This window comes from Opisthocomus hoazin, chromosome 10 (genome assembly GCF_030867145.1).
Source record: "Opisthocomus hoazin isolate bOpiHoa1 chromosome 10, bOpiHoa1.hap1, whole genome shotgun sequence".
Taxonomy (NCBI): Eukaryota; Metazoa; Chordata; class Aves; order Opisthocomiformes; family Opisthocomidae; genus Opisthocomus; species Opisthocomus hoazin.
In genome coordinates, this window is record NC_134423.1 from 20,575,110 (window position 1) to 20,842,141 (window position 267,032).

At 42.2% G+C, this 267,032-nt stretch overlaps 3 protein-coding genes across 10 annotated transcripts; all 3 read right to left on the reverse strand.

The window, feature by feature from the left end:
- Positions 1 to 17,610: 17,610 nt before the first annotated feature.
- On the reverse strand, positions 17,611 to 176,570 carry FBN1 (fibrillin 1). Of its 4 annotated transcripts, XM_075431333.1 has the most exons (65): positions 176,401 to 176,570; positions 161,632 to 161,714; positions 160,632 to 160,730; positions 153,601 to 153,696; positions 151,938 to 152,033; positions 122,787 to 122,984; positions 119,373 to 119,498; positions 114,737 to 114,862; positions 110,814 to 110,972; positions 105,171 to 105,329; positions 103,703 to 103,843; positions 102,786 to 102,905; positions 99,172 to 99,297; positions 96,908 to 97,030; positions 91,929 to 92,051; positions 90,478 to 90,630; positions 88,258 to 88,311; positions 87,244 to 87,369; positions 83,924 to 84,049; positions 83,146 to 83,265; positions 82,048 to 82,185; positions 81,039 to 81,089; positions 78,316 to 78,441; positions 77,291 to 77,515; positions 75,885 to 76,010; positions 75,664 to 75,792; positions 75,061 to 75,186; positions 74,799 to 74,924; positions 73,814 to 73,936; positions 70,025 to 70,150; positions 69,060 to 69,185; positions 60,620 to 60,742; positions 59,939 to 60,061; positions 58,000 to 58,125; positions 56,304 to 56,426; positions 55,577 to 55,699; positions 54,543 to 54,707; positions 54,080 to 54,148; positions 53,843 to 53,968; positions 52,373 to 52,495; positions 51,549 to 51,707; positions 50,536 to 50,607; positions 47,246 to 47,371; positions 46,018 to 46,140; positions 42,878 to 43,003; positions 41,966 to 42,082; positions 41,402 to 41,530; positions 41,012 to 41,131; positions 40,445 to 40,570; positions 38,314 to 38,463; positions 35,845 to 35,910; positions 35,023 to 35,139; positions 34,525 to 34,644; positions 32,747 to 32,869; positions 32,190 to 32,321; positions 31,461 to 31,586; positions 30,703 to 30,909; positions 29,981 to 30,106; positions 29,642 to 29,764; positions 28,583 to 28,699; positions 27,686 to 27,814; positions 26,723 to 26,842; positions 23,155 to 23,386; positions 21,889 to 22,063; positions 17,611 to 20,413 (listed from the first exon to the last, which is right to left on the reverse strand). In XM_075431333.1, the coding sequence occupies exons 1-65, from the start codon at positions 176,568 to 176,570 to the stop codon at positions 20,024 to 20,026; spliced, it is 8,598 nt and encodes a 2,865-aa protein (XP_075287448.1). In that variant the 3' UTR covers positions 17,611 to 20,023. The 4 variants fall into 4 exon arrangements, with proteins under 4 accessions (XP_075287448.1, XP_075287449.1, XP_075287450.1 ...); XM_075431334.1 differs by lacking the exons at positions 17,611 to 20,413; positions 21,889 to 22,063; positions 23,155 to 23,386; ... (1 more) ...; positions 27,686 to 27,814; positions 28,583 to 28,699 and adding an exon at positions 31,018 to 31,076 and having other exon boundaries at positions 29,678 to 29,764; XM_075431335.1 differs by lacking the exons at positions 17,611 to 20,413; positions 21,889 to 22,063; positions 23,155 to 23,386; ... (3 more) ...; positions 29,642 to 29,764; positions 29,981 to 30,106 and adding an exon at positions 31,013 to 31,076 and having other exon boundaries at positions 30,785 to 30,909.
- A 16,305-nt stretch (positions 176,571 to 192,875) lies between these two features.
- Positions 192,876 to 220,610, reverse strand: CEP152 (centrosomal protein 152). The gene is made up of 27 exons (XM_075431599.1): positions 220,537 to 220,610; positions 219,055 to 219,180; positions 216,263 to 216,363; positions 215,953 to 216,019; positions 215,407 to 215,751; positions 214,745 to 214,913; positions 213,860 to 214,000; positions 212,798 to 212,937; positions 212,301 to 212,501; positions 210,715 to 210,862; positions 209,402 to 209,493; positions 208,386 to 208,549; positions 207,598 to 207,805; positions 206,631 to 206,744; positions 206,380 to 206,510; positions 206,055 to 206,183; positions 205,776 to 205,911; positions 204,847 to 205,026; positions 204,070 to 204,342; positions 203,451 to 203,582; positions 202,520 to 203,170; positions 200,763 to 200,934; positions 195,809 to 195,890; positions 195,617 to 195,723; positions 194,690 to 194,846; positions 194,330 to 194,433; positions 192,876 to 194,081 (listed from the first exon to the last, which is right to left on the reverse strand). The coding sequence occupies exons 2-27, from the start codon at positions 219,139 to 219,141 to the stop codon at positions 193,333 to 193,335; spliced, it is 4,980 nt and encodes a 1,659-aa protein (XP_075287714.1). The 5' UTR covers positions 219,142 to 219,180; positions 220,537 to 220,610; the 3' UTR covers positions 192,876 to 193,332.
- A 2,669-nt stretch (positions 220,611 to 223,279) lies between these two features.
- SHC4 (SHC adaptor protein 4) lies at positions 223,280 to 257,756 on the reverse strand. 5 transcript variants are annotated; one of them, XM_075432063.1, is made up of 13 exons: positions 257,514 to 257,756; positions 256,409 to 257,180; positions 246,668 to 246,738; positions 239,584 to 239,647; positions 238,575 to 238,694; positions 236,852 to 236,905; positions 233,571 to 233,622; positions 232,133 to 232,259; positions 230,061 to 230,238; positions 228,640 to 228,700; positions 227,099 to 227,278; positions 225,376 to 225,629; positions 223,280 to 224,634 (listed from the first exon to the last, which is right to left on the reverse strand). In XM_075432063.1, exons 2-13 carry the CDS (start codon positions 256,985 to 256,987, stop codon positions 224,479 to 224,481), a joined length of 1,896 nt encoding a protein of 631 aa, XP_075288178.1. In that variant the 5' UTR covers positions 256,988 to 257,180; positions 257,514 to 257,756; the 3' UTR covers positions 223,280 to 224,478. The 5 variants fall into 5 exon arrangements, 4 of the variants coding, with proteins under 4 accessions (XP_075288178.1, XP_009938552.2, XP_075288175.1 ...); XM_009940250.2 differs by having other exon boundaries at positions 256,409 to 257,756; XR_012765186.1 differs by lacking the exon at positions 223,280 to 224,634 and adding an exon at positions 225,841 to 225,956 and having other exon boundaries at positions 225,554 to 225,629; positions 256,409 to 257,756.
- Positions 257,757 to 267,032: the final 9,276 nt, after the last annotated feature.

Here is a 267,032-nt window from a genome sequence, read left to right on the forward strand (position 1 = left end):
GCTGGTACTAACCCAGGTTAGGAATGAAACTGGGGTTTCTTACAAATACTGTGACTGTGTGAATAGAGTAGGTGTGGAGAAAGCCAAAGCTTAACTTGTATCTTACGATCCCTTAAAGTCTCCCTGGATAGCACCTTTCCCCCTCATGCCTTTGTTCATTGATCTCTACCTTCTGGTTTGCCAAACATTCATTTTCCAAGTGTGCCATCAGCTGGCAGGCAATGGTAGGTGTGTTTCAATAGATAGCTGAAAGATCCATATGAAACTTGCTCACTTCGAATCATCAGTCAAGAAATAATTTAAGCTCTATTTAACTGGTGCAAAGGAAAAGTGCTTACAAATTATGCATTAGAACCAAAATTAGACCCAAGAGCAAAACTCTTGGTTTAGTACTCTAAAGCAGATACCAAAAGCCCGAGGAAAACCGTTTTGTTACAACTCCATCATAAGTCTATTAAGTTGCCTTTTCTTCTGCTGCCTTACGATAAAGTACAGTACATAGTCTCACTGGCCTGTGCATGTTCATGAAGTCTGGTGCTGTTGCTGGCAAAGCTTTATTATGTTCCTACATTACACAGGGCACTGTGCAAGTGCTAGACAAAAGAAAATGACATCCAACTGCTAGCAAAGACATGTTGGGTATTCAGATTTCCCCCCTTTCCCCATAGACAAAGTGGCAGTCAGACAAAGGCCTCTTCTGAATCCTTGCTCATTGTGTGAAGCACTACTCAAACAATTACAAAATGGTACTAATCATGGCCTTCCATAGCTCTACAACTAATATTTTAAAGGTTATCCTGCATGCTAAATATAATTTGAAGTGGCTGAGAACTGCGAAAGCGAGACAGCCCTCATGAGAACGCTGAGAATGCTTTAAAACTATCTTCGTCAACTTCCAACAGTTTACATGCACGTAGACCTTCAACAAGAGTCAAAGGATTACATGTTTGAATAGCTGTGGAAGCGTTTTACTCCCTCTGAAAAAAATAATTGGATTCCCGTTTGTTAATGCCCAATACCCAAGGTCAAAAAGCACATTCATATATTTGGCCAGAAGCATCTCCCTGCAAGAGATCAAGATGTCAGAAAGTTATGACTGACAACAGTAGGTGCCCAAGGGATTTGAAAACATTTCAAAGTCTTAAATCAATAGCTGTCAAGAGTCCTCCATCTATAAATGCAGTTGTTTTTAGAAAACATCTGTTGACTGTTTTTAATTCACCTAAAGAAAATATGTTGGAATTAATCTTTACGGGCTTCTGGGACATCAGATCACTAAATGCCAAAGAACTTTGGCACAATTAAAAGGAATGAGAGTCAGATAGAACACTTCAAATACTAGTTAGGGCGAATTCTGAATGTTTGCCGAGTGAAATGCAATTGTTTAGCGTTTGTGCACTACTTACTACTGAAAGATGACAAAATCTTTCTAAGTAATAGTTACCGACAGACAGCTGTGGGGTGGGACACACTGTTAGCCTCATATGATCTGTATACAAGAAGTGATTAATATAGAATTACATCTGAGATACAGTATATTCATAAGACTCAGGGTCCTTCTCTCAGAGTTCCTTTTCTCCATCAAAATGAAACTTAGAATACTTCTGTCATTTCACAGACTCTGTTATTCCTAAGGGCAAGAACTAATCAGCTATGTCATAGTCTCCCCAGGGAAGCTGTGGAAACCCCTTTGGCTTGGTGCAGACAAAGAAGGGAAAAAGCACACCACAGAGAACAATCCTTCATTGGTTGACGGGTTGAGTAGATGACCTAATGGGTCTTTTCAATCTATAATTTTATTCTGTGGCTTTGATGCTGAAGGCCCTGTTGACATCACAGTGCTGTTACTTTCCTGGAAGCTTTAATAAAGTTCTGGTTTGGAACTCAGAATAACTAACACCACTGAGCAAACAACTCTAGTATGGGGTGACAGGCACCAAGAATGCCAATGGAAACATGCCCCATCATGCTAGTTTGGTTTATTCCGGCCCTTAACACAGGATTCACTGAAACACTTGCATCAATCCATAGTAACTGCAATGGATGCCAGCGTGCTGCTTACTTCAATGCAGAAGAAATACAGTGCATAACTGTACTGTTTACCCAAGATATTGTTTGGATTTATAAGCTCCCATGTCTGGCCTGAAGACTTTAGTTCGTTAGGAGATGCAGGAATTACAGCATCCATCTGTGGATGGTAGGGGTTGGAAGGGACCTCTGGGGATCACCTGGTCCAAACCCCCTGTCAAAGCAGGGTCACCTATAGCAGGCTGCACAGGACCTTGTCCGGGTGGGTCTTGAATATCTCCAGAGAAGGAGGTTCCACAACCTCCCTGGGCAGCCTGTGCCAGTGCTCCGTCACCCTCAGAGTGAAGAAGTTCTTCCTCATGTTCAGATGGAACTTCCTGTGCTTCAGTTTGTGCCCGTTGCCCCTTGTCCTGCCGCTGGGCACCACTGAAAAAGTCTGGCCCCATCCTCCTGACACCCACCTTTGAGATATTTATAAACATTTACAAGATCCCCTCTCAGCCCTCTCTTCTTCAGGCTGAACAAGCTCAGCTCCCTCAGCCTTTCCTCATAGGAGAGATGTTCCAGTCCCCTCATCATCTTTGTCGCCCTCTGCTGGACTCAGTAGTTCCTCATCTTTCTTGAACGGGGGAACTACTGGATCTAATTAATCCAGGAATCCCTGTTCAGCAACGAACACATCAGTATTTCTTCTCTGTTCTTCACCTAGTCTGTTACTGTCAGAACGCTACTTCCTCTTCACTACAGCACATCCTGCTGTTAAGACTGGTACAAGCTCACAAGAGCCACTTTGTCACAATTATTCTTCAGCTGAAAGATCGGACTTTCTACCTTACCCTGTTGCCACTGGAGTGGCTTCTGGGCCAAACACAATTACAGTTATACCTCAAAGCACAGCAGGAAGATTCGCAGCTTCTTGTCATCCAAAACTTGGGCAAAGTGACAAGGCTTGGTTCTCCGTGTAAGATACATGACTAGATTCTAGGGCAGAACCAGGTTGTGAACAGTTTCTGATGGTCCATAGAGCAGAGCTCCTCAGCTAGCAGTCAGGTTTCCAACAGTTTGCGAAGTCCAAAGATATTTTGCCAATACAGTAATTAAATGAAACATGGTGGAATGTAGCCTATGGCCACCCAGATCTGAATCTGGCAATCTGGCCTGCGGAGACGTGGTGGCACCAGAGGAATATTCTGACTCAGCTGGAGCAACTTCTCGGATCCAAAAGAAACTTTGCCCTCTGGGAACTCACAGCAGGTCACTGCTCTGTTTCTCATGAGGCTGGCTACATCTGTTCCCTTTTATGCGAGTGAAACACTTCATCAGGGCCCTATGTAGCCTTCTGTTGGGCAATACTGGGCACTCCTGGTTTCATCAAGTGATGAATCAGTGGGTCCCATTATTGCTTCATACCTCATACAGTAAAGTTTTGGGTGGGTTCTTGGACAAGAATCTTGGCTCTGAAAGACATGTTTGATATGATATCCTTGGACACAGCCATACAATAATTCAAACACTTCTTACAAAGTGTGTGTGTTTGCTTACATCAATAAGCATAAAATTAAAGCCATGGTTTTTGCTGTACAAAATAAAAGAACCCCAACACCATTACTTGTCTTGTAATTCAGGGGGACCCACTCACACAAATGTACCCTGCTACGTGGCTTAGGAAGGTACATTAGATTCCAGACCTTTCCATCTGCTGCAGAACAGCCCTGTGGAGAAACCTTCTCTGGAGCTGAAAGCTGACTGTAAGGGGTCCACAGAGGCCAGCATCCCGGATACTTAGTGAATCAAACTGCACGGGTATGCAAGGCAGAGTAGAATCTGGCACTTCAGAACAAATAAGTTGCTACTTTTAAAAGCCACTTTGGTATCTTCTTTAATGTTTCTTATGACTTCAGCAGATTATTACTTGGATTGTCACAATCCAGTTTTCTCCCTAATTTCCAGAGTAAATTTGAAGTCTGAGTGCATTAGAAAGCATGAAGAAGTACTAGACTTGTGTAAGTACTGAAGGTAGCTGCAACTTCCAAAAATACAGTGAGAGACTGACTCTTGATATCAGTGGCATACAGACTAGAATTTAAGAGCAAAACTATTTCTAGGGGAAATGGAGAGAAATATTTTGAGTCTTAGGTCATCAGATGTCAGAGAAATATTTTGAGTCTAAGCTGTCAGATGTCATGCCTCTCCTTCCTTCAGTCTGGACTGACATGGGGGTGTTGGACTAAGATTCTGGTAGTTACTCTTAATCCAGTGGTCGACTAAATCCAGTACAAGTGTAAGTGGACACTAGGACTAAGACTTGCTTCTGCCACAAGTCAGGACTAGTTTCTTTCACTCATTATCCCACAACAATGAGATAATCTTTTCCAATGACCTATATTGGGTTCTGTAAAACTTTTAAGCATGGAGTTGAAGGTACAGACAGGACATTTGGTCAGCACAAATCTACTCTCAGACTTACCATCTCTAAACCTGAAATAGTCATTAGTAAAACAGGTAATTGAGCACAGCATCAACTGAAAGCCTGTTTACCCCATCAGTCTCTCACAACAGAGAAGACTTCTTGGTGGCAAAACAGTTCTGTTTGTTCCCAGTCTTACCTTAATGTAATATTGCTGCTGTATTTTGTCCTCCAGAAAGCACTAGAGACTGTGGCATTGCAGCTTTTTCTTTCCACTAAATGCATCACACAGATGACACACCCTAGCAGTTCTGGGCCTGAGCTTGGGAACATCAGCCTGTTCCAAAAAACCAGAATTCCCACATAACGACATAATTCACCACTATCGAGTTACTGGGCTAGCCACAAATTGACTAATGTAATACTCACAGAGGCTCAGGAGGTTGTAGCATGAGTGTTTAATTTCCAGGGAAGGGTGATTTGTCCTTTAGTATCACAAACACTTTAATTATCAACACACAAGTAAAGTACTAAATCCCCATCTGGCAGCCATGCGCAGTACAAAGAGAGCAGGGAATCCGAGCCTTTAACTTGCAGCGATGTACCTAGATAGACATCAGGGCGCTGTGAAATCAGTCAGTAGAGCTCATACCGCTGGTGCTTCCCTAGCTGTGGGGAACGGGCCAGGGACGGGAGAGCAGCAGGGACTCAGCGCTGCAGAGCCTTGCTCGCCTTAGTGCGGCTGAGAAATATTCTCAGGTTGAATATCACTCCCTCTCACTTGGTGTTTTCAGCCCATAAACCAAACAGCAGCAATGCTCAAGACCCATTGCTTCGCCCCCTGCATGCCTCACTAATAAAATGAAGCTTTTCCTGATAAATAATTGCAGTCTTAGAAAATCAGATTAGTCTTCTTCTAAGCTAGAATGGCCTTTTGAATTGCTCCTTAAACCTAGGCTTCACATCACTCATTGCTTATTTCTCATAGTCTTTTAGCAACCAAACTGGTTCATAACCTGCAAAGAGAGACTTTGCTCCAGCTATAACAACAGCTTAGACTAGAAGAAAACAAGACCTACTTACATGTTCTTCCGTAGCTCAAAATCCTAAACACACCGATCGTGTTTTGCTCACCAGACCAGCTTAACAATACTACACATCCTCAGAAAGTAGGAGAACGGGATCAGGCTGTAATTATTAGCTGCAGATGCTTACACCAGCCAGTTTCCTGCTAACTATCTTTAATTGCCAGCGTCCTCCAGCACAGGAGAGCCACATAAACATTTGCAGCTGTTAACAGCCATTTCTTGCTTATGCAATTTCCCAAGGTTATATAAAGATTTTTTGTACCAAGCAGAAAAGATTTGCACTACAAAATTTTAAAAACAACCCTTAGGTATCATGCTGGATATACCAGACGAATGACTGCAAAATAAAAGACAGTCTGAATTTTTTGACTGGAAACTTGCAGGGAGAGTTCGTTGAAAGTCTGCCAACCCTCTGCTAGGGCCGCTGATCCTCTTTGTAACAATCTGCTTTCTGAAAGATGTTCCTAAATGCTAAACCATAAAAATCAAAGCTAGGAAGTTATTTTACAGTAGATCATCCTTCTCTGGGTATTGCAATACCAGCCATCTTTCTATTTGATTTGCATAGAAATCAGTGAAGAATTTAGTCCTAGCATTGTTATATCTCCAGCTCACTGTTGTATTCACTACGTTATTTTATCTTATCAATCTGAAAACGGTATTCATACTTCCATCTAGAGTGACTTTGTTCAGTCTACAACTACAACTCATCTTAGCGGCATCTGTAAAAAAAGGAATTAATTTTGGAAGAGGTAATTTTTTAACACCACTGGACTGCCACTCTATGGGACAAAGATATTTTTATTGCTTGAGATGAGCAAATAAACACATTCAGCTTCCCAAATCAGGCAGAGATGACAGGACCACAAGGGTTGCATGTACTTACTATGGACTTCGTAGAATATGTTTCTTTCTGTTTAACCCCCTACTCCCACCCACTTTGTGATTGCCTCTAGACTTCAGAGCTGCCAGCAAGACCTATTTCATACAGCTGATCAAAATAAACCATTTAGTTATTTGAGTTCCTCAAGCTCCAAGTGCCATAAGCACATCTCACACTTTCCCACCCATGTAGGTGGCATCCATAGATATTATTTTCTGTCTTAATACCCTGAAGATCAGGTGAGGCTAAAAAGTCAAATCAGGTCCCAGAGCAGATTGTGGACACAGGGTCTCTTCCTGCCAGCTCTGCAGAGAAGCAGCAAATGCCTTTTGGTTGGTGCTTATACATGTGGTACCGAGAGTTAATAGATCAGCTTATATTTTTATCCTTCCTGAAAAGAAACTTGGCTTTATGCCACCTGCTTCTTCTGACCTGAAGAGATCAGGTACTATGGAAATGATGAAGGAGTTCATGTGCTAGGCTAGGTGGCATACTTTGGGGCACCATTTCATTCCCCAGAGCAACGATTCTGATGCCATGTAATGTCAGGAAGCAATCTGTGAAATGACTGTAAAAAGCAGAAAGAAGCTCCACATTCAAAGCAGCAAAAGGGGAAATAAAAATAATGGATTGATTTTCAGAGTCCAACTTGATATGTATTTGTCTCTAAGTAAAAACCTCTCTGGAATCACTCACAAGGTGGTTGAAGGATTTTTTTTTTTTTAAGGGACATTTACAGCACATTAGGTTGAAAAAAAGAAAAGTAAGAAACACTTTCCTAATTAGCCTCTATAATGAGAGGGAGGAGTGGAAAGGAGCCCCTCATACAGCATTGATTGAAATTGTGCCAAGTGCTGTATGGTTGAACTTTTTCACGGTGACTGTAGCCATGAGCTAACTTCAATACTCCCAGTCACTTTCTCTGTATGTGCACCCAAATGTCTTCTAGCAGAAGTGCAAAGCCACCGGTCAGCTTCAGCCAGACTGAACCAAGCGCAGATGTCCGCCAGCTGCTGAGCTCATATATGCCCTTCAGGGAAGCAGGCAGTGGAGGAGAGGCTGGGTGAGTTGTCACACAAATAAAAGGATGCGGTATGAGCTTCACCTGCATCAGACTGCAGCAAATGGGAAGGAGCTGATACCGATGCTCCGTCTGTGTGGGGACTACACCTGACCGAACCTTGGTTCTTCCTAGGCATCAAAAAAACCCAAAAAATCCATGTACAAGCCATGCCTTTAGAGTGATAGACTGCTCTTATTTCAGATTTGAACTCCCACACCAGTATCAGTGTTGAAAGAACTCCAAGTATCAGAAATCCCACAGTGTAATTTAGAGATGATCTCACCTGTGATCAGTGGGAGGGTGACTCTAAAGTAGCTGGTAAAGAAAAAAATTGCCTGAACGGTAAAAATGGAGAAAAACTTTTGGTCAGCTTAGCAAATGGTAAAGTATGGGAGAGCTGGCAAAACAAGCAGAAACCAGTGAAACTGCTGTTAAGTAGCAGCAATTAACTTCCTTAGCTCTGTTTTCTGGAATAAGATGCTGATCTTACTTGTTCATTTCTCCAGTAGATGCGAAAATATCGTCATCAGCGATCATATATACTGGGGTGAAGGGAAAGTGTACCAGCAGGAAGCAATTAAATCATCGTAAAAGAGTTGGACAGAATATGCCATGGTGTGTCAGGTCCAGCTAATGAACCTGCCCGAATTTATAGGTGGCTGAAACAGGTGAAGTTATGGCTCATTTGAGTTCTCAAGTGACAGCTCAGATCTGGGGAGTGGCACGCATAGCATCATTATTGAAACAAGTGTTGGCAAGTATTATGAGTCTGCTCTTAGGTTTAATAACATTTAATTTTATAAGCGGTTCTGGATGATATTAAGTAGCTGTTCAGTCAATTAAAGGCATGCAGAGAAGTGACTGTGGAGGCTGGATTGCTGGCACAGGGTCAAGGTGCTCCTGGGCGGGTGGGACATCTCTCAATCCACAGAAATTTTTATTTATTTGTTGCTCTGGCCCTCTGAGAGCTCAGGGCAAAACTCCACTGACCTATAAAGTTATGCTTCCGTGCCGAAGTATCTCCGTCAGCCACTTCAGCTGCACAACACCTAGCGTCTCACACCCAGGCCTGTCCGTATTGCCACGGGGGTATTCCCAGCCCATCTGGCTGAGCAGGACCCAGGCTCAGCTGAGGGAGCATCAGGGCCCTTCGCTGCGCTCTGCTTTCCTTTCCCTCACTGGAGCTTGGATGGCTGTGCTGAGCATGGGTGAGATCCCAGGGGCAAAAGCTTGTTCCAGTGAACTCAGTGGGAGCTTTGCCATTGACTTTGGTGGGGCCGGGCTCCATTCATAGAGCATTGACTGTTGTAATAGATGTACCAGCCCTGCAGGCAGCCCGTGCAGAAGTGTGACAGATCTAGCACTCTTGCTTCTAGAAATGAATCCCCTGGCTCAGGCCGAGGTCTGCAGAGAGCAGCTTCCCTGGGCCAAGCCCTTTATCTGGGAAGCCTCCCACCAGGTGCTCCACTGGGAGCCTGGGCTCGAGCGGGGCTGGCTTGTGCCTCCACCACGGCAGGACGGGCTGATGCCGGCATGCCGGCCAGCTCTGGGAGAAGCCAAGAGCCCCGTGGAGGTGTGGCCTGGGTGGTTCTGCATCGCAGTGAGCTGGTCCCTGGAGCCACAGCAGCAAGGGCGGACTCTCCAGCTTGCACCACGGCCAAGCTGGCCCTCAGCAGCCTCGGCACAGAGGCGGCACAAGCCACCGCCTGAGCCAGCATCCGTGCAAGCGAAGGGACGATGCCTGGCCTGCACAGGGCAGGGAAACTGCTGCAGCGGCCAGCATCGGTCCTGTGCCACAGCTGCAGAGCGCGCCGTGGCTGGAGTGCCGCCTGCCATGTGTACTGCCCTGGCGGGACCTTCACTTTATTTAAAAAGAAAGAAAGAAGGAGAGAGAGGGAATCCTGCTCCATTGTCCTGCTGCAAGCGGAAAAGGGCTGAACTAATTCAAACCAAATTCAGAACAGAAACTCCTCCCAGGCGGAGACATTTTTCTGTCAAGTTTCAGCCCTGGTAGAATTTTTAACAGCTGAGCAATAAACTCTTGAAACTCCAGGCTGCTCGTACAAGGAGCAGCACAGAGCAATGGGCAGTCTTCAGTCTGTAGGAATGTGTCAGGCTGATGGGAACCTGGAGGCACTGGGGGAAGGAGGGGGTTAATCACCACAGCTGCCCAAGAAACATTTCCTAATATTGTCACTTCTTACCCACAAGTTACAATTTCTCTGTTACTATAGAGGCAAGATGTTGATACTGGATTCATTTTCTGGGTTTTATTCCTTTTTGTCATTTTTCCCATGAACTAATAAGCCACAGTGGATTTGAAAGTATGAGCAAATGTGAACACTATACAAAGCACTTTTATATTCTATTGACATTTTCTTCCCACCCTAATAATTTAGAGCTGTTAACATAAAAAAAAAAATTAAGCTGATCATACTTCCCATCACTTTCATTTCCCAAGTTTATGAAGGAAGAATCATGAGTAATTTCCCATAGTTATTGTTTGCAGCACAACACATGGTCTCAATTACCGGGATAAGAAACACAGAGAGAGTATTGGTGAGGATAAATGATTTATCTGTGCATTTCATTCAAAATTCATTTTCCATGCCATAGTTTATATTACTCTGATCAACCATCATCTTTCTTACTTCACTTTGTAAACATAATCCAACTATTCTGAGGAGGACCCTGGGTCACGAGAGATCAGTTTGCTAACATATTTTTGGAGCAGCGAAGCATACACAGGGTGACCCTTCACCAAACCTACTTGCTGCTAAAGGTGTCTGCCGAGGAAGGGCAGATCTGGACAAATCTAGACTGATAGGACACAGAACTGTTGTCTTTCACTTTTGTTCTCATTGCCAAAGAAAGAAAAAGAGGCAACTGATAGTATCAGGATCCACACCCACATAGAACATAATTCTGTGTATTGATGTGTATTTTCTTTCTGGCAGGTGGAGGTACTTCCCTTGCCTTTACACTACTGTGGCCTTGAAAATGCCATTTCTGCACTAGCGTAGTGACTGGCTGCAGGCCCGTAGCTACTCTCTCTGCATGGGAGCTCTGTATGGAAGCCTCGTGGTACGTTGCTCCTTCTGCACGAGCAGCAGACGAGTATCATCGCCATGGGACTGTGCTGAACCAGGGCGTGCCGTAAAGCAGCAACGTCAGCACAGACCACAGCAGTCTGGACATGGCAGAGTAACTAGTTGCTATTTCAGTACTTTGTTGTTGCCATAGATTTGCAGAGCGTGCTACTGCCTGGCTGGGATGGGCTGGTGACCCTGCTGAGAATGGCAGTGAATGGAACGTGGTTACCTGCAGATTTTGCAGGGATGGGGGTTCAGCTGCCACTAAAGCCAGTATTTATCTCTCTTTCACCTTGCCTTCCTGACTGGTGCTCACAGCATGATGTTAGAGACTCTTTTCAGCGGTGCCCAGTGACAGGACAAGGGGCAATGGGCACAAACTGAAGCATAGGAAGTTCCGTCTGAACATGAGGAAGAACTTCTTCCCTCTGAGGGTGATGGAGCCCTGGAACAGGCTGCCCAGGGAGGTTGTGGAGTCTCCTTCTCTGGAGATACTCAAGACCCGCCTGGATGTGGTCCTGTGCAGCCTGCTGTAGGTGACCCTGCTTCGGCAGGGAGGTTGGACTGGATGACCCACAGAGGTCCCTTCCAACCCCTGCCACTCTGTGATTCAGTAATTCAGCTGCTTCTCTCATAGCATTGCTCCTGGTTGGAGATGATGCAGGACATGAGGTATTTAATACTCAGGAGGCTGGTGCGGGGGGTGCCTCTGCATAAACCCGTTACCAGTTCTGTGTTTTTTAAATGCATTCCTGTCTGGTCTGTGGGGAACTCAAGACTGTGCTCTTTGTGAGCACCAACGAGCCCAACACAAATAATCATCAGTCTTTCTCACCAGGGGGTTGTGCAACTCCTGCCAGACTTGGCCTTCCACCTGGGCCTGGGGGTCATGTTGGGACCCACAGTTTCCTCCCATGGTTTTGTCTGTGCTGTCGCTGTGGAGCAGAAAACACTCTTGTTCCCAGCATGGTTTGGGATATTGGAGTGCATAGTAGGCATAATGTATGGGTGCCAATACGATCTTTAATAAAACCAGTCTCCTAACTGGCAAAATCAAACTGCGGGGCAAATGCCTTGTGGGCAAGTCCACACGGAGCTGGCTTAGTTAAAGAGTGAACTTTTGAAATGCCGTTCTGCTTCCTGGTACGCAGTGTCTTGTCTTTGCTCTGAGAAAATGTGTAGTGGATACTCTTCAGTGTTTTTTTTTTTTCTCCTTTTCCTGTCATTGCTGGGTGCTGCTTTCAGTCTTAATCCACGCAACGCAGACATGATGCATGATTTAAAAACAAAGACCAGGTTTCCTCAGGACCTCTGCCTGTCCCTCACCCAAGCTGTGCTGTGCTGTACAGCAGCTCCCATGGCCCAGGTCCCAACATGGGGTTCTCCAGCTCTGGCCTCGTGGTGTATCACACCACAGTTGTACCTCAGGAGTAGAACTCGTTGCTGGGCTAACACGTGGCAGCACCTCACCTCTGCCGTGCTTTTGTAGAAGAGCTCTGCTAACAGACAGAGGAACTCAGAGCTTTACGTCCTTTGTCGTGGCTACTTCTCCCCAGTGACGCAAGGATGTGGAGACCTTGAAAAAGTACTGGGATGTCTTTTACAGGAGACTATTTGAAAATTGGAGGCAAAAGCCTGATAGCAAAAAGCTTTAAGTGAAGGGGATTTGTGCCTTTGGTAAGTACCATTTAAACACATGGAGTAGGAAATCTGTTAAATTCTTTCTTGGTCAGTTACCTTTGTTTTTAATTCAGTAAATGAGGAATTGTCTTTAAAGGCTTATTAATCTGCACTCAGTACTTGCTAAGGTCTCATAAAGACCTGGTCCTGACGGGCCCTGGGGGTTTTCCCCATTTGATTTGTTTGGTAACTTCTTACCAGCCAAGGTCCTGTGGACGCTTTACAGTGCTGGTCGGCTCAGGAGGGTCAGCTGATGGGGAAGGCTTTGCCTCCAGGCTGGTAGCCTTGCAGAGCTGGCTACTACGAGGGCAGACAGTTGCCGATTCACGTCACCAAGCCTGCTCAGCAGCCACCCTGCAGAGCCCACGCTGCCGAGTCGCTCGTTCCCGCTCTGCTCTCCCCCAGCTGCCTGTTGTTTCAGCTTTGCAGCGATGGGAACGCAGACTGACAGCGCGGTGCCCTCGTACGCCGCATCTGCTCTGCGCGGGCACCTTCCTCCTCCCTGCCCACCTGTCCCTCCTAGCACGTGTTGCTCAAAGCAGCAGCAACTTCTGCTCTCACCTTCTTCTCTGGACTCAGCACTTGCATTCCCCGTTCAGCTGTTCGTATTTTGCCTGATCGTCGAAGCCAGCTCCTGCTCAAATATTTTCCATCTACAGTTCATGTTTGGCGCAAAAAGAATCTCATGATCAAGGGGTTTAATGATGATACATATTTTTTTATTTAAAAAGACAAGTTTATGTCTGGAGATCCCTTTAAAGTGCCGGAATGAATCTAAAGAAATCTGCATGAGAAGTGTTTTCAGCTCCTTTCCATCCTTAAGGTGTCTGTGCCGTGGCAGAGCTGGCAGCGCTGGCAAGCTGAGACCTGTAACCCTGCTGGGCACCTCTAGGCTGGAGAACTGGCACCACACTGCTCGGAATCTCAGAGATTCAGGTAGAAAGTCCACTCCCCACTGCATGCTTGGATGTGAGCCACGTTTAAACCCAACGTGGGATGAGGACCACAGACCTTGTTCCCCTGTGTAGGTTCTGTAGCTGAATTTACTCCTCAAAATGCAAACACACAGTATGGACTGGATCTTCGCTGCTTAAGCCAAACCTAAAGTCAGTGTGTTCCAGGCTTGGAAACTGCATATGCAGTGAAAGTTTGGGGAAGGCTTAATCGTCTGGAGGATTTACTCAGGCAGCACAAGCCACCTCAGGCTGCCGGCTGGCCATGCACAGCGTCACCCGCCATGGGGGACACACACCCTGCTGCTGGTGCAGCATCACCAGCGTCGGCACTGGGCAGGGCTTTGGGGTCCCGCCTGGTGAACCAGTTTCTTCATGGTTTGTTCTTGGGACTCGCCTCTTTGCTTGGGTGGTTTTGGTTTTATGGTCAAAACTCAAAACCAAAGTGAAACCCAGCCAAAGTGCCAAGATTTCCTGGTTACAGGCTGAAACCAAGCAAAGAGCCCATGGTCTGTATGGTTTCATCCTAAAATCATAAATAATCTCTTATTCACCTAAAATTTGTTCCAAATTTTCTTAAAACTTGGCCCAGATTTGCCTGAAACTTGGCCCAGGATTGCTTGAAACTAAGCCCAGCTTCAGAGAGAGGTTCATGAACCTCGACAAACCTGGCCTGAGCCTTCAGTTTGTAATGAAACCCAAAACCAGGGGAGTTTCACCTGGTTTGGGTTTGCTTATAGACATTTCTCACGGCTCTAGTATTTATTATGATTACAATAACAACACATTTATACAGAGCTGGAAGTACACACACAACATTGCAAAGTGAAAAAGTCCAGACAGCTTTGCTACCTGTCCGAGCCGACTGGCTGAACGACGTACTGCGCCACGGCTGCACTCTGACCTGGTCCCGCACGGGCTGCTTGAAAAAAAACACGCTGTCTTCTGGGTTGTCACAGGCAAAAAAAAACCAATTCACCCTGAAGCACCTCACATCGGAATGATAGGAATAAAGACTCAACCTCCAAAGAAAACGAAGTGGTAGCCCTGTTTTCCTGGCTGGTTCATCCAGCAGCCCCAGCGACGAGCCGGGGAAGCTGGCAGAGCCCAGGTCCGGCTCACCAGCAGCGTCTCTTTTGATTATCTCCACACAGCCTGCTGACCTGCATACTTACCCCAAATCTTTTTTCCAGCAGAAAACTACCGGGTAGTCACCTGATTCTTTTTAATTTTCCAAGTGGTGCTGCTGCATCTGCAGCGGCGGCACCCTGTGCGGGGTGCCCACGGGGACGGACGGCCCCGGGGACGCGTGCTGGAGAACGGGGCCATGCCCCTGGCTCTCCGAAAGGCGTGGGGAGCGGCCGAGGCTTGGCCAGGCTCCGTCCGGGGCGTGTTTTGGTGCAGAGGGGCAGTTCCCATGGCTTTGTGCCTGCTGGGGCTGTCACGACTGATAAGCCCATGTTGCTCCTTGTCCTTGTCTCCAGGGACACCTCAGCACTTCGGGGCTGCTCCTGGCAGAACGGCCGTTGCCTGTGGGCACTCTCCCAAACCAAAACATCTGGTTCTTGGTTCCTGCCCTGTAGAATGAGGCTGACAAACACATCCCGACCTCCTGAGGGTGTAGCAAGGCTCAGCACGCATGTCTGCGAGACGCTCGCGTCCTACGCCCCTGGAAGCCACAGAGAAGCTCATGAACAAGCCGACCTGCAGATGCGAGAGCTGAGCTGGGGCGAGGGCTGGGCCTGTGGTGCCGCCACATGCAAAGGAAGGCTCCAGCCCAAGAAGTGGAAGAAGGCCCTTCCTGGGTACTTAGCAGAGGTTTAGCACAGCGTGCCTTCAGCCTGGGAGCACCAAGATATAGTTACCTGTCCAGACTCTTCAGAAAAATACCACATACAGTTCGACATACACATATGAGCGTGTGTCCAAGCAGGCTGAGGACTTGGCTGTACGCTAACAAGCAGCAAGGGCACACGCTGGACTGGCTGGCCCCACCGCGGGGCTGCAGCCCAGCTTCCCCAGCACGCTCCGCCGGCCGGGCAGCCCCGGGCTCCACAGGCTTCCTGCCATTGCTGCGCTGTGCAGAGGAGGGGCAGAAATAGAAAGGAGAGCCTGAAGTACAAAACCAGACACTTCGGTGACCTCTCTGGCTTCAAGGTTCTGCCGCTAAACTCAACCGAATGCTCATAACTGTGGAGCTGGCTTGGGCGTGATATTCCTCAAAAGCATTTATTACGAGGGTGTGAAATATTTGGCAAGCTTTAGTGACAGCAGAAGTAGATTGCTGCAATTTGTCAGAGCTGACATCAGCGGCGTCTTCAAGGTATTCGCTGCACAGGAAGATGGTCTCACCTTCAGGCGAACCAAAGAAGATGGCCCACTCCAGAGGGACCAGGCCTTGTCCTCGAAGTCTCTCCAGGGCATCAAGGACCTTGGCGAAGCGTGCAGTGAGTGCGGCAGCACCACAGAACCCTGCTGCTGACCACCTCCACCGCTGCGGCACCGGCGGTGCCTCTGCCAGCTCAGAACGCAGTGGTGGTGCGCCTGTCCCCCTCGGCGGGGTCTTGTGCCCCTCAGCAGGGATGGCTGCTATCCGCTGCAGTGTCTGCGTGGGGACCCGCGGGTGACAGCCCCGCAGAAGCACAGGCACCTGGGCTGCTGCAGGACCAGCACCAGCAAGTGAAGCAGAGGCCCCGTGCGCTGGCACACTTCGGGCCACCGAACGACTGCAGCATTCATTCTCCCCCTCCCCTTTTGTTTCCCTCTTGCTACTCCTGCAACCTCTGCCATCAGTGGCATTTCCATCAGTGTAAACCACTGCATAATTTGCGCCTAATTACAGCTGTCTGCTTGCCCTGTCCTAAGTTTTCGCAGCATCCGGAACCAGCGCGACGCTGCAGGTTGACGTGACGCCCCGGACCCACGCTGCAGACGCGGTTTGCAGGCAGAGCCCCTCTGTGCGGACGCGTAAGCGCAGGAGCTGGCGCGGGGGCTGCGCGGGTTTCTGCAGCCGTCCAACACGCTCAGGCCACAGGCAACAACTAGAAGCACTGGGATTTTCTGCACACAAGAGTTTTAGCTGAGCGTTCTTCTGCCAAGACTGTGATAATATGAGGGCTTTCTCTGGGCGAATACTCTGGTAGGACACTGCCAACCTGGATTTACCGGATTAACCTGCCGTACATCGGATCTTGGCCTTAGCTGCTGGCCCCTCCTGCAAGCATGAAGCCAACCAAAGCAGAAAAGCTTAAAGACTTGCTCCAGAGAGAGGGTGAAGTTGGCAAGATCCTAGGCCCAGACGTCCCAGCTTTGGGAGGCTGGTGTGTCCCGTTAGCTCCTGTCCTACCTGGTGTGGGGAGCTGGGGGCACCGAGAGGGATACACAGCTCCTGCAGCTCCGCCGGCAGCCCTGGCCTCCTCAGCTGCTGAGCCCTGGCTTCCCCCAGTAACTGAAAACACACGGTTTTCTTGTCACAGCAGTGAAGCTGAAAGAAGAGCTGTCTTCTCGTCTGGCGCCTACTCGGAAGGCAGCAGCACTGCAGGGCACATAAGCTGTTGTTAACTTCGCTCCTCTTGGCAGAAGCCATCAGATCCGCACGAGTACTGTGAGGCTTTAATGGTTCAAGCACAGAAGAAGGAATCCTAAAAATTCTTTCACAGCAAATGTCAATTTTTAAAAGTGGCGAGGCGGCTTTCGCAATGCCAGCGCCGCCCCCTGCGTGCCCTCGAGCAGGGTCTGACGCAGGCTGCGTCGTGCCGCGCTTACCCGTCGAGGTGCTGCCGCAGAGCCCAGCGGTGCCCGAGCTCCGTCCCAGGAAGATGCCAGCAGCTCTCGGGCAGCAGCCACGGCGTCCTGCTCCCCAAACAGCTCAGGCCTGCCTGTGCCGCGAAGTCGCGACCAGATCAGCTCTTCCACAGCACACAGTTGAATCACAGCGCAGAATATTTATCTTCGAGAAAACCTGAGCGTGACCCTTTGGGACCTGCCGTAAGAAAGCAAACACTTCGGGCTCTTTGAAAGTCAGCTCAAAAGGGAGACTGTGGAAACAGTCCTGTTCTGCCAAAATCCACGTCAGCTGTCAAGTTTACAAGATAACGTTACAACACACAACAACAGAATGATTCGATACGCACAGTAACGAGCCATCTTTGTAAAACCCTGTTAACCAAAAATTGTATTTATTATCCATGCATGCATCTGCGCAGAGTCATGCACAATCGCAATGGAGGGAAGCCACACTGTTATTTCAAATAATTGAAAGATTTCACCATTTCCTTGAATTTGAAAAATATCCTTTAATTGCAAAAGGATACACATTCTGAAAGACCTCTACTTCAGTCTGTCTAGTGCTTACAGTCATTCCGGGATCCCAGCACCAAATGGAACACAGGAAATTATTTGCAATCACACCGTAGGTTACAAACCACCGTTTAATTGCAGGTCTCACACAACGTTATTATGCAACCTTTGTGCTTCACTGAGACTCAAAGGAAACTGCAGAAATTCAAACTAATGTAAATAATTGTACACATACAGCAACTAAAACTGACAGGCAAAAATGAGATACCAGTTAAAGGGTACTGCTGCAAAGAGACAGATGAATAATTGTAGAAGAAAATGGATTTTTATGTGCCAATCATTACAGCAAGCCTGGGCTTTCCATTTTTAAATCACTAAAAGAGTTGCTGTCAAGATTTCTTGTTTCTGCAGCATAACAAAGGTGATTTGCAAACTGTGCAGGCAACACTGGGGCTGCTGGAAAGTAATCAGGAACCTTTGCCATGGTAAGGTGTTATACAGCAGCTTAAATGCTAAACCAACTCCACTGGACAGAGTCCTGACAGCTCTTTCTGAAATCATTCTTCCCCGTTCCTCTCGGTGTTTAAGGGCTGGAGAGAAAATACTCACACCATACACTTAACTATAAACCATATGATCTTGCACACTGCCACTGGCATTAAAAATCACTCCCAACCTGCTGAAATAAGAGTGCCATTCACAGCTGTAAAGCTCTGATTATATTTCACCATAGTTACGCAACATGTGGAAAAAATACACTGTTCAACATTTTGGCACACTAATAAATAAAATCCAGACAAGGTCTATTAAAAATATCAAAGTAACCCTGTGCACAAGCTCCTTTTTATATAGTTGTATTTGTTATGCAGAAGAAATCAAAGAGACCTGAAATCTAATCACAGAAAATAATACAATTTGGGGTGAATTATGACAGTACATTTCCCTTTCAAAGCTATTACAGCTCCATATATGTTCCCTCTACCAACTACAGTGCTGTCCCGTCCGCAGTTTCAGCAACACCGCCTGCTTCATTTTTTCTTCCAGATTTTATAGCATCACACCTCTGTACAATGTTCGCTGCTGCTAACAGACACGCCACGGCACTCGCGTATACAAGAACACCCGCATCATCGAATCATTCATTTGATATTAAAACCCAGCTACAACTCGCGATGGCTTTTGGTAGTGGATTATCCCTTTGTTATCTGTCTTAGACTATCTGACAATAGCTGTTGAAGTGGGGGTAAAATAATGGAGTATCTTAAGTCAAGGCAGTTTTAGCAAACAAGACTTTTCAAATTAATTAAATGTGTTTTCTGTATAATGATTTAACATCCACATCCGCATGTTTTGGCTATCCAGGTTACTTATTGACAGGATTATTCAGGTCAAGTCATTGGAAACGTTCTAACTCGCTTTCTGGAGCCACACAATAATCTGAGAGAGGTCCAGTGCTGTTCAGATTTGTGAAGGTCTCTGTTTCTTCTGTTCTTCCTTTGCATGAAGACTGAACACATGGCAGCAGCACACCTCCAGGCAGAAATCACCTGTGCACACAGATACACAACCAACCCTACTGACAATGCCTGAAACACAAGTAGGCAGCTGATCACACTTTTAGCAAGAACACAAGGCCACAGAATAAACTAAAAAAAGAACTGTTTTATTGTGACACTTATGACATTGAACCCTTGTTGATATGAATGACTCTGGGTACTCTTGACACGTTACATAATGTCATGGTGTAGGATGGCACTGATTGTCATCTGACTTTTGAGAATGTTTAATGGTCCCTACTGACCTCAGTGCATTTTGGCAAGTCACAGAAACTTTATCATCAGGTTTGTGTATACAGTTAACAAGTAGTTGGTCTTATAAGCACCATTACAAACCCTCACATTAAGGGTATTATTAATCTAGTTTACAAATGCTTCATTGATAAAAATAGCATGATTACAGTATACACACACTTAATTTACATGTAATGTATTATAGGCATAACTGAGATAAACTACTGCGCTAACTTTGGTTGATTGAAGTATTTAGACTGAATAATGGCAATTTTGGCTTCTAAGTTGTGTAAATATTACAGTGCATTTATAAATCTAGGTTGAAAATTTACTAGCACCAAATGGATATCATAAATGGCTGACCTAGTAAGTTGTAGTTGGAGAAGCGAAGTTTAAGAATTACAAAAATAGAGCTGTCCATCAGTTGAAAGCACATTCTTGTACCTCTGCTGAAATGATGACGTGTCTCAGCATCAGTGGCCAACTTCCAATGAGAAAAGTCCCTGTTTTCAAGATTCAACATATCAAGGTAGCTCAGCGACACTTAAAAGCCTGAGGAAGTGGTTGTTTTGAGCTAGGGTATTCATCCTGTACCTTGTTTATGTAATAATATAATAGTGCTCGTTCATACAAATGTACTCATGTGAGATTGTACCTATGATATGGAGAATCTGATTGGGAGGAATATTCAGTCCTACCTATCTATCTTTGGTTTAATTATTTGGTCTTTGGTTGATGAATTAATGAAGCAATATCTGAATTTTCATTTTCAGGTTGTCTCCCAGCTCACCACTGAGGTAGTCTTTGTCATGTTTCGCTTCAAGCTGGTTAAGTTCCTTCTTTTTATAGAGTGGAATACTACTGATTTGTAATGAATAGTTTCCAGGCACTGGCTTCTTCTTTGTGAAATGAAGGTAACTTATCCCGTCCTTCTTATTGATTCTAAAGAAACCGTCTTCATTTCCGGAGTCAATTAAATATCGGTTATGGTTTGTCAGTGTTGTGAGGGCAGGAAGCAGTTCCAGGATGCGATCTTTGTTACTGAGATCCGAGATGTTGATGGAGAAGACTGCTGCTTTCTCGACATCCCAGCTGGCGAGACTGATTGGCAACTCCAGCTCTTGTTGATCCTGCACAAGAACAAACAGTGTGAGTTGGCTTTGTCAGTGTGTTCTACACGTGCCTAAACGTATGTATTTCCTACCCAGTTCATTCATTATTAATTGAAAAATTTTTAAAAGGAGGTTCTGTAATATCATCTGTCAAATCCACTATGACGGGCCTAGGACTTGCCAGGATAAAGTACGGTCTTTGTCACCGTCCTTGCGTGGGTGCCTGGGACACACACTAAAAGCGTGTGCGTCCTGCTGCCGGACAAACAAAGCCTCTCCGTGCTTGGAGTCCACAACCAGTCTCCTCCAAAGAGAGCAGCAAAGGCATCCTCTTCCTCTCTGTCAGGGGAACCACAAGCTAACGTGAACAGCGATGTGCAGAGGGAGCAGGGTCTGTGGGGAGGCACGTCGCTCATGTGGGCGTTTTCTGCTTTGCAGGATTTGCTTTGTTCAGGCATGGAGCTGCGGAGGCCTGTGGGTGCAGCGAGGTGCTGGAAAAGCAGCATCACCCCTCAGCTCCGAGCGATGGTAACTGGGCTCCCCTGAGCCCCCTGTGCGTGAGTCACGCTGCAGTGGCAGAACCGTAGCATTTCAGACAGCACATCAGCTGCCACGTTTCTGTTTGGAAAGCAAGGGAAGTTCAAGGCCAGGCTGGATGGAGTTCTGAGCAGCCTGGTCTAGTGGAAGATGTCCCTGCTCATGGCAGGGGGGTTGGAACCAGATGGTCTTTAAGGTCCCTTCCAACCCTTACTCCTCTATGATTCTATGTCACCTCTGAGACAAATTCAGTACTAATCACAAAGAGTACTGAAACACACAAATGGAAACCTGCCTCTGTCCCCAGCGACCTCCTAGCAACGACAGACGAAGCTCTGCCTCCTGTTCTGCTGCCTAGGCCCACAGTGAGCACCGTGCCTGGCCGTGCTGGCAGCCTCAGCTCCAGGATGGCAACCTGGGTGAGTGACTGCCAGGCTCTGGACAAGCCCCAGGCACGGCTGCAGCCCTGGGCTCCCTCCAGGCAAGGTGTTTGTGTCCAGAGCTCTGCGTTTGCTTTGGAGAGGGCTCCAGCCCCAGAGACACAACACAGGGCTGCTTGGCAGAGCCCACATCCACCCTGACCAAGGTGTCCTGCCTTTCTGGCCACGAGGTCACACAAACGTCTTACATACCCGCCGTCCTCGGAGAGCAAGAGCCTGCTTTGCGGGCGAGAGCACTGCTCTCTAGCCAGCTGGACCGGCAGTTATTGTAGTGCTTGATGTGATGTAGATATTAGGCATGCAGGGGCTTCAGAGGATGACCTCCGCCTAATGAGTGAACCCTTTCAGAAAGCCCCCCACCCCTCCCCAGGCTACCTGACATCCAAAACCAGCTCTTTGGTCTACTTTGTTTGGGGTGTACATTCTTCCTGTGGGATTGTCTCTTGGCACACCTCCGTCCGAGATGGGCTTTCGCAAGAGAACCACAAACCCCGTCCCCCAAAACCAGTCACTTACCTCTGCTTCATTTGCAGTTTCATTAGTGCTTCTGCGCTTCCTTCCTCTCTTGGGATAGCCGTTGATTTTACATTCGTAACAAGCTTCTGGAGAGAGAGAGTTGTCATCTACTTCTCCACTGAGTGAAAGCTCTTGTCCTTGACCTTTGCCTAGCCCCACTCCAGAAACACAGTGTCTGAGGAAGGAAGAAACTCAAAATTAATTCCAGTGGGACACAGATCTTCTCCAAAGCTGAATTTGGAGGACTGTGAATACAAGTAATAAAGCAATTACGTTGCACTCATTTCCTAGGAAAAATTTCTGCTGAAGTCAACAGGCAAAATGCTCACTGAATCACAATGCAGCTACCTCTGATGGCAAGAACCTGGCTCCATCAGGCTTTGCGTAAGAGACCTGCCAATATTTAACGGTTTTACAAACACAGGCTTAAGCTCTGAGAGGTTGTTAGTAATTTCTGTCATCTAACCTAGAACATATTAAAAGAGACCAATTTTCACAAACTGGTGAAAAATCTGAAGAGTGAGGTCTTTCATAATGTATCCCAAAGCTTTGAGTCACTTCTAAAATGTAAGCCACAAACTTTCTGCTTTCCATTTGAGTTGCTCAGTCCTACATGATGCACAGCCCTAACCTTCCCACTGGAGCAAGTGAAAAAATGTTTTCTTGATAAAGCAGACATTCATTCAAAAAATGATTCATTCGCAAGACAGAATAATATGGAACAAACAAGAATGCAAGAGCATACAGAATTGTTATTCCAACCTGTGGGTGAAGCCACTTGTATAATATCATTTGTCTTTGGAGCTGGTGGGGGGTGGGGTGGGTTTTGGTTTTTTGTTTGTTTTGTTGTTTTGGTTTTTTTTTGGGGGGGGGCGGTGTTCTTTGTTTGTTTGTTTTTTAAAGGAGACAAGTGATATACCACAAATCACAGTGAGGGGTGTGAGCTCCCAAGTGGCAAGCTCAGAGAACCTGGCAAGCTTCTGGGTGCAGGAAGGAGGTGAAGGCAGTAGCTTCAGAGAGCTGACTGACCCTGGTAGCCCTGATAAAATTTCATTAAGCATTAAAACCACGTTGCTCCCTTCCCTTGGTTACCTCTCCCCTCCCTCATCTCCAGAATCAGCAGGTGCATCCAACTCTTGAGCACCTCCACAATCCTATCCCTCTTTCATTGGTGACAATCCCCCCGGTTCTGCTGCTCCACACCACAGAGAAAGGAGCAGACTATGTCCCCTTTATGTCTGTAAGTTTAAAATGAGAATCCCTTACCCTTGTCCTATTCTGAAGTAACCAGGTGGACATCCACAGACATAGCCACCTTCAGTATTTGAACAACCATAACTGCATGGGGCTTGTGCAGAACCGCATTCATTGATATCTTGGCAACCTCCACTAAACTGTTCATACTGAAATCCGGTAGGGCACATACATTTATAGCTTCCCAAAGTATTGTGGCAAGACGCTCCTCCACAAATGTGTGCACTGAGACATTCGTTTTCATCTGGAAAAGAAGCAGAACATAACCACGTTAACTTCTGCTCTCAGGTGTAGTCCAGCGTACCCTGTCAGAAAGGTCACGCTTGACAGTTGCTCAACATGCTGCCACACCAGATGGACAGAAACAGGACAGGGCTTCGCCTCAGCCCTGGCTAGGACAGCGGTTGCTAGGAGATGACTACAACCATACAACAGAGCAACACTTGGGCTACTCTACAGAAGATGTTTCATGCCACGTCAGTTCATACTCTGGAGACCAGAGAAGCAGAGGAGGCAACTTTTTTTTTGTTCCAGAAACAAGTGAGAAGAATAAAACTTTGTACAGCCAACAATCTGGTCCAGTAATCCCAAGTTCATAATGCTATTCAACATTAAAGGAAAAAGAGTAAGGAATCAAGCTCTGACACCTCTTCCAGGCACTGAAAAGCCCTCCCTACACACTCATATTTAAATACAAGGTACAGGCAAGGTACAGGAACAAGTAGCAAAGTAAAAATAACAGCAGGTGTAGATGCAAAAGACTGCTGTATTCTGAACCAGCCCTTTTCCAGACTTCCCAAGTGCGCCGCTGTAGGAGTTCGAGCTCAGTTCAGGCTTGTTTACTCTAAACGGCTAGTTTTTAAAATGTAGCTGCTCTGAATTTTTTTGTCTGCTGTGGCAAGTTGCTTTGAAATGTTCTGAATGTTATTGGTGCCTATTTTCTGCAATAAAGTGACTGCACATGTGCGTTGTGTGGGTGTGCACATGCGTAAGAAACACCATCCGGATACTGTGTACATGAAATGTAAAGTACAGAGCAGCATCTCTGACCTAAGCATCCAGGTTACAGGAGTATTAGTACTAATTCAGATCATTATTGTCTTTTTCCAAAAAATGTGCGTGTTTATTCATTGCTTAAAAGCACTGCCTTTGCTTCTTGCAGCTTGATTTATGGCATGGTGCACTACGGAATTGCCTTGGTAGGGGATGCAGTCACACAGAGCACAAGACATGGGAGGAACCAAAGCATTCTTCAGTGATTATCTAAATATGTGTTGCAGCAACATCCAAAGTCGCTGAACACTTCATTAAATAAACTAAAAAAAGACACAAACTGTTTGCAGAGTTGGAATTGCCAAAGAATATGAAGGAATTCTCACGGAAAAACCTATTACATGGCTTCTTCCCCTGCGGTATACTCAGGAGATCTAGATAAGTATCTTAAGCATATAGAGTTACAGACATTACAACGTGAACATGTGGAGACCAGAAGGTATGAAAACCTGGGGCTGATTCTGTGTTACTGAAGCCCGTAGGATTTTTGCCATTAACTCAGAGCTATGTTTCAACATCTGTCATACCTAACACAGCAATTATGTCAACATCATAAATGCATGTTTGGGGCACACGAAGTTACTGCACCAAAAGGAGAAACGCTCACAGTGGCAAGAGTGTGTACACTAGCAAGGTTAGTTTCCGTATTTTGGGAGAGTGTTGGAAGAAAAAAATACGAAGAAAAGTGGAAAAAACAGTTAAGATAGCTTCAGACTCTGCGCAAACTGTGCTGCCAGGCACCAGCCTTGCTCTCTTGTGCTCTGTAACATGCAGTTCTGTCCTGCTCCACTTCAGCAGGAAGGAGGGATGCCATGAGGACAGAGGAAACCAAGCCTCCTGCCCTGCAGTTTTGGGTTCTGCCTGGACTGCCGCGTGTCCAAGAAAGTGGAAGTGCTAGCTGAGTCCTTCCCCAGTTGTGGCTCTCAGGGGAATTTTCCCTGGTGAAGTTTCTGGTGCCAAGATTGAAGCCTTTCTTTCACTGGGGGAAATACCAGTGCTCGTGCATTTTTAAACTGATATTCCCTGTATAAAATCTAAGCAGCAGTCAATGGGCTCAAAATCCGGAATAACAGTGTACACCTGGTTTGGAAATACACTTAGTTGAATGCTATCACCCAGGAAGACTTAGAAACAGTCAAGGTGTTTTGCAAACTAAGACCTGCACTTTTTCAGATTCCACAGTGTCCTCCAGCAGCCAGATGTGGCAGTGCTTCTTTTTTTCTTTTTTTTTTGACCCTCCCGCAGAATAAATTCTAATTTAACCCTAAGCTCTGCTAGTTTAATTAATATTCAAAACCACCATATGTTTGTGCTCCCTCCTTGCTCTCTCATATGTTACAGGAATAGAGCACTGGAGCAGAAGCAAGCAAACATCACGGCAAGGACTGCATAAATAGTCAGGAGGTTTGGTAAGCGTAACTAAAAGCAGAGACCTCCCTAGAGCACCACAGTGATAACAAGCAAAGGCATTTTTATGTTTCTGGCAGCAAAGCAAGCCAAACAAAGAGTTATGAAGCCCTTTGTTCTCAAAGAGGTCATCAAACACCTCTCTGGGTATCCACACCAGACTAGCTTGTATGAAGCCCATTAAATGTGCTTAAAAACGCATGTAATTGTTACTAGAGGAAAAATTATTCATGCTTCTCTTGTTTGAATATGCGACATGCTACGCTGCTGAAACGTACAGAGACTTTTCCTGTGATTTCTGCAGAGGACCCAGTTCTGTCTGCTCAAGTCATACCCAGTATCAATGCTCTGCACATGCAGCCCCATCTACGAGGGCTCAGAGACTTGGGATAGAACCAAAGTTTAGATAGGGAAGAAATAAGAATTTTAATTCCCAAGTGTATTTACTTCTTAACATAAAGAGCACTAGCATTTGTCATTTATAGCAGAACTGTCCGGTAAGCACTTGTTATAAACTGTATCCCAAAGGCGCAAGGGAGCATCTTTAGACAGAGAGCGGCAGCTTTGCTCAAATACGACAAATGGTTAATTCTGTACAGAGAAGAGGCTTAAATGCAGCCCTCCTGTAGGTGTTGTAAGCAGGATAAAAGCACAGATCAAGTGGGATTTTAATAGAACTTTAGATGCTGTGGGCCAGGAGTTTAATTTTACAGTTTATCAGTCCAAACTTGTGGTTCTGAGTCTGCAAGGTTCAACCCACCATCAGCTTTCAGCCAGGACCTGTATCTCAGCAGAGACTGCTGCATGGCTGAGTAAGACTTCCTTTGCTCAGACCACAAAATACACGAGTAACACAAGTTCCCTCAAAGTTGATACAACTTCTAGCACTCTCCAGGATAATTTTGTGCTTAAACATTTGTCAAGCCAGGACATAGGCTACGGGGTCCTTCACACCCATGCTGCCTTTCTCAGAAGCACACAACTGTAATGAAATTCTGCTGAATTTATTAAATTATAATCAGAAAAAGAAAATACAGCAAACTGCACCACTGTTCTTCACTTCTTGCTGCTAACAAAGGTAACGTGCATTTTGATGTTTGGATTTTAAAAAGTGACTTGCCAACACATTGGTTCCATTGGTAATGCTGGAGATATCCTTGTGGGCAGCTACACCTGTATCCTCCAATTATATTTTGGCAGCCATGCTGACACCGGTGGTTTCCATCACATTCATCAACATCTAAAAGGGTGAGATACACTCTGAGTTTTGGGAGAGAAGCTCAGATTATGTTATATTTGAAAAGTATGTTACAAATGATTATATACATTCATATATCACATATACAGAGGTATACTTCAGGATCTTCCAGTGCTGGGAGACAACTTTGGGCCTTTCAGGTTTGGATTTCTGGCTCCACAGCAAGTAACTTAGGACTTTAACCCACTGAAAGCTCAAATTCAGCCACAATTTTTAGAGTTTTTACATTCTGCTATGGAGCAGGCAGCAGAAAGCCATCTGTATATGGGACCCCCAAGACTTTCCTAAGGCTGTCAGCTCCACAGCAGACAGCCTCTTGCTTTTACCCAACCATCCAACCCAGGAATCCCAGGATATCTCTTTCCAAAGCAAACCAAATTATCTCCCAGAGGAAGGCTCCAGAGGCTCTAGGGACCCCGAGGAGTAATATCTGAAGCCCTTCAACTCTCTCTTTAGAAGGTCGCCGTGGAGATGCAAGGCTTCCTGTCCTGGGTGAGTCCCTCAGAAACCCATGCAGGATTCAACAGAAGTTTGCTGAACTTACGATGCTTAAACTGAAACATTCTAGGATAAATTGAAGTCTCCTCAGAAAATATCTGTCCAGCTTTTTAGCCTCCTGCAATATAGCTATTTACTCAGGTCCATAGAAAGAAACACCACCTTGCTGCTAAATCTCCACACCCCACTCCCCTTCAGCCTACACATGCTTACTGCACAGGTTTTGGTGCTTACTCCACAGGCCCCTCCTCGGATGACAGTATGGCTGAGAGAAGTTGAAGGAAAGCAAGAGAAGGCCAAGTTAAAGGTGCTGTGTGTTGTACCTACCTTCACAGCTAAGCCCAGTTTGATCGAGTGAGAAGCCACGTTGACACTCACAAACAAAACTTCCTGGTGTATTCTGGCAAATGCCCTTCGCCCCACATAAATTTATTTCAGTCGCACACTCATTATTATCTGCAGGAAATGAAAGCCTAAGTGTTACTTTTTATTCCTTGCTGTGAAGATGATCATTTAGCAATGCTAACAATGAACAGTTTGTGACAAGGGGTAAAGAAACATCAGCAACGTAGCTGTCTTACGGCCCTCTCCATTTTTTATTTTGCCCTACAGAAGGAGGGCTTACATTACCTTCTGCTCATTTGAAAACACAAACAATAGCCATGGGAAGCGAAACACTCCTTCACCAAGAATATGGAGTTTGATGTTCTAGTGTTCAAACACCCCTAAATTCACAGCAGTACCACAGGATCCAACTTGCAGAGCAGAAAGAGTGTTTTGCAGCAAGTAGTTTTGTTTAACATTTCCACAGACATAATGGGTATGTGTTTCAAGGACAACTGCAGAAATGTGTGTTTCACTCTTATTGTTTCCAGAAGCCTTGACATGATCTCTAACGTGGGTCCTGCAATGAACTACAAGAATGGAAATGTAACTATCTTTTTGCCCAATGAGTAAGAAGGGTTAAGGCAAGAGGCACAGATCACTGTTTATACTGTCTGATTCTTGCAAGTGCAAAATTCAAAGACATAGGTTATCAAAACAAAGGAAGGTAGGAGGGAGGGCTTCTCTGCATCTTCTGCTCTGGTGGGACTGGGATCAGAACCTGGCCTATGTTTCCATTTGGTTTCTCAGCAGGCTGATTTCACCTCCTTGCTACTTTGCTTCTGCAGTAAGTGTCAGTAATAAATCCCAAAGCTGTGTGTACATTCGTATGTCACTTACCAATGCAGGCTGTATGGTGCTGAGTGAATCCAGGAGGACATTTACAAGTGAAACCCCCAATAGTGTTGACGCAAAGGAACTGGCAGTTGTGCTGTTTTGTTGCACATTCATCAAGATCTGAAAAAAACAAGAAAACATTTTTCACTTATTTCCCCTCGGGATATCTGAGAGTTCAGCTGGACTTAGAGAGAAGTGATTGCAAATAAATAACGTATCAAATAAAGCCTTTTCAATCTGCGTCTCACTTTCCACGCTGGCTTCCAGTTCCTCTCACATGAAGGCTCACATATAAAGAATAGGATTTTGGAGAGACACTGGTGTCCATGCGAACGCTGGATTACAGACACCGCTGTCACCTGCTGGAAAGATGCTGTTGTATAATAAATGCCTGCTCTCACTGCAGTCAGTAAATGGGAAGTCACCAACTTCACGAGAAGCAGTGTCAGACTGCAGAACAGTATTGCACTGAAACATGCTATTACTCCAAAAGAAATATTTAAATGCTAATGACAAAGTACACTGTCACTTCCCATGCCAAGTTTAGAACTGCTGCTGTAACTTGTGTGGTTTCAGTTATATCTTTGCTACCAAGATACATAAATAAATGAAATTATAATGAACATTTTAAAATCTCTCCTGCACTGCTGTTCCCTATTCAGCACGCTGCAGAGGCAGTAGGTTAAAACTCTGTTGATGTGGGACAACGCACTGCAAACCATGCTCATCTTTGCATCCATTAAGATACATTTATCACTGAAAAACACAGCTTAAACCAACATGCTTACCAAAATAAACCATTCATATGTATTCTTGATTACAAAGTCTTTTAAGGTCAGCTGCTATCAGCCTGCAAAAATTCCTGTGGATCTACTGTTCATCCAGATTACCAAAGAAAGCAACTGAAACACCAGCTCCATCCTGTGCAGGCCACTTCCACTGTCTTCAGTGGAAATACTCACAGGAATCAAGGAGACAGATTTAGATCATTTAAATGTCTTTGGATTGGTATTTGCTGCGAAATACAATGTTTCTGCAGTAAATTTGTTTCTTGATTTTTACCTTTGCAGCTTCTCCCATCTTCTTGCAGGATGTACCCTTTTGGACATGAACACTGAAAGCTCCCTTCTGTGTTTTTGCAGATGAAATTGCAAGGTTTCGGGGACTCATTGCATTCATTCAGATCTAGAAGAAGCAAAACCAGATACCTCAGTGCTGATAACCAAGATCTGTAATATGTTTTTCAAAATGCTCAGGAGATATCAGAAGGAAATCGAAAACCCCAAAGCCTTCTAATGAATGGCATTTGCTTTTCTCATTTTTCAAAATCTTTGTGTTTCCTTCTTCAAGTCATCTCTTGGTCATAAACTTTATATACACACACTATAATGAAAAACCTACCTATGCAAAGTGTGCCGGTTATATCTGTAGTATAGCCAAGGTTGCAATGACAGCGGTAAGAACCCCTCTCATTGATGCATTCCCCATTACGGCAGACATCATGAATAACCTTGCACTCATCAATATCTGCAATTAAACAAGCATTAGTTCACAAGGGAAAAACAAGAACTGATTTTATACAGCTTCAACAGATTCTCGTGACCTGACATGAAAAAAAAACACCCTACATAAAACTTTGAAATTACTAAAATAAAAAGAAATATTGCATAGATTAAGGAGAAATATTAAGTGGAAAAATAGAGAATGGAGCATTAATCTAACTTTCAAATGCAATGAGCAAGCCTTAAGCAGAAGCAAACAACCAGAAGTGATCATATATTAGCCTCCACAAATCAAGTATCACTTTGCTTTCATGTATGCAAATAGCTCTTAATCTGTACCTACAATACACTCCAATGTGAGAGTGCAAATTCGCATTCGAGCGCATGTCAGTCAACCAGCATGCGCAGTAAATATCCACCAAGCTGGGACGGATGCCTTTGGCCACGCACCCTCCTCCCAACGGGCTGTACTCTCTCAACATGAAAACTCTTAGAATAATTTCGACTGACATCCAAAATATTTAGGACCTCACAGTGTTGCAACATGCAAAAAGTAAGAGTTTATAATTTATCACCGAGTTTGACATTGTGTAAGAGGGCCTTTAGTAGAAAAGTCAGTACCTGCTCCGTTAGACATGTATCCTCGGCCATGAGGGCAAAGCTTCTTGAAGGCCACAGTGCCTGGGAAGGGGCAAACCTCACAGTTTTGCCCCCAGCCTCGGCCACCATCACAGCAGCATTCAGACTTGGTGACAGAGTTCCTGTTGCTTGATCCGATTTGACACATACTTTGTAAGACTTCAGTGAAGCAGTAGCCCTCCCTGTTGTCTGGAAGACAAATTATGCATCACACAGAATCCTAATGGTGAAGACCTCCAGCGGGTCATGAGATACCAGGAATTTAGTCAGAAATATAAAAGAAAGGGCATACTTCACCCTGGGACTGTGGAACTGAGAGTGAAAGACTAGCAGCAGTAAGAAAGAGAGCACAACATCTAAGGGAAACAAAGACAGGAAATTTAGAAAAAGCTGGAAGACAAGTTACATTATGCTTATAAAAATATATGTTTCTGTTTGACCCCAGAGAAGAATGACTGGCTGAAAATCAGGACCAAAGAGGCAGAGCAATTCCTGGCTGACTGAAACCACCGAACAGTCAGCTTTCATAGCAAATCAACCCAACGGGACTGACTGAAGTAGGCGTACGGTTAGCATGGGAAGAACAAACTTGCAGGAGGGCACCTACTTATAAGGGCCCCTTCCCGAAGGCACCTAAATTCAAGGGTGTGTTTACTCACTATTACATTCATAAGTTTAAGTTCAGCCACAATTTCTGCTACCAGAGTGATGGTTCATTAGGGTGCTAATGTGCGACTTACCAAGACATTCGTTCTGGGTGTCGCTGACGGTGAATCCCTCATTGCATTCGCATCTGTAACTTCCCACTGTGTTCACACAACGGCCATTCTCACAGATCCCAGGTTTGGTCTGACATTCATTCTCATCTGTGTTTTTGAAATGATATGACAAAAATCGTCCATTACTGGATTAAAGCAGGTTAGAGAAGTTTGTATGAAGTTCTGAAGCTGTGCATTCTGCCCGGTTGAACTTACATAAATTTTTTTTTGTTTTTAATAAGAAGTCTCTTTTATTCAATTTTCAGAAGAGAGATGGCCATCTAGCTCACAATATTGTGTACTTTGTTACTATGTTTTCTCTGCATTATCAAAATTTTTTATAGTTACAGCTGCATTTCTGAATCCCATCCAAAGTTTAAAAACAATTCAGATGTACTCTCATTCGTGTTAACAGAGATAAACAAGCTTACAGCAATGGGCTCAATTCTCCGCTTTCTTCACTCAGCGCAATTCAGCAGCAGCAGCACAAACCGACTGTGAAGACAGCCACACCCAGATTTTCTACTTCCTGCCTAGATGTGTGCACACCTGAACAGCAACACAAAGCGTCTACAGCACCAACAGATCCATTAGCCCGCTAGTTGTGTAGTTCTTCCCCCAAGTTCCTTAACACTTTAGTTAAATCCAAAATTTTCAGCTCTGCTCAGCAACTGTGCGTTTCAAGAGCTTCAAGACTTCAGTGTCACTTACCTATACAGCCTTCTCCATCTGGTCTGCGCTGATATCCTGGTCCACAGATACACATATAGGTGCCAATCAGGTTTTTGCACTCCATCTGTTTTGAGTCACAGTCGTGAATTCCTTCTTCGCACTCATTCTGATCTAAAACACAAGGTTTAGTCTTCATTATATAAAGACAATCCTGGAAATTCACTAGAGTGAATTCTGACCTTGGAATTTCCATCATAGTTAAACTCTACACATACTTTCATTGTGCTAAACTGACCATAATATACACTAGCCTAGAGCAAATTTATTTCTCCCAAATGCCCATTTTCAGGGCAAGACAAAACCATAACATCTAATATGACCTCACTTTATACAGATGTGCAGGTTTATGGACAGGACAGGGCTTAACACAATCAACTGCATAATGCAAACCATGGAATTTCATCCCAAATTTTTTCTGACTCAGTTACTTCCTGTGATTAAATCTCTGGCCCAGTAGTGCAATGAGTCAGAGCCCTACCCCTGCAGGAACCTGAAATCATTATCGCGTAACTGTGAGAGTCGGGTAGGAGCTTTACCTCGGCACATTCTCCGGTCCTCTCGTAGAACGTACCCCGCGGGGCACTTGCATTCATAGGATCCAAAAGTGTTCACACAGCGGAAAGCACAGAGCAGAGGGTTCTGAATGCACTCGTTGACATCTGGATTTGGAACGACAGATTTTGGAGGGAAGTGAAACATGCTTTTGTAAAACTCAGCAGACTTCAGCGTAGAGATTTTAGATACAGGTAATACCACAGGTCCCAGTTTACTGAGTGCTAAATTTTAATAGCTGGGGACCCATGGCTCTACTTATTATGGGTTTCTGTATAGGAGCGGGCACCAGACATGCCAGGATGTTTGCACAGCTACCTGGAGTTTCAATATCTTCAATGGCAAGCAGCCAATGGAAATAATTCCCAGATACACGCTGCCAAAACACTGTCCGAGTTAAAACTGTATCTTTTCCACATCTAGGTTCAGTTTTTATGACTGGTTATTTTTAAATTCTAGATGCACTAATTCAGCTGCTTCGTACACTGGATTCCACGAAACAATATCCTTGTTAGAAACATTATTTTGAAGTGCATTTACATACGCTCTGGGCTACTTGAGTAATTTCTGCTACATAATGATGTTTATGCACTCCACTAACTCCTCCTCTGCAATTTGAGCTTTCACTCAAATCCCACAGGGAAGTGAATTAAGCTCTAACTGTACATAAAACTAATGCAAGCTGATGCAAAAATAGAAGCATTCTTTTGTACAGGCTTGCAAACAAATAGGTTGTGGCAGATAATTTAAGAACAGCTGTGTCAGGTCAGAAGGGAGTGTCAGAATGTCCTAGGACATTTTCCTCTCTCTGCCTGTAACAGGAAGAGATGAGTATTAAAAGAAACCCATGCCATGTACGCAGAGATCTTTCTCCTGATACAGCCTCTCAGTTTAAGGACTTCCACCGCCAATAACCACAACCAAACTATCAAGCTTAATTTTCCCTGATGGATTCCCACACAGATTTGTACAATCTCTTTCTGGGTCAGTTTATACTTGTGGCCTCACTAATATTCTGGAGCAAAGAGTTCCACAACTTAAGTAAGTACTATGCATATATAAATGTTTGTTTTGGTTTGTCTAATAACATGTTCCCTCTACTTTTGGTACCTTTACCACTTGTGGCTTTATAAATTTAAATCATATATCTCTTCAAGCACATTTTCCACACTGAAAACTCTAGTTAATTAATTTTCTGTGTGTCCATTCTATAACTCTGATCTTTCTTACTCCTCCCTTATTTTCAAATTTTTATTTTTGAAATGAGAGACCAAACATGTAAAATACTCAGCCTAGGGGTACCGTGGTAATTGTCTAGCACTGTATTTATCTTTTTTGTTTTGCTCCCTGTCTCTTCCCTAACAAAAACAAGCAGCCCATTTTCTATTTTCATCCTCCACGGTGACTCCTTGACGCAAGGATCATCTAGGAGGGTAAGCAAAAACCATACACACAATAAGCAGTATTTCTGGGGACAGTTCTGGAGGGACCATACCCCAACATGCTCCTCTCCAGGCAGTCCCTTAGCAGATACTATCTGAAAGCCTGTTCACCCAACCTCTGGTCAGGAAAAGGTACCACGGCTCAAGGTGGGTACAGGAAGCAGAAACCTATTTTTCTGTTTCACATAAAGACACATTGTTCCAAATGTCCGTATTTTTTTTTTTTTTAAGCTGCTTTACTCTCCTCAATTGTTTCGGATATCAGGAAACTGTTTCAGCACACAACTACCACAACAGTCCTTAACACATGGGAGTCTCACCTTCACAGGTCATCATCGGTCCAGGCTCAAATCCCTCAACGCAGGTGCATTCAAAACCTCCCACCACATTCCTGCAAGTTCCATTTCCACATGGGTTTCCAACAGCACATTCATCAGTATCTGCAAGCAGTTAAATCACGGCAAGAATACACGGTTATAATTAACGCCCCCAAAAAAACAACCAAAAACCATCTACATTGCTGATGTACAGCCGAAATAATACAAAAATACAAAATCCAAGAACTCACTTAAGCTACTGAATTAGGGTCACGGACTCCTAGCATAATTTGGGATCGCTAGAGGTTATCTGAGTCAAACACGCAACCAGAGCTGGACCAACTTGGAGCAGATTGCTCAGGCCCTGCCTTGGCAGGTTTTAAGCACCAGCAGGGATGGAGACTCCACAACATTAGAATAATATAACCCCACTACTCCTTAATGCCATACTTCACAGTTCCGGAGTTTCTTTAAAACCAAAGATGAAACAGGTAGACTTACCCACACATTGAGCTCCTTGTAGGATGTAACCATACGGACATTCACAGCGAAAAGACCCATCTGTGTTGATACACTGCCCAAATTTACAGTTATCTGGATCAAGGCACTCATCCACATCTTAACCAGAAATACAAATGACACAGTAAGTGCAATTGACTTCATGTGTTTTTAGACTTTCCTCAAAGAACAAGTGTTGTTCTGGTGAGAAAGATTCCTGATCACAAAAAAATACTAATATTCGAATTTTGATATATTAGCATGAGTGCACAGAATTTGTCTTGCAGGCCAGTGTTCAGAATGCAGAAAAGAAACTGATTCTAAATGTCAGATAAAAAATCTCTCTGACTGGGGCTATAGAGAGAGGAGTAGATATGAAAAGCAGTAGTCATCCAGCACTCTTTAAATGAAAACTTTTGCCAATAAGGCTGAAGTGCTGTTTGTCTTGGGAAAGAACAGAATGTACTGAAGGGATCTGGGAAACTGTGGTTTGCACTTCTGGAGGATTAAAACCATTTACTGTAAACAGGCTAAGTATATTGTACAAGAAAGGACAGGTATGCTATGCTATCCATTTTCTAGATCCTACATAAGTTTCCTAGCAAGTCTGCTTAGCACAAATTAAAAAGCCAAATACACTACTCCAAAAGAAGTTTAATTTCTGATATATGAGGTATTCAAGCTTGAATTTAAAAATGGTATGAATAATTGAAAAAAAGTATAGAAGATAGCTTTTGGAAATAATTGCAGAGGCGTTATTCTCAGTTGAAAGGGAGAATGGCTTACGGGTAGAAAATGGCACAGTCATGCAACAATGGCACTTACCCAGTCTTGCGTCACCAGGTCCAACAAGGATGCCAATTCCAAATGGACAAATCTGTCTGAATGCCTCTGTTAAAAAAAAAAAGAAAAAAAAAAAAAAGAGAGAGAGAGAAAATCAAACCATATGTTAAATTCTATCTTGGCAATCAGAATTACTCATGAGCTACACAAGTAACCACCAATACCCATTCATCCTCCTCATGTTCAAGTCCAGAAATATAGTATGTAAATGTGTAAACTTATAATTTAATCTTATATTCATGTGAAAACTTTATTCTTGCTTTACATTTCATGTAATCTCCTATATGTATATATGTAAAATCCTGTGAATATTTAGTATTATTTAACTTCCTTTAAGGAGCAAGCTAATGCAGTGTTTCCATTTTCAAAGTAGCAATACTAGTGACTGCATTCTTTTCTGTTATAAATGAAAGTTTCCCTACATTTTTCCAAGAAGATACAATTTAATCTGTAGTCACCAGTTAGCAGCTCCTTAAAGCATGCCAATCTCTAGTTATGAAGTAATAATTATATTATAGGTAGGCTGAGAGTAAAATTTCTGGGTTCAGCTTAGAGTGAAGTCACCACTCAGTTTCCAAATCCACAAGGTATTCTGTGGGGTTTCTGAAGATTTCAAGATGATTTAAGTCTTTTGAGAACGAGTAATTCTTTACTTTTTGTTGCAGAAAGCAGGTACTTCCTTACCTGTGCAAACTACCTGGTATATTCTTGGCATTAGAATAAATAAGAAATCCTAAGTTTCCACTCTGATGGATCAAAATGCAACCAGGATGCATGTAATCACCCAGGCCCTTCAGATTCAGAAACTCCTGTAGCTAAGGGTCTAACACACACACGCACACAAAATACAAGTCTTGCATCTGAAACTAACCTTCCACCTTTCGCCTCTAAACTGTATCTTGAACAGATGGATGGAAACAGGACTGTAATTCAATCCATCTCAGGATGCTGCTGAGCATATTCTTTACTAACCATGCTCGAAACATGACAGAATCCTTGACAATATTTCACTTTTTCTTTTGCAAATGCAGCAGGCTGCAAAGAGGTTTACAGTGCAGCAGTGCAATACATATACATAACAAATGTTACGCTTTCTTTAGTTGAAATACATTACCTGATCTTTGCTGAGGTTGAACAAAATAGAACTTAATGTGGATGCACACCTGCACTGGAGGCAACGAAGTGTCTGGCACACTGCTAGGCTCTGAGCGGGACACTCAGCCCTGTGCAGCACAAAACCTACCCGTTGCTCACGCCTTCAGGAGGAGACCCAGGTGGCACATGTGTGTGAGCTTACCAGCCCGCATTCAGATAGCATACGATGGAGAATATGCATGAGATAACAACTGAACGTGTTATTTTAAAAAAAAGAAACAATTCCACTGTCTATGACATGCCAAGACATATATTTCCCAGACTCTGATATCTTAAAGCTATTTCTTTTTTTAAAAGATGAGAAAAATAGCCTTGATATTATCCTTTGAGAACAGTTTGGACTGTGAAAAATACATGTGCTGACACTTCAAGGAAATGCTGCGATGTATACCATGCTTTTCCAGCTGACTTTGGTTCAAATGCTCCAGGGCAACGGAATGAAACATGCGCAGGCAATGAGCCTAGGAGGAATATTGCAACTGGCACATCTGATTTGCTTTTCTTCCCTTGGCTTTTGTGAGGATTGTCTACAAAACATCTACACGACTTATTAATGAAATGAACTGTATTAATGTATTGCTGAGACCAGTAATGCTGCTAACCACATTTGTCAGCATGAATTAAAGTCCGTTCAGCAAATTGCACCATGATGGTACAAAGGCCCCTTGACTTGCTTGATGCTTAGTTACTCAGTCTTACAAAGGATAATAACAAAGGAAAGTGTTTCTTTAGCAACAGTCCAGGAAGGCTCTCCGTCATCAATGCCTGTGTTTTGTCATTCCCTGCTATTTTTGCAAGTCATTCATATTGACAAGAATGCAAATTTAATTTTTTTAATAATAAAATGTAGTCACAAAATGTAACAGGGTGATTCAGATACGGATCTAGATCGACTTTTTTTTTTTTAATTAGATTTCATGTTTATGTCGCCTCTTCCTACGCTTATTTACAATTAGATTAACTCCATTTGTGTCTTGCAGGTATTTCTACTCAGAGCCTATCAAGGACCTACTTACTACTTCCCACTATCTGTATGTGACACCTCCAGAGCAAAATACTCAGCACCTAACCATACTAGTAAACATACAAGCAAACAAGGAACATGCTGGAAATTGGACTATGCAAGGAATATGCTTTTTGAGACTGAACTGGCATCTACTCTACAGCGAGCAATCACAATTGTTAGGGTTAAACACCTCTGAAAAATTATTTTTCCCCAATTCCTTCTTGTAAGAATCTCAACCTTCTTTCAGTTCTGAGAGTCATGACAGGAAGGTAACCTAGTCAATAACTCACCATCTGCTTCCTCTGGGCAGAGTTCACAGGGATCTCCCCACCCCTGTCCCTTCAAGGCGCAGCAACACTCTTGTTTGGAGTGGTTTCGGGACTTCGGCACAGAACATTTTCCATCTTCAAATTTTGTAAAGCAGTAACTTACTCTCAGATCTGCATAGAGAAAAACATGTTATGAGCAGTTAGGGTCACTTTGGCATGGTTTTCACTCAGAGGTATTAACTGCAAAATTACAGGAGGTGCGCCCAACAAAACACCCAACTTCCATCTGAGTCTATCAAGAAGGACCATTGCTGTCTCTGACTGGGGAAGATCTCCCTACCCCAGTAAAGGAAAGCTATGGAATAGTGTCCTACTTCAGTTGTGGAAAAGGAGGGGGTTTTCTCTTTTGTCCTACAAACATGGAAGGGCTGTACTCCCCTCTTATCCTCATCCCTCTTTGTAAAAATTGAATATTGGCTTAATTTATTTGTATTCCATTATTAGTAAGAATCACTTCAGTCAAGAGATTTCAACCAACTTGCAATGATAATACTGCGTAGTGTTAAAATGAGAGGCAATATTCACTTGTGCTTTCCTTCCTCATTCTTCCCTGAGGTACGCACAAAGAAAACTGGCGCAGCGGCACTACATTTTACTCCCTTAAGCTGGGTAACCAGGATGTTGGAGCAGAGCTGAGATCACAGATCACAAGCATCGAGGAGGCAGAGAGCTGGCAGCTCCCTGCGTTGGCAGGGGGACAGCAACAGGGCAGTTTTGGAAGCGGCTGCTCACCCATTTTTCTGGCTGCAGCATCAACGCTGGGCAATGTCCAGATTTTACAGAAGTCCGAGGTAATGGCAAGTTTTAAACAAAACTTTGTTCGGCCTGAGATACTTCAAAAAAAAAAAAAACACAACCACCCCAAAACAGCCTTCTCCAGGGGATGGGGAGAAGCACACTTAAAATTCATACGCAGAAGTGTGCATTCTCCTCTGACATCATGTGTGAAATGCTGGTCTGTTTTCATAAAGGAGGAGATTAGGCTGTGTTATTTTAAACAGTTTTGTTTCTTCCCTTTTTTGTGATTTTTTTTTTCCTTACCTTAAGAGACTGAAGAAACCTCATTTATACAAGCTACAAAAGCACAGCTAAAACAGCCATGCTGCTTTCTTGAAGTTGAGTGAAGTAACTGTGCCAAACTGCATGGTGGTTTTGGAGACTTGGATGAACATTTACTGCAGGTTGGATTCATCTTTACCAAAACCACAGTTTCATTTAGCCCACTGTGAAGTGAAGAACTCGCTATGGTGTCAACAAGCATCACCGTTCTGTGCCAAGCATAACTACAGAGGTCCTTATAAAGGTCTTACTCATCAGTGGTTCCCACTGCGCATATTGTGCAGAGGACATTTAATGATGTATCTATTTAATAATTTCCAAAGTCTTTAAAATAATTCACTCCCTAATTTGCTGCACTTTTTCTTTATCCACAAAACAAACTAACCTGTGGCTTTTCATTACCAGATGTTCAGCTTTTAGCATCTGAACTCTGTCTGAGTTCATGTTTCGGCTCTGAGCAGCGTATGCAGTAATCCAGAAGCCAAAAGATGCTTCAGACTTTTCTAAGCAGTGCTTACTGTCCACACAACATTGTTTGCAATTTTTTTTCCATCGATCTTTTTTCCACCCACAGATTTTTGGAGAGGAATAGCATATAACAAGTGTTATGGAGAATTTGATAAGTGCTAAGAACAGCCGCATTCCTGGAAATGTTGCCTTTAGCAGTACATTGCAGTAGTCTGTGTTCATGCTCCATCTCCATCTCAGACATGTCACAGTCTATACAGAGTCCAGGTAGCCTCAGCATTTCTTCCGGAGCTGCAAGACAGGGCTGCAGTGCAACATAATTTCCTCACTTAACCTGGTGCATTTAACATTATCTTCGCCCCTTTTATTGCAGTGTTCTCTTTAATGACAAACAGATGTTAGGGCAAGACAGAACCTGGCCCCAAGTACAGAATTACCATGTTTTCCTTGTGAAAAAACAGTTTGAGTCCAGAGTCTCCTCGTTATACTAGAAACATGCAGCTAATACGGCTTTTATAAAACAGCAAACAAATTTTGAAATGACAGAAAATAGGAATGAACTTACCTTGGCATCGCCTTCCTGTGGAAGACAACACAAAGCCTTCTGGACACAGACATTTGAAACTGCCTGGAGTGTTGCTGCATGTGCCCAGGGCACAGATTTCTGGCTGTTCCACACACTCATCAATGTCTGTAAGAAAAGTAATTAAAGACATGAGAAATAAAAATGTCTACCCTGGCAGCTGTACTACATAAAATGTAACCTTACATCACTACTGACATCTAACAGATTTGAAAAACAAAAAGGAAGAGACAGAAAGAGGAACAAGAAATCCAGGTGGAAAATCTAGGGTTAGTTTTCAAATCCTCATGCGGTGGGCAAACCTCAGCAATGTACCATCAACCAAACAGCCTGGGATTAGATATTTCTTGGGATCAGAACAGGTAGTTCTGGTTCAAACAAAAGCTGGTGACACTTTTTCTGGGAAGCAAGTGATTACTAGTGGCTACAGTTCAGAACTGTAAACTGCCACAAAACACTAAACATTACTCCTATTTAGATGCAGAGGGAAGTGGCAACAACTGTGAGTAGCTAGGAAATGAGACAGAAGAAGCATTGTTCTATACACACCTTCACATTTGTCATTCTGCAGGACATATCCAGGAGGACAGATACATCTGAATGACCCATCCAAGTTCTGACATGTGCCTGGTGAGCATTTTCCAGGCTCCAATGCACACTCATTGACATCTAAAATAAAGGAAAGACAATTTATTTGATATAATTGCTGTTATCTCAGTAAATCTGTGGCTGAGGCTGCTTTAATTGTGATTCCATCAAACTGATGGTGGAACTTCCCAGGAGCATGAAAAGAGTCCTCTTCGTGTCTTGGCATTGTTTTCTTCCACTAGGTCAAACAATGACAATGGGACAGTTCTCTCTGACCTCTTCTACTGTTTTACTAGAATACCTCCTCAATGTTTGCTGCATTTTTTTCTGCCAAAAAAAGAAAGTACTCACCAACACAAGTCCTTCCATCCAGAGCTACCTCATAGCCATCATTGCAAAGACACTGGAAGGACCCAACTGTGTTCACACACTGACCGTTCCTGCAGAGCATTCCATTTCCACTTGCACACTCATCCACATCTAAGAGAAATAACATTGAAAGATATATAAGAAATATCTGCAACAAGCGAAATTAGATAGGTGAGATTTCTGTTTCCACTATACCAGTAATACATAAATAATACATAAATGATACATAAATAATACATAAATAATCCCGTTTCAAAAGCAAGTGAGGGGAAAATACCACTAGTGCTCTACGTTGTAAAATTGTCAAAGCAAGAGTAAAAAAAGGAATTGAATGGCATATATCACATGGAAACATTTAAGAGGCTACAGAAAGTGAGGTGTGCATAATCATGGAGGCCTTTTCAGACTGAAGAAATTTGGTTTTGTCTTTAATCGCACAGACCATGCAAGGTGCGATCCTAACTCAATAGAGAAGATTGTACTAATGGTACTTTCACTAGAAGTAGAAAGTTTAAGAAACACGTAACTGGTCTCAGCGCTCCTCACCTATGCAGTCATTGTTGTGTGAAAGGATGAACCCTAAATTGCAGCGGCAGTTGAAAGAGCCAATGGTGTTTCTGCAGGTTCCGTTGCCACAGGCATCTCTCTCACACTCGTTAATATCTACAAAGGAGACAAAACAAGCAGTAAGAATTTTAATTGCTGATGGGGAAAGGAAAGCCTGTAGCTATCCCACAGGCAAGAGAAATAATCCACTGCCAAAGAGTGAATAGAAGGGAAAAAGATTGTTGTATCTCCCAAAAAGAAGATTTTTACATAGGTTTATACACTTGATACTAACATTTACAAAAATAATGAAGGGTCCAACAATCGTTTATCGTTCTGTGGCTCCTATGTCATACTTCCTAAAGGAAATCTAAGCTATCTTTAATCATAAGCTTTCTGAAATCTCCTCCTCTTGTTCAGACAACAAACACTACACTAACAGCTGTGAACGGGTTAAATACAGAATTTCCTTCTTTATGAAGATGACTCTGTTTCTGAAAGGGCACTTTTCTGGCATGAAATCTACCCTTCACTTACTCTGTTAACAAGTAGGCTGCATACAATTGCTGCATTGCAATATTCATCTATTAAATTTCTTGCCTAAAGGAATAAATGAAACAAGATGCTTCAGAAAATTCTAAGAAGAATGGAACATTTCCCTGAAAAATGAAAGCATTAGTAGTTCATTAGACAGGATATGTATTTTTAAAAGGTTCACTCTACTGTAATGAAATGTTCTTCATTCATTATCAGCTTCCCATCATCTCTAATTGCCAGCTATGGTGTGTTTGCACCTTCCCCTGGTGGTAAATAGCTCACTCTCAGTTTTTGTAATACAGCTCCTTATGACACAGAGGATAGACTTACCTATTTTAACGGAAGTCTAAGTACAACTTAATTTGATATACTTGCCTATACACATTGTTCTGTCATCATTGGTCTTGAATCCATTGTGACAAATGCAGTAGAAACTTCCAACAGTGTCAATACACTGCCCATGGCTGCAGATATTGGGAATTTCTTGACATTCATTCCGATCTGAAAACAAAGAGGCACAGTGAAAGTTAAGGCTCTAAACTAGGGGGCTGGAAAGATGTATTAGCAGCAACCGTAACAGTTAGAATCCAGTGCACAGCCCTAATTTAAAAGAGTATTTGTAATTTATTAATGATAAAAGCATTACTAAGTAAATCTCAGAAAAGGGGCTATTTGCTTGTAAATTACCTTTCCAACATTTGTGGAATTGAAACAAGTTCAGCCTAAAAATGTTATTTACCGAACACAAATTGTTGCTGGAGCAAAAGCATATCGCCATGGCTTTGAAAATAGACTTCATTACATGAAATTGCATAGGGAGACTTCCAAGTGCTCTACATCGACTGCAGCAGATATGAAAGCCACATACAAATCACAATTTGTATCCTCCTCATTAAAGCAACTACTTGCTTTAGCTACGTTTGATTATAGCACAAATTGCTTGCTCAACTCACCAAAATCATACAAAACAGAAAGGGAGATGAATCCCACACTTCTCTCACTAAGCTTACAGAGATAAAATGCATTGTAGATTTATCTACTCCTTGTGCAGAGATAAAATGGGCACATGCACACATGTGCTACAGCATCCATGCCTCTGGCAATGGGATGATCCTGTAAATCGGATAAAGCTCAAACAGCAACAAGAGTTACTGCTACATGGAATCAGAAAACATTTTGCCAGCAGCAGCAAATGCTCAGCTGCATAGCTCTGCAGAGAGAGACGGGGAAAGCTATCCTGCCAGCATGTGATCTGCTGCCTTACAACGGCAGGGCATCTATTACACCAGCTTAACAGCTGCTTGCTTCCTGCTACTCTTGTTACTAATGCTTTCTGGCAGAATCCAGGATTCTATCAACAGTAAATGAAACAAAATGTTAAAGAACAAAATGTTTGCTGTCCAGCACATTTTCTTCTGTGACAAATCAGAAACACGAATCAAATGAGGTCTTTCTGTTGACCTCATCACCAGCAAGAGGTAATTTGATTCAATATGCTTCCAGGCATTTTGTCTGCTGCAGTTCCAAAACACGAGAACTGAGGTGCGGCCATAAGCTTGTATTAGAACCAATTGGATTTTAGTGTTCAGTAATTTTCTTTCACATGCAATCTAAGGTTGCACAGTTTCTTACCAAACCATCCTCAGTTCATTGCAAAACTACAAATCAAGCTGTTCCTAATTGCAAAGAACTCCATGTACTAAATCTTGTTCTCCTGCCTCTACTGCCTTTTCTCTGCACTCTGCTTGGCACACAGACAATCCTGACAGCCCCCAGCCCCAGGATTACCGTAGATCAGCTGGGGCCACAACTAACTGTATTCGTGTTCACTGAGGACCAAGCTCTCCCAAAGCTATTAATGATACTGCTGCTAATTAGAGTCTAACGGAGGGAGAAAGGAAACCAATTCTGGGTAACATGTTGTCTTAAGAACTCCTAATCTTTGGAGCTCAGGAGAGTAGAGATAAAGGAAAAATGGTGACTCTGGTGCTCTGTGAGCAAATGATTAGTGAATTAAAGTCCCAGGGAAAAGTCACTTCTTTCAGGGTAAACAGAGAACACCGTAACTTTTTAAAAAACTGAGAGGCAGAATTGTGTTAAGTGCCAGAAATGAGTTTGTATGAAAAATTATTTATCATACCACAATAGATAGCACCAGAAGAACGCTATTTTGATAGTAAGATAAATGCAGTACTCATAGTACTAGCGGCTGTGATACACTAGTTTTGATTCAATAGCACATAATCTCCTGAGGTGTGATCATTTTCCATGCAGTAGCACGACTGATCCAATACTGCAAGGTGCTTAGTGCTCTTTGCTCTCAGCAGAGCGGTTGGGAATTTCCTTCCTTTGCTGGACCAAGTACTTTATCAGCCACTTTTATTTTGACTCTAATTGTGCAACTTTATTTTCACAAAATATAAAATCAGAGCAAAATACAGGGAAGTATTATTGTTCGTGCCAATTCATGCTGGGTATTGTAACCCATATCAGAACCTCCCCTGGCTCTTCCTGTACTGCTGTCACGAACCTGTAACAACAATTACATTAGGAACATATTGAATATTTACAGGTGCCACAGCATAGCTTAACCAAACAAAGTTTTAGTTCTCATAGTAGTGTTCTGGTTGCCCCTACACCCTTTTCCCTCAACGGTCACATGAACAATGAAAAACTGCACTGCAGGGAAAAGTACACTTCCTAAAACTCAAGTACTCAGAAGCAAAAACTCAAGGAAAATGTTACCAGCTTCCGTGGTAATTATTATTTTGTTCAGAAATGTATATAATATTTACAGCTGCTTGGCTCACAGCAGTCTTTAAAATCTCTGCAATTCTTCAAGTAATCAAGATCACATCAATGCCTCTCTGGACTATGATATTATAAGAAAAAGCAAATGGATTAAAGAACTGCAGTCCCACTCAGTGAGTATTTAAAAATAATGTTCAGGGGCCTGTTTAAATCCACGTAAAAGTTAGGAAGTTTAACAATAAGCTTTTTAAGTTAGTTATCACATATGGCCTAGCAGATAAGTCCACCTTATCAGCAAAGACCCCAGCAGCAGTGAGTTATTTGTTAAAATACAAGTGGCAATAAATTGCTAAAACACATCTAGCAAATTCTAATGAAAATCCAAGAATTTATGCAGAGGAAGGTCCCTGTCAGGACCACAACTAAATCCTTACTGTCAGAAAATCATTAGTCAAAATGTAGTGAATCAAGAATCAATTGTCTTCCCTCCCAAGACACAACATGGGATAAAGAAAAAAGTTTGCAGTTGGTGTGATAAAGTGGAAGACAAACATCTACTCAGGCGATTAACTCTCGTTTATGCCTATGTGAGATGGGCCACTAGTCTTCTGGGAATTGCCAGAATGTTTATGGGATGCCCTAAAAGGCTTTAAAAGGAGGGTTCTTGAAGTACCATCTTTCTGAAGAGGAGATATGCTTTTTTAAACTTCCTTTAAAATCTAAGACTTTTTGCAGACTCACACAAACAAGCTAGAAGTACTCACCAGTGCAGCGGCCAGTTGACGTGAACCTGTAGCCAGGTTTACAGTCACAACGGTAGCTACCAGCTGTGTTGACACATTCTGCATTTTGCTGGCACACTGGTCCATTTTGGCATTCATCGATATCTGTCAATACAAAAATGGAATTTGATGGTTATGGTAAGCTGACACTAGGAAGACGCCAAAATCACTTTTAGTGTAAAGAGAGTTACCTTACTCAAATATAGAAATTTATTTCTAATTCTGAAAAATAAATGTATTGATGAAAGTAGATAATATATGGATGAAAGCAGATATTTGGTCACATTTAGTTATCTGAAATGATCCCAAACCCACACGTTCCATTTGTGAAATTCATTCCTACTTAGAGAATTTATATAGTTGTTTTCTGAAGGTGTTGAAGGGCCTGTGAAAGGCCTGTTGCAACACTTCACTTGGGTGGATTTCAGTCTTAAGACTGCAGTCAGAATAAGTAAGCTGCTATATCTGCATAGATCTCCACTGAAGACTATGAGGATCTCCCTTGATCATTACACTGCATCAAGATCCCTGTTGGATATTAGGAGCTTTCAATGAAAACAACAACAACAAATTTTAGGCAAAAAGTTTTGACCAATTCTCCTTACTTAAGCTGCTGCAAAACCAGAACTTATTTCCCTAGAAACATAAATGGGGTTCTGTTAGAAGCAGCATACAGAAGATGCTTTGACTCAAAGCTCTCAAAGCCTTGCTTGCAGCACCCATGTTGTCAGGAGTCGTAACCCACATCAGAGAATGAAAGCAAGTCATACTGCCATAACTCAGTTTCTCCATTAAACTGACTAATACAACGTTAGGAAATGTTTAAATTGGAAAAAAAAAATCACACATTTATATTATTTACAGAAATCTTTGTTCCATTAGAAAAAAAACCCTTGGAATTAAAAAAAAATGTGCTTATGATCTGATTCAAGACTACTACTCTTTTCCCGACTTTACTGTCAAATGTGAAAAAAAATGTTTCTTCCCATGACTGCTGACTCATGCTCCTTCAAGGCCTTAGATGTCTGATGGAAAATCTGGTATTTTCTATGTAAAAGAATTCAAAATATCTGAACTAACATAGACTTACTACACTGATACCGGTATTCTCCCCTCATTAAGGATGACTTGCAAGTATACCAGATTTGCCAGCGTCTGAATTGCCAGCTGGTGAAATCTCATGTCTCTGTGTATGAGATCAGCACCCTACCTTCGCAGATCAATAGCTTGTCGTTGTAGAAGAAACCCACAGGACACTCGCATCGGAAGCTGCCAACCATGTTTATACAGATCCCATTTTCACACACTCCAGGAATCTCTCTGCATTCATCAATATCTGCAAGAAGAAAATTTTTTAAATACTTGTATACAGCACTTCATGAAATCTTCCACTATGGAATATGTCTTTACGCATTTATCCTTAAGAGAATTATCAAACTGATAATGTGAGCATCAGAATGCTCCCAACTGCAATAGACAGTGCATCGTTCCAAACTGTGGAAGTGTAGATATTTCCTGTTTCCTCAGGTTCTGACTCTTCACTGTAGTGAAGATTTAGTCTGAAGATATATCCTGCCACAGAGGAATGCAGAGGATGGCACACGTCCTTCCTCATGTCGCCCACCCACAGCCCTGATGAACCTCCTCATCTTCCCGAGTGTTACAGTAGAGTTACGGGGAAGAGCCAAACGGAGAGGACGTAACTTCTTTGGTTTAATACAGAAGAGCATGACTGAATGCAAACACTTGTCAGAATTAGTTTTGCACTGGTTTACCCTTGTTCATCTGAAAAGACTTTCATGGTTTTATGTAGCAGTTTGAAAGTGCCAGTGCCAGCTAACATCTGAAGTGCTGCCAACATGCCATTAATTTGAATGATTCAGCCAGGCAGCCAGAGTTTGCCAATGCTCTATATACACCTGGGTTAAGTAACTGATTTTGACAGAAAAAAACCCAGCTGTTATTATCATTACATGTCTTGCCTATTGGGTCCTTAAGTTACATATCTTTAATATCCTGACAGCATGAAAGAGTTCAGAGACTCCTCCAAAGCGTCTTCCTTTAGAGAAAATTGATACATGCACTGATGTACACAAGACAGAGAATATGGTGGGAAACTGTCAGCTAACGTGTTTTTCCATCAGATAATGTATTTTTTTTTTTACTCTTGCTGCTGGATCAAACCCTTCATTTCCTACATTAGATTCTGTAATTCTGAGTCTTCTGATTATATGAGGGATGAGCAAAAAAAGAACTACTTCTGTCTCTGATACAACCACCTGGAGTAAATATATAGAACTTTAATCCCAACAGCCGAGTAACATCATGAAAGGACTGTAACCAAGTACTACAAGGTACACAGGGCAGTGTCCCTGCAGAGTGGGCACTACCCAAGCCCTGTGCCTACAGACATAAGGAACACAAGTAACTCCTGTGCAAAAGCAGCAAGTTGAGTACTACAACCTAGCAAGATCCGTGAAGATTCCAAAGCACCAGGAAGAGTCTGTAAAGCTGTGCGTGCACCAGTCTCACCAGTGCCGCCTGCACTTGTTTAACATCTTCATCAATGACCTGGATGAAGAGTTAGAGTGTACCCTCAGCAAGTTTGCTGATGACGCCAAACTGGGAGGTGTGGTAGACATACCGGAAGGCTGTGCTGCCATTCAGCGTGACCTGGACAGGCTGGAAAGTTGGGCAGAGAGGAACCTGATGAGGTTCAACAAAGGCAAATGCAGGGTCCTGCACCTGGGGAGGAACAACCCCATGCACCAGTACAGGCTTGGGGTGGACCTGCTGGAGAGCAGCTCTGCGGAGAGGGACCTGGGTGTCCTGGTGGACAACAGGTTAACCATGAGCCAGCAGTGTGCCCTGACTGCCAAGAAGGCCAATGGCATCCTGAGGTGCATTAGGAAGAGTGTGGCCAGTAGGTGGAGGGAGGTTCTCCTCCCCCTCTACACTGCCCTAGTGAGGCCCCATCTGGAGTACTGTGTCCAGTTCTGGGCTCCCCAGTTCACGAAAGATGAAGAGCTACTGGAGAGAGTCCAGCGGAGGGCTACGAGGATGATGAGGGGACTGGAGCATCTCTCCTATGAAGAAAGGCTGAGGGACCTGGGCTTGTTCAGCCTGAAGAAGAGAAGGCTCAGAGGGGACCTTATAAATGCTTATAAATATCTGAAGGGTGGGTGTCAGGAGGATTGGGCCAAGCTCTTTTCAGTAGTGCCCAGCGGCAGGACAAAGGGCAATGGGCACAAACTGAGGCACAGGAAGTTCCGTCTGAACATGAGGAAGAACTTCTTCCCTCTGCGGGTGATGGAGCACTGGAACAGGCTGCCCAGGGAGGCTGTGGAGTCTCCTCCTCTGGAGATATTCAAGACCCGCCTGGACAAGGTCCTGTGCAGCCTGCTGTAGGTGACCCTGCTTCGGCAGGAGGGTTGGACTAAATGACCCACAGAGGTCCCTTCCAACCCCTGCCATTCTGTGATTCTGTACTAGTGGCCTCTGTGGGACTGCCCTTCTGTTTCAGATGGCTCTCGAATGTACATTGCTCTATGACATGGCAGAGCAGACTGCAATACTCGTAGCACGCACGTCAGCTGCTACAGATGCAGCTTTTACCTACGCACGTTAGCATGATCCAAGGTCTCCCTGCTTCTGCTGATAAAGGGCCCAGTTACCTTGAGTAGACTTGGCAACAATTTGGGCTCATACTAATAGCTAGAAGGAGGAACTCTGCTTCCAGGAAATGACCTGGTAAATAATAAATAATGTACACTTCTGTAACTTCTTTAAAAATTACATTCCCCACTTTACTAGAAATACTTCCATCTAACTGGCTGAACACTGTACCACAGCAACAGCTAAATGGTAAGGCACCTGATCACTGCCTGAATGCTGCCTCTGTTTGTTACAGAGTATATTATCTGCTTCTTATTTGCATTTTTGAGTGAATAAAAACACAAGTGAGTCCCCTTCGGGACTTCCTCAGCTCTTTGTCTTAGAATTCCTCCTTCTCTCCCTCTTTTTGTTTTGCAATTTGTTACTCTCAATTCAAATGTTACACACAATAACATATGTGAGAAATATTCCAGCTGAACAGAAAAAAGGGTTTTTGTGTCAAAACAATACACAGGGGGACTGATGTGAAATGTCACATTAAATCTCTGCTTCAGTTTGAAGGAAAGACTCTTAATTCCTCTCAGACCAAATGCTGGTTGGCCTTACTCCCAGAGCTCTTATTCTTGGTATCTGTGCCCTGCTCATGTAGGACTGATTACAGTTTCTTTGGAGCTTTATGTTGCCTTGATTACAAGCAGCAATTATCATTGCTGCCAGCTAGGAGGAGCTAGGCAGAAAGTTTGCAGGCTCACACTTAAACAGAGGTTTAACTCCATTACGCTGGTCAGTTGTTACTGCTCCCATGAAAAAAATAACTGGAAAAACAAACCTCCCCTCTTCCTTGGGCAGAGGTAGCATGGAATTGAGTTAAAAATTATAACTCACCAACTGGTAATCCTGTATAAATGTCAATGAAGAAGCCAGGCCTTTGACTTCCACAGAGTGTGGAGAATTCATCTGCAACAGCAAAACAAAGCAGCAATCATAGTATTTGGAATTAATCAACAGTCAAAAATTCATCACATCCTTTGCCCCAAAAAATACTACTTCTACTCTTTCAGCACCTGCAGGGCACACAGAGCTTTGCAGACCCTTACCCGAGGCTCACTATATGATGTGGTTAGTATGCACATGGGTTCTCATTCAACGGCCATTGAAATTTGCAAATAAAAAGATGCAGAGAGCTTGGTATCACATGTTGATTTTGCTTTGCATACTCTTATCACTGTGCATCACGGTTTTTGCATACAAGTCCAGATCTGACTCAAAAATCTGAACTGTAAGTTGGAAGTTACTCAAATAAACGTCTAGTAAGTTTGTTCTTGAAGCAAATGACCTCGAACCGGAGCGGGATGTCCTGGGCTCAACTCTGCAGTTTTACCCAGTGTGGAGGAGTCCTGTATGCCCTTACAATTAGCCCAGAAACTTCTACACCTTACCTTTAGCTGCTTGACACAGATCATTCTCAGAGGAGACCAAGGTACCTCTGTAAACCCATGGCTACCACAAAGATCCTTTGTGGCAAGCAGCAGTCAAGGCACAACACAGCAGACACCGTATTTGTTGGAGCAATGCTAATAAAACCCTGTTCAGTGCCTCAACACTGGATCAACAAGCATTTGCAGAGAGACAGATTAACCAATATAGAGCATGAAGTCTCCCTGACAGGGAAACTGTCACAAAACAGGCATTGCTCAGCAGCATGAACACAAACTACTGCACGTACGCCTTCATTGTGACCAGGGCTGATCACCGCCAGGCAAAAGAAGTAACTAATCCCTTCATTTTAGACACATAAGAGCAGACAAAGACATAGCATCTCTAACAATGTTACACGCACTAATAGTAATTATGAAGTTACCAAGGCATTCAAATAGATTTGCAATACAAAAACATACCAGTGCTTGGGATAGGACACTGTTCACAAGGCTTATTCCATGCACGTCCAATGTTGTAGGAACAGCAGCACATTTTCTTGGTCATGTTAAAAAGTAGCTCACCATCACAGGTTTGATTGTCAGCATAGTAATTTCTATAACACAGACTTCTTCTCATATCTGTGAAAATGAAGAAAAACCCAGGCCAATGCATTAGCAACTTTTATGGAAGATGATCTACCTGAAGGGTTTAGGAGATACCTCCTTCAAATTTGTACTTTTTAGACCACTGTCAAGTAGGTGCTGCAGCACTGTAGAATACTACAGAACAGCCTGCCCCTAGAAGTTTAGTTTAAAAGTATGAAAAAGGGGTTGCAATACAACTATTCAACAGCAACCAACATGGCTGTACGGCTGATCAGACTCACTGAAGGATTCAGTATTGGCCTTTTGCCCAACGCTGAAAAACACGAGCTTGTTTATGGTTGCCCCTGAGAACTGTACACAGCTCGTGACTTCATTCTATGAAGTTTGAGTAATTTTAGTAGTGTTTCACATGTAGGAGCTTCTAAAGCTGAAGTGAAACTTGAAAGGAATGAACATAGAAAATATCAAATTAAAGGAGAAATTCTGATATGATACTGAAAGATCTGTATTAAAAGCAATCTGCCTTGCTTTATTTAATAAAATCAATGAAATAACCTTGATTTTTCATTTAGTTAATTCTTGTACAACTAGATTCAGAGAAACAGTTCTGATTTTTGCCTGGTAAAGCCCTAGCCCGAAGCAGTAGGCCTAAGCTTTTTAAAAAAAAAACAACAAAAAACAAAAAGCACAACCCGCACCCATGCAGTTGTTTCCTCCATTGACTTGCATGTAATCAGGAGGACAGATACAGGTGTAGTTCCCAACAGTATTGTAACATGTGCCAGGTCCACAAATGCCAGGTGTATCACACTCATTCACATCTAGAAGAGAACAAAATGGCAGTGAGTGGCCACCGAAGCTATCTTGTGCTTCCAAGAATGAAAATGTCTCAGTAATGCCTGAGGTAGGAAGATATTGGTGTAGGAGAGCTGAAGGGGCTCTGAGTGAGGTCATGGTGGAGTGAAGCCCCTCCAGAGAAGGAAGTGGTGTCATAGGCAGCCACAGAAAGGCTGGCCGTGATGTAAAGATGGGAACTCTGACATATCTAGGCAGCTCAGAGACAGTAATTTGGGGTTTGCACCTCTTGCACAAAAAAAAGTATTTGAGGATCTCATCTGTTCTGGATTCTTAGAACTGGACAAGAACCAAAGCTGTTCCCTGCGCAGTGCCCATCTCAATAAGTAATGATGCTAAATCAGACTGATTGGATGGTTCATGTCTGTTTGACTGGGGAAAGCGAAAAACTTTCCCAACACAAGATGCCATGTCTACTTCATCAAGAGACTTCATCCGCTGCTTAAAAAACCCCAACCAAACCCAAACACAATACTGTCCCCAAAACAGAAGTTCAAAAGTATTTCATTAGCTTTACCATTTTACAGTATCTTTGACACACCACTAAGGACAAATACACAGCTAGATTTCCTCTTTAACATTTGTTGAGCTATGTAAGCACAATATGGATGAAGCACTTTGGTTCAGCCTTAATTCAGGATCTGAATCTTCTGTCTTTCTGTGGTGTTTGGCACATCATAGGCACTATATTAACACTAACAGCCTAGAAGGCTGAAGACAGCCTGGGCAATGGGAAATTCAAGGACTTGATGGGTTGCTTTGCTTAAAGCTTTGTATCCAGTACAACCTGACAATTGCATGTAATGTGACGAACATGTACTACTGACTGTGCTAGGGGAAGGAAAATGTCTTGCAGTACAACCAGTATTTTCAATTGGACACTGAGATCAGCAGGAGAGAAAATAAGCAGTGGAAAAGAGGCATGGACACACTGTAACCAGCCCAAAAGACTCGTGGCGCAAGTTTGCTCTTTATCTGACTGCTTATTCATTATCCATTACCAAACAGCTACTTTCTACAGCTGCATAGTAAATGATGTTTTACTTACAGCAAAAATTGTTGTGTTTTCTGATTTTGATGAAAATCTGATAATTTTAAACAAAAATTTGCATATATTTCAACATGGTCAAGAAGCAATTTTCTCTCTCTCTGAATGCAAGACTTCAACTTGTCCCAGTTTGCCCACCCTTAAGCTTTACACTGCTTGGTCTGATTATGTTCCTTTTCAAGTACAGGTTAACTCTTCTGCATATTGATGTGTCACCATTTTCTAAGAATAAAAGCAGAAGACTAGTTTAGTGAAGGCTACGTACCATCGCACACTCGAGTGTCTTCATTCAAATAGTACCCTGATGGACACTGACACTGGAAGCTACCAAATGTATTAATACATTTTCCTCCTTGGCAAAGTCCAGGCAATTCTTGACATTCATCAATATCTGTTCAAACAAAACCACAAACATTGCATTCATGCTTTTCCATGAAAAACAACACTCATTGAAGCGTTTCATAATTTTAGATGTGTAAATGTAGGAAAATGTAAACGTTACCCTCTAATATAACTGTAATAGGGTTTGGTCGGAATCCTTCCCCTCCAGGGCAAAGAACCTTATATTCAGCTGAAAATAAAACAGATTTATGAACTTAAAACAGTAGGAACATTTTCAGCACATTATTTTTGAAAATTAATCAAGATTATTACAAGTAATTTAAATGTAACATAACCAAGTAACCACATATAAACATTAGGTTTTACTCTGTAACGTCAACTTATTACATTTCATAATGTATTTTCTGGTGTAACAGCAAACTTGCTCGGAAGTGATAATAATATTCTGACTAAATAATCTTTTTGAAAGACTGGTAAGGTTTTTGGTTGAGACAGGTGGAAACCTGTTCTCTGTATGTACACAATAAATGATTACACCAGTATTTGAGTTACCTAGCTAAATTAGAAAAAAAGTCCAACAAAAACATTGTGTTGTTGTGTTTAACCCAGGCAAGCTGACTTACTTGTGTTCACAAGTGGGCAGTGTTCACAGGGAACTCCCCAAGCTTTGCCCAGGGAACAGCAACAGGATGCCTTGGAAACACCCACTCCAATCTCATTGCTGCAGAAAGTGCCACCATTATCTCCACGCGTTTTAATGTCCAGGTAACAGTTGCCAGATCGTGTATCTATATAGAATGCACACAATGACAAATACATTTTATGACAGAGGAAACTCAACACGTCATTGCAGGATGAGGAACACCTTCAGATGGCTCTCATTTCTCATAGGACAAAGAAATTGACTTGTGTTGTCCAGAAGGGCCCAGCTTTTCCCACTGAGATAGGATGGTAGTTCCTCATCCGCTAGCTTTGCTGGACTTCTCACAAAGTAGGGAAATTATTCAGCATGACCAAGGGCAGTTCAATCAGGCCTTTTCGTGTTTTGATTCACATTTTCACCCACATTTATGCATCCTTCCAGTTCCAGAAACCCATTGCTTTTTCCTCTCTTTGAGGTTAAGAAGCATGAAGGCATCTACTCCATGTCAGGAATTTCAAATACCTCTGAATTTGAGAAGCATGCCTACACCCTCTTAAACAAACAAAAGCCAAAAAATATCACAGGATTACTAAGCAGTTGGAGCCTAATACAAGAGCATTTCCATCAGTCATGAAGCTGTACCTAGCCAAGCTGTGTTCCAAGAGCATGGGTGGCTTTATGCCACAAATCCATTCGCCTGCCATCTTGGGGCCAGCTGGATGTTGGGTTAAGCTTGTTGAAATTTAAAATTATTTCATGCCTGCCTTAAATCGTGGACAGCTGTAACAAGCCCCAAGGGGTTGGTGCTGCCATCTGGGCACTACTGGCATGCTACATCACTCTGTACATGCTCCTGCTGCATTATTACAACTTCCAAGCTGGGGGCAGCGGGGTCGCAGTTGGAGAGCTTGTTGCAGCCCTTTTCCATGGCCTGGGATCTTATTCCTAAGCAGTTAGCCTTGCAGCCCCTCTGTGCAACTTCACTCGTAAATAACATAAGGAGTGGTCCCTTACCAACGCATCCAACCCGGGTGGGATTCAGCTCAAAATCAGGAGGGCACTCACAGGTGTAACTACCTGCAGTATTGACACACGTGCCACTAATGCAGGTTGTGGGATCTGCACATTCATTAACATCTGCAAGAACAAACAGCATGTGGTAAACAAATACTCAAGGACAGTGCAATCCATCAATATACCAGCTATCATATGCTGACCACCACAAATCCATTAGTTATGAGACACTGATCTCCAGAAAGCTCCAAAATACACACACACGTTTTTAGAACAACAGTAGTCTGAGATGAATTCATCATTTCACAGGGGAGAGAAGAAAGCGTTTCTCCTGGAAAACAAATCTATGAACTAAAATTCACATAAAGTACTAAAAAAATACTTAAGGGAAAAGTACATGACAAGGTCATAGCTTATCATCCAGTACTGCAAATGGAAACTATAAGGCATAACACACCTCCGCCTGGGAGATGCGGAGAGGCGGAGGGGTTCTCTCTGCTCTGTTTTTCTCCTTCTTCTCTTAAGCCAATGGGGTATCAGTGGTTGACAAAGAAGATGAAAGAGGAGTGTAGAAAAGGCAAGAAGGAGAACTTTGTGTTATACACAGGAGGAAAGTCTGTATTTTCCTATATCCAGTCTGATTTGTATAGTTTTTTAGAATTTCCTAAGGAGCTGAGCACGACCCTAACAGAAAATTAAATAGTATTTTGTTCAAAATTGTCCTTACCTGTGCAGTTACCACCACTTCTGTCCAACTCGTAGCCCACTTCACACTCGCATCGGAAAAGTCCAGGGAGGTTATGACAAGTACCGTAGACACAGATGTTAGGAAGCGAGCACTCATCAATATCTGACAGGGGAACAGGAGGGGAAGAAGATGAGGTTTCCTTATCTTTTTAAGATGGAGACAGAGAACTGCAAAAAGACGCAGAAAACATGGACCTGGAAGCCATCTGCTCCCACATACCATGCAAGACCAGAAAAAACAACAAGCAAGATTTATGCTTGGAGCCTAAGAAACCTAATCCATAACTTTTTTGGAGGCAAAATGGTCTTCCCAGTATCTCCGGAAGCCACGCCAGAAACAATGTGAGCTTATTAGTGGGCTAATCTGACAAGTAGCCAAATTAAACATGGCAGGAGATATGCTTTGAAAAATGAAGTTTATTCTAAATCAGCAGTCATCTGCAGAAAGCTAGACATCAGTAAATGAAAAGCTTGTGCCCAAAGATGAACTCGATGCTCATCTTTGGGTTTCTGCATTTGACAGATCTCAAGTTTGGCAAGTGGAGTTCACTTTCATGACTTTTGTTCAAATCATTGCATCTGATTCAGTATTTACTGAAGGCTGAATGCAAGAACGACCAACCTGATACAATAAAAATGTGCGAGTTTACAAAGGACCTTAAAATACTGCATTTAGTGTACACATCTGAGACATCAGAAAAACATCAGAACATCAGCAAAGTCTGTTTTAGCAACAGGAGTGAGGCTCCATATAAGCTATTTAAAGTCAACTAAAAGGTTTGAAAGTAAATTGTTTCACAAAACATTATGAAACCTAGTATTGTTTTAGTTTACATAAAAATTCACTCTCATAAACTATTTCTCCTGGTAGATTACTAAAAAAAATACACAGAACACTTTTCAGAGGAAAAAAATCCTATTTATAGTGATGTACTTATGAACTCCATTAAATACCAGTTACTACGGGTTATTTCTATGTCAGATGATATGGCTGCTTCTTCTTGACTGACTTAACTGATTAGTGCTACATCAGTTGAGGATTTCAAATATTACAATCAAACATATGGGCATATTCATATTGGTAACGTTTATTATTTGATTTTTGAGAATCTTTGCATATGCAAAGCTCTTATGAATGAATTGTAAGCAGTTAACTGACAACTCACTTTCATAACTGAACAAATACTCATGGGATTGGGGGGGGGGTTTGGTGGTCGTATAAACTTTCTGCAAGGCTTCAAACTCTGATTCTGCACCTCACAGAAGCCCTAAGAGCACGTTCACTGTATTTGCCACCAAATCAGTGTTCTTCAGCTTCATATACACCAAGGCAAAGTAACCAGTTTTTCTCTTTAACTGTTTTGAATAAAATGAGGAACTGGGTACAAATGACCAAGATGAAATGGCAGCTGACAGTGTCATTTGGATCACCAATCAGACCCACAAATAATATGTCATAAGATAGTCTCCAAAAAGCTGTTCTCTATATACAATAGGTAGATGAACACCTAGAGGCCCATTACAGATGGATAAACTGGAAAAAAGCAACTACTACTGACAATTTTCATGCAGTTCTCAACACAACCTCAACTGCAACCAACTGTAAAATTTTTCAAACATAAAATACTATTAAGGCAGAATTGGTTAAGTGTTGTTTAAAGCTTACAGATAATTACCTTCACATGCTTTCCCATCTGGACTTGGCAAAAATCCCATATCACATTCACAGCGATATCCTCCAGGGGCATTGAGGCACTGCCCATTTTCACAGAGATTCAGATTTTCTGAGCATTCATCGAGGTCTGTGAAAACAAAGAGAAATTGGAGGTTTACAGTAAACATGGTTTTCTCACTAACATTTTTCAGCTGAAGCATGCAGTGTTCCAAGGATTTTAATTATTCTATTAGCTCTGAACACTTTCAGAAGAACTTGCAATCTAGTTATGCGCAGAGGCTGTTACATGTAACAGCTTGGTGTACTTCCGACATATTGAAAATACAGCTTCTAATCAAAAGGAAAATCAGAGAGAGGCACAGACTCCTAAAGTAGCTGCAGTTAATAACAATTATAGGCAGTACACAGGGTCAAATTTGGACTCAGAATGAGCATGTGAATTTTATTATAGTTATTGTTTCTGTTACAGCAAAGCCTAGAGGTGGCAACTGAAAAAAGAGGTTTACTGTGAAATGAGCAAACATACTGTAATAGGCGGCCACCAAGCCAAACATCCAAAACACTGACAAAAAGTGGCACTGAGGTGAAAACAACTTGATAAAAATTAAACTGCAGGTTAACAGCTGATGAGAAAAACAGCCTTGCTACCGGACCACACTGCCCTTCAGACAGATTGTGACCCTTACTCTCCAGCTGAGATTTTATACATCACAAAACCACTCTACTTGTTGCAACAGATCCTGGCTGGCAGCATGAACTTGTAAAAGTCCATGGCTGGCAAACCAAAGGTAGTACCTACCAGGGTGAACGTTGCATGCTTTGGCAGAGGGCTTACAGAACACTTGTGTGCCCTAGTTTGAGTCCCAGCCACCTCTTGAACCCATGAACAATGAAGTATCCAAATTTTAAAAAAAGGAAAAAAGTTCTACTGAATGCAAAAACTCCATAAGCATTCCATTTGAAACAAGTCGTTTATAGACTCCTGAAAATCATCATATGGGAAATTAATAAAGAGCACTGGATTATGAAGGCCACTAAGGAAGCTGAATCAGATTCAAGAGTAAATTATACAGAGAGAATTAAACAAAATCCCAGAGTCCATTTATAATTCGGAATGATTCAAATTCAGCCTTAAACCTGCTGAGCCAGATTCTCAGACGCCATAAAACTCTGCTGTAGCTGACAGTGCTGCTGATTTGCACTAGCTGAAAACCTGGCCCACCAGCTGTCTATCGCATGGCTTTATTCCAAACAGGGTGACCCTTCACGCAGCATCACTAGCAACCTGGTAACAGAGCCCTTAGCGTAAACAGCAGGGCTCCTGACGACTAAGCTTACATGAGCTAATCTGTTCTTCAAAGCAGAAGACTGAACTGTGGGTGGGAAACACTTCTCTAGCAATGTTTTATAATCACATTTACAGTTTATAAAATGAGGTTTCAGAAGCAGCTACTTTCATCACTCTACATTTCAACACCGCGTCCTGACACCATCCCTCAGGATGATGCAGTAAAGAGGGCAGACAGCACACACTCACTTGTGGAAAGAACAAACATTTCCAGGCAATTTTATTAAGTAATTTTAATGCATGTGCTATTATTTAAATATTAAGGTGGGTAGCCAATAGACTGGGTTACTAACTAGCCAAATTATATGATCAAGCATTGTATTAATAATTTTGTCACCGCTCCAACTAACAAGAAAAGCTCAATGAAAACTTGCATTTTATCAAACGAAAAAGTGACTGCTTTAGACCAGGTATAACACACAGCATTTCTTTCAAGTTATGGCAACTTAGCTGAAGTAGAAGACAATGGAAGATGACATATTAGAGAACAATTTCAAATGTTTAACAGCTATTTTTGTGTACTGAACCGTCGACTAACTTAGGTTGCAAGGGACCACTGGAGGTCATCCAATGCTTCCCTAAGAAAGCTCACCTGTACAAGTGAAGCCATCCCCGGTGTAACCTTCTTTACACAGGCAGCGGTAAGAGCCCATTGTATTCTTGCAGTCAGCATGTGGGCTGCACATGTGGGTTCCATTGGAGCACTCATCCAGATCTTTAAAATCACAAAAAAGAAAAAAAAAAAAGAAAAAAGCAATATTAGTTAAAAAAACACACCACAAATTTTAAATAGTGTATGGCACACAGAAGCTCTACTTTAAATAATCTTCCATAATAAAATCCACACGTATGTGGGGTCATCTGATGAGAAACGTGGGCACAGTTTATTTGCAGCCCAACAAAGAAGTCTGACAAGTAACTGTGAATGAGGAAGCTGCAGGGCACTCTCAAAACTAAGACCCATACCTTGTTTTCATGGGGAACACCCAGAGACCTCTCACTGCCTCCCATCAGCTGCCCTCAAGCAGACAGCGTCTCTCTCCATGGTCCAGTCTGTTTTCACCATCTCACAAGCCAAACATGAGACAATGTTGATTTCAGAGTTACCATGGAGGAGAATTTGTGCTCCCACAGAACATGTCAAATCAACCTAACAAACATGATAAACATTTGTCTTCTCTGTTTGTAGGTGTGGTGGTTTTTTTTTTCAGAATTGCTAGGACCCAGTTTTGGTCTAACTCTACAAATAAATACAAATGCATATGACCCTCACCTGTGCACTTGATACCATTTCCAATCCAGCCAGGGCTGCAGCTACATTTGAAACTTCCCGCTGTGTTTGTGCATATGGCGTGTCTATCGCAGTTATGGGCTCCAATTTCACACTCATTGATATCTGTAAAAACAGAGATGTTTGAAGAGCTCATGGACCAGACTTTCTCATAGCGAGATAACTGGTACTGGAAATTCTCAAGAAAGACAACGTGAACATGAGAGCAAGCCTGCATTTCTTTATAACATTTAAAAATGAAGCAGAAGAGTAAAAAAATCACAACAAAGAAAAGCAAAGCAGCATGTAGCATATTTCAAACATGTGCCGTCCTACCACCTATTTTTCTGATAGGCACATAAGCCAGTACTTCTGCAGTTCACTCCAAAGCCTGGTAACTTTTATATTCAAGAAGGAAAACAGTAACTCAGGTTTCTCTTCTTTTTCTAACTGGTGCTCTCAGAAAGAATGTGAAGTCACAGCTTTTGGGAAGAGGACTAGCATACACACAGATTACCACTGCAGGTGCTCAGCATCCTAGGATATGTATTTGCTCAGCAGCTTTACAATAGGTTGTGGGTCAAATTTGATGACTAAGAGCTGGTGTGAAGACCTGTCCTCCCCTGACAATAGAGAGATACCACCACAACGTACTGGTTTGCATCTTGACCATACCTTAACATGACTCAAGGAAAGCAGACAACTTTCCCATCTGCCCATCATGGAGTCTGCAGAGAGGGACTCATGTGGCTCTGCACTGCATGGTGTGCCAGTAGGTCTTAAAGGCAACTCGGCTGCCCAGGGACTCCTGGAATAAAGCACTCCCACAGCCCCCACCTTATCTGCAAGGATGCTGACGAACACCAGCTGGGCACCACCTGCAAACTCCTCCTAGGATTATTCTTAGGCAGTTAACAAAGCCAGGTTTTGCTTTGCCAGAGGCTGTGTGGAAGGTGGGGGACAGGTTGTACCACTGTATTTAACGTGACAGCTGATGGACACAATGGTCATCAGGCATGCAGTTTATTAAGAACTCAGGAAATTTAACAGTGGAAAAAAGTCAGCATCCTTGGAGACACCAGGCAGCAAGTCATCCAGTCTTCAACATCTGCATTTGTTCCAGTGTATTCTATTTCAATACTTGCTATTTTCACCTTATTTTTATTCTTGGGCATTCTCTGGCAATGTCAAAATGTATAGACAGAAAAAAAAAAAACTAAACTCTATTCTTCCTTGTCACAAAACAATATTAATGCCCCATATAAGTACTTGGAGAACGTATAAACTCAAAGGCAAAGTTTTCAGAAATTACTACTGGTAACTAAAACAGAACTGGCAGGAATTCTGTTACACATCTGAGTTATGGATTTTACAGTGTTTCTGTAACGGAGCTCTCTCAAAACTGTGCTTTAATTCCACGCAGGATATAAATTTTCTAGAATTCACATCAAACTACTTAATATTTATGTCAATTTTTTCAGCCCTCCCAGGTGCCCTTCCTGTTGCAGTAAGCCAAATCATCTCATTGTGTACAATAGCTGACAGAAAGGGAAAACAAGCTCACGAACTCTGCATGATTCCACACCTAAAAACCCATCTCAGACCACTCTTAAGAAGATGATTAAGGAAAGGCATCAACCATATAACAATCTTTGCCATCTCAGCCCTAAAACCACAGTTTCCCTACCATTGTACCTAAAAATGATCAGCTCTTTAAAGAGGGCAAGAGAATGGAACCACTGGGGAAAGTGTCCAGGTACCATCTTCACCATTTCTTTCACAACCCTTTTTTAGGTTTTTCTGCCACCCTTCTTCAGACAAAAGGCTTTGTGTCCTTTCTCTGTGCCCTGTGCATATATTTTGTCTTTTCACATAGGCTACACGTTACTCTGAGAAGCAGACAACATACGTCTGTCCTCCTACAATTAAATACTCAAGTCCAGAAATTACTCAAACCCGTTGTTGGTTCGGGGTTTCTTTGGTTGGTTTGTTTTGTATTTGTTTCTTTTTTTAAGTCTGTATTGTGGAATTGCATCCAATCTCACATTACTGGGTTTCTTTCTAAATGAGGCATTGCTCTGAATCAAAACCCCAGACATGAGTATTCCCATAATCTGAATGCTGAAGTCTAGATATAGATCTAAATCTGGCAGCTGGAATCTACTATTAATGAATGTTGACTGCACCAACAAGCCTGAATACATGCAAATGGACACTTACTTTTTAAAACTTTAAAAAAGGATCAGGAGCAGATAATCTCAGAGCATATTTGCCTTTAGCATGTGCAGAAACTCCTATTAAGATAACATCACCCTAAACAGGAAACTAGTGTCTGTCAAAAATCTTAAGAGTGGTCAGAAAAAACCCCAACATTTTGGCTTGGATGGAAAGGATAGACCAGAAGGCATTTTGAGAGGTCAGCTACAGTATACACTGACATTAAAAAGCTGAGGCAAATGCTCCATATTTTAACCTTTACATGAGTTTAAAATCCAAACTGTTAAACCACTGCTAACATTCAGATTGCACTGTACTTGATTATTTGGTGCTTTGAAACATACAAGCAATCACATGCTTCCGTATACCCTGAGAAGCACAACAAAACAACACAAAAAAATCATCAGTGGAGAGATTTCTGCCAAGAATTTTTTTAAACCATCAGCAAACAAACAGAAACTTGCATGCAACAGCTACACCGCAATGAAGTAACATTCAGACTCAAATTTAAGGCAATCTAGAACAAATTTTCAACTCTACATAAAGTGACCATGGAGCCCATCCCACCCCACCTCGCATTGACCCGCTAACACTTTGCACCTGAGAGCCCTCATTAACACCTCTCAGTGGAACAGCAGCACCACGACACTGGTGCCCTTGCATTGGACACTTGTTCCCCCGTCAGTTGTTTGACACATACACTAAAAAGCTTGAAATCTTCTGCAGGATGAAAGTTGCGAGCACAAATCTATATCCAAACATAGGTATTTATAATGGGATCAACTTTCTCAGAGATCATCTGCTGAAATGCCATTCCACTTGCTTTGAACTAAATCCTGAAATCCTTTTCAGCTTTTTTTTCCAGGAAAAATTTTCAATACATTTCAATGCTGTTTGCCTGGATAAAGACCAAATAGGGAATGCAAAATCTATTTTCAAATACTGTCTACCTTTACAGTGACATTGCAGGGCTGACTTCATTGATGCATGGAAAGGTTTTCAGATACTTAAATGAAAGCTGATTGAGGCATATAAAATACCATCACTGGCTTCATCCCAGATTTTACTTATTTTCAAAGCTATCTGCACTTAACTCAGATGTTGTTTTGCTATAATCCCTATTCTCTCCTTTCATTGCACAGCTGAGATATAAGCCTAAATTTATTGCATTGCAATTATTTCCAAGGCAAAAGAGATCTCAGACCAAACATGGTCCTGTGTACACAGGGCAGTGAAATCAATGGAATTTATGCCTGCTTATACTGGAGCTTAATATGGATTTATGTTGCCATAAGTATTGAATTATGGCTTCACAGAACGAAACAAAAAGGAGAAGTTGATCTCTGAAGGGGAAAAATGAACTCAACATAAATATCTTTAAAAAGAGCAAGAGTCCAGATTGTGCTGTCTGCATGGCAGTACAAACAGTACCACACTTTTCAAATACTCCAACTATTTCCATATAATTGTTTGAAGAGAAAGGCATTACTCAGTCTGAGTAAAGGTATCATGACCCAAAGAGCACACAGGAGGACACTACTCAAGTCAGAGTTTCACACAATGATGGCCTATTCCCATTGACTTCAGGGGGATTTTCACTGAAGAGTAAAGGAGTGAGTCACTGATTTATATGAACCTTCTCCTTCTGCCTCCAGTACGAGGCCGTGACAAGCCAAAGAAAATAAAGACATTCCAATCCAAGACTGACACTGCACCCTCAGCCGGTCCCACTGTGCCCCAGTCCTGCTGCACACATGTTCTCAGCTTTGGAATTGCACAACTCACATTAATACTAAGGGAGTTGTCTGCCTACAACAGATGAGAATACGCATGATAAATAATATGCAGATCTGACATCATAACAATCCCAAGCACTCTGGGGAAAAAAAAACTGTCAGTCACCCTATTTTGTTGGCTCCTTCAGTTCTCTTCTCCGGACAAATATTTTTTCTCTCAAACCCTTGGCAAATAATAAAGTGTCCCTCCCATTAATCACAGAAGCACAAATTTTTAGGGCTCTGGATGTGCAGCAAAAATACATGTCACATATACCTGTCATGTTGGCACTATGCTTGCAAACGTGGCAACCAAAGGAAAGAAGCGGCTAGACAGTATCTGCACAGCGCATCCCTACGCCGTCTGGAAGTGGATCATTAAACTTGGTCAGAGAGGAACATGGGGATAAGTCACTGTATTCTCACCTGCGCTCTGGAAACACCCAGTCATTCCTCCGCGTTTGAACAGAATCGAAGTGAACATTAATCCACAAAAACTCACATGTTCATCACAGGGCATGAAATCCTCAGGGTACTCTGTGTATCATTTACATGTTCTGTTAGGTTTCATCGGGGCTTCAAAGTCTATAAGGTTTCTTAGCAAAGTGTGAATTTAATTTAGTTTCCACCTATAAACCAGTACTGTTTATCAGGAATTATGCAAATCCCTTAAGCATTTTCTGACTTTTTCATTTTTTTGGCGCGTTCTGCATATCTGTGCATTTTATCGCACTGACGTTTCACTGCTGTTTGAAGCCTGAGCCCGATTCCCACAGAGCCAGTCGTCTGGTGGAAGTCACAAGGCATTTCCTCCTCCTGGGCTGTTGCCCGTGTAATCCAGTAGGTAGAAGGGAAGGCTTTTCAGAGCGAGAGGACTGTGAATTTCAACTTAGCACTCACACAAGGAGAAAAATACATGGAAAAATCCCTCGATTCTGATCTCTACACCTGTAAAATTGTTTTCTCTTTCGGAATCACTCTCGGATTTTATTGAGCATACTGCACTGTAAGCACCTCTTGGAGTTTCACATGGAGCAGTTCAGTTCCTGCCTGCTATCCATCCCTACGTCATCAGCCTGGGGCACAGCATGTTATTGCTGGACAGATGCCTACTCACAATACACTCCTTCTGTAATACCCCCATTTGGCGGGCAGCATCTTAATATTATTATCTTCTGGTATTTGGCCTGACACAGCCAGCTCCCAGATTCATAAGGGGAAACGTATTTGTTTCACTGATACCAGAACTCTCTTGTGCCATCAAGACTGAAACACAATGTATTATTAATGGCCAGAAGCCAAAGACAGGGGAGAGAGGCAAGTACATTATACAAATCACAAAAAGCATTATGGACCTGTTTCTGAGGGCAAATGACAGGGCTCAGTTCTTCCTTTGACCGTATCAGGTGTCTTCTCTTTATAACTGTATTATTATCAGCCACGGAAGCACACAGTGTACGCTCACTCCTCCTTTATCCACTATCATCATCATCACCAGGTGACAGCAAGCAATGTTCAAGATCAAACTCTAACCTCACATCCCACACCAAGGCCACAGATTAATGCCTTCCACCAGTCTTTCTCCAGCATGGCCCTTTCAGAGTCAGAGCCTGGACTTAGCCCTCCAACTCTCTTGGCCTGCTGTGGAGAAACCCAGCTGGCTTTTAAAGCACATCTATTTTTGATCAGATTACTATCTCAGGTGACTTCTGCCTCCGAGTTCACCTCATTCAGTTTGACCTTGTGAAGAGCGCTCAAAGCCTATGCAAGCACACCTCCACCACGAGCAAACAGGAGTCTGCGCACGCAGCCATAACTGGCAAGGAAGGATGGGAGAGAGGCAGAGAAGAATTTGTTCCTCTCTGAAAACACCAGAGCGAGTTAATCTTAGGCTCTACATCAACAGTGAAATACTGCAAATTTACAGGCAATACTCCAGAGCAGTGATGAATCACAAAATGCAAATGCAAGTGCCAATACAGGATTTCATCTCTGCATAAGTACATGTATACTTTATCGACAGAAAAAGCAGAGACAAAGTATTTCTCACAAAGCTGGGCAATCTTGAACCGGGATAGGGGAAAACTTTGCAATCTTTTCTCTAGTGGCTACGTACCATTGCCTGCCTAGAAAAACCTCAAATGAACTGCTGTAAGTCAGTTTTGCCACAGTTTGCCTTGTGAATGGATATTAAGCCATCTGTAGCACTTTGTGTAGGAAACCTGCATCTACAACATATATTTTTGCATAATTTTTTTTAAATTGTATTTTTGTTACTAAACTGTCTCCACTTTCTTACTGAGAACCAAGGAGGGGGCAAACTAACATCTGTGTGCGATGGGAATGTAAGTCAGTGGGTGGATTCTGAATACTGTTAAATGATTGGGGAAAAAAACATGTTTATTTGTTAAAATGGAAACAACCAGTAATGACAAGGGAGCTGAAATATTTAGACAAAACTGTAATGGAACCCAGAGGGCGTTATTTAGTTGTTCTCATGAAACATAGAACATCCCATTCAAAGCGTTGTACACAATTTTGTAATTTTTTTCCACAGGAGTTCCTAAAAAACTGTGGATGCTTTTGATCTGTGTGTAAGACACTAATTGAATCCTGGCGTCAAGGTGCTGTTGCCAAGGTCCCTCCAGAAGTCTTGAAGGATGCCCTCACGGTCTCCAGTACCTGAGCCTGGGAACTTCATCTCTGCTCTAACGCTGTGCAGACATGAGGAGGGGAATCCAAAGGTCTCCACCAGTAAATCAGACTTTTTAAAAACCACAATGTAAGAATCTGCACACTGTAGTCACAATGGGACCTGTGTCCACAGTTTCTTCAGCTTGAAACCAACCTAGAAAGTTCCTGGTCTGCTTCATCCCTTTTCTTACTTAAATCTAAAAGATTCTGGTGATTTATTCTGAGTATAGTCCCATCTCAGCTGTATCAGCATAACTGATACTCCACCTTTTTGTCTTAGACCACTGGCCTCTTTCAAATTATTGAGCCACTCTACAACATGTGTTGTAATTAAGGTGTCCTGGTGGTTTTCCTGGTAAGTGCCATCCTCCCTGGGACACCAGCAAATAGCCAAAAGCAGCTGAGGATGGGCTGAGGGAAAGATAAAAACATACGATGTGGTGGGAAGAGCCCACACAGCAGACAGCGTCCATCCAGAGGGCTGGGCTTGGCTGGGACCACGAAGGAGGTATTTCCCTGCCTCTCCATCAACAAAAAAGTATTCCTTGGGACATTTGCCACTACCCTGCGTCACATGCTGCCAAAATGGTGGCTATTTCCAGGCACTTGACCAGAGGCCATACCTCAGATTCCTCCCCTGCCTCTATGACCTTTCTCTGTCTTTTTCCTTCTACTAGTTGCTTCATCTTTCCTGACTGCTTCTGGCCATCACTTCTTATGCTGGGACCGATAGCTGCACCATGTGTAACTGATCAGCACGAGGGTTTTCAGGTCTAGAATACTGAAGATCTCCATATAATTTAGCACAGAAACAAAGAACACTGAAATGTTGGTCTATGGGGTACAATTAGGAATTTCTTGGATTTAGATCAGTTCATATGTAAGTCAAAGGCAGCTGTTACTAATGCGCAACTATTCATCCATGGTCCAATACGCAAAGCACAACTCCAGCTCTCAGACTGTTCTATAACAGCTGTAAAAAACCAGCTTCATATATTTGGGGGACTTACAGAAGTATATTATTAACTCTGTACAATAAGGGCAGACTAAGAATAAAAGTTTGTCTCAAAGACATTGCCAGAAATGTGTTTACCCTAAGTCTACATTAAAAATTATATTAAACATATGTTTGCATTCATATTTGGGCAAAGCCTAAGACTCTCAACACCTTGGCTTGAGACACTAGCACTAGGATTATTAATATCATGCCCTTGGAGCCTGTATATTTGTATCTCATTTCTGTTTGCTGGCAATACATGAAATAATGCAAATTCTGACATTGCTGATATAATGTAGCTGAGTAGCTGTATTGTTGCCACTTTGTAAAAACTGAAAATATATTTTAGCACATATTTCAAGCCATCTGCATTTGCCAAAATAACGCTTGGAACAGATACTTGTTATTTGCACGTATGCTATACAATTAACTAACCCAAACGCACAGAAGTCCTCAGGAATCTGTCAAGTTACAGGCAATGGCATTTTCTGTTCTCTTAGACCAACAACAACGCAGCAATAGGCCCAATTTTGTTCCCAGTGGACATTTTGCCACTTGTTTCAGCAGAAGCAGCATCAGGCTGAATGCTGTGCCACTGAAGTTCACCAGAATACAAGCTCAGCAAATGTGGATAAGAGATATAATATTTAGTGCAAATAAGTGAAAAGAAGCACAGTGAGAGGAGGTTTTAAACACTAAAAAAAGGGCATGGAGACTCACAAGTTTAACCAAAAGTTCATAGTTAAACTTTAAAACATACCTGTGCAACCAGTCGTGCCTTTCTTGCCTGAATATCCCATATCACAATGACAGATAAATGAGCCTTTTGTATTCTCACAGGTTCCACTCAGACAGATGTTTGGATGCAGATCACACTCATTAACATCTAAAATGCCCACAAATTAAAATTTATTAAATAAAATTATTAGAAAACTGGTAAAATCTCTTGAGATACAATTGTTTGGTGCAAAAACGGGTCTATGCATGCAAAGAGAAAACTGCTTAGGTGAATTTTTCCTTACCTAGAGGACATTTTGAAATCTCATTTAACACTGCTGTATTACCATATCTGTATTAACATATCTTTAATTCCAACTTTCCTTAAAAATAGAGACTAAGATTCAGCATATTATGCAAAGAATGACTATGATTATGTATTGATGCTTTCTACGTATACGTTATGTGTGTGTATGTACAGCTATATATGCATGCATGCATTATCTAGTTTTGTACAAACATTTCTCCTGAAGTACGCTCCAGATTTCGAATTTAAATGTGAAAATTTGGTTATGGAGATACACTGTTTAATTTCTTTGTTCTACCAAGGTATAGGACTTGTACATAGTTTCGTATTAGAGACAAATTTAAATCAGCACTGGTGATTAATCTTTCCAGAAATTTTCCACAGCTTCATCCACCAGCATTTCCTTTCTGCAAGCACTCTCTCACCTGAGCTGCACGAAAACCTCACTGGAAGAGAAACTCAAAAGATATGATGCTGTACATCATCATGTTTGCATCCCAGTCTATAGGGATACACAGAGATTACATCTGCATTTGATAAACATAGTGTGTGCAATGGGGCTGATGCGATGGTCAGGTGGCCAAAATTAAGGCATAAGAGCAATATGCTTTAAATATAACTCTCTGCCTACTTGGAAAAGGTGCCCTGATAAATAATTTTCCCTAGTTAATGCAGATGGGAAAATATGTACTTTCACTTACCTATGCAAGTCTTCATGTCTTCAGATGCCATGAATCCATCATAGCAAAGGCACCTGTATTCTCCTGGGATGTTTGTACACTGGCCTCCATCACAGATGTTAGGATTGTCTTCACACTCATCAATATCTACAGGGAAAAATCAGATTAAAATATGCTACCTTTATGCAATGCAAGTAATCATAATCATGGCAAGCAAACATTTTAATGCTCTGATAAACACAGTGAGGACTGAATCCTTGCAAATAACTGAATGGTACACTGCAAAATTGTCCTCAGTAAGCTCCTCATCTTCAGCTAAGGTCAGTGGCAAACATTCCCCTCTGACTCCAATGGGAACAGGAACCAACTTTGTAGGTAGAATACTCATTGACAGAAAAAAAAAAACCAAAACCCCACACAGAACCTTTGTCATACCACATGACCACCCACAACTGGAGATTCTTGGATACAATCCATCATTGTTGAAGTCAATGGAAGCTCTGAAGTCAAATTCAGTGACAAAAATATGGGATTTTACAGACCTTAAGAAAGCCACTGTACATGCAGAATATCTCTACAGGTCTCAAGGGTGATGACAAACTGGAAACACAGAGTCAAACTCATGATGGGAATAATTACAGTACATACATTTATTTCTCTAAGAGATTTTATGGGGTTTTTTAGCATTTCCTCTGACTAGCTAGGCCAGCCATATAGTTACATCCTCTAGCATGTAAGCTGTTTTCTCAGTTCATGAAACCGGCCATCACTGACTGGGGCAAAGCTAGAGAAGCAGAACATTATTATATTAACACAGCCATGCTAAGGTCTGTAATTTTTCAGAGTCCCTGGGGTTACATTAGTGTTCCTTGTAAAAATCTCTAGAATCTCCCTGTGTCAGCACCAACATAGACCAGCAAGAGCAAAAATCAGAAACTGCCTAGTGATACCATGGGAAAAAAATCAGCACAAAAAGGACAAGATTCAGGAACCCCCTCCAAGAGAAAGGGTGTAACTCATTATCAGGCCAGTCTATTGTGGATTGCAGTAATTACGCAGCTGCAGAAAATGAACTCACTTTAACTTAAAGTATTATGTTCATTATTCTGCTGTATTTCTAGCAGCTAGTGCTTGTGTGGATACACAACGTCTGCAAGGAACAAGGCTGACCAGTCCCTGTTCATCTGAACAACCAAATAATGTTGGCACAGACATTAGCCTGGAAATGTTAATTTGGAATGGAATTTGAATTAGCATGCAAAATTAAGCCCTAGAAATGGGGATAATAATAACAGAAATAAAGAACTTTATTTACTAACCTGTCACTGTACTGATTTCACAGTTGGGGAAAAATCAGCTGACAAAGAATCTGTTGTTTCTCCTAATTGAGCTGATTATTTATGCATAACCTCACCAATTTAAATCTGACCTACTACTGAACTGAACAGCATTCTTACCAGCTCAATTATCAAGAAATATATTCCGTAATGGCTTCCAGCTTTCTGTGATGTTAAAGATAAAAGACGTGTTCACACAGAGAGCAAACTGAAAATGTAAAATAGGCACTTCACATACTCAGGTCACAGTGCTACTATGTCTGGTACCAGGCACAAATATCTAACACCGTAAAATCAGATACTCAGTGCATTGAGTAGAAAATGTCACAAAATACATTTTTTTCTTATTTTTCACTCAGTTTGAGCTGTGACAAAATTTGAGCATGTGATTTTTGAATATTCACCAGATGTTTATCTATGCAACTAACATCTCTTCAAGAGAAGGCGGCAGAATTTTTAGATACTAAAAGGGTGGCAAAGGTGACCCCTCACATCTCTGGATATTTGCTTAGGTAGAGTTTGACTTGACATCCAAAGGTGTCTGGTGTTTCTGCTATTTAAGCCTTTATCTGTGTTGGCTACTGCATTCAAGTCCAGGAGAGTATGAAAATGAATAGCTAATAGCTATTATTGGTTGGCCTATGAATGAAATTCTAGTTTTCAGAGTCAAGGCTAGATATAAATGTGTAAAAAATTCACAACCAAGATCAGATGCTTTTTTATTCCTCACTCAGGTAAGATGTGACTACATACTTCTATGGACATGTTTATGGTCAAGCTAATGTTTGGACAAAACCCCTGTGAATCCACCCTCTCCCCAAAGGCATTTGCTTCCTCCCTTTCTAATTTTGAGAACAGAAAGATGACAGTTTTCTGTTCCAAAGTTTTTAGTTTAATATGCAAGAAGGTGCTCTAAATCATCCGCTCTGGTTTTGGGTTTAGAGATGTCTTTGGGTGGCTAAGCGCAAGAAGGAGTAAAGCACAAAACTGTTTCTAGCTAGCAGACTTGAGGTCCCTAAGCTTCTTCAAGTATACACTGGGGTCACTTGGTCCTCAGTCAAGCCAAGAAGATGAAAACAGCAAAGTGGCTCAGAGAACCCTGCTCCCCTCCACCTCCCTTCCCTCTCATGTCCCTCTGATCCTGTCACTTGCATTTAGATTTTGGCTGAGGCACAATTTTGATCAACTGGTTTTATTTTTTCATTGAAAAAGCGGCCATACTTCAACATTTGGACATGTTTTTGTACGAACTTACCTCTTCTAGAAACTTGACCTAAAGCGAACTATTTCCAATCTAAATAGTTTAGGTTTTGAAATACTTAATTTCACAGTCAAATTTGCACTTTTTCTAATTTATTTCTTTCTTTGAACAAGGGTCCAATGCTTGCTGAAGATTGGCTACTTTACATCTTTCTGACAGTGTAAGCTACAACAGGGGGGCAAACTACATTTGACTATGCTTTGAGGCCCTTTGGAATGGTAGCGAGCTGCCTCAGGGTAATTGAGACCCTAGTCAGAGGTCTATAAATATTTACAAATTCTAAATGTGAGCTCTTTCTATTAATTCAGTATAGAAAACTCCCCATTTGTTCAACTATCAAGGCAATTCCAGTCCAAGGGATTAACTCTGTTATATTTCTCATGCTCTTCAAGGAGTTCTTGGATGGAATTGGCAATCAGTTGGCAAATATTCACATGCCTCAGCAAGAAGTAAGAGAAGAGTAGGGTAGAATTATCTTTGCAGTAACCTATGTGGAAATCACCGAGTACGATTCATTTACTGGGATTATGACTCCCCAAGGAGAACACTCAGCTGTTGCAGAGCTCTGAAAAATCTTTCTCACAAACCCTGTTTAGAGTGCAAGAGAACTGTTTCCTAAGAAAGGTTCATACTATTCAGATTTCAGTTTGTCTGAAAGTCATTCAGTTTTGAAGTAATGCAGCATACTTGCATTTGACTAAACAAAGAATTAAAAATAGGAATTTTTTTGCTTGCTTAAGAGCAGATACCACACAACCACAGAACAGAGCAATCAGCTCCTTTTCTAGCATTTGTCTATTCTTTCCCCAACATAACCATACAGTACACATGCAGAGCATTATAGTTTATGTTTATGATAATTCTTTCCATTGACTTCAACACATTTTGGATTTGGATCTAATATAATATCTTAAGGGAGAAAATGTATCTCCTACTGAAAAAATTACAGCTTTTTGTTACCAAACTCAGAATCAACTTGTACACTTCCTGATATTATGAAGAATCAATTCGCTTCAAAGCAAATCAGTCTGCAGTTGTCCAATTCTGACACTCTGAAGATGTTTACTTTAGAAAGAGAACTTCACTTTACATGCATTAATTTTTTTTTTAACAGTGTATTTGTGACAATAGCTTGAATCTTAAAAAAGAGGTCCATTTTTAAACTACTGAAATAATCCCTTCCAGAAGAAAAGTTTTCAAAATCCCTCTTACCAGTGCATGTCCTGTGGTCTGGCATGAGTGCAAAGCCTTGTTTACAGCTACATTCATAGCTTCCCTCTGAGTTTGTACAGAAGTTCTCACAGCCGCCATTCATTATACTGCACTCATCAATATCTAAAAAGGAGAGAATTACAGTTAAAACCCACAATACCTTTTACTTTAAGGCACATTTCCAGGACACACTTTGAGTCAGCTTTCCAGTACAGCATCAATCCAGAATCTACACTTGGTATTTGCACACTCCTTAAACATTCAAGTGTTTGCAAATATAGGTATTGGGATGGATGTCGGGAAAACCAGGGAGGGAAAGAGATGATATTATCTCACTGCATATACAAACAGCTCTGTAGTTCTCTTCCTACGTATAAAACTACAACTGTTGGATTACCACAGTATCATGAAGACAACAAAGTTTCAAGAGAAAAAAATTATCTACCAGGCAGAATTAAAGCCAGTGGTTTTTTAATACATTTCTGTGGCACAATAAAATGTATGCATATAAAAGAATGCACAATACATGACCTAAGCTAAATGTCATTTACAAAATGTGGAAAAAAACTGGAAAGGCCCTATATTTGAGACAATTGCAGATCAAATTAGGAAAAATTCAATTGAACCACGATTACACTCCATGGTCTGTCAGAAATGCTGATTTTTAATTAAAATATGGAACTCAGGATTTAACAAGATATTCCCTCTTAATGATCAAAGTCTGCAGTCTTAGGCTATTAAAAATAGTATGCTATTTTATGCATCTTCATTGAATTACCAGAGAAAGTGAGCTGTCATAAATTCATTCATTCCTCACAAGTAATGCATGTGCACATTTTGGGGTTTTTGCATACTATTTTGACAGACTGCACTAGGTTTTTGAATCACGTTTTAAAATGTCTTTATACAACTACTAAAAATAAAAGAGTTACTTCTGTTTTATCTTCCCTATTCACTAGAGATCCCTCGAAGACTTTGTCCTTACCAACACAGTATAACTTGTCAGGTGTGGACTGATACCCAGGGTCACAAGCACACTGATATTTTCCAATCAGGTTGACACAACGTCCGTTTCGGCACAGGCTGGTGCTTAGGTCACATTCATTAATGTCTGTTGCAAAAGAAAAAGAGGAACGTATTTTAGGTCTGAATTAAAATGATACTAAAGCAAATATTGTATACGCACGTGCAGCACAACAGCAGTATAAAAAGCTGTGCAAAATATTGATTTTGCCTGCATGTCTCACCTACACATGCAGAGATATTTGGTGATATCTGATGGCCTGGAGGACAGTCGCACCGAAAACTTCCCTCTGTGTTGATGCAGGTGCCACCTCGGCAGAGAAGGGGATTGCGCTGACACTCGTCGATGTCTGTGTGGAGAAAGGAAGGCACATCACTTTAGGGGCCAGCACTGCCAGAGCAACTGGCCATTCCTCCCCATAGTCTGCTACCCATTCACAGCACCATCTGCCTAGATCCCCTCTGGAGCCATTCCTACAGCTAGTCATGCCTTAAACCACAGTGCAGTTAAAAAAATGAAATAAATTCAAAAAAGGCTTCTTTCCAAAGTTCAGGATGGTGCCCCACTTAGCAAAATGGGGGTTGTGGGGATAAATTTAACATCCTAAAATCCTGATCCTTGTTCATGTATGCTTTGGCATCCTGCAGAAGCAGCAAATTCAAATTCAGGGTGGAAATCAAGTTAAAGTGAGCTTTAAGAAGAGTCACAAAATAAAAGGGACCTAACCCCAGGTGCACTCCAACCTTCAAAAAATAAAAAATCAACCAGGTACAGCATACTAGTACATAGCATACTATTGCACATCTATGGTCTATAAAAAGCATACCCATGCAGTTTTTCATCATCATAAATCCACTTTCATAGCCTTCAAAACATTCACATTCAAAGTCTCCAGGAGTGTTGACACAGATGCCTTGGCCACAAAGATCAGGAGAGATGCGGCATTCATCAATATCTGTAACATAAAACACATTCACAGTATTTTCAAAGGAGTTCAGTTTTCCCTTTTCAAATCAAAGTTATGAGAGATACATCCACGCAGTTTACCTGTGCAATTCCTCTCCTCAGAATCAAGGGCAAATCCACTGTCACATCTACACTTAAAACTGCCAATGGTGTTTCTGCATTTTCCATGGGTACAAAGACTGGGGACCATTTTACATTCATTGATATCTAAAAATGAAGCAGTAAGGACATATGATGTTATCGCTTCATATGAGAACAGCGCACAAAAGAACAATGCCGACTTCAGAGCTCATCCTTTCTCACGATAATGACCCCTCCTTTTGGGAAAATTGTAGACCAAACTACATAAACTGATACTGACTTCCACCTAACCAACAACATAGACACTCTACACTGGAACTGCCAAGAGCACTTTCTGCCATAAAATCGTATTAGTCTTCCCCTTTGTTCTGCAGGATCTGATCTACAGCTTCCTGAAGTCAACAGTAAGATTTCAGTGGACAAAGGATCAAATCTACAAGGACAAAGGGGGCTTCCAAAAGAACCACTCTGTCTTCTGGTTTCCAAGAAAAAAAAGTGACTTCCATGAGTCACAGAAAACATAATGAGCATAAATAAAAGCACATGTCACTTTATGGGTAATTAATGGCTTAGTAACTGTTTATAAAACTAAGACGGAAACCAATAACAGCAATTGTCATTCATATATATTTTCCTCTCCTTCCAGACTTCAGAATGGTTAGGTTTTAGGTAACTGGCTTTCTTTATAAACATATTCACATCCATTTGTGCTTCTGACATTGTCCAGCTTAACCCCACTTGTAACCCTGGGGAGACAGCTTTCAGCATGTGACGCTAGGGTGTCACTGTGTGACTCCCATGTAATGCTGGAAGTTTACCAGCAACAGTCATAACAAGACTTGGTTTACAGTAAATTAAATTCTGCTGGTTTCAGCTATCATCCTGGAAACATTTTTCTCTAATTCCCCAAGTAGCTCCACAAGAAATTCACAGAATTATTCATCCTCCCTTGCTTGCTCCACAGTAGAATTAAAGTTATTGCACCCTGCACAGGTAAGAAGGATTGCTCTTCTAATACATCCAAAGCTGACTGCTCAGTTTGTTCTAGTTCTTGTACTATGAGGTGCCAGGATTTCAAAGCTATTCCATCAGCCACAGGAGCCATCAGATGCTACACACAACATTGTGGAAAGTCAGGCACAATTTAACCTCTCTAGTAGAGACACAAATTCAGTGTTTTGAGGCTGCAGTATTATATGGTATTCTGTGACACAGACTAAATTATTTTGTGTTTTATCCTGGCCTTAATTTCCATGAAACCTAAATGGATCTTCAAACGTGCCTTAAGGTGAGTGAAGTGCCTGACCATCACTGAAATCTTCAAACACACAGGAATTGTCCAAGGGAAGAGTAAAAGCAAAAGCCAGCAGGATTTGCTGGCAACAAACTACAAATTGATCGCATACCTTTAGAGAAAGGTTTCCCAGTTATTTCTATCTTTGTAGAGAACCCAGATCCTCTTGGACAAAGAGCTTCAAATTCAGGTGATCCCTTCAGAGGACATTCCTCACACTCAAAGCCCCATGCTGCTCCCACTGAACAGCAGCAAGCATCCATTCGGTGCCGGCCCGGTATTTGTGAGGTGCACTGCTCATCTTCATGCTGCAGATAGCAACTCTCCAAGCGAATGTCTGTTGGGCAATTGAACAATATGTTGAGAGAGAAAGAGAAAATTTAGTTCACCGCAGAGGAATCCTTTTCCTTCACAGAGCAGTTTGCTCCATGTTTTTGTGGACTCAGAGGAGCGTACCGAGCATGCTGCCTAATTTCTAACAGCAATATTTTAACGCTGAACTCAGCAATTAAGAGTTGAAGTAAGTTTACAGCACCATTCTGAAAAATGGTTTTCAACACTTGAAGTAAATTTTGCATCAGGATTTTATTCATTCCAGCTTACCATACCTATATGAGGCCTTTTAATTACTACAAGCTATGCCTTGTTCTTAGGCATTTATTGTCATAAAGGGACAAAGGTTTTTGGACGGACAGCATACAAAACTTTAACATTCTGTTGCACCCTCCAATAAGGTGTACGGTGTGGCTAGGCACACCACATCCCTCCTCAGATGCCTGAGCTCTGGCCCACAATGGTCCCCACCGCCACAGTTCCAACCTTGCTGATTTCAGTGAGGCTGTGAATGAAGAGTGCTAAGAGCACAGATCATCTATAGGGACTTGTCAGATGAACAATCTGGAACTAAATCAATGGTATGCACCAGCTAGCACATGGTGATGGGCTTTAGCTACTACCGTTGGGATCTGTTCATATTCTAGTTCAACTAAGCTCATGCCCTTGACTGATCCCATTTGAAAATTACTTATATGGACACAAATCATTCTCCTTACTCTTAAGAAAACATGCAGCACAAACATTGCTCACCACGCAGATTTGCTCTTCCCTAGTAGACCTGTAAATGGATTTAATACCTACCAAGACATGTCCGTCCAGAAGCATCTAAAGTCATTCCACTGGGGCACTGGCAAACAAAGGATCCCAAGGTATTGACACACTGCCCATTTGTACAGACTCCAGGAAACACCTCACATTCATTTACATCTATTTCAAAACAAAATGTGAATAAAAGTAATCACTAGCAAGCTAAATACGAACAAATCAGAAAAAAAGATGAACATTGTAATGTTTGGTTTTTAGGATGAAATACAAAACCACAGCAGTTTACAGGGCCTGAAAAAATCCCACATGTTTGGGATTTCTTACGCAAGTCAGCCAGAAATAATTACAGAAAATTGCTGATTATTAGAAATAATACATGTTGCTATTCGCCATTCCTACACATACTGAAAACAAACTCAAAAGTAACAAAAAAAAAAAAGAGAGGGACAATTCAAAATTATATCAATTTTCACACTCACTGTGGGCCAGATTTTTGAAGCAAATGGGCAAAGAAAGAAAAAGGTAAGTGCATAATGAGATTATGCATTATTCAAATGAGATTAAGTTATGCTGTATTTTTTTAATGTTTTTTAAAATTTTCATATTTTCCATGTTTGTGTCTTATCAGATACACCTCTGCATGTCTGGAAATTACAAACACTGTTTGAAATCTGGCTCTATGACCTTGTCAGCAATCAGTAACTTTAAATAGATTAAAATAAACTCCTTATAACTGCAAACAGAGTTTAACTTCATTAAGTAAAGATTATAATTCTACATTTAAGTGGCAAACTTAGCACTTTTGGTAAGGATAATTTGATTAACTGTGTTAGCTTGGCCTGAGCATAAATCAATGTTTAGTAATCTAAGTGTGGGGTCCTCCCACCAGTGTCCTTTGTGAAAAGCATACGCTTCACAACTGCCTTTAGGAAAAAGCCTCCAGCATTAAATATGGCCCAAGATGAAGCATTACAATTTTTAATACAGGAGAGGATAAGAACAAGAAATGAGAAAAGAATGACTCTGATAACCTATATGTGAAGACTCACGTATAGACTAATCAAGCAGTGGGTAGGTTGCTAGGCCTCCACACAAAACTCCTGGTGTGAACAAACTCTGCAGCTCTCAAATCGTATGGAGCAGGGTGCAGGATAAACAGGGGGTGGATATCAGTGGCCTCTGCCCCTGAACAGGTATTATAAATAAAAGGCCCGTATTGACTGGAAGGCAGGAAGTAAAGCCAGTGGACTATTAGAAACCACTGAAACACAGTTCACTGCCTGTGAGCAAGATTCCAGCCGACAACTCCAGGGCTCACCCGTAAACTAGAGGAACACCGCCAATTTAGTTTGCTTATTTCTTTACACAAGGTCCATTACTCATTTCATATAGGCTGTGTACGGGAGAACTGAGTATCACCTTTTGGGAACTAAACTTACTCCCTCGTCCTGTCTCTCACTTGCCAGTAAATTTCCTAGACATCTTCCTGTCTTGAAAAATGCTTACATTGGTTGAAACCCAAATATGGCTTCAGTATGTTAAAAGCAGGGGAAACTACTCTCAAAGATCTGGGGCTATCCAGGTCCCATGGAAATGAGAAAGATTAAAGCATGTAATAGATGTAATTCGAAGTGCTGGTAAAGGAAATGCTGAAAACAGTTATGTCTACATCTTGGAAGGATAAACTTTCCATCCCAGCAGTGTTGAAAATGTTCTAAGACTTTCCTTGTGAAAAGAGATAGGTGGGGTCACTCTTTTTTTTTTTTTCCATTTTCTTTCACTTACACACTCCAGAAAGTGTTGCTGAGGTCAGATAAGTTATGTACAGTGGGTCTGCAGCACAGACGTGCCAAGGTATTCAGTCATCATTTGGAAAGCAAAGAAGATGTGTGAGGGTGTTCCTCTTTTTTGTTTTTTCATTTTATTTCATTTTTTTGTTAAGGAAAAAAACAATGTTTCTTTATGGAAGCTACATATGGGAGTAATTTTTAAAAAATACTTTAACTGCAGTGTCATGTCAGATGTTGTCAGTTAGGATGACCCACAGCAGTTTGAGACTCTCTGAGCTTCTGCATATTATGGAAATATGCAGTACTTTGCCAGGGGTTCAAATCAATTCAAATGAAGATAGGGTGGGACCTTCACTTCTCACAGAATAGTATAGAATCATGCCATATCAAGCAAAAAGCTACACATTTAAAAAATCTCCAACCTTTTCTTCAACCAAAGTTTAACTGTGTCATGACTCCTTTTTGTATTTTTTAAATATGACAATGAAACGATGCCTTGGAACATGTCTGATATCATATAATGTTGCGTGAAAGAAAGCCAAGGTTAAGAAAAAAAAAACTAAAACACTTTCACGTGAAATATAGTCTTTAAACATTGTTTTTCTAAAGCATAGTAATGGCTTGTCATATCATTGTATCAATAACGCCTTGTTTTATAACATGTATAAGATGCATACTTTGCCCAAATAGGTTACTCAGTTAACAGTATGCAAAGAGAGAGAACCACCTCCTTGCACTGGCAGACACTATATTTGCAAGTGTGTACTTCGAGATAAACTGTGAGTATGTAGGAATGTTAAACAAACTGAAACCAAATTCATCCCTGACATAACTCTAATGAAGTCAATGGAACTACACGAGGTAAGAATTTGGCATAGTGTCCCCCTCTATGCTAAATTAACCACTTAAATCAAAACACTGGCATTTTTTCATTCAAGCTCTGATTTATGTTAAGGCAACAATAAATACCTTCACACAATGTTCCTCTTATTCTTGAATATCCCTTTTGACATATAGGGTCTGTAAAACAAACAAAAGTGAACTTTTAGAATGCTACAGTCCAAAACTCACTATTAACTTAGTGTGCAAAACTGATCATGTGAAATATTATCTAGAGTTCACTGCCATGAGAAGTCTGAGTGCTTAAACAGTATCTCAGTATTTTCTGAAATAGTAAAGAGATAAGCTGGGGCAACTACATAAAGTACATAGAATGTCAGCCATTACCCTCTTTTGCTTCCCATGTGTCTTAGCTAGCTCACCCAAAAAAGTGGTTATATGATCCCTGCTTCATTCAAATCAATTCATTCATTTAATTTGAGCACAGCAATTACAGCCCTATTTACCATGGATGGATGAGGATGAATTCTGCTAAGATATACAGGATGAATTTAACTAAAGATTTGAACAAAATAGCAGCTTTCAGCATATAGAAGTAACAGTCCACACACATTTCTGCATTCATCAGCTCATACTTGGGTTCCCAGCTCATCGCACAGTTCAGTCTAATTATCAAGTGAATATGCAGAGACCTCAGCTCATTTCTCATCATCTCATCAACTGTATGATTCTCTAGGTCATCAGTTAATCTACAGAGTATAATAACAAGGGCTACTCCCTCTCCCCCCCCTATTACTACACCAAAGATACATTTGTTGCAAACATTTTCTTGGGAGCTCTGGGGAACATGTATCTATTGCTACATCATTAGAAATTCTAGATCATTAATTATGACAAACCATGATAAAGTAATGCTGCAAGTTACAGACTATAGGTGTGGTTCCTTCCCTTCAGAATTTAAACTTGTAAAATGTTTACCACAAAATCCAGAGTAAGAACCTTCTATAGCTACACGCTACGTCTCAAATATTAAAGACTTCTCTTTTTCAGACAATAAGGAATGAGTGCTTAATAATAGAACAAGTTCTGTGACAATAACCTGAATCAGCCTCAGAATAGGAAAAATGAACAGCATTACCTCGTTCACATGGTGTACACGGGCTGCCCCAAGCAGCACCTAGTGAGGAACAGCACTGGGACTTCAGAGTTGCTCCGTTGATATTTATTTCACATCTTCCATCCACTATGTTCTGCCAACAGGTACCCTTAACAGTTTCTGTTTGGAAAAAAAACCCAATGTATTGTCATGCAGCTTGTTTAGCATTATACATTAATTTATTTACAAACACACTTGAATTTAAAGATGAAAAAGACTTATCCTTTCATTGCAACTTACCGCATCACATCTGAATTTATTTTAAAAGCTCTTAATTTATTCTTCTCTAATTTATAGCCTGAAATCATCCCAGCACAGAGCCCTTGAAAATCCTAGTTTATGCTTATTGACCTTAACAGGGAACATCTCAACACCATTCAAGACCCGAGTCATTACATTTATTATGACTGGGATTGGAGGCACATGCGGAAGAACAGGGTAGATGGGAACCCTCTCTAGATCTTCCATTACTCTATTAGATCCCCAGTTTGGATATCTGATCTTCCCACACAGGGAGTGCCAAGAGATAGCTAAAAATCAGACAGAGCTATAGTTCCACAGTTTTCCTCACTGACTAGGCAACAGCTATGAATTACTGTCCCTCCAGAACAGGTAAAGGAAGAAAGTATGAGTCCACAGAGTATCTGAGTCACAGCATTGTTCATGGCTGCTCTTGAGCTGGTCTGGACTGTACGCAACTTACTCATGCTCCATCTCAGATAGAACACTGGCCTTTCCAGACATCATATCTTAACATGTCCACACTTCTTGCACGAGGAATTAAGTGGGTGAGCATAGTCCTGAAGAATTAGTCTTAGCATTTCTGCTTTGTTACCAAAAAAATTTCACCTCTTTCAGATTTGACGTGGAAGCACACCACGCTCCCAAGTGCTAGTCACGCTTCATGTACCCACAGGAATGGTGAAAGCAAACACTTTCTTAACACTGTTTCTGTAATGTTTTCCACTAAATTTATCTATACAAGTTATTTTTAAATGTCTTCGAAACTTGGTGTACAATGTTTGTATGTCATTGGGCGTTTTCAACCAGCAAACACAAAATCTTCTGAAGAATAAATACCTATGCAGATGGTTCTGGTCGTATCCAAAGTACTTTCAGGAGAACATTCACAAGCAAAAGAGCCTGGTGTGTTTTTGCACACCCCATTAACACAGGGGTTAGATTCACACTCATCAATATCTAGAAGAGAAACACACTACCGTTAGTGCCAGCATTAACAAAAACATGTATGGCCTTTTTCAGCTTAGGGAAGAATGGAAGAAGCTTTCTTCATGACCATTTTTTTCTGCTATTCTGTTTTTGTATTATGAAACTCTTCACAATAGACTAATGATGCATGTGTCCTAAAGACATATTAACATATTAGAACATTAAAACATTGAACTTGGAAGCAGCATCTCATTTATTCAGTGATATACAGCTATTGCCCTGCTTTGTGGTGATGGGCTGTGTTGTTTAAATGACCTGATACAGATCCTGTCTGCGGCTCAAAAAGGGTTCAAACTAGGAGCCACCTGGCTCTGTTCTCCATACCAGATAACAGATTTTTAAAACTTGGTTCTCAAGTTTTTCTCACCCTTGGCACAGTGTGGGCCCACTGGCAGTAGTCAATTAGGAGAGTGCTAGTACAGACCTAATACAGGCTATTCCATAAGGTTATCTAATGCTTTCATTTTAGCCTTGCCTCTCCTCATTCCCCTACTTCCCCATATAGTTTCTTTATGGTTTTTTTCAGTTCTACACATGATATCCTCATGAAGGTTTGAAGTACTTCTGGCACAATCTGAGAACAATCCAAATGAATAAAAGTAGGATGAAATGGAGTGTTATCTATTACCTTCACATGTCTTTAGGTCAGGAGTGTATACAAATCCTTTTGGACAGGTGCATGCAAAACTTCCAGGGGTATTTCTGCATTGCCCGTTGTCACAAAGCAGCATGTTCAATGCACACTCATCAATGTCTATAATGAAAATCAAGAACTTTTTAAGAAAGAAAACATCGCTGGAATAGCAGCCAAGACAGAACTTCCCTCCTAACAGCCACATTTTATTAGATTTTGTGTACATGGAGAGAAGAAGGGGACAAAGGGGGTAGAGAGAGAGAATACTCACACAAATGATTTGCACTGTTTTTCAAAGACACTAAAAAGATTTCTAGATTATTTTAGTAGACAACAGGCTTGGAATTATTTCAAATGGAAATGACCATTCCAAATAAATTAACACTAAAGATCCCACTTACTGCACCTTACTTTTTCATGAAAACTGCCACTAAAATACTGAACACAATAATAGTTCTATGAATTCAAACCACACAAATCTTACTTAGAGAAAAACAGACATTTTAATCTTGTTTTGTAAGTAAGGAAAAACAAAAAAACAACCCACCCTTCTCTGTATATCTTTGCTGACTTTTTCCTAAGCTTTACTCTTTAGCAGGCTGCTTTGCTTTTATAAGAGCTCATTCTTCCTTTCTACCCATATTCATAATCTGTGACAGCCACACCATGGTTCACAATAAAGCTGTGAATCACACTTCTATCCAGCCTATATTGTGGAATACGTCTACACAGTCTCCAATTCCCTGCACAGCAGCCCCCACAGTCATGAAAGAAATGAGGACAGTATTGGTTTGGAAAGGTTTGCTGGTCATCCTGGTCTTTAAATCACTGTTTTTTCGAAGCTGGCTCTGAACTGTCTTAGACATTATGGTTAACAACGCCAATGTAAGTCTACACTTGCTTCAGAGACGAAAAATTTAAATAGAAATGCTAGTGCTAAATTTTCAGAGCCCTTGGGAAATCCTTGGAAGAGCTGTGGTCATTAGAGGGAAGTTGCAAGAAGGTGGCAATGGGCCATGAATGGCAGGTGAAGACCAGGAGAGACCCCGAGAGCAGACAGTAACAATTGGCTAAGTCAGAGAGGCCTCAGAAAGTGTTGAGAGAAGCTGGGAAGACTCAGAGGGTCAGCAGAGCAGCTGGGAACAGCAAAAGTGCTAGGAAAAGCAGGGAGATTTGCAGAATAAAGCAGACTGTGTGGGAAGCTTCACAGGAGTTCAGAAAAATTGAGAGAGGGCCAGGTGGAACATTATGGAAGAATGGGAAACAGCTGTGATGGAGCACGGATGTGGGCTGCAACACGGTGGGCTGAGGAGCAGCTGGAAAGCTCAGATGGATTGGGAGAAGAGAAGGGATGCCATAAGCTACAGGCAGACACTGAAATGGGACATGGATAATTAAAGCCAAAGAAGAAAATGGGAAAATGGGATGAATTACAGCGTGACTTTTATCAAAGATAGATCAACTATTATTTTTTTTTTAAATAAGATAGTGGCTAGTTTAGACTGGGGTAACACAGATGACTTAAGCTATTTAGGTTTAAGTAGAGAATACAGAACCCAAATAAAATTATTATGTAAGCTGGAGATAACAGGAAGGAATTTAAGAACTTCAAGGTTGTTCCAGAGCTGACTGAAGGAGAGATTACAGTAGGGTATATTAAAAAGGGGAGTAATCACAATGGAGAGAGGATATTAGCAATGCCTTTCAGGGATCAGTCTTGGGATTGGTCCTATAAAATACTCATTGCAATGCAGAAATAAAAAATGAATGGGATGAAAAACTGTGGACAACACTAAGCTTACCAATACAGAGAATCATGCAAGACTAAATTAATCCTGACAATGTGAATGAGAGATACGAGATGAAACATAATCACTAACATTCAAAAGCTCGCAATTAGGGACCAATAACAACATGCTATAAATCAGAACTCACCAACTGAAGGCTAATGAGAACAGAAAACTCTGGGTGTAACTCCCAGTTAGAGGTTGACTTTAATTCCGAAGTATAATATGTATTTCAGAAAAGACTAATGCACTCTAGAATCAGTTTATGCAGGATATTCCTAGGGGCAATGGAAAACTGCTGGCACTTCTATATAAGGCACTGCTCAGACCTCATCAGAACACTGTGCACTGGTCAGATCAGTTGTGCTAAAGAGAAGGCTACAGCCTCTGGTTTTATGAAAAGACTGAACATGTGGATTTGGATAGTTTAGCCAAGCGAGTTTGAGAAAGGATATGATGATTCCTTATAAATACTTTGGGGATAAGTGCTGACATGGTGCTAAGTCAAAGGATAATATTAGTACAACATCAACTGGTAATAAAATGGTCACAAATAAATTTTAACCGGAAACCAGAAGAAATTTCTAATCAGTTGTGCAAAGGAGGTCTTGAACAACGCACCAATGCAGGAGTGGAAGAAAGGAATCTAAAGAGTCTTTAGCTAGGGGCTTTTGATGGGACCGTGTAATGGAACAAAAGAACTGCCAGAATTAAAATTTGTAACAGGAGTCTGCAGGCATCTGATGGGTTTTTTTACATCCCAGATAGCATGAGAATAGACTGGACTGCTACTTATTTGAATTGTTTTTATCCCATGCTACAGTGCTTCCACTGGTCACCTCTAAGGAGCGAGAACAACTTGCTTCACCTTTTCTGTGATGAAAAATTGGCTTTAGCTTTTTTCACTTGTACAACACAGGAAATCAGCCCTAGCTAGAGACACCATGCCATCAGACTCTGCTGGTGCTTCCAATAACAATAAATTTTCCTGTGTCTGGCCAGTCCACTTAACACAGTTAAACCAATAGCTCTGCCTGAAAGTTGAAAGGGAATTTCCCCCAGAGTTGGGAGAAACCGTGTAAGCCTTCCATAGCGTATGGGATGCTCACCTTCTTATAATCAGTCGGGAGTTTTACTTAAATCCTCTGCTCTTGGAGGCACCTACCACACTAGTGATCTTAGATCCCTCCCGCGGTGCAGTAATTGCAGGGTTTGGCTTCTTTTGATTTTGAGCAACAAAATAGTACTGCAGAGTGCATGTTCAGTGGACTTAACTGAACTGGATGTCTACTGCCTCATTGTGTCAGTGATTTGAGTCACTGATGGCAATGGTCCCTTGCAGCCCCACAGTGGAGGATTTTATGAGCATTGCAAAGCAGTGAAATTAAAACAAGAATTCAGCAGAACATCCAGAAATATCAGAGCAGCAGCTACTAAATCTGATGAAGCACTGAAAAAAAAAAAAAAAGGTGAAAGCCGATAAAAACAAGCATCAAACTTCAAAATGAAAAATGGGATATTTCATACCAATACAGTTTTTCCCAGTTGAATCCACTTCATATCCAGGGTTACAAATGCATTTGTATGTTCCATGCAGATTCTCACACCTTCCATTTGGACAGAGATCGGTATCCAGTAAACACTCATTAATATCTACGTAAAGGTAAAAAAAAAACCCAAACCAAAACAAAAAAAACCGTCAGTTGTTGATCGGTTGTGGGAGTTCATTCTCCAAACTAGAAAAAGACATATTTCCAATATCACTAACATTGGCTGCTCCGTATTTATAATCATGTAGTTCTGATTAAGGAATACACATGTAAATATTCACACTCTAGAGAAAAAAGCATCCCTTTCACACTGATGTAAGACGATCTCTAGCCCACAGACATTTGAGAGACTTGCAACTGTAGATAAGAACTAGGATATTAAACTGGAGCCTTACATTTAGAGATGCACATGTACTAATACCCCCCTGTATCTCCTGATTCATAGCATGTCCAGAAGGCATCACTCTCCAAAGCATAAGCATCCCTCCTCTCTGAATGCTTTTCCCTCTAGTAGTGAGCATCGGCTGAGTTTCACAGTTCTACAACTACAAAGTTGTCACTGTAACCATTTGCTCCTTCTCTGTAATTACCCTAACTCTTGTCAGGCTGGCCTATGTGACACATGAAGACACACAAGGGAACTCCATGTTCAACATGGTTTTATTCTTCAGGATGATTTCAGTTGAAATGTGCAAATATGACTTGCATATACCATTTCTAAGTCCTATAGGCAATAACATTTCTCACAATTTGCCATTATTTTATAACAGCACTCCTACATTTTATGGCAGAGAGGGTGCATTGGTGAAATGGCATGCTCCATTCATTTTATCCTAAATTATTCTAACATGTTGCAAACAGCCATTTGAACAAGCCTTCCTCCCATTCTTTCCTGCCTTTATCCCCACCAGCATGTCTAACAAATCAAAGATACCAAAGTAACACATTTAGACAGAACTGCTATAGTCTGAATTACATCAGGTGATCTTACCATTGCCTCCTGCAGTCATGCCCGTTCCACTGCTGCATAGAGCCTGATATTCAGCTGGAAAAATATTAAAATACTTACTGGAACATTCTTTCCTAGCTCATTGCTTTCAGCATCATCATTTATAATATGCCAGTTAATTATCTGAATGAAATAACATGCCTTTCCATTATTCTAACAACATTAATAGCCTCACAGTGTTCCGAACCTGTGAAGCATTTTAACAGATTCAGGGTCTGCATCTGCTCATAAAGATGGATGACTAAAAACTTCACATGGTGAACTTAGGCATTTAGGAATAGACATGAACTTCATGCTGGCCCTCCTATACAAATGAACCACAACATATTCACAGCAAGATTATCCAGGACTCTTATGTCCGAGCCCACGTTCAAGGTACACATTCACAGTGACCAGGAAACAGAAAAAGTTTTCCTATAAATCTAGACTATATTTAACTCCATTCAGCAGGAGCTCATAGCAGATAAAGGATCTCTTATTCTTAAAAAAAAAAAAAATCATTAAAATAGGTATCAAAGTATCTCAAATGTCTCAATTACTGCTGGGTTCAAGTTCTTCTTTCAAGTTCAGAACAATTATCAGAATAAACTGACAGCCAGATCATCATTAATTGTTGCCATATAGGTCAGCATTTTCCAATATATTTGCACTTTAATAACAGCCCAAATAATTACACTGCTAAAATTAATAAATATTAAAAGTATTTATGGAATTAGCCATCTTGTCTGTAAGGAAAATCACTTGAAACACATCTCCCAATATTATCGTAACCAGCAGATTAATACATACCCCTGTTTGAACCAAATAATTACTGCCACTGTATGTGAAAGCAGACCTGCTCTGTACATCAGCAAAACTTTTAGTCTAGAATGGCAGGAACTTCTGCAAAGAGTTTCTGAGGAGCACAGAGACACAAACGTCTTCCTTTCGGGAATTTTTTTCCGTGTCTCTGATACAATGCTTCATCTAAGAAATCTTCTTCTTCCCTCCCCTACTCAAAGCCCAAAGAAATGCTACACCCTACATGAGATGGCATTTTTCAACAGTTGAAGAGGTGGGCAAAATAACACAGGAAAAACAGATTCCACGTAAGTAAATGTTCTGCTCAAGTAATTAAAACATAAAACAGAATTCAATGATACAGAGTCCAACATTTACAACAGATTTCCACTTTACTGTACAATAAAGAGGGCCCACTGGCACCAGCAGAGGCTGCTGGAAAGGCTCCTTCCTATTCCGGTAACATTTCCTTGGTGTTTTGCTATTCTAAACAACCTAACTTGTTATGAAACGGTAGTCGGCAAGTTCCTGCTGAAGAGCTCACATCAGCTCAACCACTCTAATTTGTTCCAACTGGTTTTGTCTCCTTAACGCTTTTCATAAAGCTATCAGTTAAAACTGAGATTTAAAAAATAAACCTAAAATTATTTTTGCTTACAAAGCAGATAGCATATTAGTATGAGATGCTTTTGAACTACATATCGAATGATGTATTTTATTTATATGCAACAACAAATTTGCTGAATGAAAAGAATCACTCAACAAAGTTGGACCTCAAACTAACTCCCTGCAGTCAGTCACCTCCACGAAACCACGGTCTCTTTGTTTACTCGCTTCACAACAAGGACTGTGACAGCACAGTCTTCTTGGAAGAAGTGCTTTCCTAAAAGCAGATTCTGCCCATGAGAATGATTAGGAGACAAGTTATGTTCCAGACAGCTTTGCTTGATGAGGATTTCAGTGACAAACTCAAGTATTTGGTTTTGCATTGACTGTCCAAAGGCTAGTTACTGTATAAACAATTTCAGATCAATTGAAGGATATAGAATTCAGGCAGCAAACATCTGACTGACAGGTGTATGTAAGGAGTTGAATAATGTTTCCATTAATAACTTGAGGTCAAAATTATATTTTTTGCTATCCACATCTATCAAAATAGAGTTTGTTGTTTGAAATTCTGTTGTAATGCATGTAACATCTCTAGACTCATACATGGCATTTACTGTTGCTTCAGTATGTTTTCTCCTGTACGCTTCCAACATACAAAATAGCAGATTGCTCAAAATATACAACATTCTCTACAACAATTTAACCCTCCTGACGTAGGGTGCAATACTAATACAAAACTGCATTTCACCTTTCTAAAAACAGTTTATCAATATAAAGCTTAGATTAGAGTATGTACCAGTAAATACGCCGTACCTGAATTTTGTGCTGGGCAAGGCTGACAAGGCTCCCCAAAGGCATAGTCAGTGCTGGCACAACAGCACTCTGATTTTGTAACTGCACCAGTTAACGGTCTCACGCATTGTCCTCTCTTGTAGCCACCATAGCATGTGCTTCGCATATGTGTATCTGAGGAAAGACATCTGTCTTAATCCTGCCATAGCCAACTATACTGACATAAATTACAACAAGTATTAAATGTAGCTCAGGTGTCATAAACACCATAAAATAGCTGTCAAAACAAAACATCTTTCACCATTTCCCTATGCTTTTCACCCACCCATATCCTCACCCCACTTGGGACAGGGAATTCTTTTTCCTCATGCTCCCAAGAGTTCAGACGTACAAACTAGTCACTGCATTTAACGACTCAATATGCATTAGTGAACGACTAGGGGAACAATCAATACTTAAACTTGAACTAGCAAGAAACCACGGGGAAAAGGGACAAAGTCTCTGCCTTGTGATAGGAACATTACTCACTTGTAACTTGACAGGCCCCGTGGCAGGATCTCAGAGCTAGAACCCAGTATATCTCAAAACTTCCAAAAAAACTCAGTATTGTTTACTTCACTTTATTCTTGGAGTTAGAGGACTTATTTAATTTTAACAGGAAGTATTTTCTCTCCCCCTCCCAACCTTGTTAGTTGTCTCTGATTCATCAAGGCTAAAATCACCACTGGTGCAACACCCTGGATTAAGCCCACTAAGGCCACATGAAAGCTTTTGTTTTCATTTTATACCTGAGAAAAGGCAGAATGAGAGAAAAAGGAAAACTTGCATAAGGAAAATGTCACCAAACATGCTGTCATTAAAAAACTCTTTTCTTTGTCTTTTTACAAGCAAAGAAAAGTCAGTAATGCAATTCCAGTGCATAAGATCTAAAATGTTTATCTTTTCAGGTCCACAGGTGACATTTCTCACTTTTCAAAAACTGGCCAATAATGGCTGCCAGACAGATTAGAATTTTAAAATCAAACACCTCAAACATGTTTCACTTGTAGAGAAACGGGCAGAAGTAAAAAAAAATCGGTATGTCCCACTTTAAAAAGAGGTGAAAGAGTAATTCAATCTTTAAGCTTAGTGACAAATGAAGAATTTAACATTGACAGAAATGAGGCAAAATCTCACCTACTCAAAACTGATACAGCACTACTCACCTCCAACAGCACTATGCTGTATAATCTACCTGCCCTTGTGATTTGGCCCACACATTTTTTCTCTTTAAATGCAAAGGAAAAGAAAAAAAGAGCAAAATAGGCTATGACAGTAAATATCCCAGAGCTACTAGTATCCACTGTACCTACCACCCACCAATCCATGAAAAAATGATAAATTCTACATTCAAACCTGATCTGTCCATCAGTCTAACACTAATGCCTTAACATTGGTTAATTGTGACTCGCCACAGATTAAGCTTGTCTTACCAACACACACACGTCCGTCCAGTCCTACTGCAAGGCCAGGGAAGCATTCACATCTGAAAGAGCCATCAGTGTTCACACAGCGCCCGTTCATGCATATTCCAGCTGTCTCACACTCATCGATGTCTGTTAGAAAACAGAATGAGCTTTATTAGAAATTAAATTACATAGTGTTCAATGCCTGGCTGAAACTTGCATTTGTGCAGTTTATTTTCAATGTATCCTGTAGAAAAATAACAAGTGTAAATGTAAACTGGTTTAAGTAAAGGTTTTATCAAGAGTAACAATTAATTCATTCTGTGAAACGGAAGAAGAAAATGCAAAATTCAGGAGAAATAAACAGAACAAAATAATTTCACTCTCCTTGGAGACCAAAAAGGGACTATACTTCCCTAACTTGTTCTCAAGAGGTACATATTCAGATTTAAGGGTCATTCAGGCAAAAACATCATCGGAGGAAGGAGGAAACTGTGACTGCTAAGACAAAGGACTTCTGTAGTGTGTAACAGGGCATTCCCTTTCTCTGTTAACAGTTAATTTATGCTGTAAGGAATAAGTCCAGATAGCAAATCGAATCTTTCACCGCCCCACGAGATGCCTTCTCAGGGCCACCAAAGAATTTCCCTTCCTCCTGCTGTGGGTTCAGTTTTTGGAAGTACATCTGAACGTCCACAGCCAGACCCTGCCCACATGTACTGTCCCTGGTGATATGCATGACAGTTCCCTATCAGATGCTCATTACAGCCCATTTTATAAACTTTCAATGGACAGACTGCACTTCAGTCTCGAAAGGAATTTGTTAATGATTTGAGCCCTGAGCAATTGCTGAGCACAAGCTACCGTCTTTGCCCAACAATAGCACATTGAACAATAAGGCCCTTAGCAACAAAATACAAGAATGAAGCCTTATAATATTAGAATATCACAAAGGGATGTCAAATTAGTAAAAAATTATATAGGCTGTGTACCCTGTTAATAGCAAGACCATTCTCTAGACACAGAGAGCAGGCCATTATTTTATAACTGATTAAGAAAAGGAGTGTTTAAAATATTGTTTGGAAGTATGTATAACCTTTATAAAATAATCACTTCATAACAACTCTCCATAATATATACAAGAGACAGCGTGTGCGACAATTTCCTTTTTTCTGACCTTAAAAGGGCAAATAGAGAGTGAAACACCTCTGTGTTTTACTTAGTTTGTGTTGTTTGGCATAAAACATGGCTTGTATGATCCAAGATCCCTTTTTCAAACTGCATTTTAAAATAGAAGTTATATTTAAGTACATGGGCTCAATTCATTTCTACTTCATCCTGCAATCTTTTGTTCTTTTTCAGACAAATCTTAAATACTTTTCCCACTTTAAATTTAGTCCTTACTCAGTGTAAGTAAAAACAGAGTTGGGACTTCAAAATGTGCCCATACTACTGAACAGTGTAGACAGCTATTTTGTTAGACAACACTGAATTTCTTGGACAGATACAAGTTCTCCTGGGGGGGGGGGGAGGAAGTATTAACTTTCCTTTTTTAAGGTTACTTATAGAAACAGGCAAAGTTACGTTTTTTCCTTTTCCTGTAGTTATTTTTTAAAAAAGATTTTGTAAACTACTAAGAGGTGAAATGTGCAATCCGTTTTCTTTTGCACCAATTTACAACTGTGTTGAAAATACTGTTATAGATGTTTTACAGAAAGGTACAGCAGGTCACTTAGAATTGCACCGATCAGCTGCACAACTGGCTCCAGTAAAGATGGGGCAAAAAGCCTCTCTTTTATCAGGGCTGAGATTCCACTCAACTGCACATACAGACATTAACTCCAAATTTCTAACCTCGACTAAGCTTCGCTGTCTTCTGTGGCAAAAGTCACCATTTGGACGACTTCAAAAAATACTCGTTTTTCTGACTTTTGCCAGAATACCTCAACCTGGTTCTGGAAAACCACCTAACGGACTCACTGTCCACGTCCAACGAGTTTTCGCTTTTTCTGCTTCACTTCGCTTGCTCAGTAGTGCCAGCTGGGTACATGAAGTCCTCTAATTTTAACCAGGAAAAATTTACTCAGAATACTAAACTGCCACTTTTAGTTGCCTTGCAATAGCTTTCTAATTGGGAAATTCTTGTTTGGTCTAAAGACAAAACAACGTATGGAACAGAAGTTATGCTTTAAACCTCTGCCTGCCTGATGTACGTATTTCTGAAAAATCATCAGCAAATCATCAGTAAAAGAAGCTAATGGTGAATAGGTTTCATATGTCTTGTATTACAGGGAATATACAAGACTATGGTGTAACATTCTTTTTTGGCATGTTACTTTGTAAAGCCTGAGTGGAATTTTTTACCAGACAGCCAAGCATATGCCCTGTACTCATACTTAAACTCCAGTTTTATGGAACTAAGCGTCATTTACAGTATCCCCAACTTTGGGTTAGAAATTCTTCTTCATAGTTCAAAATTCAGCTTAGAGTACATCAAATGGATATTTATAGGAGCAATGTGTTGCACACTGCAATTCTTATATTCCTTTGTTGATCCCTAAAGAGTTTGGCAAAAACACACGTTCAATTCCATATCAAAATTGCTCAGGCAGGTAGCCAATTTGCTGCAAAAATGTAACTTTGTGCATACACACATTCCCAATATGCAATAACTGCATGTGCAAGCATGAGCTTAAAGTTTAAGCTTGTGTAAGATCCCAATGCATTCGCTTCACAAACAAATTCAGGATAAGCAGTGTGAACAATGAGTGTTCCAAAGGCTAACCGTTCTGTAGGACAGAAGTTCTTTACTCTGTACATGTGGTGTGTACAGAAAGGAGTCAATAAGGATAAACATTCAAATGTACAGGAAAAGACATTACTAAAGATCAGTCTTTTAAACTGTTACAAACGTGACTAGGGACATTTACCAGAGAGTTGTGTCCTCTCTAGCCATAACACCCCTAGGAATTATTTCACAATACTTTGGGCAAGTGGAAGAAAGGACACAAACATGAAGTTGGGAAAACGTGTAATTTGGGTGTCAAGGTCTCAAAATCTGGTTTGATTTTGACCCAATAGCAATTTTAACACATAATGAAAGTTTGCATGCTCATTCATAGAGAACAAGGCTTATTGTAAGTGTTGAAAAGCAGTGGGAGAAATCTTTCATTTTACTACAAGATTTGTTCCAAGTTTCAGTAGGAATCAGTTGAGTTGCCTGCAATTTTGGACAATTTTCAAACATTCTCCCTTTGATGCACAGAAGTAACATTTCTCTAGGGCCAGAAACCCCTTTTTGGCTGTATCCATGCTCCTGTTTAGCCAGGAGGCATGCAACAGAGGCTGTGAAGTTGAGTATCATTGTTTTTTAAGTAGTCTGAAGCAATTTACATACCATCTTCTTGGATGCCATTTCAGTGCACAGATTGATGTAAAAAAAAAAAAAAAAAAAAAAAAAAAAAAGAAAAAATACCAAAAGATGCTCAAGTCAAAAATCAAGACAAGCATTTGGTCTGAGCTTGCATCAGTGACTCACATCCCTGCTAACAACACAGAGGGCAGCCAGTGGTCCTTGGGATCACGACTGGCTGATATGCCAAGGCCTGACAGGCATCGAGTTCTCCCCTGCCAAGTCTGAGAACAAGTTTTGCTGCCATCCCACACACATCCCAGCTGGAAAATATGCTTTGGCAAAGCACAGATATATACCTTCCATTGGGAAAATAGGTAAGAACGGAAATAAAGCTGATTGCTCCAAGTGTTTAACGGCTACAGCCAAAACAGCCAGTAGCTGTTAAGCTAAGGAGACACTTGTATGGTTCTACACATTTGTTCATTTGAGAAACTAAAGAACATTCTCGCAATCAAAACAACCCTATTACAAAGCAAGAATATGGTCATCTCTCATTAGAACTACATGATTACCTCACCTTAAGGCTGGGTAGCACTATCCTGCACAGCTAGTGCAAAAGTTATCAAATGTAAGCGAAGTTCTGGATGTTCTGCCGGACTTATTGGCCTGGTTTGGATCTAAAGTCTAAGTCTAGACACCATGCTATTCAGATCTAAGATTGGAACAGCGTTCAGGAAGCAACAGATCCAAATTAATTCACCTTTCATGTCCGTAACCCTCAAAACCAAATTATTTATTCAGTCTTTTGTTATTGGTCCACAACAAGACGCTGCTGTGTAATCCAGTGTGACATTTCTTTGATTTTGCCAAAGTGTAAGCAAGCACGTTTTCTGCCTTGATTCCAAGACTTAAAAGATTTTGAATTTTTTCAAAAGAAAAACCATAAGTAACCTTGGCCCAGCAGTTGTTTATTCCTTACTTCGACGACTTCTTTGTGCCTAAAAAACTTATTGAAACATGAAGATTTATACACACAAAACTTCCAGTTCCTGACGGGACTGGACGGAAACTCTGATGACATAACTAGCAACCAGAACACTGCAGTGTCTCCCACAGGGGGTACTGGTGAGCTAGTGCAGCAAATGGAAAAGACAATCTTGCTGTGGTGCTCCTGTCTGCATCCTGGTCACACGGTGCCGGGCACTCCTCGCAGATGCTATACTGACTGGGAACATGTAGGCAGGAATGGAAGAAAAACTCAAACAAGGCGATGAGCCAGGATGTTTGAGTGGCCAAAGGCAGAAAACTTTAAAAGTCCAAACACAAAAATATGAAATGTACTGGATCTAAATCGCAGAAGACTTCATAGGCAAAAAAAACCTGGAGTTTAACTAGGTCAGATCACACAGTCCTTGATCAAAGACTATTTCCCACCGGCTGGTTAGGGCAGTTGCTCAACACTGTGGAGAAGACAAAGTACTGTCTCACACAACAACAAATCATTCTAGCTGATTAAAAAAGCATATCTGACAAGAACTCTGCCCAGTATTTTTTGTCTCCAAGGATTTCTGTAAGGAAATTACGTGATTCTTGAAGTTATCAGAGGGATATGACTCACAAGCTTTGGGAACCCATAATTTATTGTGCTTACCTCTGCAATAGCGTCCATCAGATGCTAACTGGAAGCCTGGTTTACAAATGCATTTAAAACTGCCGTCTTCATTGATGCACATTCCATTAAGGCACATGTTCCTTATGCTGCATTCATCCATATCTGAAAAGGTACATAACAGACATAATGCTTATAATGTTTAAGTAAAAGAACTGTTACTAGTTATATCCATAGATCTTAATGTCTTTATTAGTTGTCAGAGCTGTAAGATAATCAGAAACATACAATGGGATATACTGCTCTGTCCTAGAGGATGTGTCAAAGCAATGACTCTGTCTTTTTTTCATAATGAATCATTAACACATAAAGGTATGCATCCAAAAGAGCAAACAGAATGAAAAACAGATAACAAATAGGACAGCTTAAGAACTGCCAGGTGGTAAAAAACCTAAAAAGGTGAGAAAGGTATGTAACTGAAGAGGGTTTGCAACCTTGATGTAAATAAAAGCAACATTAGAAGCAGCCTCCCATTTGGAATGGTAAACACAATTTTATGTTACTAAGAACACCTGAAGGGGGAGGAGTGGGCATTTGTGTTTGGAGTGAAAACTTTTGCAACCTACACTGGATGACTCTTAAGATTTATGATGTGGGAGACTTCCCAGCACTGTGCTCAAGCTTGGATTCTGTGGGCACTTTCATCATCAACTTCCATTTAAAATAAAACCTACCCCTTCTCTGGATTCAGCACGGCAGGTCACATAGGAGGGTACTCGCTAATCATAGCTTCATACTAGCATTATTCACCCTCTGACCTAATGGCCTAGCATGAAGGATTCAAACAGGAAAAGGTGGAGGTCCCAGAGATTGCTATTCTGAACCCTGCACAGTTATTCACACCAAGGAAAAGAAGAAAAAAAAAAAAAAAAGGCAAGTACAGAGAATTCTGTGCTTGATTTGAGTAAACTTTTATATCGTCTTAGTCTTCCTTTCACCCTGACGCAAATGAAATCAGTTTCGGATGTTACATCCAAAAAAATCAGCACTATTTACCAGTTTCATTTAAAGGATGACACAGAGTTACATTAAGGTATGGCACAATGCCATGGTCTTTACTGATTAGTGTGTATGCACATGTATCCTAAGCACAAAACTCAATGCATTACAATGCCAGAGATGAAACTGTTTCATAAGTGGATGCAACAGACATTCTGGCAACACATGCAGTGGAATTAAAAATGTTTTACCAGACTGCCGAGGTCCTGGTTCTTATTACTATTAGCACACAGTATTTGTTGGGAAAGGAAGAAATCAGAATTGAGTTTTTTTCCAAAATATATTCATTTTCAAATATATTTAGTCAATATAGCTTCACAACAAGATATTTAAAAAGCAGCTTATAGTGCTAAACTGTATCTAAAAAGGGTCAGGAAAAACAAGTCTTAAAATGTCTGTCTCTACCAAGGATTAACAGAATCACTACTAGCACATAAAATCACTGGATCATAATGACATTACAATATATTCGGAATCATGCTATTTTCCTTAATATTGCAGCTGTCTTGGACAGAAATTACACTTCTAGACATTGTATGTTTTCTTTTTACTTACAGGCTAAGTCAGACAAAAATAATTTATGATTTAAAAAAAAAAATCATGTATCTATCCCAACCAGGAATTTTGGCATTAAGTCTTTGAGCTGAATCACTGAGATAATATTCTGCCAAAAATGTTTCTAAGAACAGTGCTTGAAATTCCTTTAACGTATGAACAGATCATTGGGAACCCTCCCAAGGACCTTGGGAAGCATGATAAAGAACATTTCCCCCCCCCCCCCCCCCCCCCCCCAAAGGTCTGGGAGGTAGGAACACATCAATTATGTTTACAAATTTTTCTTAAAACAGTTTTTATGGGTCAGACCAGACTGCATCTACATAAAACACATTGCTAGTCACCCAGTAAGATCCCATAAAGCATGCTGTTAAACACACAGTAAAATCAGGCAGCATGTGACTTGTGCTCTGTTTTAAAATGTACCACTCCCATCAAAGAAACTGCATTTTGCGATAGTGGTATGTGCTATTTCTCCTGCTGGACAGACATCTCGCTGAGGATTGCCAAGCCAGGGCTCCAGAACTGGCTGCAAAAGACAGTTTACTTGCCCTCCCAGATACAGCAAAAGGTATTTAGAAATTCGATTCCTTGTTCCTTTCCCCCATAAGAGGTCCTTTTCTTTTTCATTGACGTGAACAACCTCTTGCAACTGTAATTACCGATACAGAGTAACTTCAGAAAAGTCTTACCTTCGCAGTTTTTCCCATCAGCTGCCACTTGAAAGCCAGCATTACACACACAGTGAAAACTGCCATCTGTATTTATGCATCGTCCATTATTGCAGATACGACCATTCTGTAAACACTCGTCAATGTCTGAAAGCCAACCAAAAAGAAAAACAGCATTTTGAGGTTTTTCTCTTATTAAACTCAGGAGGAAATTTTCCCATTTCTCCTTCCCCTAGGTTTTTAACCCTACATGGAAACTACATTCACCTGAAAAATTATTTGTTTTGATTTCCATGGCCGAACATCATGAGGGTGGAAAATGTTCATCAGTTTGAAATTTCAACTTGCTGTGAAAGAATTTCAATGAACATTACACTGCAGCTTGCTCAAACAACAATCAGATCTTTCAATTTTTTTTTTTTTTTGCGTTTTTGTTCATCGTGAAAATATTTTTACTAAAGTTTAACTTAACAATAGCTAACTACTGAAGGAAAGACAAGGGAAGCTTGTCTTCTGCAGCTGCTTTGTAAGATAACAAGAAAGTTTGAGACTTTCCCACCTCAGGAGAAATTTCTCCTGCTTATTTTATATTTGAAACATCAGCTCCTCATTTCCCTCTCTCTGCAGGAGGTGCTTGGCAAGAGCTTTGGAGGACCTGAATAGTGATATCACACAAGGCTGGCAGCTCTCCCTCTCCTCCAAACGAGGGGAGAGGAGATGCTGAGACAGACTGTCTAGACATTTTTCAGATTGCTCAGTGTTCTCCATCAAGGCCTGGACCATCTCCCAGAGATTCCTGCACACAGGGGACTCTGCTCACAGCGATCTCAACCAGCCCGTGCAGACCTATCTATCGTGCAACCACGCTGCCTTCCCAGCAGCCCGGGGATGCCCTGCCCCAGGCGCCCTCCGCAGAAGTGCACTGCAGGAGGAAGCAGAGCACAGGGCATCCTCCCAAACACCCTTGCCCTCTACACACCTATCTGAGGGGGAACTGATGCCTCTCGAAATCATGAGCCTGTATTTGCTTTCTTAGCAGAACAGTAGTTCTGGGAAGCTGCCAAGAGATCCCTGAAAACAACTGTTTTGCAAGCAAGCAACCAGGCCAGCAGACGCAAGAGCTGCTCAAGCCACAGCTCACTGCAGTGGCAGCTTGCGGCCCTCCTGACTTGCAGCAAAAGCCTACGGGGGCTTGATAAACCTCCCCTCATCTGATAAACAAGCATCATCAATCAGCAACATATAAGAGTTTTCTCTCTGTTCAGGCCCTTTCCCCCCACTTTTGTGGCACTCAGTTGTACCTGAGCCTAGCTTCAGTTACTTCCCTCAGCTTTATTCCTTAGGACAGGAAGAAATGCTACAGCATCTCAAGATATTTCTGGCTATTTAGTTTTTTGGGTTCATTAGGATTTGTACTTTTATGCATCTGATGCCATCTAAATCATGGTGCAGAAAATAACACAGAATCTTGTTGTTCTCTACATACACACAGCTGACTGGAGGAATGTTATGTTTCTAATTTTCAAATTATGAAATAACATTGTGGATTATTTCTCACCCCCTCAGAGCAACCTGCAAAAATCAAAGCTCTCCTTCTCAGTGTAATGTCTCTAATTGCTGCCATCTCCATGTAAGGTTTGACCTCCTTTCAGAAATGTCAGGTAGATTATAGTAAGCATTTATCTATTAACGCTTTGACTCCCCTACATTCGTAGCTAATAATTGTAAAAAATAAAATTTCACCTCTTTATTGAGGTCCACTTTACATTCCCTCCTCTGCAGCTGAAAAGCATTTTTTGTTTTTATCGCTAATCACGTGACAGACTTCTTCATCTGTGTCTCCAACATACTCATTCAGCCAAACTCCTACTAGAATCATAAGGGATCCTAATAAGATTTGAATCAGTAGCTTGCAATATAGACTGCAATGTTTAATCAGTCACCTATCACACACATCATGTAGAAAAAAGCCCTCCCCTGGAACCTCAGAGCAAGGAATAGATACACATCTGGTCATTATGTAGACTTCACTTTTCAAGAATGGATGTAAGGAATACATTTGCAAAAGCGTATCAGCACAGACACATTTGTGTACGCAAAAAATAAAACCTCAACATACAAAGTAGTCATGAGAAGTAATTTTACAGCAAATGCTGATTTTGGCAGGCGTCAGTCCTATGTGCATATTTTGCCAAGTGCACACCCCAATAGCCTTTTTCTTTTTCCTAAACTGGTCCTAAAAAATCCTTCAGAAAACAAAGATTCTGCACATCGTAGCATTTTCTGAACTGCCTGTCAAGCAAGCACAGTTCCCATAGACTGCAAAGGAACTGCTAAGTGACCACACTTTAATGCCATTAAGCTACTGGGCTTCTGACAACCATGTGTTTGTGTAATGAATCAGTCAAATTAAAAGCGTGTGACAAAAATGACTCATGAGTAAATTCATCACCACTGAGACTCCACTTCAGCACTCCTTCACCACTAGTCAGCTGAACTATGAAGATGCTTCTGCAACATGGCTGTTTGGCAGCAATTAGGTCAAATACTCCCAGCAACATGCCACAGTGGTGCTGGCTCTGTATGTCCTCCTGGACTGGAGTAAGCTTCTGTACCACAGATACCTTTCTGATTCACAAAGGGAACTAAAAAAAAAGTTGCACACTAATACAGACAGCTTTCTTCTGGCTTTTTAAAAACTCTCTGCTTCAGAATGAGGGCACGCTTAAGGAACCCTTGTTCCTTAAGCAGAAAGATTGTGCAGAAAGCAAAATATGAAGGCGGGCTGGGACTCTGAGCATTCAAACATCCTGTTTCATTTAGATCCTTCATTTCTTATGGAATATCAAAGTAGTCATTCATTCTCCTGCCAGAATTCTCTCCTTATGACTTAACTATAAAGGACTGCATCCACCTTTACAGTCAAATTCCCACCCCGGGACAGTCTGGGAACCACAGAACCCAAACAGCAGGCTGACCACTGAGAAGCTACGCGTTCCCCACTCCCATAGGAAGACAGGAGGAAGAGCATCAGGACTACTGTTGAGCCTGGCCTTCAAAACACCAATAATGGTGTTTATATTAATGGCTTCCCCAATGATGGGGATTCTACAGCTTCCTCACCTAGTCCTTCCCAGTGTCTCACTACTTTTCCATACCTTATTTAAATTTTCACTGCTGGAATTTATGTTTATTTCTTCCTCTGACAGTGAACAGGGACAACACAAGGGCACTGTACTGTTATATTTACCCACTGGAAGACTTATCTTTTCCTCCACCTCTCAGTCTTCTAACAGTCTTTTATAGGTAAAGAGTTGCTCCAAAGAAGGGATGTTGAATTGTCCTTGAGATCCTCAAGAAGTAAAAGAAAAAATGGAAGAAAATATCTCTTCCACCTCAAAGCCACAAAAGGTGCCAAGATACTTTCAGCACAAGACAAAATGTCTTTCTTTGTAACTCAGTCTATGAACAGCCAGCTCAGGCAGGTGAATCATTTTTACAGCCATATCCAATCTTTTTTTTTTTTAAAAATCCCACTCTTAAATTTAACACATCGGTTAAATTTTGCTTAAAAACTATTTTCCCTCCCGGTATGTATACAATACTACAGATACATCTGTAAAACCGTCATTTACCTCGGCACTCTGTTCTAGTTGGCGTGCTCTGATATCCTATACGACACTGGCATATGTAGGATCCCTGGGTGTTCACGCAGTCTCCACTGATGCACGGATTCTTCTCACATTCATCAACATCTGCGAAACACAGACAATATATTTTTATGAAGACGTTGGTTGAAAGGTATTCGGGTCTGTGGGGGTATTTTATTGTTTTGTAGCTGGAGAAATAGTGTGCTTCCCTCTGAAAGGAAAGGGGATGCCACTGAGTTCCCAGTAAAAGGATCCCATGTTCTACACTAAGCAGGAGCTGGGAAAAAGGAGTACTCAACAAGACAAGATATTGCATGCACAAAAGGTAGGGGCCTTAACCCCACACCTCCACATTCCCAGCCCCTCTGGAGACACAGATTATGACAGAAGCAAAATCTTGCATGTAAGAGACAGCTAACCCTTGCTCCTATCATCAAGTTCTGTCTAAGTTATAAAATTAAAGGGCTCAAGAGCCCAGCAATGATATTCCTGATGAGCTGAAAGAAGACTTGTAAATCTTACTAAGCCCAAGATGACTGCTTTCATTTTTTTTAACAATAGGTCATTTACATACTGAAAGGGCTGGTAGCATTTTAAAGAGGTAATTTTCAATCACAAATAAACACATTATAGTTACAGGTTAGTAAAATAAGAAATCTTTACTTCTGTATAATTTTGTGGCAAGTTACAAGATCTGTTAAAAACTGTCTTCAAGGCAAAACTGCTGTAAAAATAAGTTTGCAGTTGAAGGCAATTAGTTCTTGGAAATTTATTTACTGGGTTTTTTTCTGGATGGGGGTTGTTTAATTTAAGAACTCAGAGTTATTACATTGCCTGGAAAATCATCTTTTTTTCTTTGAAACAAAATTCCCCTCTGTGATTTACATCAGAAAACCACACACCAATGCATTCCCCTCTAACATCCAGTTGGAATCCTTTATTGCACTCGCAGCGGTAGCTCCCAGGAGTGGGAATACAGCGCCCATTAAGGCAAAGATGTCGGAACAGTTGGCAATAGTCAGTGAAGTTCACCGGCAAGATCACTGAAACAACAGAGTTGGAAAAATATTTTAATAGTTCATCATAATCATTTTTGGTAATCTGCAACTTGCACAGCATTTTCCATTAAAGTCAACATTTACCTTCCATCATAATTTAAATTCTATAGTAAAATCAGCATTGGGACAGAGAAAATGGCACTTTGACTCTTAGAGATTTGTCTGAAAACAGCTAGCAACCACTGACTTTTTCACTGCAGCAAGCCTGATCCTGTTTTCCTCTCCTGTAGGACAAAAGAGGACCAAGTCTGCTCATACCTAGTATGAGTAAAGTGGGTACATGGCACTGCAAGGACTCTACTAAAAGCCTACAGTAGCAAGAAGCAGGCAGACTGGTTCAGTTATCTCCATTTTCGTAGACGGTAGGGTGAGAGGAGGGCAGGGATAACCCTGGAAGGTATGCCTATACGGTCTTTGGCAGGCAGACGTGAGCTGGCTCTGTCCATGCTCCCAGCTGACCAGAAGTTGTGCAGCTACGTCAGTGCAGTGTCAGGCCCCAGTTAACATACTTTGCCTCTTAGGCTTATTAGCTCAGCTTGGTGCTGAACCAAGACTAAATAGCTTCAGCTGGTGCCAGTGCAAGCAGAGCCTGCCTGCATCTGCACAGAGTATGGGCAAAATGAGCTTGTGTTCACTTGCAAAAGAGCATGTGGCTATGCCAAACAATTGCAGGTGGCACATGCCTACTGCAGACTATACGAGCATGTAGCAAATTCCCTGAGCAAAGGACAGAATAAGGAATATATTGTTATTCTGCTCTGGCTTCCTCCTTGCTCCAGAGAAACCTAACCTATCCATGCACATCACTGAAAAAGTTCTTCCTTCGCATTGGGTCAGACTCAGTGTCCAGCAGACTAGTATTTTTATCAGTACATTTCCTACCTTACAAAGCAAGAGTGAGGAAAGCAACCTGAAAGAAGCTGCTTTCTCCCAGCCAAGCTCTTTAATGTAAGTAACTATCACAACTTAGTCAAAGAGCTATTCACGTTTCTCAGTGTTGACATGCAGCAAAGCTCACATAGCCTTAAAATAAGAGTAATGTAACTACTACATACATGGGCCTCGGTGCAGACAGTGAGGATGTAATGTTTGAATCCTGTCTTAACAGGGAAAATACTACCAATAAGGTACACTGTCTGCAAGATAGATGATAACCAGGCTATGATTACATAGATATCCAGAGACTACACGACCACATAAAGGAAGCAAAAGATGTCAACAGCTGAAGGGAGCACATTGCTCCTGAGAAACAAGCATTTTTAAAGAAGCTAAACACAAATGGAGCGGGCAAAGGCTATTATTTCTTTCTTACCATGAGGTGGTGGAGCCCGAGATGGATAGACGATTTCTGGCTGTTGAGGAGGGTAAACGCCAGGAATGAGTGGTGGAGGGATGATATCAGGACGGGCCGGAGGAAGGTCAGGTCTTGCTGGCAGCAGAGCAGCTACTGTGCACAGTTTGCGATACTCATCTGAAACATGAAAACATGAATGTTGTTTTAGACTCTTGCAGCCTTTCCATTTAATCCAACTCTCCCCTTTTCACAGTGTTTCAGATTAGCAATAACAAACCTTAAATGATCTTGAAAATCTGAGCCTGTATGTTTTCCTCATAGCAACAAGCTTTGTTCTGTGAATCGAGTCATTAATTCATACAACGATATCAATACTACTTCTCAGAAGACTACTAGTTAAAAGGTAACATAACTGATGTTCTGGATATGAGATGGAACAGTGAGGCAGGGACGTGATCTTAATCTACTTAGTCTTCTTCCAGGCAAATCTGATTAACTCAGTGGGAAGTTTACCTAAAGAAGGACTTTTGGACTGGCTCCCAAGTTAATTTAATACAAAGCACGCCACAGTTATAAAAATACTGAACAGGTAAAAAACCCCAGTTTCAACTGGATTTCTTAGAAGTTAGTCTCCTGAAACAAAGAAACATAAAAATAAGCAATGAGGTAAAACCAATTACAGAATGAATACACTAACATTATTTCCCCGTGAAAATGAAGTTTGCCAATAAAAGCAGAAACCAAATGAGGTGCAGTCGAAGGAGTGTAGACAAAAAGAAACCGAGTCAGATCCACACCGAGTTCATCCTTCCCCAGACGATGGGAAAATGATCTATTTTGCTGTAAGCACAGTCTATGCTGAGTGTTATGCATTCTCCCATTGTTTTTCTCTATTAGGGGCACCTGCCCTACTGCCCCACTTTTCCTCCCGCCTCTGACTCTTTTGTCTTTGGGAACTGGGGGTTTGGAACATGCAATGCATGCGGAGTATCACGATTAAAGACCACATTTCCAGCTGACCTAATTCATATCCACAATTTGTGTGTACACAAATAACGACTTGTGCAGCCAGTATCTTTGAACTTACATTAAAGTTTATGGCACAACAGAGGAGAGTTATTCTATAATGAAAACAAAAAGCTAGAGATGCATGAATTCCTGAAAGAATACAAAAAATGAGAACTGAAAAATAAATTCAGTCTTGGGTGAACCAAGCTGGATATTTCAGCCTTCAACACTTCCATCTCACTTCTATTTCCACCTGTAAAACACATTAGAAGCTCTGCCTGAATCACAGACAATCTGTTAAATAAACATGGTAGCCTAAAGTTCTGCTTTTCCTGATTATGATCTTTGCATTTATTTTAATACTCTTAGGTGATCGGTTTGTTTCATGTGTCACTGCATTTCTATTGTTCCTTAGAGTGATTTTAATCTTTAAATCATTCCGAATAAAATTTTCTTGTATTATGTATTGTCTTTTGTTTATTTGTTTTTTTTCCTAGCTTTCTATTTTGCCTATTCATGTAAACTGAATGTGCTCTCAAACAGAGGTCTACCTGTGACAGAACAGAGACATTTAGAAGAAACAGTGTCTGTGTATGTACATACACAAATTCCAATACGCAAATGTTCGCTAATGATGGTGGGTTTAATAGTTAATTCTCTAATCACACATTCTCCATAACCCCCTGATCAGTTTTTGTGAAAGAAACAATACTGTTTTTCTTTTTTACTCTAGATTGGTAACACCCAATTATCCAAAGCCAATCCACGAGGAGCCCAGGCCTTGAGTGCAAAAAGAAGTCCTGGCCTTGGGGCTGCCCACTGCTGGAATGGAATCAGCACCCATGAAGGGACTGCCGAGGTGAGAATCCACACACACAGCTGCACGCCTGAGATACCACTTTTAAAGTATTTATAGTGTCAGTGGTGAACCCTGTCATTCCACATAAACAATTATTGCCGTGTTATGCAAAGAAATACAGTGCAAGCCTTTTTTATTGCAACTTTAATCTCCGTGTATAATTTCTAGCAATAAACAGCCTATTTTACAGTAACATCTGGGTCTGCTGCCCACATTGAAAATGCAACCACTTGGTTACATTATGCAGCTAGTGCTCCACTTCACACTGCAGTAAATTTCCATTTCAGAGTTAGAGAGACTTTGGGCCACTGACAGCTCTAAATTCCTCATCTTGCCTTCTCAGGATATGCTAAGGAATAACTGAACTTGATTAAATAATGACAGAAATACCTTTCATACATGTAAGGTCTTTCAAAGAATTTCAAAACACTTTTGAAAAGAGTAATTTATAGTCTCAATTTCTATCCCAAGTCAGGGGAAAAAAAAAGAAAAAAAAAAAATCACAGAATCATAGAATGGTAAGGGTTGGAAGGGACCTGAAAGATCATCTGGTTCCAACTCCCCTGCCATGAGCAGGGACATCTTCCACTAGACCAGGCTGCTCAGAGCTCCATCCAACCTGGCCTTGAACACTTCCAGGGAGGGGGCAGCCACAGCTTCTCTGAGCAACCTGTTCCAGTGTTTCACCACCCTCATGGTGAAGAATTTCTTCCTAATATCTAATCTAAATCTGCCCTCTTGTAGTTTAGAGCCATTCCCCCTTGTCCTATCACTACACACCCTTGTGAAAAGTCCCTCTCCATCCTTCCTGTAGGCCCCCTCCAGGTACTGGAAGGCTGCTATAATGTCACCCTGGAGCCTTCTCTTCTCCACGCTGAACAGCCCAACTCTCTTAGCCTGTCCTCACAGGAGAGGTACTCCGGCCTTCTGATGATCTTCGTGGCCCTCCTCTGGAGCCGCTCCAACAGTTCCATGTCCTTCTTATGTTGAGGGCTCCAGAGCTGGACGCAGTACTCCAGGTGCATCTCACGAGAGTGGAGTAAAATGGCAGAATCACCTCCCTTGACCTGGTGGCTACCCTTCTCTTGATGCAGCCCAGGATACAGTTGGCCTTCTGGGCTGCCAGCGCACATCGCCGGCTCATGTTGAGCTTCTCATCCACCAGTACCCCCAAGTCCTTCTCCTCAGGGCTGCTCTCAAGCCACTCTCCGCCCAGCCTGTCCTTGTGTTTGGGATTGCCCCGACCCACATGCAGGACCTTGCACTTGGCCTTGTTGAACTTCATGCGGTTCACGCAGGCCCACCTCTCAAGCCAAGATCCCTCTGAATGGCATCCCTTCCCTCCAGCATGACAACCACACCACACAGCTTGGTGTCGTCGGCAAACTTGCTGAGGATGCACTCAGTCCCACTGTCTGTGTCGCCGACAAAGATAATTGAACAGCAGCGGCCCCAGTACTGACTCCTGAGGCACACCGCTCGTCAGTGGTCTCCACCTGGACATCAAGTCATTGACTGCAACTCTTTGAGTGCATCCATCGAGCCAGTTCCTTATCCAATGAGTGGTCCATCTGTCAAATCCATGTCCTTCCAATTTAGAGACAAAGACATCATGCAGGACAGTGTTGAATGCCTTGCACAAGTCTAGGTAGGTGATGTCAGTTGCCCGCCCTTTGTCCACCAACGCTGTAACCCCACCATAGAAGGATACCAAGTTGGTCAGGCACGATTTGCCCTTGGTGAAGCCATGTTGGCTGTTCCAAATCACCTCCTTGTTATCCATGTGCCTTAGCATGGTTTCAAGGAGGATCTGCTCCATCACCTTGCCAGGCACAGAGGTGAGACTGACTGGCCTATAGTTCACCGGGTCTCCCGTTTTTCCCTTTTTGAAAATGGGGGTGATGTTGCCCCTTCTCCAGTTGGTGGGGACCTCCCCAGACTGCCACGACCTCTCAAATATGATGGAGAGTGGTTTGGCAACTTCGTCAGCACCCGCAGATGCATCTCATCAGGTCCCATGGACTTGTGCACCTTCAGGTTCCTTAGTCTCAAACCTGGTCTTCTCCTACAGTGGGTGGTTCTTCATTCTCCCAGTCCCTGCCTTTGCCTTCTGCAACTTGGGCGGTGTGGCTAGAGCACTTGCTGTTTAAGACTGAGGCAAAAAAGTCATTAAGCACGTCAGCTTTCTCCACATCCCAGGTAGCCAGGTCTCCACCTTCCTTCCAGAGAGGGCCAACAGTTTCCCTAGTCTTCCTTCTATCACTGACATAACTATAGAAGGCTTCTTGTTCCCTTTGACATCCCTGGCCAGATTTAATTCTGTCAGGGCTTTAGCTTTCCTAACTTGCTCCCTGGCTACTCGGACGATTTCTCTGTATTCCTCCCAAGCTACCTGTCCTTGCTTTTTCTCCTTTTTCTGCCTGAGTTTGGCCAGGAGCTCCTTGTTCATCCATGTAGGCCTTCTGGTGTTTCTGCCTGACTGTCTCTTGGTCAGGATGCATCGCTCCTGAGCTTGGAGGAGGTGATCCTTGAATATTAATCAGCTTTCTTGGGCCCCTCTTCCCTCTAGGGCTTTATCCCGTGGTATTCTACCAAGCAGATCCCTGAGGAGGCCAAAGTCTGCTCTCCTGAAGTCCAGGGTAGCGGACTTGCTGCGCACCTGCCTCACTGCCCTAAGGATCTTAAAGTCCATTATTTCGTGGTCACTGCAGCCAAGGCTGCCCTTGACTTTCACATTCCCCACCAGTCCCTCCTTGTTGGTAAGAACAAGGTCCAGTATCGCACCTCTCCTCGTGGGCTCCTCTATCACTTGGAGGAGGAAGTTGTCATCAACACATTCCAGGAACCTCCTGGCTTGCCTGTGCCCTGCATTCTTTTTTTAGCATTATTTTAGTCAGTCTTGGACATTTAACATGTTTCAAAATTATTAATGAGATAGTGACAGAAGCAGGAAGAGTCTTCCAAGAGTTCTGATAATAGATCTCTGCTCCAGTATTACGCAGTTTCACTCAAAGGATTAAAAACAAGAATAATAAACACTCCCATACATGACCTCTGACAATTTCTTCAGAGTTACACTGCTATAGTGTTACGACCCCCATTCCTCCCTAAACTCTGCACCTCCCTTGAGCTCCTCCCATCGATCCTTAAGCTTATTGTATTCTTTTTTTTCTAAAGCATTTCATCAGGTCTCCAGTCCTAGACAATCTCAATAACACCTTTCCTCCACTCCCTCACACTTCGTTTCATAATCTGCTCACCATCTTCTCTAAACTTAAATTTCACATTATCCAAGGATCTTAATACACAGGGAGGCGATAAAGAACAGCACATTTTGGTAGCAGACAGAAATCATGCTCTATGTCAAACTTCAGGAAATAAATGGCACCTCAGAAAGATGGGAGGAAGCAAACCCCAGTTTTCCAATGAGAATGAAATTGGACAGGGAACAGGGATCTATTAGAAGGCTCTGGAGGAAGTAACCTGAGCCTGAAGAGGTTGTTGAAAACAAGATCGGAATCAGGTAAGTTCAGAATAACCAGGCCACAAACATTAATCACCAATGGATAAAATGCTTTGTCTATGTCTGTTTGCCCTGGCCTCCCGGGTGTCCTGAGAAACCTGCTATTGGAAGCTCTGCTTTGAGCAGGGGGCTTGGACGAAACAATCTCCCAAGGTGCCCTCCAGCCTCAACCATTCTGTGTAGTTCTTTAATGAAAACATTACTGATAAAAGAAAATCATTGCCTAATTCATTGTTCAAACACGCTCATAAGAACACAGGTGGATTCATACCGGTGGATCTGATCGGGCACATTTCAGGAGCAGTGGCCGCTCCAGAAGACCAGCATCGGCCGCTGTCACAGCAGCACTGCATTTTGGACAAAGGCTGGGGGAGCTGGTTGCCGCAGCGCCCGTTGGTGAGAGAAGAGAAGCAGTATCCAGGACGCACATCTACCAAGAGAAAGAAATGGGTATGTAATCATCAGTCCAAGGAGGAATGTGACTTTCACAAAAGGGAAAGGTTCCATTATCAATGGCATAGCACTTGCAATATTACAACAATCAGAAAACAAAAGGCAGAAAACCAGAAATACCTAGACAATATTTGGGCTGTTTTGGATTCAGGTAACACCTCCTGTGAGAAAGCTGAAGTGAAATATAGAATGGCAATGACTTAAAGGAGGCAAAAAAATATAATAGAAACATGTATTCTGTACATGGAAAATACGCTTCTGTGCCCCCAAAGAAAAATTGCAGTGTCATCTCTATTAAAGATAGTACCAGATCAATTCTGTTCAAGCTTTGATTTGAAAGCCACTGATGTACAGCAATAAACTCACAGCATTGCAGCTCTCAAAGCATTAATTCATTTTTCATTAGTCATGACTTCCCCAGCTGAAGTATGTAGTGATTTGACAAGATATAGGCTTGCAGGCAAGAAAGAGCAACACAGCTTTAACTGGTGCCATCACATTGTTTATGGAGATGTGCTGGCTTCCTGTCTGAAAATGGTAAGCACGTGCTGTACAAAGAACGTCCCGTACCCAGATTTCATACACTCAGCTCTAACAACATTGCACGGAGATTCCTCAGCTTACAGAAGGGAGAGAAAATGTGGATGGGACCCAAATAAAAAAATAAAAACAATAACAATTAAAAAAATCTTGTGATACAATCTGAAGCTCTGAGCAATTGTTTCACAATATGTCACGTGAAGTCCAACTCCATATAAGCTGTGGGGTGATCTGATGCTGCGTAATAAACCAGACCAAGTTTTTTTCTAAAATATACGAACATTTGCTGTCAAAATGTAGAGAAAAAAGTTTCAGATATAACCTTACAACAGCAGACACCATTCCCTAAAGAAACAGTATCTCATTTATCCAGGGCATGGTGGATTCATCTGTCTAGTAACAGTGCTTTCCAGAGTTTACTAGCTGTTCTAGTGCATATAAAAAAAGCAGGGAAGTTTCTTATTATTTTGAGGAAATTGATATATAGTGATATGCTGAGAGAGTCTGAGATGGTTCTGCCTTTTATTAGCTGGAACCCTGAACACGGATATTACTGGCAGTACAGCTAAGAGAGTCAGTTGGCCTTTTCTTCCAAGCTTTAGTTAGTTCACTTGTATTATCATACAATGGAAATCTGAAATGGAGAAAAAAAAAATCTATTCAATTCCATTACTGCTCCTCCATTTCCTCTGGGTACCCAACTAAACTGCCAAATACATGCACTCCTTAATCTACTGTTTTAAAAATCAAATAAAGCTCTGATTTAAACTGTTCCCCGCTGCATCTGTTATAATTTTGGTCTTCATATAGAGCAGAGACATATTCAGATTCTTGGTGTGATGGTGGGGTGGAAGTCCTCTAATAAAGCCTTTCATCATCCTCTGTAATTCATCCTTCTCAGGTTTGGTCAGTACCAAGTTTTGAAACATTTAAAAGCAGTAACCGGCAGAAGTGGAAAAAGGATCTACACAGGATCTGTGCAAGGACGCAACGTGCCTTAAAAAGGTAAACACAAAGCAAACTACTTTGCCTACCTACAGGTGTAAGAGCTTATCCAAAAGCCACATCATTTTCAGAAAAAGACAGTAAGTTCGTGAGAAAAATGCCAAATCTTTCCACATGCCTAATCAGAAATTATTCTATTTTTCTTTCTTTGCCACTTTAATTTTCTGTTCCAAATGGTATAACATACAAGGTGTAAGAACAGCAGGAGACAACTTTTTTACTGTTTCAGCTTTCCATATTTTAGTATTTTTCACTAAAAAAAGATAGTATTTTGAAAAGGCAAAAATCACCATGCAAATAACTTTCATGAAAAATGTGCCCTTAAAAAAAAAAAGGAAGAAAAAAAAGAAAAAGTCATCGAAATGTAACACTGACCAAACAAATTTATGCCAGCTGCAAATATGGGCTATCAGCTTTCTTCATAGCACTCTCCGTGTACTTGGGCTGAGATGTCCTGCTCTTGTTTCTGCTTTCCAGCTCTAGAAGATATTATCTTTGCTTTGTCTATTCTCATTTTTAAGGTCTGTAATAACGGAACTCACGGTTCTTCCTTTGGATGTTTGGCTCCAATGCTGCCCAGTTTGAGTCCCATAAGGGATCCATTTCTCAGAAGCACTTCCTCATCTCTAACAGAATAGACATGTTCAGCTAACACTTTTCACTTCAGACAGGCATGTTGTAATTAAATCAAGATCACGTTTCGCCCAGCTCGAATACAGATTTGGGCTCTGTCCTGGTTAATATGGCAAGCATGCAGTCTGCATACTAGACACAAATCCAAAATATCTGCAGATAATTAATACTGCTTCCCATTTAGCATGTTTTGCCTTGGACACAAAGCCAAAACTTTAATGATGGCTCATAGTCTGGCATATTACTTAACACAGCCTGTCATCATTTACATATCGAATTCTTTAGCTGAACTATTTCAGCTTACAAATACAGTGGGTAAAAAAGGCTGGAAAACTGCATGAATACAACCTGGGTGTAAATGTTGGGCAGTCCTGACCAAGCAATTACTATAATAAGTAACAAGCAAATGGAAGTTGTGCATCTTTAGAAACTTTTTGTTACAGAAAGGTGAATCTCCTTCATAAATTTCAAGTAAAAGCAGCAATCAATGATTTAACAATCCACAGTCATTTAGGAGCTATTAATCTGAAGCAATAAAAGCAATTCCCACTAGCATTTTAACTGTACAGTATGGATCCAATCTACCAAAATGCTGTTCTTCGTAATGGAAACAATATAGTTCATTTCTCACAATCTGTGGAAACGGAATGGCACCATTCAAAATGAATCATAACCCAAGCTACTTCAGAACTCTTGGGGAAGTTAATATCATTATGTACTTTCATCTGTGAAGTTTCTTTTTTTTTTTTTTTTTTTTTTCATTTTTTTCCAAATAATTTTCTGCCAAAGGTACTAAACACAGGGCGCTCTCTTGAACCCCTGTGCTGGCACTGTGAACGAGCCTCTAAATAAACAAGCCAAAACTGATGAAATAAACCTTTCGTTTAATTCTCAAATGACAGCAATTGCTCAGAATTCAGCACTGTCAGTGAAAAAAGAACTTACTGTGTAAAAACAAGGAAAAAAAAAATAAATTAATTGAATACTTGACCTGCCTTGGAGCAGGCTGTATGCTTTCCAGAAGCAATAAGTGCTAACACTACTCTCTGCAGGCTTTGGCACTGCAGTGCCAGTCATTTAATTCACCCAGCCCCCTGGTTCCTGGTCTGACCTTTGAAAGACAGGTTCTGCTCTGCCACAGTGAAAGCCTGAAAGAAGAGCACTGCCAAATCATCAACGTCAAGGTGATTACCTTCTTTCTCAGGTATATTTGCTTTTCTAAATGACTGCTGAATACAACACGGACAAGACAAACACGAGAGCAAGAATATCAAGGAGATGTGTTAAACAAGTTCTGCCTATTTTAGGAAAACAAATACGGGATAACAGCAAAACTGTAATAAGAACATGAAAGGGAAGGTCACAACGAAGAGGGAAAGAAAACACATCCTGCAAATGGAAAACTCATTTCAGAACATATATACAGGCACATGACGTACTTCTACATAAAAGCAGGATTTCAAGGCCATGAGTTGAAGTATTTTTCTGGTACATTGTATGCACCGTAGATATTCATGAATGTTCATGACACTGCTGTCTTCTTATTTACAGGATTCTACTCACCTATGCACTTTAAGCCATCAGGAGCTGTATAAAACCCTGGGGGACACTTGCAAAAGTAACTGCTGACTGTGTTTGAACACTCTCCTCCATCACAGATTCCAGGAACGGTGCTGCATTCATCAATATCTTCAAGGCAAAAATAGTAGCAGAGGCAGGTTAGATAAATTAGTTCTGGCATGAGAACGGGTATTTTATAACTAGTATTAATGCTCAAATTCAGTGTGGTCCAAGACCCCTCCTAACTTATGTACTAGGGGCATAATCAGCAGTTTTGAATCAGGATCTTTTGTTCGACATCTTCTAAACAGAAGTGAAACAGAACCTAAGAAAATACTGTATCTGTAAATTGCAATAAGCCAGAGAGTTTGTTATACTGCTTAATAATGGTGGATGAAAATACTGAACTGCAGAGGGGATTTACTAACTGAAGTAAACCATAACCTCCCAGGTTGAACTGTGCACACTAGAATGAAGAAAACTGTCATGGGGCCTGAAATGACCATGGCGATCAGGAGCTTAACCATTATGCCTCATGGTATCTCCAGCAGCACAGCGTCTCCTGGCACCACACTGAGGCAACTGTTCAATATTGACTCAAAGGGAAGCGTAGCACCTACTGAATTGCCTATCCTTCTTACTGCATTTGGGGTTTTCTTGGAAATTCCCCATACAAAAGCACTGAGTGGTAGGCACTGTTTAACTAATGCAGTCTGACAGGATTACAGCTCAAAGCAGGATGATTGCAGGCAACAAAAATTGCCTTTCCTGGCTTTCTCCACTAAGTGAACGTTCTGAAGTTTCAACAGATTTCTAGACAGAAACTGAAATATCTACTGCAGAAGTCAGACAATGTCCATAATTTCCCTCACATTTTGACATCGATTTTAAAATAAAAGTCTATATTGTGATTTTCTTCACCAACAAATCTGACTCCATATACTAAATCATCATGATAGATTCAGTGCGGAAAAATTTTCAAAGTCTGCAGAAAAAAACCTAACAAATAACTCCTTCTACCTGATCCTAGCTGCATACATGAACAGAGGGAACTTGCAGGGTTTCTTCCACAGCTAGGAGTTTATGTTATCTACAGTCATGTGAATAACAAGGTACGCCAGCCCCAATTACTCCTTAATTACCGTCAGCAGCCTGCCTGTGATGTGTAGTTACTTCCCCCCTGGTTTCCAGCGACTCCCTAACAATACAGCTGAATCTACTTAGCACTGCTCTCATCTTCTAGGAACCTGGAGTCCAGCTGAGCTTAAAAACAGCTCAATTTTTTCCATGGTACCTACAAGAAGAATCAGCAGAGCAGAGCAGAGCAGAGCGGGAGGTTATTCTCTAGAGTGGTGAATGACAACTGCCTGTCACAGCCATCTACAATCACCCAGTTGTTCTCTCAACAGGCAGAATCCAGCCAGAAGTAATGGCATCACAGGCCTCTATCCAACCTCTCCTCCAGAGATCTACAAACAGATAGACACATGGCTGCAATAATGATTTCACCAACCACAAAAATCTCTCAGATGAAATACTGCAACACCACCCAACACGCCAAGGCAAGGAGTGAATAATATCGTAGTCATTCAAAATGATTGGAAGAATTTAAATGTAACGCCTAAATCGGAATTTGGCCTCAACAGATGGGGGAACACCCAAAGTCCCACACGACCGTTAATGAGCATTTGAGCAAGTAGAAAGGATCTCTGTTCTCCTGTGAACGGTAATACAGAAATTCAGTAATACAAAAATTATCAATTCCTCTTCCCCTAGGTAAAGCACTGGATGCTCTAACACCTTCGTGGCTCCTTGCTTCTGCAGGAACAGAGTGGGACTGGAGTGGCACACAGATAACCAGACCTTGCAGAGCAACCCATCCTAAGCTGTGCAGTGCCTTGGGCCCCCTGAGCACACATTCCTCCCCAGCATCTTGCTAGCTGTTGTGACGATGTGGGTCGCATTCCTCGCTTGGGTGTGTGAGAGGGGTGTGACTTTTTGTTCAGTGCTACTTCGAGGGTGTTGCCAAAGCCTCAAGTCCGAGTGCCCTGGGAGTACTGCTACGAGACTTTTGGCTTCTGCTCCAGGATTATACTCCACAGGAGTCCCAAAAGTCTCAGTGACAAAATATGTGGAAATTGAATTTTGGTCTGAATAGAGCCTTTAATTAACATAGAAAAATGCAGTCGTAAATGGATCAGATTCAAGCATTTTCTGACTCAAATTCACCAAAGTTTATCTTCAAGTCAGTGTTGCCACTGTTTATATAGAGTCTGAACTTTTTAAAAGCAAAATCATCACTCTTTATTTTAGGGTTGAGCCTAACCCAAACATTATTTCACTATTTATATTAGGGTTGACATTCATATAAGCAACATTGTCATTGTTAAGTACGCGAGTTTTACAAAGGTAAGTCTACTCAATCTACTCACGAACATCAATGTCACTCCAGCAAAAATTACTTCCCCCAATCACCACAAAAAATATTTACCTCAGCATTAATGCAGCTGGAAGAGGAATGGTGATATGAAGCAGAGAAATAATGTATACTTAAAATAAGTTTTCCACCAGCCATGCTAACAAAGAGAACTTGGGCCAACACACCTCATTTCCCATCTTGTTGCACTGTCTCACTGTACCTGATGATTTCTATCATGATCTTACTTTAATGAAGACACACTGAAAAAACAGTACTTCAGCAGGTAGCTCCCAGTTCTACTAAATCAGTGACCAAGGATATATTACAGCTGCCAGAAGTCCTACTTGCTAGATAGGCAGTTAAACCAAGCACATGATGAGATGTTAATTATTATGTACTAGAATTAACTACAGTAAACTACTATAAGGCAAATACCTTTTCTGATATAGGAGATTTCAACTTAAAACTCAAAGGGATAATTTAAAAAAAGCAGAATGGATATTCTGTTGTTACATGACTATGCTATTAACTGTTGAATCACTACCCTATTTCATGGCGCTGGTATAAGGGTGCTGCTTATAATTCTTTGAAATGTATTAATACCCACACAGCTTTAACTAAAATTGTTTGCTACGTGCAATATGAAGATGTACTGAAGGTAAGCCTCTGTCTGCTGAGGTTCAAAAATTTACAGGTACAGAACTGAAGAAAGGAAACTTCATCCTATCTTTGCAGCCAAGGGATCACTCCAAAGGGATCTCACAAGATGGAGCAGGAAATTTGTGGCAGGATTTGGGAACAAACCAAGCTATCCCAGGTTCTTGGGTCCAGTTCCTCAACTATTACCACATGCAGGCTCTGAAGGGTGGTGGTTTGGGTTTTTTGTTCTTTGTTTGGTTTTTGTTTGTTTTCTTTTTTCACATGATTCAGCAATTGAAAAATACCATAGCAATGTTGATACAGTGCAGCCTATGCAAGCCTACAGTTCTCAGTTTTTCAAGTACTAATGCTCAATAATGCACATGTTCAGTCTTTCCTATTCACCACGTTCTTGGTACTTCATCTACAGAAGGAAACACTTGCAATGTTGTTCTACCCTAAAGCTGGGTTACTTTCTGCCAAAACCACTGGTGGTCAATATGAAAACCATACTGTGTACAAACTCTTCTGAAATTGCTTTCCCTAACCTGCAATTAAATTATAAAGTTTTGCTTGAAATAGCGATTTTTCTTTTGAAAAAATAAGTCATAATTCTTCAAAAATGCCTAAAAAATTTTGATTGCTTCCTTAAAGGCACCTGATGCAAGAAAGGATGGTGCATGTACACCTTACACTCAGTCACAAACCTTTACGATATTGAAAGTTGGCACTCCAAAATCACTAACCACTCATGAAACTTCTCTGCTCAAATTAACTTAATTTTTCCTCTAACAACTGAAAGGAGAATCAGTTGTAAGAATTTAAAAATTATCTGGACTTCACAATAAAGAGAATTAATCAAAATTGTGCAGTTGACACATATTAGTATTAGGTTCCTACATATCCAAAATTCTCTTAAAAAAAAGGAGACATCTAAGCCTGACTACTGTATTACAGAGAGAAAAAATACTATCAAATCACAGTTAAAAAGCAGCAAGATTCCATAATCATGCACTGCAAATTTCCACACTAATATCTAGCACCCGTTGTACTTCCGAAATAGGATGACCAATAAGGAAAGGTATAATGTTTGTCCTTCCTTCAAATCTGCAAGTGTAAGGATGAGTTTAGAGCGTAGCCCTGCAGTCTTCACTCAGCAGTGTCGAACTGCCATTAAGGTTAAACACAGTTTACCCGAGTAGGTGGAAATGTGTTGAACCTTCCAGTCTATACACTTTTTGGTTAAAAGATCCACAGAGACATGTCCCTCAGGCATTTCTAAAGCAATGTATCAGTTTAAAAATATTTTTAGTTTTAATGTATAATCTGTTTCAGATGGACCTTTAAGTCTGTAAAATGTTACGTGAATAAAAGGCTGAAAAAAGCTGCAGGGCCAATACTTAAGATTCTCCAGTTTTGAAGGAGAAAGCACCGTTATTCATATTTGTTGTGAAGAATGCTACATGCATATTCAAGGCAAAAAAGACTGGAAAGTTTGTTACAAACTTCTAAACAAAGTTGGCCCCAGAAATAAGAGTTTCCCCCCATTTACTTTCAGCAGAAAGTTCTAAAAGTTCTTACCGTCGCACTTTTGTGTCACTTCATTAAACTTGTGTCCAGCTGGGCATTTGCACTCAAAAGATCCAACAGTATTAATGCAATTTCCCCCCTGACAGATCCCAGGGATGGCTTGGCATTCATCCACATCTATCATATAAAAAAGGAAAAAACACCCACTTTTAATTCATTTCTCAAGAACAGCCATAATAATTTGTCTACACAAAAATTTAAAGTAAATATGCCTAAATCCATTCTTCACCCATCATAATATTATGATACTTGCTTGCAAAGACAGACAATAATTTTGTAATTACTCTATGCAAAGTATGATTAAGTACAGTACTCTAAATATTTTCTGCAAGAAATCACATGGTTATTATTGTTACAGACATTAAACATCTAACTGCTATCACTTTGTTCTTCCAAAACATCTGGGGAACGGTGTGCAGAGAACACAGCCTGCCAAAACCCAGGTTCTTCTAAAGTATCTGAAAGCTGGGCACCCAAATTCACTTGCCCCTCTGAAAATCTTGGCAACTCTGTACAGCGCGTAGCCCCCCAATGCAGAGATGCAGGAGCCACAGCGGAGCAGTGTGCATGGAGCAGGCCTCATGGAGAGGCTGGGGAACTGCATAGTCATTATTGATGGAAATTATTAACTCGTCACTCCAGTAAGATCAGCACTGATGACCTTAAGTTGTGGTTAGGATTTGACTCCAGGAGTTTCATAGCCATAATTAATGTCTCAGAAGGAATTATTAATGACCTGCTTAGACGTTCATCAATTTGGAAGTTTTTTTCCTGTTTATTTCTCTCTCTTTGCTTCTAATTTTTTCACTCAAGAATATGAAACAACAAAGATGACATCACAGGCTAGGTAGGAAGCTCAATACAAACATTTCCAAGAGGCCCCAGTTTTTGGCCTTACAGCTATTTCAGCACAACAACATGTGTGTCATCACTTAGATGCAAAAGTGTTGCTACGGCTTAGCAGCAGCTAGAGAAGAGAGACTGAGGAGGAGGAGTGGCATCGCAACAGCAGACAGCAGAGGTCTGGCTCACAGTCCCCAGGGGCTGCCCTGCATCTGCTGCTCCCTGTCCTTTGAGAACAGACCACTTGCCACTCTCCAACCCAAATGCCTGTGCTTCCCCCACCTCCCCAAGGAGTACCAGCTGCTGCTGGTAAAACCTGATTTCTGGAATTCTCGGGCTTCACACTAGGGTCAGTTTCAACACAGGGACACAAGCTGAAGGAGATGACGCCTTCAAATCTCCCTTTATAAATCCCAGAGCGCCAGCTGTAATGTGTCTTGTAGTTTGAAAAAGTATTATGTCTGTACAAAGGGCCAAGAGGCAATTTCCCTGGGAGCCACAAGTAGGAAGTTTCAGGAATGCCAAGGGGCACATCTGCACCACATCGCAGAGCATTATGTAAAGATCTCCAGGCTGACTGAGCCAGGTCAGGGGTGCAGCAGTGGAGCCAGAGCAGCGCTGTGCCTGAGCTAACCGCTGTGCTGGGAGGCACAGAGAACTAGCACAGCCTCAGCACCCTCAACACAGCCACACTGCTGCTGGGACTCCAGCTACAGCAATACGCCGTGCTTTAATAACAGCAATCATGCCATGGCACTGTACTGACTTTAAAAAAAAAAAATAGAAGTCATGCTCCTGAGTCACGACGTCTGTTTCAAAATCCCACCTTTTGGCATTTGTTTTCCTCCTCTGTATCTCTAAAAACCTCAGCTGTGATATTAATTTAACTTTCGGCCAGACAGACAAAGTCAAACTGTGGGCAGCAATATTCTATTTACTTTTCAAAATAAACCCACCCTCCCCTCTGATTTATTTTTTCTGACTTTTCCACAGAATAATAGTGGTTCTTTTTTCTCTTCAGAGAACCTGGATTTTATTTAATCTGCTTTCCTTTATTTAGATTGAATATGGATGTGAAATCCCTGAAATGTCCTCAGTCTGAATGGATGTTATCTGATTTCAAAAGGACTGGATTTAGTACAATTGCATGAAAAATAAAGCTAATATGTGGTTCCATAGCAGATCTGTTGAAATTATGAACACATTACAAGAGAAGGGAAAACTGGAAAGTACAAGTCAAACACACAGGGCCAAAACTGTGTTGGCACCACATACGGATTAGCATAAATGTAGCTGCATGCTAAGAAATGCACAGCAAGCAGAAGTAGCCTTATTCCAAAGTGCACAAACCCATTCAAGGGGTCACTGCAGCTTTTCAGTGACACAAACAAGAGGGATATAACTAGGTGTGGCACAACTTCAGGGGTGTGGGCCACATATTTATGCACATAAGATTTCAGAAGTGTCCAGAACATCAATTCGCAGATTTCTGCACAGTTTAGTTCTGACCTTTACAGTGAGAGGGGGCAACAGAAAGGCTGAGGTCAAAATACATGCACATTATGCAGCACACACAAACATGCCCATCTTGAAGTTCAACATGTCTGTTCGCAGGCATCAATCAGGACTTGGCCTGTGACAGAAGATACTACATTTTTCAATGCAATGGAATGCCTTGAAGTGCTTCATAGGAATTTCATGCTTAAATAAAATTAATTTATATAAATAAAGATTTATAATCTTTACCTCCCTGTTTTCAAAAATATTGTAACTTATTAGAAAATGTTAGACAGATTGAAATAAACTAGCCCCAAAGATACAGTCCTGGGAATTTATAATCCACATCGGTTTAATACATAGCTGCCCCTGTTAACTTTCTCCTGTTTCCTGCCAGACATCCAGACAATAAAAGAATTTATACAGCTGGAAGTATTAGAATAAAAGCCAAAAGCAGTGTAAGGACTTTCTATGGTAAGGCATGCTCAGAAAGAAGTAAGCAACATCTGGGTGGATTTTACGATTTGAAACAAATGCAAATGCATCTCCAAAATTGTATAAAATATATAATAGGGCATTTCAAATGGCACGACATGCGCTTTTCTCCAGGTCGAAGCAGTGTAGCTCTAGAGATAAGACACCCAAGATGAATCCAAAGTCAACAAATTTTAGCTAAAAAATCCCACACTGGATAAATGGAATAGTATTGCCACAGATTGATTTTTGCATGTTCTGAGTGCTTTTTGAAACAGAATAAACTCCTCCACAGAATCATCAAGTGGTACACTCAGAAAAACACCATTATAGAACCAAGGGAAAGGGCTGCTGGCAGTGAGAAATTCATTAAGACGCTGGCTGCTCTCACATGACCTAAGTTACTAATGTACTCACTTGAACATCAGGCACTCACTGAATCATGAAGTAATGCATCTGACAACGTTTTTCCATCCTTCACACATATAGCTGAGAATGGCTTAGGACAGGTTACGCACAACAATGTAACTCAATTAACATTAATCCAGTAACAATTTCAGCAGCTTTTGGGAAGCTTTGCTGCTAACTTACCTTGACAGGCCCCAGTTCGCATGTTTTGAATGAAGCCTCGGCGGCAGGGATGTGGCTGGGCAGGACACATTTCACAGGGGTGGCCCCATGCTCTCCCGACTGTCGCACAGCAAAGAGTTTTTGTGCAGACTATTCCACTGAGCTGTCCCTGGCACATCTGGTTGGTTATCAAAGCGAAGCAAGGGCCGGTCCTGTAATCTGCACCAAAGACAGGAAACCTCATCACCATCACAATAAACACACACAATAAAACTCATAATAGAGCAAAACAACAGCACATTTAGGCAAGTCTTCTGCAGATAAATTGCCCACCAGCCCAACAATTTTACTTAGCAAGTGTCCTGCAGAGGATTTTTCTCAAGTTTTCTTCTCATTCAAATCCACTGAAAATAAACAGCTCTATAAATACATTGTGACTATTTTACCAGGGGTATTATATTATTAAGATTCTACAGGTCCCCTTTGCTGCTTGGTTTAATCACTAGTCATACTCTTTGGGAGGTCTTTTCCTCAGTTTGTTTTAAATATTCAGTGCATTAATTAAAATAATACTGATAAAAGACTTGGAATATGTTTATTTCCACAAGTGTTGTTCTCAAATGAGTCTCAAGGGAAGAGAATACAGACTGCAGAAGTTTTTTGAGGACAGTTTTCACTGCTATTTGGGCATACGTTGCACCACATATGTGGGTAAGCTTTGCCTACAGCTGAATGGAGAGCATGTGCAACACATCTGCTTTGATTTGTTTATGGTAGGACAGGCCACTTAGCCAACAACAGACAGAATTAAACTAAGATGTTAATAAAATACTAGTAGGCTTTATTTTGTTCCATTCTCCAAGGGCAACAACCAAACAGTGGCACTGCCAATGCCTGCCGTCTCCTGGACATCCGGGGTGCGCACTCCACTTCTTCACAAGTGACTCTAAAACGTTTTTCTGCTGTGGCACACCAGGACAGAGCCAGCCATCCTGTAAGCACAGCCAGCAAATGATGACCCTGATGTTTGTCTGTACTGAAATAGTTACCAGGTGCCTCAGCCAAGGTCACTAAGTAATCCACACTGCCTAATAGTTATGACATTATAAATTCCTCCAATTTTCGTGCCACTTCCAAACTTTGTTAACAATAATGTGCCCACTAAACCGTTGATAAATAGTGTTAAATAGGGCAGATGTAAGAACGGATGCCTTTCCCATCTGCCCCATCTCCCCTCACCATGTGCACCTTGACATGTCTCATTTAACTAATCTTCATTCCAGTCCAGGGATGGTATGTCCATATGCTAGAATCCAGCTGATTAATCTAGACACTCTTTGATATAATAAATAAAATGGCTTACAGAAGTCCTGTAAGCTATACAATAGTGCTATATTGCTACTATTATCTTCATCAGTTAAACATGATCTTCTCAGAAAGATATCAAGTTGGTTTGAAAGACCTATTTCTGACAAACTTGTACTAAACAACACTAAATAGCATTTACTCTTCATTAACTATGTATTACATCCTATAATTGCTATTCTATCATTTGTCTGTTTAACAGACCTAAAATCACCCAGATCATCTCCTTTCCTTTTAAAATACTGGAACAATAACAACTTTCTTCCAGCCTCTGCAAATCTACCCTGTATTTCCAGATTTATGGGGAATCAACCTGCATGACATGACAACCCTTCAGCGAGCTCTTTTCAGTCTCCCTGGTGCTGGTTAGCTGGACCAGCTGTACAAAAACAAGTAAATGCAAGTATTGCTATTTAATGTCATCCTTAAACGCTATCAGACTGCAAATATAAAATTTCTGTCCTACCCACTTGAAACAGTACAGCTGCATTTACTGAACACTTCTCCCTCCTCTTCCCTAGCAATTCTGTGAGCCTCATCATGAAATGGGTCAGAATCTCTGATAACATCTCTCTTACTCTTGGTTTCATCGTATTTACTGTTTTTTTGCTTGGAATTTCTCATTGTGTCCCTTCACTTCCAGTATTAATTTTCTACACTACAGCTTCTGTCAAAAGTTCTTTTCCCATTATTAAGCATTTTTGTAACTGCTTTCATTTTCCTAGTTAGACAGGCTTGTTCCACTTCTGTCAAAACTTACATTGCCTTCTTTCTCATTTCTCATTGCAGAAATGCAGCCTTGGAAGCATGTCGTACAAAACCAAATTTTACCAGCTTTATCTTATTCCTTCAGCACACAAATGAATGCATAATATTCATGATTGATTATACCTATCAATTAAAAAAATTTAGTTCCAAGATCAATTCTTCACCCTTGAACAAAATTAAGCCCAAGAGAGCTATCTACTTTACTATATGCAAAACTTCCAATATTAAAACTCCTAATATTAGAACAATAGATGACAATTTCTTTAGAAACACCATAGTTTTGCATCGGCAACAGAAATCTCCAGTGTACCTCCTGAGAATGAAATCCCTCATTGTAGATTGTCCCTATGCCATTTATATATAGACCATTTAGAAAGGAGTCATTTTGTTCTCTGTCGCAGCGGGAAGCACGCATCAGACAGTAGTGAATAACCCATCTTGTATTTTATGGTAGAATATGAATGGATTAGCGTTTACAATTGTTTGGTTTCAAGCCATAAATGACTTAGCAGTGGCCAAGAAGACTTAGAAATATGGTGAACCCAAAGAATTTAACTTTATCTTTCCACAAGGTTTCAGTAACAAGAAGTAGGTCAAATACGCATTCAAAATCACGCAAATCTAGCTCCTATTTGCTATTATCCAAGTTCACAGCACTTTAGTATGGAGAATTATAGACTCTATTGTCCTCTAATCCTTTGCCTTGATAAAATTTATTCTTAACGCTCAGTTTTCTGCTGAGTACAGCTTTCTTTCTATTCTCTCAAATACTTTCTTTCACCTTTTCACAAGTAAGATTTTCTTTCGCATTCTTCGTGGAAAATTCTAAAGGTCAGAAAACGCATATTTGAATGTACACACTGACCTACAGCCACAGAGAAATCCACACTTCAGGTTATTTTTTTTTAATACAGAGGCTTAATAAAAAGAGCACAAATATTAAAGCATTAATAGTGAGTTTAAGATTTTTTGACACATTACAAGATAAAGGCCTACAAGAATGAAAAGGAAATGGGATTCCACTAACACGATGGCAAAACAAAAAGAGAATGGTATTGGATGTAGAGATTTCCTTGAGTTATACCATTTTCCTTGAAAGTGTTTGGTTTTATGAATGATGCTGATTTCAGAAGATGCAGTAAACCCCAGGGTTTATGCTACAAGGCACTGTCTTGGGAAATGAGCTTAAAACCCCAATGTCTACTTTGTAACAACAAAGTTTCCTTATACATTTTTGTCATTTGCGATTACTCAAACTACTCCAATGAGTAAAACTCAAACACAAGTTTCCAAGTGATCAGTCAGGAGTTGAAAAGAGAGGAAGGTGAAAAATATAGCCAGAAAAGCTATTGCGCAGTTTGGTTGGTTTTTCACCAGAGGTAATCTCATTTTAACTGAAGAATGTTGAGACTTTAAATTATTTTAGTAAAGGGATTTTTTAAAGATGTGCAACTGATAATTCACATGTTTTAAGTCAGTTCTAATGCTACTTGCAGCATGTGCAAGCAGCCTTCAGTAAGGCATTAGTCACAGTTATCTAACAACTTTATCTGCTTCTTCACATACTTCTTAGCTATTTTGATAAGGAGTAATTCCATACGGAACCTCAGACACCTGAGAAGATGGCAGAAACCGTAAAACCACATTAAGTTCATATACCGCCAAAAAGAGCAAGAGGGCAATAGAATGAAGCTGGATTACACCACGCAAAAATCCAGTTTACTAAGTCTGCAGGAAAGAATCAAGCTGCATTTTGATGTAGAGCCACAATCATCAAATAATTTTAGATATTTTCTCAAAGGATCCTTTATGTTCCTAAAAGCACCAGAGGCTGCTGAAATATGTAGTACTGGCAGGCTTTGATCAAACCCAAGCTCAGCAATAAATAATGCTAATTCTTCCAAGTAATGCTGGACAGCACCAAAGAGACTTCGAGCTCCAGGCTAATGCAAGACTTTCGACACCAGGCACACGTCTTCAGCCCCCAGCTCATGTTAACCTCTGTTTGTTTTCAAGCACAATATAGTTTTGAATGCAAAAACACAGTTTCAAAACATTCGGAACTAATGAAACTCAGATTAAACAATTCTGCTAGTGCAAGGATACTGGATGAAATTCTGGTCACTCTTTCCTCCAAGATTCATTCCTTATATATCTCCTACAAAGAGTTCTTGATGTTTCAAATTAACATTCTGATTCCGAAAACTGATAATCACCTGTTAAGGAGGCTGACAGACTGCTCCACCCCTGTTAAAACAAATGGAAACTGAATGGATGCAAAGGTTGAAGGATGGGACCCTGGCAACCCAGTATTCATCTTACCATGATCAAGATCTCATTACTTAAAACAGGAAAGTGCCATCTCTTGCCATCATAAAGAGATGGATAACAATAAAATGAGTGCTGTTTTTCCAGTTCTCAGCACACAGCAGGCACAACTCGCCCAGTACATTGCGCTGCACACTGGCTGAGCAGCAAACCCAGAACATTGCTTGGAGGGAGGAAGCGATCCTCCTAGCTGTCAGCACTTCACTTGGGTAAATTCCACATGAACCCCCAAATCTGCTGCATAACTGAAACCATCCTCAGCAATGCACACTGGCCACTTTCCCTTTCTTTAATACAGGGGGAAAGGGAACAAATGGAATATTCCATTATCATACTAATAATGAAAGAAAGGTCAGAAAGGGCTCTAAGGCAAGTGAAGTACCTTAAAGCTGACCATTTTTACAACTTACTTTCCTGCCTAGCAGTATTATTGTTTCTGCTGTTTGGTGGGTTGGTTCGGTTTTTTTTTTTACCAGCTGGGGATAAAAGAGGAACACTTGAAATGAGACTGCACAAGGCAGAAACAGTCTTGTCTCTGCAAACCCTGTGCAGCACTGCTCATGTGTGACCCGCTGCACTTGACAGCCCATGCCACTGCTTGGCCAGCCATCAGGAAAGAGCATCACAACTGACTGTACCTAAGAATGCTCTTTTGACTGTACCTAAGAATGCTCTTTTGGAAACTGATCTCACGCAGCCAAAGAACACCACTAGCTAAAAGGCTGGTGGTCTGCATTTCAACTAGTAGAATCCTTTTAACATGGTACATGACTTCAGGCAAATTTCAGCTACTTTTTCTCAAGCATCCAAAATCTGTACTTCTAATGGATAAAAAAAAAATTTATAGCAATTCTGTTCTGCAATGGTATTCTTAAAGTACAAACAGGAATTTTAAATTATGAGAGAACTAGTAACCATGCAGTTACAAGCAGAAAAAAATACCGGGTAACTAAAATGCAGCACTCTGCAGTCAGGTGCAGAAACAGCATGAGAAATCGAGGTTCCATCTTTCCTTGGTTGGGAATGGCAGGTGCTGAGAATGCTATATATAAAGAAAGATATCACCTCTCTGTTATAGAGGGGGAAAATTTGCCTTAAACACAGCTTTTGAACTAGAAAAATTAGGATTAGGATTAGAAAAACAGATGACAGGATTTCCAAAGGAGTTTCCAAAAACATCCAGCAGCTGGTCACTTATATATGGGAAAAATTAATGGGGGAGAAGGGAACTCCATATGTACCAACTCAAATGTCACCAATAAGAATGATATGAGAATAACGTCAAGCAAATTATGTTTTTGGAACAGGGACAAAGACAGTGTTTAAAAAATTCACTTTCACTGAGCCATAAATGGAGAATCTTACATGAATCTTAAAAAAACATACATATAATCCTATTTACCCAAGCTGATTCAGGTGTGCTTGCAAAAACAAAAAACAATTTTCGGAGTTTAAAACCCAGGAATAGAAGACATGTGTATCAGATATTCTGATCTAAATTCTGAAATAAATGGTGACACAATGGCCTCATGGATAAGATAAGAAACATCAACTCTTAAAATTCTAGTTCTTTGTGAAAGCCATGTTTCTTGATGAGACTGGAAACCATATGATACCTCTCACTATACAATCAACTATACTGTTAATGGAAAAACACAGCTTCCATCACTGTATGTGACTGCTCATCTAGATCATCAGTCATTTCACTCTCTTCAGAGAAGGAAGCAATACATTTAAACACAATGGAGAAAAACACTACATGCCTCATTTCAGGCGGCAGGACATGCTGTGCCTGAAACGAGAATTTTTGCAGCAAAATTCCAAGAATTACAGAGAGTCTCAGAACTGACACAAGAGCATGGCATGACCAAGCTGACTGCAGCAGTAAGCACCACCACAACACAGAGAGTTACAGAACACAAAGGTTTTGTATGTCAGGCTCAATTTCCAAATGTCCTTCCAAGTGATTCTGGGTATTCTCAGACATACTAGAATCTCCTGATAAGGACCAAGAGAACAAGCAGAATGCTTTACACACATACCCCTCTCAAAAGATTAATGCAAACTTGGGTGTGTCGCCGTACCAGAGAAATAGGGAAGAGCAATGCGTTCGTAACTCCATTTTCATTTGCAAAATGTCCCTTTCAGCTCCTTGTAGGCTACCATGAAATCATGTTTTGCACCCCAGACTCTGTGGCTTTTAAGTGCTGGTCAGAAAAGTGAGTGACCATGCTCAGTAACCTGTGGGATAACTATTATTTACCTCTGCCTTCCCTAACAGGGGACATGTTGCACATCTCACTTCACAGACTGAATCATGATCAGACACTGAACACAACATTCCCATGTTAGCTCAATGCACTGACTTCCAATCATTTAAAAACTCAGACGCAATCCACTGTCCACAGGTGACACTGAAATGCCAGCTGATAAACACATCCAATCACAACACTCTTTATTCCACACAGGCCATTTCCTTCAATAATTACTCACCGTTGAGCATTCCCTGTCCTCTCCTCCCCCCAGCCAGACACCATTACTCACCCCAGTCACAACCCAGTGCGTCATCATTGGAAAGTACATGGCAAAGATATCAGAGGGTGTTCAGAAGGAAAGAAAACAAAACTTTGTAAATATTTTAAAACTTATTTCCTATGACGTCTAACACTTCTTACCAATGAGGTTTGGTAGGTTTAGCTGTGGTATGTGAAGAAATTATCACCGTGGCACCTCTGTCTGCTCCCTTCCAGTGCCAGAGATGGTTTCACACATAACAAGACTCTCTCCCAGCTGCTTCAGCACACAGAGCAGCACAGAGCTCAAATCGCTGAGATTTAACACTGGCTAGTGCTACGATGTCACTGGAACTAGGGACTGGGAGTGCAACCACTCAGGCACTGCTTCTGGCACGGGTATAAATCTGGCAGCAGAAATGTCTCAAAATACCACAGCTGTGCTGTGGACAGATCACAGCTCCAAGCTGCCTCTTGTTATTTTAACAAGAGTGAAAAACATCCATGGAAGCATATCTAACACTTGCAATAAATAACTTCCACTGGTATCAGAACTCGTTATTCTGTATTAGTCAGCCACAAAAGTTAGTTACTGCCTCATACATTCCAGCCCTGGGAATACTATCTTCTAATTCATGATTCTGATGACCCCATTTCTGCATGTCTTCCTCACCTTTGCTTGTTGCAAATTGTTCTCGTATATTGACTTGCTGGCACACTTCAGCCTAAATTTATTTTCCATTCCGTAAGCTGCTTCACAAATCCATTTCTGCACAGATGATCTGTTTAACATGTCCATCTCGCAAATATTATCTAGTCTTCTTAGGATACTGGTTAAAGAACAGGACTTTTAAATAACAGCTTACCAACCATGTGAGACTAACATTATCAGTTGCGTTTGATGTACAGAACGATATAGGCTGACCATTTTAAAAAGTATTCTGGCAATTCATTTTCCAGAACAAATATACAACTATTTTCATGCCAATTTTGTTCTTGCAACTGACCCAGTTCTCGAAGTCTGTAACTGTAAAGTAATAACATCACAGTAATAAAATAAAAAAATAATGTTCAAAAAATTATTACAGAATTGATTTGTTGCACACATTTTAATCCAACACAAAGACTAAGCATTTCACCAAAATCAAGGCTTTAGCTCTGTTGTTCCCAATTATGTGCGGCAGCAGTCCAAATACAGAAAATTGTTACCACATTTTATTCTTTTCCATGATGAAGAAAACAGTAAGCAATACAGCTAAATACAGGATAACTTCTCATTTCTGAATAATCAGTTACCTGACAAACTCTAACCCACCCTACTTTGCTGTGTAAGCTACAAAGGAACATTTCTTTGCAGATCTTAATGTTTCCAATTTCTTTCACAGGCTAGAAACAATGAAATAAAATTCTGAGTTGATTTCCATCTCTTTTTGCAAAAAAGTAACTAACTTTGGTGACATATTTATTGTCAAGACTAGATGATTATTAAGGAGAATGGATTCAATTGAAGAACTCTGGAAGTTTCACTTAAAAAGAACAAGTTGGCTGCAGTTTATTACTACTTTTTAAAAAGAGTTCTTAAGAAGTGCCACGTTATAGAAACTCTCTTAACATACCACAAAGTATTAACTATTACATAGCAAGGTAAAGACAAAGCTAGTAGACGAGCTCTGTGTACTTTTTTCTTTTTGGCTCCAGGAGACACTAACTATAAAATAACTGAGACTATCCAAAAGTAGTGCAAACTGTGTAAGAAAAATAGATCCTAATGACTTACAGTATATTAAATAGACCAACATCCAAAGAAAGGGAAAAAGCTTTCAGACAATGCAACACACAGGATTTAAAGAGATAGTGTTCACATTTAAAATGGAGAGGGAATGGTACGATACAACAGAAATAACCTTTTTTTCTTTTTCCCTAAAATATAAATGTTCCTCTGCAGTGTCATGAAACACAATCCAATTGCAGAGCACTGGAATGAAACTCAGTCCAGAACTGAAAAAGGGTTATAAATAAAAAGGGGAGGTGAGAAGGAAGAAGGGAGCCAATTTCACTGCTCAAGCTAAGTGAAATACAATGAGTAAACATGGAGCAGGAATGGTGAAAAGTCAACTCACTTTCAGTGTTGACCACTGAAAGGGAAGGCAGTAAACGTAATAATGATGTTTTGGGTGTTGGTAAGTACGTATTATTATAATGACACATGGACAAATAACTTTTGTGGTCCTAACAGAATGCAGAACTTCTAAACTCCTGGCAGTTCTTTAACAAGGTAATTAGAGCAAGCAAGAAATTCTTCTTACTCCTTTATAAAAGCTGCCAGGAATCATCTGGCTTGTCCTAGGCAAGCCCTCTCTTTGCCATAACCCAAAAGGACCAGCACTCCTGAGAAATTACAGCCATGGAAAACTTCCACCAAATGAAAGCCAGAGGCACGCAGATTGTACTCCTGTGAAGTCTCTTCTCAACATGGCAGACAGTTCCCTGACCAAATTTCTTCAGCCAGGCACTTACCCGGGTTTTTCTATTCTCAATGATTCTCACATACACATATTTTTAGTGATATGGTTTTAGTGATGACAGATTTGATATGATGTAAATACCAAATATTTTACTAGTCTGAAGACTTTGGAATAACTAATACTGTTCTTTTTGAATAAGGTTGTAACACAGAGTTTTATGCTGTAAATAGCCAGCTAAAAAGACACACAAAATATCTGAAAAACAATAATAACATACGGGATTTTGATTGGTCACAAAAATATTTTAACAATTATTTCATTTCATGATTGCACAATAACCTCCTGAAATATCTCAGAAAGTGTTACAAATTTAAGTCAATAATGTACAGAAATTGCTTCAGACACTAATATCTCACCTCCAACTCTACGGTGAAAAACATCTACTTAAGTGAAATACCATGCAATGCTCTGTGTTACAGGATCAGATTCCGTCCTCAGCGAAACTGCGGCATCACTCTGTGTGGACACCAGTGTAATCATGACCAGAATCTGGCTCACTTTGCATAACCACATATGTGGGATTTGCATTAAGACTCTGGTCCAAAAATAAACACAGTAATAACATGCACTTCTTAACTCTGAATAAATCTGATGGTATCTCTGTTGAAATGTTATAGAATACATGCCATAATACTGGAACTATCTCATGCATTCAATACCTATTGCTAGAAGTAGGAAACACCTCTTTCCAAGAAGGCAAGTGATGTAACCTTGAGTCACAAGCATTTTCAACTGAGCAACTATAATTTTATTAAATATATATATATTATACCCACCAATATAAAGTACATGAGATGCTAATACTCCTGTGTTTCATAACTCTTATTTTTTTTGTACAATTCTGGAGATATTACTAGGGACCCTACCTCTCAGTTATTATTCTTCTGGTCTTCGTTGGATTTTACAGGTTTTCAGCAAGTCTAGAGTTCTCTCTTCTTTAGCACTTTCTTCTCTTACTAAAGCATTAAACTGCTCTGTTGCTAACTGTGAATGATCTTCACAAAATCTAAGATACTTACAGAGCTTCTAGACTTCTGTATTTATCAGAAAGAGTGAATGGACATCAGACATGTTAGTATTTAATTTTAAAAAGTAAACTCGTATTATTTCTTTAAGGTCTACTGTCATTTATATCTTCACTGACCACTTGGTTGAAGGTCTTCTCTTTGCTTAGCACTAACCAGTGGATGTCCCTCAAAGTCCATGAATGACTGGCCTCAAGTGACTGAGGACTTTCTGCACCCACCACATCTTCAATCTAAGGATTATAGAAACTACTTATGACAATTGTCTATTAAATACTCAATTAAACCACATCAAAAGCCTGATTTTCCCAAGCAGTGGAAAGTGCAGAACTAATTCTAATTAGGTATCTTAAAATGAGGGGGGGGGGGGGGGGGGGCAGGGAATGAATCCACAGACAACTACTAAACTTAGCATCAAGTTTTCTTCTTACTTGCATGCTGCAGGCAAGCAGAGTGAAAGGTCTTTACTGACTCTCCTGTTAGCGACATAATGAAGGGCACATTTTATTTTATTTTCTAACTTAAGATATTGGTTGAGAACAATTGCAAGTCTTCCTAAAAGACTTTGAATTACCATGATTACTCTAGGCAAATATGGAAAACATTTTACGCTTTTACTCAAAATGCAAGCAACTCCACATTCTTAGCATATTGTTTAATGTTTCGTAACTTCTTAATCATATCTGTGCTGATTCCTTTGGCCTTTTTTCATTCATCACTCTTCCTGTATATACATTATTTTAGTGTAACAGGTATTGCAGATCTATCATACTAACAATTAAATAATAATTAAAACTTGGGAAACAGTCACTGGCCTGAGTGCCTTGAACATGAACATTCAAGCTCTGGGACTGAAATCCTATCAGATTTCTGTTTCCTCCGTATTAGATAGGACTTGTTGGTTTTGTAGGTGCCCAGATATGGACAGCCAGCTTGAAGTCCAGGTCCCAGTTATAAGTAAAGGGTTAACTCACTGACATTGATGAGAGAATGACAATTCAGTGGGAGAATTCAGTTGCCTGTGACTGTGCGTGCACACACCCATGCTTAGAAAACAGCCAGCACTGGGGGGGTGAGGGGAAGAGAGATCCACCCAGCTTCAGAGGCCTCTTTCCAAAAGCTGGGCCATACTGGCTCAACCAAAAGTGACACACTCCAATTGTATTTTGCTAATTATGTGCTCACAGGGAATAGCATCAGAATCTTGGAAACCATAGTTTGCACTGAATGGTCCATTACACTGATCGTCATATAGTTTTGGATGATTTCTCGCTACTTATTTCAGAGATCTGGGTTGAAAACCAAGGTTTCTCTTACCTCCATGCCACATAAATTCCAGTGGTCCTTCAAAGCTGATTTTTGAACTTTTTACCATGGCAATCACTGAAATTTATCCGTGTAAATACACAGAACATCTGGAATTAATGGTTTCAATTAATGGAGTTCATAAAAGTGGTGCTTCAGAACATACATCAGTAGAGCACCAGGTAAGTAATTTTTGTTGGGGAAATGTGGGAGAAAGGAATCAGGGGTTCAGCAAATGAGCCAGGTGTCTGCTAACTGGGGCACTGAAGTGAAGAAACAGCTCTGGCCTGTTCTTTGTATACTTCAACACAGTAATGCTGTTTTCATACCAAAATAGGAGATCCCAGCTGAAGGAGGATGATGAACATACATGCACATATATCTGCAGATACTTCCTTTTTTTTTCTCCCCTCTTCCATTTCGGATACTAACGATTAAAGCAGAAGTTGTCTTATGCTCTTGCTATACAGAGATTCTCCAAAAGATAAGTAAATACTCAACATAATCAGAATCACTCAGATTTGGGTCAGCAAACTGGAAGCCTCAATAACTCCCAACACAGGAGTACTTAACCTTTGAGTAACACGGGTGCGCTAGCCTGTCATGTGACCCAAACCTCCTCATCTCAGTTTACACCGCATGGTGTAACATGCCACATAGCCTGGTGTAGCTACACATCACTGCTAATGCATCATGATACATGAGTAGTACCAGAAGCTAAAACAGAGCGCCACAGAACACAGGAGTCCTTTAAATACATTTTCCATCCTTAAAAATCATTAAAATGTCTCAAAATTAAGTATCGTACTTATAGATTCAACCATGCTATTTATAGATAAAGTAATAATTTATGTAAAATTTACAAAGCTCTTACAGGCTTTGCTTCTGTTTACAGATAAAAGTATCCACAGAAACTGCTGTTGATCCAGATGCCTGTCTAATACATAATACTTCACAGCTTTACAAAATGCTGCGTATAAAAGGATGGAAACTGCTTTTTGGCCTACTTTCTATACTGACATACTGAAGAGGAGGGATAGTCTTGTGGTTGAGACACTTGGCTGGGACTGAGATGACCTGGGTTCAGTTTCAGACTCTGCTACAGACTCCCTGAACGTCCTTACACAAGTGACTTAATCTCCCTGTATGTAACATGGGGCTGCCAACACTTCTGGATGCTGTTGGGGATTTTTCCTCTTCAGACTACACAGCCTTTGGGACACAGATTTGTGTGTTTCGTGAATGATAAAGGGAGACTCAAGCTGAGTTCAGGCCTCTTGGCATTACTGTAATAAAAAGAGAAAAGATCTTTCATTTAACCTTTTTTTTATTAAGACCCTTCAAGGGTTTTTTGGTGGTTTTTTTTTTTTATGCTCAATTAATCGTCAATTTCCAGTAAAAAAAACAGAGGAATTAGCTCCTGAGATTTTCTATGCTGGGCGAGTGCAACAGCAGCAGAACACATTTCACAGAGGAACTCAGGCACAATCAATTAGGTTGTCTAATTAATTTTCCAACTCAATAGATGCTATGAACTTTTTTTTGCTGTTGTTGAAATATATCTATAGTGGATACACATGTAAAAGCAATCCAAAAACTTTTAAAATCTTAGAAGAGAAGAACAGATGATATTCACTTGAAGGGAATGGGCTGCTCCATGGCAACAATGCCCTCTCATGTGGGATTCATATTTCTGTCATGAAAGGAGAAAACACATACAGGGGGTTGAGAGTATTTTCTAGTTGACAAGGCTGTGTAGTTACCATTAGGGACTGACTTGTTAATCAGTATTTAGAGTGATTTATGATAACAAGTACCTCATAATTATGGAGAATGAAAACACTGGCCACATAGAAAGAAAGAGCAAAGGCAGCACTTAAAAAATTTGTTTGAACCAAACAGAGACAAAAAGTATGGATATTTATCGGGTTTTCAACCACAGATGATATGAAGTACGCTGTAGCACCCAAGAACAGAGATCTGTTTCTCTAGTCTTAACTTAGACAAAACTTGCATCAGCGGGAACTGTGTCTGAATAAGGACTCTGGAACAAAGACTGAAACAAGCAGGAGAAGAATGGCCACAGAATTTTCTGTCTTCTCTCACAGTCTTCAGTAGCAAATTTTCAACAGCCATGAATTTTCCCTGCACTTCCTTTCCCACCATTGTGATCACCCAAAAGTACTTTTTGCATACTAACATAATGAAGTGTTTGTGAGACTACAGTTATAATTGCGATGTCTGGATTAAAACAGTGAGTTGTGACATTTCTAAGAGTCCTAAGGGAGATGACAGTGAATTATAGAGAATACACAGATACTTGATAATCCACAATTATGGGAAAGATGACACAGAAGTGCAACAAAGTGCTTCAGTTCGTATTTTATCACAGGCATTTCTATGTAAGCACAGACTAGAGTTATAGAGGAACTTAACAAAAATTCCTACAGGAAATAAATGTGATTGATAAACATAACTGTTTCTTCAACCTGTAACACTAATCAGTGTTCTATTAGTAACTGTTTCAAATAATGTTGTTGCTAGATCAGATGAACGGACAAAAGTGAGACAGCAAGCTCTGGAAAAGACGCATGCTGCCTGGAGGTAGGGGAAAGCCAGAGCAGAGAGCCTTCAGGGAACAAGTGTGAAGGAAACAAGGATACAAAGAAGCAAAACAGCAAAAGAGCAGAAGGAACTAAAACAGGAAGGCAGCAAAGATGGGATGGATCAAAGCAAATCTAACAAATGAGTGGGAGGCACAGAGACATGTAGAGATAAACAGTGGGAGCCAGCAAACACCATGTGTGAGAAGGGGAGAAAAAGAAGGGGAAGGAAAGGAAAAGGCCAGCCAGCCCGAGAGCTTTGCCAGCCAGCCCGGAGAGGGAGGTTTGCCAGGACAGGCCAGCCAACTAACTAGTTAAAAATGAGGTCCAGAGAGCCAACTACTAGAGAGCAGCCAGCCAGGCAAAGCCATTGAGGACAGGAATCCGCATCTCAAGCAGAGTGGGAGCAGTCCCGGCTCCAGCCGGAGGCGCATGACCTGCAGCAAGCAGCACACTTTGCAGGGGAAGAAAGAGCATGATAAGCGCTCACCTTCATGCTCCAAGAAGCAAAACGATGCCCGAGAATGTCACAGCAATGTGACGAGCATTTCATGGACTCAGTAGATCACAGTATCCCACCTGGCTATGCACTCTGAAATATTATCTACTAGCTAGCACCGGGTGAACAAATATGAATAAACAATGATTACGCAAATTGTGGATATTAACCATCGATTTTCCCAAAAGGTGTCTTCTTCCCATCTGTAGAGTTAGTTTCCATAGTCTTTTTCTACTTTGATATTCGCAGGTTGATAAGTTACAAAGTGTGTACCCTGACACTACTTGTATAGTTCAATGTCATAATCTTAAATCAAGAAAAACAAGCACCAGGCCAGTGATAAAAGAGGATACGAGATAAAAAACAGGGTTGCAAACCACATGAAGAATGGCCTAATCCAGCACTGACAATATACTGCTAATCTGTTAAATTAGACACTGAAGTGGAAAACCTCCTCCTGTTTATCAGAGGTATTTTGCACTATATCCAAAAGGTAAGTAAGATTTCTCCCAGAATTAGCGTCTTTTATCCACATCACTCTTGTCAAGAAAGTGCCTGAACAACTATTTTAATAATTAAGATTCAGGTTTCAACTACACTTGTGATAAATAACATTCACATTAGAAAAATGTTTTTCAAACATCAAATAGTCTTATAAAATAAAATAAGCTTGCAGTGGTTAAATTGCCCTTACATACAAACTTTATATTCGTGCGTGAATATACAATAACCCTAATTTATAAAGCTAATGTAACTTAGCCCACACATTTGACATGAGATAGCCACTGGACTGGAACTCTTGCCTGGCAGCATGCTGATTTCTTTCTTTCCCCCACTTCATTTAATTAGGAACTTGAAATTGGATCAGCAACTTCTAAACAGCTGCTTAAAAGCCCTGTTCACACATGTGATCTTGCCTAGTTTTCTTGTGAGCATCAGGCTGCCCCTCTGCAGGGCATCAAGTCCGCTGCCTGCGATCTCATTCTGCTTCGAAAGAGGCATAGAGAGTCACTGGCATCCCAGGTACTCCATCTGCACAGGGTACCTCCACATCAATATCACACCGCTGCAAACCACACACAACACTGTCTACAAAAAAAAAAACCAAAAAAAAAACGAAAAGCAGACCACAACAACAATAACAAAACCCCAACCAAAAAAACAGCACAAAGACATCATCTCTTAGAAAAAGGGAGGCCCAAAACTCTTCCATATCTGCTCAAATTTGAGCATAACCTAAATCCAACTAAAATGAATGCAAAGATCTCCTTTGGATTTAAAAGGATTACTTACACTTCATCAGAGACTACTGGAGGACACCTATACAAACGTCTCTATGTGTTAACCGATGTACATTAACACATCTGCATTCAAGAAACACTTTAGAAATTAGAATATCCCATGAAAGATTGTGCATGCAGCACATAAGCCCAAAAGAAAAAGCACACTACGCTATAACACCGAAATTTTGTTTCCCACTTACTCTACTAGAATCCTTCTTATCCATTGCCTTGAAAACCCAAATTGCTGCCAAATAAGTACCGTTCCATATAATGCTATTTTCCGTACCCTACAGCCACAGATAACAGTCTTCTTTGATGAAATATGTTCATATTTGTGGCTTATGCCTTCTAGCACTTCTTACTTTTACTTTCTTACTGTCAATTACTGATAGATAGTATTGTGTGGTAACACAGCACAGAGCTAATTGCTTTCTCAATAACCCTGCACAGCTTCTTGAGACCTGTCTGACAAGATCTGATTATGTAAACTCTGACTCCAAACTCAAACTCAACCAAGTCTTTGAGCATTCCCTTCTTTGATGTGAGTAGGTTTTTGATCGCTTCCATGATTACTGAGAAGTTTCATCTAGGCTTCACTTCTCTGAACAATGTAAGACTTCTACCTCTGAGTTTAAAGTACTGCCCAAACATTTGAATATACAACCAATACATGCGCGCACATGTGTGTGTGAAATGCATGTATAATCTACCTTCTGGACATAGCAAAATGAAGAGTTGTAGAATAAATGTAAGCCATTCCCTGCAGGGTTTTGGCAACAGCTTACAGTAAGTGGCAAATCACTACTGCTTTTGATGTTCATTGTAATGTTAGCCATCTTGAACTCTTTTGGTATTTCCTTGGATGCAATGGGCAGTTGCCTAGAAAATTTCTTTTGCTGTGTTTAATGCAGAGTCACTACATAACATTTTATAAGATGACCCAAGTATTTATGAACAAGGAATAGAAGTTGTATATGTATATGCATAAAACCCATCTCATTTGTTTAAATGATTCCAGGCGCTAAGAAACACAATTCTCGTATCAAGAATTCCTTCAGCAGACAAACATGAAGAACAGCGGCAGTCTCTTAGCAGTGGGAGATGTCAATAAGAGCTCCTTTAGCTGCACTCCAGACAACTACAATTAAAGTGTCAAAACTATCTCCAGTCTTCTGAGTAAGTCTCTCCTCCATTATACTGAATTCAAAGGATGTGTTACCATTTATTTCAAACAGGACTAAGATACCACTCCTGGTATGTTTGGGGGATAGTTGAATCATCACAACAGCAGCAAGACTTTGCATCAGAGTAACAAAGAGAAATTCCTCCCAGCTTGAGACTGAAGCAGACATCAGCGACATAGGCTGAAGGAAGTTGTTCTTTCTATTCAAAATTCTAAACAGCTGTTTTCAAGGCAGATTAAAAGATTTTTCAATGTTTGGATTCAACTCAAGAGCTTTATCTAATGCATACTTTGTATTTGAGTATTTGTTGAATTAGAAATTTAATAGAGCAGCTGAGTATTTTAAAATCTTTTGGAAGATGTGAAAAAGGGATGTGAACTCTAGCACACCCTGTAAAACATAAATTTCTTACCAAAAGAATATGTTATTCATGTGCTCTGTACATTAGGTCAATTATTACTCACTTTCTTTGGAGAACAACCAAGTGCCTCCACCCTTTATAACAGAGCACTGTAATCAACTGTAGTAAGAATAGCAGAATTATTCTCATTCACATTGGTGGCTCAGGCCTTAGCTCAAGAAGGCTTGAACAGTAAGAAACTAAGATGGATTTGCCGTCATCTTTACTTTTTTTTTTTAAAGAGGGGAAGAAATTACTATTTCCTTGTACACCTTTGTAAATAATTTCAATTTCACATAAATGGGGAAAAAATATAAAAAGGAATGCTTTAAACTGGTCCTCCAATTTAAATATTTCTGTTATTTAATGACAAATTCCATAAGCATTCTGATACCAATACTTCTTCCACTGCATGTCTTTCATTTCCGCTAACCCAATTTAACCTCTCATCTTCCTTGCAGTCAGCAGCTGTACAAAGCATTTTTTTTGTACTGACATCAGCAAGCAACTGAAGTGCCAGTGCTAGAATTAAAATGCCTTCTAAAAACATGACTTTTTGTATTGAATTTGGAACTGACTTTGATACAACTTGTACTGTTAGTTTAATATAGTATCACCTTTCATGGAGCCATATCTTGTTGGGTTCCTGCTGGGACCTGAGAGCTAAAATAGCACAAGGTTTAATGCATGGCACTTCATTTTGCCCAGCCTGGCTCAGGCCAAGAGAAGCATTTCAAATTATTTAGATAACCACACAGATCAAATACCCAGCAAGATAGCTTGCTAAGTCATTCATCATTTGCCATTCCTGGACTGTGCTTGTGTCTAGCAATGTTTTTACTAGAAGAGCCATTCAGATGAATGGAATGCACATCTCCGCTGGGTTTCCCCTGCCCAAGCAGCAGTCTAAACTTCTCAGCCTGCCTTCAGTGCTGTCTTCCCGAGATGTGTGAAAACTAATCGGCTAGATACCCTCTGCCATCATCTTCTCACCTATCTTCCCCCCTCACCTGCTGCTCTTGCTTTTTCCCTATGAGCCGCTATACATCTACCCAATTCCAGTGTATTAAAACATTACTCTCTCCTTACTTCAATACCTCAAATTGTCCTCTTATTACTCCTTTACTCTTCACCTCAAGAACTGAGTAACTGGAATAATTCACATCACATGGTGCAACTCAGTAGCAGACATAGTACCTGCATCATTAAATTATACCTTATCTTCATATTGGAGCACGGGTAATCTAACATTGACTCTCACAGCTATGTATCACTTACCTCTTTTTTAACTGCCCATTTCAATGGTAGATCTTTTTTGCCCTTAAAGCCTGCAGTCTGCAAGTCATTTTTGACCCTGCGGTTTCTTTTGAAGCCTGACCATAAAGCTGTCATACTACCATTATACAAATCTCTCCAAGTTACCACCCATACTGTCCCACCGGGACATGGAGATTCTCATAAAGGCTTTCATCATATCCCAGCAGGACAATTATAATTCATTCCTTGCTGGTTTTACTATTACCTCCTATAAACCTTTCAAACTCAAGTAGTATTCTGTCACTGTACTGCTCAACTGAACTAAGCTGTCTGGACGTCTTATTCCAGCAGAGAGACTAGTCCAATGGCCCTCGAAGCAGCAGTTCAAGGTGTCTGACTAAGATCCATCTTAACTGCCCTTTGAAGAAAGTGCACAGCATGCTCTTTTGACTGTATGTTTACTGCTTCATGTCTTATTGCAGCTCTCGGAAACCTTAGCAGACAAAAGAGTTTTTCAGATCCTAAAATATCCCATCACTGAGGGACATAGTTTCCTTCTAAACCAGGTGAAATTATCAATCAAGCATCTAATGCACCTCCCCAACTTTTTGTTTTAAGTGACAAGCAGGTAAGGACAGCCAGTGTCAGGTGCAAATAGGAAAAAATCCCCTGACAGTGCATCAGTTGTTACTAGTACTACGAGGAGTTAAAACCATTCCCTATCCCACACCCCATGAACCACTGTAATTTTGTCAGCTTATTTTATATCTTTAAATGAACTGTTCCGTTTTTAGAATTTTATTAGGCAAGTACACTAGAAATTATCAGTATAACATGTGCTTTCATTTCACAGCACTCAATCAATCACTGCCACGGGACAAACACCCTCTGGATAGTAGAACACGCAAATAAGAAAAAACGCAGAACAACTAGGATTATGAATGCTTTGACAATGGCAGCACTGGATCTTCCTTTAAATGGCTAGCAAGTCTGGATGATACAGTTGGAGGTGTAATGAATCACAGACTAACATATATTTTAACACATTTTCCAGACGGTTGCTGGACACAGTCCTGGGCAACCTGCTCTAGCTGATCCTGCTTGAGAAGGGGGGTTGTACTAGATGATCTCAAGAGATCATTTCCACGCTAAGCAATTCTGGAAGCTGAAATACTGTTAGAAACTACCCCCTCTCCCCTGTAATTCTTATGGCCCTATTTTTAAAAAAATGTAAATACATTCCTTGATAGATAGAAGTCACTTCACTAAATAGGAGATGTGCATTTTAGTGTGCTGTTTTTGCTGGAGATAAATTGATTTCCCCAGCTTTGCTGAAAACTCATCTATCAGCAGATTCAGGGGAGCCACTGTAAGCAGTGGGACCAATGTAAAAGGGGCACAGCAGAGCAGGGGCTTTGTCCTGTGCTGCGTGTAGTGGTGCAGGATGAAAGCATGAGCCACCAGCCACCACTTTCCCAAGCAGGCAAGACCAGAGAGGACACAGGTTTCTGCTAAGCTCCTGTTTTCCTAGAACGGTCAGCACCTCCATGTTGGAAGAAAAAGCACTAGAGGGTCACAGCAGACCATTCATCCCAAGGACTAAGGAGGAAATGGGGACAGTACTGAAACTCCTGCCGATCACCGGGTAGACTTTGCAAGAAAAAAAATATGACAGGGCCATTATAAAACATGACCAAGATCATTTGGTAAGCCAGGCTTACTTGAGTTAAATTCTTTTTAAAAACAGTCACACACTAAGTTAAACATTCAGGATCAGAAAAAACAGCGCAGAGGCCACCACTTCAGAATGGGACTTGTAATCTGAATTACACCACCACGAAAAGAAATTAAGACTACAGCACATCAAACTGCAGTTGCGTTCACCTACCTGTGCTAGTTTAGCCTGGGTAACACCCAAAATAGACACATAATAAATGTATAAGGTCACAATCAAAAATCAGGTGCATACAAGGTTTCACATTCCTTTTCTGAAAATATAAGCCCATATACGCATACATGTGTGTGTGCACACACAGGCATTTTTAATAACTTTCATGCTTTTTTTTAATTACTTATCCCTAGCCTTTACACATCTTCCTACAAAAAGAAATATTGAATCTTCTTTTCCTTACATAAGGAAATTCCATCTTTTTCCAAAAGGCGTTTTTTCTGGATAAGGAGTGCAAAGCTAGGCTCTGTTTTACAGCAGAGCAGAATTTGGAGAGTGATCTTTCTCTTAAGGCTCCTTTCTTTTCGGACCTTATTGAGGCCTCTTTTCTTTTCCTACAGTGTTTCTCTAGAGTGCCAAACCGTACAAGCTGTCACCGAAAAAAAAAAATAAAAACCTCTCAAGCATTATTCGTGAGCTTCTCAAGGCCAGTTGGAAGTGTGAATGTGACTGTCCTTACAGCTCCTCTTAGGTAGTTGTTTCCTACAACTTCTTGCAACTTATATGCTGAGATAGGATATATCTTTCTAAATGTAACAGTTTACTTTAGAGAAGCTTTCATTTTTACACAGATTTCATCAAGTCTGTTACAAATATGTTGCAAGGAAACTTACATGTGACAAAACAGTTGCACTGACCATCTTGAGCACCTGTGCTTAATATGCCTTTTTATTAGCATTTTGCAGCTGACCTACATAAAAGAACTGTTTGACTTCGAAATGCCCTTGTCAATTTATCCTTGCATTAGGTATGATCTATGACGTTTTAAAAGAGGTTCTCTTTATCAGAGTTGACCATCATGAAACTTTTAGATCGTTTTAAAAAACAAACAAGCAAAGAAAAAATGAAATCTGTAACACAAACTTCATTAAGGTATCATACATACTGATATTTGACATTTTTCTTCTGCAAATGTAACAAAAAGTTTCAGCTTACCAGCTCAATAAGAAAAAAAGATGTGAATGGAAAATATTCATATAAAATTTCAGGGTGATTCACAAGAAAAAGATTTGTTTTCACTGTAACAAATGAAAGGATTTTAGGTAGTTGTGCTTTCTTATATCAAAATATATTTCAGCCCAGAGAAGGAACATTTTTCTCCATAAATGGCTAAGTGGGCACTGTCAGATAAGTTCTCAGCTGCCTTTACTCATTCCCTGTATCACGTTCAACTCCAGGAGTCACATTTCAAAAGCACCTTTTCTGTGGAAAGCTCCATAAGAAATTAGTTGTGCTCAGCTATTTTATGTTCTATAAGTTTTGTAGTGACCCAGAAATCAGCAGATGGCTGAAATTAGAAAATTAGGCATGTTATAATGGTACTAAATGAGCAAGAAGGGCTTGAAGACACTCATTCTGAAGGCCTCAAATGCAACACTATGCTGCAGTGACAACCAAAATCAATAAAAGCTGACTCAGTCTTTCCACACACAACAAAATCTGACTTCTGTGATACAACACACCAGACAGATTCTTCCCAGTTCTCCTTGGAGATCCACAGAGCACAGATCTGGCAGTGTAGGCCATTCAGGGAACTTGTATCTTTCAACTGCCTGCACTGTATATATGAAAGTCATATCTGTATTGATATCATATCCCACAACCAAACAAGCATAGACATCTCTTTGTGTATACGACTTCAACAAAACCAGCACAAGGTTCAGAGACTGCCTGCAATAAAGCAGAACTGAATTTCTTGCATAGCAAATGTGTGCCGCAGGCTGCCTGCACACCTGGAGGCAGACGTCCGGTTCAACAACAAAGCTGTCTGCAATACCAGGAGAACGATCTCCATGACCCTCACATGAGTCCCTTCAATGTCCTACATGCAAGAATCAAATCTTACAGATTAGAACAACACAGCTATTTCATGCAAATGTTTGTATTATAATTGATATCAGGATATGGGCTCCTCAATTTGTTATTAAATTTGTATGCATCTCCACTGCTGCAACTAAAATCAAATCAAAACACAACAAAGCCCAAATAATACCTTACTGCTCATCTAAAGGTCAGTGCCCTTAGCAGCCAATCAAGCAGGCATGGAAATACAGAAAGGGCTGCCAAATAGTTGAATGAAAACTTTGGATTTGTTTGATTGAAATCAAAACTCAGTTTGGAACAAAATGTAAATGTTCAGCTTCATGTACAAAAGTTGGAGCCCTCGCATCTCACAAGAGACCTAAGCCCATATGTACCGAATCATCTATCGATCTTAAGCTCTAAGCACATATCTGAAGAAACATTCTAAAACTTGCTATGTGATATTCTGAGCAGCACAAAGCATAGAGCAAGCAACATAGGACTGGTTATAGGCTGTATTTGCAAGGAGCAGAACAATGGATAAAAGCCTTCACATATACAAGATCCTAAAAATGCTTTTTTGGCATTGAATAACAGACTGAGCTTAGTACTGAGTTCTGATCCAGAGATGTACTGATGATATTGCTAAGTGTTCTAAACCATCCTAAATAACACACAGTAATTCTGCAGAGACTGATTTCTCCACCACTAAGCTGCAGCTTCAGTTTTAAAAACTAGAAAAAACTCCTCATCCACTTATCTCAACCTTTTTTACAGAAAAGATAACCCAAGACATTGATAATGAATTTTCATTTTAAAACTGAAAGATGTCAATGGTGGCAAGATGTATTACAATTATTTAAAGACAATAAAACATCGTTCTGTGACTGAATATATTTCTCCAGCCTGAAGCCATTTTTCATAATTTTTCAGGGGGGAAATGGTGTGTAACAATCTTCATTTCAGGCCTTCAAGCTTAGCCACCCTTTAGTTTGCTGCTATAATACTGTACGCACATTCATGTTACAGGGCCACAGAAACTACACGTCTATGTCAACAGATGTGTTTCTTGGAAGACAGCTACAGAAATCAAGTTTATTCAAATGTTTGCCAGCTACCATATGCTGCAATACTACTTTAAATGCAACATAAGGCTTTGGGAACATACTTTTACTGCTATCTACACTTTGTTATTTACTTTCCATTTAGACTAAATACCAGAGACGGGGCACACTAAGGGGTGCAGTGTCCTCTTTGTGAAAACATTCTACCCGTTGTAATATTTAGAAAGAAAAAAAATATACACAGCACTACGCTACTCTAGACCACTTTCAGCAGCTGCACTTTCATAGAGAGGCTCTGGGAAAGATATTTTTACATATGGCATTAATTCTGGGAACTTTTAATAATGGCCAAATATAATTAAAAATTATGCAAAAATTCTTGCCATGAAGTGAGCAGTACAGAAACGACTCTGTCTGAAGAAAAAGCAATCGTTTGCTCATATTCTGAGTCCAGAAAAAAAACAAAACACACGTGGTACATTTTTAATATTTGAACTACATCTGGCCAAATTCTGCTCCTATGCGAAGAGAGTGGCAAAACTCCAAAATGCAGCAGGATTGAGCCCCTGATGTTGTCACAAGCATTCAAATAAACAAACAGGACTGTAACACATTCTAAGCTTCCACTGTGTTGCTCTAAATGAATCCTGACAGAAAAAAGAAAAGCACATTTCACTGCATTTTTGCAATACAAGGACAACAACAACATACAATTTTATATTATATAGAATTCATCCTCTTAAATTACAATCATCCAAATGTCCAAAGACATACAGATTCAAAAAGTCAAGAAAGCTTCTATGCACGAGTTTGGACGACGCAGTCCTATCAAATGTGATAGAGATGTCTGATCTCCCTGAGCTTCCAACACCAGTTTTTCCTCCGGACTTTTCATAAAGTGCATGGCATGGGGATCTTTTCACATGACCCAAACGTGGGCATCTCACATAGTCAGCTAAATCCCCTAGGCTCTTTCACAGACAATAAAAAGAGCTGTCAATGTTCTGAATCATCTTCAAGGGAACATAAGCTCAGTCTCTGCTCTCAGTCTCTTCAGTGACTCTAAAAGGAACTGCAGAATCTGTAACTCACTCAAGTTGTTCAGCATTAAAGTCGAACGGTGTAAAAATGGCATCCAGTTTTTAACCAGCAGAAGAGATTTTGCTTTGCTTACATCTCTTCATTTTCTGCTACCTGTGATTCCTTTTCATTAACAATATGACTACATGATATGCTAAAACTGAGTGCACATCTCAACACTAAAAGCTGAGCGCACCTCCCGGATCTTAACTGACTCTGAAAGCTTGGGCCAAAATTCAGCAAGGCCCTTAAGCACTTGCATAATTTTAAGCATATTGACATCTCGGGTTTGAACTTAAATGCATGTCAAAGCCCATCACTGGACTGCAGCCAGAGAACTCAGCACCTTCCAAAAGGAATCCTTGAAGTTCAAATTTTAACTGAGCCAATATCAATGAAATATTTTCCTTTCTGGACTACGTATTTTAAGTGTGCCTTAAATTGCTGTAGGAAGCATTTCCAGCTCCACTACACTTCTACTGCTTAGCTTATGTCAAGTTGACCTTTTTGATGAACATTATCCCACAGAAAACCTAGGTCTGTTGTACTTATGATACACCTGCATACACTCGACTGTATGCCCAGGAGGCTTCTCCTGCTCTGGAAAGGTGCCAAATACACACACAACAGCTTAGGAGCTAATGACACATGTGTACCACTTCTGAGCACACTATAGCTATCAATCCAGCTCTGACAAAACGTAATCTCACCCATGACATGGTACAGAGTCCCAGAAGATGGAGGAACTCCACTGACAATAACGAATCTAAAAATTCCTTTTGTTCATTATAGTGTTTTATACCATCATTAGCACTTCTAAGACACACAAAAAGCAAACTGTATGCCAAAACTGTCCAATGCCAGCTGCTACCCTCTCGAAGAATGACTGAATAAATACATAAAAATACTCATGCCACAAATTTGATGGAGTTTGCTGCGCTGTGAAACCAGCAGGTCTTTCATCAGATAAAGCCCTTCCATTATGCATGTAGTTGAAGCTATTGACCTACACAGAAGTCTTGCAGATCTTCATTAACAACCATATGGTCAGCATTTACTGAAGTAATACCAATCAGGCTAATTTGTATTACAAATATGGACCAAATGTATGGAAATACTACTTAAAACAGCAGACACAGAACTAAGCAGCTTGTCTCTGGATGTAAGAAACTGGCTCTAACTTTGCAACAACCACCTGCAACATTTCATTTGTTATCCATATCAGATTATTGGAATAAACTCCATGAATTTTGTTGCCCCAGCATTGTTTTATTGAAGACAGTTTTCAGCTACAACATAGGCAGCAAAGGCTAGAATATTCTTTGGTCTGTGACATACACGCCATAAACAGTCTGTGACTGTTACTATTACTTGATGCTTGCAGAGAAAAGCACTGCATGATACGCAGCAGTAAATTACTTACATCACTGTTAGCTTGTGGCATGGCATAACCCAGAAGTCAGACCACGACCAAACAGATGGAGAGGAGAATGTGCATGCCACAAAACTATATCACTTCACATTACATTTATATCCAGAAATGGTGCTTTCAAAACAATCTGCCTCTCCTGCTTCCCCCAGAAATGGGATACTTTAAGAGATGATTTCTCTTGAGTAATTTCCTTTTTTTTTTCCCTGCTCCACACATAGAAATGCTTTGGGTTTGTTTTGTTCTTCTCTCTCCACCACCTCTTTCTCTTTCTAATAAAGACACAGTTTTACTCTACAATGTATGTATCTTGTCAATTTACTGGATAACATCCATCCACATATACATCAGAAGCCCACCGGGGAGTGTCACAAATCCACATAACCTTCCAAAGCTGCATTCAAAATATGGACCTCTTACTTAGCTGACAGATGCGTAAAACCATATGCAGCCAGACAACCCCCTAAGGACCACACAGGTGCATGTGTTGAACAATGCAAGTTATTCTGACTAAGACCAACATTAGCTTATACTTGAAAAGTTATCTTCAGAAAAAGTTTTTCTGATGGCATAATGTGATTCTAGGACCAAAAACCACCACACCCTTTTTAGAGGAGGGGAACATATTAGCTCAGCTAGGTAGAGAGGCTGCAGGAAATCTCTGTGAAAGAAGCCAAATTTCAGAGGTTTTCTAGGAAGATATGACTATCATTTGGCCTCAATACTGCAGTGAGCATTAGCCAGAAATACTACACCTCATTAATGACTATTTTCTCTTTTATTGATAACTATAGAATCAAACACATGTTCTAAGTAAAAACTGCCTATGGATGAAGCATATAAATTACAGATTTCCACTTCAATTGTGCTTAGTAACTTGCATGGGATGTCATGACGGCATGATTTGGCTCAAACGGCTCTGTGTCACCAGTTTCTCACTCCACCCAACACAAGGCAGAAGCCCTGAGGGACAGGACTGAAGCTGTTAGCAGGCTTCAGCCTTGAAACTTGCCATAATGAGGTGGAGTAAAACTGGTCCCATATCGGGCAACATAAAAGCAGCGTTCAAGAAACTTCTGAATTTGCGCTTTACATCTCTACCATACTGAAGGCTCAAACCCTTCATCCATGGGGAACAAGCAGTCATTGCTTGAAATTCAAAGCCTTACAGTAATACTCAGTACATTCTTTACCTATAAAGCCTTCATTATCTTCAAACTCAGGATTTTTAACCTAGTTTTGCATTCTTCTTACTCCTCTCAAGCAGTGAGATCCCAAGATTCAGAACAGAGCTACTCTTCAATCTTCAGAAAAACTTCACCGTCACTTTGAACTACTTTTACAAGATCTGAGTGGACAACTGGTAAGACTTCAAACAGTGCCCACACAGCAATTTTAACTGCTGTAGGGAGTGCAGGAAATACCTGCTTCATCCTACGGTCTGCTCTAGCTTTGGTCACCCCCAGGAACGGTTCTTCTGCACCACCCACCTATGCTGCCCATATAAAAAAAGCCAAACACCACTCCAGGTGCAGCACCGACAGCAGTGATCATCTGACACACTCACTGACAGAACTTCATGTGCTAAGCACATCCCCTGTATGCAAGACACAGATCAGTTTAGTAATGCCTATTCCACCCCAGGTTCACAGATACACAAAGCAACCTGTTTGTATGACTAGTATGTATGAATTTCCAACTAAACAGATCAATTAATAGCTCTAACAAATTAATGTATTTTAATATTACAAAATTCAACAAAAGGATTATACCTAAACATTGTTCACTATATCTAGCTCAGACGAACCATTAAATTGGTTTAATAACCTTGAAAAAAAAAAAAATCTACCAGATAAGACAGTTGGTATAGCTGTGTTTTCATCTGGAAACAGCTGTGCTTATCACTATAGATACACAAATAAAAAGCTAAAATTGGTAACAATAAATCTGTACAAAATGGAAAGAAGAACTGAATAAACTCTGCCAAAACAGAACATACCACAGACAGAGGCAAGATGCTGCTTATCATTGGTAAGCAAATGTATCAGAGATACAAAGAGTTTTTCTGATGACTTAGAAACTGAATGGAAGTTTGAGTAAAAACACTTCTCAACATTTTTTTATTTGCCACCTCTTCCACTGGAGTGTTTTCATAGCAAAAAAGTAAACAATAGAAAGGCCTTAATCAGCTGCATGTGTGTTTAATCCTGGCCTCTATCTTTATGAAGCTCACATATTGCTAAAAATGCTACTTAGAACTTATTTTCAGTCTTCAGACTAACAAAAACAAATCAAACCAATTCAACTATAGATTAGAATAGGCAATGGCTTGACAACCCTACTGTTCTAGTAAATAAATGGGGATTTTTGCCCCCAGAAATGAAAATGACACTTGGTAAGCCTACTATGAACTGAAGAACTAACCATTAAAATCATACCAAATCAACACCTGTGATATACAAATATCACAACGGAAGATAAGATTTAATGTTTGTTTTTAAATCAATGCTAAAGTTTTATTTCTCATTACAAATGCCATTTAGGAAAGTTGTTGCCATTTTAACTTGTGTTACTCCATGTCTAGTAGCTCCACAGTTTCCTTAAACTGGCGTTTTCCTTTCAGTAAAACTTCCTTACATTGCCTTCTACAAGAACATTTATTCTATTTTGCCTTATTCATAGACAGTAATAAAATATTACTATTGAAGTATTTTATTTACTATTTAAGTATTTTTAAGTTACTATTAAGCAAGTTGGAACATCAATTTTTTTCCACTGTTTTAGGGCACATACCTCTTTCACACTGGGGTCCAGTAAAGCCATACGTGCAAGCACATCGGTTCGGAGCCACGCATCTCCCTCCATTTAGACATCCATTTTCACAGACAGCTGTATCGGGGGAAGGCAAAAGTAATCTTTATTAAGGTATTTCCAGAAAGACATGAAGGTATGTACTTAACCAGCTCAGGTAAACTGGTAAAAATGGTAAACATAAGAGGACAGGATACTTTCTTTTCCAGAATCTACTTACGATCTTTTCCTATTTTCTGGCCTCATTAATATCATGAAATCATCTTTTCAAGGGAGCAAAATATAAACACAGTAACAATCGCAGCTTTTCTGACCTCTCAGAGCCTTTCTCTTTCAGATGGCTAGACAAATCCATAGCTTCAAAATAACATCTCTTTCAAACTTTCAACAAAGAAACACTGAAATAGTAGAGACTGCAGACACAAGGTGCAGAAGAAAATTTCATCTCTAAATCCTCAGAAATTTTCCCTATTTAGAAGCAAATTTTAAAATTTATTTGTTCCTGTACCATAATCGAAAAACAATCCAGTATTAAAAGGTTGCTTGCTGATGTTAACTAATTCATGCTATCAATCAGGATAGCAAAATGTAATCAGTATGTATTTTGACTAGGTTAATCCAAGCTATTCTTCTCCTCTATGACGCTGTCACTAGATTCAGAACCCAGTTTTCCTCATAATAAACTCCAAACGCAATTGCTCTCAAAAATAATCAGAAAATATAACATTCACATGAAAAAATGGCTTTTAAATACAATTTGATGCTCATTCAGTAACGTTATTCTTTGTCCCATTTCACATCCACTTCAGTAGAAAGAAGGTTTCCATTTATCTTCTTTTATCCACTTGATATTTCCCAGACAAGGCAGAAATACAATTCTTAATCCTTTCACCATGTGATCCTCTTCCAGATTATTAGGGTAAATTCCTGGTCCCACTGAAGTTCATGTAAAGTGCCATTGATTTTGACAGAGCACAAAAGGTTTTCATTAAACAAGCTAAACACATTTTCTCTGTCAGACCAATAGTTCACTAGATAGCAACATGACAGCCTTGGTTAAAAGCAGTGTCTTCGTCCTTATTTGAGTTTCTGCACAGCATTCCAGCCAAGCAGAGCGAGAGATCACCAGAGTCAGTTCGGGAGAACTTTCAAGCAATGGATCTAGGAATGCTGTTGGCTCGGTATTGATGGAGGAAATCAAAAATATGTCAATCAACTCTAAGACAATGTCAAAATGAGCAAAATTCCTAAAGTGTATTAGCTGAAGCAAACCTCTGAAATCAAAACAAGACTTTGTATTAAAAAGCTTAATTTTGTCTATAAGATGAAAACTGAATCCCACGTAAATTCTAAATGTATGGCCTATTGCTCTAGTGAGTGGAAAGTCCTGGAGGTCAATGGGAATTATGGTAGTGAGGATCAAGTTATATCCAATTATTATGAATCCACATGATGTTTATTTTAATAGTCCTGATCAGCAAGAATTCACTCAGCATTCATTACAAAGTCATGTGTTTTCCTGCAAAATTCCACTGTACCTGACCAAAAACTAGCTCAACATCAGTTGAAATTTAGTGCTAAAGGGTGCCCAATCCACACATTCCAGAATTACTTAACTGTACACAGTATCTATATTAATACTCACGCTGCCCACAGTGTGTTCCTGTATATCCCTTCTGACAGAGGCAATGGTCATCACTGCAGCTACCTCCGTTCATGCACCGGATGTTACAGTGTTGTACTTCAAAGGAAAAAAGATTTTCCTCAGTTAAATCAAACCAGTTGGAAACACTTAACCGCCTGCTAAGGGATTTTTTTTTTTTTTTTTTTTAGGGATTCATTCTATGAACTAGAAACCAGTACTAGAAACCAAGGATGCGTATTTTAGGACAGATATTTAACATGGCAGTACAGAAAACAATACTGATTTACAGTTCCTAAGGAATATAGGACATGGTGCAAGAATTTGACACCATCCTTATTCACTGAAGTTGAAGGCATTTCACATGAGCATAAATCCACAGAAATTATCTCCTAGTTTGCAATAATGAGAAAAGGCCATGAACAAGGGACAAGTACTAAACTACTGGCAGATACCACCAAGAAGAAAGAGTCTTATCATCTGGACAATGGCGGAGGGAAGCATATTATAAGGAAGCTCCTGAAGACAGCCTGGTTCTGCCCAGGTAGGACTTCTTGCACGAAAACGAAAAATAACAGAGCAATTCATTTTTGTATGCCATCTGTGGGCTCACCCCATCTCCAGGTGAAGCTACTGCTGGCTGCTGTGCTTGGGGGCTGCGGAGCTCACAGACAGCATTTCCCTGGAGCCAACAACCTTCCCCTGCGAGGAGGGGAGGCAGGGGAGCAGCAGCACGCTCTCCGCAGCCCCACCATTTATAATAATTAACGTGTAGTTGAAGTCCCTTGCCAGTAAAGCATAAAAGTCTGTACTGCCTTTTTCTTGTAATAAGGACAAGTGTATTTTTTAACTACAGTTTAGGAACAACTTCAAGCATGCCAGGCTCTTCACCAGGCCCAGAGAAGCAGTCAGGCCTCTCAGCAAAGTGAAGTCCTCCTTATGGTGCCGCTGTCCAATGCAGCTGTGAACTGGGGCAGGCACTCCAGTAAGCAGCTGGGAAATGGTTTCCCTCTTAACAGGAACCACAAGAAAGGCTCCTCCCCAGCTAGGATTGCAGTCAGAGCAGCATTTCAGTAGATTGTGACGGAGCACTGGATACCTGCACCACACTGTCTGCAAGGCTCAGGGCTGAAAAACAGAAATGGCATGTCCCGCCAGAGCCTGTTGCTAACAGGTGCCATGCCAACCACTGAATTCTTCCTGTTGCACAAAGCCCTTAAGCATCATTTGGCTTTTTACAGTTCAGAAGTATGTGAATGGAATTTTATTTTTGTGTTCAAGTAGAAATAATAATTTTAACTGTATTGCCTTCTACAGCAATATTAATCCACAGAACAGAAGTTAAACATGCAATCAGAGAAAGGATTTAAAACAGTCTAGCATTTAAAACACTGGTACTCTTCACTCTTCAATTATAAAAGTAAAAACTGTATCTTACATTTCTTGTGTGTCTAATAGTTACGATACATCTTTGTTCTACTTTGGATGTACTTCAGTATTTCAGGCAACAAAAATGTACTAACATTCCTCAACAAAAAGTAAAATTGTCTGCAAACACAGAGTGAATATCTGGTGAGGATTCTTGGACAATGTCCTAAGTAGGTCAGAAAAAGGTGTATAGTTACTTTAAAATGTGTAGTTCAACTTAGCTTTATACAATCTTAGAAAAACAGAGAGGATTACAAAAAGCATAGGAAATGATATCATCTGTCAAGCAGGGAAGGAACTTAAAAACCACAAACTGATTTCAATTAGAGCAAGCTATGCCAAGAGCTAATTTCCATTCCCACATGAAGACCAAAGCCATTTAAACAGTCTGAACTACATTCGAGATAAAAAGGTTAACAGTAGCTTATATGATGATTTTCATATTATTTGTTCAAGTACAAGTAAAGTATATTTCCCCATTTCAGGATAAGGAGTGGTTTTACACATAACACACACACAGAAAGTTTCCATAATTTGTCTTAGTGCTTCTTAAAGGAACTTTTCCAAGGTAAAATATTTCTTCCTCCTTTTTAAACTAAAATCATTGTGGGAGACTGCTGGGACACCCAGTCATCTTTATGAAAACAAGCCATTCAAACCAGTGAGCTTTCTCCCTTATTACCATGCAAGAAACTCAGTGGCACAGAGTCAGTAAACCAATTATTTATCTTCTGCTCTCTTTTGAGGGAATGTTGAAAATAGTATTTCCAAAATCATACAGACTATTCTCAAATATTACCCTTCCAAAAGTTTGCAGAAACCCATGCGAAGGCTGCCTGGAGCTCAGATGCTGATTTTAAGATTGCATTTTTGAAAAGTGGCATATTAATGCAGGTCCAGCGTCTCTTTTCGCAGCTATATCAACCATTCCATTAATGTCAGTGGAGATATTCCAGGAAATGAAATAACCTGTTCCGAGGTATCACACCAACAGAGACTCCAGGAAAAAGCACAGGAATTACCATAAGGCTGGTAAATCAATGTGTATAGCTTTGCCTTTTCTCAACATGCACAGGCAATGTTAACAACATCGATAAATTATTGCTTTTAATCAATTGTTGTTCTCTTTCAGGTCCAGTTTGTAAACATTCTGACCTGGAAACTTCTGAAGTCAAAACAGGAATAACTGCAGGAACACAGCTTTATAAACCTGCAGCAGAGCCAGCGAGACCAAAGGCAGCCACACACGCTTTGTGTGTGGGCAACGTCTGCGCTGTTTATCAACCTGGAACAACAAGCCGCATGCTTAAGCAGAACAGTTGCTGACTTTCTTCATAAATTCCCATTAAAACCGAGCAGGGACTTCATCACACCAAGAGCACCGTCACACCACAACCGCTCATGAAACGTTCCGGAGCTAACCAAAGCAGCCGAAAGGTAACACACACGCCATCGACTCTGCGATCCCAAACCAAACACCGTCAGGTGCGAGGGTCCGCAGCCCTCAGGCAGGGAAGCCAGCGCAGCCGCTGGGCCGGCGCCTCAGGCCGCGGGCGCTCGGCAGGGCTGGCCAGCGGGCACCGGGAGCAGAGGCCGCCTCTCGCCTCTGTGCCACTGCCGAGGAAACGCTCCCAGCCTGGGCCGCGCATGACACAGGGCTTCGCCTGCCAGGAGCTGTAAACAAGGAATGACAGCCTCATCGCATCCCAGATGCTCAGCGTGCTTTCTCTGTCGAGTGACAGACTCAGGAGAGAGATGGCAGCTACTGCCAGGATGGGATGTGGGCTTGAATCCCTGCACGGGGTGCTGAGGGAACCCGCAGCAGCCTTGAAAACTCTGGAAACATTTAAAATTCAAGACTTTTTACCACCTCTGACAGCAGCAGAATGTAATGGAAGGGGCTGAGCTCCGGGTTTTACTGCCATTGAACGTCCCCCACATCACCCCCAGGAGTGGGATCCCAGGGGCGCAAAGCCAAAGGCCCAGACTCCAGCCTCCCCCCCCTCCCTCCTCTCTGAGGAAGACCTCGGTCCTCAGCCGGTGCCTCTGAAGCTGCTGGCAGGGGGAGCGGGGCCAGCCCCATTTTGCACTCAGGCGGCACAACTGGGTTGCTAGAGGGGCACAGACACCCACCAGCCGCCACTCCCAGCACTCACCACAGCTCTCGCTGCCTCGGCCACCGCTCCCTCCCTTCACAGACAGCCCCACCAGCAAACGCCTTCCCTGTTTAGGCCAGACCAAACCATTCTGACTAAAACAGCTTGGAAGCAAAACCAGTGCTGAGCTCAGAGACACACCTGACCCATAGCCCGGGGGGCAGCGGGAGGTGCCTGGTGCTGTCTGAGAGACCCTCCTCCTCCTCACTCGGCTCCCACAGGGGCAGAGCAGCAACTACAGCAACATGGCCAGATTGCAGGGTATGTCTGCAGCACAAACAGGGGCACAGCCGTAGCATGAACAGACAAGGCCAAAGTGGCCATGGCCCGGGCAGTTTGGGAGGCGGCAGTGGAGCAGCCACCACTGAGCCGGAGCAGCACAGGGTGTAGGACATCTCCCCACATGTGCACCTGCAACGTCAGAGCCATCTACACACTAGAGCCAGCGAGGGCAGTGCCTCCACACGGAGCAATCTTACCTCCAAGCCTACTGTAAGCATACCCAAAAATTCACTAATTGCACAGAAATAACCACTACTCAGCCAGCAAGTTCACTGATGTCATGAAAATCCCTGCTGAGAAAACCACAGGTTGATCTTTTCAACCACAAATCAGATTCCTAAAGCTGACTCGTAACCAGAGAAGTCCCAACAACTGACCTGCGTAAGAATCAAACTTGAAGGCTTTGTTTTACTTTCCAATCCACATGCTTTCCAACCTGCATTCATTGTTTGATTCCAGCAGACAACCAGTCTATAAAAGCCACCATGAATTTGGTTTCTGCCTAGGGCTGTACATGCTATAAAACCTGTGCCCACTATGGATTCCGTAAGTACTAAAGGCAACGTAGCTTAAAATATCCAAAAGACGACTCATACACATCTCATATATCAGAAGCCATACATTTAATCCTGAGAAATCATGGTATTTTCACTCATATTTGTTATTTGTATTTTGAATGGGACAAACTTGTATTATTCACTTTTGCTTTTTATTAATTTTAATAAGAGTTTTCTCTCATTTGTTAAAAATGTGTAATTAAAATAAGGTTTCATGAATGCATATTCTGACAAAATACTAACTGTTACCAGTGGGAGTTGACAGTAACCCTTTGATGTCAAATAGTACTTTTTCTGTTTATGTTTACTTTGCTTCCTAATAGCAGATATAAGTCATTGTGGTCTACTGTGTAAATATGTATTCATGGATTTTTGTCTACAGTGCTAACAAAGCAAACGACTTACAGAAAGTGCATGTTCTGTAAGTCCTAATGAGGCACTGGGTCATAAACATTATTACACAAGAGTGCACAGAGGCAATAGATTCTTTTCTCTCTACAACTCAACATACTTTCGCTTTTAGAACTGGTTTGTTTTAACAAATAAAGGTGATGTGACCACACACACAAAATGTATCTTAAATTACTGCACTGATTAAGCAAGATATAAACAACATCTTTTTTAATCCAACTGCTAAGTCTATTTGTAAAGTGTTAATACTTATACTGTATACAGAAAAGCAACACTTAAAAGTGGACAAACCTCTGTAGCAATGTAAGGAAAATAATGTTAACACTAATTAAAGCTTATGATTAGTACAATATTCATACCTAGCAGAAGTTATTGTAAATAAGCAAAATAGCTATGTCATACAGGTTTTAGGAGCTGCTTGGTCAAAAACTGTAGTAAAGTCCTTCTGCACCCATTTATCTGTGCAACTCCAATGAAGGCTAAAACTACGGAGATCAGTAGCAGAATATTTCAGAAAAAGAACCACAAGAAGAACTGTAACTTTAGTCATACTCTATTTTCCTTTCAAGTCTTGACTCATAAAATACTTCAGTGTGGCCTAAGAAAAAAAATGAGGTAATACTAAGGCCCACTCGTTCCTGCCTTTTACAAAGATACCAAAACATGTAACAGATGTAGGGATATATCTTTCCTCCTGTACCCTGAAGGGGACTTGGGAAAAGGTCATACTTTACTGGCCTACAGGATTAAGGCGTCTGCACCTGATCAAACAGTAGCTGCAAACCGGGGCAGGAACGCAACAACACGCACATTGGTGCAGCATTTTGCACCCTTCCTCCTTCCAGTACTCTCTGGGAGCTCCATAGCTCCATAGCCTCCTCACGCTGGCCTCTCCCTAACAGGCATCACAGGAGCCTGAGAAAGGGGCTGAACTACAAAGAACAATATTTACCATTTTAGTACATGCCATTCCATTACATTCCACAGTTGTTATTGTTTTTCCACTGTTATTGCATGAAAATGATGCTAAAGCCACAACCTGAAGTGGTCAGTTATGTGGGAAAACTCTTATCAGCTAAGAAAGCAAAAAAATGGCAAGGTAAAAAATACAGGGGCATAGCAGACCACACACTGACTCTAAAAAGATACTCAGAATTAAAAGGATGACCATTTCACATAATATTACAGACCTCAGCTGAGTACATCCCCCACTGACTTCAGTTAATAAGTTGTTCAGATAGCTATGGGCATTTGTGGGAACCATCTTCCCCAGAAATTCTTTCCAGAAGCTTCACATTTTATATAAAAATCAAAATTTCTACATTCTAAGAGACAAGCATCATACTCAAATGAGAATACAGTGGAGATTACCACTGGCATCTCAGATATGAACTGAGACACTATCCCAAGCAAAATCCTACTTCGTAACAGGTACTGTATCCTTGATTAGGCATTGAGCTAATGGCTGGTTCATTGAATTAATTTAACTTCATTTACTTTCTTCTGGATCTGGGGAACCTTCCTTGAAAATCTGAAATCCAGACATTTCTAGGAAAAGTCACCTCTCTGAAAAGTTTCATTTCCAAAGCATCTGGTTTTTTCTGATGAAAAGCTGTTCCACTTAAAAACCCTGACCAGTTCTGTACCTCTAGCACCTACAGAAGCATCACCTGAATAAGGTCAGCAACATTAGATCCAGTAGACGTGCTGAGCCTGACAAGGAAATGCTCTAATACTTATAGGCCTATGTATGCAAAATACAGCACAGTGTCTGGCTTAGTAACACCCAAAATGAGAGCAGAGTTACGAAGCAAGTCAAATTCAGCCACTTCTCAACAGTGATCTCTCTATCATTACAACTTCTGCGCTGTATATGTGTTCACATCTGGCACTGAACAGAGAAAAGGCATTTTCCAGAAAGCAAGGAAGACTGGAATTAGTGTTACAAACCGGCAAATGAATATAGCTTCCAACAAAACCAATTTGGTTTTAATTTGGCAACAAAGAGTGTCCCCAATAGCTAGTCTCTGAGTCATTCTTCAGTTTCATCATAGGAGGCTACGCTTTCCTTCCTGTGGTAAAAGTACGTCTGGTGACCCAGCTTATTTGTCTTAAATATTGACCACTGAACTATCTTACATACCTTGGTAGCTTCACAGACTCAAAAGAGCAATATCAAAGACACAAAAGAAATACTTACTTGATTTTGAACCACAGGAGGGGGCTATCTGACCATTTGGGCATGTGCACATGTTTGGTCTAGAGCAAAATCCATCCCCACAGGAATGTCTGCAGATTGCTATAAAGAAAACATAAATGCCTTTAGAATATGTTTCAAAAACCCCATATACATAGAAAACACCTGATAGAAAATACGCATTCAGTACCATAACATAAATACCCACAAACTTGTTAAATTGTATACAACAGGTTCCAAAACAGTTCCTCCTGTTCATCCGCATCTTTACTGGGGACAGCTAAAACCTAGACCTTCACAGTCTGTAACAAAAAGGTCTGGGAACATGCCACAGGCCGCACTAGATATAGGGAGATTTCCTTGGAAGAGTGAAACTGTGAGGAAGGATGGCACTGAGGCAGCATCACAACACCCCCTTTATTTCTGCACCAGACGCACACAAGCGTAGTAATTCCCATTTCACAGCACGTCGCCTCTATCTGTGGAGAGGGTCTTAGCAGCCTTAAGGAAAGTGCCTTTGACAATTATTTCTGGAACATTGTACCATTACACGTGAATGTGCACGCAGCACTATCATGTATGTATGTATGTATGTATTTATATCTCTACCTATATATTTCAGGGATATGGCCCAAACAAGGAGAGAAACTGTACTTGCTGGCCCAATACTGTTGCCTCCTTCCATTTACTTAAACAGATTAACATATTCCACAACTACTTGCTCCTGTGAGTCCACACACCCCTCGGATTCCTTTACCACAGACTTAAACAGAACATGTGGATGAGATTAATCCTTTGTTAAATACTGGTATCACATCACTCTACTGCAGCCCACAAAACCTTGTATATTAGCTTAATATATTTAGAATGGTAAAGAAATGATGTACAGCTGCTATTGAAACCCTATAGAAACACATTTTGGTTCTGGTATACAATTAAAAATACCCTGACATAGAGGCACAAAGATAAACCTTAGTCATAACATGTAACTGGATCAACTTACGGACTATGCATTGGTTTCCACCAGGTAAAGTTTTCCATCCAGGGCAACAGTAAGCATTGTAACGTGATCCACACACATTTGGTCTGGAAAAAAAAAAGGACGAATTCTTACTTTTACTCAGAAATATGTTTTAAAAGTAGAGGCATAAAAATGAAAAAATGTAAATCACTGCGATATACATTTCAATAATTAAATCTAGAAGTGTCGTATGTTTATAGCAGAACTATATGCCTTCAGTTGTTGGGTTTTTCAGGTAACAAACTTTTACAAATTGAAGACCACATTATAAACACAAAATCAAATCAGTAACATCTGCACAACAGGAACAGAATGCACAAAACTTATATCACTCCGTACCTGGAAATGTAGCATACAGGGGTTTTGAGCAAAACTCCCATTTAAACAGAAAGTGAGGGACCACACCCATCGTTATTAGTGAATACACAAGAAAGCTAGTGCCCTTTGAATGGTAATATTTAAGCTTCATCTTGTTTTCTCTTCTTTACTCTACAGCACTATTCCCTGTTTTGTCCATGAGCAAAACTATGTATGTGTGCATGAGTGAAACATGACAACCATGACATTAGCCAAATAAATGAGCCAAAATATGTAAATGCTTCATTAGCAAAAATTACTTACTATCAAAAAAATCAAGGATGTGGGTGCACGTGAAATGAGTATGAAGGGCCTACTGCACTTCTTAAATGAAAGATGCTTAGGATTTTTTTTTCCAACCCATTTGTCTCATCTGTATTTACCCTTCCAAATAACTATCACTAGAGTTTACAATGAAAACTGACAGGACACGACGATACTCCTATCATGATTGTATCGGTAAAAATAGAACAGTTGAAATGGTTCTATACCCCTCATTGACAATAAATCTTTTTTTTAATCTAACTCATGCTATTTATTTAATGCACCTATCCATGCAAGTAAAGCTGGTAAGAATAGCTTCAGAAATGGGAAGATGTGCCTCCTTTTGCTGTATGTTTAATAATCTTATAAGAGGAAAATTTTACAACCTGTACTAATGTTGTGAGCCATTACTCCACACATTCACGCAACTAAAGCTAGCCATAAACTAGTATTTCCTAGAAACTGCTTTATTAAAATATTGTATACAGATTAGAGACAGATTTAAAGTGTTTATTGTTTTAGGAAAGGTTTTCTATTATTATTTTGCCCTTGGTCTTTCAGAAAGTTCTTCATCTCTAGTATTGCAATGGCTAAGTAAACAACAGTTACCTCCTACGGTGAGGCAACATAAGACAAACAATCTCGATATAGACAAACATTTATTGATGCACATTTTCTAACTAACAAGACTTATATACTTTATTTATATAGGTATCTGCATTGTTAATGCAATTTCAAGTATTCCAATTACACCAGCTTCGGTGACACCTACTCTCTTCATTAACGGCTTGGCCAGAAACTGCTTAAATCAAAGTAAACACTACCATTTCCTTCCACTGGTTCTGGATAATTACAAAGCAGTAACCAAGGTGAATGTGAGCAACATAACTGGACTTGTTGCAGGGCCCTTTTCCCTTCCTGCAACTGGTGTTACAGACTCAAAGTCTTATTCACATAATTCCAAAGTATTCAGTTTTAGTAATGTCAGATACTTCCCCGCAGGGCTATAACCATGTAACTTTCCTAGAGTTCCCTGTTCATCAATGCCAAATGTTGCTCCACGATCATCTGCCAAGTAAGACTGGCAAGCAGACAAGCGAGATTGCTTTTCACCTTCTCCAGTCAGAAGAAATAATGGAACTTATTAAGACAGACAGAACGAGTTTGTTGCTACCTGTTACAAACTAGAGGCATAAACCACCTATTTCCAGTCTGGGTTGGTAAGAATCTATAAACGGCTGACCATAAAGTGATGCTTAGGTACTCCGTCAAATTTCATTCTCAGCAAGTACATGGCTTTGAGGACCATCTGGTCCAAGTTAAGAGTCAGCAGCAGATTTTTGTGCCACAGGGAAACCCGATTTTTAAAATCTGTTTCCAAAACAGGGCTCTGGAAAACCTAGATGTGCCAGCAACCATGAAGTCAGAGATCCTGCAAGCCTTGAGGCTGTCCACAGGGTAGGCTAAGCCGTGCACCCAAGAAGCTCCAACTCCGATGCAGTGTGCTTGGCTTTAAAAAAAGAAGTCATCAAACTGTACTTCCATGGAACAGTTTGAGCCTGACAAGTGCATTTTCCAGTGGAACACTTTTTTCATCAGAAAGCTGCTGCCTAGCTTATAAAAGAAACCTGTATTAAAGTCTGAATGCTACTTCTTTGAGAGGGAGTGTTCTTTACTTGTGCCTATTTGTAAAACGTCTTTAAAAAGAATTAATTTTGAAGGTTAAATTCTTTGATATTTATGAAGTGCTCAGACACAACAGCAATAAATCCCCATAAATAAATAAATAAAGCATTCAAGGGAATAACAATTTACCTCATGTAAAATCATGGAAAGCATCAATCAAATCGTAAAGGCTCTATTGTGGTACTTCCTTTAAACAGTTACCCATTGTTGTGTGTAATAGAGCATATTTTCCTGCTGATATTATAGGCTATGAATACTAAAGAAGCATTTTATATTCTTATAAAACTGTTTTCCTGAAGAGCACTACAAACAGAGTTCAGTTATAAAACCTGATTTGTAATGGTAAAATAAGCAAAAATAAATCTATACAGCCCAAGCCACCTGTGGTGCCACAGCACCTTCCTTTCACTCCAAAGCCCAGAGGAGGGAGAGAGCATCTCAGGCACAAAGCTGTTCTCATTGCAATTTAAAAAAGACAAGTCTTTCACTTTATTTTAGAGTCATTTAGGAACTCGTAAAGTATAAAAGGATTTCTGCAATGGTACGGTGCTGAGAGACAGTCTGACTGAATGCCCAAGGTTTCATCAAAGATGTCCAAAATAAACAAGAAATTATGTCTTCAACTAACGATATGCAAGTACAAATTTAGTAGCAAAATGGGTTGAATAATTATCAAAAGACATTAGCCATCAACTAGAAAAGTCTTAGAACAGCAGAGAGAAAAACGATGTTCACCTGGAAATTCTGGTAACTAATGCTTGAGAGTGATAGGTCTGGCTGACAGCATCTGTCTGCATCAAACTAGAAGATGATACTCTTCAGGAACAACCGTGGGGAACCTCCACCCTCATTACAAAGCAAAGCCTTGTCTGTCCCTTCCATCCCCTCGGGGACAGAGCCCGGGCAGGGCTGCAGCATCAGCTCTTTCAGATGGACACGGCCAGCCCTGGCCCAGCTCAGCACTGTACTACCCCGGGGCTGCGGCTGCCACGCCGCCTCTGCCTGTGCCGCCTCCCCAAACAAACGGGCCCCTTTCTCCATGGTGCAACACCGCATCATGTCATGGAAAGGACTGACTGGGTCCTTCCGTCCGCTGCTGCTCCTGTCCCGTCTCAGCAAGGACCCTCAACTTGCACACGGTTACCCAGCAGCTGGGGGTGGATTTGTGGAGCAGGCGCAAAAACGTAAAATGATGGGAAGCAAATCACGCCAGGCTTGGCAGTGCCTTCTTCTCAGATATAATCAGGCAGCGAGGGTGCACGACAGCCAGAGGAGCGAGTGAGCTGTTCAACAGCCCTGCATGAAGCTGGCAGCAGGGAACACCACCCAGCCCAGAACAGCAGGGGCACCTCCAGCATTGTGGCTGGGCTCTCCAGGGCCCCAGCAGAGACACAGCTGGAGCCCCACGCTGCAGCCTGCCCCGGGGGTGCGCGAATTCTGCACATCCCCACTCTGCCCTGCCTGTGACCCCTCAAGGAAATCACAGCCCTCTCCCGAAGAAAGCGTTGCCCATCTGCAGCTCCCACGGGAGGAAGAGTTTCTGGCATTGCTATGAGCAAGGCTTCAGGCGGAAATTTTGTCAGCAGCACTGCCATACACCGGCCAACGCTGGCGTAACCCAGGCTGAATCAAACCCAAAGCGTGGGTCTCGAATAAATTAGACAGAGAGATGAGACAGAGTGGGCAGAGAGTGGCTGAGAGAGTAAGAGAGACAGCTGATCACTAGTTACAGCTGAGCTGAGACGCAGGGATACTGGGGAGGGTTTCTAATCACTCCCTCAACTCACTTTTCCTCTCCCTAGGAAAACATACAGGGATTCTTCCTTGAAAGAAAATGTTTAATGAAGGACTTCTGTTAACTATTTGGCTGCAGTGGCTAGCATATGTTTAACATAATGTAGGGACCCGATTTCCCGGCAGAAGAGATACAATTTAAAGCAACATCATCAGCCAACAGTTCCTTTCAGGGAAGCCTTTGCCTCTTTTCCTTCTTACGTGGGTAACACTGGCACCTGCTAAAACTGCGCCCACAATTATTTGCCGATCATTTCCACACAGAATTGGAGTAGTGGTGCTTCCATGTTTGCACTGAGAGTTACAAAGAATGACAAACTGCACCTGAAAACATGGCAGGCTGGTCTTAAAAATGTGGTTGTCTAAGTTTTAATATAACCAATGTACTAAGAAATAGTAGCTAAGGCTCCAGACTGTGAAGGGGAATAGCTTTTACTAGCCATTTTCCAGTGACACATAATCAGATCGATACCTTTTGCTGTAAAGCAGCTTTATGTACCTTTCTAAACTCCTCAGTGTCTCCGAGTAAATGCTAAAAGCACAGAGCAGCCCAGCTCTGCTGACTTCACTGGAGCTTTACTCAGCTTTCCCACTGAACCAAGAATTTCCGTTGTTAGAAATGCACCAAACCTGAGTGGACACGGCTGCAAGCAACCCGATTGAAGCTCACCCCGCTCTGAGCAGGGGCTGGACTACGAGGCCTTCCAAGGTCCCTCCCCATCTAGATGACAGAAGCCAGGTTCTTGGTGCACAAAGTAGAGTTTGATACCAAAAGCACCTCCTTTTGCTGCGCTGGGGCCTACCCCCTCCTCCAAGGGGCTGAAGGCAAAGCAGAACCATGACAGGAAGGCTCAGTTCCCAGTGGGATGCAGCAGCTAACAGCTACAGCAGGAAATGGGCAGCCTTCCCAAGGCACCCCACCACACACCACTCTGCATAGGAGAGCCCAGCCAAGCAGCCTGGTTCTCCTTTGACCTCACCACTCCCAGTGAGCACATCCACAAACTGAGAAACTTAACTATGGGGATGGGACAGAGCAAAAAACACAGACACAGGTCTGCATTCAACATGGATAAGGCTCATTTCCAGGTACCCCAAATACTTTAAACAGGAATTGCTTCTCTGTTGTTTAGCTAAATATTAGAAAATGGGATGGCTTTAGTTACTGTGCTCTTTTTCATCATTCAGTGAAGATATATTAAGAGGACTCTTGAAGCTGTTGTATAATTGTATAAAAGGAAAAATCTAGGAAACAATGCTAGACTCTGAGAGAATCATAGAATCATTAAGGTTGGAAAAGACCTCTCAGATCATCAAGTCCAACCATCACCCCAAAACCACCATGCCTGTTAAACCATGTCCCAAAGTGCCATATCTACATGGTTTTTGAACATCTCCAGGGATGGTTACTCCACCACTCCCCTGGGCAGCCTGTGCCAATGCTTCACAACTCTTTCAGTAAAGAGATTTTTCCTAATATCCAATCTAAAACTCCCCTGACACAACTTGAGGCCATTGGCTCTCATCCTGTCGCTGGTTACTTGGGAGAAGAGGACCAACACCTGCCTCACTACACCCTCCTTTCAGGTAGTTGTAGAGAGCAATAAGGTCCCGCCTCAGACTCCCCTTCTCCAGACTGAACAACCCCAGCTCCCTCAGCCACTCCTCATAAGGCTTGCTCTCCAGACCCCTCACCAGCCTCGTTGCCCTTCTCTGGACACGCTCCAGCACCTCAATGTCCTTCTTGTAGTGAGGGGCCCCAAACTGAACACAGTATTTGAGGTGCAAACACAAAAATTCGAGAACAAACATTCCAAAGCAAACACAAAATTTAGCTTCTATTATGCTATAAAGGATAAGCAGCCATTTTTAAGCAAAATATGTTTTTTACATACAAAGGATTATATCTGATGTACTCATTTTTACCATGCAATAAGTGAGCCTGGACATTTATGCCATGCAGAGAGCCTAATATGATAACTATTTCTCACTCTGACAGTAAGGATACCGCTGTCCCAGAATCCTGGCGTGGTTCAACTAAAAAAATAACATGCTGAGTAGCTCTGTGGGTGTCTTTGGCTCCGGCCTATGTGCAAGTCAAGAGTTCAAAATGACATGCAAGTTTCCTGCAGCAACACTGAACACTTTTCTAACCCTAACTTCCATCACACTGTGACAGCTAAATACAGCAATCCAACAACAGCATTTGACATTAAGTGAATTCTTCCGCACTTGCTCTGAAAACCTGACCGTGTCTTTTGCAGGGACAGACTCATCTAACCTGACAGCCAGGCATTGTTCTCATTCATAGCCAGGAACAGACGCATTTTTGGCACGTATTCCCTCATTGTTCCACTTGAGAATGTCAGTGGGTCCAGTTTGACACCCAGTCTACATGGCTGTATAAGACATGTAAAATACAAGAAAGCCACCACAGAACACCATACACCAGACCAGACAAGCATGGCTGGTAAACAGGAGGGATCCAGCAGGTACTTTATTAAAAAAAAAAAAAAAAAAAAAAAGGGTGCATTCAGGGGACAAGAAATCATAGCCTTTCTACCCTGGCAGCACTAAATAGCATCCCATGGGAAACAGACGTAACTGTGGGCTAGGTCAATGCTCAGCTCTCCAGATGTCACTTCCAAAGGGGAACAGGGAGAGACCAGGTTACTCTTCCTGCACCACTTCCCGCGCTCACCAGGTACCTGCTAATGGCTACTGCTGGAAGGAGACCTCTAACATTCTCCCAAATGAAAGAACACAGGCAAGCTCCAGACCTCGGCCAGCCTGTGCCGCGTGCTGAGCTGAGCAGCAGCCCAGGACTGGCGTGGGGAACGCTGACCAGCCAAGCCCCAAGGCTAGCCAGCCCCTTGCCGAGGTGCTCCCAGAGGCTGCGGGACAAGCTGGTGCTACCCACCATCCCCACCTAGGAGCAAATGCAAGCAGTTAAGGAGTCTCATAAACCTGACACTTGTATCAACACTTGTCAGTGAATGCCCTTGGGTGTTAATCAATGTCATTCACTTTTGTTTTGAAGTGCTCTCCCTTATGCTACCGAAAGATCTATTCTAGGTAAGATAGCAGCGTTTCTCCTCCTCCCTTCACAACACACTGTATCCTAACCCCTGTCCCCCTCCTTGCTGGGGTAGTGATACTGTGTTTTCAAAACGCCAGTTACCTGCACGGCTGCCATAAGGCAACAGCAAAACCCTGCTGATACCGATTCCACTGGTATAGTTCACCTTCTCCCTAGCAGCCCCTGGTAATTTACTCTTTATAGAGGGAAGAGAAAAAGATGAAACATAAGAGGAAAAAACAAAGAAGGAGAAAAGAGACTGGAAAAAAACGTTCCTGAAAGGAAACAAATTATAGCTTGAAATCTCAGCTGAACATCACTGGATATTCTGATGTCCTCCAGCAAAACATGAGAAAGGGGGAAGCTTGAAAAAGAGGATGAAAATGATTAAGACTGTAGACAAAAGAACTGCGGCTTTCATTTGGTATTTCTGAGGCTTTAATGGTCATGAATCATTTCATAAAATGAGAAATAGAAAGGAAAACAACAGATTCTCCACCAAGTCAACATTCAAAATATTCTTCCAGATAAAAGTTAGACCTCCTTCATACTTCAATGAAGATCTATAAGCAAAACCAGAAGGCACAGGTTTTCATTTAACAGGGTACATTTTACCTCCCAATGTACCTTCCAAAGCAGAGTCCAACTTTACTGTTAAAGTAAACTTTACTTCACTTAAAAAAAGCAATTGATTCTTCTCATGCCTCTATCTGCACATCAACCTTAGCATGAATGAGGCTGTTCAGCAGGTCTGAAAACTTCAAAAAAAAAAAACACCCCAGAAAACACAAAATACTGAAGTGGGAAAGTCAGAATGGATGAGAAAAGAACCAAAGGAGACATCCACATGACCAAAGAGCTACAAATGTATTTTCCAGCACAGTGTGATGGTTAATCAGAAACACTCCATGCCACAATTGTTCCATTCTACAAAAATATTTACTGAGTCTGGGGAGTAAGACCAAAATGACACACATGCATCTACATCCCCTTCGATTTTAGGGCTGAGCCGGGAGATGAAGCAGAGGAACAAGATGGAAGGTGATTGTATTGCAAAGCAAAAAAGCTAATGATTAATTTCTTACTTTTTCCATATGTACACATTCAAGGATCCCCAGCTCCTTGTTTAAGCAGAGGTGGCCTCCAACTAGGCAATGTCTACTACACTTCTATCAAGAGGAAATTTTCTTGGTGATCCATGTGGCTAAATAGTTTGAGTCTTTTATTTTGGGTAATACTATTCTAATAATCACAGGCTGCTGAGTCCATGAACATATTTAAAGTGACCCTTCTCAAAACTTGTACTGAAGTTCATCAATAAAACATTCAAGTCTGCAGGATGGAAGATGAATGACAATCAATGAAAATCAATGAAAAGGACTGTCCTAAGTGAGCAGCACTACTGAACAGCACACCACAGGAAAGGCAAATCAGCACACAGGAAAACAGAAGCTGCAGCTTCATTCAATAAGGATCACTGTAAATGAAGCTGACAGACGGACTGTCCCTGCCAAACCCTAACCCTGTGATCCTTCCATTGCTCCCAAATCAACTGAGAGCAGCCCTATGCTTACTTCACATCTGCATCCTCAAGCCCAGTATAGCCTCAAAGCTTCTGGCACAGCAGCGTGAAGTTGTACACAGAGTAGCTTATCCAGTTGAGGTAAACAGACTCAGATCAGACAATGCGGTAAACAACTTGTGGAACCACCACTGAACACAAAATGTATCCTGTGCTGGCTAACAACAGGAGAGAAGTCTACTTTTCTAAACCTTAAGTGGGCTCTTGATTGAGGAAGTGCAGCTGTGGTTGGTATCCCAGCCACATACCAGAGGCTTCTTCCTCCTCCTCCAAACAATTCTCTATGGAAATCTGCATTGCAACCTGCAAATTACTGTACCCCACTACAAGCAGATGCACTCTCTGCAGGTGCTGTTCTTCTCCCGAATCCTTTATGCCTCCAGTTTTAAAGACAGAACACCACTTGCCCCCTCAATAAAAGTTCAGCTAAACACCAATAAACTGAAATGAGAAAGTCTCCAGAAAGACAACACCGCACAAAAGATTAGACAATTCCATCACATGTCCATGGAATAAAATTATTACCTAGAACACTTTCTAGGAAAGAAACAAAGTGAAATCCATGACGTCTCTTGTCTTCTGAGTAAGAACTGTAGTATAAATATGTTTCTAACCTGCCAAGCAATTAAGTCACAACCACAATCAGCCTTACACAGGATGCTTCAGGATGGAGGACACAAAAGTATCTTCTAGGGTGGGACAGAAAGTGGCAAACCCAATGTGAAATTTTCCACTCACTCTGTACACAAAGTACAAACCCATCACACGCCAGCTGTGACCCGTCCTGCAGCATCTGGGTCAGCCTGATACAGCTCAGAGCTATGCAGACCAAAATAAATAAAGTACGGGAAGACAGGAAAAGAACTACATCCAGTCCTGCCCTCCTGATCTTCAACATGTCACCGTGGCAAAGTGGCGCTTGGTGACCGGAAACCTGATTCATCCGAGTCCCCCAAGCCAACGTGACAATATTTCCAACACAATCATGTCTCATACTGTACATCACGAATGCTGCTATAAATCATGCCATAAATCATAACCCAGAATTGGCATTAAGGCCATGCCTTTTAAAGAGATGGTGTCTGAATGACAGGATTTGGAAATCTAAGTGGACAGTATGAGGAATACGAAGGTCTGAAGATTATTTACTTCTTACTGGTTTTCTTCGGGCTGAAGAACACCTTTGAACTACAAGAAGAATGCTAGCTCTGCATTGCTACTGGCTCTAGATAAAGCAATTCAGTGCAGACTGTGATCAGACAACTTTCATTAAATGCATTTAAAACTTTACATATAGTATTTAAACTAGTAGATTCCAAAATGTAATTAAAACCTACTGTGGCAGACAGGGGAAGACAACTATACAATCAGAACTGAAAACAATCTTCCTCCCTCTTTAAGTATTAGCCCTTCATCAAGTGTGAATAACAGCTAATGCCAGCCACAGCAGAGATTCTGTGCTGGCTTCTTGCTTGCTTCCATCTGCTGTCGCTACTCCTTCCCCACACACGCTGCTCCTAGTCACACCTACATCAGATCACATCGTGCAGTCCTCCCAAAGGAAAGGAAACACATACATGAGACACCGTGCCAAGATCTATGCACTCGCTTCACTTCAGAATTAGATTTCCAAGGATGATGTAATAACCAAAAAATAGTATCAGCACAACCATTGGCAAACAAATTGAGAGAGGTGCAGAATCTTCAGCCTATGTGTAGCTGCTAAGGTCTTCAGGTTTCACATTAGGACACACTGGCACGAAAGGTCTTGCTCCTCCATACAGGCTTCAGCCTGTCAGGCACAGAGGACTGGGAGGAGGTCGGCCACACCGTCTGGCAGCCAGGTGTGTGCCTCAGCACATCAGGTATTACAGAAACTTGCAAGTATTTTTAATTCAGATTTGTATTCCCAAGTATGCAGGCTGCCCCCAGCCCACAGAGTGACACGGACGAGGTGTGGCACCAGCAGCTGGCCAGAGGTGCGCAGGCCAGAAGCGGTAAGAAAAATGTTTGAGGTTTTTCAGTGTAAACCAATATTTACCGGTATGGAAAGTCTGCTTTTCTTCAGCAGGCTTTTAGTAGTAAATACTGGTTTAAAACAAAAACCAGAAGCCTCAATTATATAGTTGAATACTGGAATTATTTTATAGATTTATAAGATTTATTTTATTTCAGGGAGCAGTGATGCCTAAAAAGGGGAAAATCCAACCAAGTTTACTCAAGTAAGCACATCAGTAAACCTGTGGACCTCATTTGGGATCACCAAAAGAAATTGGTCCAAAAAACCTCAATCCCCTGTTGGATAGCTTTAATCCAAGAGTTTTACAGATCATTTTGGAGTCCACTATTCTGTCCTGTAATATTCACTATCGTTTCAACTTAACAAAGAAATTAAATCATTCTTGCACAAATACATTTAATTAGCGTCCTAGAGTCATGTCACAATTCAGCTATCTTGAAGAAATTTTGGTTCTTTTAAAATTTCTGCTGAGCTATTTCTTAGGCAAATAATTGCTTTCTCTGGCCATTACACTGAGAAGACACTGTGAAACATGATGAAAACAGCTTAAAATATTATTAGAAACTAACTGATCCTCATTAGAGTTTGAGGTCTTTCTCTAGCATCATCAGAAAATGGGAAATCCTGATTAATTCTAAGATCTTTAAGAACAATACTTCTTGTATTCAGTGAAGTACCAATCAAATCACCATTATTTTTTTTATTTTATATTCAAATGATTGGAACATATATATCATGTAGAAAGAACTTCCCATTCACAGCCAGCTCTGTAGGTTTTATTTCCTCAGAAGCTGATGCTACATTCTTAGGTGTTTCAAGGGTAGCAAGATGATAGCTCGATGCCTTATAATTCAGTACATCAACATTTTTGTTACAGTTTTGGAGACCCAGAGGATAAAAGTGTCACAGTAACAGCTTCTTATTTTAACTTGCTGAATCACAATGGATTCCGGCAGCATTTCCATGAAGGGAGAATCTAGTTATATTTTGAAATAATTACTGCCTTTATTCTGATGGCTTTCTGATCACTTAGAGGCACCAGCACACAAACACACACTGCCTTAGACCAAACATTGATGGCATTACACAGACTTCATTGCCAATGCCTTCGTAGCTGCACCAGTTCAAGCTACATGAGCAGCAAGCTTAAAGTCTTAAATGAGTATATAAGAGGCATTTCCATATAATTTATAATTATGAAAGTTAAAACAGACTTCTAGAATCACGTTCTACGTTCAGACATCCCACTGGCACAAAGAATGAGGCAAAGGTCACAAGGACGAAAGCAAACGAGCAATCAGCAGCTTGCAGTAAAAAATGTTAAGTGGGAAAAATCACAAGAACTGAAACAGATCTTAGGCTTCTTCATTTTAACATACAAGTCTAGTATTGACACAGAGACTACCTCAACACTTCTAAGTTCTGAAAGACTTTTAATAGTCATTATAACCAAACACACAAAAAGTTTAAATGTAAAGCATTTTCTCCAAAAATGTAGCCCCATGCTCCTACAATCAGAGCAAGAGTTCATTGCAAAAGGAAGAAAAAAAAGTTTTAGTTAACCACAATAACATGAAAATAAAGTTTCCCAGCATCTGTTATGACTTTTATTACAACTCTCTGATTCCCAAATGTATTTGTACTGATGAACAAGATAAAAAAATAGTATGTCTTCTTGTAAAATCATATTTTTAGTCTTTTAGTCCTTCAATAATAACGAATTCTCCTTGTCTAATGTATATACAGTTCCTGTACATTCACAATATGTTTTCCATCTGGCTTTACAAAGAATTAGTTCCAACTTTGTCTGTTAAAATGACAATTCTTTTTATTCATATTGTACAGTACAGTACCACACCTAAGGAAGTGCTCACAATTTCTGAACTGGAAATATCCAGCAGGATTCACCCAGCAATCATCAAGCTGACTGTGTGTTAACAATCTCCTCCAAGCAATTTGGGAACGCTACACTCCGCCTCAAATGAGAGTTACAGAAAAAAAGGTCTAACAAGCAATCAACCTGATAATTTGTTTTGTCTCTACTGTATCTCAGATCATCTGGCAAATTATGATATTCTTGTTAAGAACCTGCTTCCCAGGGGCACTCACTCAGATTTGGAATATTCCGAATCATTGAGCAAGACATAAAATATCTAAAATTGATACTGCCATTATCTGTAGATTTGCAGATTACTAAGTAGATATGTAACTCACAGGTAACCCAGAATAAAAGGAAGAATCACTGCAAAGTACATAATCAATTGAAGGCTTCAGTTAAACATAAGCATCAACTCATAAGACTAAATACTTACCCTAACCCATTTCAGATTCCAAAAATAATTAACACTTGAAATATCATCTCTTGATGCACTATTATTACTGTCTAAACAGCACAGTTTTAGAGCAACAGCTACATTCACCGAAGAAATGCTACTGTCAGCTAGCGTGCCTCTAACTCCCAGTCCATCAAGTCAGCACACGTGTGCTAGATGGCATACTCTGTCCCACTGGTCAGAAAACGGTGTTTCCCGGTTTGATACCAACTCAGCATTCTATAATGAGAAAGTTTACTGAAACATCCTGAAGAATAAAAGCTACTTCTGACAAATATTCTTCCTTATCACTTTTTATTGCTTGCGATAGTCCTACATGTCCTCCTCACCTCCTGGAACAGTTTTTATCACAGGAAGGATCTACTTTGTTCTTGTGACAAGGTATAAGGAAAAAGAGAGTCTGACCCTACAACATCAGATCCTTGAAAAACAATACCAATAGCTTGCATCCATTTTTGCCGCGTGGGGACCTACAAACATAAACCTTTCCCAGTCAGGCAAGCAGAACAAAAAGCCAAGACTGCAAATCTGAATATAAATGAAAAGTACTATGCAAATCTGAATATAAATGAAAAGTACTATGCAAGTATGGGGAAGTTCACAAGAAATTAAAACACATTCATCAAGGCCTCTAAAAATAAAGTTGTAATAGCTCCTTTTTGAGGAAATCAGGAAAAGAAAGAAAATATCTCACATCCCTTACTGCAGCATAACTATCTCCATATAGTTTTGCTACGCTTGCTCTTTGCCTGAAGAGTGAAAATCTGGTCGTAGGGGCTGAGAAGGTGCACTGGAACACCTGAAAAAGGAATCCTCCTCCTGCTTCCAATATCTCAAGCTTTTCACCTTCCCAGTGAACTAAATCTTCAGCTGCACTCACACGCAATGTCTTTCAGCTGACTTCATTATTTTTGCATCGGAAAGGCGCTCGATGAGAACTGGGAAAACAGTTTGCCTGACACAGATCCACCCTTACAAAATCCCACTCCGCTACGCGCGTACCGCAGCGTTTCATAAGGATTTTGAACTCCCGTACGCCTGGGCTCACTCCGGCCGGGGCCAGGCAGCTCTGACACCAACGAGCGGTCCCTGTCCCCCCCCCCCCGCCGCCCCCGCACCAGGGACGCCAGGTAAGCACAGCTGGACCGCGGGAGCGGACTCGCATCCCGGGGGGTTCACGGTGGAGATGCCGGGGGGCAGCCGACAGCTGCGGTCTCCGCGCCTCCCCGCTGTTTCGCTCCACGCCAAGCAGAAGTGCGGGACGCGGGAAGAACGCACAAGCCCGCAGCGACCCTTTATCTCTGCCCTGCCCGGGAGCTGCGTTAGCAACCTCCGAGCTGCAGCGGCCCGGCCACCCCAAGCATCACCCGCCCAAAGGCGCAGCCGGGCTGCGGCACGCCGGGGACCCCGCACCCAGCCCCGCGGGGTCTCGGGGGAGGAGGGGGGGGGGGGGCGGCGGCTGCGGGCCGCGCCTGGCGCCCGCCCCCCCCCCCCCCCCCCAACCCGTCCGTCGGCGGTGACAGCTCCGGGGGGGGGGGTCGGGGAGCTCTCGCCCCCACCGCGGAGGGGCAGCGGGTACGGACACGCGTACGCGGACGGCCCGACGCGTCCCGGGAGGACCCGGCCCCGCACCTACCCTTTGAGCGCGTCGTGCCCGCCGCCGCCCTGCCCTCGCCTCTTGGCCCGGCTGGCCCGGCTCTCCTTGGCGCTCGCCCCCTCGGCGGGCCCGGCGGCGGCGGCGCCCGCCTGGGACGCCCACAGCACGGCAACTCCCAGGGCGATCCCCAGCAGCCGCCCCCGCCACATCGCGTCCGTCCCCCGAGCCCCCGGGCTGCGAGCGGCCGCCGCCTCCTCTCCGCCGCCGACGTCCGCCGGTCCCCGCCGCCCCGCCGCCGACCGGCCTCTCCAAGGCGAGCTGCGAGGGGAGAAAAGCGGAGGGGGGGGGGGCGGTTAGCGACCGAGGAGAAGCCCCCCGCCGCCTGCCCCGCGCCCCGCCGTCGGCCCCCGGCCAGCCCGGCTGCCAGACCGCCCGCGGGAGGCGGCGGCCGCGGGGGATGGCGAGGGGCTGCCCGCACTCTACCTTCCCTCCAGCGGCATCCGCGGGGGCTCCCGCTCCCGCACCCGCCGCCGAAAGCCCGCGGCCGCCGCGCCCGGAGCCGCTCCGGGGCTGGAAGAGTCTCCCGGGCGCGAACCCTCCCCGGCTGCCTCGAGCCGGGCACGGCGAGGCGCGGTGGCTGCGCGGAGCGCGGTGCCCGGCCGGGGCAGGGAGCCCCGCGCCCAGCCCGCCCGAAGCCCGCTGCGAGGGGCGCGCACCCGCTGGAGCCGCCGCCGCCGCCGTTCCCGCTGCTGTTCCAGCTGCGGCCGCTGCACCCACCGCTGCTCCAGCTGCGGCTCCAGCTGCCCCCTCCCTCCCGCCTCCCTTTTCCCCTCCTCTCTCCCCCCCTCCCCTTCAAGTATCGCCCGCGCAGCGCTCTCTCGCGAGAGAGAGGTGAATGAGAATGTCTCCGCCACCCGCGAACCGCCCCCGGAGCGGGTCACCTGCGGCCGGCGGGATGCTCTGCCCCGGGCTGCTGCTCCGCTCCACGGCCCGACGGGACGGGACAGGGGAAGCTGCCGCAGCGCTGGGGGGGACTGAAGGAAGGGGGCGGCTGCGCCTCCGTCTATAAATATACGTGTGCCCTCGAGGTGCAGCGTTTTGCGTCTGGGTAGTGGCTTAAGAAAAATATGTAGTAGCAGCTGTTTCCCTTACAGGGGAACCCAGCTCGGGGGTTGGCTTTACCCCGGGGGCTGCTGCAGGGTCAGCGAGGGCAGGAAGACCGCCCGAACCGAGCCCAGAACCCTGCGAGCAGGCTGGCCTTCTGCGGCTGGGGTTCTGTCCATTACCTCCTCTGCTAAGGCCGAGTCAGAAATCGGAGTCACAGATGCTGGGGGTTGGAAGGGACCTCTGGGGATCATCTGGTCCGACCCCCTGCCGAAGCAGGGTCAAATCCTGAAGCAGATCAAACCCCTTCCACCCCTTGACAGGCAGAACGTTTTAACGCTGAAATAATTTGGGGTGAACAGTCACAGAGTTCAAGGCCAGATGATTTACTCCAGTCACGGAGCTCTGCACCCAGATTATCCCATTTCAACATATGCAGAAAGTACAAAAGCCAAAAAAGCAAAGCTCTGTGGCAATGTAAATGATATTTATGCACTGTGCTGCTCCTCACAAATATCTGGGCAGAAATGTCAGATTTCCTAGTTTGCAGGTATTTTCATTTTTTGTTAGGTACTGATGGTGAATGGTTCGGAATTACCGAATCGATGTGGCAAAAGCTCAGCTGCACCATTTCGTAAGCCAGCAGCTGACCACCCACCCACAGCAGCTGCCAAGCCACCCTGCCCAGAGAGGAGCGCTTGGCGTACCGTGTGCCACCAACACAGCGTTGGGAAAAAAAGAGGTGCCATGTAAGATCTCCTAGTACCAATCTCTGTTTACAGCTGAAATGTAACGGTGACACAAAATATGATGGATGCTATTTGAAACATATAGCCTGAATCGGTTTGTAGTAGCTTTTGTATTACATATATAGGCATTATCCTTCTAAGTGCACACAGAAGTATTTAAATTAGTACAGGAGATGCTGTATGTGTGGGTACTCACCACAGTAACAGCATTCTAATCATTTTGGCTGATTTTTGTAATCAAAAAAAGTGGTGGATCCTGCAAGTTACTAAACAGCCATTTGATTTTGACCATTCCAGTGTCACGGTTTAACAGCTGATCCTGAAAACTTTCAGACGTACTCTTAAAATACAAGTAAAATGTAGCTGTGCAATGAAATACTATGAGATATGGGCACAAGAAAGAAATAATGGGATTCAGAATATGGCTCTTCAGTGTGTCTGAACAAGGCCCAAGATAGCAACAACCCAGACCTTCTACCACTAGTTTGTAACTTGCGCAAAATTAATCAAGGGAATTAACTTCAATTCTGCATGCAGAGTATTACCGATTTGCAGTTTGCACCAAAGAAGTAGAAATTAGAGGTTTCAATAAATGCAAAATATTGATTTTCCTGCTACAATCCAGATGGATAAATAGGAATCAGATTTTTCAGTTTTACTTGTTTGTCTGCCACATAAGCAGACGAGGATAAGATTTTCATTTATGGCTATGCTTGTTGAAGAGACAATATAGCGTTGTGTGATGGATTTTGGTTTGGGTTTTTTTTTGTCTGTGGTTTGCTTGTTTGTTTGTTTTGCAGAGCTTTTTTTAGTCAAAAGAGACCAGGATAAAGGTGGTAATAACTGTCCCTGCTATTAAGAAATCCAGGACATGCAGTACATGGATACACAATTCTTTTCCTTCACTCCAATCTATTTGTACAGCAAAATCTAAACACTTATTCAGTGAATATAGAAGGTAAATATGTTTAGCAAAATTCTGACAACATTTTTTTGCAGTGATTTGTTTTAATTATGTTTATAACATGAAGATAGAATTCACCAGTAAACAAAAGTGAGTTACGAAAGGAATTCTTGGTTACTATTTACTCAAACATTCTTTCAGTTTCAACATTTTCTGTTTCAACCACTTTAATTCTCTGGATCAGCTACCAGAAAAATATCTAGTCTGTGTCACAGGTTAATGAGATGGTTTTCTCAGATCTTCTAGGACATTTTGTGATGTATTATTTGGTATCTTGCATGGTTGCGGAAATGGAGATTACACTATATGAAGTAATGCTACATGATATGTGGGCTGTCTGTTAATTAATCTAGTGAAATATGTAGCACATCATCAACTTCTGGTGTGTCGTTGTAAAGACTATGCTGATGTATTAGAAGTACTTAAATTGGTGACAACATTTAAGTAGTGCCCACCTGGGTTCTCAAACCACTAGAAAAATACACCGTCACAAGGAAAAGGCTTAAAACAACTTCTGCTCTCTGCTGCTGAGCAGAGCTACTAAGAAGGGTCATCCACACACTTTCCCACAGCCACTTAAGCCTTTGCAAACATTTGGACTCTGAAGAACATGCAGACAAACAGATTCCTATATGGCCTCCCAAACACTTGTCATCCACTCAGAAGTTTCACTCAAGGAAAAAAAAAAGCAATTCTGATGACCCAGCTAATCGCCGTCTGCCATGACGGACAAAAAGCTGAACTCTCAGATCAACCAAGATCCAGAAGCTCAGTGGCATTTTAGCTCCGTGATCAAACTCTGGAATCAAACCCAGAAACAATAGACGCCAAGAACAAGGCATGTAACAGCATTGCTACACGCACAGCAGGATTTGCTGTGACACATAAGCGACTGTTTTTCCACAGTGCTGATTCTTCCAGATGATTTTGAGGATCTTATAGCTGCATCTTGGAGGATGCAGATGGCATGGATTGTGGTGGCAGTGCCCAAAATCAGGGGAGAATAATTATATGTAGATTAATTAAATCAGGGAATGATAGAGAAGACAGACTATGTTTTACAATTACGAATCAGCTTGGAAGCAATGATCAGAATTATTTACATGACTACACACAAACACACACTCTTTAAATCAAGACATGCTTCTAGCCAGCCATCCCTTAGCGCACCTCCCTATGCTTATCAGCATCGGGTACCTAAATCATTTTACACAGTGGCTAAATGATTAAAATTGACGTGACTGTCAGAGAAATACCTTTGACCTGCTATTCGATTTGCACGAGAACATTGAATGGAAGTTTTCAGTGCTGATGATCTTTGTCTTCAGCAGCGGTGATGCCAAGTACCAGTCTCCCTCCTTCCTGGCCTTTACCAAGCTGGTCCTCTTCGTCTTACACGGACATTCTTTCCTCTCCTCCTGGAGGACGCTTATCAGAATTTTCGTATTTTAGACATTTAGATTGTTTTTAACTGTTGCAAACAAATGAACAAACAAACAAGATCTTAGCACGTGGAAGTACTATGATAGAGGTGGGAGCTCACCTCAGGTTTTTTATTTCAATTTATGTGAATTTTTGCAGTAATTGTATTTTTGATCTGTAAATTTACTCCAACCCAAGTGAGCAAAAATAAGTATGTCCATCTTGCATATTTCTTAATAAAGAAAGCCTTCATTATGCCAGTGAAAACAAATAGTGTGGGAAAGTTTTGGTGTGTGTATTTTTTTAAGTAAATTACAAGCACAAACAGTAATTATATCCAGACAACCAATTAAGATAGGGACCTCTATCTGGTCCAACCCACTGCCGAAGCAGGGTCACCTACAGCAGGCTGCACAGGACCTTGTCCAGGTGGGTCTGGAATATCTCCAGAGAAGGAGACTCCACACCCTCCCTGGGCAGCCTGTTCCAGGGCTCCGTCACCCTCAGAGGGAAGAAGTTCTTCCTCATGTTAGATTACATTAACAGAGTTATTAATGGGGGTCCTAACTAAAGGATAACTAAAGCATAAGAAAACCTCTGACTTCTATTCTGTCCTCCAGGAAGGGGAAGTACAACCTAACTTTTGTGAGACTAGTGTTGAATAGAAATACAACTAAAATACAGTGGAATAGAAATTTTTTTTTTTAAATCCCAGTCTAATAAAATACATACATTGACATATTTAATTCTGTGTGTACAGCTAGAAAATCTAAAATTTAACAATAGCAATCTTTTGATTTCAATGTAAAAACATTAATCCAGCCTGAGTGCAAGAAAATGAAATACGTATACTACTACTTTGTGAGCTACAACCCTGTCAAATTTTGAATGGGAACTTTGCCAGGTTGCAAGCCTAGTTTCCTCAATCTTACATTTGTCCCAGATGACCTCTTAAATCCCACCTGTAAACTCAGAAGGAAAGTGAAACACATTTCATGGTTTAGCATGAAATGCCAACTGCTGGGTGAATTTTCAGTCTAAGATATTGAGCAAAACAGATACAACTTTTTATTAGAATTAGTACATTCCAAGTGGGTGGAAATTAATAACTAGGAGCCTCTTCTTGTAGCTCTCATTTAAGCAGAACTCCCTAATGACTCGAACAAAGACAGCTGAATCAGGCCCTACATTCCTTCAGACATTGTGTCAGCAAGGGATTGGGTGGCTCTGCCTCTCTTTTCCATCCCAGTGCTCCTCTAGCTAGGAGATGTCTTGGTTGATAGGGAGTTGCCCCATGATGCAGTTGAAATAATAAAATAGGTAATAAGAGACCAGGGATTAGACTCTGAACCCATCACATTCCATCTGCAAGGCCCTTCCTTTGAGAAATAACTGTGTAAGAGCATTGATAGAATCAATGATGAATTTACATTGGAGAGGACTTGTGGAGGTCAACAGAGCAAGACCAACTTAAGAGGAGGCTGCTCAGGCCCTATCCAGCTGAGTTCTGAATATCTCCAAGGATGGACACTCACGTTTCTGAAGAAACCTACTCCACTGTTTTACAACCGTCATTGTGATTCATTTGTCTTAATACTTACGAGGAATTTCCCTTGCTAGAACATGTCTGTTTCCTCTCATCCTGCCACTGCTCACCACCCAGAGAGTCAGGCTCTATCTCCTCTATACCCTGAAGACTGCAGTAAGATCCTCCTGAAACTTTGCTTCTTAAGGTTGAATGGACCCTCTCTTCAGAGGGCATTGCTTTAGCCCCTAACCATCCTGGTGGCTCTCTGCCAGGCTTGCTCCAGGTGTCAATGTTTTTTGGGTTTTTTGTACCAGGGTGCCCAGAGCTGGACACACTACTGCAGATGCAGCGTCTCAAGTACCAAAGGAGGGGAAGGACCGCTTCCCTCCACTGCTGGGCTGCACTCCCGCCGACACAGCCCCATAAGCAGTTGGCCACCTTCGCTGCAAGGGCACGCTTCTGGCTCACGTACGACAGGGATGAGTCTCTGGGCAGTGAACAGTTCAGCACAGCTCTCAGCTGCACTTTCCATTATTCAGTAGCTTTCCAGAGGCTGACTTCATTTCCTCAGGTTTTCTAGATAGCAGTAAATTAAGTGAGACAATCTCAGCTGGAGTCTGTGATTCCTAACTGGGTATAAAGTCATTTGGGGGTTTGGTTTGGTTTTTCCCCTTGCCTGTTGAAAGTACTAAAATTTACTGAGGATCACTCGGGGGTTGCTTTATCAGCTTCAGCAATTTCAGCAGCCAGTCTTCATTGCCTCAAAACACCCATCAGATGCAAGGTCTTCTACCACACTGGAAAGAACACGACCCACTGACTAATGCATATATTTTTAATATACCGCATCCTACACTTCCAGTATTGTTACTTGGGTATGTTCAGCCCAAGTATTTGCTTTATTAGCTCCTTCTCATTTATGTATTGGCTCAACTCACGCAAGCTGATTGTGTCCTTAAACAAATAGCTATAAAGCATATAAATAATGCAAATACTCAGGTTGCCTTTCTTTATAAGGAAACAGGAAATAATAATGGCAGTTAATTAGAAGAAATATTCATTTTACAAGTAACCAAAGTTAAGGAAGCTATTTGAGTAGGAAGTTGCAACAGATTCCAAATACTGTGGCTCAAAGGGGGAATGAGAAGGGACAATTACTATTACTGTGATAAATGGGGTGGAGTTCAGAAGAGATTGATCTGCTATGTTTGCTTTTTTTTTTAGAGACAGGTTTTGACACCTCACAAATTTTAAATAAAAATGTTGAAAACTCTTTTTAGCTTTGTGAACCCCTTTCTATAGCAAAAATCCCACCACAGAACTTCAGACAAACAAGTACAGAGGTCGAACAGGCACACAGTCAGCAAAGGAAATGTCATCTGACACCCGTAAGGGAGAGCCAAGGAAAAATACTCATGGGCAGGAGACGCTTCGGAAAAAGGACATCTATATCTGTCTATCTATAGATATATGGATATAGAGTAAGGCTGACTTTTCCCACTCCTGTTCATCAGTAAAAGGAAGGAAGTCTAATTTTATGGATTAAACAGTGGGTGATGTAATTAAAGAGATTCACGCTGCCTTTTCAAGATAAGGAAATCTTTCAGAGGCTCCCGTCTGGACGCATTTTACGATAAACTATCAGCAAAACAGAGTTTCCCTGCACTGCAATGATCTGGAGAAACTTCCTTTGGCACTACAAGGCTAGTCCAAAGCCTGAGATAATTTTTTTCGCTTCCACTTATTTCAGTGGACTTCAGAGCATGCCCTGACTTTAGTCTGGTGAACGCTATTCCATCAGCTAAGCCAAGCCAGGGCAGGGAAGTTTCTGAAAACAGCGTTACATGGATTCTGATGCATTTTGGAGAACTGGAAATGGTTCCTTCCATACAATTGGCTACAAAGTCTTTCCCTCTTTCCAAAATATGCAGTCCTCTGCCTTCCTTGGTCCATACACGTGGCTCTCTACCTACCCTACTGAGTTTTCATCACAAACAGTAAAATAGCAACAAGTCTGTGCAGCCTTGCTGACTAAATATTCAGAGTTCTGCTCAGTGAAAATACAAAGAGAAATCTTGGAAGTGTTGTCTAAAACAAGCAATTGATGCTTTTTAATTTACTCCGACTTGTAAAAAATAAGTCTTGAGAATTCACATATGTATCACGCTCTAGTGCACATGTTCAAATGAAATTCAGAGCATTAGAAAAACAACTGCACCATTGTATCAGTTCAGTGGATCACTGAGACGCATGTGATGACAATGGTCATTCCCCATGAAATCCTGGAAATGTCCACTTTTTCTAGGGCACCTCAGCATTTATTAGCTTTTTCTGTGGGTTTTTTTAATTTTGTTTCCACCTCTCCCCCTGCCCTCCAGTTGTATCATAAACTGCATTTTAAGGGAAAGTTGACTTCATCAACCCTGGTAGCTACTTACCTTGCTTTGACAGGTTTGTTTCACAAGCTGTCCTTCCTCTTCCTGCAGCCAAAAACTGCACAATACCATTTGCAACAAGAAAAAAATATTTAAATATTTTAAAGAAAATATTATTTATGCCACCGGCTAAACCTCATAATGTGGGAGGGGTCAGCCCTGTGCTTAATCAAATCCCATCCTGGAGAAGAGAGCTCTTCTAACACATTTGGAACTAAATTCTGTGTTCTTTTAACTGTGATTCTGTGACTGGAGTAGAAAGAAAATCTGAAGAACTTCTTCCACTCGTGCAGAATTCAGGTGGGATTTAGCCCAAGAAGATGCTGGGAAGTACAACAATGTGTTAATCTGCAAATCCCAGCTATAAACCTATCCGAGCCTGCACTGTCCAACCCAACTCCTGAGCTATCACCAGACAGCCTTATTTCAAGAAAATGCTGTCCAACAGCTACCAGGTGTAGAAGTTGCTACTCTTCAGATGATCAGCAAAGTATGTTCCACAGTTGCCAGCACTTCTGCAAGCAAGAATTCAGCAGGCAGCGCGGTGATTTCATTTATAATGTTGGTCGCATTCCAGGAGCTCTCAGAAACCCCAGGTGAGGCTGTGGCCCTGTTGCACTCTAACAGCAGAGAAAGCAAGCTCCAGACAGTTACGCTGCTGCAATTCAACACCAGGTGTAGGCAAACTGTAGCAGCGGTGGAAAGACACTCTGACAGCAAGGCAGAAACTTATGCAGTAAGTAGTCCAACTTCCTCATCTCTAGAATGACTTCAGAATTTCATTTACCAGAACTAGATTTTACGGCTTTTGGATATGACCACTTGCATAGTTGTTTTTAAGATCTTTTTTCCTTGTCAACAGTCTCATTCTTCTGAAACTATGAAAAGGGATGAGAATAATTATAAGGGGGGTAGGGGGGTTCCCTGTTATTAGGGATTTTAGCAACTATTTCTTGTAAGTCATACCATTGCTTCTGCTAGTAACAACAGTGAGTTTCCCAATAGAAATGAAGACCTGACACATAGCAGTGTTTGAAAGTACCACGTCACATACAAGAATCCACAGGAACTGCTTGACACAATCATAGATTTCTTCCTCCTCTTTCACTATTGCTACTGCGAGCTGAAGTAATGGCAGTAGATTTTTTTCACCGTGATTCCTCCCCATTCTCCCTGCTCTCCTCATATAAATTTAAGAACAGTTTAATATAACTTCAAGGGCAGAAAGCATGCTGACCTAGGAATAAGAAATGTAGGAACTGGGCATAAACTGTTCGGGGCTGGGTAATAGTTTATGGTCCAGCCAGGCTCAACCCTTCTGTGATTCTGTGAATCTGGTAGGAACTCATTCACTAAATCTAGATGGGCCCAACAAATTAAAAGGAACCTGCCTTACCTTACACGTACCGAACAGGTGGGTTCTTAGCCCAGATGAAACCTTACTGAAGGTGACTTAGTGCTGGAACAGGTTGTGCAGTCTCCATTCTTGGAGATATTCAAAACCCTGGGCAGCTGGCTCTAGGTGGCCCTGCTTGAGCAGCATGGGTTGGACCAGATGACCTTCAGAGCTCTTTGCCAACCTCAACCATTCTGTGCTCTGACAAGTAGGGTTACAGGGATCACAAGCTTCCTATTGGGATCTACTCGATGCCTTCGTCTCTGATACTTCTGCTGGGGCACAGGGTTTCAATAGATTTTCTCTGTTTCAGAGACCTAGAGTCATTGAGCCTGAATCTGTACTGGCCAATTTCCCTGTTCTCCTAAGCACAAGAACCCAGCAGTCCTACTTTGACTCTCATGTGAAGCTGCAGAGCTCTTAAATAACCACATCTGGTTCTTGGAGGAAGGTACTGGAGCATACGCATGCCTGAAATTGTAAGGCTGTGGGACTACTACACAGATATGATGCAGAGAGCTAACAAACTGAACCTGCAGAGAAGAGTAACAACCATACCACCAAAGGAGGCAGGGAAACCTTTTTCAGCTATCAAGCCCAATGCCCACATTGCGGTGCTGGCATGGCAGAGCGGAGACGAGCCCACCTGCAGAACTGCCTGGTGTTGGGCAGGATGCCTGAGGCAGCAGGGGATCCTTCCCTACCCAGGCCCACGCACTCCAAAGGGCAGCACCCGCCAGCTCATTTGAGTAAAGACACTTCTGCACCAGCTGCCTACTTGCATGCTTTTTACAACTGTACGGATAATTTTATTTCAGCATTACGTACCTTACCTGCTTCCTGCGTGTGCACGTGATGATTTGGGCTTAGTTTGACTGTTGACGCTGCTGTTCAAGAGAAGAGTTAAGAAGTTGAACTCCCTGGCTGATGAATTGGTCACAGCTTCCCACAGGGACTGCTCAGACATCCGCAATGATAAATAGAGTCAAAGCCTCCACTGGCTCAGCTCATGTTTATTAGAACTAGCTGCTAATGACCTAAAGGGAATAATCTTGAGAAATGTGGGACAGTTTCCCCCACTGTTGGTTATTATAACGTGCATCGTTGACACAGGGAAATAATCTCTTGTAAGAGCACTGCAAGAAGACAGGAGTTACGTTTTATGAAGGATTTTACTTTTCACTTTTGGTTTCCTTCCAGCTTGGAAAGAAACTGAGACACTTAAGTTTTCCACAAAAGAAAAATCATGCGGAAAAAAGGCCGGGTTTGGATCACCTAAACTGTTTCATTTCAATTTTGACTTTTTAGAGTTGCAAAAGTTTACAGATGAAGACTGATTTTAAAACAAAAGGTTCCACTCAAATAGCATTAAAATGTTTTGATTCTTGGAACGTTTCCATTTTTCTTCCACAACTAAATAACAAGACAAACACAATTTTGTGAAGTATTTTAAGAGAACTGGATTTTCAAATGGAAAATTGTCAACATTTTCTTTATTGACTCTCTATGCCTCTTATTCCCCTTTCTTTTCTTCCAAATATTAGTCCAAGGCATTCTAGAAGAAAGTGGAAAGGCTACCAGTGGGTAGTTTGAAAGGAGCAGCTAGCTTCTGAAAGCGAATCCTCTATCTACGTTTTTCTTACTATACTCTCTCTGAGGAGGAAAAGGAGAAAGTAGACAAGCATCTTATGAGATACCCTATCTTCTCCAAGGACACGGCATTAGCAGGTCATTTCAAAACCTTTAAAATACAGATTCCAGGAAGCAAGGAAAAAGTTAGCCAAGAACTTACCCATTAACTACTGCTAAATTACGCCTGTGCTGCACACCTGTACAGTGTTGATTACAACATCAGTAACTTGAGCGAAGAACCAGGGAATTACTGAAAAAGTAGAAGTTTCCGTTCTGATCCTGTAGGTTCTCATCTGTTTTCCAGCCAGTGGAAGCCACATCCTACACAAAATGGCCAACTGGCAAGGCTAAAGGAGGAACCCAGTCATTCAACAGTCTCCATATGTCCCACAACTTGCACAGGCCGAAACAGCGTTAGGCACGCGCCGCAGCTGGCACGTCCCACAGAACAAACACATAGCCCTGCAGATGTGACTGGGCTCTGCTGGTGTTGCTACAGCCTTGACTACAGTTTGAGTCCCCGTGAAATCGACACTAACAACAGCTATCATTGACCCCTTATGAACAGGTTTGAGGGCACAGAAGATAATGTTTAGTACACAGCTTTGAGATTTTTTTCTGTACGTGCTGATTTTAAAGCTGTGGGTGCAGTTTGGCATTTAATTAAAGCCAACACTTAAAGAACAGTTTCATCTACCAAGTTAGATTGGCAAGAATCCCAGTCCCTGAACTGGTTTCTCTACAGAAAGAGAAGATGAGCAGAAGGAAGGAGCAGTTACCAGCAGACTTTTGTTTTTTACAGAATATTAACGCCATCCTTAAATCTATTGCAACGAAGTGTTATATAAAAGGACGTATGGCAGAAGACCACTAGAGGGGAGTAAAGTAACTTAAAAGTGAATGTTTCCTCTACTTGCTTTTGCTGTACAAATGGCATTTGCACATATTAATTAACGGCTATAGTAAAACCAGAGTATTAAAGAATTGCATTTGCTTAACATTCTAAGCAAAGTTGATTAGATAATTACAGTATTTCTGTACCATTGTCCTCTCTCACTAGGCTGCAGGCTGACAGGGAACATTCGTCATCTGGATGAAGCCAGAAGACCAGGGAGGGCATGCAGCCAAAACATTTGGCAATAAACGTGAATTTCTTTGCTTGTATTCAGATTTACAAAGAAGCAATACTACATGATGGAAACAGACTCGTTTTATCAAGTGTGAAAAAGGCACCAGGCTTAAAAGCTTGCTTGGTAGGTAAGCATGTACAAGAGGCAGGGAAACAAGGACTTTGGTTCTCACATAGATCATTGCCCAAGCCTACACAACAGTGAAATATTTACCCAAGCAGTAAGAACAGAGAGAGAAGCATGATTAATTCAGAAGTGTGAAGTACTCTGCACCAGAATGCTGGGTGAAATCTCCCCACAGCTGCAAGTAATGTGCTCCTGTATCACTGCCAGGTTACCATCGTCTCCATTGTAACCCATCTACGCTGTGGGAGACAAGACCGTGCAGCAAATCTGCACAAAAGAGCAAGTGGTTAAAATAAATTTCAATGGGAAATCTTAGCAACTACCACAGAACAAAGGGAAACATGAGAACAGAGTTCCAACAGCAGAAGAATGGCTTTGACAGCAAATTTTAAGGCTGAATGACTGAAATATATATATGTGACTGTATCTCAATACTTCTGGTAAGCATACCCAGCTTGAGATTTTATGGGAAAAGGGCTACTATACAGTAGTAAGCAGATCTCCCAACTTCAGCAGAAAGTACCAACTACAGAGTGAAATAAGAGGTAAGAGGGTAACAAGATATGAAATCCCAAAGGTGTTGAGGAAAGCCTGGGAATGCAAGCAAGCCAGAGCCTTCCTTGGGTGCATATCCACAGGCTACACTTACTGAAGTCGGAAATTAGTCATAGCAGCCTTGAAAGGCTTTCACAATCACAGACAGGGTGTTTTTACAAAGATTGTAGTAATTCTGCAGACGAATGGACACCCAGTTGAACCAGTCTGAAAACTCCCAAGCATGGTAGGACCATTTGGCTTGGATTTTTCTCCAGTTTACCATTTGCTGTCCTCTGGACTCTTCCCACATTTGTGTGCAACAACAGACCTATACATGTTAAAAGCTGATTTGTGCAAGAAAGACTGAAAGAAGCAGTCTTACTTAAGTGAAAGAAAACCGAGGAGGAAAATCGTTCGTTTTAAGCATGACATAGAAGAAATCCCTATTCCACGTCCTTGGTACATAGGAGAAGCAGCAATGAACTTAAACTGCAGCCAAAGAGTTCAGGTAAGACACAAAGGGAACGGGCGGGCAGCCTTCCAGCAGTAAGGGCAATACTGGAAAGGATTTGTCTGGACAGTTGTAGCGTCTCTGTTACTGGAGCTCTTTCAGAACACGTTGGACAAACATCTATTAGGACCAACATCAGCACAGCCGATTCTGCCTTGCAGCAGGAAAACAGACTGCACGACTCTTTTAGAAAGGTAAAAGTGGAGAATACCTGTGACACTATGTAAATTGTAATTCATTAATATCACATAATATTGTGAATTGGATACCACAAGAAAAAATGGTATCTGTCACTCCGGAGAAGAAATTCATAAAGATTATTTCCCACCACGAAAGGCTGAACAAGAGTATGGGGGGGAGCCGCATACAGCTCTTAAAACAACATGAAGCTCAAACAAGCAACAATGACAAGGGAAAAAAAAAAAAAAAAAAAAGAGTCCATGCAGAGCCAAAGGGAAGGAGAGTCCAAGATTATATTTGGGGGTGGGGGTGGCGCAAGTGCAAAGCCAGAGAAAACTGACCAATATAAAGACAAAGGGAATTAAAAATACAAAAAAGCACAAGAGGATAAACCAGACTAGGAGACACGACAAGCGTAAAAAAAAAAACAGTAAAGCCATCAAGTAGAAAGAAAAGGTAATTTAGTGGTTAAGATACTAGCCTAGGATTTAAAAGACCTGTTTTTAAGGCCCTGTTCAGCCTTCTTAATTTTCTGAACAAGCTACCCAACCTCTCATGGCCTCAGTTCCTACTCATGTAACTACCCTTGTGCACAGCAACTTGCTGTGACAGGAGACAAGGCTTCAGATGCACATATACGTCTACCAAAAATAAAGAATGTGGGAATTTAAATCTACTTTATGCAAGACAGGTTCTTAATTTTTTTCGTTAATAGTTACAGATGTTGCTCATTCCAGCTGAAAGAGGCCACTGAAGAGACAAGCTAACACACTAGAATCTGAGATCAATAATTAATGTATTAATTGCTCAAAATATTAATTACTCAAAACATGCATGAGTTGCAGACAAATCCTGTGCATTCCTGTTCTGTATGCATCTCATGCACAAGTGGGACCCCAGCTTCTAAATTAAATATGTAAAAATCATCAGCTGTTCAAGCTTTAGCAGGACTAGGATCATTAAGTACTTCACTCTGCACTGAAACCACTGAGCTTTTAAACACAGGAAATTTTTTAAAGTGACAGAGAAAGGACAGTAAGAGTTACGCATACGAACAGCATTGAACCAGGCAACAAAAATAAAATAAAATGTACTGTAAAAAGTTAAATTTTAGAAGAATTTTAAAAGCAGTTTGCACATTGGCACCCAGCATAGCATTTTGGGGAACAACTACTGAGAAGCCCTGGAACCCACCTCAGATAAAGGATTACTTTGAGAAGTACGTTTGGTCCACGCCAATGAGATGACAGGACCTCAGTGGCTCCATCTGAACGGTCAGGGATGTCCTACAGGGCAGCTGCACACTTACTTTCACAGATGTAGGCTTTCTCCATCTGGGGAAGGTTTCTGGACTAGCCCAAGGAATGAGTTAATCTGATGTATTGGTTTGAACACTTGTACAAGTACCTCTCACAGGAATAAATGTAATTCTCTTTTACCTTGTACAATTTGGGGAAAAAAAGCCACTCATCATTGGAAAAAACAGCCTCGACACAGGGCTTAAAGGACAACTAGTAAAAACTTTCCTCTGCAGACAAGGCCACAGCTATTTCCTTAGCTAAGAGCTCGGAATTTGGCCCTTGAACTTAACCACTGCCCATGTTTGTTTAGGCACAAGCGGTCTCTCGTGGCCTCAGTTTGCTCCCACTGACGATGACAAACCCTACCTTCACTAAAGAGGAAGTGGGGTTGGATTTATGGGCAACATTAAAGGCCACCAAGAAATTCAGAAGTCTCCCTTCAGATCACCCAAGAGAGTCTTGAGTCACAAACCAGTCCTGCGTACCAAGAGCTGTAACGCATTCTGCCTTGCCAGTTGGCCCGAAATATAAACAGGCAGGACGTTTTTGTAAAGGAAGTTAAACACATTTTTCTTCAGATTTCTGTTGAATCTTGTACTATGTTCCTCTTAAAACTGAAAAGATTCTCAGACTGGACTGTGCTGTTCGACTCCAGAAGACCAAATCAAATGCACATCCTTACAGCAGTTAAATGTTACAGATGAAATTGCATGTACATCATCTTTGAGATAATATTCAGCCTTTTTTCTTCTTCTGATATCACAGAATAATAGCAAGCAAAACATTTTGTTTACATCTTCTGTATTACTGTTGATGGGAATTGCTGGCCCACAACCATACTATTAATTGCAGCAAATATGATATAATCACACCCTGAGTACCAAGCAGCAAAACACCTCTTTTCCTCACAGTACAACTACAAATTAAATGCCACCACAAGGAAAGCAGAGAGTCTAGAAAAAAAAAAACCAAAACATTTCATTATTCTCTTCAAAACATGAGCCGGCTTTTAAATTAGAAGCTTTGTAAGCATCAGGAGGAACATTACTACATCTTCAGTTGACACTGATAACCTATGCTACTTCAGGAACACCTGCAAAATGTGGTTATTCTAATTTGTACCTTTCTTCTGCCCAGTACAAGCTATTCTTTGCTGTACCAAAGGGAAGAATACTTGAAATATGATTTGTTATAATAATTTAAAGAAAAATGCAAGTAGTTTTGCTTTTATTATAGGAGAACACACAGATGCTTAAAGGAGTCCTTCAAAATGAAAAAGTAATTTAAATACTTGCTTCAAACAAATTCTAAAACATCTGTCATTGAGCTCTGAAGGAATTTCATAACCATTTAAAAAGATTACCACAAGTTACAGTAGCTTTTAGAGAAACACTGCACTGCAAGACAAGCTTAACAAAAATACTTTATTTAATAAGTATGCATAAAATATACCATAAACAATTCTAAATGTGTTACTACAAAGGTAAACAAAAGTCAGCATTAATGTTTCATGTAATTTTATATAACTTCTTCATGTAACACAAATTGTGTAACTTTGGTCATGAAATGGACACAGTAGAACAAGTTTTCCCCAATCCTCACACTTCTTTAAATATCAGGTTATCATTTTCCCTTCAAACGGGGAATCGCTGGCATTGGTTCAACTTGGAAAGCGGGCAGTCAAAACCACTATCCTGCTGAAGAGACTGGGGATCCCACACCAATTTTTTCCAAGCATTTGTTGCAGCATTCTCCTACATTTGAATCTGGTGATACACTGAGTTGTGTGACAGCAGAATTTGATTTGTCAGAGTTGAGGAATGAAGTATGCTCTGGGTTTGTTACCAGGTGGCCTCTACTGTAAACTTTAGTACTGCTTTTTGTGCCGAGAACCTTGCCATTGCCATGAGTAATGTCTCTCCAAGAAGTAACAACATTTTCATCTGCAGGGGAAAGTCACCTGATGTGAGGAAACTCTTCGCAGCACGCCACCTGCGCTTGCACATTAGTACTGGCTTTTTGTTCAGGGTACAAGAGAGGCATGTCACTATGCTCCAGATGCGGGCTTCCATTCACAGAACTCCATTCAGTGCAACTTCCTTCATCCCTTTCTGGAGTTGCTTGAAAATCAGATTCCTGACTTCTTTTAGATTTAGTTTTCCATTTTCCACATGACTGGATACATTCATCCTCTTTCAAGATTGTTTGTCCGTTCTGGCTCTTCAGCATATGATGAGTTGGCCCAGAAATGGTATGGCCATTTGTGAAGCTGGGTTCATGTGTGTTTTCTAACATTACTTGAAAAGCAGATTGAGGAGCATTCCTATGTGCTACATTACGAACAGCACACAAGAGCCCTTTGTCTGCATTTATGATGGGGCCATATTTTTGTCTTCTTCCATCTTCATTTGGATAAGACTCTGACATAGCATCTCTTGAAGCACCATCCAGATTTGCAGAATTATTCCCATTCTGAATACTTGAAGTTACCGTTTCATGAAGCGTATGGTGAGTTTCAGTCTGCACTGCATCAAACTGCTGTCTCAAGTCACATGGTACATGTTTCTGAACAACTTCATCATTGGCTTTTTCGGTAATGCTTTTGCCACGTGATTTGCCTTCCACATGGTTTGACCTAGTCTGAAGCATGCGATTTCTTTTTGAGTACTCAGCTCCAGGTGGTAGATCAGAATTTAATGGCAGAGCTAGGAGAGGAGGGAAGGAAATAGATTAATTGAAGGAAATGCTCATGCTGGAAGAAAAACTAGGTTCTTTTGTTTGTTTTTTGTTGTTTTTTTTTTTAATAAAGAATTGTAAGCATTGTCAAAATAAGCAGCTTATATTTATGCTTTCATTAGTAAGCTTATAAATAAATAGTACTTCACTTTCCATCTGTATTTGCATTACTACATGCATATGATCAAGAACAGAACAACTGGAGAATCCAACATACCTGAGCGGGTAGATTTCCTTTGGGGTATGCGTCGAAGAAACGTTTCAAGTTCTTCAGCCATTGTAGCAAGCTTACTGGCAGCATTCATTATTTTCTTTTCAGCTCTGCCAAGAATTACAGAACATGGAAAAAAAGTTTAAGGGCAATTCCTTTTCAACTCTGCATTTTACTTCAAGGTAATATTAAAGAATACTGAAAAGACAGTATGCCAGACTGCTCAGCAGTGACCCCATGCCAATGTGAGCAGATGGGCAAGACTTCAGGTCAGACACCGTTTGCTCCAAGGTGGACAAACACCAGACTGATCTCTACACAGCTCCTTCAAAATCAGCAGTAATTTCCAAACATACTTGAACTCACCCTTCATGTTTCCCATTATCAGTAAGGAGCTGTTGAAGGCATGTCAAATAGTATTTGCGCATTCTCTGTGCCGTTTCTTGGCGCTCTCTTAAAATCTCCGCTTTAATCCTTTCAGCAGCTCGCTCCTTACTTGCACGGATATAACAAAACATATCACCTGCAAACACACTTCATTAGTACCAGTTTTCCCCCAGAGGGGGGAAGAAAAGCCAGCGCCACAACTGGGATTGTCTAGCAGACCTGGAGCAAGTGAGCAAGGGCCTGGATTTACCTGCCAACATTCCACCCAAATCCTTGTGCCAAGTGTTGCCTACTGGATAAATGCCACTGAAGACCAGAACAGGTGGAAATGAAGCATCAGACAGGAATTCAGCTGCCCAGTTCTGCATCTTCAGCTGCAACAGATAACACTAGACACAGGGATTTGGGTGGAATGTTGGCTAGCAAAATGCAGGTCTAGGAATTCTTTGATGGCAGTGCAGCTGGCATTTGGGGACCTGCTGCGCTCAAGAAAGACCTGGCACTGCATTTAACCCTCTCTCCTCAGCCAGAAGGTTGCCAATTAAGCCAGAAGGCAGGATACAGCACAGGAGAAAAGCAGATTCTCCCTCAGGATAAGTGGCAGGGTAGGTGGATTGTTTACTGGAGAAACAAGATCAGTTCTCAAAATACACTTTACCACTTTAAAAGGCATAATACAGCGCAACAAAGCAAGGACAGCATAACAAGGCTTCAGCCACCGCAATTAATCATGTCTACAATTATGGTGACAATTCCATTTCTCACATTCACTCTAGCAAGAAGGAAAAATTAACTTCTCATGCGATTTGGCTGTCAGATTCCTGTGCAAGTTGGCTGAAGGAGGAAGAAGTGACAAAGTAAATTATTTTGCTCTTCTAAGTTTTTAGCTAAGACTTTAGTACTTACACTTAATCTTGCTCACAGCTTTAATGTACTGAGCACGCATTTCTTCCAGCCCTTTCGCAGAGTCACAGGATGTACAAGGTTTTGAGACGCCTCCTTTTGACAGTGACCTGAAATGCACATAAGTCACGCTGCACAAGAAAAGCAGCTTGTATCTCAAAAAAAAAAACTGCCTGTTTAATTTTTTTTAAATACCTCGATGGTGTTTCCAGGTCTTTCAGTTTAGTCTTCATCTCTGAGTTTTCTGCAATTAGAGCTTCTAGAACCTTCTCTTTTTCTAAGAAAAAAAGCATGATGAACCATAATTCACTGCACTTCTCTAAATTCAAGTTGAGTTCAACAGAAGTTATTACATAAACTGCTTTCTCTGGTATAAGAGCTCATTGTCACAAAGCATCATCAGCAAAGGTACAGCTGTTGCAGTAACAAGCACATAGCAATTAATCTCAACACACTTCAATGAATCCTGAATATAAAAGTCATCTCATACAGTAACTAAATATGCTTAAAGCCTTCATATGCCATTACTAACAATATGCTGAAAGACAAAGCTTCAGAGATATCAGGTGTACACGCAGAGAAAGGACAGGGAGGGAGAAAGCAACCAGCCAACTAAGGTTTGTTTTGACAAACACTGGGAAAGAATTATTAATTTTTGGGTTAGCAATTGTGCCTTCTTTCAGGTGAAAAGATAAAAGACAACTTGGCTGTTGTTTTGTTGTTGTTGTTTTGGGGTTTTTTTTAGTAACCAAAAGCCAGTATTGCAAAGAAAGGCTGGACTTTCATGCTGAACTCTGCTCAATGCTACTAAGAAGTGTATAAACATAATGAGCCACCACAGAGAATGAGAAGAGAGCGTAGCTGAAAAAGCCCAAAGCATAGGACTTCAAGCTGATACTGAAGACTGTTGATCATGGCATACACATATTGCACCTGGGGGTCATCTCCTGAAAGTTAAAGAACCATAAAACCTATTTATTAGCTATATAATATAAGAAAATTATTATTTTAAAAAGGGTACAGTTATTTACCATAACTTGAAGAATTCATGGATAAACTTGGATAGACCCATAAAAAATCAACAGTTGATACTAGCTTTCCTATTTTAGGAAAGAAAACCAACATGAATTGAACACCTACAATGAATGCTGGAGATATCTCCACCACACCCAGACACAGAAGTTCTCATGTGAACCATGCCCTAATGAAAACAAAGGCTGACACCACACAATGGAGGGCATGTCTTGTTAAGTACAAGTCTTCCTTCTAGAAGAATCAAAGCTTTCACAGATAGAATGTAAGGACCTGAGCCCTGGGAAAGATACAAACAAGTTTGGCTTTCTTCCTTCTCCACAATGATGCGCAGAAAAGCACAAAGTAAGCACCTAACCTGGAACAGAGAGAAGCAATTTATGGCCTTCAGAGACCCTCATTTGTGGTCTGAATCTTATTTTGCGCAGTTGAGAGTTGTATCTGTGATGACATAGGCAACAGCAGTAGGGTCTGTTTTCATTAATAGACCTGCTATTATCCTTCAGTCTTTTCCTCCAGCCCCAAGGAAGTTTACATACTATAAGGTTGTCAACAAAAGAGTACAGAAATAATATCAAGTAAATCTGTGAAACTTAGCCCACCTGGCCTGACTCACATCTACAAGCTGGCAAAAACCTTTCCCTTACAAACACACAGCACTTTTCTCCTCACTGAACACAAAATTTGCCAGAGCAGTCAACTGTGACTTTTCATTTTAAAAAGAAAAAAATAAAAGGGGGGGGGGAACCACACACAAGCCACAGCCTTTGGCAAGTAAGACTATTTAGTCATTTGGTACAACCTACTACCTCGCTCCCTCCAAGCTGAGCATTTGCCAAACCTGATTACAGTGGCCACAGCGACTTTTCACTGAGGCACACTCAAACAATTCTACAGAATTACTGACCCTCAGGATGCAGTTTGAGACCTCTGCTGAACCAGGACCTTCAGCAAGTCCAATTCCTGCCATGCTCCAAGGAAAGCCTAAAAAAAAGACCTGAACACTACTGTGTACAGCTTCTGATTAAAACACTGCAGGGAGAATGACCCTCTTATTCAACTACCAACATATTTTCCTTCAGAGAAAACATCATTCTCCTTGTTCTGCTCCTTAAAATGAAGGCTTCTACTGGCTTGAATACAGCTCAACAGGGGACAGAGTTCCTCAGATACCAGCTGAATAAGTACTGTGCTCCACATGGTACACGATGCCCAAGTAAGAAAGAAAAAGTTCTTGAGCACAGGAAAGAAGCAGAGCAGGCATTCCTTCTACAAATCCTCTCAGAAATAAATCTAGACAAAAGGAATTCTTGTTGCCATCAGAGACAAATGAATCAGTATGACTTCCTCTGAGTGAAAAGCCTACACGTAAGGCCCATAGAGGGAGACTCAACTGCAGGAGTAGTTACAGGTACAGCAAAGGTGTTTGATATGCCAAAGACTTTTCATCCTGGTTAGCCCAGATTTTACTAGGGTTGGAGACTTCTACCAAGTTAAACAAAACAATAAAGGATGGAGTCTATTATCCTGAAAGGACAACAGATACACATAATGCAACAGCATCCACAGTAAATGCAGATATCGATACCAAGTCAGATAATGTTGCAATTCACTAAACTGATGGGCAAGTCTCAGGGAGGTTTTACCATCAAGCACTATCAGTCTGTCCACAGAAGGCGATACAGATGTTGAGAATGCCAAAAATAAGATGTTGGACAGCAAAGAGCAGGCAGTCACAACAAAATAACACTACTCCACAGCTAGCGGGGTGTGTATTAAACAAGAGTACTAGATAACACCACTACCAAATCACAAGCAGTTTCCTACAATGGAGCAATCTAAAGCAAGTTACTTTGCACCACTTTTTTCCATCAGAAACAGCTTCAGAAAAGCTTTCTTTCCATAGTACAGACAGAAGCATTCCTTTCAGTGACTCTTCCAAAACCAGAGTGGATATTTTATACCCATCATTAGTAGAGAGATCTTTCTTTCCTATGTGACGACGATAAGAAGTTAGAGACTTTTTCTCAGTCATCTGTCCTTTATTTCTCATTTCCAAGTGACACAAAGGGAAAAAGAACATCTTGATTTCAAAGGCCAAAGAGACTAAATAAAGTCTACTTAAAACCTACTCTAAGGTTTACAAAAAAAGAAGAACGAAAATAAACAGAACTACAGCTTCAAGCTGTTACTAACTGCAGGAAGGTACAAGACAACTGTGGTCAGCAGCTTACTGCTACTGGTGCCAAGAGGACCAAGCAGCATTTGGGGCCACTCTGCTCTCTATACTCCCACTCTGGTGGAACGAGTATGTGCACAGCAGCTAAAGACCTCCATGACTTATATACATCTGTATGTGTGTGTAGGTACACACGCATGCACTATCTGTACAACCCTTCCAAGCAACAGCATCCACACGTACACATATTCAAAGAACACCTGCCATTTGTTCAGTTTTCCTCTGTTCTTTTCCCAATACACACAAGAGAGTACTAAAGCCACAAGTAATGTTTAAAGCCAAGAGAATGGGGGGGTTCTTGGGGCAGGGGGAGGAAAGCTGGTTTGTATTTTGTTGTTGGGGTGGGGTTTGCTTGGGTTTTTAAGGACACACAACCCCTCAGTCCATCCACTGAAAACTAAGTGATGCAACAGACGAAAGACTCCTGCAGCCAGCAAGGCAGAGCCATTCAGTTTCTTTAGATGACTAACACTCCTAACCTTGGACTCACTCTGACTTAGCTTCGTGTTCCCTCACAGCAAGCTGAAGATGTTTGTGGGCTATCTCCAGCTCTCTTTTCAAGTCCTGGCACACAGTCTCTCTTTTTTCAAGCTCCTGACAGTGTTCACAGCAAAAATCTTCCTGAGACCCAAGGTTCTTATTTGTACTTATTTGTATATGCTACAAAAGCATATAACACATTAGTCTAATTAAAACAACCACAAGAGACTGGAACCCTGTTACAGACGGTGCAGCACATTTGAGTCTTCAGTCAGCGATATGGCACTTGTAGTTTGAATTTTTTTTTTCTTTTCTTTTAACCAAACAAAAACAAAACAAAAAACAGCCAAGCAGGGTCCTTTGGAGTCAGCTGACAGAGACTTTCCCAGCTGGGAAGCCTCACGTGCGGCTGAGTCTAGTTAAGTTAAGAAGTTCACAAAGACTGGGTTACTTCCAGGACAACAACAGCTGCTCTCTACAGCCAGGACAGGGAGCTCTGGAGACAGCAGAACTGCACTGCTTGTATTGTTTTGTGTTAATAGTTTGTTATTTTGGTGTTGAAGGAATTCAAGCCATGCTGCAGGCACAAAGCCAAGGACTCTCTTAGGTTTTCTTACTTTATGTTTTTCGGTTGCATAAGAATTCAAACTAAACAGAAAGCCCAGAGAGATTTCTGTGCCTCCCATGAAGTTTTTCCTCAGCTACACTGTCTCCAGCTTTGCCATAGTACATGTGACAGCTCTGGGGAAGAGCTACAATGCTAAAGTATACAAAAGGGGGAGGAAGTAAGAAGAGAGAAGCATGATCCAGGAATGTGTGTTTTTTCAACTACATTCCTGACCAAAAGAACCCTAAAAAAAACTACCATACCAGGTGAAGTACAGTTCTTGACACAACGATATCTTTTACATGAATGCAGAATTCCTTGTCTTGTCTAATGTCAAGATGAAGTAGTATAATTCAACTTTCAAAGCTGTATTTAGTAACACCCATTTACAAGACATAGTTTAGACCATACTCTGCTCACCACGATCAACACTGGCTTGCTTATGAGCTGTTATACACCAAAGCTATTTCTTTACCCCCGAAGAACGGCTTTAAAAAGCAGAGAGCTACTAATATCTAATAAAATTAAACCTCAAAGTCTAGCACTAAAGTAAGCTGCAGACTAGTACCGTTTGTTGCACAGTTTGTGACTTTAATGTAGTATAAGATAATGCAACATTAAACAGCCTCACATTTGGGAGAACTGCATCTTCCTCTACCATCAAAATATTCACAAATAAACTACAGTTAGATGACTAACCTGCATTAGTCATCAGTAAGACATTAACAACTGCTACTAACAAGCTTAATTTGATGATACACAATATTCCAGATTAAAAATAAACCCAATACCTTTGTCTGTTCCAGTTTCCTGTGAAGGTGGCCGTCTCCTTAGCCTCCTTTGTGCTTCTGCTTGGTGTCCAACATTGTACACAGGAGATCTTGCCATGTCCCCAGTGTCTCCTTCACCACGTTGCAGGCAAGAGTATGCTTCTTTATTTACATTACTCAGTTGTTCATATTTCTGCAATTGAAAAAACACTTCCTGAAAACCCAACACAGCAAAAAGTGTTCCACACTATCTTAAAGTAAATAAGTAGCATGTTAAGGATAAAAACTAGAAACCCTGGTCACCAAGTAGCTCTAGTAATTGTAACCCAGTTGCTGTAAATCTGCAACAGAACTGAAGATTGCAGCTCATATCAGAAGGGAAACACGTATTCTAGCATACAGAAGTTTACTTAGTACAATTCACTGCAGTAGCACTACCTGGACACCCTGAGTTTTATTTTGGAAACATGCAGCCTTTAACATTGCAGAACTAAACAGAGTCTTTGAATAGTTGAAGCTAACTTGTTTCTTAAATGTCACATCCAGCACAAAAAGGGGTTGAACCCATTTTGAGTTTCTGTACAAATATGGGTACTACAGGGACACGAAAGTCATCTAGAAAAATCTAACTCCTTTGTTTGTTATGGTAGCATAAGAGAAGACATTACTAAAAAAATTAGAGAGTTCAGTGGATAAGGTGGTTCAAGCCAACCAATGTTCTGAAGTTCAAAGGTATGTTAAAAACAATTTACCTAGAGACATTCATATCTTACTGAAGATGCATCAGGCATAGGAAAAAACTTCCTGTTCTCTTTGCCATTATGAAAATAACTCATGACAAGAAAACTTTAAATGACCACTGTCTGAACAGAAACATATTACCACTAAAAAAAGGGTAATATTGTCATGAGAAATCACTTCATACTCATTTACGCCCATCCCATCTTTTCTTGAAAAACAAGGCAGTTTCCTTCTCTGTCCTGTTCTTGGATAATCCCCCAGCTGCTAAATGCTGGGTGGCAAGGGCACTTCCAGTGGGATGCTCCCCACAATCAAAATCTTACTACAAGGATAAGTGTTGCAAAAAGGAATCTGCTAAAACAGAAACAGAAGCTTTTGGACAGAATTCTTAGTCCCAAACTCTTCTAGACAAGGGTAGGACGTCTTTCCTCATTTAGGCACCCATGTTGAAAAGGATTTTCTAGAGCTACGGTAAAGTTAAGCAAAACTATTACTCCTGACATAGATCAGTTTGTCAGCTATTCAGTTTTACTACAGATAATTTGCAAAAAGGATTTACCGTTTTCATCTTTGTGTCACAAGGGGGGAGGGGGGAAGAGTAACATGATCCATAATCACTATTGCAAACTGCTAAATTACTAAAAAAAAAGCAGCTATGCTAAAATCTAAGATGGGCTCTAATGACAGAACCCACCTAAGAGCTCACAAGGAACTTTCAACAGGCTCTGAAACTTAGGAAGGTGCATTCATCTCCTTAATTTGTGAGTCCTGGCATTAAAGAGCGACACTCCTAACCTGGTTTTCTCTTTAAAGATTGAAGGTGTCAAAGCTGCACCCATCCTTTCCCTTTTCCCTTGCTAACAGTAGATTTAGCTGTCTCTTACAGTTTTAAAGGACTGCTGTCATCAATGAACTCAAAAGTGTTGGATTCACCAATTATCAGGATTATATGGATATTTTACATTGGGAGAAAACAGTTATGAGTGACTTCTCAAATCCCTTTTCTGGTTCGCAGTTATAATTTGCAGAAATATTACCTCTTTCCATTCTCGCTCTTCCTTTTCCAGAATTGTGTAAACTGTAGTTCTGTAGGCCTTCCGTAAGCAAGCCTTCACTTTGTCTTTGCCTTGACAGTTTAATTGAACAGGAGCATCGCAGCACTTATCCTTCCAAGAATGCTCACTATGTGTACACTGGACTAATTCTTCATGGATTTCACTCAGCAAGTACTCAAGCTCAACCAGACTTTTCTCCTCATACTGATTAATTTCGTCCTGCAGTCTCTTTGTTTCTTGAGCCTCCCATTCTCGCTGCTTTTGGTCTAGGAACATCTTTACTTCTGCCTCTTTCTGAATGCAGAGATCATTCTTCTGTTTTGCAAGATCCTCCTTTGCTGTTGCAAGTACCTCTTTAATTCTGTTTCTATGATCATCTAGGAATGATCGGTAGCCTCTCTCATTTTGCTCTTGTATCTGCAGGATTTCTTCTTGCTTTTCTTTGTTCCACTGAGCACGTGCTTTTGCAAGCTCTGCTTTGATAGCTGCAGGGATTTCTTCTTTCTTTAGCTCCAATTCCTCCTTTAGAGAAATTACCTTTTCTTCAAGTTCTTTCATTCTTTGTCCAGATTTCTCTGTAGTCTCATATTCTTGCTTCCATTTCTCTTCAGCAGCTGAGAGAACTAGGGCTAACTGGTGTATATACATAACAAAGTCATTATAAATACATACATACATTTATATACACATAAAATATAACCCTGGGTCATTATCTATCAATCTATTAGATATTATTTTCAAATTATTTAATAAAAATATAATCCTATATGGGAAACAACATGGATTAGAACCAGAGTACACTAGAAACACCTTAATGATTCCCCACCTATGTCTACATTCATTCCTCAGTAACATACAGGATTTGGAAGACTGAACTGTTTATCAATACACATATACAAGAATTTTGGGCTACCTGCTTTGCTGCAGTCTCTTTGTGCTCTTTCTCCCATTTTTCTTTCTCTATCTTTAGATTTACTTTATACTCTTTGAGATCTGTTAATTCTTGCAGCCACCTGGCACGAGCTTGGGTTAAAGCTGCATCTACCTATAAGCAGAAAAAAAAAAAACACAAACCAAAAAAACCCACTATTTCAGTCACTACCACCAAATACACTTTTACGATTACTTTCATACAGCAGTGAAACAACTTCAGTTTGGATTGCTTATGTTTACAGAAATTAAAGGAATCAGATCACCAGCTTCTGATGCATTTCTTGATGCAAAAGTGATACAAAAATGATTAATATTGAATTTATTTTTCTAACAAAATGGTATAAACTTCAAGTTAGTGTTGCTCAGTTCTGCTCAAAATTCCTGCGAAACTTGTCCAACTGTGTGAAAAACTAACAGCTAGAGAAAATGAGCTACATGCTACAGCTTCTTCAGAACTTTTTTTTAAAATATATTTCTAATATGGCAAACATCAACTAGTGAGCTTAGAGAAAGTTAGTGGAAGAGAACATTTTTTTTTTGGTGACGTAGTTATACACGGCAGTTTCACAGACTCCAAGCAGATAGAACAACTATGTTACCTGGCTGGTAAGATTTTTATGGTATTTATTTTCCAGTTCTATTTCAAGTTCTTTTAAGGCCTCTTCAGAGGCCATATGTTCTTTCTGAGCCTTCTGGATCTGCAGCCTCTGGTCTTCAACTATCCCTTCTAACTGTTTAGCTGAAGCTTCATCCACAACTGCTACTCGGTCAGTTTGGCTGCTGAAGTCATTACATTCAACTACAGTTCTTCGCATTTCTTCCAGCCTACTTTGCCATTCTCTTTCTATTTTTGCAAAGACTCGTTCTTTATTCTAAGGAAAAAAATATTTTTTAATAAAGTCTCCCCAGTGTCCAAATAACTAGAATTTCACTGGTACTTAACAAACAAAACTCTGTTTATACCAATAATCTTCCCTAATAGGGGGAGAGCAAAACCATGCTCAGAGAGCAGAGAGTTTGCTAACTCATCACAGCTTTCTTCTGTGGGATAGGATACACAAAGGACTTTCATACGACAACTGAATGAGACAATGGAAAGTGTAACCACTCACCCAGGGATCAGGGTGGAAAACTCTAGCATATTACCAGCTGTGACATTCTGGGTATTCTGCATGTTACTTTACAAGGTCTAGGAGTTTTTTCCAAAATCTTAAGCTTGTCTAATACCTACTGACTTCTTCAGAGGCTCCTAAAATTACATGCCCTTAAAAGCCACTTTAAATGGCAGAATAACAGCACGTAAGTCTATCTACATAGAAGTTCTCCTGAAAATAAACAAAACAAAAATTTGAAACCCCCTTGTTTAAGTTCCATACCTCTTTTTCTTCCTTCTCCCAGTTAACTTTGGCTAATGCAACCTCCTCTTCAATCTGCTGTTGTTTTTCTTCCAGCCATTGCCTCTTTGCTGCTATCATAGAACTGCTGTGTTTCTCTTCAAGCTCAGTCCTCAGAAGGTTAAGACTGTCTTCTTTTTCTTCTAGTAGCCGTTTCTTGAGCTACAAAAAAAATAAAATTAAAGTATTCTCCAAGGCATAGTGAGCTGCTTTGGTACAAAGTGATGAGAATGCATAAGAGACATGATTAACTCTCTAGATCCTGTGCACTGATCTTGATCATGATACCTGGAAAAAAAAGATTCAGCTCTCAAAAGGAAGTGTTTTAAGGCATGATATCAGAGGTTATTACAGCCTATTGCTCTAAAACAAGCTTTCTTATCAAGCATCTTTATTCCCAACTTACTTTGAGCTGCACCTCTTTACTGTACTTGCTTAGCAAGACAGCTGACCCACTTAAACAATTTCACACCAATATCTTCAGAAGAACAAAGTTTTTAATCAATATAGCAGTCTGAATTCATTATTATCTAAAACACCCACAGTATTTTCAGATCAGTTTTATATATGGAAAAGAAAAACTTGTATTGTCATTTAGCTTTTTTGAAAATGTCTCATGTATATAAGACCTCACACTGCTGACTAAACAGTCCTCAGGAGTCAAAATTATGACAGTTTACTTCATGAAAATTAATAGCTATTGGAAAGGGTTACTTCTAAAATATTTTAGATCACAGGACACAACAGCAGGTTAATTTAACAACCAATAGGTCACATGTATTAACTTTCTCAGATAGCTGCATCTCTTCCAAGTATCTTCCCCAAACAATCACCAAGTTAAATGCAAATATGGATATTACATCTTAAAAACAGTCTGAAATTGTATGATTTATAAGTATTTCCGTTAGTACCTTCTCTTCCTTCAGCTGCTGCTCTTGCTCAAATTTCTGCCTTAAAGTAGCTTCCAAGGTGTCCTTCTCCCCACAGACTCCGATGTAACATTCCTTGACTGCAGTCATCTCTCTGTTCAGCTCCTCTATGTTACCCCTACACAAGACAGATTATTTCTTATCAATTACTCTTTACACTCACAGGACAGCAAGTCTGTTTAAAAAAAGTGTAACTAGCACTGAGGGCCAGACAGGAAACATAGAAGTTTCAGTAAAAGTAGAAGAAATGGTAAATCTTACTTTAACTGCGAGATTGTCTCTTCATAAGTTAGAATAAGCTGCTCTTTTTCTGCAGCATACCTCTCCATCAGGTCTTTCTCAAAATGTGCTTTTGTATCTTCATGATGTTGCAGATAAGTTCTTTCACACCTACAATTTCAAGAAAGGAAAAAAAAAACCTAGGTTTCCCTCCCCCCCCCGCCAGCCTTTTAAACAGGGTTCAACTTTTACTTAAGTAAGAAACCAGCTTTCTAATGCTGACCTCCCCTTGCACCAGATAGCTGGTACAAGGTTATACATGCAGACTAAAAGTCCACAAATGGAACTAAACAGTTAACAGACTTACCTGTCAATAGCTTCGTGTTTATCTTGATCTAAATCCTGAACCACCTTTCTCATCTGACAACAGAGATCTTGATTTAACCTTTTCAGTTTTTCCTCATTTTCCTTCAGTTCTTCAATAGTTGAAGTGTGGTTCTGGACAAAAGTCAATAATAGGTGGGTTGTAAAGAACTTTCTCTAATTTCAGGTTTTAGCATGGGGGGGTGGTGGTTCAGGGTTTTTTTTTCCTAGGGATAAGCAGCATCCCTGTCTCACCTTAACTTCTTGCAGCAAAGTTTCATTAGCCTTTCTGAGTCTCAGAACTTCTTCCTTAAGATTATCAGAAACCAAAGGACTGGTCACCGGCTTATCATTCAGATTTGCGACAGGCTAAAAATAAATGAAATTAAGATGATATCTTTCAAGATATACATGATTTAGAAGTTGATGCTTTTAAAAAAGTTCAAGGTGTCATATAAAAGTTTTACTTAGAAAAAATAAAAAAGCCACCCCAATGGAAATGATTGCAGTGCAAGACATAACAGCATCACTGTTCTTGTAGAAACTCACAGCATCATGAAGGTTTAAAGCAGCATACGCTCGATGTTGTGTTTGCAAGCTGAATGACTACTATCATCCAACAGAGAGCACATTTCTCAAGCACACTATACTCCTATCCCACACCGAGGTGACAATGCATAGATTGCAAGAGCAGATGTTACAAGCCTGATCAATTTATAGGAGGGAAGTTAATGGGATGAAGAAAGATGCAACACCAAAGAGATTCCTTGTTGATCAAATGACATAGTGCAGCCCCTTGCAGGCAATGTGTTTAATGTTCCATTGGTATAACCAAATGATACTATCAGCTTTCTCAGAGAAATTTTAAGGTCTTTTTGGCTAAAGAAAACCTACTTTCTCCAATGAAATTAAGTTCTGAAAAAAGCAGAGTGGCCTTCAAGTGCTATCAAGCAAGTAAGCCATCACATCAGAACTCACCTAATCAGGCATACGCTGCCCAACTTGTGCTATTCAGTTTGTTTCTTTTTCACCAAACATACAAAACAAGGTATCATCCAAACGATCATATTTTCCTTAAGCTCAAAGACAGATCTACTTAGTTGCTATGAACACTCAGCTGTGAGTAAGTTCTTTGGTCCATTTTCATAAGAAGTTTAAATGTTGGTTTGGTTCACTAAAATCCAGTGCATCTTTACTTTTAAAAAAGTGTAAAAGAACAAACCTCTGACTCTTCTGATGCTTTTTCTGCTTTCAACAACTGCTTGTATTCCTCTAATGTCTTCTGGCAATCTTTAAGATCATTTTGTAATTGAGTAATCTGGTTTCTCTTCATTTTATTAGTGCTCAATAAATGTTCCAGCTCAGCTTTTAATTCTACAATAATTTCGTCTTTAGAGAGCTCTTTATCCATGTCTCTGTTCTGTATTGCACTATTCGGGAAGACATAACCAGTTCAGTATTTAAAAGACAAAAAACATTTATCTGAAAGGTAGTGGTAGCAATGAGAACAGCAACTAATGCAACCAGAAATACAGATGTCTAAGAGGTAATAGTAAGAACAACAAGATGACATGAATACAAAAGCCATACATTTTTTCATCAAATTGCAATTAATGTACAGAAAACTTCAGCCATTTCCTCAAAAGATTCATTCTCACGTGATGCGAGGTATTTTGAGACAACTCAACCGGTTATTTCAAAAGACTGCTACAGCATTAAGTAATTATGTGGAATCTTTGAGCAAGAAGGTATCCGTGCATATCATCCATACAATCCAAGGCATAGCAACACAATCTTCATAAAACCTGAAGATTTATTAAGCAGCAATTAGGCATCCAATTTACGGTATTAGTTCAATTTCATGTTTCCCAGATTACCTGGCGATACAAGCAGTATTTTGAATATCTACCAAAAACCTACATATTGATCCAGTAAGATCATCTTTTGCACATCACTTGTATAACTTCTTGAGGCTTTTAGATTTTTCTCTCAACAAGAATCACACAATACCTGCAGAACCTCGGTTTCTTCCCGGTGATTTTTTTAATTCCCAAATCTACATAGGAATCACCCAGGTTCGTGTGCAGCTCTCCACTCACATCATTCAAAAATACCCCAAGCTTGGCAGCAGATTCATACAAAGCTATTTCCTCCTTCAGTTCCATTAATTCTTCCTTAAAGGAATAGACAGAAAAAAATTTACACTGAGCAGAGAAACTCCAAGCAAACACATCAGGCCCATGATAACTCTTCCAAAGAAAACAAATACACAGAGCTATTCTTTCTAAATATAGTTCTATTGAGCTGTATTTACTTGAATTACTTAGCAACAGTTTTATTTATTTATACTATAATTTTGATACCTGTAGCAAAGCATATGTTACAGCTACAAATTAATTACGGAATATTTTCCGTCGCTCAGTATAGTCTACTGTTCTTATTACAGTTCACATATGAAGTTAAGTAGTATTTCTTTTGCTCTTACTTCTTTCCTGCTGCCCTTGTATAGTAAAATGGATGACAAGAAAAGTACACAGCTGGAAAAACAGCCTATTACTCTAGTACTTACTAGGAATCATAATTTCCAAGATGACAGATTAAAGTCAAATATATGAACTGAATTGAAAACACAGACTGCCACTCATTTTACAGAGGACTCTCTAGCATTCCCTTTTGCTGACAAAAGGTAAATTTCAGAACGTATTATCTCCAAATATCCCTATAGCTTAATTAAGATATGAGATTCACAGCAGATAGAATTTATGTTCTTGTTTTTCCATAAGCAGGTTAGATAGATGTATGATATCAGATCTGTGTCGATACATATGCCCCGCTGTGTTTTATTAAAAAAAAACAAAAAAAGTCCAACATGCAACGCTAGGAGATGAAGTAGTGGATAGTCCTTTACTGAAAGGAGACGTGCTTGTTTCCCCAACAAATAAAAAAGTTTCAATTACCAATCTCTCAGCTATAATGCTCACCCCTCTAAAATCAAAACAGGAAAACATTTAATAAAATTAATTAACCTGTAAAGTCTTGTTCATGTTGTTGCTTATCATGTGTGCAGACTGAGCTTGTTGCAATTGAAACCATAACTGATTTGTCTCCTGCATTGAGCCTGTTGCAGGAAAGAAAAGGGAGAACAAGATCAAGTCATAAATATGCAATAAAGACTGTGCAATCTGAAAAAGAGATCACTTAAAAACAGCGATGTTGATTCTGGTAATAAGTATTACTCTGTTCCTGTTTCCTTGAGCTCACTAATAGAAACCTATAAATTATGAAGGCAAGAATATTTCTGCCTGAATTGAGCAGGTGAAGGTTACTACAGGTCTCCAATTTAAACTGCAGTTTGTTTTAAAGTTTGGGCACTACAGTGGCTTGATTTTTTTCATATTTTTAATAGTAGTTTTAAAATAAATACCACGAGGAGCAAAACGGGCCAAATGTTTTCTTTCCTTGTAGCTCAACAGAAGCAAAAAGTGACATTGTGTGATTGGGGCAGAAGTTTAGCAGGAACAGAGCCACCTTGGAGAACAGGTCACCTTTCCCTCCTCCCCAGGTGAAAATTTTAGCTATATCAGTTTGCCAATTTATTACTGCTTTAAGGCATTTGATGAATACAGCACAGAAAAATCATGGCATTTCTTCAACTGGCAGTAATACTCTTTTTAAATATCCTATCACATTTATAATTACTTATTCACTACATAGTACAGAGCCAATAAGGTTTTTCTCCTCTATCCTGACATCTAGGCTCTCTCTACAGAGATTTTTCTTCCAGACTATCACTGTGCTCAAACAGAACATGCTCTTAAATTAGGATCCAGGGAGACAGACATTTCATTTAGTTAAGAAATTTGGAGTCTATGAAGAGACATACGTTACTATTAAAAGCCTTCAATGTGTAAAGGTAGGCACAAGTCAAATACATAAAGAGCATAATATTTCACATTCTATTCCTCCTGATATAAAATTTCCAAGAACCAGCCTCCAGCCAGAAAAACAATTTTTTTCTTGCTGAAATTTGAATTTAGAATGGCAATTCAAGTCAAACGCCAAATATAAAAATGAGTAGATTGTTCCCAAAGGCTGTTACTTAGTCCAAAACTAAGTTTACACATATGCAGCACAAAATGCATACAAAAATAGTTTAATCTCTGTTGTTTGGGGGTTTGGTGGGGTTTTCTGGTTTGTGCTTTTGCACTGCATAGGAAATGGTCTAGTATACATTTGATGTGGATTCCATTTCAATAGGAACATAGATGTGTAATTTCATACTTAAAAAAAATTAGAGTAATTTCTGCAAGGAAATATAAGGTATGAATGAAAGGCTAACCTGTTTGCAGTAAATTTGCACATTGCTTTTGGCTTTCTTCTAGGCTTCTTGTCAGTCGATTTATTATTTCTGTTTTTTCGCATTTGGTTTGTTCCAGCATTTTTTCAAGTTGTTTAACATGCTCTCCTAGATTTTTGCAAAGCTCTTTCTAGAAAGAGAGATTATTTTTACTCATGTTACAAACATCTAGACACCTAGGACAGTTCGGATATAGAAAGAGTCAATACACACAAGACTCAGGACAAAGAATCAATCTGATACCTATAGGGGTGGAGACCAGCTAAATCAAATCACAGATCAAATGCTATCATTGGCTGACAAGTCATCTCTTACAGCATCATAGGTAAGTTTTCACTAGGAGACAGTAAGTATACTTATACATAAACATACATAGATGTGAACAGTTTCCTATTTCCTAGAGCAGTTAGTTTCAGCATGTCAGATTATCCCCTGTAATTAATCACATACAGTTAGTCTACTGCAGAAAAATCAAGCCTTCATGTCATTTATATTAAGCCTGAGCTTAACTTCATTTAGTTTATTTTAACTGAGCTTAAGTCAAGCTAGCAAGTTCCAATGCTCTGTAAAAGAGGAACTGTAGTTTTTTCACAATATACAAAGTAGACCTTCGTAAGGCACTGCTTGCAGTTACCTACACAGACCTGGGAGGCACAGTACCTCATCTTTACACCTTTTGACTTTTCTATTTTGTCTCAAAAAAGAGGATCTCTCTCTAAATACCCCAAACATACTACTGCAGAAAAAGTTTTTCTTTTCAGAGACTAAGCTGTGTAAGCCTTGTTGTGGCACTAATAGACAGAAACTTAGCAGTACATTCTCATTTACAAACAAGTGCAAGTTAACTTTTCAAACATACAACCCATTTATTTTTTATGCATATTTATGTTGAGACAAGAATTACAGACCTAGAATTAAAGAAATGTAATTATGTGAAAGAAGAGGACAATTTATTAAGGCCTGTCTAGACTACACTGCTTCAATATTTCTTATAGTGTAATGGACTCTAATGACATGTCAGGTAGAATAATTTTAATAAGCTCTATAAGCATGTAATGCAACCCATATCAAACCCCATCTTAAAGCCAGCCTGTTTCTAGCCCCCTCTCTTCTTTTTAAATCCGTAATTGTAAAATAAAGTGACTGTTCCGTGGTTAGGAGTCCTTGATCATTTTGAGACTAAAGCTTGTCAATAAACTGCTAATAAACAGTTTTTCTTGCAGTAAAATATCACATAATTTTATTAGTTCTTTCCCAGATTTATTTGCCAGTACTCTTTCAAAAAGAGATTATGCACAGAAGAGAAACCAAGACAATGAATTATTGTTTCCTCTGCATCTGCAATATACAAACTCACAATATGAGCTCACAACTGCCTGGATATGTTTGTAAAAACATACCACACACACTTCATAATATTGAAACTTACGTAGCATTTCCTTTCCATTTGCTTAGCAGCTTCCAGAAGGAGCTCTTAGAATTATAGGTCAAGAAGTGCAGTTTAAGAAACATGGGGAGCTCTACAGCCTCTCCAGTACAGTACTTAGCATCCTAAAACAATTTCTCACCTGCTCTCGGAGTGCGGATGTTGTAGCATCAAGTTTTTGCTCTAACGATAATACTTGCTTTTCATGTTTCTGCTTGAGTGCTGAAATAACAGCTTCGTGTTGTTCTCTGGCTCGCTGAAGGGCATCTGATCGCTGAAGTTCTAACAGCTGCTTCTGCATACTTTCCATGGCTACCTCTGTCACTTTGGATTGCTTCAGTATCTGTAGAAACAGTATCAGAGTAGCTCCCAGTTACATATATTTCACTTTTGGTCCAATACTCTGTATTGTCAGCTCAGGTTTTTTGTGCAAGAGTTGCTAAAAGTCCTCAGACAATGCCTGGATTTTAATACAAACTATTTTCCACAGTGCATCCTATTCATTTGTCATATATTCAGCTTCTGCAGTGATCACAAACAGTGTTTCAAGAGACTAGCATTTATCGTTAATGCAAATACATCACAAATATAACAGTACAAAGCATCCACAATAAACAGATTAAAAAATATTGATAGTACCTGCTCCTCATTGGTAGTAAGAGTCTGAATCTGTGTTTCAAGGGCCTTTATTTGGCCTTCAAGGTGCACTTCGCGTTCCTTTCCATTCTGATAGAGTTTTTGAGACTCATGAAGACTAACCGCCAAACCATCCTTTTCATCTTAAGAGAGAGACATAATAATTGTGTGAGAAACATGACCAGCCACCCAACAACCTCACAGAACACCACTGTTCAGTATCCCCGCTGGACAGAACCACTTGCCATGAGCCCTCCGTGTCATACTGTGGGCAACAAGCAGAAGACAGAACAAAAACATTTGGTCAGTCTCCATCCAGTAACCGCTTTCTCCCTCTGATACATTGTACCTTCAGAACCATAGTGGAAACAAGCCCTGTTCTGCCAGCACTAGGAACTAGCATCATCCCTTACACCATTTAAAGGAAGAAACAAAATTATTCCCCAGAGGGAACAGCCAAGACCTAGCAAAATCATTGACAGCTGAAGTTCTCTCTCATTTGCTTCTTTTGCATTCTAAAATTTATATTCTTAATTCTCTAAGCTCGCAACTCTTTTTTGTCTGTTCCTATAAGAACAGGGAGATGAAGACAACCACCACTCTCCACTACAGCTTTGATCATTTTGGAAGAGCTTCTCTCGACGTACAGTTCAGGAAATGGCTGGTTAACCAGGCAGCACAAAAAAGGTTTCTTTCATAGACCTACACTACTTCTATCAGGTTTTTTTATTATCATTATAATTTTTAGCACTTCTAACACACTACTTTGGCAAATTTCTCAATTTTCTGTATGTTTTTAATGCCTGGCACATGGGGACTCTGGAATACAATGGTGGTCTTAGGAATGCAGTAAAAGTTAAGACAGCTATGCAGTCAACCACCAATCCAGAGAATTTTCTTTAAAACAGTGTTGGGGCAAGAGGTTAGGTCCACCTAATCCCAAAATAAGTTTATAAACATGATCGATACCTGCAGAGACACTACCTAAAGCAAAATTTTGGCATTAAAAAGTTGCTAGATATGAATAAAATCTAACAGTTAGAGATCTGTACAAAAAAATTTTACCTTTGACTATGGAAAGCTGATGATTCAAATACCTAATCTGCTGTGCACTCTTTTCTAGCTTTTCATTAAGTTCTTCCAGTTGTCTTTCTCTTGCTTTATTTAGAACCTGAAGTTGAAGAATCTGCATATTTTCTGACGAATCTGCCAAATTTCAAATACCATACAGACAAGTCAGCACAGTCAACTAACCAAGAAATTCAGGGTTGTAAGTTACTCCTGACCCAAAATAGTTCTTTGATAGTGCCAAATTCACTGTTGGTTCACAAAATTGCATCATTTTTTAATCCATGTTCAATTCACATCACATCAGTTGCTCTGGTAGCAAGGGCTGAAGAACCGTAGGAACTACCAACACAATTCAAACCTAACAGCAAGCCCAGATAAAGGTGTACATACTGAGAATTCACAGTCTTGTGGCAACTATAAATTTTCAAGATATCTAACAAGCAACGTAGTTCTGTCACTTGACATGTACCTAACAGATAAGCCCAGTGTGGCATCAGGCAAAGTATGTTTCCTATGGTACAGCAAGTAGTCATTTTCCAATATTACAAACAAGACAAAGCACCAGCAAGGCTTGAGATCAAGCTGCCAGAAATAATTTCGTTCACAGACTCACCAGTCAAAACTACACTTTTAATAGCCTGAAACTCAAATACCCTGATCAAAAAAAAAGCTGATTTCTAGATAAAGTGGGAAAACACACACACACAAAATTAGGGCTATCCCAATGTAAGCCTAGAGTAAAATAAAAGATCATATACATCCACATACTTTCAGTTCTCCTCTTACTAAAAATCTACTGGAATCAATGGGTTTTCTGTTGCTGATTTCAAGTGGACTTTTCACATAAGTTAAATTCAAGTCTAAACAGCAAACACTTACTTTCATCACTGCCCAAGAATTCATGTTGCAAATCTTCAAACACTTCATTTCTTCTGGCTCCTTCTTGGATTACTGGAATTTTTTGATGAATGCCATTTTGGTATGGTTTATAAGTCACTTTGTAAGATTCCGGCGACTGGCCACTGACAACGTCAGATGCAACAAATTGCTGTCATGACAATATACACATAAGATGAAACAAATTAAAACTGCAACTGTAGTCTTGCTCAATGAAAATATTTTTCATTTTACATGTTGACATTAAGAACAGCTCTACTAGCTCTTCATTTTCATGCTCCAATCCAGAACAGCATTCAAGGGTGACAGAAATTTTCATGACAGCTTCTACTTTAGGAGAACAATGAAGTGTCAGCTTCAACAGAGTAAGCACACATTTAAGTGAATCACATTCATTGTATCTCAGAATTCTACCTAGCCAACAAAAGAAAAAACACCACACCAAACCCAAAAATGCACGTATGAAAATCCAATTATTTAACACTTTATTGTTTTAACATGCAAAATAGAATACAGAAGCCTCCCATCACTGTTTAACTGATAATAAGACACTAAAAGCATTTAGAAATATTACTACCAATAGTTAAAGACCTGTGAAAACTTTCCAGAAGAGACAAAAAAAAATGCATCAGCTTTTGAAATACCTTAAGATGTTCCTTTGGAGCATTTGGAAAATCTATTATTTTACTTTGCTGATTGTTAAAGTCTGGCTTATGGCCATTTGTATATGGCCTGAAGTTTTCAGGAAGATGATACACATTGTTCTGTTGGTAGCAACTTGGAGCATTAAACCCATCTCTACCAAGATACACATCATCAGGATCCTCTTGACCGTTCTGGCCACAGTAACTATCGTTAACATCATATAAAAGTTTCTTCTCTTCATCATTATGTAGGCCATTCCAATTCTTTCCATGTTTTTCAACATGATCAGTTTGCTGGTCACACAAGAATTGTTCAGGGTACAGATTTTGTCCTTGTTCATAATCCTATGAATGGATAGGAGGTTTAGAATTGCTCTTTCAAAACTCAGATTTCCCCACTCCCCCTTTTCTGGCATTAGCAGCCCTCAACCTATTCAACTGAACAGCTACACGAAAAGTATTTCTCCAATGAATTTAAATAACATTTAGCATGTTATTATGAACAAGCAGCTCCTACTAATTCCATCACCGTTCATACAAGCTTACATTTTGAGGATCACTTATCAATGGATGATCGTCCCACCTTCCATCACACTTCCCAGGCTCATGTGATCTAGAGAAAGACAAGCAGCTTAACCATGTACTTATAACTTCAGGAAAAAAAAACCAAAACAAATCATCTCTTCATTAAATTAAGTAGCATCTACTTTGTTTCTCATGGAACACAAACCATACTGCAAACTGCACTACAGCTCCCCTTTTACTTGGATTGCTTTTACACACCTCATCAGCTGAGATCTTGTTCTATTCTCAAAAGCACAACATAAATAACAAAAAATATTGCAGAATGCCTTACTGCTCCTCAGCCTCATGAATGCTACAGTCCAAACAGCTGGAGAGATGGTCTCCACTGTCCTCCAGCATATCATGGGGAAGGTCTGTCAACAGTTGTTGCAACTGAAACAGAACAAACAACTTTCATTATGTGTTTTTCAAAAGAGTGCATACAAGTTCAGTCCAAAGAGACAGAGACAGGCAAAATAGGTCACTTGCATAAAATCCTGTTTTTCTTCCTCCATTGACAAGTTCACAACACTGGAATTCAGAGACCTATACCACAGAATGCTTAATAGACTAGAGACAAACCTAACCATTTTTTCTGGCGAACTCTTGTTAAGAGCAGAGCTGCACCAAAAAGAGGTAAGGGAAATGCCACCAGATAGATGTGTCCCCAGACATACTGCTTTTGAAGAATTATTTGCAAACTAATCATGCCAAGGTTTCTCCTCCCGAAGTCCCAGGCAAGAGAGATACCGGACATTAAAAAAAACACCCTTTCTGAGGACTCTGGATTGAAATCCAGGTAAGAACTTGCCAGCCAGCGTTATTAGGTGCAAGAAGTCATCACTGCAATGACTAGTGGTCTGCTCATGTGTTCAGATGAAGTCACTGAGGAGCTAGACATGAACTAAGAAAAATACTACCACTTCTAATTCAAGAAACAGATAGATACATAAGTGTGCCACAAAAAAAAAAAAAAAACACAAACACCACACCACCAAAACACTCCTGAACTTAGTTGCTGTAATGATTCCCACATAGAATGTACCTCTTCTTCCAATTTTCTGAGAGGCTTTAATATGAGGCCACATACTGGGCTTCTTGTAGATCTGAGCTATGCACTCTTTTTCTTATTAGGTGACTTGAGAACTACACAATATATTCAGAATTATTACACTCAGTTTCTGAACCCTAACCCTGTTTTAATCCCAATTCTCAAAGCATGTGTTCACAAAAGCAGAAGAATCAATTGCCCCATGCCAAATACTTTACAAGTGTTTCTTTGTTAAAAAACAAAGAAAAAAACCCCACAAAACAAGCACTATCATCTACAAAGAGTTTATCTTTAAGATATCATCTTTTCATCAGATGCTATTTTAGATGTTCTCCACGACCAAAAGATAGATGAGAAGTTAAAGACAACTTTTCTAAATGTCTACAGAACAGAGCACCAAAAGTTTGTTCCTAGAAATTCACTATTCGCGAGAAGTAGTTTCCCTATCGTTAGAGCACTCTCTAGATTTATTATATCTCAGCTCCAGGAAACAGGAAAGGAAAGGCAGTATCACTGACTGAAGATCCCCTTTCCTTTGTCCTACTTGCAGCCAAGGACGTAATCAAGCACTGTCAGTTTCACTGGTCTTACACTGCTTCGGAAGCCTAAGAGAAAGCAGCGCATACACAGTTCACAAAACTTCATCATGAGAGTTCATATTTAAACTGAGCTCAGCCTACCAGGCTAGCTAGCACAGGCCTCCAGATGTGGGCAAGGGCTACCCAATTCTTCAGTTAGTGTCAAAGTACTCTCCTACCATGTACATCTCCCCAGTTTTCAAGATAAAAAATCCACCTGGTTTTCTGTGGCATAAAAACTAATGCAGAAAGTCTCGGACTACATCTTGACCAGGGAACACAGCAGAGCATCTGTTTTAGCCTCCTTTTGGCAGGCCAAAAGTCACATCCCATTGCAATATCTACAACATGTACAGTTTTGTGAACCCCACCTTGCTCCAGTTCAAACGTGCGTGACCTACAAGGATTATCACTAACTTCTTCCACAGAGGCTGCTTTGCATCCATTGCCTCTTGTCGTGTCACTTGGCACCACTGAAGAGCCCGGCTCCGTTGTCTTTACAGCCCTCCTTCAGGCATTTATATGCATTTACGAGATTCCCACTGAGTCTTCTATCCTCTAAGTTAACAGCCCCAGTTATCTCTCCTTATGGAAAAGATGTTCCTCTCAACACTCTAAACTTATAATCCTATTTATGCACTCTCTTGCTCACTCACTGTAATAATCCTACAATTATTTCACTACTTGTTCTCCTGCACAAGCACAATGTTCTTTCTCTGGGTAGTAAGTTCTGGAACAGACATCAGATTTGCCACAGTGTTTGCAATAGCATCTTTCCAAACTGAACAGCTGTTGTTCTACCACACATTTCTGTGAACATTTGTCTCTACATTATCTACACTTTAGACAGTGATCCCTGAAGTATATATTGGTGATGTTACCTGACATGAACATGATTTATCACCCTGTAAGAAACCATTATGCACATTTGTGTTAAAATACACATTTTGCCAATTCTCTTCATGAAACAAAAAGAAGAGAAACATCTAAAGTATTTCAACTAAAAAAAAAATCCCAAAACAATTTAATATATTTTTCTAAAGATCAAAGTATGTAATTTATAATCAGAATTTTAAAATTTTCATTATAATTATTCCTTGTTCTTTTCTAAGCTAACCAAATTTTCAAGTGAAAGAGACCTGTTGCTTTCTAAGTATTTCTAGAAAGTGAAAAAGCTGTCAAGAAACACAAAATGTAGATGACACCAGCCTTTTGCATTTGATCTACAGCATAGGCAAAGCATAACAGTCTTACAGCCACTACATATGACCCTGCAAGGCTCTTAAGGTGCAGCATCTCATTATCTCTTTACTTTTTATGCCACTCTTGCAAAACATACCCTACACACTGTTTTGCTCTTACCCAAGACAGCATATTTTTTTTTCTAAACACTTAAAAAAACAAGAAACAGCTAGATAGACAAGCCTTCAGATTAAATAATTTGTTCTTTCTCACCTCTTGTTCTCTTGCATAATCCTCTTGGTCATAGTCTTCATCTTCATGTTGAGTTTGTAGAGCTCCACTATCAAAGTCAAGGGACATTGTTTTCTAATAATGTTTCTGAACATCCAGCAAAACCTACTGCAAGACAGGAAAACATCACACAGGAGTAAAAGCAGGGGGGGACAGGACACACAAACGAATGACGGATAACACCGAAAAGTAGCATCCTCACTTCCTGAGTTAAATAACCAAATGCATACACACAAAATTTTTTTTTTTTTTTTTTGAAACAAGCACTGTACATTATCTATATCATTCACTTGGGCTTTTGTTTCTCAGTACTTCCAATGCTACTCATTTCTAAGAATTCAGCATTTAAAACAGATTATTTGGGCTTTTCACATGCTGACATTATGAAATTACTGAAGTTCACTTGCAACCAGACGGTTTTTTTTAAGTTCTAACACTGTATGTTATACATATGCTGTGATACAGGTTGATAGTTATGTGCCCTTTTAAATCTTGCTTCATTTATTTCTAGAGAGTAACTATATGTTGTACTAAATACTGAAAGCATGCTGTTGCTTGCGCATTTGGGTAACAGCTCTGATAGGAAAAATTGGAAAAGTATCATGGAAATAGAAAAAGTATGGTTGTCAGCTCCAGATCTAACTGCTTAATGAAGGGACTCGGACTCCCGAGGACTTGCCTACACCGAGCAGTGACTTCACCGTAAGCCGCAGCCCGTAAGTGCTGGCCCACACCTGGTGGCAAGGCAGGCTGCTCCCTGAGGAGGGGGAGACCCTCCCGACAGGCAGTCACCAACCGGGCACCACTAGATGAAGACTTTACAGAACGGCACGCTCTTTGGGCACACAGGCGTAGCACACGCTGACCTCTTCCCTCAGTATAAAGTAAGCTTGACAAGAACGTTATTCCCAAGTTAAAAAACATCACGTGTCATTCGCTTCACCACGTTTGAAGGACCCGCTTGCCCGCCGATATTCACGGAAGCTCCCTGACAGGGTGAGCAGGCACCCCAACGGCACAAGCAGCTGCCTGCGCAGCCCCGAGGCCACCCGGGTCCGCAGCGGGGCCTCCCGCAGAGCAACGCTGAGGCAGCTCGGCCATCTTCCCCCAGGCCCGCGCCAGCTGCAACCGGCCACCCGCCCCCCAGGGCCCTTCCCGAAAGCCGAGCGGAGGCAGCCTGGCGGCAGGGCGCAGCCCCGCTCCACCCGCTCGCGGCCTGCGAGAGCCACAGTCCGCTGCCGAGGGCCGGGGCCGACCGAGGTCGCGAGTCGCCGCCGGCCGAGCCCCTCAGCCGCCGTCTCGGCCCCCTCACGTCGGCGGCGCGGGGCTGGCAGCTGGGGGCGGATTGCTACCAGCAGCCGCAGAACGGCCGGCGAAGCAGCTCCCGCCGGGGCCTCCCTGGCCGGCGTCGCCCCGGCCTCCACGGGGCAGGGGGAGGCGGCGGAGCGCAGCACCGAGACTCACCTGAGCCGCCCGGCACCGCGGTTGCCCACCTCTCCCTGGCACAACAAAAACGCAACCGCCGCTCTTCCCCATGGCAATCGAATTTGTGCTCGCCGCCCTGACTGACAGCCGTCGGGGCCAACCGGCGGCCGCAGCAGCCCCTCGCTCCGCAGGAAGGCGGGAGGGCGGGACGCGCTCGCCCCGCCCCCAATTGCCCTCGGGTGCGCTGCAAAACCGCCTCCGCCGACCGTTCGAAAGCAGGCGCGCATGGCAGTGGGCACGTGCCTGGCGAGCTGATTGGCTAAGCGTTGGACCAATGGATGCGGTCGTTCTGAGGAGGGGCGGGGTCTTCCCGTGACGTTTGGAGTACGCGCGCAGAGTGGGCGTTCGTCGCAGGTGGCGGTGGCGCCATCTCGTAGCGAGACGTGGCGGTTGCCTGGCAACGCGCGACGGCGCCGTCGGAGAGAGGCCGGCTCGCGAGGTCACAGCCCGATGGGATGACGTCAGTGACCGGGGACTGGCCCTCACGACAGCGGCCTGACGGAAGCTGGCAGGGTGGCGCGGGCGTCGCTCGGCTCCGAGCAGCTGCGTGGCTGAGGGCGGGTGGCAGGAGCCGCCGGCCCTGAGGCGCTGCCGCGGCCTGCCCCCTCGCCCTCCGCCTGCACACGAGGAAACCCGCCGGGGGCTCGGCCCCGGCCCGGTGCAGCCCCGCGGGAGCAGCCGGGCCGCGGGCGGGCGGCCTTCCTCAGGGGGCCGCTCTGCTTCCAGTGCTTCCTTTAACCTGTTCAAAAAACTATAAGTTTCTCTGAGCGAACAGACCTCTTCCACAGAACTGCCTGTAGCAAGCATTCAAAAAAAATAAAAGAAGAAATCGGAAAGGTTTTCCAAACCATGAGTGTTTGTTGAGAGATGGGGAGACCTGTGACAGCTCCATCCGGTGACACTCCTCCCTCGGCAGTGACGATGCTGCCGGCCGGGGAAGCTGCGGTAGGAGAGAGGTGTTTGGGTCATCTGTGACAACATTTTTATTGACGGAAGCGAACAGAGATGTGCGTTAATGTGTTTCAGTGAGATTCATAGGAGCTTTGGAAAAGAACGAACGTGCTATGCCTTGTAAATGTGACAGCAGAGGCAAAATTAGCTATTTTTCCCAGGGGTTTCTAGTGAAAATTAGAACAGAGATTAACCAGTTCTCCTCGGCATTTTTACAGATGTGAAATGACTTTATTTAAAAAAAAAGTCTACATGTGCCTGACAAATTATATTAACTTTCTCAAGCACAGTATTTTGGACAACTTTCCAAAATTCAGAGAACTTTTTTTAGCATAGTTACTTCTTCTAATAGGACTTCCACACAGGAGCTGATAGTGTACTTTACTTGAGATGGCCGGTCAGCAGAGGCTAAAAGCAGTGTTAATAACTAAGGGAAGGCACATAAATATTAGAAACCAAGAACTGAGTTCGTAGTTCCAGCCACAGAGGAATGAATGTAACTTATTCTAGGAAAATGCCTGCTGTCTGTAATGCATGGGTGTGTTGTATTTGAATTCCTTCTGTAATTATTTGGATTCTTTGCTTTCTCTCACATCAAGAGATTTTGAGATACTTGTTTATTGCACCAGCACCCGATTATCTTCCTTTTCTTCCTTTTTTCCTTCACAGTTTTGCTTCAGACACATATAAGAGATGCAGAAGCAACAAAACAAAGATTCTGGTCTTACTTCTGTTTAAATTAGCGATATTCAAAGACGGAAGCTTAGATGTGTTGTACTGTGATCCCAACATCATGCGCCGGCTCTGGATCTTTTTATGCATTGGTGAAGTGAAAAAAGTCCCTAAGCCAGTATCTTGACTGGCAAAGTCATACAACTTTGATCTCATACTATCACAACTCCAAACGCTATTATTCTAGTCCCAAGTAGCTTTGATTTGTATTAAAAATGGAGACAGTTCTGCATATTTGCCTTCTATGACCTGTCATAAATCTCAGCTTTGATGCAAAAATCCAAACCGCATTATGCAGCGCTCTATCTCCCTTTGACATGCCATAGAAGGAGCTATTTTTGCTTCACTGTTTGCTCAGCAAAGCACATTATGGAGTTTGGTAAGATGTGAGAACAGAAAGGGTACTACGCAGGGATTTAATATTCCGTTTGGAATTTATTTGCCAGCTATCCTTGCAGTGGCACAAAGCCTGAGCATGAACTCTTGCTGGGGGCCTTCTTCACAGGTGACAGCTTTTCATGGGATAGAACAGGCATCAGCTTGAGCTTCTAGTCTGAAGGCTTGAGGTATCGATAATGCTAGACTATTAGCAAGGAAATCAACTACTAATGATTTAAAGCTTCTCACTGCTTCAGTATATGTAATCGAGTATTTTAATCATGTTGTTACCAAGGAATGACATATATTTTATGCCTGTTAGCAGAGAACAAAAATAAAGCTGCTTTTTAGTCAGCTCTAAGCGAGGCTCTTTACATTGTATTTTCCCCTCCAAGAAAGCTTATGTCTTCAGTAATTCTATGCGTATGTGACACCCCCCCTCCTTGTTTTCTGGAGGAATGCTCGCACTATAGTGTCCCCTTTAACATGGACACAGGCAAAAGAACAGAATGTATTTTTTTATAGTCAAGTCTTCCAGCAACTGCTGAACTCCACAATTGTCTGCCTTATGGAACTGAGCTGGTGGGCTGGGAGACAGAGGGAATGTCCCTGCTCATGCCAGAAAACATTGCTTATCTTAAAGGGACAACTTTCTCAGGCCATCGCCCAGACTACCAGTTCATTCCCTAAATCCTCCCTGCCTTTCTTCAGTTACTTATTAAATCACTGTTTCTTCAACAGGAAGCCCAAGAAATCACTGTTCACTCTGAATATAGGATTGTTCATATTTAGCGTATTTATTGTGGCAAAACAATTCAGAGGTTTCCTTTAAAAGACTTTTTTCCATGTTTAGGAACAAATGGACTCTACGTGAAGAAAGGGAAAACGGTATCTTGTTTTGGAAAGAACACTGAATAAGGGCACATGCAAAGTTCAAACAGTCTTTTAAATAGTTTCCTCTCAAAATGTATCATTTGTTTTGTTCAGCTTCTCTAGTTTGTAAACATCTATGTAATCAATGAAAATATATTTAGCCTACCTTTAAAAAGAGATGTCTCCAGTATTAATTGGTAGTAACAGTAAAATCATATGCAAGACAAAAATATTAGGATCTAGCATGCTTGTCCTTTAACAAGTTCTGTTCCAAAATTATATTACATATATTAATTTCAACTTTGTAAATGTTGCATAATCTCAAAACTTTGAGTAGTCAGACGGTGATAAAAAATTAAGAAACCAGACAACCTTTCTGTATTGTGAATGCTATTCATTTCAAACATTACTTGCTAGTAAAGTGCTGTTACAAGCAAAATGAATTTTGTTAGTGTCTATCGAAAGCAGATGACATTTTAGTAATAGTCAAATTGTATTTGTTTTGGCAAATAGTTAAAATCTTAGACATGTTTGTTTAACCACCCAAAACTAATTCAGTATAAATAATATTGGTTTGCAATAATTCTATGCTAAAAGGCACATACTAATGTTCCAGCAGTTCGTTCAAGTGAGCTTTTGCATGTAGAGGCTTAATTGTGCTTTTAAATAGTTACTGATTCAGTGTGACCTTGAAAGTGACATTTGTGCATGTCTAAAATACCTTCTCACAAATGAATCGCACACTCTGAAGGTCTAATTTCATTAAGATTAAGATTATATATATCTATATAGCTATGCTTGTTGATCTCTATGGATCTACATAGATATACACATATGCATATATTCATACATACACACACAAAAGGGTATTTTCTCAAACAGCAGCAGAAAGTGCAGTCTATACTTTTTTGAATTGTCTTTGTAACAAAAAGTTCTCAGTACAGTTTTCAGATATGAATTGTCTTGGGATTTGTGAGATCCAAGGGATTATTTGTGATATTGCATGTGTCCCAGATTACTCTCTTTCCTGACAGGCTGCTTCAAGCTCACTTCACTTCCAGAAGAGATGATTGGCAAATTATTTTCCATGTGATACTGAATAAGATGACCCACACTATCAAATATATGGTCTTTGGTTCTCACCTAATAGAAGAGGCAAAAGAAAATATTTATGGTTAGATATTGTGCTTATAAGTGGCTGGACATGAGCCTAGCGCATTTAAGTCAAACAGCATTTAAGCCACTGAACTCACTGGAGCAGGACCATGAGGCTGTAGACAGCAATGCAGACCTATCCTTCGACCTACCGTTAGCTGACATCAAAAGCAGAGGACCAAGCTGTAGAGACTGTATATAGAACTGGACTGATTCTGCTAAGAGGAATGAAATAAGCATTTTTTTTTTCTCTGCAGAAGAGAGATGTTTTTCCCTAAATCCCACTGAGGATTACTTTTCTGATTTACTCTCTTCTCTGAGACGTCACTCGAGTGCTCTTCTAGCCCTGAGCAGATGCAAGTAGAATTTCAGTGACAACAAACCAGCTCTACCTTTTCTGTATCTAGAAGTGTGTTACTAATCAAATTCATTATTTAATGTTAGGGTTTTTTTCTAGCCATATAATAATGACTCGAAGGATGTATTAAGTGTATACACTAATTATCAGCACCTGAACTAACAATAACATTTAAGTACCTCACTTCTACTTCCATGGTACTTTGGTGCTTATAAGTTCTTGAATTGAACTTTCAAACCTACTGAAGTCACTGGCTACATTTACATTAACCTGGATGGAAACAGATCCGTTCCACTTCCTGGAATGCACCCATGCATTTTGACTGAAATATCTGAGCAGCCCTGAAATTTCAGTAAATGAAATGTTCCTACCTTGCCCTCAGGATCCACCAAGAGCAGATGCTTTGCTTGCCCTCCCTGAAGTCCGCTGAGGACATACTGACCAGGTGACGTTGTGCTCTCTCGCACCAGAAAATCCCCATCGTTGACTAAGAGGGTCTCTGCTGCTTTCCTGTTTAATTTGCCATGGTAACAATCTTCATTCTTTAGCTGTTGCTTTATTTGTGGCAGAACACAGAGACCAGCTGTGTTGCTCGTGGCACTCTGCTGAACAGCTTCCTGTAACTCTGAAATGAAAGGGAATGTATTGGACACTTCACCTAGGACTTCATCCTAAAAGGATGCAAGACAGTATTTTTCATAGCGTTTAAAAAACTTAAATGGTTCAGTGTTTAAGCTGTGATCAAACCAACCTGATAGACTATAATAATATGCACACATGAATGCTCACAACCCTCCAGTGCATTAGGTAAATTCTCACACCATCTCCTCCCATACCTTAGACAGGAAAGCCTTGGGTCGCTAGGCAACAGGGATTGGAAACAGGAATGGTTTTGATGCTCTGCTGTTTTGGGTTTGTATTTCTTTGGTTGTGTTAAAAAGTCAAATCTTCCCTGTAAAAACAAGATTTTTGCTGGGTTTTAGCCACTTTTTTTTTTTTTTTAAGATCTAGTTTTTCTTTCTTTCTTAACAAGCTCTGAAGAGATTGTCATGGATCATTGGGAGACTCATGCTGAGTGGCTCCAGCTATGTGCAGGAATGTAAGACAACATGGCCAACGTAGCCAGAAGGGAAGGATTACAGCATGATGCATCTGCTGAGAAAAAAACCGAACAATTACTGAATGTACTAACAAAACTGGGTGGTTTGGGATATAGCCAGTCAGACTGCAAATGATTCACAGGCAGGATTTTTCTAAGGAAAATAAGAGGATACCACTTCTTCAACAGAATTGTGCAACCTAAGGCTTCTCAGGACACAGTCAGTTCCTTTTAGAGCATAACACAGCCCTGGGTTGGAAATGTCTCAGTGGTCACAGATTTCCTTTACTGTAGTTCTGCCCAGTCCTTTGCCCACTTTCTTGTGTGGAGCCAACTCTGACAGAGAAAACACTCAGTGGGAAACCTTAAGAGGCAAAGCTAATAAATAAAGTCTTTTCAATAATGAGGACAATCAGTAGCAACTATATAGTCATGTAATGGATATCCACTACTTTGAGTCTGTAAATCAAGACTCAGTTTGACATACATTTAATGGATACTACTGATCAAACTGTTTGATTTAGGAATTATTGGATGAGATTCAGTGGTCACTTATGCAAAAGTTGGGAAAAGATGGTCATAACGATCCCACTGTGACCTTGCCTGTGAAGCAAAGGCTTCTGAGGCCACTTGCACCTTAGAGTGGTTAAGATCTTGAGCATACAGGAGAACCCTCTTCCTTGAGGTATGGTCCAGTCCCAAGCTTTCATATCGTCTTAAAGACTTGCTTATTATTACCTGTGGAACACTATTTATTGTCATCCATCAACTACAGAAGAGGAAAGGTTACTCTGCTTGCTTACCATCACTACTTTTACTCTTTAATGCGCTTTGTCTTGAATTTAACAAGCAAAAAAAACAACCAGGAAGGATTTTGTCCCCCTGTCTTTTCTGTATTTCTTATGGGGAAACCAGAATCTTTCTCCATGCACACAGATGACAAGACCCCCTCTTTTCAAAGCTTAGAAAGATATGGTATTGCAATGGGAACCTACTGGCCTGATGCAGTGGGCTCCCATGGGTCTGTGTTGTTGCTGTACCGCGGGCTGTACAGACTGTGGACTGCAGAGTCTGTGTGTTGATGTAACATGGATCATCAAAAAGATCTGGTCTGTAGGCAGGCTTCAATAGTGTTGCCTCTTTTTTTGTCTTCTGTGATCTTTCACCACAATTACCTGCAATTAGTATATGGTATGCACAGATTTCCTTCCTTTCTTTCTTTTTTTAAATTCAAGTTAAACTAACTGTAAAAGCTGAAATGGGAACATTTTTGTTCTTATATATCCCACTAAAGTAATTCAGAAGGAAAAGAAGAATTGGCAGATTAACTCTTTATGGCTAGAAGGCACAAGGTACACTATCTAGTTTTTTAAAATGTTCCACGCTGTTTCAATTCTGTTTCAATCAATGTCAGCAGTAAACCCCCCACTGACTGAAAAGAAATTAATACATATGACTCTACAGAGACACAAGCCATACACGTTGTTTGTTGTAAAACCCTTTCCTTCCCCTCTGAACCACAAAAAAAGCTTATGAGAAGCGGAACAATTCTCTCCCTTGCTATTCTGGTGGAGCAGGGAAGATGGAGGAGGTTGGCACTTCGTGGCTCTGCCTGGAGAGCCAAAGCCACATCTGTCAGGTTAGGAGCCAAGCCTAGGAAAAGGCTAACAGAATATCCCCTGCAGGGTATGAAAATAATAGCACTTCAGCTAGCCAAATAGCATGCATATTTTTGCTCTTTAGCGAACGCTTTATTCATAAATCTATTCATTCATTCTTTTGTTTGTTCACCCCCTCTTTGCAGAAGCCATTTGCCTCTCCTTTCCTTAAATCAGAAATAACACAAGAAACTGCACTGTTCCCTGCAGACAGTGTAACGGATCGCTTCAGAGCAGTGCAGGTGGGAATTCAAAAAGGATCTCATTGGGCAGTGAAAGAGATGAGCTGTGGAAATGTGCTTAGGGCAGCAGCTGTGGCAAGGGAAGTCCAGAAAGGGATGGAGGCTGGCTATCCCCTGGGGTCCCAGAGAGCAGATTTTGCTGAAGGCAAACTGATCTCGGGCACAAAGCCGCCAAGGCAGGGGAAGGGCACAGTAACACAGAGAATCCAGGGATTCTGGAACCAAGGGCACAGGCTCCGTTGGAACAACCACTCGATGCCCATAGTTTGGGACTCATCGAGCACTTGAAGGGGGAAGGGGTATTTTCAGAGACTGATAAGCAACAAAGTATCTTCCTTTTTCAAAGGGTATGAAAGGGAATAAAACAACAAAGAGTATGAAAGAGAATGAAAAAGAACTACTGTACAGTATCATCACAAGTAAACTGAGTAAGTCCGCCAGCAAACATGAAGATAGATTAGTAGCCTTTAGAAAAGCTGTAAGGCTTTTTTGTCTGCCCTTCATCTAGGGAACTAGAAATGACCCAGTAAGTAGAAGACTTTTCACCATTAATATCAAAAGCCAAGGGGCAGCATTTCCAGGCAGTCTGCCTTGGTTAATTCTGTATATGCATGAGAAGGAAAACAGAGTACATACCTGCAGCTTTGTTTTCTTCTGGGCAATTTTCATATATATTGATGAATGTCGGGCTGCCTGTCTGTAGAAAAAATGTAGAAACAGTCATGTAAAGGAGTTCCTGAGAAACCTCAGGTAACTTTAAAACATCTATGCATCAGTTAATTGGGACACAGGTAACTAAACATATCTTCTTGACTAAAAATATTCCTTTCTCTTCAATATTTCATGCTGATACTCTTCTTTCTACAGGGCATCATGTCTGGACATACTCCAACCTCACAGAGACCATAACTGCCCAGTTCTGTGTCTAAGGTTTAGTATATACAGTATAACTCCTAGGTAATAAAGTTCAGGTTTTCTTATAATGTTTCTTGCAATAAATAAGGAGAAATAACTACAGACATCATGGTTTGAAAGTGAAATAGTCACCAAGTTGTCTGAGCAGCAGTAGAAGGTCATCAGAACTGAAAGAAAAAAAAAAAGTAACACCCCATGGAAAAAAGGTATTTGCATTTACGTGCTGCAGGGTAACCCTTGCAACAGCTCTGGTGAGCTTCGAATGCAAATGCAGGGTATAGTCAAATGCCTTTTTAGAGAACGGTGGGGAAGGCGGAGACCACCAGGCTCCCAGCCGCGATGTGGAGTATGGTTGAGGTTAACAAAGCGAAAGATGGCTGGAACAGGAGCACAGGAATGCACAGGACCCTGGGAGCAGTTGCCACCAGGCACCAGTAACACTCGGGAGCAGCAACTTTTTAGACAGCACCAGCTGGATTCCAGTGGGCACGTCTGAGTGCGCTCCCTCCGAGCCAAGCAGTGGAGCCGGCTTCCCTGAGCAGGGAAACACCAGCGTTTCCAAGAACTTGCACAGCAGGCTTTGCCAGTCTGAACTCGGCTGGTTTTGCTCCCTGACTGGCTGGGCTTTACTCCCCACTATCCCAGACAAGGGCCACAGATATATGCATCTTTTGCTGCTGTGACTCATTTAACAGAGCCTCTTGAAATACTCCAAGGGTAATTAATGTTGTATATACATTGCAATCAGTTAATGTTGTATGCAAGGTTGCAGAGCATAATGGATGGGATGAAATATTTATTAGATCGCAGAATCAGGAGCCAGGAGGTCTCAGATTTTGCAGATGTTCTCTCAGACAAGCCATTTAAATCTGTATCTATTTTCTTCTCACAGCTAACGAGTGAACAAGGGAATATTACTTGGTCTCCTAAAAGTACTCCAAGGACAAACCAGTTAATATTCAGAAAGTGCTTTGGGATTCAATTATGTACTAAGCATCATTAAATCTAGCCTAAAAAACCCTTTCCCAGGATAATCAGGACCTGGTTCTGATATTAAGGCCATGCTTCACACAACAGTAACACTTTATTATTCGTTCCCACAATAGGCAGCGAATAGTTATCCCAGGAGATGATGTACTTACCAAGCAATACTGCTTTTTGCACTGTGTAAGACAGTTAGCCCTTTGGTCAGGTTGCACTTTCCGTCGCATGTCTAACACTCCACCGGTGGGAGGCTCCTTCCCTGGAATTTCGTTGTAATATTCATGATCCTCCCTGTCCTGTGAATTCCCAGCTGATCCATTAGCATTTGCTGCCTCACTGAAAAAAAAAAATGGGGAAAAAAAAAAAGTGACTGATGTAATCAACTGCTTTCTAGTGTAGGCAAACGTCCCCAGTGTTTGCGCATCGCACAATACACAGATTAGCCATATGGAGGCTGTAAAGGGCTTTGGGCCTGAACTTTCAGAGCTGTTTATTTTTCCAGTTACTTCTTCCTGAATTAAAAACGGAGTCATCACAGTTCAGGATGCAGGGAGGTGCAGTCATTTTCTTACTACCAGGCAGCCCAGATCACTTTTCTCTGCCTTGAAAATAAAAGAGCCACCTACTGAAACTTTGAGAGGAGAGTGCCAACGCATCGTTCATTAAGATATCCAAAATGTAGACCATAAAAGTAATTCCTCTGGCTTCTTGTCTCAACTGTATAAATCTAGGGATTGCTAGGGGGGAGCTTGCAAGAGAAAATTAAAACCTCATGGCATTTAATTAGAGAAGAAGCCTGCAACTGTTTTAGAAAATCAAATATTTCTACAAAAAATAAAAAAGTTTTCCTGAGTGGAATGTGCCCTGATTTTAACAACCATAATCAATATAACCATTCTGGTTCAGCTTGAAGAAAGCACTGAATGACACAAAGGAAAGTACCCAGTGTTTTTCTTGAGCTAAACCAGAATGATGGTACTTTAAATTACAGCTGATACACTGGAAAACAACTAGGTGCTTCCTGTACTGTCTCCGGTCCCGAAATAAAAAGCTCATCTCAAATCTTACTTCTCTGTTTAACAAGAATATAATTGGATAAAAGGCCTCGAGCAGGAAAGAGATAAAGTTCAAGTAGCTGATTATGTGATATGCAGTGCAAGTATTTGATTACGTGATTCATAGCAGTTTGGAAGTGACTCATTCACACAGCAATATCCGACTTCTCTGCCCGAGGACTGTTCTCCGAGGCTGGCTGCGGGTTAGGCACCAGGAGGGAATCTAATTAGCCTCTTCCACCTCTCCTTGCTCTGATTTACTTCTGGCATAACCTAGCTGAGTTTCACAGGAAAGGCTCTTCCCCTGGCTATTGACCCCACAGAAAACAGACCAGTATTAGGAGTGGAATGGGAAGAACCACTATATACACAATGAAATAAATATAAACTGGGGCTGGGGCTGCTGTTATGTAATAAAACCAGTCCTGTTGCATTGTGTCAGGCACTGTACCAGTGAAACTGCCTGCACAGAGGCTCCCAGTGCTCTGGGCGCAGTTAAGCGGCGTTACAGCTTTACCTGCTCGCGGAACGTAGCAAGTGATCAAATTTGGTGTTATGGTAAAGAAAAGACTGAGAACAAAAGGCATGGCTAACCTGTGAGGAGAGCCATAAATCAGAGCACGAATTGTGTGTCCAGGGCAATGGAAAAAGGGTAGTTGAAATGGAGAACTGTGGTCCAAAAATTAATCTAGGCCCTATATTTTCAGTAATGTGCAGGATGTGAGCAGAATGGCAGAAAGGTGAATTACAATTGCTTTTTTCCCCACCACATGCTTTCCACAGCTGCAGCGAGCTTAGACTTGGAATGGGTCAGGACTGAGCTCAGCGTGTGTGTGCTGTATTCATAGAGCAGAACTTAACCGGGCAGAGTAATTTGAACATTTGTTCAACTTACTTGAATCATTTAAGATAAGCCTGTTTTAGCTAAGGAACAGTATAGCTGAATTCTATGCTGTTACACACCTATACAAATGTCACTGAAATCAATGGAGTTTACTGGAATAAGCTAATTTTAGTCTATTATACTCTGTACGTACAGCATATACTACAATTAGCATACGTCCAGAAAGCATATCCAAAGCATCTATTTATGGATCACTGTTTGGAGTATATAGTTTTCCTAAAAGGACTAAAGTGAAGAAAATCACCAGCTGAGTGACTGAGAAGGTGCTGACCTTTCATTAGATGTAACCAGGCTAGATGGATTCTTCAGATACTGTTTGAACCGGAGCTCAAAAGCCTGCCCTATGGTGTTTATCACCTCCTGCGCCATCCCATTGGGACATTCCAGTATGTGGCATGCTGCAAAAAGACACCTTACTTTAATTAAGTAAATGCACTTTAGACCAGAAAATAGAGACACAAGCTATATTGCTTACAGCAGAAAAGCTGGGCATGAAATTACTTATCTAGATAGCTTTAGTACATTATACAGACTGAGATTTTTGATGTGTTAAGGAAATAGCTCTAGGTATTTTTTAATCATAGTATCAACTTATACCTCAATAAAAGACTCTCTCTATTGATGCTTCCTGTGTGGGCTGCTCCTGTATCTCCTTGTCTCTCCCTGCCTGGGAGTAAGCAGAAGCAGAGGAGAGAACTAGCCCTGCCAGCATGCAGTTTCCATGTGAAACAGCATGAAAACGCAAGTGTGGGTGGCTCCAGCAGCCTGGGGCAGGCCCACGCTCCTGCCACCAGTCCTTGTTCTCACGCACAGCCTCAGGAAACTCACTCCAGCAGCAAGCTCCTGGTGCCCAGGGCTGGCTCTCCCCTCTTCAGAGCCACCACGAGACAGCACTCCGGGATGGTGCTGGGCCAGCTGCCAGCCCTGCCCGCAGGCTGCCAGGGTACAGGAGTTCCACACACCTCAGCATCGATAGCGGGACCTACTGCTGAACCCGCAGAGTGCCCTAAGTTAGTCAAAATAGTGGTGATGGAGCTACAAAGAGGTGGCAGGGCAGACTGTAAGGCTCTGGTCCAGCTTCTTCAGAAAACATTCCAATCTTCTGAGCCATCCATGGCACCTTAGAGAGCTCTCCTGCAAGCTGCCACTACCAACTTCATAGCCATCAGCAGTGTTGCTCCAAGAACTGTCTGGCATGAAAGAAGCAGCCAAGGGCCAGTCTTTCTTGTAGTGCAGGCAAATAGTGAGAGTGATGGAAACGGATTTCATCCCTTGGGTTAGCCTCCAGAAGGAAGAAGGCCTTATACACCTGGGTGTACACCCCACTCTGCCTTCCAGCAACACAGTCAGGAGTCTGGGTTAGATGAGGAAGCTCATTCACTGCCCTCCCCTCATCTGGAAGTTGTCCCAGAGACGGGCAGCCACCCACCTTGCCAGACTCTGCCCTTCCTCCCCATGCAAGACCTGCATGGAGCCAGCAGCACGTACAGCTTTAGTGTGCCCTGCTGATTCTTACTTCATTGCACAAAGAATATGACATTTAAAGCCACAGCTTGCATACCATCACCCATATCCATACAGGGAAGTCAGAAATTCTACAGAATATTGAGCTGTTTGGTAGCTTTCTTATTTTAAAACTCAGACAATTCCTTGGTACAGATAAAGCAATCATATAAACATGTATAACAATCTGAAAATTGTTTCCATACCTCTCTGATTAACAGGATCTTTTGCTACATATGCAACATAGTCTGTTGTATCCTATAGGAAAGAAGACAAAAAAGGTCTTTAAAAATTATCATTATGAACAACCCTACCACCACAGCAAAGCAACTGAGTATAGAGAGATATATTTTTAGCTTTTAAAAGCATGCTTCTTGCAAGGAAAACAACTGGAGGTACTGGCAAAGTGGGCTAAGGGAAAGATCAGTGACACACTGGTGGCTATCGACACAGTAACTGTCCTGGAATCTTTTTATTGTAATAAAAGCACTAGACCATTTGGCATTCTTTCAGTCTTCAATAAACTGTGTTTTCAATTCCAAATGCTGCAACAGGAGTAGAAACACAACTGGTGCCTCATCAGCAGGCAACGCTGCTCTCTCCCGCTGCTCCCACGGAGCTCGGAGCCTCTCCTGTGTAACGCATTAGGGCTGCGTGACTGCCAGTCACAGCTTTTAGCTGTGACAGTCCTTATCAACATCAGCAGAAGACAAAATAGTACCAATATACTGCAAAGGACGTTTGAATATTCCTGATTTGTAGCATGAAGATTGAGTTTTGAAGGCACTTAGAAAAAAGTTGATCTTTAAAATATTGCATAATACAATAGATATCTGACCTCAATTGCTGCTGCTTGATTTTAGTCTGGCTACGATCATGTTAAATTACTCTGGGTCTCAAGGCTGCCGCTGAGATCAGACAACCGCAGTATAATCAATTGTCTGTTTCAGATTCTGTTTCCAGCCAACACTGAAATAATCCTCACTTTTTCTAGTCGAACTGAAAAGGGAACTGGAATAGAAAAATTAACATTTCTAGTCATACTGCAAAAGCAAAGAGTCACTTGATAATTCAGTGTTATAGAAAAAATGGTGAGGTAATGAATAACATTCTTTTAATTATTAAAGATGCATTTTGTTATTTTGGATCTTTAAGGCGGGATGGGGAAAATGCAATTTGCAGCTTAAAGGCATGGCTCTCTTGAGGGAAGATGCAGGAAACAGGCACCCATTTGCAATATGCACAAAAACAATCATGTAATACTTTACAGTGAATGACACGAGAGGCAGGTCTTAGGGCCAGCAGAACTTGTCCTAGATATTTTTTTTTAAATCTCCAAAGTTAGTACCATTAAAACAAAACAACCTCAATATTTCTTATGCATTCAGTGAACTCAATTTCCTTCCTTTTCCTTTCAGGTTTTTCTTAAAGTTCATAAATATTTTAGGATACACTTTTAAAATAAATTAGATCTAGAGAGCAACGAGTAACTGAAGTAACTGGAGCAGTACCTGCCATTTTTATATCTTTATAATGTTTATATACATGCATGGGTGACTTTGCTTAAAAATAAAGCCAGAATAGGATTTATTCTTGGGCAGAATATTTCAACTCCTTAACAGTGCAGAGCAACACTGAATTGCGCCTAGACCCTGATTATGGGGGCAGGTGGAGAGGCCTGTCCCATGGAAAGTATCTCCCATTTTACACGTAACAAGAATTTTGGAAAAATTGCCTGAACAAGCCACCAAAATTGCCCCTTATGTGAAGTGCCTCTAGATTTATAGTTACCACCGCTAAGCGAGACCTCCATTTTACATATTCTCCCAGTAAGAAGAGTGTCACCAGCTGCACCACCAGGCCCCTTTCCTGCAGCACATCAGTGTGTGAGCACATCTCATGGTGGTCCTACCATTAAGCACTGACCAACGCAGCCCTGTGTAACCTGTGAGATCTGATGGGTTCCCTGTACAAGACCAACGCAGGACAGTAATAAAAGAAAAACTAAAAAAGGTAAACAAGCCCTGGAGAATTACCCATCCAATCCACTGAGCAGAGGTCTGAAAAACACACCCCTGAATTTTCCAAACTGGAAATGTTACACAAAGACAAGTAGACAGCCAGCAGCTAGGACATTGTACATACCTCCAAAACAAGTCAGCTTAAGGACATATTGAAACCGTTTATCAAGAAAACTGGAATTTGGAAACGAAGCATTGTGATGCTCAGCACAACAGCATGCCAGCACTTGGAGCTACCTGGAAATCCACATCAGGAAGGGTCTGCAAAGCCCAAGGACTGTATTGTACAATGCGGTGTATTAGGATGGCACAGGCAGCAAAAGGTGAAATTTGAACAACTTAGACTCTCAGAATGCCTTAAGCTTTGAATGGGATCTTCAGGGATCCAGTCCTTCGGCACCAGGCCTGTGCTGTACCTCCCTCCTGGGTGCAGGGCCGACGGCACAGAGCCTGCACACGTGCTCCCTCCCCACTTCCCAGCCCAGCTCCAGTCCTCAGGCAGCTTGGGCAGCATCTCTCAGAGCAGAGCAAAGCAGAGCAGCTGGGCTCCTTACAGCACCCCCGTGGCCCTCCAGAGAAGACCCGTCAGCCACACAGGGCCGGTTTCCAGCTGTTTCCCCTTGCCTGCTCCTAAATCCAAAGAGGCAGATCTGTCATCTTCCAGTCAAAGCTGGATCTGGCTTCCACCCCCGTGTTATCAAGAGCGTGACCCAGAGCCTTCTCTTTTCCCAGTTTCATAACACAAGAACAGGGAGACATTTAACAAAATTGAAGGGCAGAAAATTCAAAACTGCTTTAAAAAATACTATTTTCATATCACACAGAGAGTGAAATTCAGAACACTGGCAGGGCTGAGATTGCTTAGATTTGAAGAGGGAATAAGGCATGTTTACAGATGACAAATTCCCTGCTTACAATCATTGCAATAAGAGATTTTCTATCCTCTTCCAAACTCTTTGCTTGAAAACAACGACTTCACGACTATAATACTACAAGAAAAAAAAAACCATATCTGGAGGAAGAAGAAGGTTATGCCACATCTCTCTCATAGGAGCTGTTTGTTTGACTCAAAATTAGTCTAAAAATTTAGAGGTGCCACTGCTAACTGCTTTTATGACAAGTATTGGATTACAGGAACCACAGAACAGATCCAATTCCTATGTTCATGTGTTCTTATGTTTAGATCCCTAAGTCTGAAGGCTTTTGAATGCACTGAGGCTCACTGATGGGCAACAGCAAAGTTAACTAGATGTATCTCTCAAAGATCCACTGAGTCTCTGTTCCACATCTCCTTTCCAGTCTCGGTCCCTCAGTTTTCTCGTATTACTGGTCGTGATCCAGAACTGTGGTGTACTCTGTTAGTGCTTGTGGATAGGAAGGGATGAAGCAAAGTATTTGCAGGTGCTTTTATTCTCATAATAATTTCATTATACCTGCCGAAGTATATCTTATAAATCAATACTTACTGGGTCACCTCCAGAAGCAAATGAGATGGACTGCATGTGATGGTTGGCAATAATCTGGAAAGCACGACAAACCAGTTAAACATGCTCATGTGCCACATATTTAGAAAGCAGCACAGCATATATCTTCATAGAGCAAGCAATTAAGTTCATGACAACCCAATCCATTAATACATACATGTATCACTTGTGAAGGAAGGAGATGAAAATAGGAATATTTTTGAGACTACCCATTCACATTTAGCAATGTCTAGTTCCCTGAGTAATCTTCCTTAAAGGGTTTTCAGAATGAATTCAACCACCAACTTCTAACCTGGTCAGTATGAACCTAAATGAGACTTCAAAAAGAGAGTAACTGGAGACACTGGATGCATTTACAAAGTCTTGAGATACTAATTCATTTTAAAATTACCAACAATTTTATTTAAATGCCTGGTATACATAATGGTGGTGTTTTTACAAACAGGCCCCACTGATACTCTGATCATATTCCCTCTCACCACAAGCACCAAACTGTTACCTGGCAGAAATTTCACTGGCCAGACCAAGCACCAACTTTTCTTGGTTTCAAACACTACCTCATCTCTGGAGACAAATTGTTCCTTATTATAAAATCAAGTGCAACAGATTATGCAGGTGTGAACACAATGAAAGATGGTGGCAGCACAAGAATAGAATAAAATAGAGTTTTCCATTTGCAAAGGTCTAGTAATGAAAGACCTAGAGAGACTTTCAAGACAGTGCCCTGCATGCCCATGTGTGCAGCAACGTTGGCACATCAGTGCATTTGGAAGGAGATCTGTCCAGCTGGCTTTTAGTCTTAAACCTTTAACCTTTAGGTTAAAAGGGCCGTACCTTAGCTGCCAACTCCCAGAGTATCACCCTTCACCCCAAAGGGAAGCCCTTTGTTGCTGTACCTGAAAGGAAGGGAAACCTGGTGACATGAACCCTTATTCCTGCTAGCACAGGGGTCCAAGGGACAGGAGACCTCTGTGCTGCTGGCAAACTTCCTGAGAGCTGCTTGATGCTCAGCACGGCATCAGCTCAGTGTAGTGATTCCTCAGAGCCAGCGAGCCAAAACTACCTCCCTGATGGTCCCCTGCTCCAGCCTGGAGCGAAACCCGCTGCTGGCCCCGGGCGAGATCGTGCTGGGAGCTGAAGCCAACAGCTAATGGAGGAATTAGGTGGGCAGCACAAAGCTCCTCATCACATCTGCCAAGAAGGGAGGCACACCCCAGTTTCAAGCTCTCAGGAACACGTCTCGATGAAGCCCAGAGACTTTGCATAGTATAGCTGATTATGCACATATATTTACCAGCTGTAAAATAGCTTTGAATGACAACAAAGCCAAGCTCTGACTCATTATTTATATCCATTTTTTTTCTCTAGGACTTGTCAGAAACTCCAGTCAGGACTAGTGCCTTGTTTATTAGGCACTGTATAGGCAGAGACACACACAGAGTAACAGTTTGCCAAGTGTTTAAGGATCCCTTCCATGGAAGACACCATCATAAACAAGAAGGGCATGTGCCGTGCATCCAATTCATCCAAAGTGCTCTCATTTTTCAGTTCAGAGACATCATGTAATTCAGCTTTACCAGGCATGCACAAGAAGACTAAAGAGTGCTGGTTTCCCTTTGAAGTGCCCAGCCCTTCTTTCAGAAGCCACGAAAGAAGGAGAATACAGTAGCATGGAGAAAAGGACATTGATTTCTATGTATCCTACCTGCTGCGTGTCAACATTAATTAAAGTGAGGCTGCTTGTTGAAATGGTCAGCTTTATATTCATGCCAGAAAACTGAAGGTTACTTTTGCCAAGTACAGAAGACAGCAACTTCACTGGAGGCTTTGAACAAAGAAACAAAAGAAAGAGGCTGTCAGCTGAATCTGTAAGGGGCAGAAACATATCAAAGTCAAGTAGATTTTATGATATCTTATTGAGAATTTCAATGGAGCAAGGATAATGGCTTGATCAAATGCAAAGAGATCTTTTAACAAATATCAGCTTTGAATACAATACTTGTATGCATGGGTTTTATGGCAATAATGGGGAAAAAAGTTTCAAAGAAACAAAATCCCAGTGAGTTAAACGTTATAGCTGGCTCAGTAATTCAGAATGTGTAATTCTCCTGTTGAACTCTTCTTCATGTCCTGGGGATGAAGCGTTTCTTAGTAAATCAAGAAAAAAGTCTCTCATCTATTCATTTTTCAGGAGTATGTTCATTCCTCCTGAGCCCCCCAGTTACACAAGGCAATCAGTAACTTCCACCGGACACAACCCAGCAGCAGCTTCTGACGTTGCCCCTCACTGCAACCCAGTTATTTAATAAGTAATCAGCCCATTAAACACTGCCATTTTAGTTGTGTTTAATTTTTTATATGTATAAATAACAATCGGGTGATCCTCCAGTGAATGAGCTCCCTTTTGCAATCAAAAAAACATCCCTGACATTTTACCAGCCAGAAAACTTGTAAAGCACTGAGCACTGCAAAGGCTGGTAAGAGCAGGAACTCTGGGCAAAGCATTAATCATAAAGAAAATAAGGTAGGGCATGGCCTTGGCCCCAAACCAAGCAGGCTAAACATCCTGCTACAAGCGCTTTCGTGTTATACCGAGTGCAGATGGATTAATGTGCACAAAGTCCAGCATGGACCAAAGCCTGTTAGGGAATCATGTATCCAGCTTATCAAAAGCAGATATAGAAAATTAATCGTTCAGCTAAAACAGCATTTACCTTCCGCTTTTTTATAGCTCCATTTGTACCTAATACAGCTTCACACAGTCGGCTTATTGCTTCCCTGCAAACAGAAAAATACAGCACAAACTGTTGGATCATTTCACATGCATCATCTGTAACAGGGCCAGCAACTCTACAATTTATTGTTATTGTCCCACTTATAAACACTTAAATCTTCTGGAAGGTCTTTCACAGTTGTTTCTCTTTCTTCTTTCCTCCCACTGTTAAAAAAAACCCCACCTATTTAACAAAATACAATGATTCAGCAGCCTGGTTTGGGTTGATTCTTTTTCTTCATAAAACACATTAGTTTCACCTAATGAAAATTTGTTTTTTAAAAAAAAACATCAACAAACCATGAGAAACTCAAATCCTTTTTCTCAATATGGTTGATAAGTCTCTTTCGTGGCAGAGAGGGGATTCTCCCTGCCTTAATCCTTCTCATTTAGAGCAGCAGGGGTGCACTGAGTGAGCCCAGCTGGGTGCCCCGATTGCCTTTGTGGTGTTTGGGGTTTCTCTTTTTTAAAAAAAAAAAAAAAAAAAAAAAACTGGAGGGAGAAAAAGGATGTGTAATCAGCTTCTCCTGCTCTTTATTCAAATCTGAGGTTCACTTCCTACCTTTCCATCTCTGGCAGGTATTTCCCAAACTAGACATCCTTTCCAGCCACCCACTATTCTCTACAGGCACCTCTCAGTTAGGGGAGCAGAAGGGTAAGGCATAAAGCACTCCCAGCGGTTACTGCTCTGTATTGAAGACAGCTGAATCACACACTTATCACAACATAGTGGCGTGCTGTGCCTACTTTCCACACTTGAACAAAGAAAATTCTGATACATACTCCAGGAAGTGACTGGTTTGGACATACAGTGGAGCAAACCCTCTTGCTGGCAGTCACAGGCTTTCCCTGACTGACATTTACTGGTTTGAAGTCAATGGAAAAATGGTGACTTACTGGCCTGGGAGGTGCTTAGCATGCTTCCTTACCCTTGCCTGGACATCCAGGTCTGACGCACAGCCCCTGACCTCTGTCGCGGGGCTGCCGGGGCGAGCTGCGCTGCCATCCCCTGGTTACCCTCCCAGCTTCGGTTCCCATACTGGGGTGATTTGATTTTGAGGCTGTAGCCTCAGCCTTTCTCTCGTGGCTGAGTTCAGATTTGGGCTTTCAAGGGTTGGGATTTTGTATTGTTCTTAAGGGGAAAGGAATTAGTTTTTTTACTTATTTGTTTATGTTATTGGATTATTATCCAAAGAGACAATTAGGAAACGAGCTAGTTAGGAAAGTTTGCCTGTTTCCAGATCCTGGCGTGTGTGGGGGAGGAACACACCACTGGGCTTCATTTCCTGAGAACATTTTCATTCAGAAAGGCTAAAAAGTATCCGGGGACCACACAACAGCAAGAGGCTCCAGCCAGGTATGTCCCATGAAGCAGGGGTGCCCTGGTGAGGAGCGTGGTCCCCCCAGGACCCTGCATCATGCCCAGGGAGCAGATCAGACCACAAGTAAAGCCAGCACAGCGCCGGTGAACCACAGCATCGCTGCCGCCATCTGCTCAGTGCCCCATGGATGTTGCTACGCTGGTGGGCTATGTACTTAAAGCGCTGAAGATCAGTGATGCTACACCGAGTATTCCTGTCAGAGAATGTCCTAAGAAATTCAGCCTGAAGACTGAAAAATGAGTGGAGACCTCACCCATGGCAAAATAATAAAAATGTAATTAATATGTTCTGAGTGAAAGCAGCAGGGAAGAAGAGGAGCCTCATCGTGGGCTACACAAGATGGGTCGGAAACACTCAGAAGCACAGCCTTTTAAATCCTGCCTTTTTTTAGCCTTTCAAAGCAAAGCACTTCCTCCTGCACAGCTGAAAATATGCTTTTGAAATTAATTCCTGATATCCTTCTTGTTTAGCTCCTGTTTTATTTAGGTGTTACAAGTAGAAAGGCCAGAATTAAAAAAAAAATAAATGCAAAAGGCATCCTACAGGACAATCTTGCAGATTCCAATAATCAGCTTGGAAAATGAGAGGTCATCTTCTCATTCAATATTAAAGGAAATTAAAATCAGAGCCAAGACATTAAGGCTACCTGGAGCCTTCAAGTCTAGCTCTACCTAGAAAGAAAACCAGATACAGAACAAATTGGGAAAACAGGGAAGTTGTTTTGATGACAAATGAGTTCTCACGCACTTCAGGCAGCCCATGTGGAATAAGGAGTCATAGGCAACACTGCCAGCCATGGACCTCGTTATTGCACAAGCCAGTGCGGTCACTGCCCACTTCACCACACTCTGAAGTACTTGTCCAGCAAATGGGAACCAAGAAGTAGGTAAATAATTTCTACTTCATAGTTTCTATTACTTCTCTTTGGTAGGGGAAATCATCTTCTCACAAAGGTTTCCTGCTGCATATCTCTGGGTGGTTTTCCAGATGATCTAACAAGCCTTCTCTAATATTATTTCAAAGATGTGAAAAGCAGCAGTTTGGTAACACCTTGCCACGATGATGGAACACTTCCAACCTTCGGTCATTTCCACGGGGCAAGGGGACCTGAACTAGAAACTGCACTGTACACCAGAAAGAAAAGAAACTCTGGATAACCTGAAATAGGATCTACAGTATCTGTGTTTTCCTCCCGGAAATCTGTTATTAATTCATACTTACAGCCATTCATTTTCAACCACTTGCTCTGTTTTTTGTCTCTGCTTTTAGACCTGCTGGATGGCATACACCTGTGCATAGGCTGCGCGGTTAATCGGCTTGTCCAACCTTATGGGCTCTGGCATTCGCTTGTCTGTTTGAAATCTTCCAAATCTGAGGCAGTAGCACAAAATATGGCCTTGTTATTCCAGTCATGTTGCTGCTTTTTCTTTGTCTCCTCCTTGTCATTCATCCCAAAGCAAAACACTTTGGGTTTGTTTTCTTTTTTTCTTTTAAATCACCCTGAATGAGATAACTCCACTTTGCAGCAGCTCTTCTCAATCCTGGGAGCCAAAGAATGAAATCGGAAGAGCTGTGAGGAATTTAAATTATTCTTGTAGTTTAAGGCAAAGAAAATCTTGCTCCTCAACTCCTTAGGCTTCTTCTGTGATTTGAAATGGAGTCACTGTCTGTTGGTCCTGCAGTGCCCACACGATTACATAAAGTGGTCACTGTTTCATCAACACAGTTTTCACTTTTCATTGTGAATGGAAGAGATGTGGGTCAGCTCTTCTCGCCATCCTGAAAAGTACTGCTCTGAAGCACTCTGGTCCCGTGGGCTGTCTCCAGCAGCAGACCTACCACAGAGGCAGAGGTCCTGCTCCTGACCCCAGCAGATGCCCATCCATTGCAGGGGGAGTTTCCCAGGGGTCATTCTGCTGGGCACCAGCTCAGCGAGGATCAAGGCTGGCACAGTTCCCTGGGGGCACCTCTGTGGGATCTGGGAGGTGGGATGGGGATGGGGAAGCAGCACCATTCCTCTTCGGCTGGGACACTGAGGCTCCTAAGCACACCGCTGTAGGCAGCTCCCCACTTTCTGGGCTGGGACGCACCGAACTGGGACAGTGGCACAATCCCTATGCGGCTGAGTGCTGTGGGAACTGGTGGCACAGGGAATTTTTCATTGCTCCCCAAAGAGCCTGGTGCAGCCCCGCAGGGCTCCGCTCCCTCTGCCCGCTGGGTTAACAGCCAGCCACCCAGCCGGGCTGCAGCCACTTGGCGAGGGCTCGGCAGGCGCTGAGGCAGGAGGCAGTGACAAGGACAGCCCCATTTTTGGTGTCCATAAGCCTTTAGATCAGCTCAGCTGTACGGTCTACAGGTTTTCTCTGGGTCTGCACCTCTGGAGCGAAGCCTGTGGCAGACCCTGCTCTCCAAGCGTGTGGGAGAGCACCACGCTGGCCCCAACAGTGAGCCGCTTTGTTTATTGTTCCCCCAAATGAGAGTAAAAGATGAGAGATGGGCTGATGTAAGCGAGTAAGCATGCTGTTGAAGATTTGCTTTTAAGCATCTAGGGCTCTGCCTACGCTATCTAACAGAAAGGGATTGTGTGTCTCAACAAAGTTGAAATTAATCTTCCAAACAAAGTCAGCCTTCTTCCACCAGCCCTCCCCAGCAGCACGTTTCAGATGCCCTTCGCCCTTCGCTGCCTGACCATTTTCAAGTTTGCAAGTTAATGCCCCGATCTGAGATACAGAATACCTTTTCCCATAAATGCCCAAATATAATGACTAATAATAAGCTTGATTTAACAGAAGTGGGAGATGTGTCAGAAGAAAAAAGCTGAAGGGTTGGACAAGGAAAGCACATGTCAGGGTCCAGCAAAGGCAAGACCTGCCACTGCACAAGGGCAACAGCCTGAACACTCTTGTACTGAGAACAGAGAGCACAGCACATTTATGGGTGACCATTCAAAAAATACAAAGCCTCTCAAGCAGAGGAACTTGTTCCCTTTATTGTTAGTTCTTGGCGTTACTCTTGTCATCTACGTGGAGTCTGGGATCACGAACTTCTGCAAAATGGGAGGGATGCCCTGAGAGTGGGTGCACTGGGTTGCAGGCGGGCAACAGCAGAGAGCTGGAAAACTGCTGCAGTGAAATCTCTGCCAAGCTCCTCCCTGCACCGCTGCCGAGGGCTGAGAGCACCTCAGTGCCTGGCCCTTCCCTTGCCATGCTGCGGTCATTCAGCCTGATGGCCACATGGCATCTCTGCACCCGACGGTCACTCATAGCGTTTGGAGGGGCCACTTTCTGCCTTCGCCGGCCCTGTGCCTGCTAAGCAACTGAAAACAAGTCCAGCAAGAAACTAGAAAACAAACCCTCCACGCTCATCTCTTTTGACTCCTCATGGCACTTTGACAAACACGAGTTTGTTGATCTTTCCAACAGTCATGTGAAGCAGGTAATTAATATCTTTAATTTTAGGGATCAGGAGACTAAGAGTGCAAATATAGATAAAGCAAGGCAGGGAACAGACGTAATTAGAGATCCTTTCTCCATCACTTTAAACCAGAAGATGCCTCTTTGTTTAGTGAAATGCCATCGGAGTAAAAGTATTTTTTACCCCCAGTACGAATAATGGAGATGATTCAAATGGGATCATTTCCAGTAACCCCTTGGTTGGTGCATTGTGCATGCCGTCTATGAACTTACTCCCCCGGGAGAACAATAGGGGAATAATCAATGTTATCTTCGCTCCAGTCAGCTTGTAATCGATCAAACTTTAAAGTTTGCATGCATGAGCTCAGCACTTCAAGATTTGGTTTGCAAACAGTTCAAGTTTTGAATTTCTCATGCACAAAAGAGCCTGTTAAGGTCAGCAGTGGCATTTTTTTTAGGTGATGGAAATATTTCCATTGTTAAGTTTTCACACAGCTCTGGTTAACAAAACCTTACTATCTGGGCCAAATTTAAGTTGGCAAGCCCTCATCACACAGAAATTCATATTCGTTATTTTCCAGACAAGCCCTCCAAATCTCCGCTCTTTGTAAGTGTAGCAGCATATACACTGCGTGACTTGCAAGCGGGAGATAACCTCGCCCTTTGGCCGAGGCTGTTGAAGAATCCAGCGGCTGGGTCTGAATGCGCTGGGCTGATTGCTTTGGGCTAAGTGGCTCTTTCTGATGGGTAAATGACCAGGCTGAGGAAAGTATATTTGTATCTCAGGCACTTCTTCACATACACATGCAGGAACTGGGTGAGTGCCTGCTTATGCTGATTGTAAATGTCAAGAACCGCTGATTTTGAATATAAAACAAATCGGGCAGCTTTCAAGTGTGGTATACAGGCAGTTAAGGACTCAAGTTTTTCAGTTTCTTCAGCTGGTAAGTCTGAGAGTCAGTAGGTAGAAACGTAACGCTTATCTCTTCGTGTTCCTTCCCTTTCTCCAGGGCTTCTTTGATATGAACACTTGAGGAAGCAAAAGAGCATCTGTAAATCATCTGCCAGCAGGAAGGAAGAGTTGGGCAGGCGCAGGAAGCCTCAACCACACTCCTGGCATCCTCAGCATGAACCATGCCAGAAAAATAGCTGAGGGAGGAGGGAACATATCTAAGGCTGGGCCAAAATGCTCTGTGCCCACCCACCCCTCCAAAAAGCCTTTAGAGGTGCCGGGATGCCTAGTGGCTGTTGGGGCTGTCCGGCGGAGCACAAGCCCTGGCTGCTGGCCCGCCAAGTGCACCCCAGCAGCACGCAGCATTCTGAGCTGGAAACAGGGCGTTTGTATTGAAAACTCAAACACTCCTGCACTGACAGACCTGCAAGAGTAAAGCTAAAAATAAAACCAGGCTTTTCCGTTCCTGAAAATACCCCACAGGTGCATATGTCAATAATCTACGCCCAGCAAAAGGCAGCAATCTGCAACAGAAGTTGCAAGCTTTTCGAAAGACCACAAAGTATTTCATGTTTAAACCACATTCAGTTGTTTCTGAGAGTGAAACATTCATCTTTTCCCGATTTGGAGCCTGGCAACCTTGGCCTGCAGTACAGTTGGAAATGGCTGTATTTCAACACGTTTTCCTTGTGACTCCGCTTCCAGCTGAGCCTGGCCTTGGTGCAGACGGGGCCAAGCGATGTCACCCACCCGACAAAAACTCCTTAGATGACCTTGCCAGGCTGAGGGACTGATGGCACTTTCTGCATCAGGCGTGAGGCAGCGTGGCAGAGAGGCCTGCAAGCATCCAGGCTCGACACCGCGGCCGCCCGCAGCCACGGCAGCACCAGCAGACTCACCCTGCGTCTCGGGCGAGCGGTGCGGGCAGCGCTGAGCTGTGCGGGCAGCGCTGAGCCCACAGGCATCGCCTGGCTGCTGCCGGTACCCAGCCAGCTCGGGATGTCTGCACCATGCTGCGACTGCAAGGGGAGGCTCTCTGCATCCACAACAAGAATTGCGAGGGAAATTGGGTCTGTGGCTGAAACAATTCATTTTCCAATGCAAACAGTCTATTGTGATGACCAAATAATTCAAATCATCGCTTGGGAAAAACAAAACAAAACATGCAAACTCCTATTCAGAATTGTCTCGGAGCTTGGCAGGCACCCTTGGCTTTATACAGAAATCAGCACTCAGGCTTTTCATTCTTGGGCTGAATTTCAGTGTGATATCGCCTACCTGGTGACTTGCGTTCGCGTGCCAAAGTCCAGGGACCTCATTGACTGCAGCACTTCGATACAGCCCATGTACTAGGGGAAACAGAGAGACAGAGGGAAAGGAGGACTTTGTTAATAGCTAGCACACAGATACCAGGAGTATCACAGAAGGAAGCAATTGTGATTTCAGTCCACTAAGTATATGCAGAACCACAGTCTAAATGGAAAATCAAATCAGCTATCCTAAAGCTGCTTCCTAAATAGATCCTGTTTTACTGAAGAGTTTAGAGAAGAGCAATAAAGATACCAGTGGCTTCAAAAACATAGCACAAAAAAAAGGTAAAGCACTTTGGGGACACAAAGTCCAATCATTCCTTTTTTCCAGTTCTGCACATTCTCACTGATTAGCCCGTGGGACTGAGCTGTGTATTCCTATACGTGAACATTGGAGGGAAATTCCTTGGGAGCAGAGGGGCTCTGGAAGCCCCATGGGACTGATGCACGCAGACCCTCCGTGCAGAAGAGCTGAACGTCCCTTCGGAGCAGCGGGAGGCATTACTAGGCATGAGGAAAACCACTGGCTCCACGCTGCTGCACGTCTGATGACAAATAACCTCTGCAGAAGATGGAGGAGGTAGAGCTGCAATTCCAGCTCATAGCAACAGCTCTTAAAAGCCTGCACTATAAACTGACCTCCTTTAAATTCGAGGCTGACTCCCACACTTCTGTTGTATGGGGCAGAGCTGGGGGCTTTTTCTACACTCATCTGGGATTTGCATAGGACTAATTTTCAGAACCATCAAGAATATGATGGCATGTCAGCCCACAGACTCCTTTGATGTTATGTACAAACCTATGGAACATTTCCATCTCAATGAAACGCGCAAGGTTCAGTCTATCCACTGAGTTTGCCTCTCCCAAAACAGATCTTACTAATTCTTTCAGCATTTCTGTTGATATCCATCTCTGCTGTTGAAGCACCCCGACATCTCCGTTTCACAAGGCTGGCATAGGTCTGAGCCTCTCAGTGTGCATCCACTCTTCCACAACGAATTCTCCTGGAGGGGAAAGGGCTTCCCGGGGCATCCTGCAGTGCTCACACAGTGCCCGCGGGCTGCAGCGACAGCCTGCCGGCGCAGACCTCTCCTGCAGAAAGGCGAAGCCTCTGGGGTGCAGCAGACAGCCTGGAAATCCCAGGGAGGGACATGCATGCTCTGTCCCCTTGTTCTGAATGGACAGAGGAAGCACTCTCTGTCCAGAGAAAAGTACTGTCTTTACCTCCTCTGCTGCGCTTTGCCTGCGAATCGATTCTTCTGCTGAGCCATTCAGAGGGGGATGGATTGAAGTATCTGATTCAGCTTTGGAGACTTTCAGAAATGAATGTGTGTGTTAAAAAGAGAACTCGTGTGCAGTCAAGCAGGGATTCCACAACAATTGTATTATCCCTATTTTGGTTTCATTCCAAATAGCAATGTAACCCTTGGGAGAACTCCAGAATTAGGTCAGAGCCCTGGAAGGACATCAATAAGAATCTGAAGGGTTAGCAGAACTGCTTCCCTAATGAACATTTAATGACTTTGTAAAGGACTCTGAGAGCTATCTTACTTGTTAAAGGCATTCCTGCTTAACAGGAACAAAGCAAACGTGGAAAATATGTCTAGAGCCTCAGCTTGTAGCACAGTAGAGACCTCTGATCCTACGGTATAAGGTCAAGCACCCTGTGAGCTGGTTGGCTCTTCTATCCTCGAAAAAAGAAAGATTTAGAGGAGTAGGTGAGTCATATGCTGATAAGTGAGTCCCCACTGCATCGTGAACAGATGCATGGGAAGCTACTCTAAGCAAAGATGAAAAATCAATATTAGGTTTTTGCATAAGTGACCCTGAGTGAAGCTGAACTTATCAATGATTCACAAAAGATCTTTTTTTTTTTCTCTCTCTTTAAAAGCCTGAGTAGGGAAGTGCATTAACATGGCACCTCACTGCGTCCCTCATTCACATTAGCTGCCATTGGTTATCTAAACCAGCACAGCTAGTAATGGCTGAACCGTCACATCTCAGTACAGAGAACCAGCAGAGCCCTGGGCAGGGGGACGCTGCCGGACTGGGGCAGAGGAAGTCAGGGTCACAGAGCTGGGGAGAAGCCATGGAGCATATAAAGGACAATGGGATACCAGAAGCCTATTAAAGAAAACAAAAGACACTCTCCAAGGAAGAAAAAATAATTAAGAAACAAACAAGGGAAAGATTAACCCCTCTACAGCGTGGTCCAACGAGCAGCACGACCAGCATACGAGAGCAAGGGGAAGGCAGGAGACAAGGGGACAAGCCTGCCTCAGAGACTTCTCCTGCACCTGGACTCCAGTTTGGGTGGTGCCCCTGCTCCCATCCTGCACACCCCAAACAACAGCGCCCGCAAAAAGCTAGTGGGCTCGTCTGGGGATGCCGGGTGGAGGCCAGCTCCCGCTTTCCTGTCGCAGGGAGGGTTAAGCTAAAGCATCGGCAGGGCAGCAGCCACGCGTGCCCTCCCGCAGCGCCCCAGGAGAGGCAGCCCCAGCCGCACACAGCCCTCGCCCCAGCCCAAGCTGTCTGCCCGGCGGTTTTGCAACATGGCAATAGCAATATCGAAGGTTCAAAGGTGGTGTCCAAGGAAGGGAGTTCATCTTCCTAAGCCCCACAAAGAGGAGCATGGCTCGGCTTCACTGAGCTGCTAGGGGAAGCTGGACCCAGGCACAAGGGTGCTGTAACCAGCCCAGGGCGACAAGCACAGACCTAACTGCAGAATTCTGCTACCTATAGAAAAATAAAATGCCAACACTGAAACAAGCTGAGTGCTAAAGACTTGCCATGGCCAATAAAAGCAGACGCTGAACCCACTGATCTGTCAGCAGCATGATGGAGAGCTCTTGCCAGGACAAGCAATAGCGAAAGGGAAGGGGAAGGGATAGAGGACTCACTGGCCCCTGCTGGAAAGGGAACAGCTCCTCCAGCAGCTGATGTGCACAAAACTGTTCCGTCGTCTCCCTGCAAAGGGCCAGGGAGAGCATCAGCACCGGGGGCAGCTTCATCTCTCCGTGTTTGAATCTGGAGGGTGCCCTGGGGCTGGCTGCAGTTTCCCCGCACCACAGGGGTGGCGGGGAGGTGGGGGAGAGGGAAGGCCAGTTACTGAAGAAGCACACATCTTTTCACATCTATTTACAAGAGATGATGGAGAGTGACTGCAAACAGGATGAGGGACTGCAGGGGAGGAGACATGAAGGCATTAGGCAGGGCTCGTCTGAATAAGCTTTTCAGGCACCCTGTAATCCAGACCCACATCTCATTTCATTCCCTGCTGTAACATAGTGGCTCCAGCTCCAGCTTGAATGACCACCAGCGACTCACCCACAGGAGCGATACAGGGAGCAGCGCAAGGAGCCCCTAATTAAACAATACAGCTGCAGCCTCGCAATTTTACCTGTTAGTTAACAGGCATTAATTCATGCGCAATGCCAAGAGCAGCTCCTACAGACCTCATGGCCAACTAACAAAGAACCCAGGCGAGAGGATTTACTCGCAGAGGCAGTCAGGTAACCTGCTGTCCCTAAAGAGCCTCTGTCCACACATATGTGAGACTAGGTTCAAATTCCCCCAAAACACAACGCAGCCACCTGGGCAGAAACCCACCACAAGCAGCAGTGCTGTGCACACTTGAGCACGGTGCAGAGCTGACCCCCTGCAACCATTTCCCAGCACTGCTTTATCAAGGCGCTTTTGAAGTGGGGGGGAAAACCATTTCTGAGCTTCCCACCACCCTCTTCGCTTGCGGGCAAGGGCTGCCCTGGGTGGGTGCTGCCCCCGGGGAGGGCACAGCTCTCCGCTGTGCAGGGCAGGTGGCTGCAGAGCAGCCGGAGGGTTTCGCTTTGATTTGCTTGAGTAACTCACCGCCGGCTTTGATGGATCTGGTGGGAAGGGAAACTGGGCAGAAGCAAGCAGCAGCCACCAGTGCATCGCAGGACGATGGCATCGGAGTTGTTAGGAGACAGGCCTCTGCCTTTTACACCAAGGAAAAATGACTTTTGTCTGTGACAGCTGCGGTGCTGCCCTCCCTGTGGCTGGCTGCCAGGCTCGGGGACACGTTCTCACATGTTGGAACAGCTGATTTGGGATCCCCCCGCTTCTGCCCTGGCAGGAGTGTGAAGCACTGGCCTCCCTCCACAGACAACGCCGGGAGCCAGCCAGGGCTGTGGGGCAGGAGCAACGCACGGGTCACTGTCATTCTGGCGGGGAAGTTTTCTCAGCTCTTCCTTAGACGCTGCCTATGGCGGCTTTGAGGCTGAAAAGCCACTTGTCCCCTGGAAAGCAGAGACCACCACAGCTACCCTGGCAGCGGCACTGCGCTCCTGCCAGCTCACAGGTTGCACCACGCTGCCGGCCAGCCGGTCAGCTCGGCTGCCCACATTTCACCAGGCTGCATGACACCGTCAGCAGCCACCAGTCAGGCTGCTAATGAAGACCTTTGGCCCGTGTTTGCGCCCTGCAGGAGATTCGACCGGCTCGTTCCTCAGCCTGAACCACACTGGCTTCCTCCAGCAAGCACCAACTCCTTCCAGAGCCGGGAGCGAAGCCGGCAGAGCCTCTCCCCCATCCCTGCTGAGGGGAGCGGAGAGGCAAAGGCAGCCCACGGCTGCAGGCGTACTCCACCACAGGCATGGGTACCCCTGGGGCACCTGCAAGAGAGCTCAAAACCCGGGCAGAGCAGGCTGGAAAACAGACTGGACGCCTTCATGGAAGAAAAAAGCCCATTAAAGACCATTAAGCACGCAAAAAACCCACTAGTGGTTGTTCAGTGCTACCTTAAGCCCCTACACTGCTATTTTCTGGGGGTGGCGGATGCCAGAGGACATCGCCTCATGCGCTTGCCCTGCTCTCATCCTGGTAGCAGCGGTGTGGACAGACAGAAAGGCCCTTGGTCTGTCCCACTCTTCCTGCCCACAGACCATGGCCTCTTCCCTACGGGGCAGAGAGCTGTGGCTGTTTGTGATGAAGAACGGCTTTTGCTAAATGGAAAATTTTCTTGGGAAATTTGACCCTTTCATTCACATGTTTTCAATTTTTAAATAAATGTGGAGGAAAAACCTAGGGAAAAGTCTGTAAATGTACAGCCACACAGACACTTTCCTTTTCTTTTTAGTTTTGTGCTGAAAAACCACTTTCTGCAGCGCTGTACTGAGGCCATGGCTCCAATAGAATTGGTTCAAAACTGCCCTGTCCCCGTGCTCCCGGCTGTGGAAAGCAAACGGCCTAAAAGCACGCAGGTTTCTGTTAAGAAGCCACGACCCAGAGAAACGCCCAGGCCTTGGAGGCCGTGCCGGCTGCGGAGAGGCACAGCCCCGAGGGATGAGCGTGCACCGGTGGGTGCTGAGGGCTGCCACACACCCCGTCCCCCCGCGCCCAACAGAGCAAGCACCCCCCCAGCACCCTACAGCCCCGAGCCCCGGCTCACGACTCACAGCTGTGGCTCGGAAGCCACCAGAGCCCATCTCCTTCCCGCAAGAGCCCCGGCTGTGCACACGCCTGTCGCTGGCTATTTACAACAGGCGACGCAGGGTGCCGAGGCCAGAGCAGCTCTCCGGGTGCAGTGTTGGGGTCCCGTTCACCAGGGAAGTGGCCGCAGTTGAAACACCTCAATTATTTCCCTGCCCTGGGCAGGGGAGAGGTGCTGGCAGCTTCTGGGGAACAGCAAGGGGCTGCCCTGCACCACTCTCCCACACAGAGACAGGGAGCAGGTCCCCCAGGCTGACTGGTCGCACCCTCCATGGCCAAAAGAAGGACTGCGCAGGTGCACACATGCGCTCTTTCAGGATGCACTTCACATCGTTCTGGACTCCTCCATTAGCAGTGGTCAAGCTCCTTTTACTCTAGAGACTAGCAACTGATTAAATATATATATATATATATGCCAAACTGCTAGCAGAGGATCAACATATATACTAGTAAAACTCGAATATATCCATCCTTTATGACAAAGGATTCTACAAATAACCTGTACCATATTATTTCACTATAATATTATTATACTTTAAAATATCTGGCTATAGCATTTCCCTTCCATATTTTAGTTGAACAGCACACTTATTTACTAGTCAGAACATCATCTCTCAAAGACGCACGCATTATTGATTAAAGCTCAGCCACAGAGCCTTACTCCATGTTGGTCCAGTAACACCATCCTGCTGGTTCTCACTGGTCTCAGAGAGGCCACTGGTGTGGGATAGCGCTGAGAGCCAGGTCTCATCCTCCTGCACAGAAGCAGCCATGTCCCTGGCACTCTCTGGTGAGCAGGAGCAAGGATGGCAAGTGCCTCTGGGCATATTTCTCAGGCTCGTCACGGCCCTAACGAACACCAGCAGGAGACAGGAGTGCCGCAGCCGCTCTGGGCACCGCACAGAGACAAACTCAGCTCCAGATGGGCGGCGTTATGGGAAGGCACCTAATGGGTAGAACGTGAGCAAGGACAAGGTAAATATCCATCTTGTAAATCCTGCAGCAAACTGGGTACAGTGAGAGATCACCGTGTGGGAATCAGAGTTGCCTGGGCTCCTATTAAGTTACGAATATTTGGACTCTCTGTTATTCACACAAGCATCTCGGGGAATAGGTGCTGTAACGGCTCTTGACTTCCTTGCCGGAGCCCCAGTGACACCCGGCCGCGACATGGGTGCCGTGTCACCACCAGCCATGCACAGCCGCAGCTGCCTCCCAGGGAGACGGGATGAGTCCCAGCATCGCCTCTTCTTAAACCAACCCCAGAAAGACAATTTCTGCCTCACTCCAGACCGCAGGGGACAGCTTCTGCCCTAAAGCATTTCATTACTTCACCATATTACTGCCTTTCTAGAACAACGGTGGATTCTCTCCACCTAAGTGCCAAATGGTCTTCAGACTCCGATTGAGTTTTTAAGCCCAAAGATCCCGGCAGCAGCAGTCCCTGTAACATAGACCTGACTTTCCTTCTCAGATAGTCTCTGGGGAGATCCCAGCAATCCCGTACCCTAACGGGGTGCCAGAAGCTGCGTGGGGACAACGGGCGTCTCCCTGCACCAGAGGAGGGAGGGCGAGGGCCAGGGAAAGGGGGTAAGGACTGGGGCAAAGACTGGGAGCAGCTCCCATGGCTGCACAGCCCCGCTTTGCCTCCGGGTAAGACCAACCCACCGCGCCACACACTCTCCGCGCTGCAGCCCTGTGCCCCTCGCTGATTCCCAGCCCGTCTGCAGCTTCATCGCCAGCTCCCGGCAAAGCCTCTTGGTCCCTGGGTAAATGAGGTCCTAGCCCATGCTCTGATGGTGAGGCCCCAACACCCGCAGGCTGCTTATTTACTAACTTGCTTGTTATTAAAGGGGCTGGTTGCATAAAACACCAAGAGTTTGGCCAGGACAGGTTTTGACGCACATCAGCAATGCTCTTGCAGCTCTGCTGGGGCTGGCTCCTGCAGGCCCTCAGCTGTGGGAGCAACAGTAGTGGGACGACACACGAAAGATGCAGGGAAATAATATTTCTCCATTGTGTTTGGAGGCTCCAACGAGCAACCCCCCTTCAGAGATATTCCCCGGGAAACATCCTGACTTCCAGAAAGACTGGCAGAAAACCGTACTGGAAATACAACCTGGGGAGCAGCAGGAGAGGACGAGCCCTTTCGCGCTTTGCACGACCTTTCCATCAAGTCCTTCTCTTTTTCTGCTCTTTCTTGTGCCTTTCTTGCTCCTGTGCTCCCTGGCAGGTGACACCTCGGTGCCTCTGCTCTCGGTCCTGGGCCATGACAGAAACCCAGCAAATTCCCCCTGTGCTTCAGCGTCTCCTCCCTGTGCCAGAAACTGCATTCTCTAAGCACGCCTCTGGCATTAGCATTTCAGTATCTGAATCTCTATCGGTACCTCAAAGCCTTAATCACGAGCCCTGCTGCACCGGGTGCTGCTCCAGCCACCGCACACAAGGCAGACGCTGCGCAGCGGGCGCTGGGCATCGCGACGCCATCCATCGCGACGTCATCCATCAGTGCAGGCCTGTCTGCGGGCTGGCCGAAAGCGTGGCACCTGGAGCTGTGGTGGCCCTTGCACTGGCACTGTAAGTCACACCCTACATGCTCATTCATCTATTTTAGCAGCTTGCTGGTGTCAAAACCTCAACTGCTCACATTAGTACCAGAATTTAAAGAAAAGTAAACACGAAAGGACACATATTACCACCATGAAACGGTGCATCCCCTCCCTCCACCTGCTGCACCCCGGGTGAATGTCCCAGGGCCTCCTGCGGCTCCGCTCACAGCACCTGGTGCTGTGCTGGGACACCGCCACCTTTCAGCCAACGTCCCATCGAACCAGCTGTGCCACCGCTGCTGGACACCGGGCAGGCGTCTCATTCCTGCCTGGGGAAAGGCGAACACGGCTATTTCCCCATGCTGCTCTCTCCCCTCTGACTTGCCTGCCCTCCTGCTGCCTTTGGAAAGGGATCGATTGGTTTTTCTTAGCCTTGCACCTTTCTTTAGACTTCTCTGCTTGCAAAACTTCACATGGGAAAGACAAATTTTGCATGGCTTATGGCTTTTTTCTTCTTCTGGCACATTTTGATACCGCCTGTACACCAGACTGAGAACTCACACACACTCACTCACTCACTCTTAGCACCCTGCCTGCAACCTACGGGGAGAAATAGATGCTGGTTAATAACCCCTTGTACAGCTTGCTCTTGCAGTCTCCCCTTGCATCTCAGGGACAGGCACGAGGGCTACGAGAGCTACAGGAGCCCTTGGCCAGCCCAGCCATTACATGAGTATTTCTGAAGCAGGTTTAGACTGCTTTCTCTGCCATTTGCCCATGGTCTGCACTGGCTCGCTCCATGCGAGCAGCAGGCAGGTTTTGCCCAGGAGCGCTTTTGACAGATGAAGCGCAAGCACTAAAATGTGCAGGGTCAGAAATTCAGAGCATAGAGGAGGAGGCAACAGCTACCAAACGGTGAGGTCTGGCCACAGAAAGATAAAGTCCAGAGAGGAAAAGAAAATTAGAAAGCTCCCAGGTGTGGCAGGGGTGGAGAGAGCAGAAGCACCGGGCCCAGGAGGCATCATTGCCTCTCAGCCACTGACTGCTAATTAGAAGATAACACCCACCAACCCCAGTCCACAATGGGAAAAATACCCAGAAAGGCTATTTTAGGGTGTCTTCTGAAGAAATAGACAGGGTTTTCTGTACATCATCATTACCAAGAAAACCAGACGCAGCCCTATACCATCAAAGGAGGAGGGTGACTTTTGCATCCTGCCCGCTCACCTCCCAGGGCAGAAGGCACAGGCAGAGCTGCTCCAGGCAGTCCGGCAGTCTCAGCCCTCCGTGACAAACACGTCAGCAGCGTGGGCCAGCGTGCACCTAGTGTCAGGGACCTCCTGCTCTGCGAGGGATGGGAAGCCCTTTTTGTAGGCCGCCTCCTCCCTCCAGCACGCATTTCAAGCCAGAGCAACCTCTGTTTGAATTGCAGCTCAGCTGCACTCCTCAGAGAGTCTAAAGATAGCCTTTTGGAAATGGATGTTGTGCTACCTCTGGGAGTGGCTGCGGTCCTTTCAAGTCACTCGGTTCGACACCACAGTCCTACTTATGTCAGGAGACAGGAAATATACAGGAGAAGCCAGTAGTTTGGGGCACCAGCTCCAGGAGTGGGAACATAGAGGTCACCCTGCAGCCAGCCACCTGCACGGTTCGCCTTGTCAGAGAATGGAAACCCTGTGAGCAGTACTCACCCGCACACCGTAGGTCGTTCCTGGCTCCCCCACGTTTTCACCGCTCTGCGTGAGGCTCTGGTGCTGCCTGCCCACAGGAGCGGCCTCCTCAGCTCCCCACACGGCACAGTCGCCTGCCAGCTTTGGGGTTAGGGCCAGCTCGTCCAGGTCAGGCTGTGGATAAGAGGCTGACAGGCAGCTGATCTCCGGCGAGGTTGGGCTGCTCGGGATGGTAACGCACTCCGTGAGTTTAATTCTTGGCACCTCTTTCGTTCCCAGGCAGAAGCTCTTCAGCCCCGGCAAATTTGATGGGTTGGCAAGTTTAATGTTAGCCATCCGGGGGATCAGCGCGCACAGGGTGGTGCAGGTGTCCTGGGGCCCCAAGGAGACATCTTCCGTCAGCAAATTAGGTGTCGAAGAATGGGAAGAGGAGGAAGAACCTTTGGTGTTTAAAGGCGTATTTTGCGTACCTTCATCTAGGGATGTTATCGAATCATTCCTGAATCGGCTGTACTTAGCCCTGTGCAGCATTCCTGGATGTCTGAATAACCCTACATACAGGACGTGTCCACCGAGGCTCTGCTGGCTGCGTTCTCTCATAGCCTTGGCAGTTCTGTAACTGGATACTCTTGCATAAATTGGCTCTTGTAGATAAATTATACGGAAATCAAGCAAGTCAAACAATTTGAAAAACAGAAACCTATTGGATATTTTTGCTGACTCCCTCTCGAGGGTTTTTTTTTCCCTCAATGGACAAGGCTTAAAGCTGCATGGACATCTGGTATTTCGTAAGCTGTAATAAAAGCAGCATACAGGAAAGCACATCAGTGGCAGAGCAGCTTCAGCCGAAGAGCCGCTATCCAAACCCGTCTCCAGCCAGGCACTAAATCCCACCTAGCTCTGAAGGCACACAGTCCTAGCACCGTTAATCACGGAGTCCTGGCTGAAGCGAAAGCTCAACCATATCCCACACAGAGCAGAGCAAGAGAGCTACAGGCTCAGACCTATTTTCAGACCGGCACGAAGCCCGTGCGGTGCCCGGCTCTCCGCATCCCCACCGCCGGCTGCCCCAGAGCAGCAGAGCATCCCTGCGCGGCCAGGTCCCGCCCCGCCGGCGGGCACCGACCCGGTGTTTTCCGCAGGATACCGAGCGGCGCCGGCAGCTCTCGGCGTCGGTCCGGCCGGTTCTTGCTGGGAAGTCCCTCTGCCGTAATCCAGAGACAACGGGACGTCCCTGCGCCTCTTCCCGGGGAGCCGCGGGGGAGCCGGGACCCAGCGCCCCCGCCGCCGCTTTTATGAATGAAGTGGGTTTTTTTTTGTTTGGTTGGTTTTTTTTTTGTGAATGAGGCTCGGCGCGTGCAGGCGGGCAGCGCCGTGAATGGCGCTCGGCGGGCGGCCGCGGCCCGACGGCCCCCGGGGTGCGCCTCGCAGCCAATCACCGCCCGCCGCCGGCTCACGCGCCCTCAGCGCGCGGAGAGCGGGGCGGGGGGGGAAGGGGAGAAGAGGGGGCGCGGGCGGGACCCGGAGGGTGGTGCCCAAAATCCCTGAAAAGCCCCTTTCTGCAGCAGGGCCCGGCCTCCCCCCCGGGCCGAACCGGGGCTGCGGTGCCCCCGGGCTGACCCCCGCACCCCGGGCAGGCCCGGCTTGTCCCGGCTCCGGCCGCCAGTCACGCGGGGGAGGCCCCTCTCCCCGCCGCGGGTGCCTCAGGAAGCGGCAGAAGCCAGCCGGGGTTGTTCTGCTCGCTGGAGACCGCCGGGCCCTCTGCGCCAGTGGCCTGGGGTCCCCGAAGGGCTGCGACGCCTCGGGCAGCGTGGGGGGAGAGAGGGCAGCGCCCGGGGGGGGAGAACCAGCACAGCGGGCTCCGTCCCCTCCGCTGGCGGCCGCCTGCTCGCTCGCTGCCTTTCCCCGCGATCCCGGCGGCGCTGGCCTGGTTCTCTCCCCGCTTTCGGCGCTGGGAATCGGCGGCCGGTGGATGAGGTGAGGCCGTGCTGCCCGCTGTCCTGCCTGTGATGGGGGGGGAAATTACAGGCCTGGCTCTCTCTCCAGCCCTGGACAGAGAACGGGAGCTCAACACAGCCCTTGCATCTTTTTTTCTCTTGTCCGAAGGCTGGTATTCATCCTAGAAGATGCAATAGTTACTGTGGTAAAGTAGGGAAAAGCCCCAGTCCAGGCTCTGGTAGTGAAATAGGGCTCAAAGAGGAAGCGGCTGCTTTTGAATCCACCCTTTCTAGGGCAGACGGCTCAGGCTGCTCACAAGATCAAACACAGGCAAAAACCTGGACCAGCCAGAAGTTACGAAAAGTGACTAATTTCTCATGAAGCTTTAATGACGGCTTTTAGCACAGAAGGATAGAAAACATTCAGAAGTGATTAGCAGCACTATTGATTGTACACAAAGCACAGAAACTCTCGTAGCATGAACGTTTTGCTTTCTTCACTCTTTCATTTTGACATCACACTAGAACACGACATCAGTGCGGCTGGGAGAAACTGCCGGGACGGAGAGGCCACCGTGCCCTCCCTTGTGTCGAGGAAGGACGGTGCTCACCGTCGAGGGGACAACAGGGACCAGTGCTCAGGGAGATGTGGATGCCCCAGGCTCCTGTCTCAAAGGACCTCCCAGATTTCTCTTTTTACTGCCACGAGAAACATGCAGCCAGACAAACCAAGGTCCCTCTTCCCATGAGATCAGTCTTCTCATCCTTCCCACCTTCCCTCTGAGCACACTGCAAGGCTCTTCCTGCCTTACAGCAGCTCCTCGGCCAGGAAAGGGTGGCTCAGTTACCAGGACGCTCCCCCACGCCTGGGCTCAGGTAGGGACTACTTCATGGCCATGGGCTGCCTCTGGCCCATGCTGGTCCTCATCTCCTGAGCCCTTCTGCCAGCTGCTCCTTCCTCAGAAGGCAACCTGAGCCCTGCTTCCCGTGTAAGCGAGAAAAGGGGCAGGCAGGGTGCCTGCGGGCCCTGCAGCAGAGGCGATCCCCATGGTGTCCTACTGCAGCTAACAGCTGGCAGGTGAAAAGGGTTAACAGGACTGGCTTTAAACCTATGTGGTGAAAGGGGACATCTTCAAGAAAAAGAGACAATAATGCAACAGCCAGTCCTTCACTAATCGCCCGAGAGCTGTGCCTCCAGCTCTGCGCGGCGGCAGCGCCTGCTGCCCCATGGCCAAAGCATCGTCACCCTTCCAGGGTGCCAGGAGGGCACAGGGGTCTTCCCCAGAGAGGCGGGGGAGGCCAGTACATTAACCAGCACTTCTTAGCTCACAGGCACCAGGGAGTGCGATTGTGGTGTGGGAGGTGAAGAATAGCTGGTGCTTTACAGCAAGTTCCAGAGAAAAATGCAATTGTGACAAGCTCTGTTTTCAGCAGCGATCAAGAAACACAAGCTCGAGAGCAGAACTCAGCAAAGAGCAGCATTGTCCGAGGAATAGTAGCCATTGCAGGGAAGGGGAGGAGGGAAAAGAAAAATGCCGTGCCTTTGTAAATTAAAAAGCTTTTTTCTCAAGGCTAAAAACAAGATTTCTGTTTAAGATACCAGGAAATCGGCCTCTAACCAGCACAGCGAACAAAGCTCCTTTAAGCAGTGGTGAAACTGAGCCTACAGCCTTGGATGCTGCCTAAAAGGAGCCAGTGTTTCTTGCTCACAGCTTGAGTTCCCAGTTGCCCGCAGTGCTCAGGGCCTGGGGAACTGCCCCAGCTCTCTGCCCCCCCCACCTACCGCTCCCCTGGCAAGACACAGGGAAAAGTCATTTTGCCCCTCACACGGCTGCTGACATGCGACGGACGGTGCTGCCGGAGGGCTGCGCCGCGCGTGCTTTCTCAGGCGACGTGGGAATGCCCTGCTGGTGCACAGCTACGAGCTGAACTCTCCCCCGGTCACCCTGTTACCAGCCCCATCACACCCAAGCCCCATCTCACACCCTGTTTACAACCTCAAACGAAACGTCAATGTGAGCAGCCCGCAGTCACATGTTGTCACAGGGGACAGGAGCTGTGGCAGGTGTAACTGCGGTTACACGGGAGCGGGAGGAAGCAGTTAACCAGCTACAGCCACCCCTAACACCCTGCCACAAGAGCTGCAGAGGAGGAGGCGAGCTGGCAGCAGCCGCTTCTCCAGTATCACCGCAGGAAGGAGCAGTGCCAGCCTGGAGCCCCAGGAGCCTGCGGGCACCCTTGGGAGCGATGCAGTCTCAGGTTTGGGGCCGCGGTGTCACAGCTCTAGCAGGCAGTTAACGCCGCCGTGCCACCCTCCCAGTGCAGCGCGGGGGCCAGGGAAGGCAGCGGCCGTGGTGCTCACTGGTGACAGGAGAGCTCAAGGCGAATTAGGGAGCAATTTAGCAGCCAGCCCAGCAGTCTCGCACCAGGAGCGTGCATGGGCAGCGCGGGGAGCGAAGCTGTCGCCCACCCGCAGAGCACGCCCGAAAAGCAGTTGCACTCTTGCAGGAGCCCAGAGGAAGCTGTTACGTGCTTCTTGCAACCAGCATGACACAGCTCGGCCTTTCTGTTAGAACATGGAGTAAACAGGGGATTTTTTTTCCTGTATAAATAGCAACAGCAGAGTTAATTCATGCTGAGGTGCACCGAGCCTTCCTTCCTCATTGACACGCCTGGCTGACGCTGGCAGAAATCAGCAAAGTGCTACAGAACAGCAGGAAAACCCCGTAACCAGCAAGGTACTGGCAGGTACCTTTGGGAAGCCCTGGAGCACGCTTATTTGCGCTAGCAAAAGTCATGCACAGCCATGGTTTCATTTCAATAGAGAGAAATTTATTTTCCCCACATACTGACTCATTCTCACTGTTCTATCTCCTATAGGCACCTTGCCCTTCTTCTGAACGAGTTAACACCAGGCGTATTTGACAACTGCACGCCCCCTCCTGCTTTCCAGGAGAGTCAGAGGGGTGTGCATGTGCTGAAGACACAGAGCTAACGGGTTTGAGAAGCACAAAGGCACGGCTGCTACCACATCCCCGAATACAAAAGCAGAGTCAGATATGAAGACTATCACAGCTTTTCTCCTCTTCTAGCTCTGAAGGATCCAACAGTGCTAATCCCAGAAAAAATGTCCTAGGGTGAATTCTAGACAAGCTGCAATTTTCCTTCTTGGGCACCACGCTGTGTTTTGCTCGGCCCAGTTTAACCATTCACAGCAATGTTGCTTTGTCCAAAACCGCAGCTACAAGGCAGCAGAGCCACACTGGGATAAGACAGCAGAAGGCAGAGCTGCTCCGCCTGAGCGAAGGGCGCATCCTTGCAGCTGAGCATGTGAGTGGAGGGACCCAGCACAGCATGCAACAGGGCTTAGCTGGACGTGCTTCACACCCTTCCTTTTCACCTCCTCTTTGCCTGGCAGCACCACCACCTTCTCCCTTGAACACTGCTAGGCTTTGCCTTTTCCACCAGTACAGCCCCATGGCACAGGGACAGAGCAACGAGTGAGAGATTCTTGTGCAAGGCTCCAAAATTCAGAGCCCGATGGTTGCTCAGCAGCCAGCACAACGTCAGTCCTCGCAGCGCCAAGAGCAAGTGGTCATCGAAGATAAACCCCACGTGCCCCAGGCTGTGGACAGCACTTGCGAAGAGGTGAGAGCTGAACACTGGAGGAGGGCACAGTGTGGGGGACCCACGCCACAGCCATCCCTTCTGTGAGGGGGACAATGTCAGCTGCTGAAAGCTCAACAGAGACGTACCAAACGCATCAGAGCTGGTCAGAACTGCTGCAAGCCATCAGAAAACAACATACTGCCCTAACCACTGCTTGCTCCAAGGAGATCTGCAAAGTAAGAGCCCAGAGGTGCGTTCAGCAGCACTTGCTGGCCTCCCTGAGCACTGCTTGCAAGGAGGCCAAGTGGCCATGAGCAAAACCCAGCCCCATCCGATGCCTGTTGCGCCACAAAGTGCTGAAAGCAACAGCAGATCAAGCATCTAGTGCCTGGCTCCGGCTTTGAGCACAGCCCCGCAGCAGGAGGGATACGAAGACAAATTTCAGCTAAAATAGCCTAAAGCTTCATCTATGCAGAATTCCCTACCACATGAAATGAGTTTCAGCAACCGCACCACAAAACAACTGTCAGCTCAAAAGGGAGTTGGAAGCAGCCGTGCTTTAGTGGCATCGCAGGGCTCGGTATCCGTGCGGTAGCTGACAGGGAACATCCTTTTCTGCAATTCAGCTTAAAGCTGTATTTTTGTAGGGCAATCCACCAGCACATATTTGAAAAGAACAAACCCCACAACATGGTTGTACTTCTCCCAGTTCTCCTTAGCGGTGCAGAGGAGACCCAAGGAACCACTGAAGGACGTGCCCTCGCTCCGTATCTCCCTCTTCCATCCTTAGATGTTTGCCTGGAACCTGGCTGTGGTAGATCGGAAAGGAAACCTTGGCGTCGGGGCATGTCTGAGGGCTTGATTTTTGTTAATTTGCTCTCTTCCTCTACTATCAACATTCCTCCGCAAGAAAGGTTTTGCAAGAGCTTCTTCCCTTTCCTGCTACCCACAGCTTTTATGCCAAACACACTCGCCTCTCCAGTGCTCACCTGCTCCTCAAGACAGCCGACGGCAGGAGGGGCCCTTACTTGCTCAGCTGCAGCTGGCAAATCCCCAGGAGTTTGAAACAATACTCTCAGGGCAGAACCCATCTGAAAGCACCCCCTTCTCTTGCATGAAATGCATCATAAAGCATTTGATGCTCTAAACTTATATTTAGGTTTTCTTCCTGAAGGATGCCACCCAACAGGACAGCTTTTACTGCAATTTTTTTTTTTTTAATGTACAAAACCCCCACAAGTTTAGTGTGACGATATTGACTGTTGCCTTGTAATTCTGCAAGAGATGAGTAACCTACTACATAGCCATGAAGCCTTATAGAAGCACAAAGTTGTTTTAAACTTTGTATGGACACACGTGAGCTTTCCCTATAAACAGCGGCCGAACCGCTGCCTGTGTGCGTGGTGCTGCCGCAGCCTCTGCAGTCTCCAGGGGACCCCAGCAGGAGCAGAGCTGCCGCACACACAACTGTAGGAAACGCAGTTTACTCTGTGCCCCCTTTCCCATCTCCCTTCATGTGAGAGCAAGTCTCATATCAGTGTTACACGATTACCGAATTCCTCATTAAAGTGCTATCCTTGGAAAACAACGTCTGCTGGGCGTTGCAGATAGCATCCAGATGGACACCCACACACATCCGCCTCACGAGAGAAGGCTCACCGTCAGTGGAAAACTGCAATTTAACGGCTACGAGCACACCAGTGGCCTGTAGCTGTTGCCAAAAAGTAAGTTCCAGCCTAGCAAACTGTACAAAAATGCAGGGAAGCCTAACTCATAGAAGACCCCAAAAGGTAGAGAGGCTTCAATTGTACCATCTCCTTTAAGGTTTGTTGTTGGGTTTGTTTGGTTTTTTTAAATCAGTATTAAACAAAAACATTAAAAACATCTATTTGAAAAAAAATCCCTGGCTTTTATACACAATGATCCTAAAACTCCAAAAGCAACTCCAAAGAGCCATCTTTGTGCCACAAATAGTGCCACTTGACTGCCCAGGGTCTCTGCGCACACCACGGACAGGCGGATTCATGAACTCCCAGCCCTGTCAGGATAAACCCGATTATCCGAGAGCTCAGGTTGCTCCTGGAGCGCAGGCAGTGCCAGTGCTGCTCGTAGGAACTTCAGCGCAGCAATGGCAGGAGCAGGTTTTTTCTTGTGGTGGTTTTTGTGCATGTAGCAATGCAAAATGCCAAGTGCTGCCTCTAGTGTTCTTTAAAAAAATTCTCAGCAGAGGCGAGGAACTTTCCTCAAGGGCACTACAAAATGGTTAAGTGTTTTTTAAGTGGTGAAGAAATGGAGAGGGAGAAGAAGATGCAGTTTGTAAGGCTCTGGGGTAATTAATTTTCTTGTCATTTCCACAGCACAAGTCACACAGTGCCACCTACTATTTTGTACTTTCCAAAATTCCTATCGGGTTGAGAGATGCAGGCAAAACCCAGATGTGAGGAGTAGTTTTGACAAGTGATAGCACCTACAAAGTAAGGTTTAGAACAGAAGCACTTTCAACAGAAGACAACTGCAATAGCAGAATTGAAACATGAGGTGAAGGCACATAAATAGAAAACTCCAAATTACAGGATGACGCTGTATCCTTTTCGAATTACTACAAATATTCTCACACGTGGGAGTTACAAAACCAGTTAACGACACTGTTAGTAGAGCCACGGAAGCGTGAGCAGTTACCAGTGAGTCACTGGAGAACAGGGGACAACATGTTGAGAACTTCGTGTTATTTTTCCAAAGGTGACTTCATACACCAGTGTAACAATAAAGGCAGGTCAACTTAAATTCTCCTACTTTCACAGCATGCAAGGAATCCTAGTTTTCGGTGGTGCCTGTGGTCATTCTTACTCATTTGCTCTTAAGCAAAATGTTATTTCCAACTCACTATTCTGGGCCTAGATTCAGCCCCCCAGTCTCTGAAGAACAGTAGGTTCTTCTATAGAGTATTTTTCTGGCCATCACTGAGAGGGTGCGTGACAACAGTGACCCGTGCTCCAGCACAGGCAAAAATCCTCAGCTAATCCCGTTTCTCTCTTCAGCCCCTCTGCCAGTGACCGCTGGGTCCAGGTGACTGAGGGGGCTCAGACCCCGCGGTGGCCCAGGGTCCCACCAGCCAGAGGCAAGGAGCCACCACACAGCTCCTCCACCCTGCAGCCAAGTATGGTGTGACACAGACCTTTTCCATCTCCTGTTGGCTCAGGGCAGCATTTGCAAACAAACTCGGGATAAAGTAGTTGTGAACAAACATATCGCTGTAATAAAGCTGGAAGTTTCTACAATCATTTTTATTAGTTATGGAAGAGTCCCCACTAGTATTTACATAGTGCAAAAAAGCTGTTATTACTCCAAAAAGTACGGTAGACAGAACAATTATCCTTCATACAGAAAAAAGAAATGGAACAAAACCCTTCATATGGTATTTCATAATGATTTTTCTACTGCTTTAACCTAAATATTACTATAAATTTTAAGACATTAAAGATTAAACAGCTTTTCTTATTAGAATCTACTTGAAAGTAAAATATATGAACTATTTATGAACATTTAGAAGGTGGGCTGTGCCAACTGGGTTTCTGCTTTCAGCATTAGCGTTATTCACTGGCGTGGAAGTTTCGGGTCAGACATTCTCACGTTTCCCTGTGTGTGGCAGGGTGGGTAGGAAACCCACGCTGCTTGTTTCTATGGCTTGCCTTTGCTGGTTTTTGTTTCATTAACAAATTGTCATGTCTAATTTTTAAATGGCTAACATTGAAACCGACTCGAGAGTTTCATTAGTTGGCACAACTTCACAGGAAATACTTAATGACAGTTTCAGCAAACAGCAGCTTTTCAAACAATAATACTTTTACATACATATTTAAAGTAACATTACTAAAATTTAAGCTTGTGTTAAACAACCGGACAGAATCACATTGTGTAATCACCCAAATGAGCATAAAGACACCTCTTACCTTTACCAGAAGAACACCAACAAGTGCATTACTGAACATTTTCTATAATGAATTTTTAAAACACAGGTCAATACCCTCTGTCACTGTTGAGCTCCAACCCTACAACCACCTGCACGCAACTCGAGCAGATAAACAGGCCACCAATTTAAGCTGGTGGAACTACTGCTCATAAGTGCGTGTTAGCAGGATCAGGTCCTTAACCTTACTCAGCCATTTTCACTTGGTCCAACTACGGACAAAAGTTCTTCAGAATTTTTTCCTTTTACATATTTGTAATCCATATTTTATTATTATCTTGACAGAGATACTTCGAGTATTTATATAAATAAGTTGTATACATAGCCACCTCCGTCAGCTTTAAAGATCCCTACCCCTACCACAGATAATTTAGCTGGTAAAATCAAAAATAATGTAAGTGGTGAAATCATTTCTATAAAGAATGCCTTAAGAAAAGTAGATTTGTTTTCTGAATAATCATTTTCACAACAAAAATATCTATACACCTATAACTACAGAAACATCTTCTCAGGGACAGTAACAACCTGTATAACAAACAGCATACTTTTATACTGAAATAGAAATTCAGCTACCTTTTTAAAAAAATCATGTTATTGTAAAACATTTGTATGCTCTCCTTTTAAATTCAGGTGATAATAGAGTGAAAATTACCACAGTGAGATACTCTCCTCAAGTGCTCCAAGTGGCAAGGAACTTCCCTCATTTTAGATGCAAATGGATCACTCCCAAAGGAATTGCAATTTCATTCTCAGTTATTGCTCATTCCCAGCTTATCAAAAAGGAAGCACTAAAACCAGTTTCCTTTCCTCAGTTTCAGTTTGCTCCTCTAAGGGTGATCTACCACATTTCAAGAGACTAGTTCCTTATTTGCTGGCAAATGGAGAGATATCAGAAGTGCTGTATCACCTTCAAGAACTCTACTAAACCTGTAGCAAAACTGCAGTTGAATAGTGGGCTGAATATTACAAGACTTAATATAAATGTCAGAAAATTTTAAAATGACAGTCCAAGTTCAGAAAAGACATATAAAAAGATGCGCCTTTGATGTTAATACTTCAAGATCAAAAGTTATTTGAATCACTGGCATTGAAAATGCAAAAGGAAAAACTACAAACACTTTTGTTATTTGAT

Excerpts from the sequence above, each read along its gene's own strand:
- FBN1 (XM_075431333.1), bottom strand. The coding sequence starts at position 176,570 with ATGTGGCGGGGGCGGCTGCTGGGGATCGCCCTGGGAGTTGCCGTGCTG. Across the intron at positions 53,969-54,079 it reads TATTACAGTTATATTAGAGG|ATATTGATGAATGTCAAGAA; the intron begins GTAACGTTTACA and ends TTGTTTGAACAG. Across the intron at positions 28,700-29,641 it reads AGATGGGAGAAGCTGCAAAG|ATCTTGATGAATGTGCAACA; the intron begins GTAAAAATCAAG and ends TGTTTTTTTCAG.
- CEP152 (XM_075431599.1), bottom strand. The coding sequence starts at position 219,141 with ATGTCCCTTGACTTTGATAGTGGAGCTCTACAAACTCAACATGAAGAT. Across the intron at positions 207,806-208,385 it reads AAGAAACCGAGGTTCTGCAG|TGCAATACAGAACAGAGACA; the intron begins GTATTGTGTGAT and ends CTTCCCGAATAG. Across the intron at positions 206,511-206,630 it reads CTTTGCTGCAAGAAGTTAAG|AACCACACTTCAACTATTGA; the intron begins GTGAGACAGGGA and ends ACTTTTGTCCAG.
- SHC4 (XM_009940250.2), bottom strand. The coding sequence starts at position 257,212 with ATGTGCTTTCCTGTATGCTGCTTTTATTACAGCTTACGAAATACCAGA. Across the intron at positions 239,648-246,667 it reads ACGCGAACGCAAGTCACCAG|GGAAGCAATAAGCCGACTGT; the intron begins GTAGGCGATATC and ends TTCTGTTTGCAG. Across the intron at positions 225,630-227,098 it reads GAGCCCACTGCATCAGGCCA|AGTTACAGGAAGCTGTTCAG; the intron begins GTAGGTTCCCAT and ends CTTTCATTTCAG.